This window comes from Acartia tonsa, chromosome 13, assembly GCF_053477335.1.
Source record: "Acartia tonsa isolate MP-2025a chromosome 13, ASM5347733v1, whole genome shotgun sequence".
NCBI classification, from domain to species: domain Eukaryota; kingdom Metazoa; phylum Arthropoda; class Copepoda; order Calanoida; family Acartiidae; genus Acartia; species Acartia tonsa.
The window spans coordinates 1,708,379-1,996,736 of record NC_137272.1 but is presented as its reverse complement, the minus strand read 5'-3'; the positions used below and the strand labels follow the sequence as shown (position 1 = coordinate 1,996,736).

Sequence of the window (288,358 nt, the reverse complement as noted above, 5' to 3'; positions counted from 1 at the left end):
TATCTTTGGTGTTTATGGTCCGTTTTTTTTAATTTTTGTAGTTAAAAATATAAAAATAAAATTTCCCGTTGTTCTGAGCATCCAGTATGTAATTTACTTTGACCGTCAGTCTGTTAGTCATAGTACTTAAATATAAATAAATATTAAGAAATTTAAAACAAATGTTGAAAAGGTTTCGTGATTTTTTCCTAATATACATGCTTTTGTCAACTAATATCTAAATTCTTATTTAATTGTTTATGCTTCGCTACTTATGGATGTTGTCATCCTTGTTTACTTTTTCAAGCCTATATGTTATTAACTAGCGGCTACCCCCCCCCCCTAGAGGCCTCTAGTGGCACTTTAGATGTTTTTGTTTGTTAAAGTCTCTATGTTACCTCTTTATTCTTTAGTCTCCCATAAATTTTAAAAATTTTCGATTTTTTTGTCATTTCTCTTGGGAGGGTGGTTGTACCCTCTCCCAAAATACTTATAAACCTTCCCAGAACCCATAAGAATCTACCATGTTAAGGAGAACCCGATCGGTTCAGCGGTTAGCGAGATCTTTTGGTACAGACACACAGAAAACAAACAGACAAACATCCTGTTACTTTAGTATAAGGTTTACCCAGAGAGAGAGAAGAGACTATTGACTGATTATTACACTAGTTCCCGTCGTTTTAAAATTATGTTTTCTTATTTGTTAGTTTACCAACTTTGGGGACATTAGTGAATTTTAATTGTCTGGTTCATATAGTTGCATGTTCAAATGATTTAACCACTAATTTTAATCTACAGAAGGGATAATTTTGTGATTCATCATTGGGAATTTTCATCAATTTATCGGACATTGCCTTCTCCCTTAAGATCCTTGCTCTTACATCTTTCTTTCATATGTATTTCAGTTGAGTCGATTCCCTTTTTCTAGTAAATCCTTATTATAAAGTAACAGAATGTTTGTCTGTGTGTTTGTATGTTTGTACTGAGGGATCTTGCTAACCGCTGAACTGATCGGGTTCTCCTTAACAGGGTAGCTTCTCATAGGTCCCGGGAAGGTTTTTAACTTTTTTGAGGGAGTGTACCACCACCCTCCCAAGATAAATAAATCAAAATTTTTATTTTAAGTATAGAGACTCCTACGTATCATTGCGAGGTATCGTAGAAACTTGAACGCAACAAAAAACCAAACATTTAAAGTGCCACTAGAGGCTTCTAGGGGCGTAGCCGCTAGTATTTCAATAATTCATTTTGACCATGATTGCTATTTTTTATTAACGTTGTAATTCGTGTCATTCTATCTATTCAAAACATTAATGCAATGGCTTTTATTATATTTTTTTGTTCTATTTTTATCGTAGTTTTTTAAATCTAATTTTTATCTTCAGAAACAATATCAGTATTTATATATAAAAAAAAGTTTTAAAACACTTTACAGTAAAAACTAATTTCTTAAAATTTCTATGGATTTGATCTTACTTTTAATTTCACCTGAAAATATCATTGAATGCCTCCTTTAAATTTTGTAAACTCTAAGCTTTTGTAATTGATTATGTTTGTATTTTTAGTAAAGATTAAAATTCCTTTTATATACATATATATTGAGTTTTTGTGTTTTGATCAATAAAATACTTAATTTGGAAAAGATTTTCTTGGTCTATACATTCTATACGTCAAGTTTAATATGTTGGATTAAACCTATCCAACTTCTAACTTATTAGACGTTAATAATAAGGATGAAAATGTCCATAAGCAGCATAGAAAAACAAGGTCGGATGAACATCTATAAAAGCGAAGATCTAAAATCACAAGGAAGGAAAAACAAACGATAACTCTTGTAGAGTGTAAGAACTTACTAAACAGAACATTAAGTACTAAGACTAAACAAAATCGTTCCTAAAGGGGGAATTCCGTAAAGGTGTGTGTTTTAAGACATTGAAAAAGGAGTAGAACTCTAAAATTTGGCATGGTAGTTGCTATAATGGGGTTTAACGTGGATTTTTTTTTTAAAAACGGCGGCGGAATCACAACTTCTGCCAAAAACTGCAAAAATTTCCGCATTTTCTTTCCAAATTAGACAATTTTGCATCATTTGAGACAAACTTTTTTTGACAGAGTTGGGACATGTTTCTAAAATTTAAATCAAAGAAATCAGAAGTGTCCAGTGCAAATAAAAGGTCAACTATTTTAGAAAATGATAAGTTTGTCCCAAATGATTCAAATCTTGGTAATTTAGCAAGAAAAAGCAAACAAAAATTTTGTAGGGCATACTGTTTTTTTTGGCAGTAGAAAAGGCTTTGCCGCCGTTTCTTCACAGTTTTATATAGTACCATATTAGAGCAACTGTCATAACAAATTTTAGAGTTCTACTCCCATTTTAAAGTCTTAAAACACACACCTTTACGGAATTTCGTGAAAATACAGACTTTTTGGTAAAGATTATAGGGTTGCTACGCTTTTTAACGGTTATAGGAATCATCATGTGAAAGTTTGAAATCAATAGGACAATTCTAACATGTCTAGATAAACAAAGAACAGAGCTAACTGTAATGGACAGGCGGACAAACCCTAATTATAGAAAAGCTTTGCTTATCTAAAATAAATTTTACATAAATTTTTAGCAAATTTTTGTAAATCCTATTACATATAGTAGTCAGGTTTTGTTGTCTATTGCAAGGGATCTCACTAACCACTGAACAGATTTGGTTCTCCTTTACAATTTAGCTTCTCGTAGGTTCTGGGATGGCTTATAGCTTTTGAAGAGGAGTGTACTACCACCCACATAAGATAAATCGCTCCTAGAAAAAATGACAACCAACCAAATATTTTTTTTTTAATTTTCATGAAAATTAGTGAAGGGGGTAGACTAATCCTAACTCTCCTCAAGGGCCCCTAGTTATCTAGGACATTACAGTAAAACACTAGAGAGAAAAAGGATTAAATAACTGTATCTCCCCATCGCAACCGTCTTGTGCAACCTTTCTATTGGGTCATTGAAAATCAACCAATGGTATCACTTATATTACATAGCCAAGTAGAAGAAAATTAATTAGAAGCAGACGAAAGAGGTCTTTGAAAAAGAAGGGAGGTAGTTGTCTGTATATACATTTATACTATAGATCTGTTTCTAGGACAGACAAATTAAATTATAAAGTAGCTTTGCTACTTCTAAAATCGAATACTAATATACCTGACATGTAACGTCAAATGCTTTTAAAGAAGTAAAATTCAATATAACAAGGATGACAACATCTATAAAAGCGAAGCTCTGAAATGTATGGACAAACAAACATTAACACTTGAAGAGTGTCAGAACTGAATAACTGAATATTAATGCATATGTCTATACAAAATTGTAAGTAATTTTGTTGCAAAACTAATTAGATACATGTTGCTGTCTAAGGACATAGTAACGTTTTTAGGACTTGATTATAGAGATGCTTCGCTTATAACCTTGTTGTATTAATTAATTAGGAATCAGTATTCCAAAAGACAGATGAATAGGACAATTTTAACGTTCAAAAAGTTGATGTAAAATAAGTAAAAAAACAGATCGTTTTAAATGGACGTACGGACTTTCTGGTAACGATTATAGAGATGCTGCGCTCTCTAAGTCGTACCTAACTGTTATAGGAACCAGCATGCAAAGTTTGAAATCAATAGGACAATTCTAACCTATTTCAATTCACGAAAAGAGCTAACTGTGACGGACGGACGAACGTATGACCCTACCCTAATTATAGAAAAACTTTGCTTTTAATAAAATGTATATAAAAAGTATATAACCCTGAACTAGATTAATCTTCTTTACTTGAGTTCCAACTAGAGAAAAAGCAAACAACGTAAGGAAAAATTTAGAAATAAGAAAAAGGGATAGTTCCACAAAATTCCTTTTTTAAAATCATTGAACTAATACTTACAAGAGGTAATAATGTTAAGATTTTTGTCTAATCCCTTAAACCAACAATGGACATTTCTAATCATAGAGTAGCTTTGCTTATAAAAAAAATTAAACATCGTAAAAACTAAATATCATAAAAACAAGTCAATATTTTAAGAATTTTTTATATTTTTAATTCAACTACATAAGACATTTACATTCTTATTTTTCAAAATTTGCATAAACAAAATAATAGTTCTTTCTCGCATCGTATTATAAACAGCTTTTCATGCCTTCAGCATCTCAGTGCTAAAAAATTGTTTTAATCTTATAATTGTATATGTTTTTATTCGTAAAAAACTGGATATATAATACGATACTAGACATAATTTTTGGCATGGCTGAGAACCGGTTCTAATCTACCAAATATTAATTGGTTTTGAATGAAAACTAGAATAGTTATTTCTCGCATCGTATTATAAACGGCTTTCCGCGGATATAGAATGTACAATTATGAGATTAAAACTATTTTTTTTAGCCCCGGGGTGCCGAAGGCACAGGCTAAAGAAACTGGTTTTAATCTTATGATTGTACATTTTTATATTCGTAGAAAGCTGGATATAATACGATGCTAGACATAGTTTTTCGTATGGATGAGAACCGGTTTCTATCCACCGGATTGGAATGAATACGAGAAATATCATTAATTTTCATTGATTTAATTTCTTATTTCTCGAGTTCTCAAAGCGCATAAAGTAGGTATGGTAAGCAACTTCTCAACACCTGAAAAAAAATTAATAAAGAACATTTTAAAAGATCTCGCTAACAGATAAAGGATGCCTTTAATTCGAAGCCTATAAAAATTCCGGGAAAGGTTCTTATGTAGTTTGATGAAAAAAACCCGAACAAGACACATATACATCAAACTACTAATCACATATATGCATCCAATAACTGCATAGAATCAATAACTATTTTGGAAGAGGACTTTACCAACTCCCAAGAGAAATTGTGCTAAGAAAACATTGACCAACCCTCTTAATTTCTTATTTACTTATTCTTTTTAAAACTAAAGTATGAATACACCCCCCCCCCCCCTTCTTCAGCTTTAGAATGGGGATCCGCAGGAAATAAGGTATAGCCAACATGCGAAATATATATCGACATATGAAAAAATGACCCTATAATTTTTTTTTATTTTCTTCTTAAATTTAAAATTAAAACTAAAATTTTAAAAAAGGTGGGGGGAAGGTCATCACCCCTTAAAGGTCTCTAGGGGCGTAGCTGCTAGTATATATAAAGTAACAGGATGTCTGAGTGAAAACACTGGACTGACATCGTTTTCTTCTTTTATGTCCAGTAAAAGTTAATATTTATTTTGGGTACCTTTAACCTCCCCAGTGAAATCGCCTTTGACCCCCTCCCCTTTTTAAAAAAATTATTTCTATACTAAAATTTGAAGTGAAAAGTAAACCCTCTTTCCCTCTAAGAGTATAGTTGCTAGTATACAACTATAGTTTTTACCTGTTTTTATAATTTTAGGAAACTAGGTTCTTACTCTCTGTCAGGAGGTAGGGTCAGAAATTTAGGCCATTCAAACTAAAATATAATGATCATTTTAAATGAACATTCTATTGGTGGAATATTTTCATTATCAGATAAAAAAAGACACGATTCTAGGAAGCCAGAAGACTTTTTTTTAATTTCCATTTCCTTTGAGAACAATTTACTTTTTGCAGACAACACACAAGCGATTAAAGGAATGTTTTTTTTGTTTGTCTGTTTTGTTAAACTTCGCCTTTAAGGATTTTGTCATTCTTAGTTTTGCATAAATTACTCAAATTAACTAGCGTTCATACAATTTTTTTATATTAAATTAGGGTCCGTTCGTTCGTTTGTCTGACAAATATCTCTTATAAGGGGGGGGGGGGGAGGGTAATGCAACCATCTTGTAATCAGTGAGCAAATGGCACATAGAATTCGAATTTCCATCTAAAATTTTGCATGAGTAATCCTTGGTAGGTCTATTTTCCCTAAATCGAACAATAAGTTGGAAAAGTAATGGCTAACCGTTGGCGGCTCAGCAGTTTTGCCATTTTTTGGATGTCTATAGTACAAATTATTCACAAAACCTATCTCCACCTTATTCTCGTTGCCACTCCAAAATGCTATCAAACGGTTCTCGACGGTAGCTGTTGGTACTAGAAGTTTCAAAAATGATTATTGCTATTATCTAACATGAATTAAACCAAAAATATGTTTTAAATAGTTGATTCCTACGTAATTGATGATGAATTTACCCTGAAAATAGGCAAAAAAACGGCTGAGCCGCCAGCCGTTACTTTTCCAACTTTTTGTTCAATTTAGGGAAAATAGACCTACCAAGGATTACTCATGCAAAAGTTTAGATCAAAATTCGAATTCTAAGTGCCATTTGCTCACTGATTACAAGATGGTTGCATTAACCCCCCCCCCCCCCCCTTTATTTACAATTTTGTTTTGACTTAATTATATTCTCCTTGTTTGGCTTTAATGTTAGTCTGACCTACAGTTTCAGAGCTTTGCTTTTATGGTTGCTGTCATTAAATTACCTTAAGAAACGATTCAATATTTCTGCAAAACTTTGCAACAAAAGAACACAAACATCAAACAATTCATACCTAAAAAATATACTTAATTAATATTTCACTAAGTAGACATTTCATGTTATCAGTAGAATATAAGGTCTGAAATTTTCTGTAGAAATTATTCTTAAACGAGTGGCATGTGAATCAAGCCATAAGTTAGTATCCCATTCCCTCTACCTTTATGTAAGCGTGCGTATATGCGTAATCATATAAAATAACTCATTATACCAGCTAGGCAGGGAGGGGATATTGGCATGTAAATAAAACTAGTAAAAACTCATAAGAATGCTCTCACTCGTTGGCAGAGAAACTTAAATATGATTTTTATTGGATGGTACAAAAATGCAGTGTCAATACTTTTCCACGAAATTTAGATGTGCATCAGTTCATTGTCCATACTTTGTGTGCATTTATTATATCCTTATAGGTTGGTAAAAATTAAAAGTTTCTACAAAAGGGTAAATTTTATTTAACATAATTGAGATATACATCAAATTAATATCCGGTGACTTATCCCAAGTTATGCAAATGACTAAGACAATGAACAAATGCACCTTTGAAATTATATAAATTATAATATAATTACCTTAAACAAGCTTTTACTACTCTGTGTTCAAAATATTTACGTTTTTTTAATCTACGATATATTAAGTTGAATATAACATTAAATAAAGGATTGTATGTTTTAAGTAGTTAGTATTTAAAATAGTAGTAAGTTTTTTTTGTCTGTAGTGAAGAATCTCGCTAACTGCTGAACTGATATGGTTCCTCTTAGGAGGTTAATTTAAATTAGGAAAATGGCATAAATCCAATCTAAGGCACTTTTAAGGCTTTAATGTATAAAAGCCTTGCTTTTACATAATAATAATAATCACATAACTTACGTTTGAATTATATTGATTGTAAAAAACATAAAATATAAATGCATTATTATAACCAACTAACAACAAGCAGACAGGTTTACAGCTGTAGAGTGTGTTTGTTTTGTATTGTCGCACACTTTAATGCTTTCCTTCTCCCTTTCTCAAGGTGCCGAGATTTCTCATTTTTAAGTTTGCTTTGATAATATTTCAAAATTGCCTATATTTATCTTTTTAGTTATATTACATTGTATCATATATAAACAAAGCAAATGACTGATTTCTAATGATTTTTTACATCATATATCTATAAATATTTGGATATTTAAATTGATTTAAAAATAAACGAAAAATGAAATTTCAGGGTCCATAATCAAAAATGGATTTTTCCATATATGGATATATTTTTGCGATCATCGGGAGAATTTTTAATCACCCCTAGAAAGCTATATACAACCCATTTTGGTTAGTTTAATATGTATGTAACAAAACCTTACATATTTTACTATGCACCCACGAGTAAATTTCAAGAAAAATAAGTGTAATTTGTCAATTTGATAGGTTTTAAGATATGTATAATAAAACACACAAAAAACATAAATGTTTTAATGTGTGAAAATTAATTTTTTTAAAGTTTGATAAATTTTTAAATGTGAAGTATATAAGACTTAATTCTTTTAAAAATACTCTTAAAAAACATTAATCTGTAACATATATCAACTATTTTCCAGCTTCGTGATCACTTTAAGTACCTGTAATATTAAATGTTTTATATTCTAAAAAATATATAAAAAAAAATATTTATGAAAAGTTAATTCTATCAATCTCCAACTTCAGATGAATTTGATTTATCTATAAAACATTCCTTTTTAAACCGCCAGCTTTTTGAATCTTTTAATTCAAGCTTGTTTTCTTTCCATTTTAAATGTTCCTCTATACATAAATCTAGTTTTTCCTTGGGAATATCTTCAATGTCCAACAATGCCTTTATTCTTTTTTCATGCCCATTAAAATCTGCAGTTTGATCTTTTCCTCTGGTGTCTTTTCCCTTCTTAACTAGTTGTTGAATGCAATCTCCAGATTGAAATCCAATCATCACAAAATATTCAGTCTTTGATTTTCTAGCAGCATTTACAATGTGATTATGTAAGAGTTCACCCGCGACCGTGGCTCAACACGTAGCGCATCCGCTCGTCGTCGGGAAGGTGATAGGTTCGAATCTCGGTCCGACACCGCATCATAACTAAAGACGTTAAAAATGGTTCCTACTGCTACTATGTCAGGTGCGCGACAAAAATAGTTAAAGTAGGGGGAATGCCTTGGCCCAAAACAGGCGCAACTCACTACCATGCACAGTTAGGACTTCTCAGACAAAGGTCGTGCAATCAAAGGGTTGGTTGTCTGATGGGCAAATGGACGCTTTACACCGCAATCATAGGGCTTAGGGCTGACAACCCTATCCCATATCCATAAAAACCCACATTGTTACAGAAACACTGACAAATTGTCAGCGGCCTATGCTCCCCCGGTGGAGTGAAAAGGGCTTGTTACTGTTATGTAAGAGTTCTTCACAATGTTTGTCCAAAATTTGATTATCTATATTTTTTCTTCCTTCTTTACCTAACACAGTTGGTTTCTTAGGTGTTACATAATGATTTGGAATAGCTATAACCTTACACTCTGGATCAAAATAATAATCAGCTACTTTCTGTTTTATCTCATCAATCTTTTCTTTAGCTAAGATTCTCTGATTGTTTCCTGCAGGGCCTTGAAAGTTTATACTCATATTGAATAACTCTTCGGCTAAATATTTTGAATCTTGCAATGTTAAAGGGAAAACTCCAAATTGTAGTCCACAAGTACACTAAAATTTAATAGATCATAATATTTTCTTTTAAAAAAAAACTTGAAATAACTATCTTTTTTTCAACTACCTGAATTGTGTAGGTATAATATTTTAAATTCCTACACTCTTTTTTTAATTCCTATTTGTAAAAGTACTCTTAAGAAATTTATGCCAATTTTCAAATATTAGAAAAAAAACACAACTTCTTTGGACAGAATATCCCTTTCAAACTTCAAAAGTACCATTTCAATATATATATGAGATTACTTATATTTCTTAAAGCATACAGCTTCAAAAACAAAAAAAGTTACAGACATTTCAAAATGATTCATTTAGTACAGTGAAAATTTTGAAAGATATCAAATTACGAAGCAAAATTAAAAGCTTATTTTCTTCAGAAACTTATTTTTGATTGCTAAAATCTTCAAATGACATGTTTTATTTGATGTTTTTGACAAAAGCAAAGATCTTTTGTTTACGCAAATTTTATATCCAATATTATTTTACTAACATCTATATGACCCTATAAGGTTAAAAAATTGCAGGTAATAGTATTTTGTTTCCAGGGGCCCTCACCCAAAAGAGTATAAACCTTAAAAGAACCTAATTTAAGAGAAGATAATTTAAAAGGAGAATCAAACCGGTTCAGCAGTTGGCAAGATCCTTGGGTACAAACAGATATACATCCTGCAACTTTTATATAATGATGCTGGGCAAAGATACAGTATTTAAATATTCACATACCTGTCCAGTGTCACTACAAGAATCTACAGAACTTGGTGGTGATTTTTCATCTAAATTCTCCATTTCTTAATCAAAATTTATCAAGATTATGTAAACAATCAAGGATGACAACATCTATAAGTAGCTAAGCACAAAATCTATTATGAAATATACAAAGGGACAATTTGAGTTATAGAGCAGATTAACTGTTACCATAACAAAGAAAAGTACCCTGGTATATTAGAATAGTTATTTATCATATTTTCGTAATATTGTGAATGCTAGAAAGGATATTAAAATTATTTCAACAATTTTGGTCATGTGATCAAAATTTGAATTTTCCTCTACTATTGCCCCCTCTGGGGGCGAAGTAGGTGGAAATTTAAATTTTTGTCACTTGACCTTAATATTGGTGAAATAATTTTGAATGACCTTTCTTGTATAAGCAATATTAATAAAATATGATACTTGGTTTTGTCTCATTCTCTATCTTTTTCTTAAATTCAAAAAAGTCTATCAAAAAATTTACATCATCTAAGGGTGAACAATAAATATCTCTGTCTATTTTTCTCTATATTTCTTCCCCCTCCCCCCTCCCTCACTTTTCTGTCTATTTCCTTCTCTCTCTCCTCCTCTTTTGTACGTTCATTTATACAATAGAGATAACCTAGAGACAGCACAAGGGAATTTTGTTTACATTATGTATCAGCAATAAATTGTTAAATATCTTAGGTTAAAGCTTTCCTTGGGTGAAATATTTGAAGAAAATATTTCTTCCATCATATAATGTGAAGCGTATGACACAACATATAATAAGTTAGTTATAAATAATTTAATTTCTTATAATAAAGTTATCTTTCTAAAAATTATATCATTGCAAAATTTAGTTGCAAATAATGTTGCCTATAGGGCTGTATTTCATATACAACAAAAAGTGAACAAAGGTTTCTTTTTAAGAAAAAAATGGGGTCAGATTGACCATCTATGTCTAATGTTTATACCCACATCAAATATTAAATTATAACAATGTACAGTAGAGTGGATCAATTTTGGACATTGAATTTGTAATCAACATCTACAGTTTAAACGTCATATAAACCTAAATATAAACAATTGATTTTGTCCTTGAGGGGAAATGGGGGGGAAGGTGTTTCCATGCATTAAAAATTTTAGAAGTTTATTCTGGAGGTGCAACTTTTTTTCGTTCAAAGTATTGCTTTATGCATCTTTTTGAATTTGTCTTGTTGATTAATATAAGAATATCAAATTGGTTTTAAAAAATATTCATCCAAGCATGAAAAATCTTAAATTAAATGTAAAATCTCTTGGTTTTTAAAATTATTTATGTATTTTTCTTGCTAGGATCAATAGTTTTAAAAACAGATTTTTTATTCTTATTCTACTCTTCAAGACAAAATTGGGAAGGTGCATAAAGCTATACTTTGAAAGAAAAATAATTGCCCCCTCCCAAAAAAAAAAAAAAAAAAAATTCTCCCCACAAGTGTTTTTCTAAAAGTTTACATGCATCAGCGAGCCTCCCCATTATTCAAAATATTTTCTTTTCATTTTTTGGTCTCTTATATGATGTTCAGACAGAAAGTGTATGTAGCACATTTAAAATCAGAAAATCATTGAAAATCAAGCCACTCTAATGTACAGCATTTATTTCTTGAATTCCACAGTACAAAATTATTCCTGTATTTAAATTTAACATATCATATAGGAAAAAATATTCTTGTATTTAAAATTAAAAATCATGTTGGAATTTTTTTTACAATTTTTAAATTTTTTAATAATGTACAGCAAATTATTTCCTTTTTATCTCATGTTTTGAAATTTATAAGATAGTTAGAATAAATTACAGAAATAATGAAAGATTTAAAGAAGAGAGCGTCAGGGGGGGGGTTGAGGGGGGTTTCCCCCCTCAGGAGAGGGGGGGTTGAGGGGGGTCTCCCCCCTCAGAAAAAGCTTGGGCTTAAATCTTCAACAAATAAAGAAAACAAAATTATTTTAAAAATTTCTTTTTTATGTTAAATATTATTATTTTTGTGACACTAGATTTTGAATGACAAAAAATGTTGAAATAAATATTACCCACTGTATGAAATGTTAAATTAGAAATCAATAATGATGTTGGAAAATTTATTCTCATTTTATACTCTGAAAACAGGAATTGACAAAAAATAATAATTTTTATTCCAAACTTTTAAAACAGCATGCCTATTTCTTATTGGTTGACACTCGAATTAAAATAAAATAATGAATATTATTTCAAGACCAGAAATAAATTTGAAATAAATAATTTTCTTTCCCCTATATTTTTTATTCCAAAATGCCAGGAATTAATTTTGAAATAAAATAATTTTCTTTCCAATATTTTTATTCCTTTTTCTTATTGGACGTCATTTTGTGTCCAATGAGAGACTAGTGTTTAAATATTTTAAAGCTTATTACAGCATTTATTTTGAATATGATAAAATCAACATTCTCACATTAAATGTGATAAAATTAATTCTGAACCTTCTCCGTACTAAAATAAGACATTAGCCATACGAAATCCATATGTACAGATGATTCTATCCTTTGGAAAAGATTCAGAAAATAGGGTAACTGTAAGTCATTTAGTTGTATTAAGAAATAGATTCCCTTTTGGCCAATAATTAGTTAGATTTGTCTAAAATACATTTTAGCAGCATTAATTCCATATGTAGATCAAATTTCAAAAATCTGTAAAAATGATTAATTAACTATATATGTCAGTTTAAGGAGGGAATGTGGGAAAGAGATGGGGTGAGGGAAGGGGCTATGAGAAGTAAGGACACAAATATTTAGGGAGGGGGTGGGGTATTCAGGGAAAGGTAGGAGAGCAATTAGTGTTAGGGTTAGGTGGGGGGATTGTGGGGATGTAAATAGGGATTGATAGAAAGGGGATAGATGAGAGTAGTGAGAGAGTGAAAAAAAGGGGGAGGGGGCATTTTTGGAGGTAAAAGGGTGTGACAAGAAATGGGGTTAAGAAAGGTCAAATTTTAAATAATAATGTAGGGGGATTGAATATTGGGTGGGCTGGATATTCTAAGAATCATAAAAGGGAAAGAAATGGAGTTTTTGAGGAATATAACAGAAGGGAAAATAAATGAAGGGGGAAGGTATAAGGAAGGATTAATGGGGAAGGCAAAATACAATATTTCAGTGCATCGCCCCTAGTTTACACAAATTGCTTAAAACCTTGATATAAATTATTAAAATTCTTTCCACACAAAAACACTATAAATAGAACTTTCTACTTACTGAACAAAAAAAAATTTCTATCTATTAAGAAGAAAAACAAAAAAGACAAAATTTAAGAACTTTATTTGTTATATATAATTGTACGAAGTATATAATTATAATTATCTTATCAAAAAAAGAATGATCATTTATTGTGTCTTTTCACAAGCCTTGAAAAAAATCGTTTCACATTTTTGCAACAGTCTTTTTAGCCTTTAGGGAACCATTTTCACAATTAGGCGACTTGGCTGCATTAAGTTATTACATATGATGGGTTTCACGTATTCTGTAATTCATAAGATAAAGGTGGTCCGGTAACTTCTTTAACTGAAATTGCAGCTTTTTATGATGGCATCTGGTTTTAATGAGCACTCCTACTTTTAGGCCATAAAGCAGACAAACAATCCTGAAAGAGAATATTCTGTTATTTGAAATGATTTTTAAAATCTGACAATATATATTAAAGAACTGTAAAATTAAAATTTAAGAAGTATTAAATATTTATAAATAAGGATGATAACATCCAAAAAGGGTGAAGATCTTAAAGGTAAAAATTAGTAAATGAAACTGGAAGAGATTAGGTGCATACAGACAGACAGATGAACATAGCATATAGTGATGCTTAAAGGTTATGAGGCATAACTAGCTGAAAAAAGCATTCAAAATAGAATGGAAAATATGATTTATAATAGAAAAAACAGACATTTTAAGATATAGAGTAGCATAGCAGCTAATAAAAGTAATATATAAATGATAAACACATAAGAGAAGTTATGTTATTACCTGAAAATATTTGTTCGTTTCTTGAATAAGTTAACAGTACGTCTGACTTGTATGAAATTATGTTACAACTAATGTATAGGTTCTAACCATGGTTACCCAATTTTTCCAATGCTATATCTAATATTATCCTGTAATATAAAGTAGTAGTTTTTTTGTCTGAAGCTATAGATCTCGGAAACGCCTAATTGGTTTACTTTTCAGGAAAGCCTAATACATGTTTGGGGAATGATTTCAGACTATTTTTTTACTGTTCCCGCCTTCCCTAGGAGACTAGGGGTCAGGCAAATAGCAAATCTATATACATATTTTGTTAAGAAGCTATATTTAAATTAAAATTCTATTTATAATTATATATATTTGTTACAAGAATTATTTTTTTTTCGGAGTAGTTGTAAAAAATATGGAAACCATGTTATGTATATGCTGAATTGTTGGTATGTCAATATGATATATATTTTTAGAACATAGGATTAAGGGTTATATGTGTTTGGGGTGGGATGGGGGGGGGGGGGAGGGAGGTTAATATAATTACTGGAAGCATATGTATTTCAATAATAGTTCCTATGATGAAGCAAAGTTAAATTAATTTGAATATGATTAGTTACCCTAATGCTGGAAAGTTCAAGCATATATCTCTTTATTATATTATTTTCCTTTCTACATCTAGAGTACGTCTAATTACAAAAATCTAATAATGATAAAACAAATTTATATTATTATACATTTATCTTGGTATATTTCATTTCATAAATGCTTTAATCAGTCAAACACTTTTTAAAAAATTTACCCTTACTTATTAAAGCCTTGAGATATGTAGATATATTTAAAGTAGAATCAAGAAAAAATATTTTGTTGTTGTTTTGCACAAACAAAGCTTCTCTCTAAAGTTTCACTTTACTCTGTCCCCCTCACATATATCATATATCAAGTTAAACTTCTTTCCACTTGAAGGCTTGGAAATAAAACTTTCCCCAAACAAATTATGAATTTATCTGCATTATCGCCATACCTAAATTTGATGTAATTTTTAATTTGATTATCAGCCAAATAAAATAACCCTGCTAGAAAATTTAAAATCAAACATAAGGATGATAGTTATCCAAACAATGTTACCAAGTATTTTCGCAAAATAACAATATGTAACAAAGAAAATGGCAAAACAATTATTTTAGTTTGTCTAAACTCTGGATAAAAATCCATAGCTTAGCCATACTAATTCAGTATATCCGAAGGTGAACTACCAGGGTAAGATAGATATATATGCAAAAACTTAAAATCACTAAACCTTAAAAAATTTAAGTTTATGTCTAACAGTTTTAAAAAGAAAAACATATAAAAAGCTACCTTAGATTTTTAATACCTATTTGTGGAGCATATAGAAGGAAATATTTGCAAGAAGTTTCAGCCATTTATCATTTGTAGGAGCCGAGAAAATCTGTTGTCAAAGTAAAAGCAGTCTGACTGATAACTGTGTTTTATACTTTATTATGCTTGCTCCCTATTAATGGGAATGTTGATAAGAAGTTTCAGCCTTATATCATTTACAGGAGACAAGAAAATAATTTTTGAAAACTAAAAGCGGCTCTAAAAAGCTGCTTAAAAGCAGTCTGATCGCTATTGGTGTTATATACTTAATTATGCTCCATATTGATGGGAATGTTGACAAGAAGTTTCAGCCTTCTATCTTTTTCAGGAGCCGATAAAATCAGTTTTGAAAAATAAGAGCGGCAGAAAAGCTGCTTAAAAGCAGTCTGACAGCTATTGATGTCTTATACTTAATTATGCTCCATTATGATGGGAATGTTGTAAAGACATTTCAGCCTTCTATCATTTATAGGAGCTGAAAAAATCACGTTTTCCCAAAACATTTCTTACAGACATACGAACAGATGGACGTTTCAAATTATAGAGTAGCTTCGATACTAAAAAATATAAAGTAGCTTCACTAATAAACAAGGATGACAACATCCATAAGTAGCGAAGCACAAAAAATAATGGATGAGAATAGATTTATTGGAGAAAATAAATAAACCACATATTTTGTATAATGATTAAGGTCAAAGAAAATTACATAAAAGATGCTCATAACAATGGGAAAATTAGTTTGATACTGATATCCCCAAAAAGTTTTAAAATTGGACCAAAAACACCAAAGATATGGGGAAAAATGTAAAACATATTAAAATAGCCAAAAACCTGCTAAAAGGCAGTTTGACTGCCATGGTCGTTTTCTCAAAACGACAGGAAATTTGATTTTTATATCCTTGACTTAAAATTTTTGAAAATCGGACTATATACATCAGAGATATGATAAATAAGGAAAAAAATTTAAAATAGCCAAAAAACCTGCAAAAAGGCAGTCGGACCGTCATGGTTGTTTTCTTTATATGCCAGGAAATTTAATTTTGACATCTGTAAATGAAAAAAATTTGGAAATCTGACCATAAACACCAAAGTTATGGAGAAAAATGTGAAAAATACAAAAATAGCCTAAAACCTGCTTAAATGCAGTCTGACCGTCATAGTTGTTTTCTTTAAACGACAGGAAATTTAATTTTGATATATAAAACTAAAAAAATTTTGGAAATCGGACCATAAACACCAAAGATATGGAGAAAAATGTGAAAGATACAAAAATAGCCTAAAACCTGCTAAAAAGCGGTCCAACCGCCATTGATGTTTTATAGTTAATTGTGCTCCTTAATAATGGGAATGTTGTAAAAAAATTTCAGCCTTCTATCTTTTATAGGAGTCCAAACTAAGACAGACGGACAGACGGACATACGGACATTTCAAATTATAGAGTAGCTTCGCTACTTAAAATAGATTCTTTAACACCTATCACAATTATTTCATTAATTAAAGATATGCTATTATTTTTGTAATTTTGGGGGAGAATTTCTCAGCTTTTCTGGAGAAATAACTCACCAACTTTAATTAGTTTTACTTTTTCTGTAAAGGGAAAGCATAGAAAATGAGAATAGAAAATATTAGAGGATCGAGAAAAGAAGGGAGGGGGTAATTCAAATAATTACAGATTAATAAATATATTTTAAATAGAAGTAAAAATATTTTATGGTCAATAATAATTCTAAATATGAATGTCAATAAAAAGCTTTTCTCGTATTCATTCGAATCCGGTGGATAGGAACCGGTTCTCATCCATACGAAAAAACTATGTCTAGCATCGTATTATATCCAGCTTTCTACGAATATAGAAATGTACAATCATAAGATTAAAACTAGTTTTATTAGCCGGTGACTTCGTCACCTCAGGGCTAAAAAAACTAGTTTTAATCTCATAATTGTACATTCTATATCCGCGGCAAGCCGTTTATAATACGATGCGAGAAATAACTATTCTCACCCATAAAAACGTTGTATTGTATGTATTTGATTACAACAACTAATATACTAATTGATTGCAATTGTAGAATTGATAAACATAACACTTCCTATAATGATAGCCTGATATCTAGTTGCCGAATGTGTACGCAGTTTCCTGAGTGTTTCCTCATCCTAGCTCAATATTTACTACTAGCTAAAAAAGCTTCAAACTTCAAAAAAAAAAAAAAAAAATTTAAAAAATTCAAATTTATAATGTATATTGTATAAATCGTTTACACATTCAAATTTTGATTTTTTTAAGGGAAGTTTGAAGATTTGTAGCTAGTAGTAAATATTGAGCGAGGATGAGGAAACACCCAGGAAACTGCGTACACATTCGGCAACTAGATATCAGGCTATCCCTATAATAATGGGTGTGACTAGAGTTTCTAGAAATTTCTACTTGATAATTCTTAACATGAATAATTCTGTGGTATCCGCCTAGGGTAAATGGCAGACACCAGAGTTCGAATAAAGACTACGGCAGTGTGAACAGACGTGGACACCTATACTATAGAGAAGCTACGCTTCTCTAGCAATCACTAAATAATAAACATAGTCTATTCAGTTGTTTCTTTATTGCAGGTCTAAGGATAACTAAAGTTGTACAACATAATATAAATACATATGGATTAGGAATAAAGATAGTTAAAGATAAATCATACAAGTAAAACATAGATAATTGCAATGGTTAGGTAGATGGCTATCCCTGTCTGGGGCAGGCAGGATAGCCCATGGAACAGCACAAGAGGTAGATAAGCATAGAGGGGTTGAGTGGTAGGTCTGGGTACTAAAGAGGGAAGGTTTGATGTGTGGTATTCACCATTCAAGTTTATGCATCTCCATCCCTGTCCACATTCCTATACTTCTCTGGCTGAGTCAGACCTCCACTTGTAACCGCCACTATACTCCATCCTGCTGTGTTGAGGGGCTAGTTGATTTTATGCAGGCCTTGTGAGAACATCTCTCCATCAGCTTGCACTTGGTAGACTGTATACCTATATGCTAGGTTGTCGACAGTCTTAGTCCCATACAGAAAACGAGACGTCCAAGCCTTTAATTGATATCATATTAAATATATCCTATAATAATAATCCCATTAATCTGCCTATTCTAACCAGTTTAATTGCTTAATAAATATTGTATTTTTTAGAAATACCTTTGTTATATTATTGATATTTAATTGTATCGAAGCTACTCTATACTCGTATTCCGGTCTGTCTGTACATCCCCTCATACGTCATTTTGGCGCAGTCTTGTCTACCACTCAATTTTTGAGGGGGGAAGGTATAGATAATTATTAACGTACAGACAAAATTAAACTGTAAAGTAGCTTCGATTGCAAAGTGAAATTAATATTTTCCTGATAACTAAGTTTATTCACGGAAACAGTTTATAGTAACAATTTGTTACAGAATATTTCTAATAATTATTTCGTGGCAAACTGCCAAATAAAGATAAAAAGGAACCCGCCTTTTATTTTCACACTAGTATTTAATTTCACACATTTCCATATTTTCTCCCTAAAACAGGAAGAAAGGGATATTCCCAAGTTCTTAAAAAAGTTCGTGGTAGACAAAGCAGTGTTAACGAACACTACACTCCAGCACCATGACCGATAATGCCAAGAAGGGGGATGATAAAACCAAAACTCCGCCGGCTCCGCCGACTTCGGCTGTCCCTGGTACCTCGCAGCCGCAGTCAGCCCCGCATTCCCCTGAAAAAATCAAAGAACTCATAACGGAAGCGTTAAATGTTAAGTTAAACGAATACTCGTCACATTATAGAGATATAATAAAACAAGAATCCGAGATTATGAAGCTCGAAATAGAAACAAAATGGGCAGGGTTTAAGGACACGGAATCACATCGCAGATTATTAGCCGATACCGACATCTTAGACCTAAAACGTAGAGTATCAAAACTCCCAGCGGACGGAAATCTTGGCCCATTGTTTGCGGAAAAAACGTTAAACGAAAGTCTTAACACGACTCATTTTAACACCATAGGTGATGATTCAATTAATGCCACTTTCTATGACCGGCTATCGGTCCAACAAAGGATAAACGTGACCGAATGGGTCGCCAAGGATAGAATTACAGCCCCAGGTTGTATGGCCTATTCAATTGTAGGCTTTGTAGGTCCGGCGGATAATGACAATTGGATGAATGTAAGAGAAACTTCTCTAACGGAATACGAAAAAACCTTATTAGAAAGGTTTCCCTTTATCCCTGATAGGATTAAGTCGTTAGAGCCCCTCCGTAGACCTACACGGTCTGCACCCAATGTAGCAACAAGACCCTCTACAAGAAACACACCAGGCACAGGCACATCCGCGACGGCGACAACTAGCGCCGCCGACGATGATTTTATTAAAGAATGCTTTATTAAGGGACAAAAGTGGGATTCCGATTTTGCGAGGGATGCCCCTAGGTGGGACGGCAGGGCCGACTTTGATAATTTCTTTTCTAATTTGTGGAGGGTTGCAAAGACATACAGAATCTGTGACCCAATCCTTTTTAAGGATATTTTATACCAGCGAATTTATGACTCTAGAGGGGAACGATTAGGAGACCTAATTACGCCTGAAAGAAATCAGGCCTTATCTGCCTTAAGTTATTACCTGATGATTAGGAGGCTGGTCACTCCTTTCTCGGATCCAGAAGTAGCCTCGCAGTACTTCTACAACCTAAAACAGGAGACTAATCAACCCCTTGACACCTATTTTGAAAACAAACTTAGGGTGTTCAAACTCATGAATCCTGGCCTCATACCTAAAAAGAAGTGGAAAGAATTCTATCTTAACGTTAGCAAAAATCTGCTGTATACCAACCTTGCCATGGACATGGCCAATTACGTTGAGAGTATGCAATTTTTGGACGATTACAACGCTTACTTAAATAAACTTATTAACCTCGGACAAAGATACGTTAATTGGGATGGGTCTGGCCATATTAGCAAGGAAAACCTTTCGGCTTGCTATTCCCAAGCCATGGAAATGTTCCTACCTAAAAATTCTGCGGAAACGAAAAAACAACCCATAATCAGCATTATCGAAGATAATACCCCCACTAACACGGCAGTGTATAAGGAAAACTTAACCGAAGAACCTGACGAGGTTCCCTCTTGGGTAGATCATGAGGATGATCCTATTGCTTGGGATCAAATTGAGGGCGTTATAGGAGCCTTTAATGGGAGGAGTAAAAATATTAAATGCTGGCATTGTAATATCCCTGGCCATGTAGTGCAGAATTGCAACAAAAAAGAAAGCTGGGGAGCCCCCACATCCTGAGTCCCGCTTTGGTAAAACACGGAGTAAATTCACCCCACCTAGAAAAGCTCCAGGTAATAGTAATAAAATACCTGAGCAGTATGCGCGTAAAACTATCAACCAAATGGATCAGGAAGCCTGCGATGAATCTGAAATAGATAAACATGTACAAGCGATTGTTAAAAATCACGTCCATTATATGTAAAAAATAAATGGATATATGCGATATTAATTGTCCCTATCCCAGAAAATAAAAATTTGCTGAATGAATTTCATATTTTGATATGAAAGATAAACAAAATATCCCATGTCAAGCTAAACTTGCAAATTCCTTAATATCAAATATCCCTTGCCAGGCAATGCTTTGGCGCGAAAAAAAAATAAAACAAATTGTTATTATTAAGTATGACTAAGCAACGCAAAATAAACTCCTTTCCCTATCCAAATGTAGCTGATACAGGAAGTTGGGGGGAAATAGGGAGGTAACCTGAGGAGCATTTCACATGCACTTAATATTTCCATTTTTTTAAATTTAATAGTCTTTATAAAGAAGCCAACAAGTGAATACCTATTTTCTATTTAGTAGTATTTATTTTTAATATCGCATGATCTATCTAAAATGTAAATATCGTATATTTTGAGTGTATATATATAAGAATCTAAAACATTCTAGTTCAATTTTTAACCGTTAGGGGACCTTAAGCGAATTATCTGTATATAAACAATGATTTTTGAGCTAAATCCTCAGTATCAATTTTATCTGAAAGTTGCACACTTTTAGCCTCTGATTTTTGTAGCTGAAATACTTCAGCAATTATGTATAATAACGGATTCATATCGGTAAATATTATTGTATTTTGTACAGTGACAATAATAGAACTATATTTAATTTATTATGTATCCGAAAGATGTCGCCTAGAATGCTATCGCGGTCCATATAAGTAAATAATAAGAAGGGGGGGGTCTACTGGAAAATCTGTATAAATACGAGCGAATATCCAAATCTAATTCAGTTGTTCAGGAAGATTTTTAATTATCTTTTCCTCTCTGATTTTTTGAGCTGCAATCAAGCAGCAGTTAAAAATTAAAAACTTAAGTCACTTAAAACGTGATTAATAAAATCTTAAACATTTTGATTGAATTATTTTCCGCTAGGATTACTAGCAGAATAAAATTAACCTAGTTCTATTAGCTTCCGCTAGGATTACCAGCGGAATAAAAGGCCACTATATAAAATTGAATGTATATTATTAATCAAGGCCAGTTACGAACAAAGCAGTTACCACAAACCACTTCTTATTTTTTGAGGCTGACTTCAGCATTAATTATACTTTAGTAAATACATAAACTTGTTCTACCCCATAGGTGGAAAAATTAAGTATAAATACTAACAATATCAGAATAATAAATCAGTCATGGTTGATCCTCTTTATTATATTAGTCATATCTAATATTTTTTGAGCTGTAATTCAGCGCTAACTTCATATTATTTAATATTGTGAATCAAGTACTAACTAGTACAACTATATTTTGTATAAATACAGATAGAAGTCAAAAAATAATTCAGTCTGTTTTTAATGTCTTGTTAGTTACAAGCTGAACACTTATTTTTAAGCTACTTTGTAGCCTTTTAAACTTTCGAAAACTTTTTAGTTCAATTTTACTCCGATAGGTTTTTATCATATATCCGAGTATATAAATAAAGACCCGTATTAAAATTTAGTAGTTTCTTTAGAACTATTAACATTCTTATGCTTATTAAGAAATTTCTAGAGCTAAAAAGCGCTTAATAAAAACTTAATGAAACCCAGAAAGTTATATAAAATTATTTTAACAATTAACCATATTGTTAAAACATTTCATTATTTAAAAAGATTCGACAGACAACTATACCTGGAACACAGGAAATCTCTGTGTGAGGATTACCATCGTCTAACCTCTGGGGTTGGGATCTTGGAAAATATGCATCTTAGGCTTCGACTAAAAATATAATTTATTTTATAATGCCTATCTGTGCAAAATTAAAAGTTCTTAATCCCGTGGGGGGGGAATTCCTGCAACACGCTTTAGTGGATACAGGAAACAACTTTAGGTCCCTTATTTCTAAAGAAATCTTAGATGATAATAAAATCACATTCACCCCTGCCAATCTTAGCGCTCTGTCCGTAGATTTAAAACCAGTAAATATCATAGGACACGTAAACATAAAATTCAGCTTTAATGGATCAGATAAAATATTCGAAGAAACATTTTACATCCCTGAAACGACGTCTAAAATTATAAATCTAGGATATGAATTTCTCAAAGTTAATCGAATTAATTTGTTACTAGATAAGTTTTCATTTGAGCTCCCCACTGGCGAGCAAATTCCAATAGAAAATTCAACAATTAACATAGTTGAAGAGAGTAAAAACATACCCTTAATTCCTACAAACAATGTTCATACGGAACAAAACTCCCTTATCCCAGGAATAAATTGGAGTAACCAGGGGGGGACTGGGACATTAAAACAAAATAAAACATGCGTAAAATTAGCAAAGAAAACAACATTCTTGCCGGGGGGGAATACAACGGTAATAACAATACCTATCCACCAAAAAAATAGGAAGCTGTATATATCCCCAAATAATTCTAAAATGACAAGCCATAACGGTTTGATGCTTATGGAGGGTATTTATAATGTAAATGAAAAGGGAGAATGTTGGGTAAATTTTGTTAATTTAGCAGGAAAAAATATTACCTTGTTGAATAAGAAGTTGGATATTGCTTTGAATTCAAATCGGATCCCCCAAATTCCTGCAATAAAAATATTAATCAAATAAATGAATTGTCAGGAACTACACTTCTTAAAAGAATTAAATTCATTAAAGAAAAATTAAACTTAGAAAATAGCGATCTTATCAAAAATAACCCAGGGATGAAGGAAAAGGTAGTAAAACTATGCCTTGATCATTTCGATATATTTTCGGTTGACGATGCCGATATCGGTAACTGCGATCTCTTACAGTATAAAATAGACTTGATCCCCGGGGCTAAACCTACTAAGGCTAGAAACATTCAATTAAACCCATTGTACGAAGCCAAATTAAAAGAACAAATTGAAAACTGGTTAAGGGGGGGCGTCATTGAGGAGGGCTACAGCGAGTGGTCCTCCCCGATCTTTGCGGTAAAGAAAAAACCAACGGCTGGGGGGGAAGGTAAACTTAGGTTCGTAATCGATTTTCGTGCGCTTAATAGTGTAACACGAAAAATTAACTGGCCCCTTCCCTTGATTTCTAGTAATTTAGAAAAATTAGGCACTGGCAATGTATTTACCACCTTCGACTTGACTAGCGCCTTCCATGCGCTAGCCGTTTCGGAGGAAAGTAAACACTTGACAGCGTTCACAGCCCTTAACCGGCAGTATCTTTTCAAGAAACTGCCGTTCGGACTGTGTAACGCGCCAAGTGTTTTCTGCCATTTGATGGACAGAGTCCTAACCCTTATCCCTGGCTTGTACGAATTTATAATTTCTTACCTTGATGATCTTATTATATTCTCAAAGAATGTTGAGGAACATCTGAAGCATCTCAGAAAACTCTTCGGAGTCCTAAAAATAGCAAAACTTAAGTTAAATCTAGCCAAATGTAAATTTTTCACATCCGAATGTACATATTTAGGTCATATAGTCAGTTCCCAAGGACTTAAAATGAACCCCGCATATTTAGAACAGATTAAAAATTGGAGCAGGCCCAGGACAGGCAAGGAACTCCAGCGTTTCCTGGGCTTCTCCAATTATTATAGGGCCTATTTCCCATCCTATGCAAAAAACTCTTGTACTCTAGATGAACACAGAAACGATAAAGTTATCGAATGGACCGATTCCCTATCAAAAGATTGGGAAAATTTTATAAATATGTTCTCAAATTCTATAAGTAAAGGCTATCCCCAGTGGGATAACCCAAACCCCTTTATAGTAGATGTAGATTTTTCTACAAGTTATTTCGCTGGAATTCTCAGCCAAAAACAGGGGGGGGAAGAAAGAATTATTGGAATATGTTCCAAAAAATGTAACGGGGCAAAGAAAAATTATCCAAGTTATAAAGGCGAATTAGCATGCCTAGTATTTGTTCTTAAAACCTTTCTTCATTATTTAAGATTTAGAAACTTTATTGTACGTACAGATTCGATTTCCTTAGTTCATTACAAAAAATGGCAAAAAGGAACAATAAATGGTGTAACTCTGAGATGGATTTTCTTTATCCAAAGTTTTGAATTTACAGTAATTCATAGGAAGGGTAGGGACCATTGCAATGCCGACAATCTATCTAGAGGGCAATTTTTATGCAAAGAACATAGGGAAACAGATTGTGAAAAATGTACTAGCTCATTTACCTTGGATCCTTATGAACAGGATTGCCCCTACCAAGACCAGATTTTTGAGTTACATGCGGCGTCGGAAGTCGGTGTGCACAATGCCTGGCAATCTGAAACACAAAAAGATCAAGTATTATCTGACATTCGTAGGTGGATATTCGAAAAAAAGAAGTTGTCGAGTTTTGAAAGAGCAGAACTAACCGGCCGGAAAGAGGTCCTTTTTAAACTAATAGAACATTTATACGTTATGGAAGGACTTCTAATATTTAGACAACCTCTTAGCAATGGAACATTCATTGAAAGACCCGTCGTACCCATTGGATTATATAATAAAGTTTTTGAATTAGCACATAATAATATTATAGGTCACAAGGGGGTTAACGAAACAATACGCAAGATAAATGAAAGATTCTTCCTTATAGGAATTAATAAGTTTGTTGAATCACGCATTAAAAATTGTATCACCTGCCTAAGAAAAATAGGACAGGTACCTAAACATAAACAACCCATCACCCATTCAGCCATTAGTCACGAGATTTTTGGCCAGGTATCAGTAGACCTTATCGGTCCTTTAACCCCTTGAACAGGTGGTACCTACCTACGGCTTATTTCGGTCATTGAGGAGTGACAGGGGAACAAATTTTACTGGGGAAGTTTTCAAAAAAGTTATGGATGAATTAGGTATCGAAACTAAACTTATTCCCCCAAGAAACCCTAATAGTAACCCATGTGAAAGGCATAATCAAAGCATTTATGCAGGTCTAAGATCTGATGACCGATTCGAAAGTAAAGACTGGGCAAGAAAATTAGCTTTGACCACTTTTGTAATTAACTCTAGTACGTCTAGAAGAACGGGGTATATGCCATATTACCTTATGTTCGGCAGACAACCAACTCTTAATCTCGATTTCTTTTCTCCAATCCTGCAGAACAGGCAAGACATTGATTGCAGGTCTTACTTAAACTACCTAAAAAATTTGGAAGAAATTATTGCACAGGTTTCCAAAAAATCTAAAATCTATTTAGAGTTTCAAAATAAATCTAGAAAGGCTTCATCTCCCCTTTTCGTTAACGACGTATGCTTTGCTTTTTTTAACCTAGTCAAGATAGGGGTCAGTAAAAAATTGCAATCTTTCTATGGGGGTCCTTTTATTGTAACAAAAAAATTCTCAGAGGCCCTTTTTGAACTCAGTCCCTTTGGATCAAATCCAATAAAAACTAACCAAGTTGTTAGTAGAGATAAAATACGGAAAATAGATTCTAAAGTAGAATTATTGGGGGAAACACTTTCCTTTAACGTCTTTCCAATTGAGGAAATTGTCCCGTCTGAGGAAATAACATTGACCATAGATAATACCGGACAAACCGAAATAAACGATAATAAGGGTATGGAAAACGACGATTTTACCTACCTAGATAACGATAGTGACGATTTTATAGAAGAAAACCCTGAAATTAGTCAGGACTTACCCCAAGGGGAGGTGGATTGTGATGGGGGAGGGGATATAATGGAAAAAAACTCACCATTTGAGCCACAGCCCAAAGACCAAGAACCCCCTGGCGCAGATCGGTCATCCGGTCCTAACATCCACGTCGAAAATAGTTTCTTAGAAGAAACCGTCCCGTCCGAGGCTTCTTTCTTCGCACAACGACCCAAACAATCCAGCCCTGAAAAGGTTATTAATGTTAACAAACAAAGCATAGTACCCAAATATATATTAGAAGAAGAAAGAAAAACTAGGTCACAAGGGGGGGATAACCGCATACATGTCCAAATCGGACTGCATAACCCAATTAAAAGGAAGAAATAAAATGTATATAAAATGTATAATTATATAAAACCAAGGTGGCAAATGTATATAGCTTAATCTACGTATGTATAATAACGAAAATAAACAAAAAATATATATGTTAAAACTAACTAATTAACATATTTCAGAGAAAAACAAGAAGCATAAAAATAAAATGCAGCATCATTTGGCAAAGGCACCAGGAGCTCGAGGTAAATTTATTTTGGGATTCTTGGGGCTTTTTATTATTTTGGCAAAATCAAATGCGTCCGAAATAATACAAATAGATGCGACTCAATGTGTAGCAAACGAAAACCCGCGTTTGAAAATCTCTGAATGCGCTGCGTTTCTTAATATTACCAATATTGAACAAAAACAATTTCACCTACTTCAAAAGGTTGAAAGAAAAATTATACCTGGAATTCGTTGCCACCTCCGAACCAGTACTCACTACTGGTATTGTGGCAGATATAGTCACATCCACCTCGCTGCTCCAGCACTCGTGGAGATACCGAGCCTCGTAACTTATGAAGACTGTTACACCATGTCCAAAACTAAAATATTTAACTTTGAAGGAAAATCAGTCTCAGTGTATGAACACCAGATGTCATACACGCGTTTCCTGGTAAACGGGACGCTTACTTACCCTAACGACCTCCTTAACGGCATCGACCCCGCCTGCGAGGGACACGGCGTAACCATTAACGGCATTTTTATCCCTGGGACATTTGAGGAAAAACAAATAGGGGTCCAGGCTGAGCCTGTTGAATTATTACAAACAAAAGCGGGCTGTTACCTGGGCAGTCACTGGGTGGGAAACAATTGTCTAGATCACAATCTTAGAATAGGCTACGATAGAATTATCTCGGATGATAAATCTGATAACGCACAAAAATTCACTTCTCCTTGGCGAACGGTAGACATCTTTAATATTTCATTGTTTACATTTGAAGGAGAACAGGGTGACCAAAAATATCTAGTGATCGATCCCCAAATTACGCTAGCGTTGGAACTTAAAGATAAAAAACATTTTGAAAATCTAATTCCCGAATTATCTTATTACAAAACTAATATTGATAACTTAATGGTATGGTTCACAAACTCTGTAAAACCATATTTCCCACTTTTAAACGCTAAGGAAAAAGATGACATGTTACCACTAGAGATTTTCTATTCCTACCAACAATATAGTAAATTAATTGTCCCCGAAACTCGCTGTTTACAGAACCACTTTCTGTCTAAAAGTAGTATTCAGACCCATCGTAAAAAACTAGTTAGGGCGCTCGGTGAACTGGATCTGGTAATACAGTGCGATAACCTTAAAATCAATGTTTCTTTGGGAGAAAATTTACCCTGTTTTGTGGATCATTTCTCGGTTTCAATCAATAATAAGACTATGGGGATATCACCATTTTCACGCAGATTGGTTAACACCACCCATTTAACTCCGACTAAATGTTCCGAAAATCCAATTTTCTTACATTTGTACCAAGGAAAATTCCTTGGGAATCAAGGGCAGGGTATGCAAATATTAAATGTAAACCAATATCTTATGGATAAACCGATTAGCCTATTTCTTTATCATTCTTGGCAAAGCCTAGAAAAAACTAATTTCTCAGAAAGTGCCGAGGAATTATACCTCAGCCAACTTGCCGCGGACTCCAATAATTTTGAAGTAAAAATAACCGACTCCTGGTTTATTCAAACGTATCATAAGGTGGTTGATTTTCTATCTAGTACTTGGTATCATATAGTGCTTGTAGTAGCAGCCATCCTTACAGGAATAGGGTCGTTATTATGCGTCGTTTTTATCATCTATATATTAGCCTGCACCAAAATTCACGCGTACAAAGCAGGAGGTACGAGTGAAACACACGAATTACGGGATTTTACAAATAATGGGGAAAACTAATCTCCAAAAAACGGACGACCTGTAAACAGACATATATACCTATAAGATTGTCGTCCCTAAAGGTCGTCTTTGTAAAAATATTTCCTTATTCGGTATAAGGAATTAATGACCCTTAATTTTAAGTTTATTATTTTTATTTTAGGATATCCCAGGCGGAATTTTTCAAGGGGTTTCCACCACTCCCATGGGGCCGGTCACTCTTCATACCGTCGAGGATATGAAGAGGCACCCTTCTACAATGAAGAGGACTATTATTACGATAGCAATCATGGCTATCCCCAGGGCGGCCCTGAGGAAGCCTACTATGAACCTGACGAGAACAGGTATCAGCCTAGAGTAAAACCGCCACGCAACCCTGAAAACCTCAGTGAACTTCAATGTGTCTCAAAATCGATCCACGTCTACCGCACCGCGGGAAAAGATGTTCCAAAGGAACTCCTTGAATTGCAAGAAAAATTGCGGCAGGCTAAAAATTTAGAGGCCAACGAATATCCCGATAAAGCCAGGCCTAGGGCCAGGCCTTTAATGGAACAAAATATGATACCTAGGGGAGGGGAACCGCAAAAACATCGGGTGGAATCGCCACCAAAACGTAGTGCCTCACCTGAACTAGAGGTAGTTGCCGTAAAATCAGCCCCAAAAGTGGTAGAAAAACGTCCGCCAACACCAACAGGCAGCGGCGGCCCAGCAGCCAAGAAGGCTAAGGTGGAAACTCAACCGCCTCCATTACCCCCTAAAAAGAAAGAGACATTAGCAGAAAGCAAAATTGAGCCTAAAGCTTCTTGGGTGACTGCTGAGGAATGGAAAAAAGTCCTATCCTCCACTGTAAAAGAAGCAATGGAGGAAGCTCTTCTCCCCTTCCAGAGAAGCCTGGAATCTAAAATTGCTAGCAATGCTTCATTCGTTGAGAAAGCATATATACAACATGGCAAGCGCCTTATTGAAATTTCCGCAGAATTACTGCGGAACCGCAAAACTTTGCGCGAAAAAATTCGCACTGTCTCTGAGGACTCGACCGTTGAGTTAAAATCACGAATGACCACTGTTATTGAGGCCACTAGTCGATTGTTGGACCAAAACTCTGACAGGGTAATTAAATATATTAATACTCGTTGTAATATTATGAATGTACCTGGGCAGAATGTGGCGACCATAGAGGCATCCCTTCCCGCTGAGGACGTATCCCGGCCAGATGATGATGGAGTTGAGCTGGTTTCCCACTATGGCGGTTCTGAATGCTCTGATGAGTACAGGCCCACCGATAGAGAAGGCAATCCCGAGGTCCTGGATCCTGCAGAGGAAAACAGTGACACAGAGCTCGATGCTCAAATCAGTGAGCTCTTTCCATCTGGAATTGATCTGCCTGTTAATCCGCAGGCTGGCGCTGTCTCTGAAGATCCAGTGGCCACGGCTCCCTGCGAGGGCGTGTTGGCCCTCCAGAATGCTGTTGCTCCAGAGCTTCCAGCAGCTCCAGAAGATCCTACTTCCTCAGAACCCAATCCTGTTGATATCGTAAAGAGGGCTATGGCCGCAATCGAAGAACCTGCGAGTACAACAGCAACCCGCAGAAGCAGGCGTGCAGGTCAACTGTGAGGGAATATTTCATATTCCCTCAGAAGGAGGCGAGTGTGGTATTCACCATTCAAGTTTATGCATCTCCATCCCTGTCCACATTCCTATACTTCTCTGGCTGAGTCAGACCTCCACTTGTAACCGCCACTATACTCCATCCTGCTGTGTTGAGGGGCTAGTTGATTTTATGCAGGCCTTGTGAGAACATCTCTCCATCAGCTTGCACTTGGTAGACTGTATACCTATATGCTAGGTTGTCGACAGTCTTAGTCCCATATCCCTGTGCACGTGGTTTTCTGTCCTCTACAGAAAACGAGACGTCCAAGCCTTTAATTGATATCATATTAAATATATCCTATAATAATAATCCCATTAATCTGCCTATTCTAACCAGTTTAATTGCTTAATAAATATTGTATTTTTTAGAAATACCTTTGTTATATTATTGATATTTAATTGTATCGAAGCTACTCTATACTCGTATTCCGGTCTGTCTGTACATCCCCTCATACGTCAGATGATTACTATGACAACAACAGTCTGTGTGGGGGTGATTCTATCAGGTGAGGGAAGGCTTAGATCCTTTATCCTCAGGGTTGAGGTGGTGCTGATAACTTGGTGGTTGAAGGGGAAGGTTCCGGTGCTTAAGATGGGAGAGGGAGGGGTAACACCCCTCCCTCCATTTGCAGGACAACTGAGAGATGAAATCAATACTGTTATCTGACATATTTTCAGGTGGCTTTACAATTGTAGAATAACAGGATTTAGCTGGGTGCGTAGCATCACTATAATGTCTTGGTTTCTGCATGGTCCAGAGTTGCCGCATACCACAACTCTCCCCTCGGAAGGCTGGGAGGGGTTGTCTGCACCGCCAGACTTCCGACAGTGGTTGCGGCCTTCAGTTTGTTGTCCTTGTGGAATGGGTCCGCCGGGATACCAGCTGCTGAACGGTGGTGGACTCCAGCCCTCCCCAGGTCGAACGGAATCTGCTATATCTGCTGGAGTAGCTGGTCCTGTTGGATGTTCTGGCCGTTGGATGTGTACCTCTGAGGCCACCCTGGCAACCTCCAGGGGTGGCACAGCACATGAGGGGGCTTGGACCAACAGCCGCCTGGTATACACCTCTTCAGGTTTCTCTACTGGGCTGGTGGTCTCCATCGTGTTGGTCACCTTGCTGCTGGCAGGCTGGCTACTGGATGCAGGCGCAGCTTCTTCGCCCTCGGGGCTGGTCAGGTTCATTCGGCTTCCAGGGTCTCTGTCAACGCGGGCAGGTGGTGGTTGCCATACTGTAGGAGCGTTGCCTCCCTCATGCTCATCCTGGACATTGGCAGGGTGGTGCATGGCAGTCAGACCTGCGGGGTAGGGGAAGGTAACAGTCCATCCCTTATGCCGGAGGCTGTCTTGGATCTGCAAGGGTGGCTCCGCTCTAGTTGGCTGGGAGACAGGCCCATCCACGGCCACTGCTGCTGGTGGGCTGGAGGCACAAGGCTCCGGATTTCCTCCCCTAGCCTGAAGGGGTCCAGGCACATCGTCTCCATCTTGGGTAGACATAATTGTTGGGGATCCTCTACTTCTATGGGTAGGCTCGGCACTTGGCGCATCTAGTTGAGTTACTCCCCAGGCAGCGGTCAAAGCTTCTTCAGTTTGGCTGGTAATGGCTGATATCCTGGTTCCTGGGGCAGATGCAGGGGGCGCAGGCAAGTTTGACCCAGCCCAAACTTCCTGGTACACCAGTGCAATACAATTACCCTGGCTTGGTTGACAGGTAGACAGCTGGATGCAGTTGTGGGTGAGGGACAGCTGGACTCTCCCTGCTGGCTGGGGGCTCTGGCTGGCTGGGGGTGACGGGTGTCACCCCTTCCTCTGGGGCTGCGGGCTCATTCCGGGGTCCAGGTATCTCGGTGGCGGCGACGGTTGTCGCCCCAGGCACCAGCGTGGGGGCGCTGGATAGCACCCCCCAGTCTTCACAGGGGTCCAGGTCTCTCGGTGGCGGCGACGGTTGTCACCCCAGGCACCAGCGTGGGGCGCTGGATAGCACCCCCCAGTCTTCACAGGTGGCGGCGACAGTTGTCGCCCCAGACATCAGCTTGGTGTTGCAGGGAAGCACCTCTTGTTCCTTCCAGGTGGCGACGCCGGTTGGCGTCCCATACATCGACTCAGACTCGCTGGCTAGCGCCTCTTGCCTCTCCCACTCGGCGGCCGCCAGGGCCTCCCCGTACACCGTCCCGGTGGCGCTGGGTAGCGCCCCTCGGCTCTTGCTGGGGGTGACAGGGGTTACGGACACTGGTCCCCTGTGGTTGAGGCTGAGGTCCAGGCCAACCCGGTTGGGTTCAGCCGCTCCTCCCAGCACGTTGATCCTGGCCACTATGGTCCCAATCTGAGACACAGACTCCTGGGTAGCCGCGGCCCCAGCGGCGGCAGCTGGTTGGGGTGACGGCTGGGCATCTCCCTCCAGGTGGACCTGGGTGTCAGACTGGTTGCATGCAGGTTGTTGGGCGGCCTGGTGTTTCTTCATTGCCTGGTCCCAACCGGTTCTACACTTGGCGGCTGTGTGGCCGTTGGAGCGGCAGCGCCCCTTCGTCCAGCTGGGTCCCATCAGGCCGGCTTCCCCAGGGTGTATCAACCTGCCAGGTCTCTCCTCCTCCAGTTGGGGCACCAGCTGACAAACAGGGTCTCCCCTACTAGGGGTCAGGCGGTGCTGGGCTGCTTGTGGTGGCTCCTTGGTTACATTCAGCCTCCTCCCCATACACACAGGTCCCTTCCATCCAACAGCGGCTCTCCTCTCCTGGGTGGCGAGGCCAGCCTCGGCCTTAGCTTCTGCAGGTGCTTCTCCACATGAGGGATCCTGCCTCTGGGTACGCCAGGTAGTTGGTAGCAAAGGCCGTTGATGGTGCCAGTTGGAAAGGGGGCTATGATCTCTGGGGGGTACCTGTGGCCAGTGTGTGGACAGGTACCCACAGTTGAACCAGCAAGGCCCAGAAGATGCCATACTGATGGTAGCCTGAACTGTATTCTGGACTGCCAGCAGGCTGTTGGTAGCCACCTGAGTTGGGCCAGAGTTGCCAGCTGGTATTGCGTCCCTGCCAGGCTCCGTCAGCTGCTGGTGGGGAGCCCCTGCGGTGGTTCTGGTTTTGGCAGGGGGTGGCCTTCTTATTGACTTCCCTAGTTGGAGCTCTGCATCCTGGTGGGCCTCCATCTTCAGCAGCATGGGGGGACTTGGCTGGGACATGTGCAGTGGTTCAACAGAGTAGAGGCATCTGGTCTTGGAGTGTGGGGGAACAGCCTCACTGCTGCTGGTCAACCCTGCTCCCTCCGTGCTGGGTAAAGCCTTCCACTGCAGCAGGTCACCAGTCCCCATCCTTAGGCTGGTCCCCAGTCGTTCCATGCCTGGGGGCTCCCAGGGAGGCTTGGGTGGCGGCTCCCCCACCCCCAGGTACGCGTCGGGCATCTGGGTGAAGAGCCTATTCCCCTGGGACAGCTCCCCAACCTCCAGCTTGGTGAGGCCAGCGCCAGGGAGGACCTTTCCACCCCAGAAACAGGTGGTACTGGCCCTAGGGCTGGGCCCCTTTGGAGTCTCAGTTCTGGTGGTCGTGTCCATCTTGGGGCTGGCCACTAAGTCTCTGAAGCTTGTCACCTTCTCATTAGGCTCAGTTGCATCGTTCAACACCCCCAGGAGGACACCTACAGGTTCAGCAATCCCCAGTCCAGTATCGCTATTTCTCGTGCGTTGAGCACCAACTGAGCAGGAGCTGTGCAGCGGACATTCAGTCACCCTTCCAGACAAGGGCATCTCAGGGACCAGGGGTCTGTGACCTGGCATGTGTTTGATGTTCACTGTACTCAACACAGTAGGCCAAAGTAATAACAGAAGCAGTATCTTGTATGAAGAAGCAGAGAGTGGTGGGGTACAGATGTTGGTGGTTCTGGTCCAAATGAAGACTTCTGTCCACCACAGTGCCAGCAGCAGGCCTAGGCACACAGTTAATGCCCAATCAGGAATGTCTTCTATTGCCGCACGTCGGGCTAGGGGCTGACAAGTTCTTATCTTGTAGATATAGGAGCAGAGTAGAGTAGCCGCGCCGCAAGGAGGTTCGAGCCGGCTCACCCCTAGTATAAATACTATAGCTGTGTAATTAGGGTGGTAGTCCACGTAGCCGTAGGCTCGGTCCTCCTGGCTCAAGAGTTTCTGTGGCTGGCGCGTCCCCATGATAAGTAGCAGGGGGTTGGTCTGTTGGTGCCAGCGTCTTGTTTAACTGTTGAGCCTGAGTTGTTCTCCTTTCCAGTATAGCTCTTGATTTCTGTGATAACCAGCGGATCTTAGCTTAAAGATAAAAGGGAATAGGTTAGGTATCCATAGATGTCTCTAGGAGCGTATCCGCTAGTAGATATATGGATAGGTAGGCTATCTACATATATATGGCTACACTCCCATATATATATATACGTGTATAGGAATATCCCCAGAGCTAGCTAGCTTTCCTCCTTGCTCCAAAAAATCACGCTTCCTCTGTATATAGTTCACAACTATGAGGGTCGATGGTCCAGGTACACACCACCACTGCCCAGTGTGGGGCATCAAGTCAGGCTATGTCCACAGGGTGGGCGTACTTTCGTTCAGTTACCATATCAGTTTCCAGTGTTGTATGGTGAGGTTAGTATTCACTTACTTGCACCCATGATACAAAGAAAACAACACTATTTATCACTTGGGTATTTATATATACATATATTTGTTTCACTAACCACTCAGCTTTGAAGTAGGGTTGGCAGGGCTAGGAAGATGTTGAGGGTCTGAGCTGGTCTGAGGAACTGATTTAGTTTTCCTTATCACACTGTAGATAGGGAGGGAGGAGCTTGCAAGTTTTTCTTCTAAAAAAATATCTCTGTTGTATGCTATAGAGTGGCCCCTCTCCTGTGTGTGTGTGTGTGTGTGTGTGTGCGTGAAATCTCCTTTCCTTGCAGCGCGCTTACGCACCGTCAAATCCGCGCACACAGGTAAAACGCGCACTTATCCCTCAACTCGCCCTCTCATTGGTCCGCTTTGTCCGTTGAATTTTTCTGATATGTCCCGCACTCGGTTGCGCGACCCGTAAATGGCGCTCTGTCCTCCCGATCGCTAGCTCCACACCGTGGGCGGACTTAGTCAAGTGTGGGTAGGAGGGGGGAAGCGCGTGAGGGGACGGGGTAAAGCCGTCCGTTCCTCCTGTGGGGAAGGGGGGGAATGCTGTGGGTTTGAGGTAACTGTGTAATGAGGTAATGTTGCCCTCTCTCCTTAATCCTAGGTTTATTGTTATATCACCTTGATTGTATTCTCTTCAATGGAGAGTGGGCCCCTCCCTTTCCTCTGGAATAAAGGGTGTATTTGTTGTGCAGGAGGCTGTGGGTGGTTAGATTGTTTATCAAGGCATTGTCATATTACATCTAGATTCTATTTTTGGCCTTATCACAATACATAACAGATTTGTTTACCAAGCCTGTTCTATTTTTAGTTGTTATCACAATACACAACAAATTCAAGCCTGTTCTATTTTTAGTTTTATCACAATACACAACAGATTGTTTGCCAATCCTTGCTCATAAATCTATTGTTTAACCATCACACTAGGGTGGTAATCCCTACAATGTGATATAATATCTGCTTTTCTAGATGGGTGGCTGCGCTGTAGCCTCTCAGGATACTTGGAGTTGACGTAGTTTTCTCTGCTTTGGTGCACTACACTCGTATGTTGGCTCAAAGCTCGCAGCTATGTGGCGTGTTTCAGCCTATCGGCGGCAGGGAATGTCCCGTCCTGCTAGCGCCGCTTATCCAAATCCGGCTGATGGCGGCAGGGAATGTCCCGTCCTGCTAGCGCCGCTGGTTCGGATCCTGCTATCTCTTGCAGTAAATGTTGGCCTATTTTCAGCCGTTTGCACTTATTTGGCCTGTTTCAGCCAGTCCGCAGGCCTGTTTCAGCCCTTTGAGCGCTCAATTCTCCGTTAGATGTCGGCGCTTCTCGCGGTTCTCCGTCAAGTTTCGCTGTTTCACTTCCACAACTGCCGGATGCAGAGTTAGACCTTGCTATCCAGGGTGGGTAATTCAGGTTGCTTGTGTCAGTTTTGCCAGTTTCGCTTCCACAACTGCCGGGTACAGAGTTAGACCTTGCTACCCAGGGTGGGTAATTCAGGTTGCTTGTGTCAGTTTTGCCAGTTTCACTGCTGGGAGTACCTTAGCCTCAGCTGCGCGTCTGCTCTACACTTGTGGTTCGCCATAATCTCACACAGCTGTCACCAAAAGTTGTGGTATCCGCCTAGGGTAAATGGCAGACACCAGAGTTCGAATAAAGACTACGGCAGTGTGAACAGACGTGGACACCTATACTATAGAGAAGCTACGCTCTAGCAATCACTAAATAATAAACATAGTCTATTCAGTTGTTTCTTTATTGCAGGTCTAAGGATAACTAAAGTTGTACAACATAATATAAATACATATGGATTAGGAATAAAGATAGTTAAAGATAAATCATACAAGTAAAACATAGATAATTGCAATGGTTAGGTAGATGGCTATCCCTGTCTGGGGGCAGGCAGGATAGCCCATGGAACAGCACAATAGGTAGATAAGCATAGAGGGGTTGAGTGGTAGGTCTGGGTACTAAAGAGGGAAGGTTTGATGATTACTATGACAACAACAGTCTGTGTGGGGGTGATTCTATCAGGTGAGGGAAGGCTTAGATCCTTTATCCTCAGGGTTGAGGTGGTGCTGATAACTTGGTGGTTGAAGGGGAAGGTTCCGGTGCTTAAGATGGGAGAGGGAGGGGTAACACCCCTCCCTCCATTTGCAGGACAACTGAGAGATGAAATCAATACCGTTATCTGACATATTTTCAGGTGGCTTTACAATTGTAGAATAACAGGATTTAGCTGGGTGCGTAGCATCACTATAATGTCTTGGTTTCTGCATGGTCCAGAGTTGCCGCATACCACAATTCCCAGGTATAAAGGGATGGCACAATGGGCAATTAATTTAATTTAAGAAAAAGGTTATGAAAACAAAATTTATCGAGAAAATTTGAAGAAAACAATAAAGTGTTAATGTATTTATTTATATCTAATTTAGAAAACTTAAAAATGAGAAAAAGTTCACACCTAGTCCGATACTGAAAACTCATGTATAACATCGCAATAGAGAGAATTTTCCAGGAATGTAAAAAAAATCTTAAAATTGGTCCATTTTTGTTAGCCCTGGTCTGCAGCCCCTTGGGTCAAGAAAACTTGTAAAAGCTTATAAATTTTCATTATAAAATTCGCAGAAAACTGTCTATAGTATGATGTCAAGTTACTAATGTAGATATATTTATTTGTGTCCATGAAGGCAGAGAAGAGGGGACATTGGGAAATTAATTACACTAGTCCCCAAAGTTTTATAATAACGTTTTCTTATTTGTTGATTTAACAACTTTGGGGACTTTAGTAAATTATGATTAGTTGGTTCATAAAGATGAGTGTTCAAACTTTTCAACCACTAATTGTTATCTACAAAATGGGCATTTTTGTCTAAATTCATTGGAGATGTACATCAATTTATTGGCCATTGTCTTATCCCTTTAGGTACCTGCAATGAAAGGGTTTAATACTAGCAAATCTTCTCTATAAATCGAAATGTCCGTCAGTTAGAAACGGGAAAACATAAATTTCATGGCTTCTATTCAAGATAGACGGTTGAATTTATTTGTGAAGATTTCCATAAATATTAATCATCCCCCAGTATATAATTTGCTTGGTCTGTCAGTCTGTCTGTCATAATTTATACTTTAAATACTTTTTATTATTCTAACAACTGAACATCTGCTGTATAACTTCCATTTGTCAATCCATGATTTTGTGCTCAACGCTACCGGGATGTTTTCATCCTTGTTTTTCAAGAGCGTAGCTATCTTACAACTAGCTTCTGACCTTGCGACGGACAGCTCAGATAAGCCTTTAGTTGTGTGTGGGATGATAAATTTTTGATAACATGAACAATTTTGGAACACAGAATTTTTGGTGATTTCACTCAAAGTGCAAGTTTAGCCCCCCCCCCCCTTTAGGTAACATTTTTAATTAATTGAATATATGGGGGGGGGGGGCAGTTCTTTCCTTTACCCTGAGGGGGCTACTAAGTACCCCAAAGAATAACTAGCATTATTTTTTTTCCATCTTTCTAAAATTAGCATTGATATTACATTTGTTTTTGTTTGTCTTTCCTGGTAAGTTTTTGCTTTTATGAATGGCTGCGCTACTTGTATGATTTTATCATTTATCTAAACACAACAGAAAACACTACCAAGGTCAAATAATTCCTAGGAGCAAAGCTTTTCTGCAACTAAAGAAATATGTGTTTGGATCTATGAATTAATATTCTGTACCTAGTTTGGGCAGTTTGTTTATTACACTGGTACCCAAAGTTTTATAATAACATTTTCTTATTCGTTGGCTAAGCAACGTTTAAATTCAATGTTCATCAAATTGAGTGTTCAAACGTTTTAAGCAGTAATTGTAATCAACAGAAGAGGTTATATTGTGCATCATCATTGGGGATTTAAATGAATTTATCAGCCATTGTCTTATCTCTTCAGATCCCTGTTCTGTACCTTACTGAAAATATTGAAAATATTAGTAGCGAAGCTACCCTATAATTCAAAATGTCCAATGTCCGTCCGTCTGTCCGGCCGTATGTTAGAGACAAAGTGGGGAAAACGTGATTTTCTCGGCTCCTACAAAAGATAGAAGGCTACAATTTTTCGTCAACATTCCCATTAACATGGAGCATATTTAAGTATAAAACATCCAAGTCAGTCGGACAGCTTTAAGACAGGTTTTTAGCTATATTTTTGAATGTTTTTGGGGGACGTGATTATCTTGGTTCATATAAAAGATAGTCGGCTGAAACTTTTTGTCAATATTCTCATCAATATGTAGCATGATTAAGAAAAAACATTCAGGGTTGTCAGACTGCTTTTAGGCAGGTTTTTGGCTATTTTTATTTTTTTTCACAAATTTACCCATATCTTGGGTGTTTTTGTTACGATTTTCAAAGTTTTTGTGGATAAAAGTATACAAATTTAATTTCCTGTTGTTCTAAGCATTTAGTATCGATTCAGTATTTACATTGACCATCACTCTATCAGTCATGATTTATGATGTAAACTTAAAAAAATAATAATAATCTTTATTTTATCAAATGCCCTTTAAATCCTTTGTCCGTATTCTTATCCATGATTTTTTATGCTACGTATGGATGTTGTCATCCTTGTTTGCTTATAAATTCCTTTTTAAATTGTATTTGATTGGTACAGGAATCGCCAGACAATCCTTACATGCCTAAATGTACACGTACAGACAGACGCACAGACCCTAATATTAGAAGAATGGATATTAATATTATTGGTAACTTTATAAGAAAAATAATTTTTGTGTGACAATGAAAATTGAGTGGTCTGTCACGTTTGATCTAAAAAACGGCTGTCTAGAGTACTGTTTACCTTTTATCTTGGGCAGACTTTAGGCTATTTGGGTATGTAATACATTTTTTATGTAAAGGTTGCATGAATATTTAAAAAAAATATTAGTTAATTATCGCATTGTATTATAAACAGCTTTCAGCAAATACTAAAATCATTATTTGGTTCTACCAGATTTCTAAACCTTTCAAATCCTATTACTACTGGTATGCTACTAGCCATTTAGTAGATCTCATCAATCTCATAATAACTAAAGATGTTAAAAAATGTTCCAACGGCTGCTATGTCAGGAGTGTGACATATAAGGGAAATACCTTGCATTGAGCTACCAAGAGATATATTTATCCAATTGTTCTTGTGGTATTCACCATCCAAGTTTATGCATCTCCATCCCTGTCCACATTCCTATACTTCTCTGGCTGAGTCAGACCTCCACTTGTAACCGCCACTATACTCCATCCTGCTGTGTTGAGGGGCTAGTTGATTTTATGCAGGCCTTGTGAGAACATCTCTCCCTCAGCTTGCACTTGGTAGACTGTATACCTATATGCTAGGTTGTCGACAGTCTTAGTCCCATATTCCCGTGCACGTGGTTTTCTGTCCTGTACAGAAAACGAGACGTCCAAGCCTTTAATTGATATCATATTAAATATATCCTATAATAATAATCCCATTAATCTGCCTATTCTAACCAGTTTAATTGCTTAATAAATGTTGTATTTTTTAGAAATACCTTTGTTATATTATTGATATTTAATTGTATCGAAGCTACTCTATACTCGTATTCCGGTCTGTCTGTACATCCCCTCATACGTCATTTTGGCGCAGTCTTGTCTACCACTCAATTTTTGAGGGGGGAAGGTATAGATAATTATTAACGTACAGACAATTAAATTGTAAAGTAGCTTCGATTGCAAAGTGAAATTAATATTTTCCTGATAACTAAGTTTATTCACGGAAGCAGTTTATAGTAACAATTTGTTACAGAATATTTCTAATAATTATTTCGTGGCAAACTGCCAAATAAAGATAAAAAGGAACCCGCCTTTTATTTTCACACTAGTATTTAATTTCACACATTTCCATATTTTCTCCCTAAAACAGGAAGAAAGGGATATTTCCAAGTTCTTAAAAAAAGTTCGTGGTAGACAAAGCAGTGTTAACGAACACTACACTCCAGCACCATGACCGATAATGCCAAGAAAGGGGATGATAAAACCAAAAATCCGCCGCCTCCGCCGGCTCCGGCCGTCCCTGGTACCTCGCAGCAGCAGTCAGACCCGCTTTCACCTGAAAAAATCAAAGAACTCATAACGGAAGCGTTAAATGTTAAGTTAAACGAATACTCGTCACATTATAGAGATATAATAAAACAAGAATCCGAGATTATGAAGCTCGAAATAGAAACAAAATGGGCAGGGTTTAAGGACACGGAATCACATCGCAGATTATTAGCCGACACCGACATCTTAGACCTAAAACGTAGAGTATCAAAACTCCCAGCGGACGGAAATCTTGGCCCATTGTTTGCAGAAAAAACGTTAAACGAAAGTCTTAACACGACTCATTTTAACACCATAGGTGATGATTCAATTAATGCCACTTTTTATGACCGACTATCGGTCCAACAAAAGATAAACGTGATCGAATGGGTCGCCAAGGATAGAATTACAGCCCCAGGTTGTATGGCCTATTCAATTGTAGGCTTTGTAGGTCCGGCGGATAATGAGAATTGGATGAATGTAAGAGAAACTTCTCTAATGGAATACGAAAAAACCTTATTAGAAAGGTTTCCCTTTATCCCTGATAGGATTAAGTCGTTAGAGCCCATCCGTAGACCTACACGGTCTGTACCCAATGTAGCAACAAGACCCTCTACAAGAAACACACCAGGCACAGGCACATCCGCGACGGCAACAACTAGCGCCGCCGACGATGATTTTATTAAAGAATGCTTTATTAAGGGACAAAAATGGGATTCCGATTTTGCGAGGGATGCCCCTAGGTGGGACGGCAGGGCCGACTTTGATAATTTCTTTTCTAATTTGTGGAGGGTTGCAAAGACATACAGAATCTGTGACCCAATCCTTTTTAAGGATATTTTATACCAGCGAATTTATGACTCTAGAGGGGAACGATTAGGAGACCTAATTACGCCTGAAAGAAATCAGGCCTTATCTGCCTTAAGTTACTACCTGATGATTAGGAGGCTGGTTACTCCCTTCTCGGATCCAGAAGTAGCCTCGAAGTACTTCTACAACCTAAAACAGGAGACTAATCAACCCCTTGACACCTATTTTGAAAACAAACTTAGGGTGTTCAAACTCATGAATCCTGGCCTCATACCTAAAAAGAAGTGGAAAGAATTCTATCTTAACGTTAGCAAAAATCTGCTGTATACCAACCTTGCCATGGACATGGCCAATTACGTTGAGAGTATGCAATTTTTGGACGATTACAACGCTTACTTAAATAAACTTATTAACCTCGGACAAAGATACGTTAATTGGGATGGGTCTGGCCATATTAGCAAGGAAAACCTTTCGGCTTGCTATTCCCAAGCCATGGAAATGTTCCTACCTAAAAATTCTGCGGAAACGAAAAAACAACCCATAATCAGCATTATCGAAGATAATACCCCCACTAACACGGCAATGTATAAGGAAAACTTAACCGAAGAACCTGACGAGGTTCCCTCTTGGGTAGATCATGAGGATGATCCTATTGCTTGGGATCAAATCGAGGGCGTTATAGGAGCCTTTAATGGGAGGAGTAAAAATATTAAATGCTGGCATTGTAATATCCCTGGCCATGTAGTGCAGAATTGCAACAAAAAGAAAGCTGGGGAGCCCCCACATCCTGAGTCCCGCTTTGGTAAAACACGGAGTAAATTCACACCACCTAGAAAAGCTCCAGGTAATAGTAATAAAATACCTGAACAGTATGCGCGTAAAACTATCAACCAAATGGATCAGGAAGCCAGCGAGGAATCTGAAATAGATAAATATGTACAAGCGATTGTTAAAAATCACGTCCATTAGATGTAGAAAATAAGTGGATATATGCGATATTAATTGTCCCTATCCCAGAAAATAAAAATTTGCTGAATGAATTTCATATTTTGATATGAAAGATAAACAAAATATCCCATGTCAAGCTAAACTTGCAAATTCCTTAATATCAAATATCCCTTGCCAAGCAATGCTTTGGCGCGAAAAAAATAAAACAAATTGTTATTATTAAGTCTGACTAAGCAACACAAAATAAACTCCTTCCCCTCCTTTCCCTATCCAAATGTAGCTGATACAGGAAATTGGGGGAAATAGGGAGGTAACCTGAGGAGCATTTCACATGCACTTAATATTTCCATTTTTAAAAATCTAATAGTCTTTATAAAAAAGCCAACAAGTGAATACCTATTTTCTATTTAGTAGTATTTATTTTTAATATCGCATGATCTATCTAAAATGTAAATATCGTATATTTTGAGTGTATATATATATAAGAATCTAAAACATTCTAGTTCAATTTTTAAACCGCTAGGGGACCTTAAGCGAATTATCTGTATATAAACAATGATTTTTGAGTTAAATCCTCAGTATTAATTTTATCTGAGAGTTGCACACTCTTAGCCTCTGATTTTTGTAGCTGAAATATTTCAGCAATTATGTATAATAATTTATTCATACGGATAAATATTATTGCATTTTGTACAGTGACAATAATAGAACTATATTTAATTTATTATGTATCCGAAAGATGTCGCCTAGAATGCTATCGCGGTCCATATAAGTAAATAATAAGAAGGGGGGGGGTCTACTGGAAAATCTGTATAAATACGAGCGAATTTCCAAATCTAATTCAGTTGTTCAGGAAGATTTTTAATTATCTTTTCCTCTCTGATTTTTTGAGCTGCAATCAAGCAGCAGTTAAAAATTAAAAACTTTAATCACTTAAAACGTGATTAATAAAATCTTAAAACATTTTGATTAAATTATTTTCCGCTAGGATTACTGGCAGAATAAAATAAACTTAGTTCTATTAGCTTCCGCTAGGATTACCAGCGGAATAAAAGGTCACTATATAAAAGTGAATGTATATTATTAATCAAGGCCAGTTACTATCAAAGCAGTTACTACAAACCACTTCTTATTTTTGAAGCTGACTTCAGCATTAATTATACTTTAGTAAATACATAAACTCGTTCTACCCCATAGGTGGAAAAATTAAGTATAAATACTTACAATATCAGAATAATAAATCAGTCATGATTGATCCTCTTTATTATATTAGCCATATCTAATATTTTTTGAGCTGTAATTCAGCGCTAACTTTATATTATTTAATATTGTGAATCAAATACTAACTAGTAAAACTATATTTTGTATAAATACAGATATAAGTCAAAAAATAAGTCAGTCTGTTTTTAATGTCTTGTTAGTTACAAGCTGAACACTTATTTTTAAGCTACTTTGTAGCCTTTCAATCTTTCGAAAACTTTTTAGTTCAATTTTATTCCGATAGGTTTTTATCATATATCCAAGTATATAAATAAGGACCCGTATTAAAGTTTAGTAGTTTCTTTAGAACTATCAACATTCTCATGCTTATTAAGAAATTTCTGGAGCTGAAAAGCGTTTAATAAAAACTTAATGAAACCCAGAAAGTTATATATAATTATTTTAACAATTAACCATATTGTTAAAACATTTCATTATTTAAAAAGATTCGACAGACAACTATACCTGGAACACAGGAAATCTCTGTGTGAGGATTACCATCGTCTAACCGCTGAGGTGGGGATCTTGGAAAATATGCATCTTAGGCTTCGACTAAAAATATAATTTGTTTTATAATGCCTATCTGTGCAAAACTAAAAGTTCTTAATCCCGTGGGGGGGGAATTCCTGCAACACGCTTTAGTGGATACAGGAAACAACTTTAGGTCCCTTATTTCTAAAGAAATCTTAGATGATAATAAAATCACATTCACCCCTGCCAATCTTAGCGCTCTGTCTGTAGATTTAAAACCAGTAAATATCATAGGACACGTAAGTTTAAAATTCAGCTTTGATGGGTCAGATAAAATATTCGAAGAAACGTTTTACATCCCTGAAACGACGTCTAAAATTATAAATCTAGGATATGAATTTCTCAAAGTTAATCGAATTAATTTGTTACTAGATAAGTTTTCATTCGAGCTCCCCACTGGCGAGCAAATCCCAATAGAAAATTCGACAATTAACATAGTTGAAGAAAGTAAAAACATACCCTTGATTCCTACAAATAATGTTCATACGGAACAAAACTCCCTTATCCCAGGAATAAATTGGAGTAACCAGGGGGGGACTGGGACATTAAAACAAAATAAAACATGCGTAAAATTAGCAAAGAAAACAACATTCTTGCCGGGGGGGAATACAACGGTGATAACAATACCTATCCACCAAAAAAATAGGAAGCTGTATATATCCCCAAATAATTCTAAAATGACAAGCCATAACGGCTTGATGCTTATGGAGGGTATTTATAATGTAAATGAGAAGGGAGAATGTTGGGTAAATTTTGTTAATTTAGCAGGAAAAAATATTACCTTATTGAATAACGTTAAAGTTGGATATTGCTTTGAATTTGAATCGGATTCCCCAAATTCCTGCAATGAAAATATTAATCAAATAAATGAATTGTCAGGAACTACACTTCTTAAAAGAATTAAATTCATTAAAGAAAAATTAGACTTAGAAAACAGTGATCTTATCAAAAATAACCCAGGGATGAAGGAAAAGGTAGTAAAATTATGCCTTGATCATTTCGATATATTTTCGGTTGACGATGCCGATATCGGTAACTGCGATCTTTTACAGTATAAAATAGACTTGATCCCCGGGGCTAAACCTATTAAGGCTAGAAACATTCAATTAAACCCATTATACGAAGCCAAATTAAAAGAACAAATTGAAAACTGGCTAAGGGGGGGCGTCATTGAGGAGGGCTACAGCGAGTGGTCCTCCCCAATCTTTGCGGTAAAGAAAAAACCAACGGCTGGGGGGGAAGGCAAACTTAGGTTCGTTATCGATTTTCGTGCGCTTAATAGTGTAACACGAAAAATTAACTGGCCCCTTCCCTTGATTTCTAGTAATTTAGAAAAATTAGGCACTGGCAATGTATTTACCACCCTCGACTTGACTAGCGCCTTCCATGCGCTAGCCATTTCGGAGGAAAGTAAACACTTGACAGCGTTCACAGCCCTTAACAGGCAGTATCTTTTCAAGAAACTGCCGTTCGGACTGTGTAACGCGCCAAGTGTTTTCTGCCATTTGATGGACAGAGTCCTAACCCTTATCCCTGGCTTATACGAATTTATAATTTCTTACCTTGATGATCTTATTATATTCTCAAAGAATGTTGAGGAACATCTGAAGCATCTCAGAAAACTCTTCGGAGTCCTAAAAATAGCAAAACTTAAGTTAAATCTAGCCAAATGTAAATTTTTCACATCCGAATGTACATATTTAGGTCATATAGTCAGTTCCCAAGGACTTAAAATGAACCCCGCATATTTAGAACAAATTAAAAATTGGAGCAGGCCCAGGACAGGCAAGGAACTCCAGCGTTTCCTGGGCTTCTCCAATTATTATAGGGCCTATTTCCCATCCTATGCAAAAAATTCTTGTACCCTAGATGAACACAGAAACGATAAAGTTATCGAATGGACCGATTCCCTATCAAAAGATTGGGAAAATTTCATAAATATGTTCTCAAATTCTATAAGTAAAGGCTATCCCCAGTGGGATAATCCAAACCCCTTTATAGTAGATGTAGATTTTTCTACAAGTTATTTCGCTGGAATTCTCAGCCAAAAACAGGGGGGGGAAGAAAGAATTATTGGAATATGTTCCAAAAAATGTAACGGGGCAGAGAAAAATTATCCAAGTTATAAAGGCGAATTAGCATGTCTAGTATTTGTTCTTAAAACCTTTCTTCATTATTTAAGATTTAGAAACTTTATTGTACGTACAGATTCGATTTCCTTAGTTCATTACAAAAAATGGCAAAAAGGAACAATAAATGGTGTAACTCTGAGATGGATTTTCTTTATCCAAAGTTTTGACTTTACAGTAATTCATAGGAAGGGTAGGGACCATTGCAATGCCGACAATCTATCTAGAGGGCAATTTTTATGCAAAGAACATAAGGAAACCGATTGTGAAAAATGTACTAGCTCATTTACCTTGGATCCTTATGAACAGGATTGCCCCTACCAAGACCAGATTTTTGAGTTACATGCGGCTTCGGAAGTCGGTGTGCACAATGTTTGGCAATCTGAAACACAAAAAGATCAAGTATTATCTGACATTCGTAGGTGGATATTCGAAAAAAAGAAGTTGTCGAGTTTTGAAAGAGCTGAACTAACCGGCCGGAAAGAGGTCCTTTTTAAATTAATAGAACATTTATACGTTATGGAAGGACTTCTAATATTTAGACAACCTCTTAGCAATGGAACATTCATTGAAAGACCCGTCGTACCCATTGGATTATATAATAAAGTTTTTGAATTAGCACATAATAATATTATAGGTCACAAGGGGGTTAACGAAACAATACGCAAGATAAATGAAAGATTCTTCCTTATAGGAATTAATAAGTTTGTTGAATCACGCATCAAAAATTGTATCACCTGCCTAAGAAAAATAGGACAGGTACCTAAACATAAACAACCTATCACCCATTCAGCCATTAGTCACGAGATTTTTGGCCAGGTATCAGTAGACCTTATCGGTCCTTTAACCCCTAACTATTTCCAAGGACAACATGTCCGCTACATATTTATCCTAGTTGACCTATTCTCTAGGTACATAATCGCCCACCCCATCAAGGACGCCACCGTGGAAAGCACGGTGAAGGTTATCCTTGAACAGGTGGTACCCACCTACGGCTTATTTCGGTCATTGAGGAGTGACAGGGGAACAAATTTTACTGGGGAAGTTTTCAAAAAAGTTATGGATGAATTAGGTATCGAAACTAAACTTATTCCCCCAAGAAACCCTAATAGTAACCCATGTGAAAGGCATAATCAAAGCATTTATGCAGGTCTAAGATCTGATGACCGATTCGAAAGTAAAGACTGGGCAAGAAAATTAGCTTTGACCACTTTTGTAATTAACTCTAGTACGTCTAGAAGAACGGGGTATACGCCATATTACCTTATGTTCGGCAGACAACCAACTCTCAATCTCGATTTCTTTTCTCCAATCCTGCAGAAAAGGCAAGACATTGATTGCAGGTCTTACTTAAACTACCTAAAAAATTTGGAAGAAATTATTGCACAGGTTTCCAAAAAATCTAAAATCTATTTAGAGTTTCAAAATAAATCTAGAAAGGCTTCATCTCCCCTTTTCGTTAACGACGTATGCTTTGCTTTTTTTAACCTAGTCAAGATAGGGGTCAGTAAAAAATTGCAATCTTTCTATGGGGGTCCTTTTATTGTAACAAAAAAATTCTCAGAGGCCCTTTTTGAACTCAGTCCCTTTGGATCAAATCCAATAAAAACTAACCAAGTTGTTAGTAGAGATAAAATACGAAAAATAGATTCTAAAGTAGAATTATTTGGGGAAACACTTTCCTTTAACGTCTTTCCAATTGAGGAAATTGTCCCGTCTGAGGAAATAACCTTGACCATAGATAATACCGGACAAACCGAAATAAACGATAATAAAGGTATGGAAAATGACGATTTTACCTACCTAGATAACGATGGTGACGATTTTATAGAAGAAAACCCTGAAACTAGTCAGGACTTACCCCAGGGGGAGGTGGATTGTGATGGGGGAGGGGATATAATGGAAAAAAACTCACCATTTGAGCCACAGCCCAAAGACCAAGAACCCCCTGGCGCAGATCGGTCATCCGGTCCTAACATCCACGTCGAAAATAGTTTCTTGGAAGAAACCGTCCCGTCCGAGGCTTCTTTCTTCGCACAAAGACCCAAACAATCCAGCCCTGAAAAGGTTATTAATGTTAACAAACAAAGCATAGTACCCAAATATATATTAGAAGAAGAAAGAAAAACTAGGTCACAAGGGGGGGATAACCGCATACATGTCCAAATCGGACTGCATAACCCAATTAAAAGGAAGAAATAAAATGTATATAAAATGTATAATCATATAAAACCAAGGTGGCAAATGTATATAGCTTAATCTACGTATGTATAATAACGAAAATAAACAAAAAATATATGTTAAAACTAACTAATTAACATATTTCAGAGAAAAACAAGAAGCATAAAAATAAAATGCAGCATCATTTGGCAAAGGCACCAGGAGCTCGAGGTAAATTTATTTTGGGATTCTTGGGGCTTTTTATTATTTTGGCAAAATCAAATGCGTCCGAAATAATACAAATAGATGCGACTCAATGTGTAGCAAACGAAAATCCTCGTTTGAAAATCTCTGAATGCGCTGCGTTTCTTAATATTACCAATATTGAACGAAAACAATTTCACCTACTTCAAAAGGTTGAAAGAAAAATTATACCTGGAATCCGTTGCCACCTCCGAACCAGTACTCATTACTGGTATTGTGGCAGATATAGCCACATCCACCTCGCTGCTCCAGCACTCGTGGAGATACCGAGCCTCGTAACTTATGAAGACTGTTACACCATGTCCAAAACTAAAATATTTAACTTTGAAGGAAAATCAGTCTCAGTGTATGAACACCAGATGTCATACACGCGTTTCCTGGTAAACGGGACACTTTCTTACCCCAACGACCTCCTTAACGGCATCGACCCCGCCTGCGAGGGAAACGGCGTAACCATTAACGGCATTTTTATCCCTGGGACATTTGAGGAAAAACAAATAGGGGTCCAGGCTGAGCCTGTTGAATTATTACAAACAAAAGCGGGCTGTTACCTGGGCAGTCACTGGGTGGGAAACAATTGTTTAGATCACAATCTTAGAATAGGCTACGATAGAATTATCTCAGATGATAAATCTGATAACGCACAAAAATTCACTTCTCCTTGGCGAACGGTAGACATCTTTAATATTTCATTGTTTACATTTGAAGGAGAACAGGGTGCCCAAAAATATCTAGTGATCGATCCCCAAATTACGCTAGCGTTAGAACTTAAAGATAAAAAACATTTTGAAAATCTAATTCCCGAATTATCTTACTACAAAACTAATATTGATAACTTAATGGTATGGTTCACAAACTCTGTAAAACCATATTTCCCACTTTTAAACGCTAAGGAAAAGGATGACATGTTACCACTAGAGATTTTCTATTCCTACCAACAATATAGTAAATTAATTGTCCCCGAAACTCGCTGTTTACAGAACCATTTTCTGTCTAAAAGTAGTATTCAGACTCATCGTAAAAAACTAGTTAGGGCGCTCGGTGAACTGGATTTGGTAATACAGTGCGATAGTCTTAAAATCAATGTTTCTTTGGGAGAAAATTTACCCTGTTTTGTGGATCATTTCTCGGTTTCAATCAATAATAAGACTATGGGAATATCACCATTTTCACGCAGATTGGTTAACACCACCCATTTAACTCCGACTAAATGTTCCGAAAATCCAATTTTCTTACATTTGTACCAAGGAAAATTCCTTGGGAATCAAGGGCAGGGTATGCAAATATTAAATGTAAACCAATATCTTATGGATAAACCGATTAGCCTATTTCTTTATCATTCTTGGCAAAGCCTAGAAAAAACTAACTTCTCAGAAAGTGCCGAGGAATTATACCTCAGCCAACTTGCCGCAGACTCCAATAATTTTGAAGTAAAAATAACTGACTCCTGGTTTATTCAAACTTATCATAAGGTGGTTGATTTTCTATCTAGTACTTGGTATCATATAGTGCTTGTAGTAGCAGCCATCCTTACAGGAATAGGGTCGTTATTATGCGTCGCTTTTATCATCTATATATTAGCCTGCACCAAAATTCACGCGTACAAAGAAGGAGGTACGAGTGAAACACACGAATTGCGGGATTTTACAAATAATGGGGAAAATTAATCTCCAAAAAAACGGACGACCTGTAAACAGACATATATACCTATAAGATTGTCGTCCCTAAAGGTCGTCTTTGTAAAAATATTTCCTTATTCGGTATAAGGAATTAATGACCCTTAATTTTAAGTTTATTATTTTTATTTTAGGATATCCCAGGCGGAATTTTTCAAGGGGTTTCCACCACTCCCATGGGGCCGGTCACTCTTCATACCGTCGAGAATATGAAGAGGCACCCTTCTACAATGAAGAGGACTATTATTACGACAGCAATCATGGCTATCCCCAGGGCGGCCCTGAGGAAGCCTACTATGAACCTGACGAGAACAGGTATCAGCCGCGAGTAAAACCGCCACGCAACCCTGAAAACCTCAGTGAACTTCAATGCGTCTCAAGATCGATCCACGTCTACCGCACCGCGAGAAAAGATGTTCCAAAGGAACTCCTTGAATTGCAAGAAAAATTGCGGCAGGCTAAAAATTTAGAGGCCAACCAATATCCCGATAAAGCCAGGCCTAGGGCCAGGCCTCTAATGGAACAAAATAGGGGAGGGGAACCGCAAAAAAATCGGGTGGAATCGCCACCAAAACGTAGTGCCTCACCTGAACTGGAGGTAGTCGCCGTAAAATCAGCCCCAAAAGCGGTAGAAAAACGTCCGCCAACACCAACAGGCAGCGGCGGCCCAGCAGCCAAGAAGGCTAAGGTGGAAACTCAACCGCCTCCATTACCCCCTAAAAAGAAAGAGACATTAGCAGAAAGCAAAATTGAGCCTAAGGCTTTTTGGGTGACTGCTGAGGAATGGAAAAAAGTCCTATCCTCCACTGTAAAAGAAGCAATGGAGGAAGCTCTTCTCCCCTTCCAGAGAAGCCTGGAATCTAAAATTGCTAGCAATGCTTCATTCGTTGAGAAAGCATATATACAACATGGCAAGCGCCTTATTGAAATTTCCGCAGAATTACTGCGGAACCGCAAAACTTTGCGCGAAAAAATTCGCACTGTCTCTGAGGACTCGACCGTTGAGTTAAAATCACGAATGACCACGGTTATTGAGGCCACTAGTCGATTGTTGGACCAAAACTCTGACAGGGTAATTAAATATATTAATACTCGTTGTAATAGTATGAATGTACCTGGGCAGAATGTGGCGACCATAGAGGCATCCCTTCCCGCTGAGGACGTATCCCGGCCAGATGATGATGGAGTTGAGCTGGTTTCCCACTATGGCGGTTCTGAGTGCTCTGATGAGTACAGGCCCACCGATAGAGAAGGCAATCCCGAGGTCCTGGATCCTGCAGAGGAAAACAGTGACACAGAGCTCGATGCTCAAATCAGTGAGCTCTTTCCATCTGGAATTGATCTGCCTGTTAATCCGCAGGCTGGCGCTGTCTCTGAAGATCCAGTGGCCACGGCTCCCTGTGAGGGCGTGTTGGCCCTCCAGAATGCTGTTGCTCAAGAGCTTCCAGCAGCTCCAGAAGATCCTACTTCCTCAGAACCCAATCCTGTTGATATCGTAAAGAGGGCTATGGCCGCAATCGAAGAACCTGCGAGTACAACAGCAACCCGCAGAAGCAGGCGTGCAGGTCAACTGTGAGGGAATATTTCATATTCCCTCAGAAGGAGGCGAGTGTGGTATTCACCATCCAAGTTAATGCATCTCCATCCCTGTCCACATTCCTATACTTCTCTGGCTGAGTCAGACCTCCACTTGTAACCGCCACTATACTCCATCCTGCTGTGTTGAGGGGCTAGTTGATTTTATGCAGGCCTTGTGAGAACATCTCTCCCTCAGCTTGCACTTGGTAGACTGTATACCTATATGCTAGGTTGTCGACAGTCTTAGTCCCATATTCCCGTGCACGTGGTTTTCTGTCCTGTACAGAAAACGAGACGTCCAAGCCTTTAATTGATATCATATTAAATATATCCTATAATAATAATCCCATTAATCTGCCTATTCTAACCAGTTTAATTGCTTAATAAATGTTGTATTTTTTAGAAATACCTTTGTTATATTATTGATATTTAATTGTATCGAAGCTACTCTATACTCGTATTCCGGTCTGTCTGTACATCCCCTCATACGTCATTCTTGTGTCTCGCCCTCTCATATAATTTAGTATGGTTTTTATTGTCTCAAGCTTAAAATTTATTTCTATCTTTTATAGGAGCTGAGTAAATCCCATTTCCCCCATAGCGTTACAGACGGACTGAAGGCCAAAGTAAATTATAGAGTAGCTTCGCTACTAATAACATGTTTAATCAAACTGTGTTGATCACTCTATGTTATAATTTAAAGTAGTAAGATTTTTATTGTTTGTAGATTAGAGGACATTTCTAATATGTTACGGAGAAACTTACGTGCAGACGGACCCTAATTATGGAAAAGTTTTGCTTTTAAAAATTCAAAACCATTTGTTTGAGTAAAAATAATTTTATCTTATAATTGTTGAATATACTAGCTGCCTCGCGGCCCATAGCCTATAGTAAAGGGCTTTGGAGGTAAGAATATAGCCTAAATTAACCCAAAGACATTAAATAGGTTCCCTAAAAATGATAACAAATTTGGAACAGCATTTCCAGAGATCTTTAGCTTCAGACAAAAAAGCTTACTACATTAAGTTAAAGGATAAATAATTTTACACTCTTATTCTTAAATCTTACAAGATAAATTATAGAGAAACAATTTATTCGCACAAAAATTTCTTATTATTGTTGATTACAAACAATACTAGCTCCTTTGACCCTAGCCTATAGTAGAGGGCGGGGGAGGTTAGAAAAAAAACCTAAAACAAACCAAAAACTTACATAAAGATTCCCTGAAAAGTATAACAAATTTGGAACAGCATTTCCAGAGATCTTTAGCTTCAGACAATTAAGATTTCTAATTTTCATAAGAGGTCTTGCAGATGCGACTTTAGCATCTAGGGGCTCTTTATTCAACTGGGTAAAAATGGGCTGAAAATAATTTAGTAGTGATTGAAATCTTGAGCTTAAGACAAAAAAAACTTACTACCACTATATTTTAAAAGATATAGAATTTATACCTTTATTCTTAAATCTTAATTGAAAAATAAATTATAGAAAAGAAAAGATGTATTAAAATAAAATAAAAAATATTTATTTTACTAAATTAAGTGTATTTATACTTAATAATTCAAAACAACACAGAATATTATTTTCTTAAAAAAAGAGGAAAATATGAAACATTACACTATGTGCTTGTTATTGATTTGAAAGTTCAGTGCTTGCTTATGAAGATTCTCATCCTCAATTAGGATTAGAGCTCCTGTAGATTTCTGTACATACTGCCTATAATGTATTGTCCATGCATTTTTGTTTTTGAGTTGTCTTTTAGAAACCAAGGTTCTGCAGATGTTACACTTCTTTCTGGCCATTGGTGGCCTTGGACCAGATTGTTGATGGTTCTTTTTTACATGCAGGCAAGCCATGGAAGATTCCAACAACAATTTTACATTTCTCCATGCATTGACAAACTCTTTACAAAATTGTAAATCATCATCCAAAATCTGAGCATATTCCTGTTCCATTTCCTCAATTAGATTTCGTACTTCTGTTGCTGTCACTGCTTCAGCTGTTTCCACTGCTGCTGCTACTGTTTCACTACTGCTGCTACTGTTGTCACTGCTGCCACTGCTACTTGTGTTCTCTTCAGGTATGAATTCATGTAGATTATCGTCCTCTATTAGATTTAGAGCTTGTTTAGGTTCACAGAAATTTTCTAAATTCCCATCATTAACAACTATTGCAAACTTTGCTTGTGATTCCCAAATTATATCTCTGCTACATGCTTCACATTTACTTCTGTCTGTCTTACTCTTATTATCCTTTATACTTGACTCATTATCTGAATGATTTAAAGTAAACTCATTTCCCCAAGCTGCAAATCCATGTTTATGATCAACATTTTCATCAGCAAATACTATAATATTCCTTACTTCATTGAAAATGAATTCAGTAGACCAATTCATATTGATAAAATTAATATGTTTTGGCTTGTTTAATAGATCTATATTTATGAGTTTGTCATAGTAGCTCCAAGATATTTTTCCATATTTTCTAGAAATATTTCTCTTCAACTCTTCATAAAGCTCTTTGTTTTCTAATTCAATTTTTTCATCAACTTGTTTCTTTCTTTCTTCTATAGTTAAACTAAGAAACTCCTTTAAATTTGCATCATTCATAATATTCTTAGAAATTCTTTTGTAAGTGACAATCACAATGCCCTCATCCTTGTCCAATAGTTTGTACTTTTCTAGTATTGCCATAGTAATGGTACTAATATCATGTTTATCTTTGTTGTTATAGTGATGACAATCTATAGCTATTCTTTCTGCATAAACATAATCATGTAAAGTGTCATCTTTAATTACTCCCAATTGGTTTCCTGTAGGGATATTCTTTGTTGCAATAACAATTGCAAATGACATTGCTCTGAGTATCATATTTCTTATGAAGAAGCCACCATTTACTGGATCATCGATTAAGATAATGTTCCGAGCTTGAGCACCCTGAAATTCCCAGAAATTTGTTACTAATATTCCTTCAGGATTGCTCATATATGCTTTGGTGTCTGACACAACTGGTCTAGTTAAGGAAAATTCTTTTTTTAGCATATAAAATATATTATTGTATAGTTTGCTATATATTATAGGTGTTAAAACAACTACACCTTCTTGTGGTTCAAGAGAGAAATATTTTTTGACTGCAGCAATGGCTAACAAACCTGGTGAAATATCATAAATATTATTGTAGTAATAATTATGTCCACCAATGATATTATGGTCAGGAAGTTTAGTACACATTTGTAAATTATAAGCTTCTGAAAACTTATAGATTTGATGAGTGTTTCGCATGTTCTTGGTAAGATTAAAACATAGAACATTGGGATTCTTTTTAATATTTTCTAACCATTCTTTCTTTTCTTTTATGGAGTATTCATCTAGTTTTATTGTCATGGAAATTGTTTTCAAAGAGCCAGGAAATCCAAAACTTCCAATCATCATCTCATCAATGAATAGGTGATCACAAAGAGTGTCTCTAAGGAAATTATTTATTGAATCCATAATTTCTTTGTGCTTTTTAAGTTGTATATTAGTTAAATTAAAATAATTAGATGTATCAATTAGATCTTTAAGTGTAATAACTCTTACATTAGGATAAGCTTTAAACTCCACCTTAGCCATTTCATCCATAAAAGATATTTGGGATGTAATACTGTCTACTTGTTTGGCAATTGTTATTGTTGTTAAATCAATATAAAATATTTGATCTTTGAGATTATCAGAGGCACATTTTTTTACTCTTTCTTTTAAAATGTATGTCTTCCCTGTACCATAGTCACCATCTATGATAAGGAACTTAGCTGTTGAATGTACTGCTTGCAGTTGTTCATTGTTAAGCATGTAAACAGGAATATTACTCTCTGCTAATATTCCATGAGACTGTCCTGTTAAAACCTCCTCAACTTCTTTGCTAATGGTTAATGGATCAGATATCAATTGATTGAATCTACTTGACTCTTTAATAGAAATGTGATATATTAGTTCGGAAACAAGATTTTCATATACTGTCTGATCATAATTAACAGATGGAACAAGATTGTGTTCAAATATCTGCTTCAACCAAGGTGTTACATCATCAACATCTTGTAGAATAAATTGCTGACAGTTAACACAGGGAACTGTGGTTTCTTCATTAATAGTCAAATGTGGAACACATGCAGCCCTGACAAACACCCAATCTTTGGAAAGCACACATCCAAATAATTTCTGCATGAAAGAAAAGTGCTGTTTTGTTTGATCTGAAGCATCTTTAAACTGTTTTTAACCTATTTTTGAATGGGGGGTCAAAAATATACTAGGACACCTATAGAATCAGACTGCAGAGCCAAAATTTGAATTAAGTCCCCAATAAACTTTTTTTGGGGGATTTAAAAATTATTTTTTAGTGTTGCTGTAATCATTTTGATCGAAGCAAAAGCTCTTTTTTACTTCGGGTAATATTGTGGCTTACAGAACATTTTTATATAATTCACTTTATATTGATACAATAAAAAAACATTACTCTGTTCATTGGAAATAATTTTTTTTTCCAAAACAATTAATTTCATTGAAAAATCTAACATTTACAATAAAACAAATAATTCTGAAATCTAACCAATAAGAAGTTTTGTTTTATATAATTCTTTACAATTCAAAAAAAGAGTGTTTTCACAAAGTGACGTATTTCCAATGTAGTTAAATATTTTTTATTTAATTAAAATGAAAAGAATGAAAACCATACACATAAAAGATACACACTTTTTAAAAGTATTTTAAAAGATAAGTTTGAATAATCTTATTTTATAACACATTTTTATATGTGACAAAAATAAATTTGTTGTATTGCATAAACATTTGTTGTCATTTAACCCTTTACAGCCATTTTTTATGTTTTTAAAATAAGTGAGAGAACACAAACATGTTAATGTTAATTCGTTGATATATTATAAAGAATTAACTTTTTAGTGAATTTTTATAGTAAAATCATAAGTCCTAATTTTACTCTATACCAGAATACAATATTTATGAAGCAAAACACTCTAAAAGCTACGAATTTTACCCAAATAAAAAAAGGCCTTTTGCTTCGGTCAAAATGATCACGGCAACAGTAAAAATTAATATTTAAATCCCCCCAAAAAAGTTTATTAGGGACTTAATTCAAATTTAGGCTCTGCAGTCTCATTCTACTGGTGTCATAGTATATTTTTTATATACGTTTTAAAAATAGGTTAAAAACAGTTTAAGTAGTTTGAATTTATCTCCTTGATCTTTAGGTCCTAGTTTTACCTCTATATTGATAATAGCATTATGCTTAGGAATTATCATGATGGTGTCCCATTCAGTCTTTTTTTCTTGCAGGCTAAAATTGTAAAACTGATATTTGTAAAAGTTTCTTAATTTATCATCAGGGATCTTGTATAGGAATGTATTTTCAATAGTATAATGATATTCTTTAGCATTGCCATTTTTCTGTTCAGAGAACTTTTTTCTTTTAGGACCCTGACTAGAAAAACACTGATCTTGGTTTGAGCTGTCAGTGATGATATTTTGGAAATCAGTTTTATTGTTCTCAACAACTATTGCCTGTTTTTTTGATTCACTATTGAAACGTTTTCTGTCTACCTGACTTTTTAACACCTAACATAAATAAAGCTAATATTTTACATGCTTAAAATGTTTATTTATTGAAATAATAACTAATATCATGATTAAATAAAAAAGAACAATGATGGAAAGACAAGAAATTTTTTTTTAGCTAGTTTGACGAAAAGAAGGTTATAGATGTCTCAAGTTAAGATTATTTTATTGATCAAAATAAATGATTAAGTGAATATAAGGTTTAAAGGAAAAATATATAGTTTATCATATGAAATATTAACATTCCTGTTTAAACAACCAGTTGTCTGGACCTTGAAATTCCATTGGATTTTTTCTCCACTTCAAATGTTCCTCAATACAAGATTTTAATTTCTCCTCTTCAACATCTTCAATGTCAAGGATATTCTTCAATTTGTTCTCATACTGATTAAAATCTGCATAATTATCCTTGCCTCTGGTATCTTTCCCTTTTTTGACTAATTGTTGGATACAATCACCTGATTGAAAGCTGTTTATGATGAGAGCTTCCATATTTGATTTTCTTGCTGCATTGACAAGCTCATGATGTAAACATTCTTCAAGATATTTATCCAAAACCTGAGCATCTTGCTTTTCCTTCCCCACTTTTCCTAACACTGTTGGTTTCTTGGGTGTTAAATAATGATTTGGAATAGCTATTAATTTACACTCTGGATCATAATAATAATCAGCAACTTTCTGTTTTATCTCTTCAATCTTTTCTTTGGCTAGAATTCTTTGATATTCTCCTGCAGGGCCTTGAAAGTTTATACTCATATTACTAAGTTCTTTGGGCAAATCTAAAGATTTTGAATCTTGAGATGTTAGAGGGAAAACTCCAAATTGTAGTCCACATGCACTTGTACACATGGAAGGATTTGTAGACCCCTTCTTAACTTCATTCTAAATGTATCATATGTTATGTAACAAATAGCAGCTACGCCCCTAGAGGCCTCTAGTGGCACTTTAAATGTTTTTGTTTGTTAAAGTTTATTTTTTATGTACGATACCACCTTATTTGACGTTGAAGTCTCCCCTAAATTTGAAAAAATTTCGTTTTTTTTGTCATTTCTCTTGGGAGGGTGGTGGTACCCTCCCCCAAAATAGTTATAAACCTTCCCGGGACTTATGAGAAGCTACCCTGTTAAGGAGAACCCGATCGGTTCAGCGGTTAGCGAGATCCTTTGGTACAGACACACAGATACACAAATACACACACAGACATCCTGTTACTTTAGTATAAGGATTTTCAGGCCTTATTTCTTAGTCATAGAATAGGTAATGCATATAGCATCATGGAAATTGTATGAGATTTTCACAAAATTTAAATATGCAGGACACATTTAAGTTTAAAAATTAAAAATTGTGGACAGAAAAGACATACAAAGTTTCCTGTAGACAATATGGAAAAGAGCCTGCCAGATCATACATGGATCTTAAAATTGTATTATGCACTTAATACTTTCAAATATATTTTAATAAGTGTTAGAATTTTTAAAACTTTGAATGTTTATGTAGAGAATTAAAATATTTTTTGTATAGTTTTAAAAACTAATACCAAATTTTAGGCATAAAAAAAATACAGAATACATACCTTTTTAGTATCACTACCAGGACCTGCACAACCTGTGTTAACATCCATTTCAGTTCCACACATTAATTCCTCCTTTTCTAAATAGTAATTCTAAGATTATATGAAGAAAAAATTAATCTTTTACTGTAATTAACACTGTAATCTTCAATAAAGCTATTTTAATTGATTTTATAAATCTTTGATTCCTCTGACAAACAATATTTTTCACAATTCTTTTTAAACTTTTTCTAAATTGACTTACTTTCCCCCATAGAAGATAAAGTTCTATAAGAAACTTTCCTGTTAAAACGAATTAAATTGTAGCTAATAGTGTTGCTGTCAGACATAGATTATTTTTTTGGGATAAATAGTAAGTTGTGATACTATAGAATGACTCACCTTAACCATATATACAGCTATCTCATTGCAAACATGTTAAATTTTGGAAGTATTAGAAGTTGTATTAGCAGCACTCCCAGCTGTTGTTGTGATAGCCAGTGAAGCTGAAGAATCTGTACTTGAAGTTTCTATACTTGTTGCACTGTCACCAGTTTTGTCAAGATAACTGCCTAAAATTGTAGATTTTTAAGAAGAATCCTTGTTGTTTTAAATTAGCAAAATTCATATAATTATTCTACATTTCCTTATGTCTATGAAAAGTATTTTTTGATATAATAATCATGCTTATATCTCACGATAAAGATATAATTAAAAAAATATAAATTATAGAAAGTCAACATTCATAGCAAAGACATATTGCCAAATATTTATTAAGTTGAAGAAATGTAAAATAGACAAAGAAACAAAAAGAGTTGCGTGTTAGAAACAAAATAATAAGTGAAAAATTTACAAGAAGTTACATGAATTCCATACTATTTTGCAGTTTAGTTTTATTTCATAGTTATTTCAACTAAATTTTATAAATTAATCCCTTTTATCAAGGGTCAGCAGAAAAAAACTGCCAACAGAGTAGAAGCCTTTTAAAATCTTATTCTTCACATACGATTTTAAAGACAAAAATCTTGTAATACCCAATTAAATCTAAGTAGAAAGTGAATTTTTGGGAGATATTCATTGGTATGAAAAATCGTCAAAAAATAAAGATATCTAAATCCAAATAAATCATTAGAATCAAAGCAAAGCAATACAAACATCAATAAAAGCAGCAATTTGATTAAAATCATAAATTTTACTTGAGTCTATATTAGACCTTTTTATGAAAATACACTTTTTCGAATTTTAGTCTTGTGCTAACCTAAAAAGTTACTTTAGGAGCCTAGAAATACATGTACAAAATTTCAGCTCTCTATCTCTACTGGTGACCTAGTGCCAGACATGTAAAATATCAACAGATAACGGTAGCACCGCGGTTTTAACAATATCTCAGCAATGTGCAGGTTTTAAGCTCTTCTGCATATTTCAATTTAAACACATAAGAACAAAGGTATATTATCCCAAAAATCTTTTGTCAAAGTCTACTCTACACCTAGCGCCAGTAAGTTTTCTAAAATCATGCAATTTATACCTGTGAAAATAGAAATCGCCAGCGCTAGGTGTAGAGTAGACTTTGACAAAAGATTTTTGGGATATTATATCTTTGGCCTTATGTGTTTAAATTGAAATATGCAGAACACCTAAATTCATCTTCCAAGCCATTCTCTAAGCATTTTAATTTTTTTATGAAATAACGGGATTTCAAAACTGCCCTTTGAAAAGGCCTAAAAAATATCTTTTTTTTGTCATTTTTTCACTGCTTATAGTTACAACTTATTAAGATATTAAGCTCAGTTTAAAAAAATCGGTGCCTTCAGCACCAAAACCGGCAAAAACTGGCAGTTAAACTTCTGTGCCCCTCTTCGGCCAACAGTAGTTATCTCAAGAAGTAAAAGAGATATCACACAGAAAGAAAACTTTTGAAATAAAACTGAACTAAGTAACCATTACAGATTTCATTTTGGGACTTTCCTTCTAGGGGCTTGTGGAGCAGAAGACCCCCCAAACACTAAGAATATGAGTTCTGAGCTTATTTTTAAAGATATCAACCTAATTTTTTTTTGAAAACTTTGTTAACATAATGGAACTCAGTAACATTTACAGATTTCATTTTGGGACTTTCCTTCTAGGGGCTTGTTTGGCAAAAGACCCCTAAAACTAAAAATATGAGTTCTGGACTTATTTTTAAAGATATTAACCTATTTTTTTTTGAGAAAACTTTTTTCACATAACCAAACTCAGCAACCTATACAGATTTCATTTTGGGACTTTCCTTCCAGGTGGTAGTGGAGCAAAGACCCCCCCAAAACACAAAAAATATGAGTTCTGAGCTTATTTTTAAAGATATCAACTTGATTTAAAGAAAACTTTTTAGATAAAACTGAACTCAGTAATGTTTACACATTTAATTTTGGGAGTTTCCTTTGAGGGGCTTGTGGAGCAAAAGACCCCCAAAAACACAAAAAATACGAGTTCTGATTTGATATTTAAAGATATTAACCTGTTTTTTTTTTGAAAACTTTGTTAACATAATGGAACTCAGTAACATTTACAGATTTCATTTTGGGACTTTCTTTCTAGGGGCTTGTTTGGCAAAAGACCCACAAAAAACTAAAAATATGAGTTCTTGACTTATTCTTAAAGATATCAACCTAATTTTTTCTGAGAAAACTTTTTTCACATAACCAAACTCAGCATTCTATACAGATTTCATTTTGGGACTTTCCCCACAGGTGCTAGTGGAGCATAAGACCTCCCAAAACACAAAAAAATATGAGTTCTGAGCTTTTTTTTAAAGATATCAACCTGATTTTTTTAAAGAAAACTTTTTAAATAAAACTGAACTAAGTAACCATTACACATTTCATTTTGGACTTTCCTTAGAGGGGCTTGTGGAGCAAAAGACCCCCCAAGACACAAAAAATATGAGTTCTGAGCTTATATTTAAAAATATCAACCTGATTATTTTAAAGAAAACTTTTTTAAAATAACCTTACTCAGTCATGTTTACAGATTGTTGTGGAGCAAAAGACCCCCCCATATTTTAGTGTTTTGGAGGGTCTTTTGCTCCACAAGCCCCTAGAAGGAAAGTCCCAAAATTGGGTACTTAGTACAGTTATGTTCAAAAAGTTTTCATAAGAAAATCAGTTCAATATCTCCAAAAATAAGCTCAGAACTCATATTTTTATTGTTTTGGGGGTCTTTTGTCCCACCTGCCCCTAGAAGGAATAAAAGTGTTGGGGGGTCTTTTGTTAAAAAGTTTTATTTAAAAAAATCAGGTTGATATCTTTCTATATCAGCTCAGAACTCATATTTTTTGTGTTTTTGGGGGTCTTTTGCTCCACAAGCCCCTCAAAGCAAAGTCCCAAAATTTAGAATTTAGGGTTGAATTTAGAGGAAAGGACAAACATAACATGGTTACTGATGTATAATTTCAAGACTTACCTAAGCACAAAAGATAACACCATGGCCCCAGTTATTCTTTAGGTGCACACTTCTGTATAACTAAAATAACAAAAACATCCATTATTTATTTTGTATGAGCATTGATTTAATGCCTTTCCAATATGATTTGTTGTAAGATTTAGAAATTCAAAGACCAATAAATGTTTTAAAGACATTAAACAGATATTTAAGGGAAAGGACAGACATAACCTGGTTAACGAGTAGCTGCAATACTCATGAAAATGAATAATGTTACTTCACACCTTACAACTATATAAAGATAAGACCAAGAAAAGTTATTACTTGGCAGCAAAGCTTATCTACAACTATATTAATAAACTATTATTTTATATTATATTATAAATATAAAATATATGTGTGTCCCTAACATTAGACCTTTAGGCTCTACTCTTCATAGAAAGTAGCTATTGGTCCTGCTGTGGTTTTAAGCTGTTTTTTTGGAAACTAAGAATCACCCCCCTCCCTCCCCAAAAAAAACCCCCAATTTTGTTTTGTAGGCAATAAATAGTGAAAGATCTACTTGTAGAAGCAGACAGACATAGCCTAGTTATAGAGAAGCTGCACTACTTATGAAAATGAATAATTCTAACACTTACCTAAGCGCTAACGAAATGAGCAAGGCCAATGCAAAGCTTCTCTGTAACTAAAATAAAATACGTAAATTAATAATTCCATAATATATATAATATATGTTTTCTTTATATTAGACCTTTTTTATTTTTAGTAGCGAAGCTTCTTTATAATTCCAAACGTCCGTATGTCTGTCAGTCAGATATGAAGTGGGGGAAACATGATTTCTAGGCTCCTATTCAAGATACATGGCTCAAACTTTTTGGGAACATTCCCATCAATAAGGGGATCAATTAACTAAAAACATCCATGGTAGTCGGACTGCTTTTTAGCAGGTTCTTGGCTATTATTATATTTTCACATTATACTCCTTGTCATTGAGGTTTTATTCCTATTTTAAAATTTTTAATATCAAAATCAAATTTTCCATATCTTTGGTGTTTTTGGTCCAAATTTCATAATTTTTGTGGACAATAGTATCAAAATTAAATTTTTGTCGTGTTGAGCATCCAGTATGTAAATCTTATTTACTGCCTGTATGTCAGTCATTATACAAAATATAATATAAATATAAATATCAAAATCATGAAAATATGTAAGAAAGGTTTCGTGATTTTTTAAAAACAAAACCCATTCTGGATTTCAACAAAATCTACTTGTCCATATCCTATATCCATGTTTTTGTTGTGCTTCGCTTTTTATGGTTATTGTCATCTTTGTTTTACTTTTTATTCATTATTCTTTAAAAATAATATAAGCTTAAAATCAGTTAATTGTCTTGAAATTGAAAGTAGAGCGATATGTGTCTGTCTGAAGCAACCGCTGAACCAATTAGGGTCTACTCTTCAGAGAAAATTGCTATTGGTCTTGCTGTGGTTTTAAGCTATTTTCTAGGGGACTTGGACGACCTAAACCGCTCGAAAAAAGAATCTCAAACAAATTTTTTTTTGTTAGCAAAAAAAGGGCAAAACTATTTCTAGGAAAGGACAGAAATAACATAATTATAGAATAGCTGCGTTACTCATGAAAATGACTAATTTTAAAACTTTGCTAAGTTTGTAAAAAGTAAGCTTTAAAACACTTACCTTCTAACATAGCTTGTCCTTGTCCAAAATGCAACATCCAAGTAGTATCCTATAAAATGTTTAATATTGTAACAAGGATAAAAAAGTTCAAAATCAACAAATTATTTATTCGTTTCTTTTATCACATCTTTAAATTTAAAAACCACAACCATTTCCTTTATAATCAAACTTAAAATATTACAGGCCTTTGGTGGAAGAATGGTTGTCAGAATGAGATTGTTTTAAGCAGTCAATGAACTTGTCACACACCAGGGTTCATAACCCAGTGACTCATACACTTGTTAGACAGAAGGAAAGTGAAAAAAGGGAAAGTTTTACCCTAAAAAGTGACAACCCCAATAAACAGTTATCCACAGATCAAAAACTAGACGTCTAGTATACCAAATTTCACCATGTTAGAAAGTGAAAATATCAGTGATTTAGACGTCTAAAACCAACAACCATAAAAGCTTAGACGTCTGATATGTGACAATCATAGCAACAGATAGCCAAGATGGCCATTAATTATGGTTAAAACCAGACGTCTAGGGGGCGCAACAAGCGTCCCCAAAAGTATAAAAGGAAGGGATTTCTGGAAATTCCTCACTCTTCTCACAACCATCAAACTTAAAGCATCTCACTTGTAGAACATAGTCCATAGAAAATTAATTCCAGATCTATAGAAATCCAGTAAGTTTTACTTCAAAGACTTTGGTTAAATTACCTTAATCATATCCAAAGGTACACCAAACATCAGTTGTTGAATTTGACTACCTGAAATAATTGACATTTGATAACAAGTTTATTAAGCCAAAGGTTTAAGTAATATTAATTAAAGCCTCAGTAATTCCAACACAATTGGTTGATTTTTAATTTTAAAATCCTAAGCTAAAGTTTTAAGTAACACTTATTTAAAGCCTCAGTAAACCTTTAACACCATTGGTTGATTTTAAAATTTAAATCCTAAGCTAAGTCTAAAATAACATTTATTTAAAGCCTCAGTAAACATTTAACACCATTGGTTGATTATTTAATTTTAAATCTTAAACTAAACATTAAGTAAAAGATTTGTTTTAAAGCCTCAGTAAAAGTCCGACGCTATTGATTGATTATCATTTTAAAATAAAGAAATAACTTTGAATAGTAATTAATACTTAAGTAATTAATAATCCATTGAGATAGGTATACCTATCACGTCTGTAATTAAGTATACATTAATTGATAATCCTTTGTGTTAAATAAGTTTTGTGTACAATTTTGTTTGGTTTTATTCTAAACTATTGCAACCATTTTGAATTTAAATTGTTCTGTCTTGTCCTTTAATTCATAAGTATAACTCCACCTTTTATATATCCAATATCATTAAAATCTTGAATTGTTTTGTCTTGTAAATAAATTCATAAGTATTATTCCACCATTTATATAAATCTAATATTATTAAATCTTGAGATCTTGTAATCTAATTAAAATCTAATTAATATCTTGTGATTGTTTTGTGTTTAAATAAGTCTTGTAAAATAAAATTATAAAATAATAAGGAATTAGTTATTAATTGGTAAACTCGTTTGAAAACTACTCTATAATTTACCTAGCTCGAATAAAACACTGTCAAGGGAATTAGTGGCAAGCCGTTAAGAAAGGGAGAACCTTATCGGTTAGAATTGGGTTTCCTTGAGAGTCGGGACTAGGATTAACTACTTACTGAACCAACATTTAAAGGATTGCTTTGCAGGTAGGAAGGCTGATAAGTACGTCTTCTAATTTCAAAGGATAGATAGGTTAAAATCTGCTCTTTTGATAACGCAAGGTATAGAATAGCGGTAAACGCTATCATCACTCCTACAAGTTATTCTTATGAGTAAAGCTGTTCTATAACTAAAATGAAACAAAGATGACAATATCCATAAAAGCAAAGATATGAAACGGTAGGACGAACCAACATTAACACTTGTAGAGTGTCAGAACTGAAATAATCAGAATATAAATGTCGAAAGCATAGACGTCCAAGTGGGGGTGGGGGGTAATGGGGCGATTACCCCCTCCAAACGATTTTGGGGGTAGGCACCCCCAAAATTTTTTTCATTTTACCCCCCCTCCCTCCCCATTTAAAATTTACCCCTACCCTGGGGGGTGCCGTTGGCACCCCCAACCATTTAAGAGGGGGTATTTTGGGGGGGTAAATACCCCCCCAAAAAATTTTACCCCGGGGTTAAATTTTCGAGGGGGGTGGGGGGTAAACTAAATTTACCCCTGCCAATCAAATTTTACCCCCGGGGTAAAAAAAAATTTCGGCATTTTACTCCCCTCCAATTACGAATTACCCCCCCCCCAAAAATTTTTTACCACCCCCCAAAAAAAAGCTTGGACGTCTATGGTCGAAAGTCGAAACAAAATTTTAAGAAAATTTGTTAAATAACTGCGCTAATAAAGGGTTATGTTTAAAGACATACTTACATTTTTAGGACATGATTATAGAGTTGCTTCGCTTAAAACATTGTAGTTTGTTTTCCTAGGAATCAGTATTAGAAAAATCAGATAAATCGAATAATTATATCACATAAAAAATAGCTGTCAAAAAAATTTAAAGGGACGTACGTACATTCTGGTAACGATTATAATGTTGCTATGCTTTCTAAATCGTAAATTAACTACTACAGGGATCACCAATCAATAGGACAATTCTAACATGCCTAAATTAACGAAAAGAGCTAACTGTTTAGGACGGACTGACGGACACACCGAGCCTAATTTTAGAAAAGCCTTGGTTTTAAAAATATATAATTTTGACACTTACCTAACTCCAGAGATAAGACTAAGGCTAAGTTCTGATTAGGAGCAAAGCTTCTCTTTAACTAAATTGATAAATACATCTACAAATAACTAAATAAGTATCTACTAGCATCCTTGTATTAAAAGTTGCTAGGAAAGTAAATTTAGAAGAAAAATAGTTACAAACCTTCCCTGAATGTATAAGAAGCTTCACTAAAAAAGGGAACCATAATAGTTTACTACACACAGACAGGCAGTTGCTATTACTAATTAAAAATCTGCTGGATTAATGTAAAATGTTTAAATATTTGCTTCGCTAATTTTTTAATGTTGTCATTCTTGTTATATTGTTATTCATTATAATGTAAACAATTTAATATTTACCTTTTATGTTTTAAACAAAAAAAAAATATGCTATAGGTTATCACAACAGTAACAAGTAACAACTAAAATATGTATATCCCTTCCTTATCTTTCAGTTTTATTTCTAGCTAATAGGACGTGGCAGTTATACCAGGGATCTAAAGGGATAAGACAATGACTGTTAACTTAATGTGCATCCCCAATGCTGATACACGAAATTAGCCTTTCTGTAGATTACAATTAGTGGTTGAAACGTATAGACACTCAATTCAATAAACCAACTAATCAAAATTAATTAACAGTCTCCAATGAATAAGGAAAAGTTATTTTAAAACTTTGGGGACTTTTAATGAATTAAACAGCCCATTGTCCCCTCTCTCATTGGCAGAGCTTTGTTTTTTTGACAATAAGACAGAGATATAAAACCTGTAGATAAACTATTTTACCCAAAGCTTTATACTCTGTTTTTATAAGGATTACATCAATTTATTTTAAAATAAGGCTAAGCGGTTCTTTGTTCGATAAGGCACATTGAGGGAAACAACCTGTCAAACAAAAAGACTGAATAATTTACAGAGAATAAATTTGAAAAAAATCACAACAAAATAAGCCCTTCATCTAAGAAGATAAAAACACATTTCCAAATAGAAATAATGTTCAGTTCATTGTGCTTTGACATAAGAACGGACAAGAGTAAGTTATAGGGTATATAATTATACACATTTGTTTAAGAAAAATAAGATAAGGTTTGAAAACAATATAAATTTACATAATCTAAATAGATTAAAATTTCTGAAGAACTATCTATGTTCCTTATTCTAAATGAATTCTACAATGACTAACAATTCCATAAATAGCGCAGCATTAAAAATCAACTAAGTTTAGTAATATATATAAAGTGTTATATTATTGGCAATATGAAAGAGAGAGAGAGAGAAAGGGAAAGAGATATGGATTGAAGAAAAGAGAGAGAGAGAGAGAGAGAGAGAGAGAGAGAGAGAGAGAGAGAGAGAGAGAGAGAGAGAGAGAGAGAGAGAGAGAGAGAGAGAGAGAAGGAGGGAGAGAGAGAGAGATCAAACAAGAGAGGGAGATATATAAAGCAAGAAAAACAGAAAACAAGAGAGATAAAAAAACCTACAGAGTAGCTGTGGTATGTAAAAATAACCTTTTTTGCTTAAAAAAAGATAAGACAAAACAGAAATTTGAAAACTTATAAGGACATTTTCCTCCAGATTTGATACATATCTGCTGGATAGAAACAAGTTCTGCACAGCAGCGAACATACAAATATGGTTGTTTAAGATATTGTCCACAGATACGTTGACTAAACAATGGAATTATTTCCTTTTATTATTTCCGCGGCCAACTGACTATTAAACCATATCTAACAGCTTGTGTGAACAATATGTAAATCCCACAAAGTGCCAGTTTAGTACTGATACCCCCCCCCCCCCCCCAGTGGAATTTTTGGCGGTTTTGGGGATTTTTTAACTTTACAAGTCACAAATGCCAACAAAAGCTTATATTAAATGAAAATAAAGTTAAAACCTATCACATACAGTTATTGGCTTGTATAATATAACATATTATGCACATATTGTTGTGATTCTGGATAAGAAAATGTCCCTAGAACTAACCTACTCAGATGGTTAAAAATTCAAAATTTCTAATTTAATTCATTTTGGAAAGAAAAGTTTTTTAGCACTGACTTATACCTCAATTATAACTTATTATAACTTTTAGGTCTTAATAAGGTCTTAATATACATAGTTTTTCAACAATATCATACAGAGCTCGGCAACCGCGCGTCAGCCGTGTCTAAGTCACAAAGAAGGCATCTTAACTATTTTGCTTTTTATTTAAGATAGCTAGCCGGTTCTTTTAGTAAGTAATAGATGTAAAATGGTCCATAGAATTCAAATATGCAATTGTTTTTTTTGTAGACTTCTTATTTTTGAAGTAATTTAAGTTTTTTAAAAAAATAATTAAGTCAGTTTTAAGGTACTAAAACGCAACAAAATAAAAGAAGAAAATTTCCAGTATGAACAAAAATAGTAAGATCTTTAATTTGACACCTTACTTTTAAAATTCTGTTAATTAATTATTGAAAAAATCTATTTTTTTAACCTCGGTTTAATAAAAACTTTAAACCTAAATATTTTCTCAAACAGACATAAAAAATATAGGTTCATATATACCTTTAGAATCAGAAAAATATTACGAATCCATTCTAAGCAAAATTGAAAAAGTTTTATAAAACTATAATAAAAAATATAAGTTTATTTTAAGAATCATAATTTTCGGCTTTAAAGAGTTGACTTGAACAAAACCTGAACAAAACCTGAACAAAACCTAAACAAATGTACATACACTGTAACAGATATTTTTTAAACACAAGAAACAATAATGCATTTTTAACTGCATTGTTTTGAAGTTTATAAACAGACTGAAGCATATTTGTTCATACTTTTTCATTCTTTACATGTTATGTAAGTATCACTATTTTTATTGTAGTATCTATTGTATATATTGTATGAACATTGTCCTTTTTTTTGTCAATTCTATTGGTTAAGTTTTGAGGTGAAGCTTCCTGATTTGTCAATTTTTGAGATTTTTGATTGGCTAGTTTAATAGTTAGAATTAAGTGTTGCCTGTAAAAATATAATATTTTAGGCCATTTTTATTTTTTTAAGTTTTAACTTTTTTTCAATTTTGCTTAGAATGGATTTGTAATATTTTTCTGATTCTAAAGGTATATATGAACCCATATTGTTTTTGTCTGTTTGAGAAAATATTTAGGTTTTTATTAAACCGAGGTTAAAAAAATAGATTTTTTCAATAATTACTCAACAGAATTTTAAAAGTAAGGTGTCAAATTAAAGATCTTACTATTTTTGTTCATACTGGCAATTTTCTTCTTTTATTTTGTTGCGTTTTAGTACTTTAAAACCGACTTCATTTTTTTTTTAAAAACTTAAATTACTTCAAAAATAAGAGGTCTACATAAAAACCGATTGCATATCTAAATTCTATGGACAATTTTACATCTACTACTTACTAAAAGAACCGGCTAGCTATCTTAAATAAAAAGCAAAAAAGTTAAGACGCCTTCTTTAGATCCATTTTGATGTTTTAAAAAGATTTCTTTATAAGAGGCTAATGCCAATTTGGGTCAAGTTTAAACTTTCAGTTGATTTAATTTTTAAAATTGTAAAGGGTTTCCCTGAGGCATACAGGCTGCCGCCGAGCCCTATTATGCCATGAAAATAGGAAAAAATAGGTGATGTTGTTTATGATTTTACTTACGTTCTCAAATCAATAAACTGATTTTAATTCATGGTGTTTATAGTAAGAATATTCTTTTAATCAAATGAATCTACTTTAAATTAAGTGCTAGTGGCTGCGCCCCTGGAGTTAAGGAGCTTTGTATTAAAAGAGACAGAGAAGGGCTAGAAAAATACCCTAAAACCATCCCAAGTCTTAAATCTAAAAATAAAATAGCATAAAACCAACACGGTACTAATTTAGAGAACCTAATTTCAGTATTTATTGAGATCTTAAGCTTCAGACAAAAAAACTTTAGGTTATATTATAGGATATCTAACAGTGTTGTTCTAGATCATTTACTAAGTATATTTGCGATAACTTTTATTTAATGAAATCCTCCAATTTTTAACCTGTACAAAACGGCCTGCTTAATTGCTTCAAGATCCATGTCAGATCTATATAGGAAATAAATGTCTATAAACGAGCTCAAGTTTTCCAAGGACTATTCGTTGAAAACTCATAGTGCTCCAATAATCCATAATAAACTCTCATTGCCCAGAACGATAAGACCCATTATTTTACTTTATTAAAAACAAATTCATTTTTTTCATTTCATGTTGCTATTTACATTATAATGAAGTATTTAATTTCTAATCATAAAAAAGAAAATTCAAATTTATGATATAATAAATTTAAGAAAACTCTGTTTTAAAAGAATTCGATTGTGGCGACACTTTGTGTGTTCAAATATTGAACTAAAATTGTAATCATATAATAAACCCTTTGGTGATGGTAATGTAAAGAAAAAAATATAATTTAAAAGATCTTTTTAAGATCATTTAAATTATTAAATATTTACTTCCGTTTAAATAGTAATGCCGGGTGAGGAAAATAGATTTATTGAGAAATATATATGCATATAGAAAACTAGCCAATAGGGAGATAGTTATATCGAGCCAACTCTAGTATTATCAATAACAAAAAGTATTATAACTTATGTATATTATTATGATTTCTACCTAACGATTTTTTTATACATATATATGAATTTTTAAACATCTTAAAAAATATAACATATTAGTCCGTAACGCCATAGAAGAAATGTGATTTTCACAGCTGTAGTGAAGATTTCTATACATTAGTTTGTCCGTTTATCTGTCGGTCATTCTTCAAAAGACATAAGTCTCATTTTTTAGAGGTTTTGTGATTTTTTTTGAATTTTTCCATAATCTCTCTCTCTCTCTTTTGTTATGACTGACAACTGAACAACTGCTCCACCACCCCATTTTGCCCGTTTGTATATTCCAATTTTTTTGTGCTTCGCTACTTATGGATATTGTCATTCTTGTTATATTGTAAACTTTTAAAATTTTTCAAATCTTTTAAATGTTAAGAGTATTATAAGTTGGACGAACATTGAGGTAATAGAGTAAATGAAAGTAGATTATACGATTAAGTCCATTACATTTAAAGACCAATAGCACTTAGTAGTTGAAAATTTTACATATATATAGTTATACATATAAGAACAGACGGACAAAAAATGTAGAAAAAAGCTAGTTTGTCAGGCTTAGAAACCATGTATACCATAACAATTTCAGATAGGCAGACAGCATGAACTTCATGTATTTAGAAATATTGAGCTTGGCTCCAAAAAGTATCATATAAAAATTATTCTAAACCTAAACTCTTATTAAGACTAGCACGAAATTTTATCTAATTGTCAAGCCATTTTATGAAAGATGGCCGCTAAAGCATTACAGACATACTGACGTACCAATCAAGATATAGATATGAGGAAAATTATTATTATATAAAAATCAGCTGTTTATCTAAAATAACAGCCGAGTAAATGAAATTTTAAAAATACAAATCAATTGTCTGTCAGAGAATTAACAATAGACTGACAGACTAATGTAATTATAAACTGGCTGCTCATTAGTGTAGGGAATATTCACATTCATTTTCAGATGTCTCTTGAATAGCTACTGAGAAATGTTTCCACCAATAACATTTCTTGCGTACAAATGGACAGATTTACAGACATACGGACATTATGATATATAGATTTGTTGTGCTTAAAATAGGTTTATATCTTATTATAAGTTTTTAAGTCTTAAGCTTAAGATTTCAATAACTACCTAACTGATAGAGTTCTTCATTTTAAGAAAGATTTACATAGGTCCTAGGAAGGTTTTAAGGTATTTTTTAAACCTCTTCTCACTCCTTTAATACAGAGCCATTAATTGATAGGGATGCAGCCTTTAGTAAAAAATATATATTATATTAAACTCTTTCAAAAGATGGTATTTTGACTTTATAATAGCACTTGATATATATATAAACTAGCGGCTACGCCCCTAGAAGCCTCTAGGGGCACTGGTAGGAGGGGAAAAGTCGAATTCATCCCATTTTAAATTTGCGTTTAAAAAGAGTTAAAAAATATTTTTTTTTTGGGGGGGGGTAAAGAAACCCTCTCCAAAAATAGTTTAAAACCTTCCCAGGACCTAAAGAAAGCTTCACAGTAAAGGAGAACCATATAGGTTTAGCAGTTAGCGAGATCCTTCAGGACAGACAAAAAACGCTTACTTCTTTATATAATTGGATAAGATTAAGAATTGTCCATTTTTAAAGCTAATTTACCATTTTGTAGCAACGAGGTGCCAAAAGTTATGAACTAATATTGAATTGTGTATACTTGAATTTGATTAGGACCTTAATACTTTTTGGCACCTACTTTCCCCAAATCGAGAAATCATTGAAACGTAAAAAATACATGTTATTTTAACATTATATTTTAAGGGCTTTTGAATTTTAAATTATAGACTTAAGACATCTTTTTAAATTTTTCTTGGCATTTTAAAGTAGAAATATCTATCTATACCAATGAAATATTGTTACAGATCATTTTATCAACTTTTTACAAATTTTTTTCCTAAAAAATTGTAGGAAAATTAATGTACGATGATTTTAATGAAAAAATTAGGTTTTATTTGAATATTTCTTTGACCATGTTCAGCAAAATGGCTGTAGTTTGCTTAATTTTGTAGTATATCAAAAAATCTTTTGTGTGGCAACTTTTGAATGGTAATGCTAGCCTTTGGGATCCCTAACTCCAAATGGAGGAAAAATAAAAAATAATCAAAAATTCCACTGTGCCCCCTCCCAGAGACGTCCAAGGAGGAGGTGTGTTAAGGTAAATTTTTAGTTTAGTTTGTTTTAAAACTAAGTACGGACATTCTGGTAAAGATTATAAAGTTGCCACTTTAACTACTACAGGAATCACCATGCAAAGTTTGAAATCAATGAGACAATTCTAACATGCCTAAGTTAAGTGGAAAAAAACTATCCGGAAGGACGAACGGACCAACACAATTTTTTAGAAAAGTTTCGCTTTTTATATAGACACATCACTCTGAATTTATGATTCAAATATGTATATTAAATATTACAAATATGTCTATAAATATGTTTTACTAGTATTACAAAGACCTGTTGGTTCCTTCATTTGCACTAGATTTACAAGAACAAACAATGTTTCATTTTTCTCTATATCTTGGCAATTCTTGCCTTTTCTTTGACAAGCAACACTAATTATTTTGGAGCTTTTAAATGATCAATTCGAACTGATATCATACTGTTTGTTATTTATGACACAATCACACTAAGAATGAATTTTATTACTAAAAAGCTTCCCGGATTTTTCATTTTTTGAGTTGCAGATTTTTTTTATATTTATTTTTTAGGTTAAAACCATAATTTTACAGCTTTTTTTCAAGAAAAAATATACTCAAGTTCAAATGCAATTTATTCTTTAGGCTATGCGCTTATGATTTAAATAAAGACGTGAGGCTCTTCATATAGGTCTAAATAAATGATATCAGTTCGAATTTCCAGAGTATTCCTCTTTTTGGCTAAAAAACCTACATTTTACTAGTGATAACATTTGTTTATTTGTTGGCTTCAAAACTTTGGGGACTTTGGTGAATTTTGATTGGTTGTTTCATTACGTATAGTGTTTAAATGTCTCAGCCACTAATTTAAATTTACAGAAGGGGTAATTTTGTGTATTATCATTGGGGATTACATTAGTTTGTCGGCCATTGTCTTATCCCTTCAGATCCCTAATTATTTTATAATAATATTCTAATAATAACAAATACGACATTTTCTCAAAAGTCAACATTTTTCTCTTGCTAAATTTCCCCCAGATGTATTTTAAAACGTGTTTATACAAAAATTTTATAACATAATTAATCTAAATTGATTAAGAAAATCAATTTGTTTTAGAATATATTTACTTTAAAATATAATTAAATTCTCAAATGAAAATGGGGAAATAATAAGAAAGAGAAAATGTCCGACTTGTTCGAGTGTACACGATACTGCTCGCCGGAACGCTATAGCAGTTTTTTTGAAATAGACTATCTGGGCCCTCTGAGATCGGTTTTTAATAAATGCCGCGTTTTTTCGACAATTTTTTCGACATTGATTGATTGAACGAAGACGATGGGAGAGTATACAACATAAGAATTTAAAATTTTAAAATTATTTTTTTAGCCATACAACTTAAATCCATTTTCGCTGCATATTTATTAATGCGTCTTTTTAGAGCTGTGTTAGACATTATACAAATGGCTAAAATAAAAAAATTTAAAATTTTGAATTCTCAAGTTGTATACTCTATTAAAATCGTACGGGGCATTGATCTTCAAGATGGAATAAGCTTTTTAGCAGAGTATACAACTTAAGTATTCAAAATTTTAAAATTATTATTTTGGCCATTTGTATAATGTCTATTACAGATCTAAAAAGATGCATTGATAAATATGCAGCGAAAATGGATTTAAGTTGTATGGCTAAAATAATAATTTTAAAATTTTAAATTCTTATGTTGTATACTCTCCCATCGTCTTCGTTCAATCAATCAATGTCTAAAAAATTGTCGAAAAAACGCGGCATTTATTAAAAACCGATCTCTGGGCTTATTTTGTTTCATACTAGGAGGATTCTTATATTAATTGGGTACTGAAAAATGTTAAAAACGGAATCCGAACCGTTCAATCTTGTGGAAAATATAATTCTTACATTTTTTATAGTATATTGTATAAATGATTGCACGTATATCATATTAAACAAATTAGTTAGCTTTTTAAAATTGTCTATAGCAAAGGATCTCGCTCACAGCTGAACCTATATGGTTCTCATCTACAGTGAAACTGCTTATGTGATGGTTTTTAACACCCTTTATATGTAAAAAGAATCATAATCTTAAATATTCCCAGATAGGTTATTTAAAGAAAAACTGGTTTGTCCTCCAGGCGACCAGTGGCTGCACAGCTGATCAGTCTCTCAGACAGACAAGTCGACATGTCTCAGACCGAAGCAAGGACACTTTTGAATTTTATTTTATTGAAATTATTTTTATTTGCTGCTACAATGTCAGGCGTGTTTTTGTGATTAATTCCATATTATAAAGCTTTTTTTATTGCTTTAAAATGAATCAATTTTGTTTAATAAGAAATTTTGTGTTAACTTTATGAAATTGAAGCAAAACCAACGACATTTAGAAAACCATATTTCAAATATGCACTAATAGTTATTTATCGTTTGACAGACAGCTTTCCGCGTATATTGAAATAAAAATTTATAGGGATTTAAACGCGTTTTATTAGGTCAGAGGGGCCGAAGGCCTGGGCTAACAAAATTGGTATTAATTTCATGATTTTATTTAATATTTGTGGAAAATTGTCTTTTATACGATGTTAATACACGATTTTTCAATATAGGTGTATGGCTAAGAACCGGTTCCAATCCAGCGGATATTAATTGGTTTGGAAGCCATAATTGAAAGTACTATTTACTGCAATGTTTTGTACTATATATGAAATTGCATTAGAAATTTATTATAATTGGTTGTCAACCAAAGTATCCTGTTTTAACTAGTTTTATTTTATTTAATATGAGTACTTTGAAACTCCAAATTAAAGTTATATCCCAAAATTTTAAGTAGTAAGCATTTTTGTCAGTAGCTGAAGATCTCGATAATTGTTTGTCTCAATGGGTTGAAAGCTTTATTATTGTATTGGGGTGGTTTTAAGCTATTCTTTCCTTGTAGGTACTTAGGTTTGTTGTTTACCAATGTTTGAGCGAAGATTTTATGTTGAAGGGGCGTCTGTCTGTGTGTCCTTAACTCTAAATGACATTGGTTGTGAATTCTACATATAATGTTTTATAATAAATCTATTTAATGTTCAAATTCTGTAATATATATAACACACTAGAGGCCTCTACCACATTCTATTCCAATCTTTAAAGAAAAAAATTGTTGAAGGGTCATTTTTTACAGACCATACCTTCCCAGGACCTATATGAATCTTTACTGTAAAGGAGAACCATATCGGTTAGCTAGACAAACACAAAGAGATCCTTCTACTTTAATATTATGATTTATAATTTGCTACTTGAAACTACTCTATAATCATCATCAGACTGTATGTTTGTTCATTTTGAATACCTTTTTGTTTAATATCATTCATGATACATTAAAATTTAACATGTTAAAATGATTTTAGTTAGAAAAATCAACATTTGTTAAGTTTGTTGCAGAGAGAGAGGGGACAATAGGCTGTTTATTTATTACACCAGTCTCAAAAGTATTAATTTACAATATTGTTTTCTTAGTCGTTGGCTTAACAACTTTCGGGGACTTTTACTGAATTTTGATTTGTTGGTTTATTGAATCGAGTGTTCAAACGTTTCAATCACTGACTTTTAATCACAGTAGGGGGAATTTTGTTTTTCATCATCAGGGATTTACATATCAATTTAATGGCCATTGTCTTATCCCTTAAGATCCCTGATTTGTTAAGTTTGTTGATATTATTATTTCAGTTGGACGTATAGGTAAAAATGGCCGCAACTATCCGTCTATTCAGCCGCGCAATGGTAAGCGGCAGCCAGTCCGCGGCTGGTGCTGGAGGTGTGAGGACCTGCTACAGTGCCACTAGGCCCAACATGGTGTTAACCAAGGAATTTATCAATGTCGACATATCAGAGAGGGGAGGGGACAATGGGCTGTTTTTATTACATCAGCGTTTTCTTATTCGCGTTGGCATAACATCTTTGGGGAATTTTTTTATCAATTTTGATTGGTTGGTTTATTACCTAAGTTTAATTTTTCAACAGGAGGGGTTATTATGGATGTCATCATTGTGGATGTACATTATTTTATCTGGCATTTTCTTATCCCTTTATATCCCTGCTATAACTTAACGACATTGATATGTTTACTGTATCAGGACACCAAAGTTATTTGCCAGGGTTTCACCGGCAAGCAAGGCACATTCCACTCTAGACAGGCCATTGAGTACGGTACCAACATGGTCGGAGGCGTCAGTCCAGGTAAAATAATATTAAGGTCGGGCCGGATATCCGGCAAATTACCGGATATCCAAATATTGAAATAGGGCACATACATTCCACTCCAGACAGGCCATTGAGTACTGTACCAAAATGGTCGGAGGTGTTAGCCCAGGTAATATTATATTAGGGTACTATCCGGATATCTGGCAAATTACCGGATATCTGGCAAATTACCAGATATCTGGCAAATTACCAGATATCCGTATATTGAAATATATCCATCTAGCGGCATATGATTTTATATTAAGGTAAGATTAGGTTGGAGCTTTCCTCGCCATCTAGTTTATTTTTTGAATACTGCCAAAAAATAGTGAAGTAGGTATGAAAGTTAACAATAGGGAGACAAATCATAAAAATGTCTTATAGTTGAAGAATATCTTAATATCTGTGCTACTAATAAATATTCTGATACTAATAGGATCAAGTAATCTAATTTATGTTAAAACATTCAGATAAAGAGAGAGAGAGAGGGGACAATATGTTGTTTATTACACTTTTCCCAAAGTTTTTTAAAACGTTTTATAATTCGTTGGCCTAACAACTTTGGGGCCTTGGTGAATTTTGATTATTTGGTTCATTAAGCTGAGTGTTTAAACGTTTCAACCACTAATTTTAATCTATAAAAGCGTTAATTTTGTGTGTCATCATTGGGGATGTACAGCACATCAATTTATCGGCCATTGTCTTTTCCCTTTAGATCCCTGTAAAACATTGCAATTATTTAGCGAGATAATTGTCCTTAGATGGCTTCCTTTAGATATTTAATCCTTATTTCAAAGTAACATGATGTCTTGTCTGTGTCTGTCTGTAGCTTAAGATCTCGCCAACATCTTGACTGTTAAGGTTCTCCTTTACAGTTATACTTCTTAAAGACTTAGAAAATCTAGGTTTGTACCCCCTACTTTAACCCGCACAAGAGAAATAGCCTTTTAAAAAACAACCTAAAAATCTAAAATTTAAAATGGAGGCTCGAGGGTTTTGCAATCATTTTATTATTTTAGGGTTTTCTAGGTACCTATAAAAATAGTGCATATATTTCCACAAAAGAAGTAAAATGTATCAGGCGTTTCACTCCAGAGGGAAAGGGGACAATTGGCTGTTTATTACTCTAGTCCCCGAAGTATTATGATAAAGTTTTCTTATTCGTTGGCTTAACAACTTTGGGGGACTTTCGATGGAATTTAATTGGTTGTTTTTATTAAGTTGAGTGTCCAAACGTTTCAACCACAAATTGTACAAATCTACAGAAGGGGTAATTTTTTGGGGATGTTCATCAATTTATCAGCCATTGTCTTATCCCTTTAGATCCCCGCCTTCTACTCGTGTTAGATATCTTGAGGGATAAGACAATGGATGAGGAATTGGTGTAAATCACCAATGATGATTAACAAAATTTACCCCTTCCGAGTTGAATCCAACCTTAAAGTTTTAATAAAAGTACCCAAAGTCTTTATTTTCAGGCAAGGGAGGCAAGGAGCACCTTGGTCTGCCTGTGTTCAACTCTAGTGTTGAGTTCCAAACGTTTCAACCACTCATATTGTTTATTTTCAGGCAAGGGAGGCAAGGAGCACCTTGGTCTGCCTGTGTTCAATTCTGTGGCCGAGGCTAACGCCGCTGTCAAACCTGACGCCACCGTTATCTACGTCCCACCTCCCGGCGCGGCTGCCGCCATTTTTGAGGTAGTTTAAAACATAACAAAACATAGCAGAGCTCAAAAATTTTGGACGGTCATCTGTAAGAAATAAACTTAGTGTAGTGTCCTAAAAATACCTATACATTAAACTTGTTTAAATAAACCCCGAAACCTCAAATCCAAATAAAACTTGTTGGTAGTATGGAGACTGTAAAAATGTTCAACCGCTGAAAGTTTCAGCCGTCTATCTTGAATTGTAGCACCCAAAATAAAATGTCTTCCTATGTCAATAATCAAGTGAATGCTTCTAAAGCTTCGACTCTTTTAAAAAGATATCAGTCATTTTCTTTTCAGTGAGGCTTCGAAACCGATTAATATCAGCTGGTTTTAATCTTTTTTTCATTTTTATATTCAGGGAAAGCTGTCTTGTTATACGATGCAGTGATGAATAAATATTGTTTATTTTAGGCCTTGGAGTCTGAAATCCCTCTGATTGTCTGCATCACTGAAGGAATCCCCCAACAGGACATGGTTAAGGTAGGTTTTCAACAATGCCCCCCCCCCCCCTAGGCATTTCAGTCATTGGGTTTAATTAAACAAGGATGACAACATCCGTAACAGCAAAGCTCAGAAAAGAAAGAAAACAGAGCAGCGGGTTTCGTCGTATTTTCACAGTAGCTTTTGATAGAATGTTATTTTAGGTTAGGTTAGGTAAATGCTAATGATCGCTCCGCAGGGTTAGAGCTCCTCGCAGAGGCTAGAAATAGGAGAAAAGCTACTGTGAAAATACGACGAAACCCGCTACTACGTTTTCTTTTCATGATCCAAAATGTTTTTTAAAATCTACTAAAGTATCTGTGTACTTGGTTTGATTTGTGAATAAAACTTTTATAATCCTTATAATAAAGTAACAGGATGTCTGTCTGGTTGGTTTAAAAAAATATTTCTTATACCTAGAGGTTAGGTGATACATTTGATCGATTTGAAGAAAATAATAAAAAGATATTTACAATTATATCCCAAACAGAGGTGACAATGGGCTGTTTATTACATTAGTGCCCAAAGTGTTCTACTAACGTTTTCTTATTCGTTGGCTTTCCAACTTTTGAATTTTGATTGGTTGGTTTATTAAGCACAGTGGTCAAACGTTTCAACCACTAATTTAAAAAAAACAGAACGGGTAATATCATCATTGGGTAATGGGTATGAACAGTAATTCATCGGCCATTGTCTCATCCCTTTACAATATCCATGTTTTTAGGTGAAGCACGCCTTGGTCCGCCAGAACAAGTCTCGCCTGATCGGCCCCAACTGCCCCGGTATCATCGCCCCCGGCAAGTGCAAGATCGGTATTATGCCCGGCCATATTCATCAGGGATGACCAATGTTTATTTTCACAGTTGTTAAACTTTGCAGTGTTTGGATTCCGTCATCCTTGTTTTGTGAATGGAAGCAAAATTATGCAGGGAGGGAGGGGACACTGGGCTGTTTAATACACTGGTCCCTTAAGTTTAACACTAACGTATTCTTATTCTCAACAACTTTAGGGGCTTTAGTTGAGTTTTCAAACATTTTAACCTCTAATTTTACTAATACTAACTTTACATTGTAGCTTCTTATGTTTCCTGGGAAGGTTTTAACTTTTTCTTGGGAGGTCACCACCATCCTCCTATGAAAATATCGCCGTTAGAAAAAAAAATCGCCCCCCCCCATAAAAAATGAAAAAAATATGGTTTGTCGAATTCAACAACTACCCCCCTCCCTCTCCCATCCCATTTAGTGTCCCTAGAGGCCTCTATCAAATATAAACAATTTTATTCTTGATAAATTTAAAAAACAATGATCATGGAATGTAGGAAGGTGTTATCGGTATTGTCTCCCGTTCTGGTACCCTGACCTACGAGGCTGTACATCAGACCTCCATGGTTGGCCTTGGACAGACTCTCTGTGTTGGTAGGTCCTTTGTGTTATGGACTGGACACCCAGCAGACAACCAACCCTTTACCTTACCTTACCTAGTAAGGGCGGGATTCTCCTTAGATTTTTAAGTGTTAGAGAATCTAGCGCATCATCCGCTTGTAATGGGATGCGTTACTCTAACACCCAAGGATATTAGGTTAAGTGACAGACAACCAACCCTTTTATTACACGATCTTTGTGTGAAAAGCCCTAACTGCCCATACTTCCATTTGCCCCCTCCTTGGGGAAAAAACTAGGGGGTGGTGGAAATAGGGTTGGCAATCCGGAATCCGCCCAATTTTTGGGCCAATTTTGGAATCCGAATCCGGAATCCGTTTTTTATTAGCGGATTCCGGATTCTTAATTGGTATGCTAAAATTAGCGTCTTGAGTTTTTTCTTTTGAAGGCAAAGATTATCATCATTACATATAAAATTTTTCAAAATCTGGTTCGATTATCGGAAGTGAATTATAGAGAACACCAAGAACATTAATTTTTAGGACATATGTAGCACTTAATTTTTTTTAATTCTTTTAAAAAGCCTTTAAAAATACTGCTAGAATCCGGAATCCGTCAAATATAAGAATCCGGAATCCGAATTCGGCCCAAAAATTCGACGGATTGCCATCACTAGGTGGAAATTAAAATATTTTTGAGCCGTTGAAAAAATATCCTGTGCAGAATTTACACCCCTGAATTAATATTTATGCTTTTATTCAATTTTAGGTATTGGTGGTGACCCATTCAACGGTACCGACTTCATCGACTGCCTTGACATCTTTGTGCACGACCCTGCCACCAAGGGCATCATCATGATCGGCGAGATCGGCGGTGAAGCCGAGGAGAAGGCTGCCGAATTCCTGACCCAAACCAACAGTGGCCCCAATGCCAAGCCTGTGGTGTCCTTTATCGCCGGCGTGACCGCTCCCCCCGGCAGGCGTATGGGCCACGCCGGAGCTATTATTAGCGGCGGCAAGGGTACCGCCGGCACCAAAATCGCTGCCCTGGAGGCCGCTGGTGTGCATGTGAGCCCCAGCCCCGCCCAGATGGGCACCATGCTGGTGAAGGCTATGCAGGAGAAGGGACTGGCTTAAATTTGTTTGAAGAAGCCGGTTTTTTTTACCACCCTTCCAACTCTATATACAAGGAACGTTTTATGAAAGTTTTTTTTACTAATATATACATTTTTAACAATTTAATTGAGTTTTCTTTTTTATAGAAGCTTCTTATATGTCCCTGGCTTCTTACCTCTTCGAATGCCCTAAGATGCTAGATGCGCCTTCGATAATATAGGATCATTATGAATATTTAAAACAAAATTGAAGAAAACTTAAATTAACTATTAGAGCTCAGAGAGAGAGGGACAATGGGCTGTTTATTATACAAGTCCCCAAAGTTTTATAATAATGTTTCATATTTGTTGGCTTAACAACTTTAGGAACTTTTATTGAATTAATTTTGATTGGTTGGTTAATTAAGTTGAGTGTCAATACGCTTCAACCACTAATTGTAATCTACAGAACGATTAATTTTGTGTGTTAACATTGGGGAATTGGGATGTACATGAATTAGTCGGCCAATGTCTTAAACCTTTAGATCCCTGATTAGAGCTATCTTTTACGTACAATAGACGTATGGACCATTGGACAGACCCTAATAGGAGAAAAGCTTCACTTAAATAAAGTTTTACAAATAAATATTTTAGGTACACAATATTTTTCATAAAAAGTCATCCTAATAACAGTGGATAACCTACCAACCTACCACCAACGCCAACTCTTTCTACAATGGCTCATCAACAACTCAATCAAGTAAAAAAATCAGCCAAAAAACTCTTCTTTTACCGCCTATTCTATCATTTTAATCCAAAGATGAAAAACTGGTAGAAAAAAAACTCACAGCAAAATTGATCACAAATTAAAAGTACTTTTCTATTGTTATTTCAGGCAATTTTGTGATATTTATTAACAACCAGTGATGGTAAAATTGTCAAGGCATCTAGAAAAATAACTTTTAAGACAATTTTAACATTTTTTATAAAAAGTACTTAGCAATAGCAAAAAAAAACTTCTATTAAGCATTTCCGAACAACTAAAAAACAGCACTCTCGAATTAACAATAGCCATAAAAAGGCCACTTTATGACTATTGTTCGTCCAACTTAAAAAAAGTATTTTTTTCTGTTATTTTATTTTGTTATATGTCTAAATAATATTAAATATATCGTCATTATGTTTTTTTAATAAAATGAATAAATGGATTTACTAAAAAAAACTTAATAGTTGTTGATTTTAAAAGTTATATTTTGCTCTTATTTCAGATGTAAATAAAAAATGTGAAAATATATCAGTTCAAGTAAAGGGACATAATGATTTTTAAAGTTATTTGTTTATGTTTTTAAAAGCGAAGCTTTTCTGTAATTAGGGTCGGTCTGTACGTCCGTCTGTCCGTCCGTCACAAACGGATAGCTTTTTTAGTTAATTTAGGCATGTTAGAATTGTCCTATCGATTTCAAACTTTATTCCTGGGAAAACAAAGTATAATGTTTCAAGCAAAGCAACTCTATAATCAAGTCCTATAAATGTAAGTATGTCCATAAACATTATCCTGTATCAAGCAGTTTTTCAACAAATTTACACTAACAATTTTACTCTTATACATTTATATTCTGATTATTCAGTTCTGACACTATATAAGTGTTAATGTTCGTTTGTCCTACAGTTTCAGTGATTCGCTTTTATGGGCTTTTATGGATGTTGTCATCCTTGTTTTATTTTGGTCTGTCAATAGTCAGGGATCTAAAGGGATAAGATAATAACTGATTAATTGATGTATATCCCCAATGTTGATACTCATTATTCCCTCTTCTACATTTACAATTAGTGGTTGAAACGTTTGAACCCTCAACTTCATGAATCAACCAATCAAAATTCTTTAAAAGTCCCCAAAGTTGTTAAGCCAACGAATAAGAAAATGTTATTATAAAACTTTTGGGACTAGTGTAATAAACAGCCCATTGTCCCCTCTCTCTCTGGTTAATATTAATGTATAAGAAAAGACGAAATTAAACTATAATATTGCATAGGTAGGTAGTTAACATTTCAAATAGAAGAGAGGGGTCCGTTTAATACACTATTCCCCAAAGTTTTATACTCAAGTTTTCTTTATCGTTGACTAAGCAACTTCGGGGACTCTGGTGAATTTTGATTGGTTGATTCATTAAGTTAAACAGTAATTGTAATCTACATAAGGAGTAATTTGGTGTTTAATCATTGGGGATTATATCAATTTATCTGCCATTGTCTTATCCCTTTAGATCCTTGCAAAATTGAACTATTGTCAGATTGTGTAGGTTGGTATTTGATATTTCAAATAAGAGATCATATTAGGAAGGAAGGGTACATTAGACTGGCCCAAAAAAACATGAATTTTTAAATCTTTACCATATCAATTTGCGGATACCTTGAAGGTGTTACCTGCTCAAATGTAGACCTTTTAGTGAAAACTAGACCTCTCTACAATGAGAATTGATCTCGAAATTTCAATCTTAAGCTTTTTATAAAAAACTTCATATTTTTATGAATATAACAAGAAATAATTAAAGAACTGCCAACCTAAAATAATGTAACAAGAGTTCAAATATGAAGCAATTATAAAAAGTAGGCAGAACTGCCATTCCTGCCGAATAATTCCGAAAAACGTCTAAAAACATTGTTTTATTTAAATTGATAATTTGTGTAAGAAATTGAACTAAAACAGTAGCTATTAGTCTTATGAGAAGAGAAATGATAAAAAAAACTCTAAAAAATATACATTTAAAGACATAAAATAGGGAAGAGTGTTTTAAATAAATTTCATGGCTCAACAGACACTGTCGCCAATAAAGAGACAATTTATTTAAATAAAAAATTAAATGAAGGTAAAAAAATATGTAATATACTTATTCTCATATTTAACCTTAAAAAAAGCATACTAATAAAAAAATTAATATTGCAAAAAATAATTTGATTGTTTTTTATTAAACCAGGAATAAAGAGTAAGGCTTATCTTAAATTATTTTTCTTCAATGATTTTGCAGTATGAATTAGCTTTCCCAAATTATTGTAATTGTACATAAATAAATTTTTATACTTTCTTTCTTCATATGTTTATTCCTGGTGATTTTAATATTTTATTTGAATGTTTGTAAACAAACAGACAGAAAATTTTATGTTTTGCTTTATATCTGGTGTAAGGCTATATTAATTGGGGAAGAAAGAATGAAAATAAAAATGCATTTGACGAGATAGCGATAGATTTTTTCTTAAAATCAATTATAGGGCTAAAATCTACAAACAATACATAACCTATTTTTACATTCCGCACATTGAAAAGCGATTTAGACCTTCATTTGGGCCACACTAGGGTACATTGGTCGGTTTATTACTCTAGTTTCCAAAGCTTAAAAATACGGTTTCTTATTCGTTGCCTTAACAACTTCAGGGCTTTTTATCGAATTTTGTTTGCCTGGTTTTTTAAGTAGAGTGTTCAAACTGTGAAGAAACGGCGGCGCAACCGCCGAAAACCGCCGTTTCCCGCCGAAATTTTTTTTGCCTTTTCTCGGCGGTTGCGCCGCCGTTTTTTCACAGTTCCATATTGTACCCCTATAAAGCAACTGCCATGCAAAATGTCAGACCTGTAACTCTTTTTTTAGTTGAGTTCCTTTGACTTTTAGTTTTGGTTTCAAAAAGTGTCACTTTCGCCCCCCCCCCCCCCCCCTTTATCGGCTATTGTCTTATCCCTTTAGATCCCTGATTATTAATACAACGTGCCTGACATAGCAGCAGTATAGTCTTTAGTTACAGTCTGGTTTTAGCCCATTCTTTTTAAACCCTTGGTTAGGTAGCTTTTTGATTATTTATTTATCGCATCGTATTATATACAGCTTTTCGCTGGTATTAAAATGAAAAATTAAAGTTTAAAACTGGTAGGTATTGATGTTATCATTTTTATTTTAAGATTTGTGAAAAATTCTCTGTAATACGATGCTATAGGTATAATACTAATTTTCAGTATGTCTGAGAACCGGTTCTAATCCAGCAGATATCAATCGGTTTTATTGGAAGCCATACTGGAAAATCAGTTTCCGAATATAGAAAATCATTGTGTTTTTGTAACAACAGAAAAAATACACAAAAAAAAGAAGAAAAAATCCGCGAATTACAAAATGGTTCTCAAAGCTCTAGGAAGGGTCTTTAAAAAGATTGTATTTACTGGAACTTTGGTTGGAGGTATATTGCTGTTTTTTTTTAGTTTATTCTTACCAATTCATTTTATATTATATGCCCCTAGAGGCCTCTAGGGGGCACTTGAGGTGATGAGGGATTGAATTCGAACCCAACCCATTTTTTTTTTTTTTTGGGGGGGGGGGGTTGGTACTCTCCCCAAAAATAGCTGTAAACCTTTCTAGGGTCTATGTGAAGCTACACTTTAAAGGAGAACCGTATCGGTTTGAGCGGTCAGTTAAATCCTTCGCTTCAGACAAAAATCACCTTTCTATTTTATATTATGTGATTTCTTATAAACTTTTGGATCAAATGCAGTTCACGGTAAAATGTTCCTGGTAATGATTATCTCCAAAAATCTATGTACTAAGCAGAGAGCGAGAGGGGACAATGGGCTGATTGTTTTTAATGAATTTTAATTGTTTGATTCATTAAGTCAAGTGTCCAAACGTTTTAACCACTAATTGTAATTTACAGAAGGAGTAATATGTGTTTTATCATTAAAGATGTACATTAATTTATCGGTCATTGTCTTATCCCTTTAGATCCCTGCCAGATTATTCATAGGACTTCTTATGCTGCTTAAAACTATGTGCGGGCATGACTTGTACGACCAGCCGTTTGGCAGCTAGCTAGCAGCCATTAAATTTCATAGATTTTTGGAGATAATTGTTAGGTACCAAGAACATTTTACCGTAAATTGCACTAGATTCAAAAATTACGTCAGAAATTATTGGTAATATCCTCTTAGAAATATTTTTTATTTTTTATATATAGAGAGGAGAACGCCAAATTATTTATATTTTTAAATACCTAGGTACCTAATTTTTTTCTGTTAATTAATAATTCTGCAATTCTTTAATGTTTTTATTATTATGAGCAATAAAACATTCAAGTATTTATAATGGTAATTTGCAAATGATTTTAATCTTTTCAGTTCAATATTAATAAAAAAATTTACATAAGAAAGGTAGGGAGAGGGGGGGGGGGTCTACTTAGAAATCAAATTCTTAAGTGTTTAGTTAGTACCTACATTTGAAAATATCCTAGAAAGATAAAAATTCCATAGGTATCTAACTTCATATACCCAAATTATCATGTATGAGGAAGATCATTATAGACATGCAACTCGTAATTTTATTTCTTGAAGTTTTCAACATTTAAACATAGTGTCATTAAACATGTTTTAACCCACTTACCATTGACATAAATTAATCATCAACATTTTATTTTATTCATTTGAATCCCAACACAGTTGCCTCTTAATATGATGTGACTTAAAGGTGGTGTTACAGCTGTTATCATGTACAACGTGAGCCGGTCAAAATGGTCTGACTCCCATACCTGGTCATCTGCCACAAGGAATCATGCTAGCTGTTTTTTTAGTGGTTGAAAAGTTTGAACACTCAACATAATGATCAAAATCCAAAGTTATAATTGTTCTACCTATCGATTTCAAACATTGCATGATGATTCTTATATCAGTTAGGTACGATCTTGAAAGTGTAGCAACTGTATAATCATTACCAGATTGTCCGTACGTCCATTTAAAATGTACAACGTTAGCCGGTCAAAATGGTCAGATTCCACTAAGAATCATGCTAGCTGATCTTTTTTAAGTGGTTAAAAAGTTTGAACACTCAACTTAATTATCCAACCAATCAAAATCCACCAAAGTCTAAGAATTGTACTATCGATTTCAAACTATGCATGATGATTCTGATAACAGTTAGGTATGATTTAGAAAGTGTAGCAACTCTATAATCATTACCAGAATGTCCGTACGTCCTTTTTAAATGTACACAACGGCAACAAGGAATGCTAGCTGGTTGTTTTTTGCCAGGGATTTAAAAGGATAAGACAATGGTCAATAAATTGATGTACATCCCCAATGATGATGCACCCAATTACCCGTTCTGTAGAATACCATTAGTGTTTGAAACGTTTGAAAACTCATCTTAATGATCTAACTAATCAAAATCTTCTAAGATCCCCAAAGTTGTTAAACCAATGAAAAAGAAAACGTTATTATAGGACTTTGGGGACTAGTGTAATGAACAATAAAATAATTGTCCTCTCTCTCGTTTTTGCCCAATTTTTTTTATCCTTTTGCCATTAGGCATATAATTTTTTTTAGAGCAACATAATAAAAAAAATTTAGGATTTCAATAACCAATTTTCAAATTTAGTCCCAAAAGTATTACAATAATGATAGGTCGGTGCATTAAGTTGAGTGTTCAAATTTCAGAAGAGGTAATTTTGTGTATCATCATTGGGGTCGTACATCAATTTATCGGCCATTGTCTTATCTCTTTATTTATATCCACGAAAAGTTATTCATAAAAAATATGAGCTAGCATGGTATTATTCTTTATCAGACACTACCTGACCAACAAGTTTATGTCGGGATTGGGCTACCTGGCCTTCAGAAATCTAGTCAAGCAATCCAGGTATGCAATTTTTTTTTATATCAGCGAAGCATTTCAATGCCTAACAAGGATGACAACATCCATAAAAGCGAAGCACTGAAACGGTGGGACAAACGGACATTAACACTTGTATAGTGTCAGAACTGAATAATCAGAATATAAATGTATAAGAGTTGAAGCAAAATTGTAAGTAAAGGGGGGGGGGGGTTTAATGCAACCATCTCGTAATCAGTGAGCAAATGGCACTTACAATTCGAATTTCGATCTGAACTTTTGCATGAGTAATCCTTGGTAGGTCTATTTTCCCTAAATTGAACAAAAAGTTGGAAAAGTAACGGCTGGTGGCTCAGCCGTTTAGCCGTTTTTTGCCTATTTTCAGGGCAAATCCACCATCAATTACGCAGGAATCAACTTTTTAAAACATATTTTTGGTTTAATTCATGTTAAATGATAGCAATAACCATTTTTAAAACTTCTAGTACCAACAGCTACAGTCTAGAACCGTTTGATAGCGTTTTGGAGTTGAAAATAGTATTATGTGGAGATAGGTTTCGTGACTATTTTGCAATATAGATATCCAAAAAATGGCAAAACCGCTGAGCCGCCAGCTGTTAGCCGTTACTTTTCCAACTTTTTGTTCGATTTAGGGAAAATAGACCTACCAAGGGTTACTCATGCAAAATTTCAGATGGAAATTCGAATTCTTAGTGCCATTTGCTCACTGATTACGAGATGGTTGCATTAAAAACCCCCCCCTTTGTTGAAAAATTGCCTTATACAGGATAATGTTTATGGACATACTTACATATTTAGGACTTGATTATAGAGTTGCTTCGCTTATAACATTATACTTTGTTGTCCCAGGAATCAATATACCGAAAATCCGATCAATCGGATGATTAGATCACATAAAAATTTGTTGTTAAAAAAGTAAAAAAATCAACATGTTTAAAATGGACGTACGGACATTTTGGTAATGATTATAGACTCATATAGAGTTGCTACGCTTTCTAAATCGTACCTAACTACTAAAGGAATCACCATGCAAAATTTGAAATCGTCCGTAACGTTTAGCTCTTTTCGTAAAATAGTGAGATCCTTTGGTACAGACAGACAAACAGACACACATCCTGTTACTTTATTACACGGATTTAAGATTTGTTCTTTTAATTATGACAGAAAACAATGTGATACTTAAAGTTTAAGTTGCCTAGGTATAAAATGTTTTACTAAAACAGTAAAAAAAAACTTTGCAGTGTTTGGATGTCGTCATACTTGTTTTTGTGAATGGAATAAAAAATATTCAGGGAGGGAGGGGACATTGGGCTGTTTATTACACTGTTTATTATAATAACTTTTCTTATTCGTTGGCTTAACAACCTTGGGAACTTTTATTGAATTTTTATAGGTTGGTTCATTTTGTTGAGTGTCCAAACGTTTCAAACACTAATTGTAATCTACAGAAGGTGTAATTTTGTGTATCCTCATTAGGGACGTACATCAATTTATCGGCTATTGTCGTATCCCTTTAGATCCCTGACAACAATGACTCACATTTCAAGTTTTATCGCTGTAGTTTACATTTGATTACGAAACCACATATTCATACGATAAGGCATAAAAAGCACAACAGCAAAATTTAATTAACATTTGATTTATTTTTGGTAATTTTTGATTTTTAAGCTCGTAGGTATTATTTTGAATTTATTAAAATAGTTGCTTCACCCCAAGCCCCTAGGGAAAAATAGCCTAAAACAAGCCCAAGACATTTAAAAAGCTTCCTTTTAAAGCACAACCAATTCGTACCCTTATTTTCAGAGAATATTTTTCAGACAAAAAAACTTTACTCCTGTATATTATAGAATAAGTAGCTGACCTAAGTCACATTCGTCACCTAATTTTTGTCAGATTTATTTTCTCTTGAAGATGGGAACACTTATTTTGATATGATGTACTAATAGTTTTTCTACAACAGTGATAAGAAAAGTAGCTTTAAGCTGTGTGATAGAACCAGTTTTAATCAGTGATTATTCCAATAGAGTTAGGGATTGAATAGGTACCTATAATTTAGCGTTGCGGAGCCGTTTGATTTTGGTGCGGCTCCGGCTCAACCCTAAAATCAAGATACACTCAACATATAATTTTTTGCTAGGTCTATTTTTGACTTTTGAAGGTTTTAAAAGCTAAATTTAGTTACAAAAATCTCTTTTTTTAGCTAACCCGGAGCCGGAGCCGTTTTTGAACGAAAACAACGGCTCCGGCTCCACAACGCTGGTACCTATTATGAAATATGAGATAAAAAAAACAATAAATTATATCAATTTATTTCTGTGCACTACTATCCTGTTTGAGTAAAACTGCCAAACTTGGCAGGAATATAAAGAGATACAATACTGTCGATACATTGATGTGCATCCCCAATGATGATGCACAAAATTTCCCCTCCCGTGGATTGATTAGGTACCAATAATGGTTGAAATGTTTGGACCAACTAATTAAATTTAATGAAAGTCTCCAAAGTTGTTAAGCAAACGAATAAGAAAAACTTTGGGGACTAGTGTATTAAAAAGCCCGATGTCTCCTCCTTCACTGAAAACTAATTTGGTTATTATATACAACTTATATTTATTTTTCAGAGACATTAGAAGCGTCCAAGAAAATTTTCTATTGGCCACAGTTTTAAACAACAAGGATACAGGGAAGATAAACAATTTAAAAAATAGCTGAAAACCTGCTAAAAAGCAGCCCAAACGCCATAGATGTTTTATAGTTAATTATGCTTCATGATGATAGGAATGTCCACAAGAAGTTTTAGCCTTCTATCTCAAATAGCAGATTATAGAGATGCTTCGCCTATGACATTGTACCTTATATCTAAAAATTAGGTAAGTAGGATAATTAATAAAAATCAATGTCAAAAGCAACATGTTTTAAATGTACGTACGGACTTTCTTGTAACAATCATATGGTTGTTACGCTTCCTAAATCGAACCTAACTGTTAAAGGAATCCTCATGCAAAGTTAGAAACTGTTAGTGCAATTATAACATTCCTAAATTGACAAAAATAGCCAAAACGGTGTTTCGTGGCTGACAAAACCGGTTTTAATCATTTTGATATCCGCGGAAAGCTGTCTATAATACGATGCGACAAGTAATTATCCTCAAATAATTTATCTTCTTATTTTACTCAGATTACGGCAGAGACCATGAATTTAGTTTGATTACAAATATTGACGAGTTTAAGGTAGGTACCTATTTAATTTGTAGGTAAGTTTTTTAGGGATGCATATTCTGCACAAGATTAATTTTTTTCCCTCATTCATTCATATTTCATTCATTCCCCCCTCCCAAGTTTTTTCCCAAAGAGGAGGAAAAATGGAAAAATGGTTACAGTACCTACTCTTTATATTATTTTATTTTATTTTACCCCTCCCACATATTGTTTCTCAGAATATACACCCCTGAAGTTTTTACACCCGCGACCGTGACCTAACATGGAGCGCATCTGTTCATTGTCGGGGAGCTAATGGGTTTGAATCTTAGCTCAACAGCGCGTCATAACAAAAGACATTGAAAGTGGTTCCTACGACAACTATGTAACAGATGTAAGACATTAGTAGTTAAAGAATGGCGGAATTTCTTGGCCCCAAAGGGCCAAAACGGTAATATTATGTACAGTTATGACAAATGACAAATGTCGTGAAATCAAATAGCTGGTTGTCTATTTGGGGTTACTTTAACTAATACCCATACATACTTTGGGTACTTTTTAAAATCTTACTTGCCTTAACTTTTTCAACCAATAATTTCAATCTCTGGAGAGGAGTTAATTTTGTTTATTATTAATGGGGAATCTGAATGTGATATACACTTATTTATCGTCCATTGTCTTATCCCCTAAGATTCATAATGTTCATAAGAATCGAAGCTTCTCTATAATTCTAAATGTCCGTCCGTCTGTCCTTCATACACAATGTAAGGGGGAAACTTGATTTTCTCGGCTTCTACTCAAGATACACGGCTGAAACTTTCAGTCAACACTCCCATCAATATTGAGCATAATTAAATATAAAACATCTATGGCGGTCGGACTGCTTTTTAGCAGGTTTTTGGCTATTTATATTTTTCATTTTTTCAGGTTAAACATGAGCTGACCCGCTACCCCCATTATGCTCCGTATGTAGACAGAATAAGAAATGGAGAACTCACAGGAATGAGAATATAAAAAATTAGTGAAAAATATAAAAATAGTAAAAAACCTGCTAAAAGCAGTCTGACCGCCATGGTTGTTTAATAGTTATTTATGCTCTACAAGAAAAGGAAAAAATATAGAAATAGCAAAAAACCTGCCGAAAAGCAGTCTGACCGCATTTGTAAAAGTTAATTCAGAAATAAAAAAAAGAAAAAATCAAAGACTTTAAAAATCTTAAAAGTATTTAAGATATATTAAATGAATATAATAGGCCTAATCTACTTAAATTATCTAACAGATTAACGCCCAAAAATAAAATGCAGATCAGCTTTGCTTTTAGTACCTAACATTTCTAAAGGATAGGTATTTTATTTATTATATCATTTTTCATTTAGTTATGACAAAAGACCCTCCATTACAACTAGCGGTAACTTCTGGTAAGTTCTTTTTATAAATACTTATAAAAAAGTAATAGGATGTCTACCTGTGTGTACCGAAGGATCTCTCTAACCGCTGAACTGATATGGTTCTCATTTTCAATGTATCTTCTCATAGGTCCTTGCAAGGTTTATAGGTATTATAGTACAGGAATGAAATCAGGGACCTAAAGGGATAAAAAAAATGGCTGATAAAGGGATGAGTAGGTTGCGGGTAAAAATCCGTAAAGGTTGTGAGTTTTGGGTTAAAAACAGTAGTAGAACGATAAAAATTTTTTAAAATGTCTAGGTATAGTTCTTTTCAATAAGAAATACACATATTTAGTGAATATTATCGTTCTACAACTATTTTTAAGCCTTAAAACTCACACCTTTACGGATTTTACCCGCAACCTACTCCTCCCTTTATGTATATCCCCAATGATGGTATACAAAATTACCCCGTATTGAATTTGTTGTTGAAACGTTTTGGCACTCAACTTAATAAACCAAACAATCAAAATTCAATAAAGTCCCCAAAGTTGTTAAGCCAACCCTTTTTATAAATAAGTTTGATATTTTTCAGGTACAAGCGGTCAAAGTTCTTTACTTCCAACAACAAACCATATTTTTACAAGATTCTTCCTGTCTGGCATTGCCTTGCTCTTTGAAAGGTAGGCTTATTTCCAGGGAGGGAGGGGACATTGGGCTGTTTATTACACTAGTCCCCAAAGTTTAAATAATGTTTTCTTATGTGTTTTTCCTTTCTGGCATTACCTTGCTGTTTGAAAGGTAGGATTATATCAATCAGAGCTGGATCTTTAAATCATTATAGTGGTGAGCCAGATCGGAGTGAGCCGAATTTCAGCCAATCACAGCGCGGCATTTCACTAAATGCTGTGCTTTCATTGGTGGAAAGTTGGCGCACCCCGATCTGGCTCACCACTAAAATGATTTAAAGATCCAGCTCAGTATTCAGGAATCTTAAGGGATGAGACACAAAGGCTCTATAGCTACTTATAAAAGCGGGAAGTTTGTAAATATTTTACTCAACACACTAAATCGTTACAATTTTCATGAGAAATACGCATTTTATAAGGCATACAAAACGCTCTAATTTTCGTTCTATTTAACGTAATTTTGTAATTTTTTTTGCTGTTTATTTCATTTTACATATACTTTTATCATTTTATCAAATGATTTTATACTTTAAAATGACTGAGCCGCCAGCCGTCACTTTTCCAACTTTTTGTTCCATTTTGGGAAAATAGATGTACCAAGGATTACTCATGCCAAGTTTTGTAACGAAATTCGAATTCTAAGTGCAATTTGTGCATTGATTACGAGATGGTTGCATTAAGCCCCCCCCCCCTCCCCCTTAAACTTAATTCCTTTAATGATCTTGATAGATATATGTTTATAACTTTTAATATATTTTACAATAGTTTTTAAAGTTAATGTTGGGAGGGAGATATATCCCAATCCTCTTTTTATAAAAAAAAATTTTAAAATGTAATAAATTTCTTATGTAAAGTAGTTTTGGTAAAATCTTAATAAAATCGCCCTTGATTTTAGTTAAAGGGGGCTGTTAAAAGTCATAAGTGGGGTGTCAAAAAATTTAGTTGTTAATAAATTAATGGAATATAACCTGATGTTATAAATTTGAAAAATATTTTTGATGTACAAAGAGATTAAAGGAACATGTATTACACTTTTCTTCATAGAAGAAATTGAATTATTTTTATTTGTTTTTTTCAACACAAGGTTATTTGTGTATCTCTTGGTACAAGATACCACCATATTATTATTAGTTAAATCTAATTTTTGATAAATTAAGTGAATAAGTCTGTTAGACCAAGGAGGGTAGAAACTCAGCAGATAGACAGACAGACGGGCAAGAAGAATTATCAAAGTTTTACTAAAATAGACAATTAATTAGATAAAATCCAATAGAGAACCTGTGAATGATCAGACAGACAGAGGGACAGACAGACAGACGGACAGACAGACAGACAGACAGAGGGACAGGTAAATAGTAACAGACAGTCTTTAAGGCATTAACAAATTACAATTAGGCTATGCTAGATGATTCATTGAAATCCAAAAGAGAGGCAGTTAGACAGATAACCAGACAAGTGGTGGGACAGACAGACAAAAGGACAGACAGACAGAGGGACAGACAGACAAATGGGTATTGCCTAAAACGGTTTGGCTGCTATATGAATCATTAAAACCCACCGTAGAAAAGAAATTTACATTAGTTTCTTATTACTATACTCAACGACCCCCCCCCCCTCCCCCACTCAAAGGGGTATATTATTTCTTAAAATCAATAAGTGACTTTTCAGCTTAATAAAATTGAATGTACTTTTTATTTCATCAATTTATCTTAAATAGAACGAAAGTTATAATCATTTTATTGTCTACAAGAAATATGCTTTGAGTAAAAATCAACATAATTGTCAGCAAAAACGTCATATTTATGCATATTTACACAGTAAATAAATTTTAAAATTGTATTTTATTGTAATGAATTACTTAAGGGGGTTGTATGAATTATCAAAAACCTAAAAAAACCTAATTTGGTTAAATTAGTCCAAGTAATGATTGATTTAGTACAGTACGTATGAATAAGTTGTCAATTTCCTATCAGAGTCCTTGTGGAGATAATGGCCGATAAATTGAAATACATCCCCAAGGATTTTTATACACCAGTTCAGTTAAGTTCAGTTCTCTGTAGTCACTTTAATGGAAAGCATAAAATTATTTATTCATTTTCCCTCCCAGTGTGCCATGAATTGCAGGCAAACTTACAGTAATTGAAATATGGAGTAGCTTAGTTCTTCAATTCTTATAATAAAGTAACAGCATGTCTATCTGTCTATATCGAAGGATCTCGCTAATCGCTGAACCGATATGGTTCTCCTTTACAGTGTAGCTTCTCAAAGGCCATAGGAAGATTTACAGCTATTTTGGGGGAGGGAACCACCACCATCTAGTGACAAAAAATTATTTTTTTTATGTGAACAGCTAATCTCAACATAGGTTGAAAAAAATTCTTTACGTGCCCCTAGAGGCCTCTAGGAGCGTAGCCGCGAGTCATATTAGAAAATATAGAATATAGTATTTTTGGACAAATTATCTTTACCATTATCTCTGGTGTAATGCCTACTAGAATGTATCTTATTATCTCCTAATTAATGAAATTACATTAAATACACACAAAAACAATACCTAGCCAAGCTTTCTTATAATAAATTCAATTAGGTAGATAGGTACTTACTTAAGTAATAGAAAATATTATTTGGAAAGGTTTTCGTGATTTAAGTATTTTATGTACTTTAGCAGGGATCTAAAGGGATAAGATAATGGCCGATAAATTGATGTACAACCCATTCCCCCATAATGATACACAAAATTACACCTTCTGTAGATTAAAATCAGGGGTTGAAACGTTTCAACATTCAACTTAATAAACCAACCAATCAAAATTCAGTTAAAGTCTCCAAAGTTGTTAAGCTAATGAATAAGAAAACGTTATTGAAAAATTTTGGGGACTAGTGTAATACAGTATACGTTACGAAAAATGACCGGTTTTTAAAATGGTCTGCCCCCCCCCCCCCTGTAATGAAGTTGTAACCGTGTTTTTTTTGTGTGCGCTCTTTATAATATGTATGATGGTGTTTGTATCAGTCAATTAGATCAAAGAACATTTTCCGATATTCAGCAGGCTATGAAAGAAAATATTCAAAATGAAAAAAATTAGACCCTTATGTATTTTAAGTGAATTTTGGTTAAGCCGAAAAATCATAGATTTTGAGGCCTTGATACATACCTTTTGGGCTCAAATGACTTGTATGAGAGCTAGGAAGGAATTCGGGTAAGGTGTCTATGGAAGCAGAATTTTATGCTTAAGATAAAACTCAACACTTATGCTTATGCTTAATTCAATTTTACTATGTGATTTTTCAGCTTAAGTAAAGTTTACTTTAAAAAATTAAGGGTCTGAATTTTTTTATTTTGAATTTCTTCTTTTATAGCCTCCTGAATATCGGAAAATGTTCTTTGATCTAATTAATCGCAACAATCACCATTATACATATATATAAAGATCAGACATACAAAAAATAAGGTTACAACTTCATTACAGGGAGGACTAGACCATTTTAAAGACCGGTCATTTTTCGTAACGTATACTATAATCTGTATTAAATTTCAGGTTAAATTCTACGCATCCCGAATGGACGACGCTCCAAAGATCCATGAAGCTGTACTACACCCCAAGATGGAGATATACAGACTCAGGATTAAGGGATATATCACGTGATTATGATAGGTAGATAGATAGATAGATAGATCCATGAAGCTGTACTACACCCCAAGATGGAGATATACAGACTCAGGACTAAGGGATATATCACGTGATTATTATGATAGATAGATAGATGGATAGATGGATAGATGGATAGATGGATAGATGGATAGATGGATAGATGGATAGATGGATAGATGGATAGATGGATAGATGGATAGATGGATAGATGGATAGATGGATAGATGGATAGATGGATAGATGGATAGATGGATAGATGGATAGATGGATAGATGGATAGATGGATAGATAGATAGATAGATAGATAGATAGATAGATAGATAGATAGATAGATAGATAGATAGATAGATAGATAGATAGATAGATAGATAGATAGATAGATAGATAGATAGATAGATAGATAGATAGATAGATAGATAGATAGATAGATAGATAGATAGATAGATAGATAGATAGATAGATAGATAGATAGATAGATAGATAGATAGATAGATAGATAGATAGATAGATAGATAGATAGATAGATAGATAGATAGATAGATAGATAGATAGATAGATAGATAGATAGATAGATAGATAGATAGATAGATAGATAGATAGATAGATAGATAGATAGATAGATAGATAGATAGATAGATAGATAGATAGATAGATAGATAGATAGATAGATAGATAGATAGATAGATAGATAGATAGATAGATAGATAGATAGATAGATAGATAGATAGATAGATAGATAGATAGATAGATAGATAGATAGATAGATAGATAGATAGATAGATAGATAGATAGATAGATAGATAGATAGATAGATAGATAGATAGATAGATAGATAGATAGATAGATAGATAGATAGATAGATAGATAGATAGATAGAATCGTTCTATTAGAATCATTAGGGTTAGATAGATATCCAAAATATTCTGACTTTAACGAATCTTGTATACCTTCTTGAATATGAAAGTATTGTGTTGATCTAAATGACATAATATTCAATAGATCATGATAAAATAATAGGGATCTAAAGGGATAAGACAATGGCTGCTAATACACATATTTCCTTCTGTAGATTACAATTAGTGGTTCAAACGTATAGACAATCAATTTAATAGACCAACCAATCAAAATTCATTAAAAGTCCTCTTCTGTAAATTATTATTATTTGTCGAAAAGTTAGAACACTGCTTGCTTGTTTCAACCAACTATAGTTTAAAAGACAATAAGTTAGAGAACGTTTTTATATAACTAAAGGTATCAGTTTAGTATGTAATCCTGTATTCCCCTAAATCCCCAGTATATTCTAGACATTCAGGTTGATAGAGTACTGTTTACCTAAAATTCTATCAATTAACGCTGTTCTTATAATAAGATTTAATTGCAGATTTAAATTTTTGAAGATTTATGTGTAAAATTAATTTTTCTTTAGAGAAGTGAAATTTCATAATTCTTTCTTCTTTTATCAAATAAATTATTCATAACAAACTTTAGAAAGCTTAATTCTTAAAACTTATACCTTAAAAACTAGGTATCTAAAGGTATAAGACATTGGCCGATAAGTAGATGTACATCCACAATAATTATACACAAAATTACTCATTCTATAGATTAAAACTAGTGGTTGAAACGTTTGAACACTCAACTTGATGAACCAACCAATTAAAATTCAGTACATGTCCCAAAAGTTGTTAGGACAACGAATAAGAAAACGTTTTTAAGAAACACTGTTCACTAGTATAATAAACAGCCCAATGTCCCCTCTCTCTTTCTCTCTGATCTGTAAGTCCTGTTAATTTTTAAGGATTAGGCTGAACAAAGAAAAAGTTTACCCAGAGATAAATTCTTTATAAAAAAAAGTTTAGCCACAGAGATTTTGTTATGTAATAACAACAAAACTTTGGCTAAGGCGAGCCAGTGCAGAATTTAATTCTTGAGCCAGAGAGGGAGGGGACAATGGAGTGGACTATTTATTGCACTAGTCCCAAAAGATTTCTAACAACCTTTTCTCCTTTGATGACTTAACAATATTGGCGACTTTTACAGAATTTTGATTGGTGGGTTAATTATGTTGAGTGTCCAAACGTTCCAACCACTTATTTTAATCTACAGAAGGTGTAATTTTGTGTATCAACATTGGGGATGTGTACAAATCGGCCATTGTCTTATCCCTTCAGATCACTGCCAAAAGCTCTATTGGATTTATTCACCTAGAAGTATTTTACAAAACTAATTTGAAATGCAGAGATCTAAAGTGATAAGACAGTTACTAGTAAATTGATGTACATTCCCAATGATGATACACAAAATTACCTCTTATGTAGATTAAAGTTAATGGTTGTAACGTTTGTACACTCAACTTAACAAACCAACCACCAATCAAAATCCATTAAAAGTCCCCAAACATTGTTAATCTATCGGAACTTATTTTAAAACTTTGGGGACTAGTATAATTAACAGCTCAATGTTCCCTTTCCTCCCGGGTTACTTAGCATGCAAAGCAAACAAGGACAAGCGATATAAATTATGGGCAGCTACATTGGCTACACACATACATACAGCTACATACATGGGGCGTGTGAACAAAATAGAAATCAACTTGTTGTATATTTGACAATTTACTGCTAGGTCCCATGCAAGGATATGGGGATATGTAATATGAAAAAATAAATAAATGTTAGATGGTTGGTTGGCCTGATATTTTATTGGTTCATTATTCAGGGATCTAAAGGGATAAGGCAATGACTGATAAATTATTGTTCATCTCCAATACAAAATTAACCTTTCTGTAGATTACACTAAGTTGTTGAAACGTTAGGACACTCAACTTGATGAACCAACCAATCAAATTCAATAATAGTTCCCAAATTTTTTTATCCAACGAATCAGATTTGGGGACTAGTGCAATAAACAGCCCATTGTACCCTTCCTCCACGACTTGTAGTACATATTCTTTTTGCTGCTTTCCGTCAAAGACCTATTAAGCACACACATCCTTCCTCTCTCAATTCTTTAAAATAAAACTAGTGGCTTTGCCCAAAGAGGTTTTTAAAAAAATTATGTACGTGCCTAAAAAAATGATGCGAGTATGGGAATCATTACATCTTCTATTACCTACCCAGCTGAAAAAATTGCGAATGAGTCGCCAATTTTCGCGAATAAATGGTGAATTCTCCAAACATATGCGAAAAAAAAATTGGGGAGGGGGATTTTTAGTTTTTGGGGATAATAGCCTAAAACCACCACAGGACCAGTAGGTATATTCACTGTAGAGTAGAATCCAATCGGTTCAGTGGTTACCGAGATCTTAAGGGACAGACAGACATCATTCTACTTTGTATTATAGATAAATTGCAGTTATTTGGTTTAAATAACTATTCCCTTATTTCAATTACATACAAACTCGCACGCCTAAATGTTATTAGTTATGTGCAAGAATTGGAAAAATATTCTGATAAAAAGACGTGCACAGGAATTTGTTAGAGGGTGCAAAGGTGCAAAGATTTCAATTTTAAAGGGGCTTTTTAGTGGTAGGTTTTTGTAAGATTTGTGTTTTTCTCATTACACCAAGTAGGGAGTGGACATTGGACTGTAAATTATAACATGTTCTCTCTTTCGTTGGTTTAAAAAGTTTGCGGGTATTTTGATTTATGATTGGAATGATAAAGAACGTAGCAAAAGGTTAAAATTTATCGAACTTTTTAGTTTTGAAAATAAATCCCTCTCTTTTGTGTGTGTGTGTATATGATATAGAATAGTATTGTTTTTAGAATACTGATTCTTATTATGCAGAGAGGAATGGAGGGGACATTGGACTGTTTATTACACTAGTCCCCAAAGTGGTGGAGTCTAAAAGGGTCCTGAATGTCCTGCTTGTACTGTCAGATATCTTGAATTTTTACGTGTTCCTTTTTTGACGACTTTTTATACAGTTTTGTACTATGAGAGGTGTACTTGGAATTTATAGTTGGGTGGAGAACACGAATATAATAGTGTGTTAACACTTTATGGACGAAATGGGCAAACTTTCTATTAAAAAGTTATGGGCTATTTTTTTAAAGAAAATTTAATAATAATGGGAATAAGATATTTAAGAATATCGCATTAATATTGAAAGAGGACAATGAATAGAAAAATTAATATCATTATGAATCTTTTGAAGCGAAACTTTTCTAAAATTATGGTTACTTTGTCCGCCCTAAGCCCGCAGCGCTCGGCTCCCTAGTCTGCCTAGCCGCAGCGCTCGGCCCTCTTGCCTGCCTAGCCGCAGCACTCTGCCCCCTTGCCTGCCTAGCCGCAGCGCTCGGCCCCCTTGCCTGCCTAGCTAGAAAAAAACGCCGATAATTAATTTAGGCATGCTAGAATTACCCTATGAATTTCAAAATTTGTATTATCATTCTTAATCTTAATGCATTATTTATAGGTCGTAGCAACTCTAAAAAACTCAATATAATCTTTAACAAATGTCTGTATGTCACTTTCAAACATGATTTTTAAAACGTTGATTTTTAGGACGTTTAGGAACAATGTAATAATTAATGCAAATTGATAATCAAGTATAAAAATGTTGAAAAAAAGTTTCAGCCTTTTATATTTTATAGGAGCCGAGAAAATCACGTTTTCCTTAAACTAATACATACAGACAGACGGACATTTTAAATTATAGAGTAGCTTCGCTACTTATAATCAAGTATAAGAATGTTGACAAGAAGTTTCAGCCTTTTATCTTTTATAGGAGCCGAGAAAATCATATTTCCCCCAAACTAAGACATACGGACAGATGGACAGACGGACATTTCAAATTATAGAGTAGCTTCGCTACTAAAAATGTTAATTCACAATTAACAAAGATGACAACATCCGTTATGAGCGAAGCACAGATGTATCCTATTGTATAAAGTAGTAAGCTTTTTTGTCTGTAGCTTCTTATTAGTCCAGGGAAGGTTTTAACTATTTTAACTATTTAAAACAATAACTCTTATAGAGTTTCAGAAGCAGAACATTAATTTTTAAGTCTAAACAAAATTATACATATATGTGTTGCAAAATTGCACATATATAGAATCAAATAATAGGGCATACTTTCATTTTTAGGATTTTATTGTAGAGTTGCCTTGCTTATAATACTTAAGCATATTATACAACAACATGTTGTCAAAATGCTAAGCTTTATAAATTGTACCTAACTGTCATGGGAATCATCATGCAAAGTTTGATATCGATGGGACAATTCTAACAGGCCGAAATTAACGAAAAAAACTAACCATTAAGGATGGACCGACCCTAATTTTACAAAACTCTCTCTTATTTGACAAAAAGGCGGGGTAGTTTATTGTTTGTTTTTAAAAGCGAAGCTTTTCTATAATTAAAGCCAGTCTGTCCGTCAGTCCGTCCGTAACGGTTAGCTCTTTTTGTTAATTTAGACATGTTAGAATTGTCCTGGCGATTTCAAACTTTGCATGATAATTCCTATAACAGTTAAGTAAAGATTTATGAAGCGTAGCAACTCTATAATCCTTACTAGAAAGTCCCCACGTCCAACCTTTTTAATGTTTTTTTATATCTTATAATCAATCTTTATATCTGATTTTTAAAAGCGAAGCTTTTCTATAATTAGGGTCAGTCTGTCCGTAAGTCCGTCCATAACGGATAGCTTTTTTCGTTAATTTAGGCAAGTTAGAATTGTCCTATTGATTTCAAATTTTGCATGGTGATTCCTTTAGTAGTTAGGTACGATTTAGAAAGCGTAGTAACTCTATAATCATTACCAAAATTTCCGTACGTCCATTTTAAACATAATGATTTTTCTACTTTTTTAACAACAAATTTTACTTTTTAAAAGCGAAGCTTTTCTATAATTAGGGTCGGTCCGTTCGTCCGTAACAGATGGTTTTTTTTCGTTAATTTAGGCATGTTAGAATTGACCTATCGATTTTAAATTTTGCATGGTGATTCCTTTAATAGTTAGGTACGATTTAGAAAGCGTAGCAACTCTATTATTATCACAAAAATGTCCGTACGTCCATTTTAAACATAAAGATTTTTTTACTTTTTTAACAACTAATTTTATGTGATCTAATCATCCGATTGATCTGATTTTTGGTATATTGATTCCTGGGACAACAAAGAGTAATGTAATAAGCGAAGCAACTCTATAATCAAGTCCTAAAAATGTATGTATGTCCTGACATTATCCTGAATCAAGCAGTTTTTCAACAAATTTACTTACAATTTTGCTTTGACTCTTATACATTTATATTATGATTATTCAGTTCTGACACTATACAAGTGTTAATGTCCGTTTGTCCTACCGTTTCAGTGCTTCGCTTTTATGTATGTTGTCATCCTTGTTTAACAACAAATGTTTATGTGATCTAATCATACGATTGATCTAATTTTTGGTATATTGATTCCTAGGACAACAAAGTATAATATTATAAGCAAAGCAACTCTATAATCAAGTTCTAAATATGTAAATATGTCCATAAACATTATCTTGTATAAAGCAGTTTTTCAACAAATTTACTTACAATTTTGCTCCGACTCTTATACATTTATAATCTAATTATTCAGGTCTGACACTATATAAGTGTTCACGTCCGTTTGTCCTACCGTTTCAGTGCTTCACTTTTATGGATGTTGTCATCCTTGTTTCAATACCGTTTCCTATTACATCTAGGTATAATGTTATAAGCGAAGCATCTCCAAAATCAAGTCCTAAAAATGTAAGTATGTCCTTAAACAGTGTCTGTATTTTAGCAGTTTTGCCTACAATTTTGTTGACAAATATACATTTATATTCTTCTGCTTATTTAGTTCTGACACTCAAGGATTTATATTCGTTTGTCCTACTGTTATGGAGCTTCTCTTTTATGGATGTTGTCATAATTGTTTTACTGTAGGTCAGGCATTATGTTATAATACAAAGAATTTCTGTTATCAAGCTTTATAATATAAGATAAAATCCTAAAACCTAATTGGACAACAATTAATTTAGGTTAGGTTAGATTTAGTCATATTAGAATAGGTATTTTAAAGAGGTACTAGCTAGGAGCATGGACTTAAGTCAAAATATATCTATTTTTCTTAACAATATTCCTATTTTTAAAGAGTATCAGGCAGTCTAATTTAATAAGCTTCACATGTTTAAATATGAAATCCTTGTTATAATCGAAGCTTTTCTACAATTAAGATTGCTCCGTCTGTCCATTATTGTTCTATCTATTTCAAACTATGCATGTAGAACAGTGGGAAAAGGAGAAAAGGTGTTTTAATTGAAATGAAAAAATCAATCAAAACATTTTTAATTATTAATTTATTACCTATTCTTTTTCAATTAAACTGTAGGTAATTTTGATGAAATAAAATCTTAATTTAGAAAAGCTTAAATTAAAACAATTTTTTTTATAATTTTCCCAACAAGAAATAACGTAATTTTTTCATAAATAAAGAGATGAAAAAAGGAAGTATATGATAAAAAAACATTATAAGTGACAAAATTTTTTGTTTATTATGATACTGAATTTCGGTTAACTATTATTATGCAATAACATTTTTTATTAAAAATATTAATATGTACTTTATTACCTTTTCATGGAAACAAATACAAGACTGGGGTCAAACAAAAAGGGGGAAATGAACCCACCATCTAATTTGTTATTTAATAGATACATTACTTACAATTTTATGATAAGAAAAGGTAAAATAGATAATTTTGAAAGCGAAGCCATTCTATAATTGGGATCAGTCCCTCCTTACGTCTGTATGTCAGTTTGTACGTTTGTACATTTGTACGTTACAAGCAGCTCTTATTGTTAATCTAGACATGTTAAAATTTCCTATTAATTTTATTTTTTCAATATCTAAGCGATTTTAGTATTTTTAGATTAAATCTTTAATAGGTTTTTTTTTGGCTATTTTTATATTTTTCACATTTCCCGATTGTATCTTTTGTGGTCTGATTGTAAATAAGGGTATTAAAATTGAATTTTCCATCATTGTAAGGTGCAACGCCCCCCCCCCCCTCTTATTATCTCAGCTCCTATTAGAGCTAGAAAGCTAAGAAAATTTGTGCATGTTCCCTGTTTAATAATAAATTTCCAACTAAAAGTGAGTCAAAGTCAATTTCAGCTTCCTTCACCCTTTAATTTAACAATTTTTGTTTTTAGGTCCTTTTTTATTAAACAATTTTAAAAGGCTGCCATTTTCTAAATTTTGAAGCTAGAAAACTATTTTTTTTCAGAAAATGTTATCTTTATGTAAATTTAGTATTACAAATCTCAAAACATAAATTTTGGCGGGCACAGCTGTACTTGGCAGCTGCCAGCTGCCGCAGTCATCAGGTAAACTACGGCAGATCATAATAAAATCTTATTATTTTATTAAATGCCCCCCCCCCCCCTTCAGTTTTTCATGTATAAAAGATTGAAAACCATAAATAAGTGACTTATTACATATGGATATAACATATACCAGAGACTTAAACAAAGAATTTACCTTACAAAGATACTAAATATCCTCTTTTAGTAAATCCCTATATGAATTATAAGTATAATTAAGAGAAACATTTTCTTAAATATTTGCTTTTCTACCTTAAAAATAAAAATAATACTTTGACTGACTTATAGTCTAAATTCATTATTAAACAGTGGCCTTGCATAATTCTTTTTAGGACTTTAGCTCTGAAAAGAGCTGAAATAAAAGCAAGGGTGTTCAATGTTCATGCCACCCCCCCTCCCTTCCTACAGATTAGGGTCTGAAAAGGGGCCCGACTGTTAACCCTTAACTTATGTAAAGTATGACTTTTATAAGTATGGGTATTAGGGTTGGGCCGGATATCCGGTGTGGCCGGATATCCGGCCGGATATCCGGCCATTTTCAATATCCGGCCGGATACCGGATATTGAAACTATCCGGCCGGATATCCGGTTCTATAATTTTTTATACTTTACACCAAAAATCTCTGCTTTTTAAAATTTTAAATGGCTATAATTTTCTTATTATTGAAGCTAGAAGAACATTTTTTCTGAACAAGTTTAACTTTATGTAAATTTATATAAGATTTCTGAAAAAAAAATTTTTGCTACCTTAGTATCTGGTAATTTGGCCGGTTATCCGGCCGGATATCCGGTAATTTGGCCGGATAACCGGATATTTGCCGGATATCCGGCCAGTTACCGGATATCCGGCGTTTGAAATCAGCCGGATATCCGGTATCCGGCCAAAAAAGTATCCGGCCCAACCCTAATGGGTATGACACATAACTGAGAGTTAAAACTTTTTGAATATCTCCATCCTGGCGGGAACAGGATGCCAGCAAACCTGGAAATTTCATCCAGGTAAAAAGCAAATATATTTTTGTGACTTAAACAAAGCATTTTATCTTACCATAATACTGAAATATCCTCTAGTGATACATCCTCAGATGAAATACAGGTGTTCAAATCAATTTCAGGTTCCAGGTATGATCCTTCAGGTCCTGATCCTCCAGGTCTCCAGAAATCTTTAAAAGATTCCTGTGACCGCAATTTTTGACTTAGAGACTTCAAATTGCTTTTCTTACATGTCTACATAATGTATTAAAATTTCATAAAGATCCGCCAACATTTTCCGCCAACTGCGGCGGCTTGCAGCTACCAAGTACAGCTGCGGCCGCTAGAATTTATGTTTTGATATTTCTAATATAAAATTTACTTAAAGATAAACATTTTCTGCCAAAAAATTGTTCTTCTTGCTACAAAAATAAAAAAATTACAGCTGTTTGAAATTTTTAAGTAGAAAAGGACTTAAAAACAAAGGTTGGTTTATAAAAGTGTGAAGGAAGCGAAAATTGACTTTGATTCACTTGAGGTCAGAAATTCATTATCAAACAGGGGACCTGCAGAATTTTTTTTAGCCCTCTAGCTCTAATAGGAAATGAGATAATAGAGGGTAGCGTTGAACGCAACCCCACCCCCACCCCAACCCCAATCATAAAATCATAAAAAATGTTGTCAAAAAGAAAAAATTTGCATTTTATAATGAACGTCTGGAATTTCTGGTTGACTTTTTATATCGTACAGGCACCCTACTACTACGTTTGAAATCAATAAGACAACTCTAAAATTCCTAATGACAATAAAAGTTATCCGTTATGAACAGATCAACCAACGGACCATTTATAAGCTTTTTTTATTTACACAAGTATCATAAAAAATGTTATTAAAAAGTGTACATGGACGCAAGGATTTTTTATTAACAATAAGCGATAATTGTTACCAACAGAAAGGCGGACCAACCTCAACTATACAAAAGCTAAACTTTTAGTGATCATAGAAAAGCTTTCTTTAAAAAAAAGTTGATTAATTTAATTCATTAAAAATGTCGCACATTACTGAGTTTGCGTTTTTTGAGATAGAACAAATTACATTCAGGACCCTTTTAGACTCCACCCCCAAAGTCTTATAACGTTTTCTTATTTGTTGGCTTAACAACCTTGGGGACTTTAGTAAATTTTGATTGATATGTTTATTATGCTGAGTGTAATCTACAGAAGGGGTAATTTTAGGTATCATTATTGGGGATGTACATCAATTTATCGGCCATTGTTTTATCCCTTCATTATGGCACTCTGTACAATTTACAACATTGCATACTACAATAGAAAGCGTTGATTTTATTTATTTGATAAATGCAATGAACTTAGAATTAATTTGTTGAAAAATTCCTTAACAGTATAATGTTGAGGACATACTTACAAGTTTAGGACTTATAGAGATGCCTCGCTTATAACATTGTACTTTGTTTTCCTAGGAATCAGTATTCTAAAAATTAAGGTCAATTGGTCAATTTTTTTTAATAAAAAGGTTCAAAATAAACATGTTTTAAATGGACGTACGGACATTTTGGTAACGATTATAGAGTTGCTACACTTTCTAAATCGTACCTAACTGTTAAATGAATCATCAAGTAAAGTTTGAAATCAATAGGACAATTCTAACATGTCTCTAACAAGAAAAAAAGCTATCCTTTCCGGACGAACGAACCGACCCTAATTATAGAAAAGCTTCGCTTTTTAAAAACCAACAGGCCCAAAAAAGAAATGAGAAGGAAAAAAGAAAAACACTATTAATTTCCGTTACCTGGGAAATTGTCAATTCCAGTGCAGGGATAAAAAGGAAAATGGAGGGGTAGAGTTTTCTTAACAAAATCATTTTAGTTTTTACATAATTTTACGAAACTTTCTTTAAAGATGTTCTCTGAACTGATGAGGTTTATTCCTTATTGGGGAATCTTGAAGTTGTTTTTATTTTCTTCATAAAAAATATAATTTTTCTCCTATTTTTTAAAAACCGATTGATATCTGGTGGATTAGAACCGGTTCTCATCCATACGAAAAAAAATATTTCTAGCGTCGTATTATATCCAGTTTTCTAAGAATATAAAAATATACAATCATTAGATTAAAACCAGTTTTCTTAGTCCGTGCCTTCGGCATCTCGGTTTTAATCTTATAATTGTACATTTAAATCCGCGGAAAGCTGTTTATAATACAATGCGAGAAATAACTCTTCTACTTTTCAAAGCTTCTTTACAATCATTGAGGTAATGCTTCCACTACCAACAGAAAAACATAGAAAATGTTAAACCCAAGAGTAAAAAAAGAGAGGGGTAGGTTACTGGTAGAATCCGTAAAGGTGTGTGTTTTAAGGCTTAAAATTAGTAGTAGAACGATAATATTCACTAAATATGTGTATTTCTTATTGAAAAGAACTATAGACCAAAAAAAAATTTAAAAAGTTAACATAAATTTTTATCGTTCTACTACTGTTTTTTTTTACTTATAACACATAAACTTTACGGAATTTACCAGAAACCTACCCCTCTCTTAGCCACATGATAATTCCCAAATTGTTCAATATTCTTTCTTATTGGTTAGGTACCTATCTCTTTTGTCCATGGCTAAACTAGGAAATAAGAAAAACTACAATTTTCAGTTTTTAACCAGGGCTCAATATTACAATGTAGTGTATTTAATTAGGTATAACCTGCAGAGAGAGAGGGGATAATGGGCTGTTGCTATTGCACTAGTTCCCAAAGTTTTATAATAAAATTTAGGGGACTTTAACTGAATTTCGATGGGTTGGATTATTGAGTTAAGTGTTCAAATATGTCAACCACTAATAGTCATCTACAGAAGGGGTAATTTTGTGTGTCATTATTGGGGATGTACATCAATTTATCGGCCATTGTCTTATCCCTTTAGATGATATCGCTGGTATATAACTATAACATATTACATTTTTGTTTCGAATCTCAGTCTTAAATATTTCATCCTAAATACGTTAATATAAGTTACTTAAATTGTTACATTTTACTATTCTTTTTTTTAAAGCGAAGCTTTTTTATAATTAGGGTCGGTCCGTCCGTACGTCCCTCCGTAACGGATAGCTTTTTTCGTTAATTTAGACATGTTAGAATTGTCCTATCGATTTCAAATTTTGCATGGTGATTCCTTTGGTAGTTAGGTACGATTTAGAAAGCGTAGCAACTTTATAATTATTACCAAAATGTCCGTACGTCCATTTTAAACATGTTGATTTTTCACTTTTAAATAGCTTTTTTCGTTAATTTAGGCATGTTAGAATAATCCTATCGATTTCAAATTTTGCATGGTGATTCCTGTAATAGTTAGGTATGAGTTAAAAAGCGTAGCAACTCTATAATCATTACCAGAATGTCCGTACGTCCATTTTAAACATGTTGATTTTTATTACATTTTTAACAACAAATTTGTATGTGACCTAATTATCCGATTGGTCTGATTTTTGGTATATAAATGTCCATAATCATTATCCTGTATCAAGCAGTTTTTCAACAAATTTACTTAAATTTTGCTTTGACTCTTATACATTAGCATTCTGATTATTCAGTTCTGACATTATACAAGTGTTAATGTCCGTTTTCCTACCGTTTCAGAGCTTCGCTTTTATGGATGTTGTCATCCTTGTTCTCAATATATCTTCATAATTTGGAAAAAAAATTCTATTTCATAGTTGAGAAAGATACAGCCCTGAATTTATATCATTTACTGTTTGCAACTTTTTAATGGAATTCATATGTACCTTCCTGGCTATAAACACTCGTGTACAACAAGGATGACAACATCCATAAAAGCGAAGCTCTAAAACTGTATGACAAACGGACATTAACACTTGTATAGTGTCAGAACTGAAAAATCATAATATTAATGTATAAGAGCCGAAGCAAAATTGTAAGTAAATTTGTTGAAAAACTGCTTGATACAGGATAATGTTTAGGATCAGTATTATTTGACATAATATCATTTCACATAAATTCATTTCACATAAAACACTTGACATAAAATCACTTCACATAAAGGTACATTTGACATAAAGGTACACTTCACATAAAAACGTTTCACATAAAGGTACATTTGACATAAAGGTACATTTCACATAAAGGTACATTTCACATAAAGGTACATTTCACATAAAGGTACATTTCACATAAAGGTACATTTTACATAAAGGTACATTTCACATAAAAACGTTTCACATAAAAATACATTTAACATAAAAAATTTTCTCATTAAAGAATTTTTATTTTTCACATAAAAACGTTTCATATAAAGATACATTTCACATAAATTTGTAATAGATTATATTTGTCATGGGTACCAGTAAAAAACTTTGGGTACCAGTATAAAACTTTAGGTACCAGTATAAAACTTTGGGTACCAGTATAAAACTTTGGGTACCAGAATAAAATTTAAAAAAACATGATTTTATGCGAAGTGTAGTTTTATATGAAATGTACCTTTATGTCAAGTTTACTTTTATTTGAAGAGTACCTTTATGTTAAATGAGTTATTTAAGCAAACAAAATTTAGCATAAATGGATATTTAAATCCCAAGGTATTAAATGATCGAGCGTTTTTTTCAAATTCTTGTTTATGAAGGTATATCTTAAATACAGTATGCTACTCTCTTAGTTTTAAAGCAACCCTGCGGGGGGACTTTGTCATTTTTTTTCAAATTCTCGTTTATGAAGGTATATCTTAAATACAGTCCCACTCATAAATTCTCGTTTATGATTGTGTCACTAATTACCCCAAGTTTTGGTATCTTTAAAAAAAAACGGCGGCGGGACCGCCGCTCCCGCCGTCCGCCGCCGTTTTCCGCCGCCACCAAAAAAGAAATTTTTTATTGCATTTCTCGCCGAATTAGGCAATTTGGAATCATTTGAGACCATGTTATTTTTTCAAAAATTTTTCGCCTTACAAGCAACCTTGCGGGGGGACTTGGTCATTTTTTTTCAAATTCTTGTTTATGAAGGTATATCTTAAATACAGTATGCTACTCTCTTAGTTTTATAGATAATTGGATGAAATCTTTTTGATTGTGTCACTAATTACCCCAAGTTTTGGTATCTTTAAAAAAAAAACGGCGGCGGGACCGCCGCTCCCGCCGTCCGCCACCAAAAAATTCTTTTTTATTGCATTTCTTGCCGAATTGGGCAATTTGGAATCATTTGAGACCATGTTATTTTTTTCAAAACGGAAAACGGCGGCGGACGGCGGGAGCGGCGGTCCCGCCGCCGTTTTTTTTTAAAGATACCAAAACTTGGGGTAATAAGTGACACAATCAAAAAGATTTCATCCAATTATCTCTAAAACTAAGGGAGTAGCATACTGTATTTAAGATATACCTTTATAAACGAGAATTTGAAAAAAATAACCAAGTCCCCCCGCAGGGTTGGTTGTAAGGGGAAAAATTTTTGAAAAAAATAACATGAACTCAAATGATTCCAAATTGCCTAATTCGGCGAGAAATATAATGAAAAAATTTTTTTGGTGGCGGCGGAAAAGGCGGCGGGACCGGCGGTCCCGCCGCCGTTTTTTTTAAAGATACCAATAGTTGGGGTAATTAGTGACCCAGCCCAAAAGATTTCATCCAATTATCTCTAAAACTAAGAGAGTAGCATACTGTATTTAAGATATACCTTCATAAACGAGAATTTGAAAAAAATGATTAAGTCCCCCCCGCAGGGTTGCTTGTTAGGGGAAAATTTTTTGAAAAAATAACATGGTCTCAAATGATTCCAAATTGCCTAATTCGGCGAGAAATGCAATAAAAAATTTCTTTTTTGGTGGCGGCGGAAAACGGCGGCGGACGGCGGGAGCGGCGGTCCCGCCGCCGTTTTTTTTTAAAGATACCAAAACGAGAATTTGAAAAAAATGATTAAGTCCCCCCGCAGGGTTGCTTGTAAGGCGAAAATTTTTTGAAAAAAATAACATGGTCTCAAATGATTCCAAATTGCCTAATTCGGCGAGAAATGCAATAAAAAAAATTTTTACCCCCCCCCCAAAAAAAATTTTTGGGGGGGGGGTGGGGGGTCGACGATAATTTTAAAAGTAACTTTGGCCCCATAGAAGCTTAAATCCAAAATTAGCTCCCTCTAGCTCTAAGGGTTCTCGAGTAAACCCCCCCCCCCCCCTGCCCAAATGGTCCTTAAGCACATCCTCCTTTGTTGTTAAAAAAGTAAAAAAATCAATTTGTTTAAAATGGACGCACGGACATTATGTTAGTGATTATAGAGTTGCTTCGCTTTTAAAATCGTATCTAGCTACTACAGCAATCACCATGCAAAGTTTGAAATCGATAGGACAATTCTAACATGCCTAAATTAATGAAAAATGCTATCCGTTCTGGACGGATGGACCGATCCTAATTATAAAAAAGCTTCGCTTTTAAAAATTTAAAGAACAGATATATCATATGTTGGGTAAGATAGGTAACACGGATTTATAGTTGCCTAGGCCTCTAGAGAGGGGCTTGAATTCGATAACCCAATTTTTATCCTAGATTCAAAAAGAAAGAGTAAAACATTTTTTACATAATATGTCTAATATTCCTTAAAAAATAAATAGAATTGGGCCAAACAGTTCAAACCCCGACAGTGCGAAGCGTATCTACCATCTATATTCTACTCCACCACCTGCCTACAGGTATAGTTGCATTTTCATGGTTTTAAATGGGTAATACAATTACTGATAAATTGATGTACTTTACCAATGATGACACACAAACCTACCCCTTATGTAGAATAAAATCACTGCACATAGGGGCAACAAGGGGCAACAATTCACCACCCCCGAATCAAGTTTTAAACATTCTATGAGTATTATCACACCCAATGTACATCAGATTTTAAAGGAATCATAAAAATACGCTTTTTAAGTAAGCATTCTAATGCATGGAAGTCAAGAAATGCAAAAATTTTCTTACAGAAAAAGGCATACTTTTTGTGTTTCACCAACAATTTTAAAAGTATTATAAAATCTCTTAGAATTAACGTAATTAGACAAAATAACTTCTGATGAGTCATGCATTACATATATTTTGACAGTATAAAAGAAAAAAACACAAATTGAAGAAATTAGTCCTAAATAATTATAGTTGAAGTCAAGATTTTAGTTTATTTTTGTTTGTTTTTTAATCAACATTTAAGTAGACAGTAAGAGAAAACATGTTTTCGCCGGGTGTCGCCGGCTAAAAAAACGATATTTGATTACCCAAAGACATATTTTAATCGCCAGTACTGGTTTCATTTACCCCCTCGCGCCCCCGTAGGGGTTTTTAGCGCGTTTTCTGAGGCTGGGTGCACGAAAACTTTGTTAGGAAAATCTTTTAAATGCGCTTTTAAAGTCAAAATGAAAGATGTAATACATATAGATAAAAGACGCAAAAACATAGTTATAAGAAATATTTATTTGATTAGACTTTGAATTAAAGTTGATAATGAATATTTTCAAGTTCTATTGCACTAAATGATGGAGACGGGAGGAAGGGGGAGGGAGCTAAACCTAAATCTAAACCTTTTTATGTTTGATGTTTTAATGTAACTGAATAATCGTTTCTATAGATTATTACAAATATCAGGGATCTAAAGGGATAAGACAAAGGTCAATAAATTGTTGTACATCCCCAATGATAATACACAAAATTACCCCTTGTGTAGATTAAAGTTAGTAGTTAAAACGTTTGAACACACAACTGTAAAACTTTGGGGACTAGTGTTATAAACAGCCCAATGTCCCCTACCTCACTGCGGAAAGGTAGTTAATATGCAAATAACGTGAGGTTCTTATAATCATTCTAAATTGGAATTAGCTAGTAGTCTATCTGTCTGTATATTGGTAATGCTTTGATTTTAAATTATGTAGTTACATGGTATTCATGTTTAGGTAGTTTTATTTAGAAAGGAAGGGGACTGTTAATTACACTAGTCCCCAAACTTCAAAGTTTTATAATAACGTTTTTATATTCGTTAGCATAAGAACTTCAGGAAATTTAATTGATTTTTTATTGGTTGGTTCATTAAGATGAGTGTCAAAACTTTTCAACCACTAATTGTCATCTACAGACAAATAATTTTGTAATATAATTAATTAAATATGTATCAATATTGGGGATGTACATGTTAATCGGTTATTGTTTTGTTCCTTAGATCCCTAGGTGTTAATCTATAATACAAAGTAGAATGATGTCTGTCCGTCTGTCTGTCTGTCTGTCCGTCTGTCTGGCCGTCTGAAGCTTAAGATCTCAGTAACCACTGAACCGATTGGGCTCTACTCTTCAGTGATTATACCTACTGGTCCTGTGGTGGTTTTAAGCTATTTTCTTGGGGGGTGGGACACCCCCAACCCCCCCCAAAAATTATTTTTTTTAAAAACTAAAATTAAAATAGTGGGGTCAACTACCCCCCCCTAAAAAAAATCCCCCCCCCCAAAAAAAAAAAAAAATTGTTTTTTTTTAATTTTTCTTTTAAATCTAAAATACGAAAAATTGGTTTGATCAAACCTCTTGGGGCAAAGCCCCTAGAGGCTAGGGGCGAAGCCGCTAGTATATAATACAAAGTAGCTTGATTTCTGTTTGTCTGTCCGCCCATCCCTTAAGATCTCGCTAACCACTAAATTGATTGAATTCTACTCTTCAGGGAATATATCTACTGGTCCTGTGGTTGTTTAAAGCTCTTTTTCAAAAATAAAAACCCCCAAATTTTTTTTCATATTTCTATAATTAGGGTCGGTCCGTCCGTACGTCTGGTACAGTTAGCTCTTTTACTTAACTTAAACAGGCTAGAATTGTCCTATCGATCTCAAACTTTTCATGCTGATTTCTACAACAGTTAGGTACAACTTAGAAAGCACAGCAACTCTATAATCGTTACCAGAAAGTCCGTACATCCATTTATAACAAGCTGATTTTTACTTTTTTGACAACAAATAATTGTTTTGAATGTTAAAAATATCCTATTCATCTGATTTTTTGAATACTGATTCTTATTTCAATAAGGTGTAATGTTATAAGCGAAGCATCTCTATAATCAAGTCCTAAAAACGTCAGTATGTCCTCAAACAGTAACATTTTGTATAGACATGCATTAATATTCAGTTCTGACACTTCACAAGTGTTAATGTTCGTTTGTCCTTCCATTTCAGAGCTTTGCTTCTTTCATTGATGTTGTGATCCTTGTTTAATTACCTCTTGGGGCAAATCCCCTAGAGGCTAGGGGCGAAGCCGCTAGTATACATATAAACAGTAAACAAGAATCATAATATCATTATAAATATAGATATTAGTTAATAAAAATTTATGTTAATCATGCCCACATTTATAATGGATTTATTAAACATAAAAATAAAGTGAAACTTGTAGCTTGCTAAAATAAGGATCCCCATCCACCCCCATTTACACCATACTCTCCCCTCCTACTGAAATGAATTCCATGACCCCAAATTTGACACTTTGAACACTAAAATCGGACTACAATTGACATAGTTATACTTTAAAGGGCCCAAAAAGCTAGTGATAGGGTAGCTGCGCTACTAAAAAATTCTCATATTGCTCTGATAACCAAAACCTCTAATTAGACATTTTAAACACGAAATTCAAGATAGTTGATGGATAGATAGATGGATAGATAGATGAATAGATAGATGAATAGATATATGGATAGAAAGATGGATAAGTAAATGGATAATCAGATGGATAGATGGATAGATAGATAGAGGGATAGATTGATGGATGGATAAATTGATAGTTAATGAATAAAGAGATGAATAGCTGATGGATAGATAGATGGATCGATATATAGATGGATAGACAGATGTATAGATAGATGGATAGATAGATGGATAGATAGATGGATAGATAGATGGATAGATAGATGGATAGATAGATGGATAGATAGATGGATAGATAGATGGATAGATAGATGGATAGATAGATGGATAGATAGATGGATAGATAGATGGATAGATAGATGGATAGATAGATGGATAGATAGATGGATAGATAGATGGATAGATAGATGGATAGATAGATTGATAGATAGATGGATAGATAGATGGATAGATAGATGGATAGATAGATGGATAGATAGATGGATAGATAGATGGATAGATAGATGGATAGATAGTTGGATAGATAGATGGATTGATAGATGGATAGATAGATGGATAGATATATGGATAGATAGATGTATAGATTGATGGATAGATAGATAGGGTAAGGGGGGGCTATTTTCGGGAGGGGTTAATCTGGTAATTTTCTATCTACCTTCATAAAATGACCTTTATCTCCATGTTCCCTTCAAATGACAGAAAAAAACATAAAAGCAAATTTGTTTGTTGTTAAATTACCTACAAAAAAGTATAAAATGAAATTTTTGTGAGATGAACTTTAAGGGTACTAAATAATTAAATCCCCTTTTTGGTTGATTTGCCCCAATGTGCACTGGTTAAAACTTCATTAAAGCCCCCAAAGTTGTTAAGCTAACAAATAAGAAAACGTTATTATAAAACTTTGGGGACCAGTGTAATAAGCAGACCAACAGCCTAATGTCCCCTACTGTATGATCTAGTTAGAAAATCATGTCAGATATTTGCAGAAAGGGAGGGGTTATTTGACTGTAAGTTACACTGGTACCCAAACTTTTTTTAACAAAGACGTGTTATTATTCGTTTTTGATTGGTTGTTTCCAAACTGGAAGTGTCTAAACTTTTCAACAAATAAGTTTTATTTAAGTTTATCATATTAGGGACCTGTTTACCAATTTAATTTAATACCAATACAATTTTGCTTATCCCTAAATAACTGAAAAAAGTAATAGAGGGGAAATTAGTTTTATCTGCAGTTGACCTTTACCTTCTAGTTTATATTGAACTACTACTTAAATGTCCTTTCAAATAATTCAAACGTTTCCACCAGAATTTTAATCGATTTTGTGAATCATTATTGGGGATGTACATCTAGGTGTCGGCCATTTCCTTATCCCTTTATTTCCCTGCTATGCATCAGAATAATAGGAGGGAGATTAGTTTTATCTCCCATTGACCTTTACCTGTATTATTTCTAGTGTATATTGAACCACTACTTGACTGTCTTTTCCAATTATTCAAACATTACAACCACAAATTTTAATCTACAGGTGGGGTGATTTTGTGTTTCATTATTGGGAATGTATATCTATTTATTGGCTATTGCCTTATCCCTTTATTTCCCTGCCTTGCATCAGAATAATATGTGGGAGATTAGTTTTATCTGCAGTTGACCTTTACCTGTATTATTTCAAGTGTATATTGAACCACTGCACTACTTGACAGTCCTTTTCAATTATTCAAACATTACAACCACAAATTTTAATCTGCAGGTGGGGTGATTTTGTGTTTCATTATTGAGAATGTACATCTATTTATCGGCCATTTCCTTATCACTTTAAATGAATAATAGGAGGGAGATTAGTTTTATCTGCAGTTGACCTTTACCTGTATTTCTAGTGTATATTGAACCACTACTTGACTGTCCTTTCCAATTATTTAAACGTTACAACCACAATTTTAACATGGTGTGATTTTGTATATCATTATTGGGGATGTACATCTATTTATCGGCCATTGACTTATCCCTTTATTTCCCTGCTATGCATCAGAATAATATGAGGGAGAATAGTTTTTTATGCAGTTGACCTTTACCTGTATTTCTTCTAGTGTATATTGAACCACTGCACTACTTGACAGTCCTTTCCAATTATTCAAACATTACAACCACAAATTTTAATCTGCAAGTGGGGTAATTTTGTATATCATTATTGGGAATGTACATCTATTTATCGGCCATTGCCTTATCCCTTTATTTCCCTGCCTTGCATGAGAATAATATGTGGGAGATTAGTTTTATCTGCAGTTGACCTTTACCTGTATTATTTCTAGTGTATTTGTATTATTACAACCACAAATTTTAATCTGCAGGTGGGGTGATTTTGTGTTTCATTATTGGGGATGTACATTGTACATCTATTATCGGCTATTTTCTTATCCCTTTATTTCCCTGCTGTTCATCAGAATAATATGAGAAGATTAGTTTTATCTGCAGTTGACCTTTACCTGTATTATTTATAGTGTATTTGTATTATTACAACCACAAATTTTAATCTACAGATGGGGTGATTTTGTGTTTCATTATTGGGAATGTGTATCTATTGATCGGCCATTGCTTTATCCATTTATTTCCCTGCCTTGCATCAGAATAATATGAGGGAGAATAGTTTTATCTGCAGTTGACCTTTACCTGTATTATTTATAGTTTATATTGAACCACTACTTGAATGTCCTTTTCAATTATTCCAACGGTACAACCACAATTTTAATCTACAGGTGGGGTGATTTTGTGTTTCATTATTGGGGATGTACACATCTATTTAACGGCCATTGCCTTATCCCTTTATATCCCTGCTATGCATCAGAATAATATGAGGGAGATTAGTTTTATCTGCAGTTGATCTTTACCTGTATTTTTTCTAGTGTATATTGAACCACTACTTGACTGTCCTTTTCAATTATTCAAAACAAGTGTGGTTTAAACATAACAATCCTTAAAATAAAGCAAAAGGATATCTGTCTGTCTTTGTGGGTTTGTCTGTACCGAAGGATCTCGCTAACCGCTGAACCGATATGGTTCTCCTTTACAGGGTAGCTTCTCATAGGCCCTGGGAAGGTTTATAACTATTTATAAGAGTATATATTAAAATGAGTTTCATTCTAAAGATCATTTAAAAAAATATGGCTTCGAAACCGATTAATATCTGCTGGATCAAAACCGGTTCTCAGCCGTACTGAAAAATCATATATTAGGACTGTATTACAAACAATTTTCTACGAATATTAAAATGAAAATTACAACATTTTTATCATATTTCTAGTTTCATTGAATGGAATCTTAGCTCTTGAATTCTTGGTGTTTATAATTGGCCAAATAACCAGGGATCTAAAGGGATAAGACAATGGCCTATAAATTGATGTACATCCCCATTGATAATACACAAAATTACCCATTTTGTAGATTACAATTAGTGGTTGAAACGTTTGAACACTCAACTTAATAAACCAACCAATCACCAAAGTTGTTAAGCCAACGAATAAGAAAGTTTTATTATAAAACTTTGTGGACTGGTGTAATAAACAGACCAATGTCCCCTCCCTCCCTGGCAAATGGAAAGGAATATTGAGTTGACGGTTAATATTATTCTGCTTATTCAATCTTCAATTTAGACCAGGGACAAAAGAATAGGTAGGTATTTGATTAAGAATTCAAAGTTTTCTCAAATTATGCCTTTTATGAATGTATTACATTTTAATAAGAATACTTAGATTTCGGGCATTCTTAAAATGCCATTCCTTTCTATTATTAGGGTTCAGTCGTATATACATCCTTATCGTTAATTTAGACGTGTTAAAGTTGTCCTATTAATTTTAAACTTGCCATGTTGATTCCTGTAACAATTAGGCCTGATTTAGAAATCGTAGCAAATCTATACTAACTACCAAAAAGTCCGTATGTCCATTAAAATTAAGTTGATTTTTAAAAACTTTGGCAACAAGTTTTTATACCTATCAGATTATTATTCTATTCACCTGAATAGTGATTCCTAGAACAACAATGTACAATGTCATATAAGTAAAACTTATTAATTGTTGACACTGTACAGTTACACGTGTTAATGTTCGTTTGTCCTACAATCTGATTTTAGAGCAGTGTTTCGGAGCCGGGAGCCGTGGAGCCGCCATATTTTGCTGGAGTCGTAATTTTCGTTAAAAAACGACTCCAGCTCCGGACTAGATAAATAAAGAGATTTTATTGTATTTAATGAGATAATGTTGCTATTATCATATTCAAAATAAATACAACAATAACCTTTAAAATATTTAAACACTAGTCTCTTATTGGACATAAAATGACATCCAATAAGAAAAAGGAATAAAAATATGGGAAAGAAAATTATTTTTTTTCAAAATTAATTCTAGGCATATTGGAATAAACAGACAAAAAACATTAATACTTTATGTAATAGTTCAAGACACTAATAAAGCTTCCCTGAAAAGTACAATTTAATCGAACAAGCATTTTTTAAAGATAATTAGCTTCAGGCAAAAAATGTACTTTATATAATAAAATAACACTGAACAAAATACCTACGTTTTATCTCACATAACCTCCGCCTAAACCAATGTTCAAATGATTACTAAGTGTTTAAAAACATTGTCGTACATTCATTGTGACCACTATGTACGTTATGTTCAATATGTTCATATTGAACACCATTTTTAGGTTTTTTGGTACGTTTTTGTTCGTTATTGATTTTTGTGTACAATATGAACATTTCAGCATACGTTATTGTACGTTTTCCTGTAATGTATGATTAGTTTTAGTAATCATTAATTACATTTGTATTTCATAAAAATTTGTATTTCATAAAAACTACAAAAAAATTCTCCACGATTCGCGCGCCATTTTACTAATTTATCCTGGGATTTATGACGTCATAGTGAAGCTGCCATAAAATAAAAAAAATCAATCATTTCAGTAAATATAAAAAAATTCCTCTAAACCAATTACAAACACTATCAGGACATATGCAAAGTTAAACTTTAAAAGAGTATGATATTTGTTCATCAGTTAGCAAGATAATTTTTAGTTGATATTTATGTTTTCTTGTACATATAGGAATGAGATACAACTTTCTATAATGCAAAGTAGAACGATGTCTATCTATCTATTCGTCTTTCTTAAGCTTAAGATCTCGGTAACCGCTGAACCAATTGGGTTCTACTCTTCAGGTGATATACCTACTGGTCCTGTTTTAGGCAAAGAATCCGCCCCTCCAAAAAAAATTCTTTTTCTTTTTGTAAAATATATCAAGTAGGTGAGGTGGGGAAACTCCCTTTAAAAAAAAATATACAATACCTCTTTTGGCGATGCCCCTAGAGGCTAGGGGCGAAGATGTAGGAATTTTTTTAGGGGGATATTTTTCATTTTTTTGGGGGGGTGTCCCACCCCCCAAGAAAATAGGTTAAAACCATCCCAGGACCAGTAGGTAGATTCCCTGAAGAGTAGAGCCCAATCGGTTCAGTGGTTACTGAGATCTTAAGCTTCTGACTGACAGACAGACAGACATCGTACAAATTTGTATTACAGATGTATATGTGTTTTATGGTACGTTATTGTACGTTATTTTTTCAAAAAATGTACGTTATTGTGTTCATTGTAATTTTTTTGTAGTACGTTATTTTCAATATTAATATCAAAAAGGCGGTGGTCGCCCTGTACATTAAATTAAAGAACTTTATAGGTCAGCTGAATCTTAGTTTCCGATTTTGTATGTGTCACCGTCATCCTATCTAAATATTTACTACTAGTTTAAAAAGCTTCAAACTTCTAAAAAAAATCAAAATTTAGTTTTCACAACTTAAGCTATTTTTAAGTTTTATTAAATGGAGTTCCAATTACAAAAAAGGGAGGACTTATACTATGGGTGGGGGGGGGGGGGGCGTTGGTGATTAATAGAAGAACTATTATACCCCCCCCCCCTTTCCTTTCAGCTTTTCCCTTTGACCGGATTGGCTGATATTAGCTTTTACAATAGTTAGGTTATCTGTCGTACAACTTTGGAAATCAGGGAACAAACGGGTAATCAATTTTTAGTTGATCATTTTATTTGCAGAAAAAGGGGTAAATATAAAGATTTCAAATAATTAGCTAAAATGAAAAATTAAGTTATTTTTATAAAACAGAAAAATTTCATTGTTACAAATAGGACGGTATAAAAAATATATTTTTGAAGAAAATATTTATCTTTTGAAGAGAGTGAGGGGAAGAGATAGAAATAGCATGTGAGAGAGAAAAAAAGAATTAGATGAAGTGGGGGGGGGGGGGTAAATATATAAGTGAAAGAGAGAATGAGACGGTGTATGGGGAGGGAGGGGAAAAGGAAACAGACAGAAAGAGAGAGAGGAGAGGGAAAGAAAGGCACAGAGAACCAATAAACGTACAGTATAATTAACCCTTGTTAGTAGCGAAGCTACTCTATAATTCGAAATGTCCGTCCGTCCGTCCGTCCGTCTGTCCGTCCGTCTGTCCGTCCGTCCGTCTGTCCGTGTAAGACAGAATAGGGGAAACGTGATTTTCTCAGCTCCTATTAAAGATAGACAGCTGAAAGTTTTTGACAATATTCCCATTATTAAGGAGGACAATTAACTATAAAACATCAAGGGCGGTCAGACCCCTTTTTAGCAGGTTTTAGGCTATTTTTGTATGTTTCACATTTTCTCCATATCTTCAGTGTTTATGGTCCGATTTTCAAAATTTTTTCAGTTATAGATATGAGAATTAAATTTCCCGTCGTTTAAAGAAAACATCCATGACGGCCAGACTGCCTTTTTGCAGGTTTTAGGCTATTTTTGTATTTTTCACATTTCCACCATATCTTCAGTGTTTATGGTCAAATTTTCAAAATTTTTTTAGTTATAGATATGAGAATTAAATTTCCTGTCGTTTAAAGAAAACATCCATGACGGCCAGACTGCCTTTTTGCAGGTTTTAGGCTATTTTTGTATTTATCACATTATTCTCCATATCTTCAGTGTTTATGGTCCGATTTTCAAAATTTTTTCAGTTATAGATATCAAAATTAAATTTCCCGTCATTTAAAAAAAACAACCATGGCGGACAGACTGCCTTTTATCAGGTTTTTGGCTATTTTTATATGTTTTAAATATTTCCCCATATATTTGGTGTTTTTGGTCCAATTTTCAAACTTTTTGGGGATAAATACACTTTAAATCTACTTTTACGTATTTCCATCCACGATTTTTTGTGCTTTGCTACTTATGGATGTTGTCATCCTTGTGATATGTATTATTTCAGTTTTGAGTTTTTAAGACAGGGTTTAAATCCAACAAACCCAAGTATCATAATTTTAATAATATTTTTAATACAAGAAAGGTCATTTAAAATCATTTCATCAATATTAAGGTCAAGTGACAAAAATTTTAATTTCCACCTACTTCGCCCCCACAGGGGGGCAAAAGTAGACGGACAATTCAAATTTTGATCACATGACCAAATTTGTTGAAATAATTTTAAAATCCTTTCTCGCATTCACAATATTACGAAAATATGATAAATAACTATTTTTTTATAAATTATAATTTGGTAACTCTGTTTTGTTATGTGCAAATGCCCTTTTTAAGTATTTCAAGTCCATTTTTATCAAAAATTGAACTTTTAAAACCTTCAAAAGTCAAAAATAAAAATTTTTTTTTTTTATCGGGAAAAAATATATGTCAAGTTTTTCTTGATTTTAGGTTGGAGCCGGAGCCGTATTTCCAGATACGGCTCCACGGAGCCGGAGCCGCACCAAAATCAAACGGCTCCAAAACACTGTTTTAGAGCTTCACTTTTATGGATGTTGTTATTCATGTTTTACTTGATTTATTTTCTCTTTTTTCCCTGTGTTTGTTTGACACTTTAATTAACTTGTTTTGTTTCACAGGAAATAGATAATTTACTTCACATCAGGGATCTAAAGGGATAAGATAATGGCCGATAAATTGATGCACGACATCGTCAATGATGATACACAAAATTAACCCTTCTGTAGATCACAACTTAATAAACAAACAAATCAAAATTCAATAAAAGTCTTCAAAGCTGATAAGCCAACGAATAAGAAAAATGTTATTTTAAAACTTTGGGGACTAGTGTACTAAACAGCTTATTGTCCCCTTTCTCCATAATTTACTTCACATGTTGTTCTTATTCATTAAAATAAAAATATTTCACCTAATATAAAAGATAGGTATAAAAGGGTATTTTTCGCGTATTTTCTGTAAAGTTGTGTTAGCATTTTAGTCAAATGCGCTTATTAAGTCAAACTGTTCCTAATTTTGACCAACAGTTTGACTTAATAAGCGCATTTGACTAAACGCTAACATACAACTCAATGTCTATCTATCTATTAAGGATATTAACAGAACCTGAGGCCCTATATATCCATCTGTTATTCGCTTTAATGGACACAAATATCAATATATCTATCTACCTCTATGTCTATCTATCTATTTATTAAGGATATTATCAGAACCTGAGGCACTATATATCCATAGGTTATTCGCTCTGATGGACACAAATATTAATATATCTAACTAACTCTAATGTCCATCTATCTATCTAACTCAATGTCTATCTATCTATCTATTAAAGATATTATCAGAATCTGACGTATATATCCATCTGTTATTCGCTCTGATGGATACAATTAATTTATCTATCTAACTCAATGTCTATCTATCTATCTATTAAGGATATTATCAGAACCTGAGGCACTATACATCCATCTGTTATTCGCGCTAATGGATACAAATATTGGAATCATAGAATCCAATTTTGCTGCTACAGTCTATACAGGTACATAGTTTTCAGGTATCTAAAGGGATAAGACAATGGCCGATAAATTTATAAATATGATGAACCACAAAAGACTAATTCTGTATATTACAATTAATGGTTAAAACATTTGAACACTCAACTTCAGTTGAAGTCTCCAATGTTGTTAAACCAACGAATAAGAAAACGTTATTATATGACTTCAAGGACTAGTATACTAAACAGCATTGTCCCCTCTCTATCTCTGGCGTTTAAGCCTTTTTAAAAACATTTGTTAATTAGATTACATAAGATTTCTAAAGTTATGCTGTAACTGTAATTACAACAGAATATTAGGCTGTAAAGTTACTGTGATACTAGGTAATTGATAGATGTAAGAAACATCTTACTTTTACTTATTTTTAAATGTATATGTATTACAGGGAGGGAGGGGACATTGTACTGTTTATTAAACTAGTCCCCAAAGTTTTAAAATAACGTTTTTTTTCGTTGGCTTAACAAAGTTTGGGGACTTTTATTGAATTTTAATTGGTTGGTTGATTAAGTTGAGTATCCAAACATTTTAACCACTAATTATAAACTAAAGAAAGAGTAATTTGTACATTTTCAATTTATCAGCCATTGTCTTATCCCTTGAGATTCCTGATACTATTAACATCTGTAATAGTAATTTAAGTCATATCTATATAGTAATTTAGTTAGAATTGCTTGTCTACCAAAAGTTAAAATGTAAGGTAGAATTTATTTTATTTTGTTCAAGCAGCTTAAAGTGCCTAATAAAAAGTGATGTCATACAATACAAATGACCAATGATAGGCAAGTATACATTTTACTATTGGTCAATTACAATGTATACTGGCCTATCATTTGTCATTTTTTATTAGGCACTATAAGCTGCTTCATATTTGACTGATTTAAAGTTTGAAAAACCATTGGTCAATTACAATGTATACTGGCCTATCATTGGTCATTTAAATTGTATGACGTCATATTTAAGGGTTGAAAAGCTTAGAGAAATCATGGAAAGATTTAGTACAGGTGAAATATATTTAATTGCGAATGTTAGAATTGTCCTAACGGTTTCATACTTTGCTTGAAGATTCCTATAACAGTTGGATAAGAATTAGGAAGCGTAGTGATGCTAAAATCGTTATTAGAATGTAATTAAGTCCATTTAAAACATGTTGATTTCTAATTTTTTGAGAAAGATTTTAATGGGATATACAATTCACCCGATTATTGGAATACCGATTCATATTACTACAAGGCACAATGTAATACGCAAAGTATTTCTAAAATCAAGTCCTACAAAAGTAAGTATGTCCTTAAACAGTTTTCTGTATTTAAGCAATTTACATTTATATTCTGCTTTTTTAGTTCTGATAATCTACAAGTGTTAATGTTCGTTTGTCATACCTTTTTAGAGCTGCCCTTTTATGAATGTCTTAATGAGCACTTTTGCTGCAAAATCATCAGTTTTTCTCTAATCTCCAAACCGATTAATATTAGATTTTATCAATTTTGTTAACCTTTGCCCTCTGTTCCTCGAGTCTAACAAAACTATAATCTAAGAATATTATATTTTTATATCCGCAAAAAAACTGCCTATAATACGATCGGATAAAAATAACTATTTTAGGATATAGAAAGAGGAGAAATCAACCAAAGTGTAAACATTCCAAATGACGTCAGAGAGGAGCTTCATAAAGGTAAAAAGCGTATTTCCAGTATGGCTTCGAAACCGATTAATATCCGCTGGATTAAAAAATCATGTATTGCATCGTACAGGCAAATTCCAATAAATATTAAGATAAAAAACAAAAAATAAATACTTGTTTTGTTAGCCCCGGCCATCGGCCTCTCATAAGGGGTCTAACAAAACTGGTTTTAATATTATAATTTTTCACTCTAATATTCGCAGAAGCTGTCTATAATACGATGCGATAAATCAGACATCTTAAAAAAAAGGTCGGTTGCAGAGTCCTGAAAAAAAGCTTCGTCCTGTTTGTATTTAATCCAGGGATCTAAAGGGATAAGACAATGGCTGATTATTATTAATTGATGTACATACCGAATAGTGATACACATAATCACCCATTCTGTAGCTTACAATGCGGTTGAAACGTTTGGACATTTGTGTACACTTGATTCAATTAATTAACCAATTAAATTTCAATTAAAGTCAGCAAATAAGAAAACGTTATTATAAAACTTTGGGGACTTGTCAAATGTTTCTGTTTTTATTTCAGTGCTTCAACCCAACCCTGAAAGAGCCGCTGATCTGAGAAAAGAGTTTGAGGCAGGTTTTGATGGAATCGTCCGCCGAGTTTGGCCCAATATTAATCTTGTTCTATGCACAACCACAGGTCAGACAGGGATATAAAGGGATAAGACAATGGCCGATAAATTGATGTACATCCCCTGTGATGATATACAAAATTACCTCCTCTGTGTTGAAACGTTTGAACACTCAACTTAATAAATCAACCCATTTAAATTCACTAAAGTTTGAGGCAGAGTTTGATTGAATCGTCCGACGAGGTTGGCCCAATATTAATCATTTTTTTTGTGCACAACGACAGGTTAAAACATTATTTGTTTGCTCCACCGCTAGCCTTCAAGGGCATATCTATAGGTGTAATAGAAGGTAGTATCACCCTTTTCTATGGCTATTTCTGTAAATTTTAAACTGCGACCTTGGTTCAATCACGAAGCGCACCTGCTCATCGTTGGGCCGGGAGGTGATAGGTTCGAATCTTGGTTTAAAAACACGTCAAAATTAAAGACGTTAAAAATGGTAGTTAGAATAGGTGGAGAGGCCAAAACAGACACACAACTCATTACCATGCACAGTAGAGACTTCTCTCAGACAAAGTGTTGGTTGTATTTTGGATGTTACTTAATCCAATACCCCAGGTGTTTGGACAGAAAAGGAGAGATTTAGCTCCCCTTCGTTATCCTGGGTTGTTGGACCTAAGGTTAGAGTGTCATGGACTGCAATTTCGCTTTGATGAATGTTGTCATCCTTGTTTTGTTTTAGGTTCAATGGAGATGTACCATGAAGCATTGAAGTCCAAATATTTAAAAGATGTTCCCACCTACTCCCCAATATATGGAGCTTCTGAAGTTAGTAAAATTTTTAATTTGTATCCTGACCAATTCCATTCCAACCAGAATCTCTATATTGCCTCATATCATGCAGAAAGCCAGTAGACATCCTGTTACTTTATTATAAGTACTAGCGGCTTCGCCCCCTAGAAGCCTCTAGGGGCACTTAGAGTAGGAGGAGGAAATGTCGACCTCATCCCATTTCAAATTTGAGTTTCAAAAGATTTTTTAAAAATATTTTTTGGGGAGGAGGGAGGTGAAGACACCCTCCCCAAAAATGATTTAAAACCTTCCCAGGACCTAAAAGAAGCTTCGCTGTAAAGGAGAACAATATCGGTTCAGCGGTTAGCGAGATCCTTCGGGACAGACAAAAAACGCTTACTACTTTATATAATAGGATATCTTTATGTAGGGTCATCTGGGAGTAAATGTGTATCCTGACCAAACAGAATCTCTGTACTGTCTTATTCCAGACAGAGAGACAGACAGACAGATATCCTATTTCTTTATTATAAGGATATCTTTATTTAGGGTCTTCTGGGTGTGAATTTGTATCCTAACCGAACAGAATCTCTGTACTGTCTTATTCCAGACAGACAGACAGATATACAAACAGACAGATATCCTATTACTTTATTATAAGGATATCTTTATTTAGGGTCTTCTGGGTGTGAATTTGTATCCTAACCGAACAGAATCTCTGTACTGCCTCATTCCAGACAGACAGACAGACAGACAGACAGATAGACAGACTGACAGAGATCCTGTTACTTTATTATAAAGGGTATCTTAATTTAGGGTCTCTTAGGAGTAAATTTGTATCCTGACCGAACAGAATCTCTGTACTGCCTCATTCCAGACGCACAATTCTTTGAGTTCATCCCCCAGGTAATGTTTTCTATTGGTTGGTTGTCTGTTGGATGTTACTTAACCTAAATCCTTGGGTGTTAGAGTATTGCATCCCCTTTCAAGCGGATGATGCTCTTGATTCTCTAGATGATCACTTAAAAATCAAGTTAAGGCACAATGTATTCTATTGTATGTATTCGAGAAATGTAAAAGTAAATTTGTTGGCTTTGGCGAAAATGGCGGCGAACGGCGGCAGCGGCGGTCACCGATATTCTTAAAAGTAACTTTTGTCCTACAGAAGCTTAAATCTAAAATTAGCTCACTCTCGAGTAAAATAGGGACAATTCTAACATGACAAAATTTAATTAATGAAAACAACAACATTTTTTTAATGGACGTACAGACTTTTTGGTAACCAATATAGAGTTGCTACTCTTCCTAAATCGTAACTAAACGTTATATGAATCATCATGCAAAGCTTAAAATCGATAGCACAATTGTAACATATTTTAATGTTAATGAGCTAACCGTTACGGACCTACCCTGATTATAGAATAGGTTAGCTTTAAAAAGGAAATGAAATACTATGACAAAAAAAACTTATTTTTTAGGCAGAAATAGAAAAAGAATAATTAGTTTTAAAATACCGTTTTCTTATTTGTTGGCTTAACAACTTTGGGGGCTTCAGTGAATTATTATTGGTTAGTCATTAAGTTTAGTTTTCAAACGTTTCAACTACTAATTTTAATCTACAGACGGGATAATTTTGTGTATCATCATTAAGGATGTACATTGTACATCAATTTATCGGCCAATGGCTTATCCCTTTAGATCCCTGCAATGAAACACTATAACAACTAAAACCTTATTATATTTTAGGCAGAAATAGAAAAAGAATCTCCACAAACTCTACTTTTACATCAACTTAAAAAGGTAATCAAAAAAATCATTCATTTCTATTTCCATGTTAGTAGGTATTTTTAATCGTTTTTTAATCCGTCCGTTATTTACTTTTCTGTTAACTAGCGGCTATGCCTCTAGAGGCATGTAAAATGTGTTTTTTTTGTTGCAATCTATGTTAAGATCAGCTGTTTATAAAAAATATTATTTGCCGATAAATTTTGTTGCGATTTTTGACGGGGGGTTGCTGTCAATAGCCATAAACCTTCCGCGCTCTTTACGTTGATGATTGATATTCCTGTTTTTTTTTTACAAGGATGAGGTTTATGAAATAGTTGTGACCAATGGAAGTGGTCTCTATAGATATAGGATGGGAGATATTGTAAAGGTAAGTGATTTTCTCAGCTCCCATTCAAGATAGACAGCTGAAATTTGCAGGGATTTAATAAGTTCATATTCTACACATTTCTACCAAGTTTCGTCAAGATTTGTTCTTTATAAGGGGGTGCTAGATCGATTCTTTGTTTTTCAAGTTTTTATATTCCGTATACATACCAAATATAGTGAACTGTATAGATACAGGATGGGAGATATCATAAAGGTATTTTTGTTTCACAATTTTTATTAGCAGCAAAGCTACTCTGTTATTCACTTTGTCCGTCCGTCAGTCAGTCCGTAGCGCTATGAAGGAAACGTGTTTTTCTCGGCTCATTCATGATTGAAAGCTGATTTTTGGATTCCGAATACCTTAAAGCATGAATTTGCATATTTATCAACGAACGTCATTATAATTAATTTTGTCTGATTGCCCTTTCATGAATTTTAGTGCTTCGCTACTTGTTGTCATCCTTGTTATTTTTGTATTGTTCATTAAAATAGTTGTGAAATTTTTCATATCAATTGCGCTTTTTAAGTCAAATTGATGAAAACTATATTAAAATATGTATTCACATATTTATACAGACAGACAGACATTCTGTTACTTTATTATAAAGATACCCACACTAAATTACCATCCCCAAGCATTTTATTAAAAAATGTTTAAAATTGCATAAAATTGAAAGCTATAAAGAAAAATAATGAATAGGTAGAAATTTAATAAAATTAGTGGGGGGAAAGAAAAGGAGCCAATGACAATAGACCATCAATATGTAATAGACCAATCATAAAGAAAATTAGTCGGGGGAAAAGAAAAGGAGCCAATGACAATAGACCATCAATAAGAATTAGACCAATCATAAATAAAATTAGTCGAGGAAAAGAAAAGGAGCCAATGACAATAGACCATCAATATGAAATAGACCAATCATAAATAAAATTAGTCAGGGGAAAAGAAAAGGAGCTAATGACAATAGAGCAATATGAAATAGACCAATCATAAATAAAATTAGTCAGGGGAAAGAAAAGGAGCCAATGACAATAGACCATCAATATGAAATAGACCAATCATAAATAAAATTAGTAAGGGGAAAGAAAAGCAGCCATAGACAATAGACCATCAATATGAAATTGAACAATCATAAATAAAATTAGTCAGGGGAAAAGAAAAGGAGCCAATGACAATAGACCATCAATATGAAATAGACCAATCATAAATAAAATTAGTAAGGGGAAAGAAAAGCAGCCAATGACAATAGACCATCAATATGTAAAAGACCAATAATAATTAAAATTAGTGGGGGAAAAGAAAAGTAGCCATTGACAATAGACCATCAATATGAAATAGACCAATCATAAATCCTGGGAAGGTTTTTAACTATTTGGGTGAGGGTACCACCATCCTCCCAGGGGAAATTGCACAACCCCCTTATGATGGTCAAAAATATTTTCGTAAACAGCTGAGCTCAACATAAATTAAAAACATAAAAAAAACATTTTACGTGCCCTTATATATGGTGTATTTGTCCTCTATTAGATTGGTCTATACAAATAAACGTTTAACTATGCAAGGTTATCATACTTAAATGTTTCTTACTAGATAGGTATATTTATTATAAATAATGCCAAAATTTATATTATTTAAAATTAAGACTTCATGGTTTATTCATTCCCAATTACCAGTTGGATGAAAATTCTTATGAATTTGGAATAATCTTATTAAGAGGGGCTCTTAATAAGAGGCGATACCTTGTTTCTTCATGGGGCGATAGGGTATGGTTTCACCAACCTGTTCATAGCCAAATTTGTAAATAAATACAAGGCTGTTAGTGTGCGAACCTTGTGGTGAACCCACAGCATCTCAGTTGGTAGAGAATCCAGATGAATTTAGATAAATCTGTTTAAGAGGGGCTTTGACATTGCCTCTTATGATAAGTGGTGATAACATTATTTCAACTCAAAGACGACATTATTCTTTCCATAATTGTATGTGGCAATCACACACCCGTATCACGTTTTGCAATCAGCTGATCTATGTTTACATATTTGTATTGTCATTAGTCAATAGTCATCTTTTAGTGGAGGAACCTTGTGGTGAACCCACAGCAACGCAGTTGGTAGAAAATCCAGATGAATTTAGAATAATCTGTTTAAGCTTTCTCCGGCATTCTGACTAATCCCACCTATGTTCTCTACAAACAACTAAATGAGAATGACGTTTAGAATACAAATTTAAATTTTGTAGTAGTTAGGGGTTCTTTTTCATGTCTGCGTGTTCTTTTAAATCTCTAGAACCCATTTTGGGTAATTCTTAAAATACTATTAAATTTTTTTAAAGTTTTGTGAGGAAGGTTAATTTTTCTAAGATTATTTTTCATGGAAGGGTGCTGGTACACTCACCCGAAATAGTTATAAACCTTCCCAGGACCTATGAAAAGCTACCTTGTAAAGGAGAACCATGTCAGTTAGTAGTTAGCGAGATCCTTCGGTACAAACAGACATACATAAATCCTGTTACTATACTTTTAGGCTGTTGCATTCTTTGTATGGCTCTAATGACGTCAAATATTATAACTGAGAATTTTTTTAGTATTGGAAAAACATCTTATGCTCAAACACACACAAACACTCACACAATATAGAAATACAATCACTGCAAAAAAATACTGCACAAAAAATACAGTAATTTGACTAAACTCACAAGTAAAACAATTTAAATAGCTGTAAACTTCAAAATAATAAGTAAAGATAAACAGCGTGTAATGAAATGTTCAAAAGACATAGATTGTTTGCTAGGTATTCGTAATTGCAAATCTGACTTAACATCTTCAGAAAATAATTCAACTTATTCTTAATGTTTTAAAACTACTAGCGACTGAGCCCTTGGCTTCTAGGGGCAATGTATTTTGAGGTTAGGGAAGCACAGAAAAATAACATAAGATCATATGAAAATTAATACTGTAGGTAAATAAAAAAGCATAAAACCACCCCTGGACATATGTCATGCTTACCTAAAATGAAGATTCCAATTGGCTAACAAGTTATCAAAATCTTAAACTACAAACAAACAAACCTTACTACTTTATATAATAGACTAGCGGCTTCGCCCCTAGCCTCTAGGGGCTTTGCCTCAAGAGGTTTGATCAAACCAATTTTTTGTGTTTTAGATTTAAAAGAAAAATTTTAAAAAATAAATTTTCTTTGGGGGGGGGGGGGGGAGTCGACCCAACTATTTTAATTTTAGTTTTAAAAAGAAAAAAAAAATTTATTAGGGGGGGTATTTTTCATTTTTTGGGGGATTGGGTAGCTATAAACCTTCTCAGGACCTATGAGAAGCTACCCTGTAAAGGAGAACCCGATCGGTTCAGCGGTTAGCGAGATCCTTTGCTACAAACAAACAGACAGACATCGTTCTACTTTGTTTTATAGATAAGGTAGATTTTTTGTTTTTCTTGAAAAGAATAACAGTAACTTACAGTACAGTGTACTAAACGGCCACAAAAACACTGTGTATAAAATATAGGGTTGAACCGGATATCTAGCAATCCTTATACTAAAGTAACAGGATGTCTGTGTGTTTGTGTGTCTGTACCGAAGGATCTCGCTAACCGCTGAACTGATCGGGTTCTCCTTAACAGGGTAGATTCTCATAGGTCCCGGGAAGGTTTATAACTATTTTGGGGAGGGTACCACCACCCTCCCAAGAGAAATCACAATAAATCGAATTTTTTTCTTCTCGAATAGAGACTCCTACGTAACATTGCAAAGTATCGTAATAATTTGATAGAGACTCCTTTGCAACACTGCAAGGTATCATATTATTTTTTTAAAACACCAAACATTTAAAGTGCCACTAGAGGCCCCTAGGGGCGTAGCCGCCAGTATATTATACAATAAAAATCCCTTAAACAGTCACAAGCCTTATATTGTAACTTCTTGGTACTGTACAGCAATTAGCAAGTAGGTAACACTTTATTAATATTACAAATTGACGGATTTTTTGAACGTATAGGTAGACCTAATACGGATGTACAGATGGACTTAATAAAACACTAATTCATAAAGAATTTTTTTTTGCTGATATCAGTGTGAGAAATCAGCTGGATATCCGGTATCTGGCCAAATATATATCCGGCAAAACCCTAAAAAATATAGACATACGATCAATTGCAAGACAACATATCCAGAAAGGGGGGGGGGGGACATTTGGCTGTCTATTACATGAGTCCCCAAAGTTTTATAATTAAGTTTTCTTTTTGGTTGGCCTAACGACTTTGGGGACTTGGAATCTTTATTGGTTCATTAAGTTGAGTGTTCAAACATTTCAACAGCATATTTTTATCTATGGAATGGGTAATTTTGTGTATTATCATTGGGATGTACATCAAATTATCGGCCATTGTCTTATCCCTTTTAATCCCTGAAGACAACATATCAGACATGTATTATGTACTATTGACAAAAACATAAGAAAAATCTGCAATAAACAATTTTATTGGATTGAAGACATTCTTATTTTATGATAATATTATTTACTTAAACTTTTAAAGAAAAGAATATCATAATTAAACATTTCAAAATTAAAATAATTATCTAATTGAATTATTAGGTACTAGCGGCTACGCCCCTAGAGGCCTCTAGGGACACGTAAAATTGTTTTTGTCAATCTATGTTAAAATCAGCTATTTACCAAAAATATTTTTTTCTCCGCTAGGACCAAAAATCTCCGCAGGGCGGCGTTTTTAATTTTTTTTTTGCGATTTCTCTTGGTAGGGTGGTGGTACCCTCCCCCTAAATAGCTATAAACCTTCCCAGGACCTATGAGAAGCTACTCTGTAAAGGAAAACCATATCGGTTCAGCGGTTAGCGAGATCCTTCGGTACAAACAGACACACAGACAATCAAACAAACAAACATCCTGTTACTTTATTATAAGGATAAATCTTAATATGCGTTTGTATCATTTCAGAGTTTCGCTCTTATGTATGTTCTCATCCTTTTTTTCCTAAGAATTACTGAGCTTTGCTTTAATGTATGTTTTCGTCCTAGTTGTGTATTTCCTTTTCAAGCATCATTACTTTCCATCCACACTGATTTGTGCAGGGATTTAAAGGGATAAGACAATAGCCGATAAATTGATGTACATCACCAATGATGATAACACAAAAATATCCCTTCTGTATATTTCAATTCATGGGCCAAACGTTTAGACACTAAACTTTGTGAACCAACAAAAAGTTGTATACGAATAAAAAACGTGATAATAAAACTTTGGGGACTAGTGAAATAAACAGCCCAATGTCCTCTCCCTCCCTGGATTGATGTGTAATTGTGTCTTATTATGCAGGGAGGGAGGAGACAATGTAAATTACATATGTATCTGGAGTTTTATGAATACGTTGTGTACTTATTAAATAATTTACATTTGTAATAGATGTTTTAAAAGTAAAAAAATAGTGTCGGTCCGTTCGGAACTATTAGCTCTTGTCATTGATTCAGACATGTTAAAATTGAGGTATCGATTTCAAACTTTGCATGATGATTCTTATAACACTTAGGTAGAAGACCTAAAGATGTTGTCATTAATTTAACTGTGGTATGCGGCAGCTCTGGACCATGCAGAAACCAAGACATTATAGTGATGCTACGCACCTAGTTAAATCCTGTTATTCTACAATTATGAAGCCACCTGAAAAGATGTCAGATAACGGTACTGATTTTATCTCTCAGTTGTCCTGCAAATGGAGGGAGGGGTGTTACCCCTCCCTCTCCCATCTTAAGCACCGGAACCTTCCCCTTCAACCACCAAGTTATCAGCACCACCTCAACCCTGAGGATAAAGGATCTAAACCTGCCCCCACACAGACTGTTGTTGTCACAAGTAATCATCAAACCTTCCCTCTTTAGTACCCAGACCTACCACTCAACCCCTCTATGCTTATCTACCTATTGTGCTGCTCCATGGGCTATCCTGCCTGCCCCAGACAGGGATAGCCATCTACCTAACCATTGCAATTATCTATGTTTTACTGTATGATTTATCTTTAACCATCTTTATTCCTAATCCATATGTATTTATATTATGGTTAACTGTATTCTTAATCCCCCCCACCCTTTCCAGGGATGGGGAATCATGATTGCCCAAACTGACTATTGTATATGTATTATAATGCTTTTATGTTATGATCATTTATTCCTATCCATGTAGTTATTGTTTGTTGTATATAGCTTTAGTATCCTTTACACCTTCAATAAAGTGACAACTGAAATGGATGTTGATTCTTGTCTAGTGAATGCTAGAGAAGCGTAGCTTCTCTATAGTAAGGTGTCCACGTCTGTTCACACTGCCGTAGTCTTTATTCGAACTCTGGTGTCTGCCATTTACCCTAGGCAGATACCACAACTTTGGTGTCAGCTGTGAGATTACGGCGAACCACAAGTGTAGAGCAGACGCGCATCTGAGGCTAAGGTACTCCCAGCAGTGAATCTGGCAAAACTGACGCAAGCAACCTGAATTACCCACCCTGGACAGCAAAGTTTAACTCTGCATCCGGCAGTTGTGGAAGCGAGACAGCGAAATTTGATGAATAACCGCGAGCAGCGCTGATATCTAACGGAGAATTGAGCGCCAAAAGGGCTGAAACAGGCCTGCGGACCGGCTGAAACAAGCCAAATAAGTGTAAACGGCTGAAAATAGGCCAATTTTACTGCAAGAGATAGCAGGATCCGAACCAGTGGCGCTAGCAGGACGGGACATTCCCTGCCGCCATCAGCTGGATTGGGATAAGCGGCGCTAGCAGGACGGGACATTCCCTGCCGCCGATAGGCTGAAACACGCCACATAGCTGCAAGCGGCGCTAGCAGGACGGGACATTCCCTGCCGCCGATAGGCTGAAACATGCCACATAGCTGCAAGCTGCGAGCTAACATACGAGTGTAGTGCACCAGAACAGAGAAAAACTACGTCAACCCCGAGTATCCTGAGAGGCTACAACGCAGCCACCCATCTAGAAAACAGATATTATATCACATTTTCAGGGATTACCACCCTAGTGTGATGGCCAAACAATAGATTTATGAGCAAAGCTTGGCAAACAAATTGTTGTGTTGTGATAAATCTAAGAATAGAACAGGCTTGGATTATTGTGTATTGTGATAACAGATAAAAATAGAACAGAGTTGGTAAACAAATCTGTTATGCAATTGTGATAAGGACAGAAATAGAAGCTAGATGTAACATAATAAAGACCCTGATATACAATCAAAACAATCTCAAGCCCACAGCACAACAACAACAATACACCCCTTATTCCAAGGGAAGGGGAGGGGCCCCTCTCCATTGAAGGCAAATACAATCAGGGTGATATAATAGATAAACCTAGGATTAAGAAGAAAAGGCCCTATTACACCAGCACACAGTTACCCCCCTCCCTCACAGGGGGAACGGACGGAGTTACCCCCGTCCCCTCACGCGCTTCCCCCTTCCTACCCACACTAGACTAAGTCCGTCTGTAGTGTGGGGCTAGCGATCGGACACACAGAGCGCCATTCACGGATAGCGCAACAGAGTGCGGAAAATATCATAAATCCAACGGACGAAGCGGACCAATGAGAGAGCGAGTTGAGGGGTGAGAGCGCGTTTTCCCCGTGTGCGCGGATTTGACGGCGCGGACGCGCGTTACAAGGACAGGAGATTCCACGCACACACACACACACACACACACACACACAGGAGAGGGGCCATTCTATAGCATACATCAGAGATATTTTTTTAGGAGAAAAACTTGCAAGCTCCTCCCTCCCTGTCTACAGTGTGATAAGGAAAACTAAACCAGTTCCTTAAACCCGCTCAGACCCTCAACATCTTCCTAGCCTGCCAACCCTACTTCAAAGCTGAATGGTTAGTGAAACAAATATATGTATATATAAATACCCAAGTGATAAATAAGGTTGTTTTTGTATCATGGGTACAAGTAAGTGAATACTAACCTCACCAAACAACACTGGAAACTGATATGATAACTGAACGAAAGTACGCCCACCCTGTGGACATAGCCTGACTTGCTGCCCCACACTGGGCAGTGGTGGTGTGTACCTGGACCATCGACCTTCATAGTTGTGAACTATATACAGAGGAAGCGTGATTTTTTTGAAGCAAGGAGGAAAAGCTATCTAGCTCTGGGGATATTCCTATACACGTATATATATATATATGGGCTTGTAGCCATGTATATATATAGATAACCTACCTATCCATATATCCACTAGCGGATACGCTCCTAGAGACATCTGTGATACCTAACATATTCCCTGTTACCTTTAAGCTAAGATCCGCTGGTTGCCACAGAAATCAAGAGCTATACTGGAAAGGAGAACAACTCAGGCTCAACAGTTAAACAAGACGCTGGCACCAACAGACCAACCCCCTACTACTTATCATGGGGGCGCGCCAGCCACAGAAACTCTTGAGCCAGGAGGACCGAGCCTACGGCTACGTGGACTACCACCCTAATTACACAGCTATAGTATTTATACTAGGGGTGAGCCGGCTCGAACCTCCTTGCGGTGCGGCTACTCTACTCTGCTCCTATATCTACAAGATACTGCTTCTGTTATTACTTTGGCCTACTGTGTCGAGTACAGTGAACATCAAACACATGCCAGGTCACAGACCCCTGGTCCCTGAGATGCCCTTGTCTGGAAGGGTGACTGAATGTCCGCTGCACAGCTCCTGTTCAGTTGGTGCTCAACGTACGAGAAATAGCAATACTGGACTGGGGGTTGCTGAACCTGTAGGTGTCCTCCTGGGGGTGTTGAACGATGCAACTGAGCCTAATGAGAAGGTGACAAGCTTCAGAGACTTAGTGGCCAGCCCCAAGATGGACACTACTACCAGAACTGAGATTTCAAAGGGGCCCAGCCCTAGGGCCAGTACCACCTGTTTCTGGGGTGGAAAGGTCCTCCCTGGCACTGGCCTCACCAATCTGGAGGATGGGGAGCTGTCCCAGGGGAATAGGCTCTTCACCCAGATGCCCGACGCGTACCTGGGGGTGGGGGAGCCGCCACCCAAGCCTCCCTGGGAGCCCCCAGGCATGGAACGACTGGGGACCGGCCTAAGGATGGGGACTGGTGACCTGCTGCAGTGGAAGACTTTACCCAGCACGGAGAGAGCAGGGTTGACCAGCAGCAGTGAGGCTGTTCCCCCACATTCCAAGACCAGATGCCGCTACTCTGTTGAACCACTGCACATGTCCCAGCCAAGTTCCCCCATGCTGCTGAAGATGGAGGCCCACCAGGATGCAGAGCTCCAACTAGGAAAGTCAATAAGAAGGCCACCCCTTGCCAAAACCAGAACCACCGCAGGGGCTCCCCACCAGCCGCTGACGGAGCCTGGCAGGGACGCAATACTAGCTGGCAACTCTGGCCCAACTCAGGTGGCTACCAACAGTCTGCTGACAGTCCGGAATACAGTTCAGGCTACCATCAGTATGGCATCTTCTGGGCCTTGCAGGTCCACCTGTGGGTACCTGTCCACACACTGGCCACAGGTACCCCCCAGAGATCATAGCCCCCTTTCCGACTGGCACCATCAACAGCCTTTGCTACCAACCACCTGGCATACCCAGAGGCAGGATCCCTCATGTGGAGAAGCACCTGCAGAAGCTAAGGCCGAGGCTGGCCTCGCCACCCAGGGGAGGAGAGCCGCTGTTGGATGGAAGGAACCTGTGTGTATGGGGAGGAGGCTGAATGTAACCAAGGAGCCGCCACAAGCAGCCCAGCACCGCCTGACCCCTAGTAGGGGAGACCCTGTTTGTCAGCTGGTGCCCCAACTGGAGGAGGAGAGACCCGGCAGGTTGATACACCCTGGGGAAGCCGGCCTGATGGGACCCAGCTGGACGAAGGGGCGCTGCCGCTTCAACGGCCACACAGCCGCCAAGTGTAGAACCGGTTGGGACCGGGCAACGAAGAAACACCAGGCCGCCCAACAACCTGCATGCAACCAGTCTGCCACCCAGGTCCACCTGGAGGGAGATGCCCAGCCGTCACCCCAACTAGCTGCCGCCGCTGGGGCCGCGGCTACCCAGGAGTCTGTGTCTCAGATTGGGACCATGGTGGCCAGGATCAACGTGCTGGGAGGAGCGGCTGAACCCAACCGGGTTGGCCTGGACCTCAGCCGCAACCACAGGGGACCGGTGTCCGTAACCCCTGTCATCCCCAGCAAGAGCCGAGGGGCGCTACCCAGCGCCACCGGGACGGTGTACGGGGAGGCCCTGGCGGCCGCCGAGTGGGAGAGGCAAGAGGCGCTAGCCAGCGAGTCTGAGTCGATGTATGGGACGCCAACCGGCGTCGCCACCTGGAAGGAACGAGAGGTGCTTCCCTGCACCACCAAGCTGATGTTTGGGGTGACAACCGTCGCCGCCACCGGTGAAGACTGGGGGGTGCTATCCAGCGCCCCACGCTGGTGCCTGGGGCGACAACCGTCGCCGCCACCGAGAGACCTGGACCCCTGTGAAGACTGGGGGGTGCTATCCAGCGCCCCCACACTGGTGCCTGGGGCGACAACCGTCGCCGCCACCGAGATACCTGGACCCCGGAATGAGCCCGCAGCCCCAGAGGAAGGGGTGACACCCGTCACCCCCAGCCAGCCAGAGCCCCCAGCCAGCAGGGAGAGTCCAGCTGTCCCTCACCTTCAACTGCATCCAGCTGTCTACCTCCCTCAACCAAGCCAGGGTAATTGTATTGCACTGGTGTACCAGGAAGTTTGGGCTGGGCCAAACTTGCCTGCGCCCCCTGCATCACCCCCAGGAGCCAGGGTATCAGCCATTACCAGCCAAACTGAAGAAGCTTTGACCGCTGCCTGGGGAGTAACACAACTAGATGCGCCAAGTGCCGAGCCTAACCATAGAAGTAGGGGATCCCCAACAATTATGTCTACCCAAGATGGAGACAATGTGCCTGGACCCCTTCAGGCTAGGGGAGGAAATCCGGAGCCTTGTGCCTCCAGTCCACTAGCAGCAGTGTCCGTGGATGGGCCTGTCTCCCAGCCAACTAGAGCGGAGCCACCCTTGCAGATCCAAGACAGCCTCCGGCATAAAGGGTGGACTGTTACCTTTCCCTACCCCGCAGGTCGGATTGCCATGCACCACCCTGCCAATGTCCAGAATGAGCCTGAAGGAGGCAACGCTCCTACAGTATGCCAACCACCACCTGCCCGCGTTGACAGAGACCCTGGAAGCCGAATGAACCTGACCAGCCCCGAGGGCGAAGAAACTGCGCCTGCATCCAGTAGCCAGCCTGCCAGTAGCAAGGTGACCAACACGATGGAGACCACCAGCCCAGGGGAGAAACCTGCAGAGGTGTACACCAGGCGGCTGTTGGTCCAAGCCCCCTCATGTGCTGTGCCACCCCTGGAGGTTGCCAGGGTGGCCTCAGAGGTACACATCCAACGGCCAGAAGATCCAACAGGACCAGCTACTCCAGCAGATATAGCCGATTCCGTTAGACCTGGGGAGGGCTGGAGTCCACCACCGTCCAGCAACTGGTATCCTGGCGGACCCATTCCACAAGGACAACCAACTGAAGGCCGCAACCACTGTCGGAAGTCTGGCGGTGCAGACAACCCCTCCAGCCTTCCGAGGGGAGAGTTGTGGTATGCGGCAGCTCTGGACCATGCAGAAACCAAGACATTATAGTGATGCTACGCACCTAGTTAAATCCTGTTATTCTACAATTATGAAGCCACCTGAAAAGATGTCAGATAACGGTACTGATTTTATCTCTCAGTTGTCCTGCAAATGGAGGGAGGGGTGTTACCCCTCCCTCTCCCATCTTAAGCACCGGAACCTTCCCCTTCAACCACCAAGTTATCAGCACCACCTCAACCCTGAGGATAAAGGATCTAAACCTGCCCCCACACAGACTGTTGTTGTCACAAGTAATCATCAAACCTTCCCTCTTTAGTACCCAGACCTACCTCTCAACCCCTCTATGCTTATCTACCTATTGTGCTGCTCCATGGGCTATCCTGCCTGCCCCAGACAGGGATAGCCATCTACCTAACCATTGCAATTATCTATGTTTTACTGTATGATTTATCTTTAACCATCTTTATTCCTAATCCATATGTATTTATATTATGGTTAACTGTATTCTTAATCCCCCCCACCCTTTCCAGGGATGGGGAATCATGATTGCCCAAACTGACTATTGTATATGTATTATAATGCTTTTATGTTATGATCATTTATTCCTATCCATGTAGTTATTGTTTGTTGTATATAGCTTTAGTATCCTTTACACCTTCAATAAAGTGACAACTGAAATGGATGTTGATTCTTGTCTAGTGAATGCTAGAGAAGCGTAGCTTCTCTATAGTAAGGTGTCCACGTCTGTTCACACTGCCGTAGTCTTTATTCGAACTCTGGTGTCTGCCATTTACCCTAGGCAGATACCACATAACAATATTAAGTAAAATACATTAAAAGAATCTCCTTCTAATCTATCTATCTAAAACAAAAAAATGCTATATACATAATTGTATTTCAGTTAATCCCCTATTACTGATATATTTGTAGTAATATGTTGTTTGTATGTGTGTCTGTCTGTCGTTGTGAATGTAAATATGTTTGTATTTAAAATTAAGAAGCAATGTCGCAGAAATTGACGTTTTTGCAAAACCAATGTAATAGTAACTCTATAAGCGTCACCTGAAAGTCCGTACGTCCGTTAAGTTTTAGCCTTTTTAACAACAATTTTCTATGTATTTTAATTATCCTATTCATCTAACTTTTGGAATAATGATTCATATTACATCAAGGTTTAATATTATAAGCGAAGCATCTGTATAAACAATTATTCTGCTTTTTCAGTTAATATTCGCTTGTCCTATCATTCCAGAGCTTCGCTTTTATGGATGTTGTCATCCTTGTTTTTGTTGCTATTTTCACAAATCCGTTACAATCAATGAACATTTGAACATGAAACTAATGACATTACTTATGTCATTATCGAACCCCAAACTTTGGACGATTTTCATAGACATTTGATACATTACTTTTACAGTAGATTTGTGGCCTTAACATGCCCATACCTTGTGCTGTGATAGTATTGGCATTAAAGACTTTAGGCAGATGTTAAATGCTTGTTTAATCTGAGTCTGTCAAAAGTTCTTTTTCTTCTGAAACTTAATCTCGTTTGATCTGGTAATTTGGGAAAAGTTATCAAGGAGGGAGTAGACTTTGTGCTGTTTATTACACTAGTCCCCAAAGTCCTAAAATAACGTTTTCTTATTCCTCGGCTGAACAACTTTTGGGACTTTTATTTGACTTTGTTTTTTTAGTTCCTTTGGTTAACCTTTCAACAACTAATTGTAATCTACAGAAGGGTTAATTTTGTGTATCATTATTGGGGATTTGCATAAATGTGTCGGCCATTGTCTTATCCCTTTAGATCCATGTAATTTATAAAAAGTTATAGTTTTCACCAGTTTAAATTTTGAATAACATTTGATATATTTTATTGATGTAATCATTAATGCTTTAAGTATGAAAGAATCGTATGATAATAATAAAATTCCTTTATATTATTTTATTGTTGAATATAAGTTTAAAACATTTATGCAGGATAAGTAGTACAAATTAATCTATTTTAGGTGAAGGAGTTTTTCAACGAGCTACCAGTCATCCAGTTCCAATACAGACAGGCATTGCAACCAAAGATATTTTTAAAAGCAAAGCTCTTCTATGATTAGGGTCGGTCTGTCCGTCCGTCTGTATGTTCCTCAGAGACAATTAGCTCTTAATTTAAAAAGTTACCAGTCATCCAATTCCAATACAGACAGGCAGGAGGGCAATCAAAGAGATTTTAATCTACAGAAGGGGTAATTTTGTGTATTATCATTTATCATTGGTGGTGTACATGAATCGATTTGTCGGCCATCGTCTTATCCCTTTAGATCCCTGCATTTTATTAAAGAAATTTTTTTCTGTTTTTTAGAAAAGCAACTTTATACCTAGGGTGTGCGTGTGTGTTGCCAAATTGAAAATTGGTTCATTTATATTTTGAGTAGTTTTTAATTTGATTTTGTATTATTCTTTACTCGTATTATATGGTTTTGTTTAAAATGAAAGGAATGGTTTTATCTATCAATCTTTAAAAAGGTGTATACTAAATATTAGCGGTTTCCTTCCATATTGTTTCTTTTTTGGCTGCTAATATTTGGTGTTATTCGAATTATTGTATGAGGTTTGTTTGTCTTTTCACGAAGGAGCAATTGACTTTTATTTAATATTTGAAAGTGTAACACTTATCTTGCCCAGTTTCTTCCTTTAAAAACTAGCGGCCATTTGAGATGGAGGAGTAGAATTCTATGTAACTATTAGTGATGGGAATCCGGATCCGGAATCCGAATCCGGAATCCGCCCAATTTTCGGCCTATTTTGGAATCCGAATCCGGATCCGGAATCCGTTTTTTATAGCGGATTCCGGATTCTAAATTGGTAGGCTAAAATTACCGTCTTGAGTTTTTTCTGACAACTCCCTCTTAAATTTTTTTGTACATAACAAATTTTAATAATTACTAATGTGATGTAAATGTTTAACACTTTAACACTTTAAACAAATCAAGGCTTCAACCAAGTAACATAGTGTTAAATTAATGAAAAAAGCTATCCCTCTGTGACGGACGGCCTTTTAAAATACTGCTAGAATCCGGAATCCGAATCCGGAATCCGCCAAAAATAAGAATCCGGAATCCACAAGAATCCGTCACTTTTTTTGACGGATTCCTTCAGAATCCGGAATCCGAATCCGGCCCAAAAATTCGACGGATTCCCATCCCTAGTAACTATAACCCATTTTTATTTTAGATTTATAAAGTAAAACATAATTTCTACCTTGTAAAGGAGAACCATATCGGTTCAGCAGTTCAGCGAGATCCTGTTACTTTATAATAAGGATCTCGCTCCTTTTATGATATTACTAAATATATGTTTAAATTATAACCTAGATAACAAAGATATGACAATGTGTAATATTTGAAATATGTAAGTGTACATAATATCAGAGATCTAAAGGGATAAGATAATGGCCGATAAATTGTTAATTTGTCTTTCAACTACCTACTACCTAGGTTTTTATGAATTTTTATTTTTAAACTCATACTTTTCAATCCGTGTAATAAAATAACAGGATCCTTGTCTGTCTGTCTGTTTGTACCGAAGGATACCGCTAACTGCTGAACCAATACGGTTTTTCTTTACAACGAAGCTTCTCATAGGTCCTGTGAAGGTTTTTGACTATTTTGAGGGAGAATACCTCCACCCTCCCAAGAGAGTGTATAAAATAGTGGGGAAAGGGCGACATTTTTTTCCCCCAGTCTCAAAAGTCAATGTACTCTATCCTTTATTCCGGATAGATTTGACATATTTAGCCTTGATATTCAGAATTTATAGATGCTTGTTATCTTATGTAATACTCAGATAGAGAGAGGGGAGGGGGGACATTGTGCTGTTTATTATACTAGTCCTCAAAGTTTTATAATAGCGTTTTCTTATTTGTTGGGTTAACAACTCTGGGGACTTTTGATTGGTTGATCATTAAGTTGAGTATTCAAACGTTTAGACGACTAATTTAAATCTATAGAAGGGGTAATTTCCAGTATCATCATTGGGGATGTCCAAATATATCGGCCTTTGTCTTATCCCTTTAGATCCTAGTGTAATACTAGTAGTTTCTCCCCTAGCATTTAGTGGCTCTATGTATTCAAAGGGGGAAGAAGTATCAAAAAAAGCCTAAAACCATCCTAGAACCAATGTAAAGCTACTTCAAAAATGAAAACTAATTGAAACTAAGCTTCAGACATTAAAAACATTTTAAAAACAGACATTTTAATAAGAGTATAAGCAGTTACCCACTTTGTTGCTTATTAGTCATGTATTGTATAGGCAGGTTTAAGTCTATTTTTCATTCTATGCATCTATGCCATAAGACCAAAATGGCTTAACTAGGAAAACTTAAATGTTTTTTTTCTGATATAACTTTTTTTTTGCCTTAAAATGGCAAAATATTTTTTCCCTTCTTTCCAAGATACAACTAACTAACTAACTAATCGATTCCAGCAACAATACTGTGAAATGCACCACATTCAAAATTTGCTTGTATTTGTCGAAATCTTCCTTGTAAGGAAGATTTTGTTTAAATAAGTAGTTAGAATTTGCAGGGATCTAAAGGGATAAGACGATGGCCGATAAATTTTTATACACCCCCAATAGGACACTCAACCTAAATCTAAATCAACCAATTAATCAAAATTCAATAAAAGTCCTCAAACGGTTAAGAAAACGTTACTAAAGTCTAAACACTTTTGGGACTTGTGTAATAAACAGCCCAATGTCCCCTCCCTCCCCGCATTAGTTTAAATAGTAAGAATTTGTATTTTTGTTCCGCAGACAGGAAGCTGTTCTTTTTACAGATCCGGCAAACAATATAGTGTCCAATCTTTTCCACCAATTGTCTTATTAGTCAAGTGTTTTATAGAAGGGGGAAGGGGACATTGGGCTGTATATTACTCTAGTCCCCAAAGTCTAATTGTAATGTTTTCTTATTCGTTGGATTAACATCTTTGGGGACTTCTATTGAATTTTGATTGGTTGATTCAATTAATTGAGTGTCCAAAATTTTCAATCACTAGTTAAAATTTACAAAATAACTTATGTTTTGATTCATTTTTTGGTGAAAGTGATTAAACACCACAAACAATGAAATCTCTACTAGTGTTTCTACAAAATAGATATATAATAAAAACAATGCTAAATATGCTTATTGGAGGCAGTTATTGCCAAGAAATCACTACTATTTTGTCGGTAGAATTAGTGTGTAAATGTATTACATAAATATTACTGATATTTTTCTGCATGTATCCTTCAAGAAATTCTTACGAAAGGATTATTATTCTTCATTGTCCAATCTTTGATTTTTATTTTATACTGATCTGGATCTTTAAATCGTTTAGTGGTGCGCTGAATTGGGGCGATCCAGTTCGGCGCACCTAGATATTATTAGATTTCAATCTTTAAATCAAAATGGAATGGGCGAACCAGCGCGCCCAGTGGCGCGGTACTGACGCGGCAATGGCACTCAACGAGTGACATTGCCGCGCCAAACAGGGGTGAACTGGATCGCCCCGATTCAGCGCACCACTAAACGATTTAAAGATCCAGCTCTGGTTTAAACCAGGGATCTATAGACACTAGCCAAAAAATTAATGTACATCCTTAATGATGACTCAAAATTACCACTTCTGTGGTTTAAAGGTTTGATAAACTAACCATCAAAATTCAATCCAAGTTCCCAAAAATGTTTGAGAAAACGTTATTAGATAACTTTGGGGACGAGTATTAAACAGTACTTTGTCCCCTCTCTCTATGGCTAATTTTAGATACAGTTATATTTGTAGTATTGTAAGAAAAACCATGAAATAGTAGTATTCCTTGTGGAATAGAGATATATTTTTATTTTTCTCTTCCGAGTGTTATTACAAAACAACTTGTAAATTTATGTAATTAAATGATTTGGTTAATATTCAGGGGCCATTGAACTGTAATTTACACTGGTACCCAAAGTTTATTCATTAATTCAAAAACTTGGGTACTTTTATTGAATTTTGATTGGTTAGTATTCACATATTTCAACCAATAATTTATATCTACATAAGGGGTATTTTGTTTATCACCATTGGGAATGTATATTAATTTATCATCCATTCCCTGGTAGCCTGGGCCCTCTTGAGGCTAACAAAACTTGATTTTATTTTTAATATCTGCGTAAAACTTTCTAATATGATGCGATGAATAACTGTTCTATCAATTCAATAAATATAATTATTATTGGTTGATTTGTATGAACTTATTTCCCTTCCCTAATCTTTCTATATCTTTTCTACTCATGTTAAATCAATGTACAAACAATACATTTTTATTAAATAAGAATATAAATATTTGATTTTTAAAGTTAAAATATAAGTGGAGGAGAGTGGTTGAAAAGTTTCGACACTATTGGTTTGGTATCAGCCAATAAAAATTTAAAAAGTACCCAAATTTTTAAGCCAACAGATAAGAAAACATGGTTACAAAACTTTGGGTACCAGTGTAATTTACAGCGCCAATTATATACATAACTGTACTTTTTTCAAACTCTTGATAAAAATAAAATCCTTTGGTTGCTAGGGTCAAGTTTTGAATCTTCATGGAGAAAAAATGTCTGAGCAGATAATGTGGAAATGTATTAAGGTGAGTTTTTAAAAAAGTTTTATTGTCTAATCCTACACTAGCGCCTAAGCCCCTAGAGGCCTCTAGCGGAACGTAAAAAAATGTTTTATTTAAACTTACGTTAAGATCATGTATACTTTGTATAGCATCATATTACAGACAATTTTCCACAAATATTAAAATAATAATCATAAAACAATTTCTGGGGCTAACAAAACTGGTTCTAATCTATGATTTTTTATTTTAATATCCCCTGAAAGGTGTCTACAATACGATGTGATAAATAACTAATATGCTCTTGTTATAATATGCTATGTTAAAGGGGGGGGGGGGGCGAAAGTGACACTTTTTGAAACCAAAACTAAAAGTCAAAGGAACTCAACTAAAAAAAGAGTTACAGGTCTGACATTTTGCATGGCAGTTGCTTTATAGGGGTACAATATGGAACTGTGAAAAAACGGCGTCGCAACCGCCGAAAACCGCCGAGAAAAGGCAAAAAAAATTTCGGCGGGAAACGGCGGTTTTCGGCGGTTGCGCTGCCGTTTCTTCACAGTTCCATATTTTACCCCTATAAAGCAACTGCCATGCAAAATCTCAGACCTGTAACTCTTATTTTAGTTGAGTTCCTTTGTTAAATTTTAGTTTTGGTTTCAAAAAGTGTCACTTTCGCCCCCCCCCCCTTTTAAAGTTTTAAATATATTTAGGATTTAGAAAATTCGTGGGCTTCTGAAAACGCCAAAGAAACTGTATCTCAAATAAGAGATTATACTGTAGCTGAAAGTGTTCTTATAGATTCAGGTTAGTGTAGCTTTCATTTTCCAGTATGGTTTCGAAACCGATTAGTATCCACTGGATTAGAACCAGTCCTGAGCCATATTTCATTATAATATCCGCGGAAAGTTGTCTATGATACGAATCAGTACCCCAAATAAGAGATTATACTGTGGCTGAAAGGTTAGCGAGGCATTAATTTTATTATAGCTTAGTTTCACCGATTTTATTGGAGATTTTTAATAGAGAAGAAAAGCTACAAGGTTCAGATCACTGTCTTAAAATACAAAAAACACACTTTGATTTCGGTCCTTTTTACGACTTAAATCCTAACTATATTGTAAAACGTTGTTCTATATTAGTAATTTTTTAAAAATTAAGTAATTTTTTGCCCTAGACCACATCTAACCGCCTAATAAATTAAAAGGATTCCAGTCTGTTTGTGTGTCTGTCTATCTATTGTCTGTGTGTACAGAAGGATCTCGCCAACCACTGAATTGATATAGTTCTCCTTTACAGGGTAGCTTCTCATGAAAGGGAAGGTTTATAGCTATTTGGGGGAGGATACCACCACCTTACATAAATAAAATGCAAAAAATAAAAATAATAGAAAACGCCAGCTTAGCAAATATTTTTGGTAAACACCTGATCTTAACATAGGTTAAAAGGAATACATTTTAAGTTCCCCTAGAGGCCTCTAGGGGCTTATCCGCTAGTATATACATATATTCATGGCTATCTTAAAATAATTACACATATTTTTAGAAACAGCTATCCCTCATTATGTAATCTTCATTGAATTGGAAAATGGAATTATACCAAATAACAGTTCAGGTAAGGATAAACATGTCCAGTATGGCTTTTAAACTGATTAATATCCGCTGTATTAGAACCGGTCCTCAGCCATATGGGAAAATAGTGTATAGCATCGTATTACAGATAATTTTCCACGGATATTAAGATAAAATCATATTAAACAAAACTGGTTTTAATCTTATTATTTTTCATTTAAATATCCGCGGAAAGCTGTCTAAAATACGATGCGATAAATAACTATTAAATATCTTTGCTCAACGTCAACTTTTCAAATTATGGCAATAACATCTTAACCAGTGCACGGGTGGACCCTCAGATGTAAAAACTTTATTTTAGTGTTTGGACAAAATGACTTAGCAATTGTATCTGTAACTACGTCTAATAACACCCTTTGCTATTTTTAAAATCCTAGAAAATTTTTTTTGCATGAAAATTGCATAAATTCGCAACCTTTTTTAGCACCACTACTTAACTCGAGTTTTAAAACTTTTTATATAAAATCCTTTTTACAAAAAATATCAATAATTACTTAAAATTAAACCTGAAAGAAAAAAAATCTCATTACACGTGTTAATTTTCATGTTTTACGTCTTTTTTTGAGGAAAGTATAACTTCCACATTTTTGACAATAATATATTTTTTTAACATTTCAAAGTAAAATATAATAAAACTTAAACGATTTTTCTTGAATTATCAGTTGAAAATTTCATCAAACATGCAATTTAAGTGATGAAAATTTAATAAAATCATTTTTTGAATGTTTAGAATTACCAATTTTCTACATTTAAAACAAAATGTTAACAAAATTTAAAAACATTCTAATATATAACTTTAAAAATCAATAACATTGTATAAAATGATGTTTTAAAAAATAAATCATTAAAAGGTATTAAAATGCATTTTAAGTTGCTTAAAATTAAAACGAGAATATCTTTTTACACTTTATTCTTTGTAATAGAGATTAATCGTCATTTGCTGAAAATGAAACATTTAATAAACTAATTGAATCTTTTTGTGACCATATTTAAAAATTTTTATTTTTACACTAAGGTGTTTTTTAATAAAAATCTTTGTTAATTTCTGTTTTACGACAAAAAAAAGAAAGGGACTTTTTTACTATTTCTAGGTTATCTTATGCAATTTAAACTATAAAATATGAAATAAATTTTAATTGTCTTTCTTTTGAGCCACAAAACACTGTAAAATGTAACATATATGCAAAAATAACAATTTTTTTAATGAATATTATAATATCCTTATATGACATTGCATCAGAGCTTATTCTTTAGATCATATGTTCATGAAAAGTAGCCATAACTTGGAGGGTTGCGCTATTTATTAGAATATTAAATAAACTTGAATGGTAAAAATATTAGCATAACCTTTGTCAATTCAAATGCTTTAGGTATATGATTCGGAAAGTTAGTTAAAAAATAGAGAATTTGCTGTGTATACTGTTGAAAGACTTTCAAAAATGTGAATTACAAAGCAATCCTAAAAGATCAGGTCGTAGGCGAGTCTTAGTCGGGGGTTTTCTGATAGCAAATATTGCGTTATTGGTATACAATGTAAAAAAAAACATTTTAAAGAAATTCTTTAAATAAAACCCAACGTGTATTGACAGTACAAACATCTTAATGCTAGCAGACATATGTTTATCAACATTTGCCGAAAACTATTTCCACAAGAAAAATTATTCAGGTTTCTACTTTATAATTTTAAATATTTTTTTCTGATAAAATGTTTGACATATATCGTATAATCATTTACCAAAAGAAATATTTTGATAATTTAGATTTCAGAGAAGATGAATCCCTTCAAAAAACTAAGACGACATTTTGCATCTTCTGCTATGACATTTAAAAAAAAATATAAAAAAAAAAAATTTAGTATGAAAACTATTTTTATCGATTTTTCTGAAGGTATTATTGTATTCTGTTGGTTTGTTATTACCATTTACTTATATCGAAAGTGCCAAACATTGTGCCCTAACTTATTCATTTAATAAAAAACTAACCGTGAGTGGCGTGCACAGGATTTTAAAGGGATCTAAAGTGATAAGACAATTACCGATAAATTGATGTACATCCCTAATGATGATACTTATGCAATTTCCCCTTCTGTAGATTACAATTAAGGGTTGAAACGTTTGGACACTCAACATAATGTTCCAACCAATAAAAATTCACTGAAATTCCCCAACAAATAAGAAAACGCTATATTGTAAAATTTTGGTGATTAGTGTAATACACAATTCTTTGTCTATCAGTCCTAACTGCCTAACGTTTTTTTGCTAATGACCCAATTGTTATTATAAAGCTACCAATATCAATTTGTCTAGAAACTTTATTTTATCTGTTTAAAGTTCACATTTTTTTCTTTTTTCGAATACAACAGACTTAGACAAAAGCATTTGCTATGTGGTGATTAAATAAAGAAAAGAATCGGGGTATAGAAAGTTCATGGATAAATAGATAGATAGATATACCGAGTAAAAATATATTTACAGGGTGATTAAATCGAAACTCTTTGTCTTTCCAGCTAAGAAAATCCAGAGAGAGAGAGAGAGAGAGAGAGATAGTACAATGGGCTGTTTATTACACTAGTCCACAAAGTTTTATAATAACGTTTTCTTTGTTGGCTTAACAACCTTATGAACATTAATTGAATTTTGATTATGGGGGGGGGGGGAAGTTTTGACACATTTGCGTAAACCTGGCACCTAGGCTTTATCTTTGGACTGAGAGGATAGTTTATTAGTGATAAAATCATTCTTATATGATGAATTTCACGAAGTTTTAAGATTTTTTGGATAGTCCTCCAGGTTCCGGAGCTCCAGGCCTCCAGGTGGTCTATGTACAGGTAAAAATCCAAAATCCAAAAAATCTTAAAACTTCGTGAAATTCATCATATTAGAATGATTTTATCACTAATAACCTATCCTCTCAGTCCAAAGATAAAGCCTAGGTGCCAGGTTTACGCAAATGTGTCAAAACTTCCCCCCCCCCCCCTTGGTTTATTGTTTAATTGTTTAATCGTTTCAACCACTAATTTGTTTATTATCATTGGGAATATACATTAATTTATTGGCCATTGTCTAATCTACTTAGACCACTGATGAAAAGCACATCAACATAGAAATGCCGCGAAATATTTTTCTCCTAATATCCACCATTGGGCCTCTGAGTATTACATTCCATTAAAAGCGATTGGTGCCCTTGGGTTCTCTAGATGAATACTTGAAATCGAAGGAGAACACCGCCCCAATTATGTGATAGATAATAAATTAAAACTTTATTTACTAATCTTTTTCTCCGGGAGTAAATTACTAAAAGTTTTGTAATTGCACGGTGCTTATCTGGCAATTAGCAAAGTGATAATATGGTGGGCATACAATCCCGCATATTTATCAAATCAGCATATTATAGCAACATAAAAAAACTACCTTGAGCATTGATCACCTTACTTAATCTTCTTGCAAATATGAAAATATAAACAACCGCCATGGAATTTAATTTTGATATTCTTAACTACAAAAGTTTTGAAAATAAAACCATAAACCAATGATATCATTATGGGTATAATAAGAAAAATATAAAAATAGCCAAAAACCTGCAAAACGGCAGTCCGACTGCTGTTTTCTTAAAACGACGAGAAATTTAATTTTGATCTCCTTAACTACAAAGGTTTTAAAATCGGATCTTAAACATCAAAGATATGGGGAAAAATATAAAAATAGCTAAAAACATGCTAAAAAGCTGTTCGACTGCCATGGATTATTTTTAGTTGATGGAATGTTCTCAAAAATAGACATATAGATAGATACAGATATAGAAAAGAAAAAACTCCTATAATGAGATAGCATTAATATTTAACACTGGTATTAGTAAGTTATATAGATAGACAGATAGATCGTGAATAGATAGATAGATACAGATATAGAAAAGAAAAAACTCCTATAATGAGATACCATTAATATTTAACACTAGGATCAGAGAAACAAAGATTTAACAGGCAGATAAGGTATTCGGTATCAAATAAAAAAAGTTTTTAAAATTATATATAAGTAGAAGATTTATTGCTGAAGGCTCTTTTTCTGCTCGTTTTGGTTTCGTGTTTAAGCCCAAACAGTAACAGGATGTCTATCTGTCTCTGTGTACCGATGTGGTTCGCTTTTACTATGTAGATTCTCAGAGGACCAGGAAAGATTTATACTTTTTTTGATGAGGTTGTCACAACCCTCCCAAAAAACAAATCACCCCCCCCCCCCAAAAAAAAAAAAAATGTCCCTAAAATATCTTTCTTTCTTTTTTTTTAAAAAAGTTCAATTGAAAAAGGGTGGGACCCATCTCAAGTGCCCCTACACTATGTGCCCAGAATTCCAAAATAAAACAAAAACTCATAGTTCTGTTAATTTTGCTTCTAATTGGGTAAAATCTTTTGGGTTGGGTCACTAATTACCCCAAGTTTTGGTATCTTTAAAAAAACGGCGGCGGGATCGCCGCTTCCGCCGTTAACCGCCATTTTCCGCCGCAAAAAAAAACAATATTATCTCAAATGATTCCAAATTGCCTAATTCGGCGAGAAATGCAAAAAAATTTTTTGGCGGCGGCGGCTGAAAACGGCGGGAGCGGCGGGCCCGCCGCCGTTTTTATTTTAAAGGTACCAAAAATTGGGATGATTAGTGACACCCTAAAACGATTTGGGTCCAATATCTTAAAAGCACAAGAGAAGCACTGAATTTAAGATATACCTTGATAAATGAGAATTTGAAAATGAAGTCCCCCCATGATTCCAAATTGCCTAATTCAGCGAGAAATACAATAAAAAAAATTTTGGTGGTGGCGGAAAACGGCCGTGAACGGCGGTTCCGCCGCAGTTTTTTTTAAAGATACCAAAACTTGGGGTGATTAGTGACACAACCCAAAAGATTTTACCCAATTATTTCTAAAACTAAGGGAGTAGCACCCAAAATAAAATTGCTGGTATGTCGTGTTTCAAGTCACCACATTTACCCCCCCCCCCCCCCTTAAATAAATTATCAATGGAATACTTATATATCAATTGATTTGTTTCAGGGAGGGAGGGGACAATGGGCTGTTTATTACACTAGTCCCCAAAGCTTTATAATAACGTTTTATTATCCATTGGTTTAGCAACTTTAGGGGCTTTTACTGAATTTTAATTGTTTTTTTTCAAATGTTGAGTGTCCAAACGTTTAAACCACTAATTGTAATCTACAGAAGGGGTAATTTTGTGTATCATCGTTGGGTAAGTTCATCAATTTATTGGCCATTAACTTATCCCTTTAGATCCCTGGATTTGTTGACATTAATAACTATAAACAAGGAAACATGTTAATAACATTTTGTAAAATAATTTTCTATTTTTCTATAACCCATTTTACTGTACTTTTTCATTAAAAAATTGACCTATTATTGCTGCGCTACTTAGAGACAAAACAATCCTTGTTTTAAAAAATAAAAGCAAATATATCACAAATCCCCCCAAAAGCACTGAAAACTTTAATCTAAAGGCCTTGCAATCAAAGTATTGATTGTCTGCAATAGGGCCTTTATCAGGAAGGAGGAGGACATTGGGCTGTTTATCACTCTAGTCCCCAAAGTTTTATAATAACATTTTCTTGTTTGTTTATTAAGTTGAGTGTCATAACTTTTCAACCAATAATTGTAATCTATAGAAGGGTAAGTTTGTGTATCATTATTGGTAATCATCAATTTATCTGCCATTCATTTATCCCAAGGCCTTCATACATTTATTAACAAATTTGCTTAAATCTTTTAGTTTCTTTACAGGTTTGCTTATCTCTTTTAATTCTTTAGGGCGTGCATAAGGGGTGGAATAGGTTTTAGTTTTATCAAATTGAAACATTTAGAATATTTTTCATTTAATTTAAAAAGAATGGTAATTGATTAGAAGCAACAGTTTTGATTACATAGCTTAAATGAATATTCCTAGGCGTGTGCATGGGGGGCCTCCCCCACACTCCGGGGGTGGGGGGGGGGGAGGATATCCTTTAAAGACTTTAAACAATAAGAATAAGGCATTGTATCAAAAAATTGCATCAAGAACTATAACTATCACGATGAAATAATTTGTAAAAAAAGTTAATTTAATTTGTCTTTTTTTGTGTAAAAATTGTTATAAAATGGGTGCGACCGCTCCTACAAAAATGCGGGAAAAAAATTTCAGCTAACGATGCCGCCATTGAAACCAACGGGATTCATTCACTGAGCGCCTTGATTAAACATGTGTAAAGGTCTGATATGCGGCATCGTTAGCTGAAAAAAGATCAAACTATTTAAAGTTGAGAGTATCATTACAAAATAGTATAATTCCTGATTCTTTAAGGGGGAATGCTTTGACATCAATTTTTTCATAAGTTTTATAAGTAAACGTATAAAAACTAATTTTAAATCGAATAGTATATTCAATAAGCTTTCAAAAAAGGTATAACATATTACTGTAGCTCAATTTTTGGTAGATTGACAATAATTTAAAGTTTGCATATAAAATGTAATTTCAATAGTCAGGCTTTTATTACAAAATCCTAAATATCTAGGTAGGCTACTTCTCGAAGCTGTAAAATGATAAGTAATTGATATTTTCAACTCTAGCTTTGGGAATCCTTCTCAAATATGACAAAGATTAACCTAAAACTTTAAAATTGGTCAATATTCAAAAATGCATTTTTTGGAATCTTGGAGTTTTTGCATTGGCTGGGCACATAGTGCCCTAGAGGCCTCTAGGGATGTAGCTGTTAGTGTCTAGATTACTTACCTAGACTATATTTCATCAAACGTTTTATGAAGTCATAATAACAAAAAAAATAAAAAAAATTAAGAAAGATTTTTTTCGCTTATTGGCTTATATTTTTGGTAGGGCCCCTAGCATCTTGGATCTCTATAGTAAAAGCCTAAGACTAATGTGAAGTTTCTATTAAATGGAGAACTCAATCGGTTCAGTAGTTATCAAAATCTTAAGCTACAGACAAAAAAACCTTTTATATACCTAATAGGATTACTAATACTTATGCCTGTCAAAGATTACTAAATCAATTCTTTAGGTATCCTTTAATTTATAGAGATTAGATAAGAAAATACTTTTCTAAATGATTGGAAAGAAGTAATTTAGTAGATTGATGTTCTTCTAATTGATGTTTTGTTATGGGGGATTTCTTAAACTAATAGTTGAACATTATACAAAGAAAAACAATTAAAGCTATGATAATAATCGAATGTTTAATTAATAAAAATACAATAAATAAAAACAAGAAAAAATGCAGCATTTGAAAGGTCAAGGCTAAAAATTTTATATTCTATCTAATTGAGCTTGAGACTTTTTTTCAGATTTTAAATTTTTGTTGCTTGCAACATTCATTTTATTTTTTTGCTCTATGACTATTTTTTTATTTAGAGAAATTGGATCGCATAATTGAAGAAAACCACCCTGTTTATACCAGCTTCAGAGTGAAGGGCAGTATAGAAAAACCAAAAATAATCCAGGTAAAGAAACATTTAATTTAGGCCATTATATACACGGTATTAATGCTTTAGTATTCCAAAAAGAAATTAAATTAAGGGGGTGAGTTTCTAACATAAGCAATTATTAAGGTAAGAATTATTGAGTATGCAAAAAGAAAATTTTTTTATTTCAAATAGAATTTTAAATCTTATTTTTAATGTATTTGATAGAGCATTTTGTTGCCCGTGTTTGAATGGATTCATTATTACTTGGATCTTACACCAGATTTTCATGTAGAATAAAGTAAAGTAAACTCTCTAGCGGGCTAAAATAACTATCTCCGCCCTCCCCCCCCTTTACCCCATCCCATCCCCTCCTAATGGATAAACGGCACTACCAATTAAAACGAGAGGATATTGTAATCTAAATTGACGAAAACTTTTCTCCTGTCATATTATCTATGTATATTCTACATCCATTAAGGGGCAAAATGTTGATATTTATCTTACAGAGGAAATAAATGTATCCTAATGACCCAAAAAATGGTTTGAATAGGAAAAACGTTGAACCTAAATGTTTTCACGAAATAATAATTTCTTTCATCATATCTTTTTAATTCTCGCATCAACACTTTAATCATTTGTACACCATTAACTTTGAATACAAAATTAACGTAACTTAGGTAGGTAATAAAGTTATCTCTTAAAATAAATTTGATTTTAGAAATGTTTTTTTTTTAAATGCTTCCAACCTAATTTTAATGCCATTTTAACAATCCATTATGAATGTTTTACATGGATAAGACAACTCCATCATAATTTTAAAAATTTAGAAGTTGACATAAACTGAAGTTGGATTTAAATAAACAATAAATTGTACCTAATTGTTATATGAATCATCATGCAAAGTTTGAAATCGATAAAAAAATTCTAACCTGTCTAAATTAATGAAAAGACCTAACCGTTATGGATGGACAGACCGAACATAATTATCGAAAAGCTTTGCTTTTAAAACATATGATAAACAACACTAAGAAGTAACTTTGCTCCTTAAGTTGTTTAAGTTTTAAGATTGGAATGTTTTGCCTTAAAAAGACAACTCTATCATAAATAAAAGGGTAGGTATGGAAGTTGACATAAACTAAAGTAAATGGATTAAACCATCACATTATCTTTTAAGTTAAAATGAAATTGATTTACTTTTATTAAAAAAAATACACAAAAATCAATTTGACTAACGTCCAGTAAATTAAATAAAAAAAAGTTCTAAAAAATAAAAAAAAACATAAAAAGAATTGTAGTTTTAAAATAAATAAAAAAAAACCAAGTATTAGTATATTTTGAGTTTCCCACAGAAAGTGCAGTTTTTGCTACAATTTTACAAGAGCAAAAACTAGGATTGCACAACAATTCAAAGTTATATAATTGTGTTTTATATCTAGAATATTCTAGACTTTTTGTAGGAAACAAGAGTATAGTTATTTACTGTGATTCAATAATTTCATCATTATTTTGTATTATGTAATTGTATATAGATACTAGAATGTTCTTAGAAACACTTTAATTATACAAGCAAAAACCAATGAATAAGTTTTTGTCATACATAAAAAGCTAATATTGCATCATGTGTAAGTTTCCAGAATCTTCTTTATTATATGACAAAAACTGATGTAGAAGTTTTTATTATGCTTTTTAATACATAAACAGCTAATATTGCATCATGTGTAAGTTTCCAGAATCTTCTTTATTATATGACAAAAACTGATGTAGAAGTTTTTGTTATACTTTTTATTGCACAAAAAAGCTAGGATTGCATCAGATTATGCCATTAACTAAATTCTAGAACATTCTAAGATCTCAGTATAAATAGAGCAGCAGAGTATCTGGTTTTTAATGAGCCTTGCACACTCATTCACTCGTAATCTTTTATTTAACCTCTGTATCTCTTAATGTTTAACCTATCTAATGTGTTTATCTGTATACTATCTCTTTTCTTAACCATTCTGTTAGTTTTGATTAGAATGGTGTTTATTTTTATGTGTATCAATTTTTCATTTATCTTAATTTCTGTTTTACTCTTATTGAGATTTATAGAAATTTTACAAGTTCCCTGTTGGGACTTGTAAAAATCAAATGAAGCTCAAAACTAGAGAAATAGTCTAAGTTCTGAAAAATCATATACTTATGCTGCTTAAAAAAACTATCTTTAGCAAATTTATCTAAGTTTAACTATTATATCTTTGGACTTGTAAATTTACAAAACATAATGAAGTTTGATGATTATTTTTCAAAGTATTTGGATAACAAACAATTACATGTCAAGTGTAAAGAAAATCTTAAAGAATCAAATATTATAAGTTTAAAGTTTACTTTCTTATTAAGAACTTATGGTTTACACTTTGCAAATCCAAAGATATGTTTTAACTGTCATAAAACATATTTAACCTTATATAAAATAATTGAAAGTAACTTAAAAAACATTATTATACTTATGTTAGAATACAATACTAAACTATGATACTCACATTTAATCAACAATAAAGTATAAACAATAAACACTTAGTACATTTTTCACTTTGGTATATATTGAATAATTTGAACTTGAAGTTGTGAGACAACAGTTCTTTATTGCACAAAAGTTAATAAATAATAGGAGATCTTCGCGTGGAAGTGTTTACAACACTTAGGTCTTTGTATTAATTTTGCCATTACTTAAGCAGTTTAAGAGTAAAAGTAAAACTAATTTAAAAACTTAACTTATAAGCATATCATAACTTACTAAAGGACCTTTGCCTCTATATTATCTTGGTGAATGTTTATTATTTAAATATTCTTTATCTAATAGACTTTTTCTTAGAAAGCAAAATAATTACTAATTTAAAGCTTGTTAGAAAGTCCTAGTACCTTTGGAAGCGATTAGTAAAGAGCGGAGTTATTCCTGCGGAGGGAATAGCGTGATTAGTGATTATGTATATAGTTGATATTCATTAGGTTATGATAGTCTACATGTACAACTTATTAAAGGACCTTTGCTACTATATTGTCTAAGTATAAAGTAACTTCAAAAAATACTTTGATGATTCCTTTTATTTAGAAATTCAAAGTAGTTGCTAATATCAAAGCTTGTTAGAAAGCCCTAGTACCTTTGGAAAACGTTAGTAAAGAGTGGAGTTCTTTCCTCCAACTTGATTAGGAATTATTCAAGTGCAAAAATAGAATCATTCTTAGTTGAGGGTTAGGAATCAACGTGGTTAGCAATTACATATATAGTAGATACAAATATTTTAAGTTTTGCTAAATTACTAGAGATTAAAGGACAGCTATCTGTAGGCGTTTGGAGCTTTAGGGACTGAAACGCACGACACAAATGCAATTGAGAACCTTGTGTACAAGCAATTGCAACTAGATGACACTCTAGAGGCCCTAGAGAATGCTAGTATATTTGTGGCCATTGGTCGCGGCCCTAGGGGGACACTCGCACCGGTTGACACTCCAGAGGCCCTGGAGCATACCGGAACATGGGAACCTCTATAGTTGTACCTCTCTTTAAGGATGCTTGATAAGAAATATTAAGTTGTATAATACATGCTGAATTAGATTTTGGGACACTGATTAGTACAGCTCTGTAGCTTAATAGCTTGGATTCTAGGAGTAAGGGTACGGTAGCGCATCAAGTTGTACTTGTATAAGCCGGCTATGCAGTTTACTCTGAGTTTCTATTGTTATAAGAAAAGCAAAATACATCTGGTAGCTTGCTAGAGTTTAATTAAGCATTGGATAAATCTTTATTTATTTATTCTTGGAAAATCTAGCTTTATTTAATATTCTCACAAATTATAGCTTATAAGTACTTCATAACATAATTTTAATCTAAGTTTAAAGTATTGAATTGAACTGCTTTTCTTTGGCAAAGTTGAATTGTTTATCACATCTATCACTTGAATCAATTTAGTCTAACCAGCTAAATGTTGTAAACTTTGACAATATTGCGTTTAACTTATTCGGTTTGGTAGCTAAGTTTATGCTTTGTCATATGAGTTGGAGATTGGCTTCAACTTGGTTGGTAATTTCTTCTTGATCTGAAACTTGGCACGTTTTATTAGAATTGGGAGAAAACATATCATTTGGTGCAACATCGGGTTGTTCAATATTTTTTTTTGGTGTAGAAGGGGGTGCATATTAGTTTGTTTTTTACATCAAAAAAAAAACTAAAGCTGAACAGGTTTTACATTATACAGAGATTCAGAAGGTTATTAGTGCAAGTGCAAAGTAATATAACTAAAAAGTGAAGTGAAAATTTTTACATATATAATTTTTTCAATAGTGATTAAGTTAATTTGTTAGAACATACAAATTAAATTAGAGTGTAGTCTCTGCAATAACTTTTATTTTTTTAGAAATTGGTAAGAATATATCTGAAAAATTATTGCTTGATTCACTTCTACAAGAGATATATTCTTTGCTTCATCATAAGTACCAGACAGGTGGTAAGATAAATAAAAAGGAGTGTAGATAGATTCTTTTTGCATTACTGTACCAAAAGAAATTTTTGGGAAGAATCTTCTAATAAGTTTTATATCAATTATAAAAATTTTATATATTTCCATTTTTAAGTCCGCAAGTTTAGAGATAGATTCTTTTTGCATTATTGTACCAAAAAAATTTTGGGAGGAATCTTAAAATAAGTTCTGATATCAGTTAGAGTAATTTTACATTTGTATAATAAGTCTGCAGCAAGTTTTGAGTAAAGGTTTCTTTTTGCATTATTGTACCAAAGAAAAATTGGGAGGAATCCTTTAAGAAGTTTTATATCAACTAGACTAGCTTCTTTAATAAGCTTTAATAAGAAGTTTTATATCAGTTAGACTAACTTCTATAATTGTATCTCAAATTTTAAAATCTCAAGTTTAAAATTTAGTATCTCAAGTTTAATTAAAAAGAAATTTTAGCCAGCAAAATTAATTTTTATATTTGTATCTCAAGTTTAATAATTTCATTAACATCTATATTTTTTATTACTTTATTAATTTTTGACCCTACAATTTTTAAACCAATAGTGGTTTTAGTCAGTCATATCTTAACATCTATTAAGGATCTTTTTATACTTATTCAAAATGAAATCACTAAGAAAACGTAGTAAAAGTAGGGAAAAAGATATTGACTATTTGAGAAATATGTCAAGTCTTATTAAGTCCGATGGACAAGGGGACTTAGAAAGTTTACCAATCTCTTCTCAGGATTTAGTAGAAGATGAAACTAGCCCTGAGTTTAATATTACTGAAAGAGTTATGTCTAGAAATGCAGAAGACATAGACTTAGTCAATGATATGAATGATACTGTTGAGATACTAAAGCAAGATATTAAGTTTAATAATACTATTGATAATAACTTAGGCCGTATATTGCTTGAATTAACTGCTCAAATAAATGATTTGAATAAGAAAACAAATCTACCTAAAGGTAAATCAGTAGATGAAACTGTTAATGATTTTAATGAACATTTAAAGGACTTAGAAACTAGTATTAATGATAATGTTAGTAGGAGAGTGGGTAAGATTGAAGACCTAGTAGAACAACGTGTTAATGAGGCCTTACAGAAACATGTTAGAGAAAAAACTTTTAGTAACTATATCAATCATGCTGAAACAATTTTCCCCCCAAGTTTTGATTGCAATTCTATTTCAGTTATTTCTGATGAAAAGATAGGTCTAATCAATCACACTTTTCCTACTAGACATAAATTTAGCGGTTTTGGCACTCCTTCCGTTGTAGAATTTTTAAGAAATATGAATGCGGCACAAGCTCAATGTAAATTATCTGAGCATACATTTAAAGAAACACTCCTAAGATGCACAACAGGAGAAGTATATGATAGCGTAGCTACAATGGTAGATGGAAATATATCTCTTTCTGAAATTTATAACGCGTTATTAACTAAATATGATACAAGATTGAGGCCTGAGCATGCCCAATTAGAACTTGAGAATTTTGTTTTGCCTAAGGATCCTACATTTAATAAAGTTGTTAGTAAAATTATGGCTCTATGTCAAAGAGCTTGTTTGGAACATGGAGAGCCTGCTAGGACTCAAATTTATAATTTAACTGCTATTGGATATTTATTAAAAAATTTACCTTATGGATCAATCAATGATGGGTTAAAGATTAGAGCAGATTTAATTACAGAGTTAGGTAGATTCCCAACTTTTGCTGAAGTAGTGCAAGCACTTAGAAAGTATGTAGGTGCTATTGATTTAAATTATAGAAGGGATGATAATAGGAAAAGATATAGTAGGAGTGAGAATTTAAAAACAAGTGATATCCCTGTTCCTAAATTTTCTGTAAGAAATAATATGCGCGCAAAAATATCAGAGATCAATCATAAGCAGAATTTTTTAGGGAGAAGAAATGATCATAATTTTAAATCTCAGTCTTATAACAATACAAACCCTACAAGTAATAGGTATAATGGCAATCAGCAAAAGTATAATAATAATAACAATAGTAACTATAGAGACCACAGAAAACAAAATCCCAATTTCATTCCCTTAAAAGATAACTCTAAAATAAACAATAGCAGAAATAATGATAATAATACTAACCGCAAAGATTATGGAATTCATACTGAAGTAAATGGTAGATTAAGATGTAATTTTTGTGGTAAAAACACTCATGCTGGCAGCAAACTTTGTTATGAAATGAGAAATGATGAAGGAATTATAAAATTTACAATTCCCACTTCCGAACCTTGTCTTGTTTGTAAAAAAGAGATTGGTAAAACTTTATATCATCCATCTTACAGGTGTTTTAATAGGCCAGTTGCAAAGCAACTTAAAATGCAAGGTAAATGGAGATATCCTAGTGCTGAAGAGAGAAGGCATCTCGATAAGCAATTGAGTGGTAACTTAGCCTAAAATAAAAATGTCTAAATTTAAAAATCAACCTTTTCAAAACCCTCCCTCTGGGGAATTGAAAAGTGTTGATATTTCTGTAAATATTGGACGAAAAATATATATACCATGTAAATTATCATTTAAAGATTCAATATTTAAACAAGCATCAGGCATGTATGATACAGGAGCTGATACCTGTATTATGAGATTTTCATATTTTTCTAGACTTTTTTCTGAACATAATAAACAGGATCTATTGTCATTAATAAAAGAAAGTAATTATGAAGTATCTGGTATAACAAATAGAAAGATTGATGTTATTGGCTCAGTTTATATGTCCATGTTTTTACAAGGGGGGCCAGTGCTTAGTATAGAATTTTTGATAGTTGATCAATTTGATCAATTTCCATCTGAATCACCTTTTATTATTGCTTCAAGAATGCAAACATTATTTGGTCTTATACTAATGCCTAGTAGTCTTGAAAATACTATTAAAGTAATTCAACGTAATAAATATGGGAATAGAGTAATAACTAGTTCTTATGCTACAGAGCTAGAGCTCAACACAGCCTATGGGGTAGTTGAAAAGATTTCAAGTATGCAAACAGTAAAAGTTGATTTTGTCATTTCAAAAGCATCTAAATATTTAGTCGAAGATAAAGTAATAGTTTCTCAAGATAAAGTTCCATATGATGAAATGGATGGGTTAAGAATAATTACAACTGTAACAAAAATACACTATAAAGAGTACCAGTATGTAGTAAATGCTCTAGTTGAAAATTTAAGTAATAAAACTTTTTCTGGGGTAATTAAAGCAACAATTGATTTATTTGATAAACAATATAGGTTGTATCCCATTAAAGATAATTCTAAACATATTAAGCGATCTATGAGAAGGCTTAAAACAGATAAAGTATCTATTATGTCTGAATGTAGATTACCAGATGATAAAGAGGTCTCAATTAAAAACATTGTCATAAAAAAGCCACTAATTTTTAATGATTCTAAAATAAAGTCAAAATGTTATAAAGTAGATATTAGTTTCCCAAATCATTCACCAGATTTATCTGATTATACAGCAGTAAACAATAATGTAAATGATCCTAATGTTAGTTTAACAGATGAGCGCTATCCTATTAAGGAAAAAGTAATACCAAATTATGATCTTAAAAACTATTATGATTCTGAACAGTCAGTACAAATGGGATTCCAACCAAACTGGAATGATATTAAAGAAAAAGATCTTCAGCCAGAAGGTATTGGAATTCCAATTTCTATTTTAGACACTCCTAAAGATATCATTAAAGAAAGTAATTATGATCCTAAAATTTGGCCTTATGTTAAAAATATATTTATAGATAAATATCCACAAATAGTTTCACGTCATTCTTTAGATAGGGGACATTTATCCAAAACTATAGGTTATTTTAATTTAAGGTTAAAAGAAAATATTGTACTTCCTAAAAACAAAAAGATAATATATGAATCCTCTGCAGACGCTAGTATGCTGAGGGATGTCTTAGATTATTTATGTAAATTAAAAGTAATATCGAAAGCAAGTCTTACTGGGGATGATATACCAAATTTTAGTTCACCATGTTTTTTAGTAAAAAGGTCTTCAAAGGATTCAGCTGCAAGATTAGTAGTATCATATAAGCTTTTAAATGAATGTATAAGTCAAGATCCAATAACAATCTCAAATTTTGACATGATATTAAATAGATTACACTCAGCACATTGTTATAGTTCAATAGACTTGAAGTCAGCTTTTCAAAGCATAGAGCTGACTCCAGAATCCAAAAAATTAACCCTATTTAGTTGTATGTGGGGGAGTTACATTTTCAATACTTTAGCTACAGGAATGTCTGTATCTCCAAATGCTCTCGCTAGATTTTGCGATGTAATGATACATCATATCCCAAGTAGAGATAAAAATGGTAAAATACAATTAAATGAAAAAGGACTACCAATAATGATTAATGATAGGATACCTAATGTAGAAATTTTCTATGATGATATAATTATTTTTTCGAAAGCTGGGCGTACTTATGAGGAAACAATTAAAATACACTTTGATTTAGTAGAAAAGGTTGTTTCTAGATTAGCATTTCATAGAGCTAAACTAGAGGTAGCTAAGAGTCAACTTTGTAAGTTTAAAATATCCTTTTTAGGCTGGCTTATAAGTAATAACTATTTAATGGTCGATCCAAGAAGGGTCGAAAAACTAAACGAGAAAACTTTTCCTTCTAGTGCCAAAGGCATGAAATCATTCTTGGGTGAAGTAAATTGGTTAAGAAATACTTTAAATTTTCAAGTTTTAAGAAACATTCATTATCTAACACCTCTTACTAGTACTAAATTGGGAAAATATAATCCAAATAATATACATCGAGAAAAATTTGAGGAACTTAAGAAACAGCTAACTCAAAATTGTTTATTCTCAAAAATATGTTTACCAGGTGTACCTAAAATACTTTTTACTGATGCTGCAAGTGAAAGGTATAGTCAATACTCTTGCGTTTTAGCACAAATAGTACCAGCAAAATTTTCAAAAAACTTTGTTCCATCTTACATATATTTAGACGATCCTACCCATAGAATTATTTTTGATTTAAAATTACCAGTGAAACCAGTTCCTCTTAAAAAAGATAACCAAACAATCAAGGATTATTTAATAAATCTTGAGAGTAATTATCCACCTGAGTATGAATATTTGGATGATGATACCTTAGGGTATCAAGAACACTTTAAGATCTCTTTATCCGTATGTTTAAAACTTATGTTGGAACTTCAAAATTGTGTAACAAAATTTGAGAGTATTTGTTTTGACCTACAAAAACATATTAGAGAACATATTATGTATAACCATATTCTGGATACTGAACATAAAGGTAATAAGCTAAGTATGAAATTATATTTAGAGGACATTAAAAAAGGTGTACTTAAAATAGATACGGGATTACACATTTTTAGCGCACTTTCAAATGTACTACATAGGCCTGTAACTCTTATTAATGCAACAAATAAATTCAATGGTAAAAAACTTATAAGATTTAATAATGATAAAAACAAACCTCCTTTTTTCTTTTTATTGTATGAGAAAAATTCGAATCTTATTGTTAGGCCTACAATTTTAAATAAGCACTCAGAATATAATATAGGTAAACATAAGGGTTCTTTTGAAATAATCTTATATCACTCAAAAGTAATTCCTGAAGAAATGAGAAAAACTAATATTATGCAACTAGAATTGTATGCAATTTTAGGTTCATTACAAGCAACTAGAAAAATGGTTAATTCTGATGAATTATTATTAGCTTGTGATAATAAATGTCTTTATTATCTGTATAATCAAGATGTTAAAGACAGCCATACTAAAATTAATAATTGGGGAGTTAAAATAGAACATGATTATCCAAATTTAGGTTTAGTTTTTATAAAATCTGAAAATAATCCAGCGGATTTTTTGAGTCGCGTTTTTCAAGTTAGTAAGCCTGAAATTGCTCACATTAAATTACCATATATTGTAAAGGATTCTTTAAATGATTACATGCCTAATCAAACAACAATGACTGTAAAAGATTGGCGTGTATGGGTTGAAAATAACCCACAGTTTATTGAAGTTGACAAAACAAGATTGACAGAAAGACAGTTAGAAAGTATTAACAAAAGAGATAAAAATATTGCAAAAGGAAAGGAAAAGGGGAAAGAAATAAAATCTAACAGTTTTCAAGTCACTTGGAAAATAAATAATTCAAAAGTTATAGAAGACATAATAATAAATGAACTAGATCCCAAAGTTTTTGGATCAGCATTGTCTAACAATCTAGCCGAGCGTAATACTAGGGCAGTATTTAATCCCATAAGAGTTTTAGAAGATATATTAACAACTGATAAAATAATAGAAGAGCAGCAAAAACAATATACACAAATATATACCAATTGTGTAACCAGTAAAGATAAAACTTATAAAGATAAGAACACATTTTATTTTTTACAGTTAGGAATTTTATATATTAAATTTATTAATAAAATCCCTAGAATTTATGTACCAGATAGTTTATTGGATAAATATATAGCTATGGTGCATACCATTGTAAACCATGGTGGTCCTAAGAAAATGATTAGCAATTTGATTAATTACTATAATCCAAATTGACAAAAATTATGTTACAAATATGCAAGTATATGTGTAGCATGTATGTTAACAAATCATCCTAATAGATCAAATAAATTAGGAGTTTTTCCTCTTACAGCTGGAGTTTTAGAATGCATACATATGGATTTAATTGAAGGTTTACCAACAGCAAGTGGATTTAATCACATATTAATGGCAAGATGTGTAATATCTGGTTATATGATTCTACTTCCTGTTGTTACAAAAACAGCAAATGAGTTTTTATATCTCTTTGTTAACCATATATGGGTTCACTTCCACCCAAAAGCTGTTTTTAGCGACAATGCCGGTTTATTTAGTTCTAATAAAACAATACGAATTTTAGCTCTTTTAGGGTGTCAGTTTATTTATTCATCAAGCTTTTCTGGAATGTCACATGGAGCAGCGGAAAGTTATGTGGGTTTAGTTAAAAGAATAATGAAAAAAGTATTATCTAATCAACCTAATTTTAATTGGACATTTTTACCATCTATAATAGCTCAATTGCATAATTCCAGTCGTATAACAAAAACCGGTTTTACACCTAATCAATTAGTATTTGGCACAGAGTCTCATTTAAGTAAATGTTTCCTAGATAATCCTTTAGTGCCAAAATTTCACCCTATAATTTCTCGTAGTGTAAAAACATTTGAAGCACAACAATTAAGTTTAACAAAAAATCTAGATTCCGTGAGACATTTCATAACAAAGGAAAGAGATAATAGACTTGACAAAGCCAATAGAAATAAGGTTACTAGATCATTCCAAGTAGGAGATGTAATTTTTGTAAAGGATATGAGTAAAATATTGGGTACTACACAACCTCTTAAAACATATTATCATCCTCAACCTTTTGTTATTGTAAAAGTAAATCCAGTTTCAGCCTGGATATCTAGAATTGTTGATGAATTGACCATAATTAGGCCATTTAATCATTTCAAAAAGTATATACCTTTTTCTGATGAATTTAAGGATTTACCTAAAGAAATAAAAGAAATTGCTCAACAGCAACCTATAAATCTAACCACTGAAGAAATTAAGAAATTAATTTCATCAGCACCTTTAAATTTTGAATTATTCAAAAATGATGAAAAATTGGATAAATTGACCATTGATTCAATAAATGAGTTTGACAAACCTAAACCTGAAAATTTAATTTCAGATAGTGAAATAAAGGACCAAATTTTAAATGATGATATTGATGAGACTTCAATGCCTATAACAAGAAGTAAATTACAAGGAATAATAAAACAAAAGCAAAAAGATCATGAAAAGTCTGGAGAAACACCAAAACAAATAACGTTTGACTTACACACAGACGAACAAAAAGTATAGAGTAGGTTCATTACTTTTAAGTCTAATTTAATTAAATTTCTGTCCAAAATTTTAGTTTTATAATTTTAAGTAATAATAAAGGTTTTAATTTATGTAGTAAGAAAATAAAATACATTGTATGATATTTAAGATATTTAGTTCTATTAAAGTAAAATAAAATTTAAAATTTTTGTTGATCACTCTATTTGTGGTATATCTATTAAACACAAACCAGAGATGAACAATGACAAGTGTCAATTTCTTATTTTAAACTTCCTTTAGATTACTTCATGCTTTAAATATAATTATTTTTACTATACGAGCAACAATATAACAGCAAACAACATTTTTGGCTTTTAAAAAAAATTCTTTTTCATCATGAAGAACATCATATTTTTGGCTATTTTCATAACATTTTCATGTTCAGAAGATGTGATAGATTTTTTCTATCATGAAAAAATAAACCGAGATAAATACCTAGACTCGACTAAATCGGTGGTAAAGATTATTTTTGACTACAACCAAAATATGAAGGATGTAAACACACTCTTCCGAACATCTTTTAATGATTTAAAAACTGAACTAAATACTAATAATGCTGAAATTGAAGCAAAAGGTTCAAATATAGCTATTAGTCTGAATAAATTTCTTGTACTTACAAATAGATATGACCAATTATCAAAAGAAATTGATATAATAATTTCCCATATGACAGCTCTAGATCAACAAATTAACTCAGATTTCGAAGTAAATTATATAATAGATGAAAATAAACAATCTTTTCATTTGGATAATTTTAAAATGCATCAAAAATATTTAAAGGAAGCTTTTCAACCTATACCTTCCATAACTGAAGCAATGAGAAAAGATAATACTTTTATTAGAGGGGTAGATCTTACATTTAATAATCTCTATATTCCTGCAAGAATTTTAATAAGTTTTCTGGAAAATTGGATTGTAACTTTCAAATATTGTTTCCAAGGGGTTGTAACAAATGATCTTAGAAGAAAATTGACTCCTGAAAATAAACACTCTGACTTAGTAAATATCAATTTTATAGGATCAGGTCTGGTTGATAGTAAACCAACATTCTATTTAGAATTAAATATTTTATCAAACAAAATTAAATATAATTCTTTGATTGCAATACCATACTCGGGAATTTCTTTGGATGCTTATTATTACTACAATACAGAAAACCAAAAGATTGCTAAATTTATCACTGAAGATGAAAAACAATTAGGACTAAATGAAGCTATAACTTTTTGTTTGAAACATATAAATGATAAGAAATTTGACCTTATTATTCAATATTGTCCGTTTATTAGCAACACAAAATTATTTCAAATAACAAACGAGGGAATTTTGCTTTTTAAACATGATGATAAAATAGGTAAAGCATTTGTGTTAGGGCTTCAAAAGGATTTAAATAGTTCAAATTACCCGGTACATATTATGTTTAATGGGAAATTGGAATTTAATCTACCTCACAAAGGAGATGTGGTAATAGAAAGACAATCTAATTTTAAAGTAATTTCTTCCTCGTTAACATCTGATCAAAGACATCTATTGGAATTAAAAGTTAATAATACCAGAAGTAATCTGGAACAAGCTACAATTATTAAACATATAAGTAACTACTTCAAAAATTCATATTATCAGATATTCATTAATATTTTTGTGTTTACCTCAATAGCGTTTTTGGGAGTTGGATCCAAGGAATTATATGAAAAAATTAAAGCACATTACAAGCCTCGAAATAGTTCTAAAAAACTTATAATAAACAGATTGGAAACAATACCTTTAAGATCTAGAAGTAGACGTTAAAATTTAAGCAATGTTATAGTTGAACAGTGGTTCTAAGTATCAGTTTTAAAAGTAAATTTTACAATATTTTTTTGGGGGGGGTTGACAACTTTTAGTTAAAACAATGTTTTAACCATTTGTTATTCTCCTTCCAGTAGAATTCTTCTTCCAGTCGATAACCTAAAAAGCAAATTATCTATTCGGAAATATAAAATATAATTAAAAAAAAAACCAGTTGAATCAAAATAGGTAATCTAACAAGGTGAAAATATCTCATCCTTATGTATTTAAAATATCCAAAGTAAAGTGTATCTCATTCCAATGCATTTAAAATGTTCAAAGTAAAGTGTATCTCATCCCTATACATGGAAACAACTGTTATTATTAACTAGTTTTAAGTGTTTTCGGACTTTCGATTAAAAGTTTTCTTTCAGAAAATATTGAGTAACTTTAAAACTAATATCATATGTGTTTTCAACATTGTAATAGAATTTTAAAGACCGAGCTCGATTAAAGAGAGACTACAAATAAAAACTTTTCTTTGTTTCAATCATATTTTGGTTTTAATATATAAGGCGGAAAAATTATTTAAGCAGTTATGTCTACAACAAACTTTTGTCGGTGAAACATAAAACTTTAAGTGATTAAAGAATGAAGAGATTTTCTGGTAGGCTTTATTTTATAATATCATTTAAATTTTCAATAAATTTTATAAGATAGAGTATATAGCTTACATTAGATAGGATCTTATGTTTTAGGAAGGAGTCTAGAACTAGATATATGTAATACAAAATTGTAGAACTATTGCCTTGAGTTTTATAATAATTTTTGCATAGTGAAATTTTTTGAAAAATTATTAAAATTCCTTTAATTTTTTCTCCTAATTAAAAGATTTTAGATTTACGTTTGAAATTGTAGATTCCTAAGTAAAATTAGAAAAATATTTTAATGTAATATTCCCTATGATCTTAAGCAAATTAAAGAGCAATATAGGAAAGTTTATTTCATTTAAATTTAACAAAGCCAGTTTTTCTTTCCAAATATAATAACTGTTGAGTTTCAGTTGAAAACATAAAAAGAATTTTTTCTAAGTAATTATTAAAGTAAAATTTAAACTTTAAATAAATAGATATATATAGAGGACCTTTAAGCATCTTAATTAAACTCTTATATGTTGAGGCAATGAAAGTATAAATTCTGGTGTTTCTTTAAGCAGTACAATTTTGGAACCCAAGTATATTCCCTCTAAAAATGGCAAAAAGAATACCTAACCAAAAGAATGACATTTATCTATAGGTTAAATACACCAGGATGTAAAGACCTTTAGTTAAATAAAATTGTTCACATATCTCGAAAATGAAAATCAACTATATAATAATCATTAAATTGATTAGCTGTAGTAGAATATCTACACCTACTTAAGATTGAATACACCTAGGTTGTAAAGATCTTAACAAATGCTACAAGAAAGAGAGAGGACAATACTTTAAAAACTAAATTCTAGTGTAAGAGAAATATTAGTTTGAACTTAAATGCCTCCCCAAAAGAAAGTTTAATTAAGTTTATTGGAATAAGACTTTATATATTGAGTTTGTTAGATTAAGATTAGGTTAAGATATATTAGGATATAAAAAGGTAATTAAAATAGAATTGAAGTACAGAAAAAAGATCTTGAATAATTATAGCGGGAAAATTTTATCAAGAAGCAAGATTTTATAAACATATTTATCCAATTAGCAGGTTTAACTTAATTCTTTAATTATCTAGACTAAGACTTTTCCTATAAACAAGATGTATATTAAAAGATTATTACATAATTAACATTTTTTGTATGATTGGAATTTTAAATTTAAAAGGAACTTAAAATTTATATCGAAAGCTTGAACTGAAACATTTAGTTATAAGTTTTGCGTTAATTTAAAAAAAGATAATAAGTTTTTACCACTGAGGAGGTCAAATATTTGTTAAGAAGAATCACGTTTTTAAAAAAAAACAACACTGTACTTAAATTAAGTTTGAATATTATTTACAATTTTTGAAGGATTTAGTTTAAGTTTAAAACAAAAGGTTATTTACAATTTTTAAAGTATAAATTTGAGTAAAAAATATATATAAGGTAGCTTATCAAAATTGAATTTTCTGAGGTAGTTAATAAAAAAATATAGTTATTATTTAGGCCAAAAACTTTAAAACAAAACATTATTCATAAATTACATAGTTTATAATTTTATCACTGTTTTTTTTTGTAAGAATTTGATGGAGGAATTTTGAAATTTTGAAATCTTTATTATACATGCCAAATTATATAAGAAAATAGAATAATAAGTATTTAAACTTTGAGATCTTAGTTTACTTAATATCACGAAAAGACACGAGGTAGTTTATTATGTTTGAATTATTGAGGTAGTTAAAAAAAATAATATTTATCACTTAAGCCAGAAACTTTAAACCGAAATGTTTAGTTATAATTTATGAAGAATTTCTTTTGATTTAAAAAACTTTTTTTTTCACTAATTTTATGAGATTTTTGGTAGTGAAATTTAGAGAATTTTGAATGTTACAATTTATGAAGAATTTCTTTTGATTAAAAAAAAAACTTTTTTTCACTAATTTTATGAGATTTTTGGTGGTGAAATTTAGAGAATTTTGAATTTGTATATTTTTATCACAATTTTTATCACAGATTAAGTCCAAAAGTTGAAAGTCCGAAGAAAAAAAGGTCCGAAAGCAGAGTTTTTTTTTACCAGTTATGTATATTGAAATTTAAAGAATTTTGAATTTGTATATCACAATTTTTATCACAGATTGAGTCCAAAAGTTGAAAGTCCGAAAAGGTGGGTCCAAAAGCAGTTTTTACCAGTTATGTATGTTGGGGTTTGGAACCATCTGAAACAAAATTAAAATTGATTAGCATTCATTTATTGTAATAAGGAAATAATTTTTAGTAAAAAAAAACTTTAAGATGTGCAAACTAAAGAACTATAAACTTATAGTTAGAAATAACTCCTCTAATTTAAGGGGCAGGGATGAAATTATAGTTAGAGCTTCCAATATAGATTTACGACTCATGGAAGAAATTTTATTATGGCTTATTCAACAAACCCGATTAAGATTAATGCAGAAAATTAGTAACTTAAAGAATAAGGAAAAAAGTAAACATTGCATTAGAAAGAATAAGCAAACTGATGATTTAAATAAGTCATCAACATTTTTTGAATACATTGAAGTTAATATGCGTTTAGCTAAGCAAGTACAGAGGGGAATGCTTCTTAACGTAGTTAAAACTTTAATGAAAAACTTTAAAAACTTAAAAACAATACTAGCTTTACCAAATAATTTGTTAGAAAATAATAGGTGAAAAGTTTAATTTTAAAATACTGTAAAACTTTTATAAAATTTGTAATTACACATATAGTAAGCTAGGTACTGTAGTTAAGATTTGTTTTATAAGGAAAACTTTTCTTACTCTATTCACGGGCAGCAAGAAAGGGTTTCTTGACTGTTCCAGTTCAGCCGCTAGACGAGTCTATAAATAAAATTTTTATTAGGTAGGAATTTATGTTTTTAATATCTGAAAGTATACATGATCAGAAAAAAAAGTCAGTATATATTATAGAAAGGGTATTTAAGATTTGATGAGTTTAAAGTGAATTAGAAGGAAGTAAATTAAATCAGTTGAATTAAGGAAATTTAATTATCAAAAACCTAGTATAAAATTTTAGTATATTAAAGTTACAGAAGCGAAGTAAAACTTAATGAATTAGGTAGCTAATAATTAGTTTAATACACCTATAAATAATTAGCAGGGATTCTATGCAATCAAATAAAAATAGCCTACTGTCTATCAAAGTTTATTTAAGTTTAGAATGACTTTTATAAAAGTAAAAATAAAAATTTCTTTCAGAAGATATAAAAGCTTTATTTGATATACCTCTAGATTTATCTCAGGGGTTGGGGCAGCATTTCTATCGCCTGATTTGTCCGAGGGGGTTGTTGGTGATGGTGACGCAACTCTAGTTCTTGGCTCTCATCTCGTTCGGGATCTAAAATATAAAAAGACTTTTAACTAAATTATATTAAATGATTATTAAAGAATATTTACATCCCTGTAACATCACTTATAGCGAATATTGGGTTTTAAACAGCTGTCAATACCATAAACTAAATAAAAATCTAATTATAATCTATACTACTATACTCATATTTTTTATAATTGTCATTAACATATTAGAAAGGAGATAAAAAAAACTTTACCTGGTTGGGAAGTATTTTGCCTTCTCTTCTTAAAACATAGTCTCAATACCGCCGCCGTTCTAAAAAAAATGACAGCTGTAATTACTTCGGATGCTAGTATCAAAAAGCCTACCCGGGCTACAAAGCTATCTGTAGGTCTGGACTTTTATAGTCCTGGATTAATAAAGATTTTACCAAGAAATTGCGTCAAAATAGATTTGCGTTTCCAAATTAAAGCACCCGAAAGTCATTTTACTATGCTTAGGGAGCGATCAAGTTTAAGTTTAAAAAATATAATATGCACTGGTGGGATCATAGATCCTGATTATTTGGGTAATGTTTATTTCATACTTCATAACTTATCAGGGAAAACATATGTCATCCAAAAGGGTGAAAAAATAGGTCAAATGATATTTCTAAAAAGCTGTTATCCAAAAATATTAACCATACGCAGTTTTGGGGCAGAGAATGCAAATAAGCAAATGTCAGAATTAAAATATTTAAGAGAGGAAAGGGGAGCAAGGGGATTTGGTTCTAGTAATGAAATAGAGGGGGAGAATAAAATAATAAACTTACCCGAGAGCCAAAAGTCCAAGGGCAACAGCAGCAAGGAATAACTTATCGGTCGTAGCCTCATTGCGTTCTTCTTGCAGAAGGGAATTGAGAATTGTTTTAATCTTATTTAAAATTATCTGGGAACTTCCATCCGGAATACTCATTGTTGTAAAAAAAATCTGAAATCATAAATTTTTACAGTAATAGGTAAGTAAATCTAAACTCAATAATTATAGGTATTAATTTATCTATTGACATTATTAGTAAAGATATATAGGTAAGCATAATACATACTGATGTTTGTGTTTATTAGTTTAAGCATTGATAATATTAGTAGAGAGATAATAGTGTTTAAAGAACATTTTTTTTGGGATAATATACAACTGTATAATAGGGGGATTCGCCTTGTTAAAACATAGGTTGGCAATTTTTTATAGTTCTTACAGGGCTTAATTGTTTTGTTGACACTACTGTAAAAAAAAACTTATTAGCAGTTGGTACTTTTCAGTTACACAAGAGATGAAAATTCTAAACTGTAATAGAAAGTATGAATTTAGTTTATCTCAAGAACAATAGGAAACACTAAGTAAACTTTAGATTGAAAAAGATTTTTGCAGATTATTCACAACAGAGTCAGGAGGGATAGTAGACAAATTGGGGCCAAAATTAGTAGTATTAAAATATTTGGTAGGATCAAGGTTTTTCTGGGTAGCACGATGAACTCTTGAGCTAGCCGTTTGACTCTGCTGGGAACGCCGTTTAATCTTTTTAGTACACTTTTGACCTACGAATAAAAAATCAATTAACAACAAAAATAATAAGTTTTCTTTTAAATTTAACCGTTCTAGTAAATACGCAATAGAAATTAAGAATGCCGCTGATAATTATGAAGTTTGAAAAATGAAAATCGCGAAACCTATACACGAAGACGACATTATGAATAAGGAAATTTAATTAAAGTAAAAGAAAATATAACAAAAGCAAAATAAACCAAATTAAAGTCTAAAAATAATATCTATTGGTTTAATTTTATTTTTTCCATCTTATTCTTACAATTTTTTGGACACACGCGATCAATATTGGCCATTTTAAAAATTGAAATTTGATCTTTTTGATAATAGTATCATAAATATATATAATCTATATAGACTAACAGACTATAAAATCGTTCGCACCCAATAAAAAAGTCTGCAAATTAATTTCATAAAATAGCATAAAATAAAATCTTACCCAATGCAAGCAAAGCAAGTAATATTAGGATAAGAAATAGGGCCACTAGAATTGTACCACCAATAACCAAAATGGAGAAATAACCTGGGCTATAAAAAAAAATACATTTTATTAAAAATGATAGGTAAAACAATTTTTTTTCTTTTAAAATTTACCTGCTGATTATTTCATAAATTGACTGATAGGAATTCTTGGCAGCCAAACCATAATCACGGTGGATAGATTTGTTATAGGCAGGACTCGGTTTTGGGGTAAAACTGGGAATATTTGGTAAACTATAAGTTTTTGTAGAAAAGTTTCCAACCTGGGTTTGAGGACCAGATTTAAGTTTTCGCTTATTTGTAACTTTACCACTGAGTTTAGGAAAAGGTATTTTAGTGGTAGGAACTTTTGGTAGATAAGTGGTTAGAGGATCCAATTTCACTTCTTTAAAAGGAGTTGAAACCATTTCTTGGGTCCTAAAATCTTTTCGAATTTCAGGCTCAGAAAGTTCCTCAGAATCTGCCTCCAAGACCCGGAGAGAGGAGGAGGTGGAGGTAGACATAGAGATAATTGAGAGACCGGAACCTGAAGTTATCATCGTGGTGGACGGAGATGAGACCATTCTTGATGATGGAGGCGAAGTTGTGGGCGTTGGCAACGGAGAAGACAGCGTTGCTACATCAGATTCTAAAGTGGTTGCTGAGGATAAGGGTGACCCTACTGAAAGCAAAGAAGCTGATGAGGTTGGTGAGAATACAGAGGATGGAGCAGTTGTTGAAGCCTCAGATGTGACCGAAGACATGGAGGTCTGTACACCTGCAACAACAAACGGTCATCATGTTGTCAACAAGGAGAATGGTCAGGGAGAGTCAGAGAACAAGGAGGTTAGTGAAAATTCGTATGAGGTAGCTGAAGATTTCGACGACTTCGAAATTTTAGAGGAGTTTGATAGTCCAAGATTGATTAGAAAAACCTTCCCTGTCCTCATCAGCGATAGCTGTAATACGTCTTTTTCCACCCCAGCTGAGAAAAATCTTCTTGAAAGAAAGATTCAGAATAGGCGGGCTCTTTACTCACCTTTTTACTTCTCACTTCCCTTTTCTGAGAAATCAACACTGTCAGAAATCACAAACACGTCATTGATTTTTAAAGCAAGTTATGCTCTATCACCCTATTTAGCTTGTACACAAAAATTTAATTATAAGTTGACAGACATAGATAGTGAAACATTGTTCAAACACAATCTCTACTACGATAAAATTGCTGTACTCACAGGGGCAGTTGAAAAAAGAGCAGCTATACTTCCTTGCATGCTCAGAATTGATGAGAATAATGTTGAACTCAATCTTCTCAGTAGGTTTAGGGAAACTTGGGGAATCCATAGAGTTCAACAGGCAAGTATAAGTAGCGGGGGGTTTAGGCCAGCATTACAAAGCATGACTAAGAAGTATATCCATCTCTTTGCTCAACCACCTCCACCCCATTATTGTTTCTTTAATGCTAATGCTAAAGATAGTGAAAGTAATCAATTAATAATTAGACAGCACTATAGAAGCAGTTATTACCAGAAGTTGTATGAGACTAAGACAAACCTGATCCAAGTGTATGGTTGTCCTACAACAATACCCAGCTCCCAATATATTTGCCTTGGAGCACAGGATCAGGAAATTCTTGACTCATGTACCTTCGTGGATAAGGTCTATGGGATTGTACCAGTGGACAATCCTAGAGACTTGAATGTGCTTCTTAGTCAAGGGGAAGAGCTATATCTCGTGGACTCTGGGTACATGAGTGCCCAGTGTCTCAAATTGTATGGGTATTTCCCTGAGGACATTTTTTGGATGCCCCATACAAGGGACGAGATTCGCTCAAAGATTAGAGCTAAATTCTCAGGGGAGGGAAAAATGAACGTTGATAGGTTTCTGGATTTATCTCTGGTCAATATCAGAAATTTGTTCAGTGACTCAGGATTCAACTTACTTTTTGTCTCTCTTCCAAGTGGAAGTATCCTGAGACTGACTCCTGCTCTAATTTTTACCCTTGTTTTGAAACATAGACAAAATGATTTCACCCTCGTCAATTGAAAATTTTTTTTGTTTTTTATGCAGAGAGGGAAGGATGATTTACTTTTATTAAAAAAAATACACAAAAATCAATTTGACTAACGTCCAGTAAATTAAATAAAAAAAAGTTCTAAAAAATAAAAAAAAACATAAAAAGAATTGTAGTTTTAAAATAAATAAAAAAAAACCAAGTATTAGTATATTTTGAGTTTCCCACAGAAAGTGCAGTTTTTGCTACAATTTTACAAGAGCAAAAACTAGGATTGCACAACAATTCAAAGTTATATAATTGTGTTTTATATCTAGAATATTCTAGACTTTTTGTAGGAAACAAGAGTATAGTTATTTACTGTGATTCAATAATTTCATCATTATTTTGTATTATGTAATTGTATATAGATACTAGAATGTTCTTAGAAACACTTTAATTATACAAGCAAAAACCAATGAATAAGTTTTTGTCATACATAAAAAGCTAATATTGCATCATGTGTAAGTTTCCAGAATCTTCTTTATTATATGACAAAAACTGATGTAGAAGTTTTTATTATGCTTTTTAATACATAAACAGCTAATATTGCATCATGTGTAAGTTTCCAGAATCTTCTTTATTATATGACAAAAACTGATGTAGAAGTTTTTGTTATACTTTTTATTGCACAAAAAAGCTAGGATTGCATCAGATTATGCCATTAACTAAATTCTAGAACATTCTAAGATCTCAGTATAAATAGAGCAGCAGAGTATCTGGTTTTTAATGAGCCTTGCACACTCATTCACTCGTAATCTTTTATTTAACCTCTGTATCTCTTAATGTTTAACCTATCTAATGTGTTTATCTGTATACTATCTCTTTTCTTAACCATTCTGTTAGTTTTGATTAGAATGGTGTTTATTTTTATGTGTATCAATTTTTCATTTATCTTAATTTCTGTTTTACTCTTATTGAGATTTATAGAAATTTTACAAGTTCCCTGTTGGGACTTGTAAAAATCAAATGAAGCTCAAAACTAGAGAAATAGTCTAAGTTCTGAAAAATCATATACTTATGCTGCTTAAAAAAACTATCTTTAGCAAATTTATCTAAGTTTAACTATTATATCTTTGGACTTGTAAATTTACAAAACATAATGAAGTTTGATGATTATTTTTCAAAGTATTTGGATAACAAACAATTACATGTCAAGTGTAAAGAAAATCTTAAAGAATCAAATATTATAAGTTTAAAGTTTACTTTCTTATTAAGAACTTATGGTTTACACTTTGCAAATCCAAAGATATGTTTTAACTGTCATAAAACATATTTAACCTTATATAAAATAATTGAAAGTAACTTAAAAAACATTATTATACTTATGTTAGAATACAATACTAAACTATGATACTCACATTTAATCAACAATAAAGTATAAACAATAAACACTTAGTACATTTTTCACTTTGGTATATATTGAATAATTTGAACTTGAAGTTGTGAGACAACAGTTCTTTATTGCACAAAAGTTAATAAATAATAGGAGATCTTCGCGTGGAAGTGTTTACAACACTTAGGTCTTTGTATTAATTTTGCCATTACTTAAGCAGTTTAAGAGTAAAAGTAAAACTAATTTAAAAACTTAACTTATAAGCATATCATAACTTACTAAAGGACCTTTGCCTCTATATTATCTTGGTGAATGTTTATTATTTAAATATTCTTTATCTAATAGACTTTTTCTTAGAAAGCAAAATAATTACTAATTTAAAGCTTGTTAGAAAGTCCTAGTACCTTTGGAAGCGATTAGTAAAGAGCGGAGTTATTCCTGCGGAGGGAATAGCGTGATTAGTGATTATGTATATAGTTGATATTCATTAGGTTATGATAGTCTACATGTACAACTTATTAAAGGACCTTTGCTACTATATTGTCTAAGTATAAAGTAACTTCAAAAAATACTTTGATGATTCCTTTTATTTAGAAATTCAAAGTAGTTGCTAATATCAAAGCTTGTTAGAAAGCCCTAGTACCTTTGGAAAACGTTAGTAAAGAGTGGAGTTCTTTCCTCCAACTTGATTAGGAATTATTCAAGTGCAAAAATAGAATCATTCTTAGTTGAGGGTTAGGAATCAACGTGGTTAGCAATTACATATATAGTAGATACAAATATTTTAAGTTTTGCTAAATTACTAGAGATTAAAGGACAGCTATCTGTAGGCGTTTGGAGCTTTAGGGACTGAAACGCACGACACAAATGCAATTGAGAACCTTGTGTACAAGCAATTGCAACTAGATGACACTCTAGAGGCCCTAGAGAATGCTAGTATATTTGTGGCCATTGGTCGCGGCCCTAGGGGGACACTCGCACCGGTTGACACTCCAGAGGCCCTGGAGCATACCGGAACATGGGAACCTCTATAGTTGTACCTCTCTTTAAGGATGCTTGATAAGAAATATTAAGTTGTATAATACATGCTGAATTAGATTTTGGGACACTGATTAGTACAGCTCTGTAGCTTAATAGCTTGGATTCTAGGAGTAAGGGTACGGTAGCGCATCAAGTTGTACTTGTATAAGCCGGCTATGCAGTTTACTCTGAGTTTCTATTGTTATAAGAAAAGCAAAATACATCTGGTAGCTTGCTAGAGTTTAATTAAGCATTGGATAAATCTTTATTTATTTATTCTTGGAAAATCTAGCTTTATTTAATATTCTCACAAATTATAGCTTATAAGTACTTCATAACATAATTTTAATCTAAGTTTAAAGTATTGAATTGAACTGCTTTTCTTTGGCAAAGTTGAATTGTTTATCACATCTATCACTTGAATCAATTTAGTCTAACCAGCTAAATGTTGTAAACTTTGACAATATTGCGTTTAACTTATTCGGTTTGGTAGCTAAGTTTATGCTTTGTCATATGAGTTGGAGATTGGCTTCAACTTGGTTGGTAATTTCTTCTTGATCTGAAACTTGGCACGTTTTATTAGAATTGGGAGAAAACATATCAAAATCTAATTCATAACTGTAATTATTTATAGGTAATGAAAGAAATAGAAATTTATTCCCTCCCCAAAAAATCTGAAATTTTGCATGAGTAATCCTTGGTAGGTCTATTTTCCCTAAATCGAACAAAAAGTTGGAAAAGTAACGGCTAACGGTTCAGCTGTTTAGCTGTTTTTTTTTGTTGCTATTTTAAGGGCAAATCTGTCATAAGTTACGTAGAAATCAACTTTTTCAAACATATTTTTGCTTTAAATCATATGAAATGATACAAAAAAAACATTTTTTAAAATTTCTAGTAACAGCAACTACCAGCTAGAATCGTTTTAAAACGTTGTTGAGCAGCAAAGAGTATCATGTGGAGATAGGTTTCGTGATGGATTTGCATTGAGAATACCAAAAAAATGGCTAAATGGCTGAGCCGCCAGCTATTAGCCATTACTTTTCGAACTTTTTGTTCGATATAGGGAAAATAGACCAACCAAGGATTACTCATTCAAAATTTCAGATCGAAATTCGATTTCTAAGTGCCATTTATACATTGATTACAAGATGGTTGCATAAACCCCCCCCCCCCCCCCCACCCCCTAGTAAATTTGACATCGTGTCCAACTATTTCTCTACCAAAACAGTACACATTAATAATAATGACATTTTGGCCATCTATTTCTGTTAAATAGTACACATTTGTAGTATTGTCATTGTGTCCACCTATTTTTGTACCTAAACAGTACACATTAGTAGCATTAACATAGCGTTCACCTATTTTTGTACCTAAATAGTACATATTAGTAATCTGACATTGTGTCTACCTATTTCTGACGTTTAATTAAAGTAGATGAAAGCTGAGACTGACAAGAAAGGTGTTCCTGCAATCACGCGGTTGTAGCCATGACAGCAGATTATTTCACACGCAAGTTTTTAGTTAATAATCCGTCACTTAATGAATAAATGTATAGTGTAGATGTATAACCTGACAACTACCTGAATCACACTGTTAGGGAATTTTTGTCTGCTAGCAAATTGCTGTCTGCCCGTTTGTAGCGACTACTAATATTCCCAACGCTTGTGGTTGATTTTCAAAGACCCAATTGAAAGTCGGCGCAGGGTCTTCGGTAAGGGGATATACAGTTAATTAACCCCTTCACCTTCTATTGTTTTACTCTAATCACTTAACAATTGATCTGCTTATTTGCAATTATGAATATCAGCAAATTGGTGGAACACCCTAGAAAAGTTATATTTTGTGGGATATGCTAGTGTTAACTTAAAACCACTATAAATCTTCATGAGATTTATATTGTAAATGAAATACAAGTTAGTAGACACGCCAACTCAATGTTGAAATGAAAACTCGATATTTTCTTTGGATAAAAAGACAGAAAGATAGAAAATCAGAGAGAGGGGGGGGGGGGGGCGGACAACGGGCTGTTTATTACACTAGTCCCCAAAGTTTTATAAATTTCTTTTAGTGAATTTTGATTTGTTGATTCATTAAGTTGATAGTTCAAATGTTTCAACCACTAATTTACAGATGGGGTAATTTTTGTGTTTCATCATTTGGGATGTACATCAATTTATCGGCTATTGTCTTATCCCTTTAGATCTCTAGATTAAAAGACTGCAGGACAGAAAACATTTTATGGGGAAGGGTGAACAATTTCCTAGAATGTATGAACACCACGGTATTTCCCCTCATTTCTTAATTTGTATGAGCTTTTAGTAAGAAATTCAATTATCATATTACATCTTGATGAGATATGATGGGATAAATCGTAGCTTATTTATCAATTGTTATATTAGTTTAGTGGTCGTTTGTGTCTGTACTCTTAAATTTGCTCTTACATATACCATTTTGGTTATGAAATTGCTGCTAATCGCCGATATGTGGCCAAATGTAAATATAAAGCTTTTTTGACAGTAGCCAAGGATCAGCTGATAACGTTCTCTTTTTCCGTGAAGCTTCTTATAGGTCCTATGATGGTTTTAGGAAATTCTATTATTATAAATAAATAAGTCTTTGCATGTTTTTTTTTTATGTTCCTTAAAATATAGAACTCCTAGATACAAGGGGCGCAGCCATTATTGTACTATACATTAAAGCCACAATAACAAAGGTTGTAACCCCACCTCCATAGGGAATTACCCCGAAGAAACTTAAACTTAAAATTAAGGTTGTCATGTATCCGCCCCCCCCTTCCAATTTCGCAAGATGTATTTGCACTGCACCCCCCCTCCTGCACGCCCCCAGCTAAAGTTGGTAAAGTGAAAAGAAATTAAGATGATGGCTAAACATAAATCAACACATCACACAAAACATTAAATAGTGGGAAGAAGGATTTCTTTTCACGTCTTGGCTCTAATTCATTTTGTGATTATTAATCCTTTTTTTTGAGGTTTTGTACATCCCCAATGATGATGCACAATGTTATTTCTTCTGTAGATTAGAATTTGTGGTTAAAATGTTTGTACACTCAACTTAATAAACCAACCAATCAAAGTTTAATAAAAGTCCCCTAAGTTGTTAAGCCATTGGAAAAGAAAACCTTATCCTAAAACTTTGGGGACTAGTGTAATAAACAGCCCAATGTCCCCTTCCACCCTGAATTCATTTTGTGATTATGAATCCTATTGTTTGAGATTATGTGATGGTCAGAAATTAATCTTATTAAAGGCAAAAATTGGATTAAGATTTAATGATTTTCACAAAAAGCATACACAGAGGAAGGGGACATTGTGCTGTTTATTACTCTAGTCCTTAAATTTTTCAATATAATTTTCTTATTTGTTGGCTAAAAAACTTTGGGGACTTTTAGTGAATTTTGTTTGGTTGGTTTATTAAGTTGAGTATCCAAACATTTTGTGTATCATCATTGGGAATGTACATAAATTTATCACCCACTGTCTAATCCCATTAGATCCCTTCAAAACATATCAATTAACATACATTATATTGAAGAAACAATTATCAAAAGTTTCAAATTGACAGCACAATTCATTCATACCCTAATTCCAATAATAATACCTTGATTATGCAAATGCGAGAAGAACTGTGTTTCATTGTGAAATTGAGAGAGAATAGAGGAAGAGGAGAGATGAATATGAGAATCCTAAAACAATCAGGCATGTAGGGAAAGCTAAAGGACACCATGTGCATATAAACAATAAATGCCGCAGTTTATTTTCTCCTAAAGAAAAAAATGTCGTCTTTCATAGTTCACATTAGGATTTAATAGATGAGGAGTTTTTGGTAGGAAGGACAAAAAGAAAGACAGAAAAACCTGTAATTACAGCGAGATAATAGAGAAATGAGATAAATATGGGAATTTTAAGTTAAAAGACGTCATGCACATTAGGTCCAATTTTGTCAAACTTCCCAAGGTTAATGCCCTCTTAGGACCTGGTAGACTTTTCCAAAAGCTTTCTAATGGTTTGGTTTCATTTATAAACAATAATTTTTTACCCCCTTTTTTACAAAAAAAAACTTAAAAGTATTGGCTTCATTCCACCTTACTCAATTATGTCTACCAAAGATAAAGTTCCTTGCCTGCTGTGACCATACCATTTAATTCTACCTTTGCTTCACTGTGCATTGTAACAAGATCTAAAATCATACACTTATTATTTTATACCTAAGCTTTTTTTCATACCCCTATTTTCCTGTAATAATATAATAGCAGAATGGGAGAATGGGAGAGTGGTGGAATTGAAATAGAATAAAATAAATCCCCAGGAAAAACATGGATCTGGCCTTTAAAACAACAGATCTAAGGCTGTGAAGCTACTCTTGTAACATAATATATAATATATTTATTCCTAATTTAAAGGGTGATGAAATATTATAGACTGCTGTGCTGAAATTATGTTTGATAATATTTCTCGCTCCATATTTAGTTTGGTCCGTTATTAGCATTTGTATTGTCAGAACTGTAAATTCCAAACAAAATTGTAAGTAATTTTGTTTAAAACTTTTATCAAAACAGGTTAAAAATCGACATGTTTCAATTGAACGTATAGACATTCTGGTAACGAATATAAGTAATCTTTTCTAACTCATACTCAACTTTTCTAGGAATCATCATACAAAGTTTAAAATCGATAGGTCAATTCTAACATGTCTAAATGAAGGAAAAGAGCTAACCGTTAATGTAAATTAAAATATCAGCAGATTTTAATACCTAAAAAAAATTATCTGCTGTATTATTTGAGAACTGCGAAAAACATGTAAATTTCCCTTTCCCTACCCAATAGATTTGAATTGCAATAAAATTCTACTAAATTCTGATTCTACGAGTGGGAGGGTTTTCAGGGGTAAGGGAAGATGTAATCTAGGTTTTTAGTAAAAGCTTTTGTATTATTAGGTTTGGTACGTCCGTCCGAAACGGTTAGCTCTTTTCGTTGATTTAGATATGTTAGAATTGTCCTATCAATTTCAAACTTTATGTCAATTTAATTAATGTTCTTTGTTTACCTTTTTGATAACAATGTTTTGTGTGATATATTTATCCTATTTATCTGATTTTTGGAACATTGATTCCTCTTACAACAAGGTATAATTTTATAAGCGAAGCTTCTTCATAATCAAGTCCTAAAATCTGTGTCCTTAAACAGTATCCTGTATTTAATCAGTTTTGCAACAAATTCACTTAAATTTCGTTATTCAGTTCTGACAATCTACAAGTGTTAATGTTCGTTTGTCATACCATTTCAGAGCTTCGCTACTTGTCATCCTTGTTTATTACTAAATATAATCAAATAATATAATTTTAATATAAATTCTCCGATTCCTGAGCTCAGTTTTCAGGGCTATAAAATAAAATATTTGGCGCCTCCCCATGGCCACTTCAGAGATCTAAAGGGATAAGATAATGGCCGATATATTGAGGTACATCCCCTATGAAGATACTTAAAGTTACCCCTTTTGTAGATTACAAAGTGTTGAGGCGTTTAAACACTCAACTGAATGAACAAACTAATCAAAATTAAGTAAAAGTCTCCAAAGTTGTTAAGCCAGCGAATAAGAAAACGTTATTATAAAACTTTGGGGACAAGTGTAATAAACAGCCCAATGTCCTCTCCCTCCCTGGCCCACTTCTCTAGTTTCTAGCTGTTCATTAAAACGTACAATGGGTCAGATAGCTAATTTTGCTAGAGAGAGCAATGTGCAGTATATTACACTAGTACCCAAAGTTTTAAAATTTCGTTTTCTTATTTGTTGGCTTAACAATTTTGGGGACTTTTACTGAATTTTTATTGGTTGGTATATTAAGTTAAGTGTTTCAACCACTAATTTTAATCTACAGAAGGGGTAATTGAAGGAGTGATTTTGTGTATCATCATAAAAGATATACATCGATTTATCGGCCATTGTCTTATCCCTTTAGATCTCTGCTTAATAAATGTTTTATTTTCAGGTTTCCTCTGGAACGTTTGGTAGGCTAAAGAAGCATATTCTTGAAACTTCTATGGCGTCCACTAATCAGTTTAAGGTAAATACAACGATTCATTCAAAGATTTTGACTAGTGTTAGGAGGGAGGGGACATCTTACACTAGTACCCAAAGTTTTATAGCTACGTATCAAAACTATGGGTACTTTTCTTGAACTTTGATTGGTTGATTCCAACTTGTAGTGTCCGGACATTTCAACCATTAATTGTAATCTACAGAAAGGGTAATTTTGTGTATCATCATTGGGGATGTACATTTATTTATCGTCCATTGTCTTATTATTACTAGTTAGACATAATTGTCAGGGATCTAAAGGGATAAGACAGAGGCTGATTAATTGATATACATTAGGGTGGGTCGATTTTGGAATTTCACATTAGTAGACATTGGCAAGGGTTACTGGGCCAATATAAAACCCTGTAAAACTTGAAAGAGGTTTTTTAATTCAAAAACAACGGGCGCGCGGGGGGTATAAAATGTGCCCGCCCCCTTATAAAACCAAAAATTGAAATTCCTTCAAACACAGGCATGTTACATATCAAAATGACCGCATTAAAATGCTGATTACAGATCTAAAAATCGTTTTGAAAAATATTGATTCAGACTGAAATGATTTTCAAATAACCTACTAAAATGAACAATTTTGACTAAATCAGCTGTTTTTAGGTACTTAATGAGATCTTATTCGAACTAGGAGCAATATTTTTCAAAACGGTTTTCAGATTCGTAATCAGCATTTCAATGCGGTCATTTTGATATGCAACATGCCTGTGTTTGAGGGAATTTAAATTTTTGGTTTTATAAGGGGGTGGGTACTATTTCTACCCCCCGCGCGCCGGCAGCCATAAGAGCCAAGTCACTTTTGAAACTTGAATGGGGCTTATCATACATATATATGACTTCCACAACTTATGATAACAGTAAAATCTAAAAAAAGGGTGAAATGGGCCCACCCTAATATACATCCCCTATGATGTTACACAAAATTACCCCTTTTGTAGATTAAAATTAGTAGTTGAAACGTTTGAACACTCAACTTAAATAACTTAAGTCCCCAAAGTTGTTAGACCAACGAACAAGAAAACATTATTATAAAACTTTGGGGACGTATAATTTATTGATAGAGTAGCTGCACTAATATTATTAAACCTTAATTTTTTGGATTATATGTTAAGGTTGCAAGAGTTACAAACAGCTTTCCGCGGATAAAAAATGTATAATTATAAGATTAAAACCAGTTTTGTTAGCCGAAGACACGGGGTAACAAAACTGGTTTAATATCATGATTGTACATTTTTATATCCGTAGAAAACTGGATTTAATACGATACATGATTTTTCATTATCGCTTAGACCTGGTTCTAATCCAGCGGATATTAATCGGTTTCTATGCAATACTGGAATATATTTTTAGGTTGCACGAGTTATTAAGAAGAAGGAACTGGTGGATTTTTTGCTTTCAAACAAAGTCTAATATAAATTATACTAAAATAATAGGAGTAAATCAGTTGTCATAAGTTATCATAAAATATTTAAGTTAGTTAACAAATTGCTTAACCAAAATATAGACGTTGCTACAAAAGACCTAAACCTAAAAAGGTCTTATGTTTTAAAATATCTAACCCTACATCCTAAAAAAAGTCTAAAAAGATCTAATTTACAAAATATCTAATCCTAAAAAAGGTCTAAAACTAATATTCTGCTTATTCTACAGTATCCCTTAATTAATCTTAAAAAATGGAAAAAAAATCTTCCAAAATTTAAGGAAAAATCTACTAACAGTAAAACAATGTATAAAATTAAATCCAATATGGCGATAAAACACAGGGGCGAATTTCAAGACCTTTAGCACATTAGATCTTATGTAATTAGATTTTTTGTAGCAATGCCATAATATAGTGTAAGCCCATGAAGTAAGCAAAATTCCAATTGATATATTTTTTTTATCAAGTTATATTGATATTGACAATGTGATCATTGAAAAAAAATTGTTATTGTTATTTATATAAAATATTAGGTATTTATTTATTTTAATATTTATCATTTAAAATATTTAAAATAAAATATTATTTCAGATTAAAGTTAAATATTGTGAAAATGGCAACTTACGGATCTGGTTATGAGGTAAGATTCAAATTTTTAAATGCATTTCTATAATTTGGGGTAGGTACGAACGACCAAAACGGATAGCTTTTTACGCCAATTTAGGCAAGTTTTGAATTTCCTATCAATTTCAAACTTTGCATTGTAATTCCTGTAGTAGTTAAGTACGATTATTAATATTTATATCCTCTGTTTTTTGAAATTCTGTCTTTGGCAAAATATTTTTGAAAAAGTTGGTTCGTTGAGTTTGGCGTTTAAGGAAAGCTTCTTGGTAGGATAGTTTGGACCATTTTCATGCCCTTTTGCCAACTCATATAGACTAGCCTTAGTTTTTTTTATTAATGTTCAGACAACTTCGATAAGGAGACGTGGTACTCAAAATTTACCAAAATACTTCTTAAACATAGAGTAGCTTTGCTATGTAATTTAAAATTTATAAACATGAAGGCTAATTGAATTAGCAGTTAAATATATCCCATTACTTTGATGCGGTAAGACTCAATTAACACCATATAGTCATACAGGGAGGAAGGGGACAACGGGCTGTTTATTACACTAGTTCCTAAAGTTTTATATTAACATTTTCTTATTAGTTGGCTTTACAAGTTTGAGGACTTTTGACTGAATTTTGAATGGTTGATTTATTAAGTTGAGCCTCCAAACGTTTTAACCTCGAATTGTAATCTACAGAAGGGGTAATTTGTGCATCATCATTTGGTATGGACATCAATTTTTTGACCAATGTCTTATCCCTTTAGACCCCTAATCTTCATAAGTCAAGGATAGGTCACTGGAAGAGGAATTAATAAGGAAGCTTCACTGATAATGGTTTGTACGGAGGGATCTAAAGGAATAAGACTATGGCCGGTAAATTGATGTTCAACCCCAATGATTAAACACAAAATTACCCTATCTGTATATTCTAATTATTGGTTGAATTTAAACTCAACACTTAACGTAATGAACAAACCAATCAAAATTCATTTAAAGTCCACAAAGTTGTAAAGCCAAGGAATAAGTTTACGTTATTATAAAGTTTTGGAAACTAGTGTAATGTAAATCCCATTATCCCCTCTCTCTGTATAAGTAACTATTGAGTTGCTATAGAGTATCCGCGCTACTGAAACAAGCTAATGTATTTTAAATTTTCTTTTAGTGAAGAATTAGTAGTAGGGGGGTTTATTCACTGTCTCATATTTTTTTTGATAGAGTTGGGGACATTTTTTTTTATATTACCTAAAATTCAAGTGCCCGGAGCAAATGAAAGGTCTATTTTTCTACAAAATACCTACTTAGGTAATAAGTTTATCTGAAATGATTCAAATTTGTGTAGGCAATTTCATGAGTAAAATTTAAAAAAAATGGCAGGTTATTCCGGTTTTCAGCGGCTGCGGCCGTTTTGCCGCCGTTTATTCACAGTTCTATATTGTACCATATTAGAGCAAACTGCCATGTCATTTTAGAGTTTTTTTTACTCCTGTCTAAGGATTTAAAACACCCACATTTGCTTTTGTAATAACATGCGCCTTTAATATTTTGATAATGTGATTCATGTGTGGAATTGTAGGCACTTCCAGTGATTGAAGTCAGGAAGGAAGGGGACCATGGGCTGTTTATTTATTATTACACTAGTCCCCAAAGTTTTATTTATTCGTTTGCTTAACATCTTTGGGGATTAACTAATTTTAATCTTCGGACAGGGTTAATTTTGTGTATCATCATTGGGGATTTATTGGTCATTGTCTTAACCCTTTAGATACCTGAATACTAATTTAAACGCTTCTGATATTTTGATATCCTGGTATTACACTAGTCCCCATAGTATATAATAACGTTTTTTATTCGTTGTCTTAACAACCTAGGGGACGTTCATTTAATTTTTATTTTCATACGTTTCAACCAATAATTTTTATCCACAGAAAGGGTTAATTTTGTGTAGCATCATTGGGGATGTACATCAATTTATCGGCCATTGTCTTATCCCTTTAGATCCCTGTGAGTTATTGAAGTCCATAATTCTTTTATAATGGGCCCCATGTCAATTACCAGATAAGGTTAATGGTGGGTGGAAGTGAAAAAATACATAAATTGATTAAAACTTTCAAGATATTAAAAGGGCTTAATTTATTACATACTAGCGGCCATGCCCCCTAGAGGCCTCTAGGGGCACTTGAAGATGGGGTAGTTGAATCGCAAAACCCATTTTTTGAAATTTAAATTTTTTTTTGGGGGGGGGGGAATTTTTTTCTAAAGGCGATTTCTCTTGGGAGGATGGTGGTACCCTTCCTAAAATAGTTATAAACCTTCCCGGGACCTGGAGGACAGGATCATTTAGCGAGATCCTTCGGTACAGACAAACAAACAGACATCCTGTTACTTTATTATAAGGATCAGGACTGAATTTATTTTAATTAAAAAAGCGAAATATTGGGTGGGAACTCTGCAGCGTCGATCAATAGCCGTAGGTTGCTATGATCAACCATGACAGAAAAACTTAGTATTTAACTTATCGGCAGATTTAAAAATATACGTAACTTGATGGTAATCTTATGAGCACCGGAAGAGCAATGATTAGTTAACAATAAAGTCGCAATTAAATAGAATTAATCATGTCACGTGACATGTCCCGGCAAGCCTTTACAAATAATTTACCCCTATTTTTCATATTAAATAATAATAAACAAAGACAAAAACCGGCCGGGTCAAAGATCAAAATTGCGCAAAGGCAGCTTCCTCCCCCAATGTCAGTCTTTTTTCTCCACCCCCTTTTATTACCACCCGGGTCAACCATTTTTCAAGACGACACTTTCGGCTTCTTTGACCTCACTGACACCTCTAATGAATCCTTAGTATTGCTGTCAAAGGGAATAAAGGGGAAGGGATGCTAGGGACGGATTTCCCGGGAACCTAGCAACAACAACAACGCACGCCTATAACATATGGGTCGTGTGTTCGTTAAATACATTGCTGTATGAAAAATGAATGCGTGTGTTTATGTTTATGTGTATGTTTCTGTGTTTGTGTGTAGGCAATAGCCTCACTGGCCACCCAAAGCTCCTTAGCCTCCCCAAATTTACACGTTTCCTGCCCTACCCCAATATTAATAATAATATCATCATACTACTCAAAAATATTCTAAATTCCTGGAAATGTTAAAGGTTAAATCGAAATTCAGCGAATTTTTCTATACATATTTTTCAAATTTTTAAATATCTTATACAAAAATCTAGCCCAAGGTCACTTTTTTCTTTACTCTTTGCTTCAGTCTCCAAAAATTTCAATAAATTTCAATATTTTAACAATTTTGAAAATGTCTTAACGATGCCTTGTATTAAGAGATCGAATCACTACTACACAATTTACAACTTAATTTAATTTAATTTAATTTTAGTCGACACTGTGGGTCATGACTCGGTCATTTCTACATGACCGAGCCAAATCTAACCAACGATTTCACCTAGGAACCCCACCTCCAAACCCCCCCCCCCCCCCCCCGTCAACCCAACAATGGGAAACCAACGGTCATATGGTCACACCGTGTTCTTTGACGCTTGGATCTGGTGCACGTCGCCTTTTTCAGGATAAGGACAGCACGGTGTGTGGACTAACCAAATGGCATGTCGGTCCTATGGACCATAATCACAACAGTGATTGGTGTGATATTTTTATTATCACAACCACGACATCCCCTATAGGCAACCAGTAGATACATGATATATGGATGCAATTATACTTTAAATAAAACTTATAAATTTTACTGTAAATTGTAATAGTATTTTTTGTAAACGGATAGACTAACAATACGCACAGTGTTTTTACTCTATCCGTATAGCCACATGGCTATTTTCCACTGTAATCATTGTATTCTTCTGTTTTTCCGAAATAAATTATTATTATAACTTAATGTGAAATTTTCAAACAATATGATCTAATTCAAATAATTGCTTAAATGTTTTCCTGAAACACACATAGCAATCTGGAAAAATGACTAATACCATAAGGATAAAAGCCACAGAGATTAACTTCCAATATGATGTATATCCCTTTTTATCACAAACAATCTTCCTACCATAGAAAAGTTAACTTAGAATACAAACACAAGCAAAACTTTTCCTCTATTCCAGCTTATACCAACAACGATATTTATTCTAGGGTTGGCAATCCGAATCCAGAATCCACCCAATTTTTGGCCAATTTTGGAATCCAGTATCCAAATCCGGAATCTGTTTTTTAATAGCGGATTCGGATCCTTAATTGTTAGGCTAAAATTAGCGTTTTGAGTTTTTTCTTTTAATTTATTTTTTAAAAATCCTTTTAAAATATTGCTAGAATCCAGAATCTGTCAAAAAAAATAAGAATCCGGAATCCGCGGAAAATCCATTTTATTTTTGGACGGATTCTTGTAAGAATTAGAATCCGGTCCAAAAATTGGACTGATTGCCAACCCTAATTTATTCGGAAAAAAATCACGAAACCTATACATTATTTTTAAGCTGTCCTTGGGGGGCAACACTTAGAATTTATGACCTTTTTATCTGTCCCCCAAATATTATTTTAGATTTATTTCGCTTGTTGGATCAACCTTATACCTGCCTCTTTTCTAAAATTAATAGATCATCATATTTGGAGTGTTTTAGTAATCTTTGTCTGCAAGTCCTAATTGTGCATGGTAATAAGTTAAGCCTGTTTTTATGTAAATTCGTTCTCACTAGTCTCACTATTAGTTTTACGAGCTTGACATAACCTCATTTGATCGATTTTTAATGTCTCTAGTACTAATGTAGCCCAGAAACAGGCCCAAAAATATCCTTATAAGTCTCTCAATCCTTATAATAAAGTAACAGGATGTGTGTTTGTGTTTCTGTTTGTTTGTGCTGTAGGATCTCGCTAACAGCTTAACCTATCAGGTTCTCATTTATAGGGTAGCTTATCATAGGTCCCGGGAAGGTGTATAACTATTTTGGGAGAGGGTACCACCACCCTCCAAAGAGAAATCACAAAAAGTAGACTTGAACGCAACATAGATATGTTATGTATTATTTTTTTTAAAAATCTAAAGTGCCACTAGAGGCCTCTAGGGGCGTAGCAGCTAGTAGTTAAATACACTACTTGACTTTTTGTACTTTTTATAAGGTTTAAGCAACATTTTGTAAACAGCGACAAATATTCTGAAGTTTAAGAGGAGTAAGACAATGGCAGATAAATTAATGTAAATACCCAATGATGATAAACAAAACTACTCCTTTTGTACATTTTAATTAGTGTTTGAACATGTTTGGAAACTCAACTTAATGAATTAATCAATCGAATCCCTAAAGTTCTTTAGCCAGCTAATAAGAAAACGTTATTATAAAACTTTGGGGACTAGTGTAATAAACATCATATTGTCTCCTCTCTCTCTCTCTCTCTCTCTCTCTCTCTCTCTCTCTCTCTCTCTCTCCCTCTCTCTCTCTCTCTCTCTCTCTCTCTCTCTCTCTCTCTCTCTCTCTCTCTCTCTCTCTCTCTCTCTCTCTCTCTCTCTCTCTCTCTCTCTCTCTCTCTCTCTCTCTCTCTCTCTCTCTCTCTCTCTCTCTCTCTTTCTCTCTCTCTCTGGGATATATGTCTCTATCCTTATTGTAAATACATTGCATTTTTCCTTACAGCCAACTTTTTAGCAACGAAGCTACCTTATAATTCTTAGTAAACTGCTTCTAGAGGAGTGACAAACGTCGGAGTGGACAAACGCAGGAGTGTCTAAAAAATAAAGTTAATTTAGTATTTCAGTTTAGATTAGGTTAAAATATGAATTCATAATAAATATTAAGCCTCCTGTAGGGTTCAGGCATTTTAGAAAAAAAAGATTGTTTTAAATAGGGTAATTGCCCGCTCCGACGTTTGTCACTACTGCGTTTGTCCTAGAACCAGTAAAATAAGTGTTCATATCCTTATTATGTCGATTCTTTGTATTTTCAAATTAGCTTTTCTCAATTTCTAACCCCTGTAGGGGGCTCTAATCCTGCGGGGCCAATTGCCTAACCATGCGGGGCAATCACCTAACCTAATATAGCCTAACCTAAATAACCTATTAAAAGTCATTTTAAAAAGGAACTATACCAAATATTTTGAGTGCTGTTACTATGTGCGATTTTGTTTAGCTTCCCTTGTCATGGATGTTATTATCCTTGTTAGAAAAACTTTTTACACAATATAAAATTAGGAAAAGTTAACATTCTAAGATAAAATAGTTAATGCTATAACAAGCATTTACTGGCGGAGTTTTTTCTTTAAGAAAAAAAGTATATTATAAAATAATTGCCAGCTATTTACAACAAAAATTAAAAAAATATCATATCTTAAATTTAATTCCCTCTTGACATAATATTTGGACATCAAATGACTTACATCTATTGAATATACATACCTAATCTTATTATTTTGAAAATATTGATCATGGAAAGAAAATGAAGTAGCGGGTTTTGTCGTATTTTCACATTAGCTTTTAATAGGTTATTTTAGGTTAGGTTAGGTAAATGTTAATGATTGCCCCGCAGTGTTAGGAAATAGGCCCCTTAGGGTTAGAGTTTAGAGAGCAAAATATAGAAGAAAACCCACTACTGTTTTCTTTCTATGATCCCATTTATTTTTTTAGGGCCAGGAGGGTAGCTACGACTATGGAGGAATGGGCGACACCTTCTCGGACAAGAGCATCCGCTTGGGGTTCATCAGGAAGGTGTACTCCATTCTTTGCGCACAGGTATTATTGGTTGATAAGTTTAAACATCTTATCAGACAAGAGCATCCGCCTGGGGTACATCAGGAAGGTGTACTCCATTCTTTGCTCACAGGTATTATTGGTTGATAAGTTAGAACAACTTCTCAGACAAGAGCATCCGCCTGGGGTTCATCAGGTTCATTCTTTACTGAGAGGTATTATTGGTTGATAGGTTAGAATACCTTTTCTCTGACAAGAGCATTCGCCTGGGGTTCTTTAGGAATGTGTACTCCTTCTTTGCTCACAGGTATTATTGGTTGATACGTTTGAACACCTTCTCAGACAAGAGCATCCGTCTGGGGTTCATCAGGAAGGTGTAATCCATTCTTTGCTCACTGGTATTATTGGTTGATAAGTTAGAACATCTTCTCAGACAAGAGCATTCGCTTTCTCAGCAGGAAGGGATGCTTCATTCTTTGCTCACAGGTATTATTGGTTGATAAGTTTGAACACCTTCTCTGACAAAAGCATTTGCTTTCTCAGCAGGAAGGGGTGCTTCATTCTTTGCTCACAGGTATTATTAGTTGATAAGTTAGAACACCTTCTCAGACAAGAGCATCCGCCTGGGGTACATCAGGAAGGTGTACTCCATTCTTTGCTCACAGGTATTATTGGTTGATAAGTTTAGACACCTTCTCCGACAAAAGCATCCGCTTTCTCATCAGGAAGGTGTACTCCATTCTTTGCTCACAGGTATTATTGGTTGATAAGTTTAGACACCTTCTCCGACAAGAGCATTCAGATTAGGGTTCATCAGACAGGTGTATTCCATTCTTTGCACACAGGTATTATTGGTTAATACGTTTGAACACCTTCTCAGACAAGAGCACCCGCCTTGGGTTTATCAGGAAGGTGTACTCCATTCTTTGCTCACAGGTATGCTGGATATGTATGTTAGGGTTTTTTCCCCAGACTTTTTTTAAAATACAGGAAGTGCAGTTACATTTTAATACCTACCTTTTGGTAAAAAAACACTTGTGTAAAAATTTGAACAATTTTGCCGTTTGGACAAGTATTATGCCCAGTAATTTCACTTTCAAATTTTAGGCCCCCCTTATTCATTTCGTAAAAAAAAATTGTTGCATCAGAACTATGGCTTCCAGAAAAGGCCTTGAGGAGTAGAATCAGGAACTTTTGTCTGTTTTAAAATATCTTGCTCCTAGCCTTAGAAATGTCTAATAACTACCATTATTAGGTTTTTTTGAGAATTGGCCATTTTCTATAGATTTTCTCAGGCTAGAAATGAGATATATTGAATCGGAAAAAGATCATAATATTTTTTTTTAGTTGATTGTAACCATGATAATTGTTGGTGTCTTCACTCTTCAAGAAGTTAAGCTGTATGCTAGAGATCATATGGTAAGAATTTTAATTTAAACTAATTTTAATTCAATTGTCCTTTTCCTCAGAGAGAGAGTGGGGACAATGGGCTGTTTATTACACAAGTCCACTTATTCGTTGCCTTAACAACTTTGGGGACTTATAGTGGATTTTGATTGGTTGGTTTATTAAATTGAATGTTCAAACGTTTAAACCACCAATTTTAATTGACAGAAGGGGTAATTTTGTGTATTATCATTGGGGATAGTAACAATGATCATTGTTGATATCTTCACTCTACAAGATTTCAAGGAGTATGTTAAAGATCATATGGTAAGAATTCATTTAAACTAATTTTAATTCAATTGCCCTTTTCCTCAGAGAGAGAGAGGGGACAATGGGCTGTTTATTACATAAGTCCACAAAGTCCTATAATAACGTTTTCTTATTCGTTGGCGTAATAACTTTGGGGACTTTTAATGAATTTTGAAAGGTTGGTTTATTAATTGGAGTGGCCAAACGTTTTAACCACTAATTTGTAATCTACAGAAGGGGTAATTTTGTGTATTATCATTGGGGATAGTAACAATGATCATTGTTGATATCTTCACTCTACAAGATTTCAAGGAGTATGTTAAAGATCATATGGTAAGAATTCATTTAAACTAATTTTAATTCAATTGTCCTTTTCCTCAGAGAGAGAGAGGGGGCTGTTTATTACACTAGTCCCCCAAAAAAGTTTTATAATAACGTTTTCTTATTTATTGGCTTAACAACTTTGGGGACTTCTAATTGATTTTGTTTGGTTGGTTTATTAAGTTAAGTGTGTAAATATTTCAACCACTTATTTAAATGTACAGAAGGGGTTATTTTGTGTATTAACATTGGGGATTGTAACCATGATAATTGTTGGTGTCTTCACACTACAAGAAGTTAAGATGTATGCTAAAGATCATATGGTAAGAATTTTAATTTAAAATTTTTTAAATTCAATTGTCCTTTCCCTCATCCCAGAGAGATAGGGGACAATTGGCTGTTTATAACACAAGTCCACAAAGTCCTATAATAACGTTTTCTTATTCGTTGCCTTAACAACTTTGGGGACTTTTAATGAATTTTGAAAGGTTGGTTTATTAATTGGAGTCACCAAACGTTTTAACCACTAATTGTAATGTACAGAAGGGTTAATTTTGTACATTATCATTGGGGATTGTAACCATGATAGTTAATGGTGTCTTTACTCTGCAAGATGTCAAGGAGTATGCTAAAGATCATATGGTAAGAATTTTAATTTTAAATTATTTAAATTCCATTGTCCTTTCCCTCAGAGAGGTAGAGGGGGCTGTTTATTACACTAGTCCACAAAGTCCTATAATAACGTTTTCTTATTCGTTGGCTTAACAACTTCGGGGACTTTTAATGAATTTTGAAAGGTTGTTTTATTAAATTGAGTGTGTAAATATTTCAACCACTTATTTAAATGTACAGAAGGGGTTATTTTGTGTATTAACATTGGGGACTGTAACAATGCTAATTGTTGGTGTCTTCACACTCCAAGATGTCAAGTAGTATGCTAAAGATCATATGGTGAGAATTTTGATTTAAAATTATTTAAATTCAATTGTCCTTTCCCTCAGAGAGAGAGTGGGGACAATGAGCTTTTTAATACACTAGTCTTCATAAAAGTTTTATAACAACGTTTTCTTATTCGTTGCATTAACAACTTTGGGGACTTATAGTGGATTTTGATTGGTTGGTTTATTAAATTGAATGTTCAAACATTTAAACCACTAATTTTAATTGACAGAAGGGGTAATTTTATGTATTAACATTGGGGATAAACATCAATTTATCAGCAAAATCATAATGAATATCAAAGAATTTGAAATCTTTAAAGTATATCCACATATCCTTAGTTATATAAAAGTAACATGATATCTGTCTGTTTGTACCGAAGGACCTCTGTAACCACTGAACCGATATGGTTCTCCTTTAAAATGTAGCTTCTCATAAGTCTAGTGAAGGTTTACAATTATTTTGGGCTAACACCCTCCCTAGATAAATTGGCCCAAGAAAAAAAAGACACCCTACCCCCCAAATTATTTTCTTTTTAGACAAAATTTTAAAATAGGCACTGGCAGGGGTCAACATCCCAAAAGTGCCCCTAGAGTGCTCTAGCTTTATGAGGTTATAAAACTGAATTTAAATCAAAACAAAATAAAATAAAATGATAATTATAAAAGTATTGGCAGCACATGTTAACCATGATAATCAGATGGGTTGTTGTTAGACCTTGAATTTGTTCAGTATTGAATTACCATATTGGTATATTATACATATTATCAACCAGGGATTAAAGGTATAGGTAATGGAATTCCACTTGCAAACAATAAAATGAAGCTTCTTATACTTCATTAGTTTGCTTTGATTTAATGTTATTACATAAAAAAGCCAATAAACACAAATTTCAATTTTTGTAAAACTTATTAAAATAGGTAGGTATAAGTTTAATTTCAATTTACGTTAATTTTTATATTGAAATATTAGATTTTTTTAACCCTAAATATTTAAATTTCTTCAAAGATGGTCTTTTTTCACGTATTTTCTGTAAAGATGTGTGTTAGTCAAATGCGCTTGTTATATCAAACTGTTCTTAATTATGAACATTTCATATATATACATTAGGTCAAAATTTACAGTTTGACTTAATAAGAGCATTTGACAAAACACTAACACACAACTTGATGGAAAATATGCGCTAAAAATGACCCTCTTTTAATATGTTAAATGGGTAAAAAAGCAATAAAAATACAGTCTGAATTTTGGTGTTCTTCTTTACTCCTGAAATTTCCATATTGATGCAAACTCTGTGTGAAATTCTATTTTCTCTTTCTCACACAATGGGATAAAAAAAGACAGAGAATGGGGACACTAGTCCCCAAAGTTTTATAAAAAAAAACATTTTCTTAGCTTAACAACTTTGGGGACTTTTAATGAATTTTGATTGGTTGGTTTATTAAGTTGAGTGTTCAAACGTTTTAATTGCAATCTACAGAAGAGGTAATTTTGTGTATTTGGGAATGTACATCTATTCATCCATCATTTTCTTATCCCTTTAGTTTCCTGGACTAAAAAAGATCATTAAAAAAGAAATATAACATTCTCGTAACCCATTTTTAAGGGTTTAAACTAGGTATGGGAATCCGTCGAATTTTTGGGCCGGATTCGAATTCCGGATTCTGAAGGAATCCGTCAAAAAAAGTGACGGATTCTTGCGGATTCCGGATTCTTATTTTTGGCGGATTCCGGATTCGGATTCCGGATTCTAGCAGTATTTTAAAAGGCCGTCCGTCACAGAGGGATAGCTTTTTTCGTTAATTTATCACTATGTTACTTGGTTGAAGCCTTGATTTGTTTAAATGGTTGACTTCCAGCATAACTAAAACATTTACATCACATTAGTAATTATTAAAATTTGTTATGTAGAAAAAAATTTAAGAGGGAGTTGTAAGAAAAAACTCAAGACGGTAATTTTAGCCTACCAATTTGGAATCCGGAATCCGCTATAAAAAACGGATTCCGGATCCGGATTCGGATTCCAAAATTGGCCGAAAATTGGGCGGATTCCGGATTCCCGACCCGGATTCCCATCACTAGTTTAAACAAAAAGTATCTGTTGTCTTTTAAACAAAATTAAGTGAAGAAAAATCATTATACATTATAAACTTGATGAGGCTTATTAGACATGAGCATTGGTAATAGATTTTTTGACTAACAAAACATACTTAGGTAGAAGGTTTTTAAAGCGACATTTTATAATTTAGAATTACAAGATTAGATGCCTAACTTTTAATGAAATAAAGGTACCTGGGCAGAAAAATGCACAAAATAAAAAAAATATCTTTGGTTTTGATTATATTCAGATAAATGATTACATCCAGAGATCTAAAGGAGTAAGACAATGGTTGATAAATTGATTTACATCCTCAAAGATAATAAACAAAACTACCTATCCTTTTTGTAGTTTGAAATAAGTGGTTGAAACGTTTGAACTCTCAACTTAATTAACTAACCAATTAAAATTAACTTCAGTCCTCATAGTTTTTAAGCCATAATAAAACTTTGGGGACTAGTGTAATAAACAGCCAAGTGGTTATTATTATGGGTTACATCCATGTGACACTGTGGTTATCTCTTTTCTCTCCCACCCCACCCCCATAATTCCCACAGTGTTAAATTATGCATAATAAGTTGGGACATCACCTGGGGGGGGCTGATGAATTAGAGATACCAATCAAACCAACAAATAAAATCCCTAAGGAACCAGAGAGAGAGGGGACTATGGACTGTTTATTACAATAGTATAATACCCAAAGTTTTATAATAATGTTTTCTTATTTGTTAACTTGACAACTTTGGGAACTTTAGTTGGTTGGTGCATTAAGTTAAGTGTTCAGATGTTTCAACCACTAACTTTAATCTACAGAAGGAGTAATTTTGTGTATAATTATTGTGGAATGAATGAACAATGTAGATCAATAAACGGCCATTGTCTTAAATTATCCCTATAGATTCCTGCAAAAGAACTGCATAACTGAATATTTAAATACAAAAAAAGACTGTTGCACTTAGTGAATAATCTTTTGAAAGCAGGGTTGATTTTGGTAGACATTTCAAGTTTAGACTCCCTTAAAAAAATGTGTGGATTGTATGGACTCCTAGCCTGATGAATTATATTCCATAATTACTGTATAATCAAATCAGCTCCCAACACCATCCCAAAAATTATAAACTTTAGCATTTTATCTTTTTCATCAATAGTAGTTTATGATTTTTTAAAACTGAATGATAATATATTTTTCATATATTAATTTATTATCTTGTATCTTAAGGTATTTGATTCGCCCTTGGCATGTAGGGACTCTGTATTCAAAGAAATATGGAGAAAGGATAAGAAAATAGCCTTAAACTACCCTTTTAATTAGGATGAAATTGCCTATAGCAATACCTGGGGCTATATGAAGCTTCCATAAAATAAAGATATCAATATTGGACAAACAATTAATGTGAACTAAATATTTGATAAAAGTATCCATGATTATTTTTAATTTTAAAAAAATTATATTTAAAATATAAAAAAAGATAATATATCTAATCTATGAGTTGGTATAATAAATCTTTAAAAATACTTAAAATATTTAAAGATATTACCCAAATCCTGTTTAACTTTTACAATTGATCCAACTGTAGTGGTTCAATGGTTTTAAAATTCATTGAAAATTGCTAACATGATAAATATTACCCTTGTGCAAATACTTCTCTGGCAATGTCCCTTTATTTAGTATTTGAAGCTTTAACTTTACTGCCTGCTTTTTTTGCACTTAATTTAGAAAATCTGGACATGTGAGAATTGTCCTATTGAATTTAAACTGTGTCTGGCTGTTTATAAAATTATGCACAGTAAGAATGATAAAATAATCTATAAATTGTAATCCCCTTAATTGAAAGCATTTTATCCTAAGGTAGTTTAGGATACTTTGTCATGATATTAAAGAGGGTCTTTTTTCCCTAAAGCTGTGTTAGCATTTAGTCAAATGCGCTTTTTTAAGTCCAACTGTTCTTAATTATGAACATTTCATATATACATATGGTCAAAATAATTGACTTAATAAGTACATTTGAATGAACGATAACACACAACTTTATGGAAAATAAGCGAGGGTGAGGGGGTGAGACACTGATGCTCCACTTAATTTAGCCAGGATAATCTGTGCAAACTTGAGCTGGAGAGATTGATGGCTAAGATATTGACCACTGCCAAAACTCAGTGCAACTTTCTCTACATTCCTCAGCTCTGCCACTTCACATTTTATCATTCTATCATCACAACTCCTAACAATAAATGCATAAATAAAGATGTATAACCCAGACAACTACCTGGGTCCAGTGTTTGGGACCTTTTTCATCTGCTAGAAAATTTCTTTCTGATCTTTTGTGGCAACTTGGCTTTGTTAATAATCCTGGCACTATTGGCTGATATTCAAAGACACAATTGAAAGTCGGCACAGTGTCCACATGTTAAGGACAAACAGTAATTTAACCCCTTTCCCCTCTATTGTTTTACTCTAACTACTTTCTAAGCTTTTTTCTTCTCTCTCTTAACTTTCTCAATATTTAGATTTAAAATGTTTATATATTTTGTTTATTAAATTAGCACTTGATAAAGCAATACTTAGGTATTTCTATTCAGGACTAAATCAAGCTTCCATGAAAAACCAATTCTCTAATCCGAACCTTCTAAATCATATATACAAAATCCCTTGCATAGTTTTCATGATTTAAAAATGATATTAAATATTAAATTTATTTTTATTTTTCTAAGTTTATTGCTTACCACATCTAAAAATGTTTGATTTTAATTATAAAATAAAATTCAGACTTGAACTGGTAACTGAAATTTAAATGAATGTGTCCTTTTAATTTTTAAAGATTCAAGGCCCCAAACCAAGCAAAGCAGAACACATTTGGTGCTATATATCTTGTTCATGTCATATATCTTCCTAATTTGAAATTAATTGGAATTTTATGGTTGGGCTGAAATAATTAAGCCAGGAGTTTTGCCAAATGGTGTTTCTTCATTTGTGTGCAAACACAAAGTTATGTAATTTTAACACAACACACAGAGTGGAGCACAGACAGGATTAGTGAGAGAGGGAACAATGGGCTGTTTATTACACTAGTCCCCAAAGTCTTATAATAACATTTTCTTATTTGTTGGCTTAACAACTTTGGGGACTTGTGATAGTGAGTTTTAAAACGTTTCAACCAATAATATTAATATACAAAAGCGGTAATTTAGTGTATAATAATTGTTAGTGTACATTATTTTATCAGTCATTGTCTTATCCTTTTAGAAGATCCCTGGACAGGATTACAGTCTTGAAATATTGTTATCACAGATACTCTTAGCCCGAATATGCTGAAAATGCCCATTCTAAATGCTAACTTTTGAAGTTTACAACAAAAATAATATTAGAAAGATATTGAAAGTTAGACTAAGTTCAAAATAGATATGAATGTAGATAATTACCCTTGCTATAGATTTTCAGTGTAAATTCATTGGGTAAAAAGGAATTACCTTACAACCCTCCATACTTACAGTACATAATATCCCATTCATTATCACTGGATGGTTGCTTTGATTTCTGGCAGTTTTGGTTACATGTATAGAAAGACTTTGCCAAAAGTGTTATGCTGCAAAGCTAGCAACCCTCCCTCAACACCACACATTTTTCCCTCCCTTTGTGCAATGGAGTTTGGTTAGAGTTATCATCAAGAATTAGATTATATCATAAAATTCCTTGTTTAATTACATATGAAGCCTTACTGCTTAATGTCATGAAAATAAGCTTTGCATGGAGTAGTTTTCTTCAACATTGATACTTATACTTTTTCAGATAGTATTATCAAAGATTAGACATCTCAACAACAACAAAAAACAGTGAATGTGATGATTTTCTTAATTGTCAAAGCATTTTATTTTCTTTAGAATCAGTTTTCTAAGTTAACTTTTATATGGAGGTTTGTCTTTCTAGATATTTAGGTCTATTATAAAATCTTCCTTTCTGTTGGCCTTCTCAAATCCTATTTATACAATATACATAAATTTGTTTGTTCAACAAATTAGTAGATACCTTTAGTTTTTCTTTTAAATATTGTTAATGATTAAATGATACATACTTATAAGGAAATATTCATAAAGGAGAAAAGACAATCACTTAATTCTAAAAAAAACTAAATTCAGACAGAGTGAGGGGACAATGGGCTGTTTATTACACTAGTCCCCAAAGTTTTATAATAATGTTTTCTTATTCATTGCCTCAGCAACTTTGGGGACTAAAGTAAATTTTGATTTGTTGATATATTATGATGGGTGTCCAAATGTTTCAACCACTAATTTTAATCTACAGAAGGAGTAATTTTTTGTATTATTATTGAGGATATACATCAATTTATTGGCCATTGTCTTATCCCTTTAGAAACCTGAACTTCATAAAAGCTATGTTATAAAACTGTGTGGTACATCTTTCAAAAGTTAAAACTCACTTTTCTCTTCTGTTGTTGAATTTAAGTTAACAACTTTATAATCCTTTCACATAACAAACTAATGTGGTAGCTTTAGTGTTTAAACAGGTGCATACAACTTCATTTTAGAACTTTCAAGTTTTACTTTCTACATAATAATCAAAACAGTTTCAGATATTAAGATAATATAATTCTGCATTATTGAACTATATCACAATTAAATGTCTAAGACATTTGAAAGTTTATCAAAAGAACAGTAAAAGCATAATTTTTTTGCGCATTTCCAAAAAGTTTGATGTTGGTTGTAGTCAAATGCTCTTATTAAGTCAAACTGTTCTTAATTATGGACCTTTTGGTTAGAATTAAAAACAATTAGACTTAAAATGAGCATTTGACAACAACCTAACACCCAACTTTAAAGAATTACACAAAAAAATTATGCTCTTTATTCTATTGAATACATGATATTCTAAAAGAAGGAAATCTTAAAATTAATATCACCTCAAAACTTTGAATCAATATGTTTATGGGTTACAATTACTCTATAACATAACAGATAAAGGCCAAATAAAGTCTCTTTAAAGTAAGATATTAAAGTACCAATACAATAGTGGATTTATTTTTATTTGGATTGTACACTAGATTTTTATGTTCTATAATAAAGTGAACTCTCTAGCAGGCTAAAATCTCCCATATACCCCTGCTTTACCCCATCCCCTTCCCTCCTACTGGATAAATGACCTGACCAATTTAATCACGAGGATATTGCAACCTAAATTGCTTTTTCATAATAACCTCGTATTTTCTACATCCATTATTATATTGCAAAATCTAACCCCATCAAGTTAACTAATTCAACTGTCAAATGACAACTGGTCAAATAGTGACCAACTTGTACCAATGTACATACCAAGTTTGAACAGACTGTCAGTGAAAGTAATTAAAATCTGTACATTCAATATCTTGCATCATTGACCTTCTGGCAATCATAGAGTAAATCAGATGTGTAGACAGGTATCTTATTCTAGAATTTTCGCTTCATAACTGATAACTATACTGTGGTTCTCAGCCATACTGAAAAATTATGTATAGCATAGTATTACAGACAATTTTCTATGAATATAAAAATGTACAATCATAAGATTAAAACCAGTTTTTTATGACATGCCCTTGGCATCTCAGGGTTAACAGTCTGGTTTTAATCTTATAATTGTACTTTTTTTTATAACTGTGGAAAGCTGTTTATAAAACAATGCAATAGATAATAATTCTTATTTTCTTAATTTTTCATTTTGTTGCAAAAGTGTTCTATATTCTCCTTTCCTCTGTTTTCACAGGCTGATCTTCTTGATTAACTTTGAGCAAACTGTCCTTTCCAGTGTTTTTTTCTTATTTTCAAACAAGTCAAGGGACTCTTAACAGCGAAAATTTCCAGAGAAAAGGCGAAAATGGGCTGTCTATTACACTAGTCCCCAAAGTTTTATAATACCGTTTTCTTATTTGTTGGCTCAACAACTTTGGAGACTTTAGACAATTTTGATTGATTGGTTTATTAAGTTGATTTTTCAAATGGTTCAACCACTAATTTTAATTTATAGAAGGGGTAATTTGTATAGCATCTTTGAGGATGTACATCAATTTATAGTCCATTGTCTTATCCCTTTAGATCCCTGGAAATTTCATTAATTAGGAAATTTTTGGGTTCACTGAGATGAATGTGTGTCTACTTAATCTTAATCTTAAATCATTGATACTTCAAAATAGTTGGTTATTAGATACTATTTAACAGCAGGGTCTTGTAGTTTTGTGAGAACAATGTTCTTCTGGCTCTCTAGGGTGATTCATAACTTTACACAGATTGAAAAGGCCATCATAAGAGATTTTTCTATAAGACACAGTCTGCATATTTGAGAATACCTATATTGAATCAAAAGTGTGATTATAAACAACTTTAATAATTATGAAAATAATTTTTAACTTCCCCTTTGACAGCACAAGTATTATCAATCTTTCTTTCAATATAATCAGGAATTTTAAGGGGTGCAAAATGAATTGATTAACACCTCCAAATTACGATGAGCAAAATAATCACAATTGCAAAATAAAATGTTTTAAAAATGCTGGTTTTACATCTCAATTAGGTAAAAAGTTTAACCAACTTAAAATTTTTATTTGAGGCAAATAAAATATGATCACCCTAGACTTCCCCCCCACCCCTAACCCCATGTTATGCGTTGGGAAGAACTGCATCCAGCAATTAATTAAAGCTGATGGCTTACACAGTGAGACCCCAATCTCTTCTCTCTAAAGTTAACACCACAAAAGGTCAATTTTGCAGGGATCTAAAGGGATAAGACAAATGTTGATAAATTGATTTACATCCTCAGTAATGATAAACAAAATTACCCCTTCTGTAGATGAGAATTATGGGTTGAAACGTTTGAACAATGAACTAAATTAACCATCCAATTATAATTCACTGAATTAACATCCCAAAGTCCTGAAGTCCAAAAAGTTATTAAACCAACAAATAAGAAAACATTATTATAAAACATTGGGGACTAGTGTAATAAACAGCCCATTGCACCCTCTCTCTCTCTCTCTCTCTCTCTGACAATTCTGCCAATATTTACATAATACTTCTAGAAAGAGTTCTGGAAATGTAAATGAATTTTGTCTCTTAGAATTGAAATCATTAGGTATGATGGCATTGATGCGCTAGTACCCAAAGTCAGTCAGAACCTGCTGAATTCGTGGACATTCCCTTTAAGCCAGTACCCAAAGTCTGAGACAATAATATGAATATTCGATCCATTGTCCCCTCCCTTACACCCTGCAACAATTACCTACCAAAATTTCACGCATAATTTTTCCCTTTTTTGAGGACACACAATCCAAGACACAGATAGAGTCTACACTCAAGAAGATTAATTTTACATACGTTGAGCAAAATGTGACCACACCCCTCAGAGTGTGTTTGGGGTGCAAATTTGTGTGCAGAAGAGGAAATTGATATGAGATAATTCACAGGATTTCTCACTTTCTTTTTCACATCAAATCTTCTTCACTTTTGCTTTCATAGCCATCACCCAAGGGCATGTTCTTAGTAGATACTTTGGTGGAAAAGAAATATTCTTTTTTAGTAGCGAAGCTATTCTATAATTTGAAATGTCCATCTGTCCGTAAGTCTGCATGTCCATATGTCTTGTTTTGGGGGAAACATGATTTTCTCGGCTCCTGTAAAAGATAGAAGTCTGAAACTAATTAACTATTATGCATCCATTGCGGTTGGATCTAATTTTAGCAGGTTTTTGGCTATTTTCATACTTTTCACATTTCCCCCCTTATCTTTGGATTTCTCACTTTCTTTTTCCCATCAAATCTTCTTCACTTTTGCTTTCATAGCCATTACCCAAGAGCATGTTCTTATTAGATGCCATATGGTGGAAAAGAAATATTACTATTTTATTTTAGTGTTCTTCTTCAAATTTTTCATTTACAGAAAGTTTCCATAGTTCAATCAATTAAAAAACAACAACAAAAAAGACATTTTTTAGTTTGACCAAATAAGTGCTTTGACTGGAAGATTGTACCCAACTTTACAAAAAATACGCAAAAAATTGTACCTTTCATTATATAAAACACTCTTAAAAATAGCATAGAACATGACAACTTTTGGGACTTCAGTGAATTTGGATTGGTTAGTTCATTTAGTTGAGTTTTTAAAAGTTTCAACCACTAATTGGAATCAACAGAAGCTGGAAAATGTTGTATCGTCATTGGGGATGTACATCAATTTATCTGCCATTGTCTTATCCCTATAGATCCCAGAACTACACCCTTGTGTGTACGCCATTGCAATATCATTTCTACATGAACATGAAGACACCAAGGATTTTAAGTGATAAGACAATGACCGATAAACTGATGTACATCCCCAATGATGATACACAAAATTAACCCTTCTGTAGATTACAATAAGTGGTGAACACGTTTTGACACCCACCAAAATAATCAACCAATTAAAATTCATTTAAAGTCTCCAAAGTTCTTAAGCCAACGAATAAGAAACCCTGTTTTTTGCCAACCCTAATTGGTGATATACAATAATTTATCGGCCATCTTATCCCTTTAGATCCCTGCAATAACACCCCCTGTGTACGCCATTGCATTAAGATTCTTACATGAACATTGAAGACACACACACAGATCAAAAAATTTAGTTTTTTTCCATATTGAACCAGTTAAAACCAGAATTTTCAATTGTCCGCGGACTTTTCTAGAAAAACCCTGTTTTTTGCCAACCCTAATTGGTGATGTACAACAATTTATTGGCCGTCTTATCCCTTAAGATCCCAGAACTACACCCCCTGTGTACGCGATTGCATTAAGATTCTTACATGAACATTGAAGACACACACACAGATCAAAAACTTGAAAATATTTTGTGAACCTGTCACAGTGCACAAAATTTTGACAAATATTTGACATAATATTTAGCTTTTTCTAGCACACAAACTTTCAACTTTTCAAGTACACATTTTTGTGCTGATTTGTTTCAGGGATCTAAAGGGATAAGACAATGGCCAATACATTGATGTAAATCCTCAATGATGTTACACAACATTATCTCTTCTGTAGATTAAAATGATAAACCAACCAATAAAAATTCAATAAAAATCCCCAAAGTTGTTAGGTCAAAGAATAAGAGAACACTTTGGGGACCAGTGTAATAAACATTGCTATGTCCCCTCCCTCCCTGCATTTATGTGCTAATTTGTTTGGTGTTTTAATGTACATATATCAGAAATATTTTTCAATTTGATTTTTCAAACATTAGGTACAAATCACACAATATTTAATATTAGTGAACAAAAAGTATTTAAATAAAAGCCATTTAAAAATATAAATATAAAATCCTTATAATAAAGTAACAGGATGTCTACTGTCTGTCTGTGCCTAACCACTGAACCGATATGGTTCTCCTTTGCAGGTTAGCTTCTCACAGGTCCTGGAAAGGTTGTTTGGTGAGGTTAACACCTTCCTCCCATATTAATTCGCAATAAAAGAGTTCCGCTAGACGCCTCTAGGGGCGTAGCCGCTGGTGTTTATGAAAGTTTCTTACATATTGATTTAATATTTATTTAGGAAATGTTTTGGATTGCCTTGGTTATCTCTCTGGTTGCTCTTATCAGCCTGGCTTGTTGTCCGGATGTCAGGTATACATTAGCTATCTTTCTATCTATCTATCTAATTATTCTTGGTTATCTCTCTGGTTGCTCTTATCAGCCTGGCTTGTTGTCCGGATGTTAGGTATACATTAGCTATCTTTTTATCTATCTTACTATCTATCTATCTTTGTATATATCTCTCTGGTTGCTCTTATCAGCCTGGCCTGTTGTCCGGATGTCAGGTATACATTAGCTATCTTTCTATCTATCTTTCTACTTATCTATCTTTGTATACATCTATCTGGTTGCTCTAATCAGCCTGGCCTGTTGTCCAGATGTCAGGTATGCATTAGCTATCTTTCTATCTATCTATCTATCTATCTATCTATCTATCTATCTATCTATCTATCTATCTATCTATCTATCTATCTATCTATCTGTCTATCTATCTATCTATCTATCTATCTATCTATCTATCTATCTATCTATCTATCTATCTATCTATCTAACCATCTATCTAACCATCTATCTATCTATCTATCTATCTATCTATCTATCTATCTATCTATCTATCCATCTATCTTTGTATACATCTATCTGGTTGCTCTAATCAGCCTGGCCTGTTGTCCAGATGTCAGGTATGCATTAGCTATCTTTCTATCTATCTATCTATCTATCTATCTATCTATCTATCTATCTATCTATCTATCTATCTATCTATCTATCTGTCTATCTATCTATCTATCTATCTATCTATCTATCTATCTATCTATCTATCTATCTATCTATCTATCTATCTATCTATCTATCTATCTATCTATCTATCTATCTATCTATCTATCTATCTATCTATCTATCTATCCATCTATCTTTGTATATATCTCTCTGGTTGCTCTTATCAGCCTGGCATGTTGTCCTGATGTTAGGTATACATTAGCTATCTTTCTATCTATCTTTCTATATATCTCTCTGGTTGCCCTTATCAGCCTGGCTTGTTGTCCGGATGTCAGGTATACATTAGCTATCTATCTATCTATCTATCTTTCTATGTATCTTAACATTATATATCTATGTATCTTTGTATATTTCTCCTAGTTGTATGGTCAGTTGCTATTTTAGGTATACATTAGTTTTCTTTCTATCCAACCTGAAATGTATTTCTATCTGTGTTTCTTAACATTATCTAAGTATCTAACCTTGTTTTATATATGTCTTGATATTATAAGCAAAGCATCACTATAATCAAGCTCCAACAGTGTAAGTATGTCCTTAAATAGTTGTCATCCTTGATTATATAAAAATCTAAATGAAAACACATATCCCTAGGCATGTAAATAGTATTTATGCAAAGTAGATATTGTAGTTTCTTCTGATGGAAAACTATTTATTTTGATGGCTAACTCTTAAAGGTTGAGTGATTCTCATAGATAAAAGGGGCTAGGGAGCCAGATAGATAGACAGTAATTGTAAGATAATATAAGCTGTAGATATCCTATTATATGAATTAGTAAGGATTTTTTTGTCCGTTGTTTAAGATTTCAATAACTACTGAACCGATTAGGTTCTCCAGTTTAGGGAAGCTTAAAATAGGTCCTGGCATTGTTTTATTCGTGGTAAAATTGTTTGTAATACAATGCTATACATAATTTTTATGTATGGCTGAGAACGGACTCTAATCCAGTGGATATTAATCGGTTTCAAAGCCATGCCAGAGACATAAACCTTGATCCTAATATCTGGAATCCTGCAACTAGCAGAGAGTAGAAAGTGCTATGTAGCAGGTTTAACATTATTTACCATTTCAAATTCATACTCAGCCATTTTTATAAATGGATTGCACACAAGTTCAGATAAATACAATCATTCTTAATAAAATATGAGGTATGGTCCTGTTCGTGACAACGCCTCTTAAGGGGCGTTTCGTTGTATTTTCACAGTAGTTTTTCTCCTAATTCTAGCCCTTGTTGGTGGCGGGACAATTTAACTTAGCCTATTAAAAGCTACTGTGACAATACGACGAAACGCCCCTCAAGAGGCGTTGTCACAAAAGGGATTATACCCAAAATCTGTAGTAAAGAGAGAAAAAAGGGATTCATTTTAGCGCGTATCTTCCGTAAATTTTATGACTTTATATAGGAGTAGAACTCTATAATTTGGTATTTTGTGGGGTGTATAGCAAACAAAAATCTTTAATTGATAGTGGGTTGGATACTCCATCCCAATTATCACTGAAAAGCCCCAAAATAAACCATTTTGCTCAATCTATTATTTTTTTGTTGTACTTTTAAAATCGTATTTATCTGCAATATCTTTTACATGTTTATCCATCTACATATCTACAATTCTATATATCCACTTTCTAGTTATCATCCATCTATCTATTCATCTATTTTTCAGACGCAAGACCCCTCATAACTTCATCTTCCTTGGTATGTTCACTCTAGCTGAAGGTGAGAATTCATTTTGTCTTGCATCTGAAGCGCAGCTTCTTTATAACCAGCGGCCATGGCCCTAAGAGGCCTCTAGGGGCACTTGAGGTGGTTGGGGGTCTAATTTCCCCACCAACCCCACCCCCCGTTTTATTAGTTTAAAAAAAAATATTTGTGGGGTGATTGTTATTGGGAGGGTGGTGGTACCCTCACCCTAAATAGTCATAAACCTGCCTAGGACCTGTGGCAAGCTACCCTTTAAAGGAGAACCATATTGGTTCAGAGGTTAGCGAGATCCTATGGAATAAACAGGTTGACATTCTGTTAATTTATTATAAGTGTTGCGTCACGGATTAACGAGAGATCTTGGTTTCGTGTTAATACGCGACAGGCAATCGACCCAATACTCGCCGTCCGATGAGGGAAGAAATCAGAACGTTTTAGGAAGGTTTCCTTCTGATACAATAAGGATTATTATATGCCCGTCTGTCCTCGAAAGGCAGTTAATAAAGTGTAAACGCTCAATTAACATTAAAAAATGTCAACATTCCATTTAACTATCCCTATAAAGTTATAATTAACAAACATACTTACTAGCCCAATTTAAAAAGCTGTGCTTTCATTATACAATGAATGTATAATATAATGTTTGTTTTTCTAAACAAAACATTGGGTAATTTCCCTTTGACTGTTAGTAGACCACTTGCATTAAATTTGTATATTCAATGATTATTAAGTTAGGTTTTGTTTAAAAAGAGAAAATATAGCTCTATACGGCTCCTAATAAATGGCGCTTTCACCTAAACATATTTCTTTAACACCAAAACCACCTCCTTATTTTTTGGGGGAAAAAAATTTTGTTTTTCCCATGGAGGGGCTTTTAATCTACGGGGCCCTATCTCCTTTAGGGTTCTAATCCTTAGGAGCCTATAAAACATTTTTTATTAAATTTAACCTAGTCTAAAATAAGCATCAAAAATACATATTTTTCTCAAAAAAAATGGTAGTATTTGGCGACATGGGGTAATTTTTTCGCATATTTTCTGTTAAGTTATGTGTAACTATATAGTTATATGTTCTTATTAAGTTAAATTGTTCTTAATTATGACCATTTAATATACATTAAATCATAATTAGTTAACATAATAGGAGCATTTGACTAAATAGTTACATTTAATTACATTTACATTTAACTACCTAAATAGTTACATTTAATTTTAGGGATAATATGCAAAAAAAACTGACTCCTTTTCAAAGGTGGATTTTGGGGAGAGGGGGGGGGTTATTAATGTATAAGAGATATTGAACCTAACATTTACATAAAAGAAAAATAAGAAATGTATTTTCTTAAAAACTTTTTCATTTACATCCTTAAAGCACTATAAAAAAATTAGATGTTAACAGTACAAATTGCGTTTTTATCAAGGATATTCTAAAGAGATAAGGCAATAAATTGATTTACATTTCCAATGACAATACACAAAATTACCCCTTTTGTTGATTAAAATTAGTGGTTGAAATTTGAGACATTCAAAAAGCAACATGTTTCAAATGAACGTAACAATTATAGTACCTAATCATCTAGAAATCATCGCCATCAAGCTTGAAATCGCTAAGAAAATTCCAACATGTCTAAATTAACAAAAATAGCTAACCGTTCGTGACGGACGTACGTATGGACAGACATACACTAGTTATAGAAAAGCTTCACTTTTAAAAATTAACAAAAAAAATACTTCTTTTTTACAGTACTAGGCCAAAAAATTAATTATTCATAAATAAAAGAATAAGAATACAAGAAACAAAGCTAGACACATATTTTTTATTTATATCATTTTATTTATATATTAGCGGCTGAGCCCCGAGCACTTAACTTGTGGCTCGATATTGGAAAAAATATAGGACAGAAAAATAGCCTAAATCCATACCCAGACTTATTTAAAAATAAAATAGCCTAAAACCATCTCAGGACCTATAAGAACTTCATTGTAAATGAGAACCATAACGGTTCAGCGGTTAGTGAGATCCTTTTTTACAGACAATAAAAGCTTACTACTTAAAGAATAAAAGTAACAAAGCTAGACATGTATTTTTACTTATCATTCTTTTTATATTAAGATATTTTTTTCTTAAAACAAGTTAAACAGTTATAGAGTTATAACATTTATTTTAAGAGTTAACCTTTTAAATACCCTCAAGTCCTAATGAAAGTGACAAGGGAATTGATAGGAATACCTAAGACGTTAAATATGGTACCTTCTTACTTTTTTCGGCACAGATCATCAAAAAGTTTGAGTAGAGGGGAATGCCTTGGCCTCAAACAGGCGCAACTCATTACCATGCATAGTGAGGATCAAATGGTTAGTTTTCTGTTGGATTTTACTTAACCTAATATCCTCGGGTGCTATCGCATTCCATTACAAGCGGATGATGCTTTGGTTTCTCTGGGTGATCTAATATATATGTAACATGGACATATCCATATAAAATGAATATTTTTTCAGGTTTTCTGCTTGGTTGTGTCACAGCTACCTATAATGCTAACGAGGTAAAGTTTAGTTTTAAAAAAAGAATATAATGATCACTACTGAACCGATTAATCTCTTCAGTTCTTGGAATCTTCACATTGATCCTGGGTTGGCTATTTCACTTTTGAATTTAGGTCTTTGGATTGTTTTAGGCTATATTTCTGCCATTGTCTTACCACTTCCAATATAAAGCCCATAGATAATAGTGAAACAACCTTTAGTATAAGCTTTCTCTCTTTATTATAACTTCTACAACTAGATATATCTCCTAGCCATTTAATCATCTTCGAACTAAAACACTTTTCATCCAGTTTCCACTTTCTACCTATGTAGCTTCATATCTGTCTGCTAGGTACCTATCTATCTCCTAGCTATCTTTCCATCTCCTAGCTATCTTTCTATCTCCTAGCTATCTTTCTATCCAGGTACTGATGGCTGTAGGAGTGACAGCTGCTGTGGTTTTCTATCTATCTATCTCCTAGCTATCTATCTTTCTATCTATCTTCTAGCTATCTTTCTATCTATCTATCTTCTATCTATGCGGTGATGAGAGTTCGAGTTCTAGTCCCCATGTGGCAACTCGAATTTCTCAGTTAAATACATTCACGCAACTTCCCCTGGTTGTGTAAGAAGGGGATAATTGAGTAAGTTTGGATACTCAATAGTCACGTACATAATATCAGTACTACCCTTATCCCAAGCTCCTCTGCGGAGAGCGTCATTCATTACGGTGACTTAATTTGGGACACCTGCCATACTCGGCGAGGGTGAGGTAATAATGAGTAGCTCTCACGAGATAGCGGGTCAAGTCATAATGTGCTTGAACGTGGAGCTTGATAGCCCTAGTGGCTATACAAAAGTGTCTCAGCCTACTCCATGACTACTTAGGTCCAAACCCTAAGAGACTATGGCTAATCAATCAATCAAAATCTTCTATCTATCTTTCTTTCTCTCCTAGCTATCTTTCTATCTAGGTATTAATGGCTGTGGGAGTGACAGCCGCCGTGGTTTTCGCCCTCACCATCTTCGCCTTCCAAACCAAGATTGATTTCACAGGAACATAAATTTCTTAAAAATGTACTAGCGGGTACGACTCGAGAGGCCTCTAGGGGCACATGAGGAATGGGGAGTTAAATTCTAATAACTATTTTAGATTTAAAAAGAAAAAGTAAAAACAAATTTAGGGGGGGGGGCAATTTCTCTTGAGAGGGTGGTGTTACCGTGTTACCCTCCCTCAAAATAGTTATATACCTTCCCAGGACCTATGAGAAGCTACCCTGTAAAGGAGAACCATATCGGTTCAGCGGTTAGCGAGATCCTTTGGTACAAACAGACTGACAGATAAACAGACAGACAGACTTACAAACAGACGGACATCTCGTTACTTTATTAAAAGAAATGTATGTTTTTGAACAGCTATGGGCGGAGCACTGATGGCTGTTCTGGTGGTGTTTATCCTTTTTGGTCTCATTGCTGCTTTCTTTCCTCAGGAATATACAATATTTTCATCAAGCAACCTTTGTCTTTATGTCTCATTACGCACAGATTAGTCATAAATCATCAAAAGAGGGAAGGGGTGGGGGGAAAATACGACACTTTTTGTAATAAATGTATTAAGTACTAGCAAATTGCTTTTTTGTAGCAACTTTGCTGTTTTAATATTCCCGACGCTATTGACTGATATTGAAAGACCCTCTGAGTGGGGGCATACATTAATTTAACCTCTTCCCCCTTTTTTTGTAACCAGTCTTAACGCGCAGAGATGAGGCATAACCAGGTAGGAAGGGGACAATGGGCTTTTTTTTACACTGGTCCTCAAAGTTTTTATACAAAGTTTTCTTATTCGTTAGCTTATAAATTTTTGGGAATTTTGATTGGTTGGTTCATTTAGTTCAGTGTCTAAACGTTTTAACCACTAATTGTAATCTACAAAAGGGATAATTTTGAGTTTCAACATGGGAGATGTACGTCAATTTATCGACCATTGTCTTATCCCTTTAGATCCATGATTGAATATTGTCAATTTTTTGATGTACAGAGTCGAACCTTGAACCTTGTGTATGCCGCTATTGGAGCTGTCATCTTTTCCCTCTACATCGTTTATGATACTCAGATTATGGTTGGTGGAAAACACAAGGTGAGTCAATGATTACTAGCAGATACGGCATAAAAAAGGTATAGATATGGCACCTACAGAAAAATAGCCTAAAACCATAGCCGCTATTGAAGTTGTCATCTTTTCCCTCTACATCGTTTATGATACTCAAATCATGGTTGGAGGAAAACACAAGGTCAGTCAAAGATTACTAGCAGATACGGCATAAAAAAAGGTACAGATAGGGTACTAATAAATAGCCTAAAACCATAGCTAGTTATTGGAGCTGTCATCTTTTCCCTCTACATCGTTTATGATACTCAAATTATGGTTGGTGGAAAACACAAGGTGAGTTAATGATTACTAGCGGATACGGTATAAATAGGGTACAGATATAGGGTACTGAAAAATAGCCTAAAACCATAGCTAGCTATTGGAGTTGTCATATTTTCCCTGAACATCGTTTATGATACATAGGTGAGTTATACTTATAATAAAGTAACATGATGTCTGTCTGTCTGCCTGTACCGAAGGATCTCGCTGTTCACTGAACCGATATGGTTCTCGTTTAACAAGGTGAGTCAAGGAATACTAGCAGCTACGCCCCTAGTGGCCTCTAGTGGCACATAAAAGGTTTTTTTCAATCTTATTTACGATCAGCTGTTTATTAATAAACTTACCTATCTTGTTTTATTATTTTAGTATTCTCTCTCCCCCTAAGAATATATGTATGTGTTTTTTGGGAAATGTGATTTTCTCAACTGCTATATTAGATAGACAGCTGCAATTTTTAGTCAAGATTCTTGATATTTATACGGATCTGCTCTATACATTTTTATCCATCTGTCTGACGGTCATGCTTATAAAGACAAAAGCCTTATTATTTCAGTTCAAAAAGTCCTCAGTTTTCAAGAAAATTAATCCTATTTTATTTTAGTATTATCTCTCTTTCTAATAACGAATTTGTGTTTATTAGGGAAATGTGATTTTCTCAACTGCTATTTTAGATAGACAGTTGTATTTTTTAGTCAAGATTCCTAATATTTATACGGATCTGCTCTATACATTTTTGTCTGTCTGTCTGACACGGTCATGCTTAAAAAGACAAAACCTTATTATTTCAGTTCAAAAGTCCTCAGTTTTAAAGAAAATTAATCCTTTTTTATTATAGTATTCTCTCTCTTTCCCATTAAGAATATCTGTTTGTTTGGGAAATGTGATTTTCTCAACTGCTATATTAGATAGACAGCTGCAAGTTTTTGTCAAGATTGATATTATTTTTGTGCATCTGCTTTATACATTTTTGTCCGTCTGTCTGACGGCCATGCTTAAAAAGACAAAAACCTTATTATTTCAGTTTAAAAAGTCCTCAGTTTTCAAGAAAATTAATCCAGTTTTATTTTAGTATTCTCTCTCTTTCCCATTAAGAATATCTGTTTGTTGGGGAAATGTGATTTTCTCAACTGCTATATTTGATAGACAGCTGCAAGTTTTTGTCAAGATTGATATTATTTTTGAGCATCTGCTTTATACATTTTTTTCCGTCTGTCTTACGGTCATGCTTAAAAAGACAAAACCTTATTATTTAAGTTCAAAAAGTCCTCAGTTTTCATGAAAATTAATCCTATTTTATTTTAGTATTATCTCTCTTTCCCATAACGAATTTGTGTTTATTAGGGAAATGTGATTTTCTCAACTGCTATATTAGATAGACAGCTGCAATTTTTAGTCAAGATTCTTAATATTTATACGGATCTGCTCTATACATTTTTATCCATCTGTCTGACACGATCATGCTTAAAAAGACTAAACCTTATTATTTCAGTTCAAAAAGTCTTCAGTTTTCAAGAAAATTAATCCTATTTTGTTTTAGTATTCTCTCTCTTTCCCATTAAGAATATCTGTTTGTTTGGGAAATGTGATTTTCTCAACTTCTATATTAGATAGACAGTTGCAAGTTTTTGTCAAGATTGATATTATTTTTGTGCATCTCCTCTATACATTTTTATCCATCTGTCTGACACGGTCATGCTTAAAAAGGCAAAAACCTTATTATTTCAGTTCAAAAAGGCATCAGTTTTCATGAAAATTAATCCTTTTTTTATAGTATTCTCTCTCTTTCCAATAAGGAATTTGTGTTTATAAGGGAATTGTGATTTTCTCAACTGCTATATTAGATAGACAGCTGCAATTTTTAGTCAAGATTCTTAATATTTATACGGATCTGCTCTATACATTTTTGTCTGTCTGTCTGACACGGCCATGCTTAAAAAGACAAAAACCTTATTATTTCAGTTCAAAAAGTCATCAGTATAAAGAAAACTAATCTTATTTTATTAATATAGTATTCTCTCACTCCCGAAGAATAACTGTTTGTTGGGGAAATGTGATTTTCTCAACTGCCATTTTATATAGACAGCTGCATTTTTTTTCAAGATTCATATCATTTATACGGATTTGCTCTCTGCATTTTTATTCGTCTGTCTGACACGGCCATGCTTTAAAAAGTTCAAAAGTCCTCAGTTTTTATGAAAATTAATCCTTTTTTGTTTTAGTATTCTCTCTCTCCAGAAGAATATGTGTTTGGAGCTCTCAATCTTTACCTAGGAAATTATAGTTTAAATATTTATTTATAGTCCCCAGAATTTTATAATAACGTTTCTTGTTCGTTGCTTTAAAAACTTTGGGGACTTTTAATTTATTTTCAAGTGTTAATTATAGAAGGATTAATTTTGTTAATCTTTAATGGGGATGTACATCAATTTATCGGCCATTGTCTTATCCATTTAGATCCCTGTAGAGCATCCGCAACGTCGTCAAGGTTCGAATCTCGTCCTGACACAGCGTCATAACTAAAGACGTTAAAAATGGTTCCCACTGATGCTATGTCATATTAGTTAGTGTGAGTAATTTTGTTTATTTTATTTATAAAACAATCAATTTTTGATGGCATCAGAAAATATTTAAACTAAAAATAATGTGCAGACATCATCAATCTGTTCATGTATATTCTATCCATCATTGGAAATTCAAGAAACTAAGAAAATAAAGAAGAGAAATGAAGAAAAATTATTGTTTTATAGACAGCTTTACGCGGATGTTAAATTAAAAAGTCATTAGATTAAAATCAGAGCTGGATCTTTAAATCATTTTAATGGTGAGCCAGATCGGGGTGCGCTGAATTTCAGACAATGAGAGCACAGCATTTTTTAAAATGCCGTGCTGTGATTGGCTGTAATTCGTCGCACCCCGATCTGGCTCACCACTAAAATGATTTAAAGATCCAGCTCAATTTTTTAGCCCCCCCGAGGAGCCGTTGGCCCGAGTTAAAAAAAACTGGTATAAGTCTTATGATTTTATTTTAATATTTGTGGAAAATTGTCTGTAATGCGATGTTGTATATGCTTTTTCTTGTATATCTAAAAACCGGTTCTTATTCAGCGAATTTTAATCGGTTTCGAAGCCATACTGGAAATTTAGATTTTGAAAATTGTGTAAAAATTATATTTTTGTGTATTTTTAGCTTCATTCCAAAAAAATTTAGAATGTCAAATTTAGCACTAAAGTTGTATAATTCTTATTTATATTTGTTGCTAATAGTTAATTTAAATTCAAAAGCATTTGATGTCAGGAAGGTTTTTGTGTATAGTCCCTTTCGTGAAATCGCATCTTAAGGGGCGTTCCGTAGTATTTTCATATTTTCCTCCTATTTTTGGTCCCAGCAGCCAATTGTCTAACCCTGTGGGGCAATCACCCAACCTAAAATAACCTTCTGTGAAAATACGACATAACGCCCCTTAAGAGGCGATGCCACGAAAGGGACTAAACCCAGATATTTTCAAATAAATTTTAGTGATTTTTATGTATTAATATCTGCTGTTGAAATAGTGGTTTTAATTATACCCTTTTCCAGCTTAATTAAGAGGGTTATTATTTTTTGCATATTTTCTATAAAGTTATTGTGTTAGCGTGTAGTCAAATGCGCTTGTTAAGTCAAATTGTTCTTAATTATTGTCCATTGCATGTAAATACATCTGGTCAAAATTAAGAACAGTTTGACTTAATAAGCGCATTTGAAAAAACGGTACAACATAACTTTACGGAAAATAAACGAATAAAATGACCCTCTTTAATAAATAATAGTGATTTTTTTTAAAAATATTTATTTAACCACGTATTTATATAACAAAATAACTAAAATATATCTAAATGTATTTTCCAACCTATATTTACTCAAAACATATTGTACTACAAAGCCAATTTAAAAAAAAAAATTGTCAAAAGCAACTTGAAGCCAAATTTTGAAAAATACGTTTTGATATAGGATTAGGTAGTTGTAATCGATTTGAATCATATGATATTTAAGTCAGGGAGAGAGGAGACAGTGGGCTTTTTATTACACTATATATAGTCCTCAGAGTTTTATTATAACGTTATCATCTCGTTTAATAACAACTTTGGGAACTTTAATGAATCCTGGTCAATTTCTCAGCCATTGTCTTATCCCTTTAGATCACTTGAGAAAATGGGTGAAATAAAATAGACAAACTTGCATCAAACTTGCATAAATATTACATGATTTGGGTTGATTTAAATTGCCTAAATCTTAAAATTTCAACAACATCAACAAAACGGGCCATTTTTTCGTGTATTTTCCTATAGTTGTGTGTGTTATATGAAATGGTCGAAATTAAGAACAGTTTGACTTAATAAGCGACTTTTGACTAGGGTTGGGCCGGATCCTTTTTTGGTCGGATACTGGATATCCGGCTGATTTCTAAACCCGGATATCCGGTTCCGGCCGGATATCTGGCCAACGTTCAAAATCCGGCAAATTACCGGATATCCGACAAATTACCGGATATCCTGCCTGATAACCGGTTATCCGGCAAGTTACCGGATATCCGACCGGATAACCGGTGTCAAAATCAGCCGGATATAATATTTTTAATATCTGGTATCCGGCCGGATATTGAAAATGATCGGCCAGACCGGATATCCGGCCTAACCCTACTTTTGACTAAACTACAACACACAACTATACGAAAACTATGACAAAAAATGACTCTTTTTATCATTATGACTGACGGACAAACAGAGTTATTGAATTGTAACTGGAATTTTGGCTTTCTAGAGTATTTATTATATAGATTTATATATCTACTTTTCGATAAAAAAATATTTCAAATAGCTTTTTATTTAACATATTATAAATATAAAAATGTATCAATACTAAAACCATTACTATAGGTGTTAAAAATCTATTTATATTTTGTAATTAATGATGGGTTTATTTATTGGTGAAGGTGTAAAAAGTTATAGGGTAATTTTAAAAAAAAATTTGTTAGAGAAAATTAAATTAATAACAGTTATTTATCCCATCGTATTATAAACAGCTTTCCGCTGATGTAAAAATGTAAAATTATTAGATTAAAACAATTGTTTTATCCCCAAGATGCCGAAGGCACGGGCTAACAAAACTGGTTTTAATATTATGATTATGCCTTTTTTATTCGTAGAGAACTGGATATAATACAATTCGATACATAATTTTTCAGTATGGCTGAGAACCGGTTTAAATCCACCGGATATTAATCGGTTTCTAAGCCATATATGGAAATATTATCATACATGTAAAAATTCTCGTGAATGTATATAATTATATTTTTTTGTGATTTTGTAGGTATTAAAATTGTGTATTATGCTTAATTAAAACTTGAATTTGACTTTTTTTTAAAAATCCTTTATTCCCTTTCAATATTTTATATTATTTAATATATCAATGTTGTAAAAATGCTAAAGGCGCGTGTTTTTAGTAGCGAAGCTACTCTATAATTTAAAATATCAGTCTGTCTGTTGGAATATTGGTATGACGGAAACGTTGATGTCCCGGCTGCTATTTAAGTTAGATTGCTGAAATTTATGAATTTTCTATATTAATGAACATCCAGAATATAATTTTCTAGGTCCGTCTGTTTGTCGGCCGTGCTTATTTTTGATTTGATTTTATGATATATCTATGAGCGAAAGTGTAGGTATCTAAAGGGATAAGACAATGACCGATAAAATGATGTACATCCTCTATGATTATACACAAAATTACCTCTTCTGAAAATTAGTGGCTTAAACGAACACCGAACTTAACGCACCAGCCAATCAAATCCAATAAAATTCGCCTAAGTTGTTAAGCCAACGAATAAGAAAACGTAATTATAAAACTTTGGGGAATAGTGTAATAAACAGCCCATTGTCCCCTCTCTCTCTCTGTGAACAACCCACCTCTTTCCTCTGAGATTGATGTAGCTATCACCTGAAACTATTCCACACTAGTGGTAAAATCCTTTTAATCTGTTTGTGAACTAAACAAACCCCCCACTCTTTAAACTTTAAGAGATATAGGATAAGTGCTAGACATTAGTTTTTTTATTACACTAGTCTCCAAAGTTTTATAATAATGTTTCTTATACGTTGGCCCAACAACCTTGGGGACTTATTGAATTACGATTGTTGTATGTCCAAATGTTTTAACCACCACTATTACTGAACTGTTATCTACATATAACGGATAAATTTGTGAATCATCATTGGGATGTACATCAATTTATCGGCCACCCTTTAGATCCCTGAAAATTAACCCTTGCAATGTAATTTAGAAAACATTGGTTAATAAAGACCCATTAGGCTTTTTCGTTGGCTTAAAAACTTTGGGGGCTTTTATTGAATTTTGATTGGTTGGCCCATTAGGTTAAGTGTCCATAAGTTCCAACCACTAATTGTAAACAACAAAAGTGTTAATTTTGTGTTTCATCTTGGGATATGTACGTCAATTTATCGCAAAATGGTGGGGGGGTTAACTCACCATCCATAAAAAGGTTTATATTTCAAAAGATTTACACAAATGGGCGACAATTTATCTTACGAGAAATAACTTGGAAGTTTTCTCTGAAAACTGCAACCTAAATTGACGACAAATTTTTCCCTACCAATTTATTCATGTATATTATTTATCCATTAGGATATATAAATTGGAAGGGATTTTAATGTTAGGGGGAGATTTGAAATCTGCATCAAATTTTAAGGATTTTTTTTTATAAAATTCGTTTTTTGTATAATTCTTTATCTAAAAGCGGAAATACAATTTAAGTTAATTAATTTTGACCAATAGGATAGGTGGATTAGAAACTACCTGCGCTTTAATTGGGTGAATGATTTACGACACTTAGCTTCTCCAATCAGAGCGCAGATAGTTTTCAATCCCCCAATCACAGATGTCAAGATTAATTAACTTAAATTGTATTTCCGCTTTTAGATAAAGAATTATTCAAAAAACGAATTTTATAAAAAAAAATCCTTAAAATTTGATGCAGTTTTAAAATCTCCCCCTAACATTAAAATCCCTTCCAATTTATATATCCTAATGGATAAATAATATACATGAATAACTTATATATCCTAATATCCATTCTTAAGATTTTTGTGTAATTTATTAACTATTCTAACTACAACAGACTAACAATCCTTTCATTCCATTATCTTTGCCTTAAAGTCCTGAGTTATAATAATTAGCGCCTCTTTTGGGCAATGACATTCCCCTATATCTCACAAGGTATTAATGTTGAACATCTAACATTGCACCCATGGATTTAAAGGGATAAGACAATGGCCGAAAAAAGGGATGTTCATCCTCAATTAGGATACACAAAATTACCCTAACTTAAAGAACAAACCAATCAAAACACAATAAAAAAGTTGTTAAGCTAACTAATAAGAAAACGTTATTATAAAACTTTGGGGACTAGTGTAATAAACAACCCATTGTACCCTCTCTCTCTCTGGGTTTTGCAATGACATATTATTGACTTAATTGTGAAAACATGGTATTTAGTAAAATGGCTGAAAACTATTTTAAACTTGCACACACATAACCCACAGGGGTAGGTATCTAAAGGGATTAGACAATGGCCGATAAATTGATGTACATACTAAATGATGATATACAAAATTACCACTTACTATTAGTTGTTAAAACGTATGAACACCTAACTTAATGGACCAACCAATCAAAGTTGTTAAGCCAACAAATAAGAAAACGTTATTATAAAACGTTGGGGACTAGTGTAATAAACAGCCCAAGGTCCCCATCCTACCTGGTTGAATTTGCTGTTCCCAATAAAGTGTCAGGTCTAACAGCCATGGATAACTAAAGGAAGCAGTATCTCTTTTCCTTTATGGCTACTTTGTCCAAGGCTACTTTGTCCAAGATCCCTTTGAAACCAATTAAAATCCGCTGGATTAGAACCGTTTCTAAGCCAAACTAAAAATTATTTAGCATCGTATTAAAGACAATTTTCCACGAACATTGAAATAAAAAGCATAAATTTGATGTCAGATATGTTTTCTGTGAAATAAATCAATCTTTTAACCCAGAGAGAGAGAGGAAACAACCAGGTAGTAGGTATAACCAACAAGCAAAATAAATCTAAAATAACATTTTGAAGTAGATGAAAAGATCGTCAATTTTACTATGTGTTGCATCCCAACGACAGCTGAAAATCACATATAGGTTTCGTGATTTTTCCCGATATAATTTGTTGTTGGTATTGGCTTGTACAAATGAGGTTCTTAAATTAATCTGCACCCCATTCTCTTACATATATTTAGATACTTGAAGAATATAACCCGAAAAATGCTGATAATGTTTTCAAGGCTTAGCTACATTTTGTGTAATAAAACTGGCTTTAATATATATATATAAAATGTTTGTAAGGTATTTATTACCTACTTAATATACTTTATACAGTCTATCTAATAGATTTTTAAAAACTAGATAACTTTTTAGAGAATTTTTTAGACAGGGGCAGCTGCAAGTTATTGAAATATTAGCATCAAAGATTGCTATTTTTTTGTGATGTCATTCCCGTAAGGATTAGGTATAATGCTATAAGCGAACAACCTTTATGCTCGTTAGTGTTCGTCGTATGTATGATTTGATGAACTTTGTTTTTTTGGATATTGTCATCCTTGTTCTTAGAAAGTTAAACCTTGGAGATGCGATCCTCAATTTTCAAATTCTTTGAACGTACATATGAGACTTTTACAGAAATGCTTCGCATCCACAACTATCTATCTATGCTTGATATAAAGTCAACACTTTATAGATCATATTATGAACCTTTGATTGACACGTGCCCTGCAATTAACTAGTAGCACTCAGGGGCAAGACACAATTACTTTAGCTAGGCCCAAGGCATTATTTGTATCAATTTATGCATTCATAGGCCTATCTTTACCTATATGACACCATATATGGGTAACGCTAGCCTATTCATGGTAATCTGTATGTGATTTGCTAATAGTATATGTTTATTAAAGATATTATGTTTATAGTTAATGTAATCATATAAACAACCAGTTCAAATATGTATGCCTACAACCATGCCTGATTTACGTCACATATTAACACACAGATATTTAATTGCACAGACAAACACTAAAATCCTGGTCCAGAGCTAATGTTATAGCATGTACCTCTTGAATTTATTCAGTTATTTATTAACTCTCCTACCATCAACTTCTCTTTCTGGCTTTAAAAGGTAATGACTTAGTTGTTTGGCATGCATTGTAGTTTAAATTTAGGCCCCTTAGTACTTAGCATGAATTGAGCTCAGGCCTTATGTTAGAACTCTAACACTTAGCACAATTCACTGCTTGGGACTTAGGGCACATTTCTGTCCTACTCTACTTATAATTTTAACACTTATCCTGTAAATATTTTCATACTTAACTTATGCACTTGTAATAAAAATACACTTTATAAAAACATTTTCCTTCCTTAATACTTAATATACTTATATAATTCTGATCGAATATCAAAACCAACCATTTATTCTTAGGTTAAAGCAACATAATACTTCGCGTGGGTCTTTTGTTGAGCTTCCACCAGCTCAACCAAATTCGTATTATACTTGTGGGAATAGAGGGTTAAGCATTCTAAACAAACGAACCGACGATGAGAATGTCTATGTGTATTGCATTAAAATTAGGATTTAGTAGTACTCATAGAAGAGCGGTCTCCATACCTAACTATGGACAAACGCCCCATACGCACACACAATGGTGCAACTTACCGGTTGTATCTTGGAAAAATTTTACCTCATAAATTTTTTTTTCTTTTTTTTCCTTACCGTACCCGAACCGCCTAAGGCAGGTATTTTTACCAAAATCGAATAATTGTAGTTATGGCAAAATCGGATTTACCAAAACCTGTGATACTATTTGAGAGCAAGGTTAGGACTATGAGGCGTTTGAAGAGATAGGGACTGAAAGGCACGACACAAATGCAATTGAGAGCCTCGTGTACGAGCAGTTGCACTAGCTGACACTCTAGAGGCCCTAGAGAATGCTAGCATATTTGTGGCCATTGGTCGCCGCCCTATAAGGACACTTGCACTGGTTGACACTCTAGAGGCCCTAGAGAATACCAGCACACCGGCACCTCCATGTCCGCCTCTCTTTAGCAAAACACTTGGGTTGGAACAATCTATGATTGAGCTATGTGCAAAATTTTGATTTTTGGACTTAGTCAGAATTTTGAAATTTAGGAGTTGTGCTAGGTGGCGGAGTATATATATAAATCTTCGGACTTAGTATGATTTTTACTTATTCGGAAATTCTCTAAGTGTTGAAATACTTGAATCTTTGATACTTAAACCAGAACTTATTAAGAATCAAGCATGGAGTAACTTTTCATTTATAAGCTATCAAAATACTATTTGTAAAGGACCATTTTGAACTGTCTTATTAAATGAAAACTTAGGAGCAAATCCTATAGAACACGGGAAACGCTGTTAGTTGGGATACATATTGTCTTTGGAGCCATGTTTCTGAAACAATATGCCGAAAGCAGTTAGTACTCTTGAGTCGTAGTAAAGGGCCAAAAGATTATTACAAACTTGTAGCATTTATACTCAAGTTAAACTGTACTAATACTTTGGTGCCGTTAGAACCGATTTTCTGAGATTTGCACTTACTTATACATGCCCAGGACTTATATTCTTAATGCAATTCTGATTTATATGCGGATGTATCAAAATAACTATTGCCTCTAAAAATTTTGAGTTAAACAAAATATTTCAAAGTCTCAAAGATATTCTCAACATCGATCGGTTGGAATGATATAAGTGTAGACAAATTGTTGTATGCAATCAGAAATAATTCCAGAGACTTCCTGAGACTCTGAGCAAAATATTCCACTTTTGGACTTAGCACCGTTTCTATTTCTTTTGTTACAGAGAGAATCTCGAATTTCTGGACTTATAGTAATTTTATGAAATTGTGGACTTGGTTGGAAATTTACCAAAATTCGGACTTGTAATAATTGCAATTTTTCCAACTAGATTAACAAAATTCATTTTCCACACTTAAAAGAAAAATTTTGTTTTAGGGTACTTCTGTCTTAGCCAAAATATTCCAATCATGGACTTAGAGAGATTCTATTTCTTTTGGTGAAGGATAATTCTAACACTCTAATACTTTACAATTTTAAAATCCTTAACTTAGCGAGATTTGCATTTAGTCAAAATACTCCAACATTGGACTTAGAGTGATTCTATTTCTTTTGACTTATAGGCAATCTCTAAAGTAGCTTTGTGAATGAACTGTTAGGAAATCTCATCTCGGACAAAATATTCCATGTCTGGACTTAGAGTAATTCTATTTCTTTTGTCTCAAGATAAATTCACTATTTTTATACTTAGCATAATTTCATTGAAAAGTTTTGAACTTAGTCAAAATTCACTAATTTTGTACTTAGTATAATTTCATTGAAAAGAAATTTTTTTTGGACTCAGTCAAAATTCACTAACTTTGTACTTAGGATAATTTCAATAAAAATTTTTTTTGACTTAGTCAAAATTTATTAATTTTGCACTTAAGATATTTTCAGAATTTTTTTTCCTAAGCCGAAATTTATTGATTTTGTACTTAGAATAATTTCATTAGAAACTTTTTGGACTTAGTCAAAATTTTCCAACCTTGGACTTAGAGTGATTCTATTTTATTTTGACTTAGAAAGTTTTAATTCAATCTTAACTTAGAAAACTTTTGTTTGTATGCTCCTTACAAATACATACATAAATACAATAAACAGTTCACTCAACAATAAGTAGGACATGAAAACTAAATTTTTACTTACTTTGTTAATGCTAACATTTCTATTTCATGTACCACCAGGATTCAGCAGTGAAAGTGAAGACAAGTTAATTACTAGTGATAGTGACCATTAGTGATATAAAAGTATAGTCAACAATATAGGCCCTATATGTACTGAATAGCACACTTTAAGAGACAAAGTTCTATAAACCAAACGCAGCAGGAGGTTGCAGCAGCCTACCTTGGGAGAGTAGGACGTCTCTAAAAGAAGTAGCAGAAGTACTACGGAAAAGTACCCTACTGTCTTTAAATATCTGGAATCATAAATTTTTTTTACATATCGAGAAACGTATGTTTACTTAGGCTTACTAGCACATAGACTATAACCAAGTAACATAAATGTGTGTCTACATATAGCCCAGAGTTTTTATAACCTAACAGATTACTTTTAGATAAGTTAGAAAAAAAAGTGCACTAAAATCAGTTAGATTAGTTTTCAAAAAAGTATAAGTATTGTTTAATTCAAAGTTGATAGGCTCCTCTGAAGTTTGATTGACAACCTCCACATTATAGGTTGGCCACCTAGTGTAGGATCTCACACTTCCTCAGAGTAAACTTGCACTTGAATACTGTATTACTACTAATTATAATTAGATTACATCCGGTCAGATAATTTTGAAAACAATCTTTACATATATAAATATAGGTATATCTAAATTGTATATCTTACTACAGTTATAAGAATTGAAGTCATAAGTGAAGCCCCAATTTTGCGCAAATTACGTTATAGGATTGGAAGGAAACCCCTAATACAACTATAAGTAAGAGGTGGCGAGATCTTTGACATTCAGGCAAAATTGTTGCAATATTATTAGAATATAGACGATCCTTTGGGAGTGAACCTTAGTAAGTTATATTCATAATAGCCTTACAGGAATAAGTAGATCGTAGGCTATAAACACATATCCTTAGAGTGAAGTAAGAGTTCAACAAGGATTATAAATTGCTGATTTCTTTTCTCGACAACCATAATTTGCTAGGAAAGTCGACTCCTGAGCAAACTAAAAGTTAATTTGCGATAGTATATAAGCATACCCAAATTAACTCCGCTGCAAACATTACTTAACTTAATAACCAATTTGGATAGCTAACTAGCTCAAATTGACTCCATAAATAAAACTATATAAAAGTTAAGTAGGAGTGTTTCTACAGTTGAGCTTAATTAAGGATAAGGGTGCATTAGCGCACATTTTTAGAATATCAATCAAAAGCTCACACGCACGTATATACGACGTAGAAACAACTATAAGTGAAGCATATATCACACCCATCTATAGCTAAACACAATTTAAAGCAAAGAATTGTTAACTTAAACAGATTCTTGATTGTTTTAAACTATACCCATTATTTGTACTCCTCTCGAACTTCCGCTATTTTTATCATAAAAATAGTACAACATTCCACTGGCATCTAAAAGAACTTACAATTAGTTCTAAGACTTTACAACTATTATCATGTCATCTGCCCGCAAGCAAGGCCAGCAGGATGATGAAGCTGGTAAGGAAACCACTCCTTGTCGGGGACGCTCGACAACACCTGGTATAAACACCCCTTCAGCTAATACAGACATTAGAGACTCCGATGCTTATGAGGAAATACAAATATCCAATCTAGAAGAATCAGAACAAATTGGCAAGAGGAATATGAGCCCTGAATTGAATGCGATATCTCTGGCCTCACTATCAACTCAAGCTAACTTATCAGACTCGTGGAAAACTGTTTCCCGCAGGCGGACAAAAGTAGCAGAACCAGCAGAAGAACTTCTACTCTCACAGAAACTGAACACAATACAACTTGGTAGACCTAACACGAGTGGCTCACTTGAAGTTGGAAGGAATCTCTGCACAAACTGTACAACGAGTGTAGAACACAAGAGAATCCACACCACCAACACTTCGAAATCTAAAGAGAGAAGAGCTAACTACAGAGACAGACAAATTGCCAAAATAGAGGCCATCTCAAATTATCATAGAAGAAAATCCACCGTTAAAGAAATGGCTACAAAATCACCCAATCCCAAACCTTATCACAGGGATAACAGGGACAGGCATTTTCAAAGGAATACCAAGCGGGATTATCAGGCTTCTTATAGGCTATCACCTGGACGCTACTGTGTAGCATGTGGACAATATTCTCACAACATATCTGATGGATGTAGATTATTATGTGATGATACAGGGCGGTTATACCCAACTGTACTGACATCAGCTTTCTGTACAAACTGTTATAAGACATATGGTAAAGAGTTATACCATTCTCGACACTTATGTCCTGGAAGACCAGCCATGATGGAATTATACCATAGTGGTAAGGTGAAACCTAGTGGTGTCTTCAGGCAAACATATGAAGACTGGGCTAAAGCCAATGCTGAGGAATCATCTAGAGATTGTAACCTCAGTGGAATCAAAGCTGCCACAGCGAAAATAATTCCCAATGAGCCTAAAGATCAAGTAAGAGATAACATTACACCAGCAAAGGAGGAAGAAAGAAAATTGTACCTTCATTGCTCTGGTTGTATGCCAGAAGAAATAGATTGTAAATATGACTATGATGTACGCATGACAGCTTTACTTGACTCAGCAACAGATAAAAACATCATATCAGCCAGGTACTATAGCAAGTTGTTTGGCATAGTAATAAACGATGATAAAAATCAGCTGGAAGAAAGTCATGATCTACCAGTTACATGTGCAGATCACAAGATCCCCGAACCCAGAGAAGTAACTCTCATGATTCGCCCCACATCATTTTCAAGCCGTCATTACCCAATTCTCTTTTCAATTGTAGCTGAAGACCATGAGGATGTCGCACCTATGATAATTGGACTGAATGGTATTAGAAGCCTACAGCTAACATGGACGCCTGTCACAGACAAATACCGGAATTAAGATCTTACCTGGACAAACACAACTCATTATCAATGATGATGGACAACTCAGTGGCAGAGCTTTAATAATCAACAACTCCAATCACACTATCACCAACACAGTTATCACTGGTTACATAGAGTCCAGCGACCAATCTATTGTCAGAGAGGTAGTCGTTGATTTTGACTTCTCAGGATCGTTCATATATGGACTACCTATGCTACCAGAAGTAGACGAATCTGATGACGAATTGGATCAACTTGCCATAGCACGAAACACGCCAGCAATTAATTAGATCACTCTAATTACTAGTAACCAACCCAATAATACTCTTATACCAATCTGAAACACAAAATCAATAATTACATTGATTAACTTATTAAGCTGATAGATACACTTTAATTCATACAGCTATCGAACAGGGCACTCACATATCATGAGTGATCTTAATCTGATTATCATCTTAATGCTAAATAAAAATTCCAGTCTCATCTACTCCTGAATACAGTAAATTCATTGAACACATAGATGATGTTGTAGAAATTAGGTTAAGGTGTATGGTCAAGATTGAAAATTTCACACACTACTATTTCAAAAAAAAAAAAAAAGAGAAACTTGAATAGTAATATAGCTAATGTTTTATGGCATAATTCTAAAATCTTCATACATTCACAGGTAGACAGAAAAGTCCTGAACAATCAACAGTGCCAAAATACCACTGGGACTTTGCCTAAAGACTATCATTACTTGTGAAGCAAATCTTACACTAAAACTCAACCTAAGACAGACAAGACAAAATTGTATAAAACAAAAATATATATATTAGGACATGACCTAGATAGTACACTCCACCCCAGGAGCCCAGTATACTCAGGGAGTATCATTAAATTGATTGAACTATCTAAAACCGAAGTCAGAATTATTGAGCATACATTTTGAATATTCTGAAGAAAGTTGTGGAGAATACGCACATAAAAGATAGAAAATTTAGTTTGAGAAAATTTCACTTACCTTGAAAAGTTGTAACTTTTCCTTGGTTCTAGGTTTACATGCCTATCGCAGTATAAATTGAAAACAAGCATAGCAGTTTTCAAAAGATATATGGACTTACAGATTTTACTGAAAGAAGACTTTTTATGCGCATATTCACAACAATAGGCATAAATGAACCAATAGCACATTCAATCTCACTTATACTTTCGGGTTGGATGAGCTTTTGTCTCAATCCTAGCACAACGGTGAAACTTAGAGGACACTAAGAAAGTTTGGCAATTGGACCAATTTTGGTAGAATTAACTAGCACATTGACATGTAAAATAACCCTGTCAAATAAAGCTAGTACCACCTCTAGCTTTTATGTAATAGTCTTATTATAAACTGCATTATCAGAACTCACAGACCACTTTTATCACCTGATCTAATCTTTATATGAGCATACAATACTATATCACTCCTGGTGATAAGATACCAAGCTTATCGTTGCATTTGCAAGCTAGGGAAAACAGTATTGAATCGCTTGAATTTAATTTTTGATTATCTCGAAAACCCTATGAATTATAATTCTTAAGTAACCTTGCAGTTAACATTAAGTCTAAGAAACACATCTCGGATACTTAACCCATCAGCCTTTAATAATGCCTGAAACATGTACCCAAAACCATGCTGCGGCAAAAAGTGCATCTAATTTGTATATAATCGTGATAAAGACAAAAACTATCGATTAGGATCTGTACGAACAAAACTATATCTTTAATGCTCTTATTATAAGAACACAGCAACAGTATACATTGTGATATGCCACAATTTCACCCATCAATGATTTTATTTAAAGATCTAGTAATTAAGCAAAAACCATTGCCTACCCTCAAGAAAATTTCAGTCAAAACAAGATTAAGTTTTTCTTTCTCGCATATTGTACTCAGACTTCTTTAGAACTTTAAACTTTCAAGCGAACTATAATATAACCCAAATACCAATGCATTCTGTCAACAAATGATTAACACGTATATTACAGTTCTAACCAAATTAGATTTGAACTGCTATAACAACAACACAACTAATAATAATGCCATAAAATATTTAAGTTATAAAACATATGAACTAATTATAGCTCATACTATAAGACGGGAACACTTTTGCTCTTTTTTTCCTTACGCGATATTATATGCTGTACGCAATTTTTGATAAAACAGGGATATCTAAAAGTTTAAATAATAAAACTCCCCTATATCTATTTTAAAAGATGCCAAAACCTGCTTTAATTGCTAATTAAAGATAAGATTACAACTAAAAAACACATAAAAATAAAAGGTAAACTTACAGAAAATTCATGGAATTAATTAAATACTTTCCACGTAAGACCAATCCTAACATAACACATATCCTCTCACAATATTAATAAATTGCAAGTTTTCAAAATAAACATGGTTGAAAGGAGATCTGATATAAATACAGACAAGTTAAATACCCTTTCAAAATCAAAGAGTTTCAAACCAATTGGCTAATATTTTGACACTTTCATAGAGAATACAAAAGAGTAATTATAAAGTCTTACAATAAAGTCATGGACTAAAGATAATTAACTAAACGAGACGTTTCCGCTTATAATTTTGGCCAAAGCAAAATCTGCGACCAGAAATATGTGCACAGTCATCTCTTTATGCACAAATAAGCAGCAGAATGACTACCATTATAACAAAATGCAAATTTAATTAATACAAAACCTATAATTCTGCACACGTACAGAATTCATATCTATAAAACATTAAACATAAATTATAATATCAGATTTCGAGAGATATAAATCAAGTCCAATAACAATCACTTGCATTTCCGTTTACCCTGTAAACTCGGGAACAATATAATAGTATGTTATTCTAATCTGATAACAGAGATATCATAATTTATGTAGAATTTTCCCACTCAAGGTTATATATCCAGTGGTAAAATTTACGTCTTCTCTCTTGACAGGGGGAGACCAACCATATACAATACACGTCGACTAAATAAGTCGATCCCTTCAAAAATATTTATACACAAAAATATATAAAAGGAAAATTGTATATGTATAAGTTTTGAATCTGTATAATCTAAACAGAGTCAAACGTGTAATACAAACTGTACAAATATACGCATGTCACTGCGTAACCCAATATATACAAAATTGAGTTAAAAGTTAAAATATCTAATACAAACTATGTAAATCACACAAGCATAAAAATATTATTAGACAACCTATATATATATGCCTTGAATTGAGATGAACTTGATTAGTTATTAAGCTTATAACCAATCTACATACAAAAAAAATATGTCAAAAACTTTAATTATAGTTAGAAACCGGAAACGCCCACTCAGGATCTAGCAGTAGCGAAAGTGGGATAATAAATAGATTTTGGAAAAATAAGTTAGTTTATCATAGAACTCCAAGCAGTGAAGACCTTATCTATTAGTGTAAGTGTATCAGTCAGAAAAGTAACTTTTGATTGTGGATATAAGCATCTATTAAATAAACTTAACTGTTTAACAATGTATTCTAAGATAATATTAATAATACTAAGTACGTACTACTATAGTACAACAGCAGACACAATGACAGACTTGATACCCACTCACTATCAAAGTGGAGAATATATAGGCTACACGGCTGTAGCAATTCAATCCATTCAAGTTGATATATCTGTAGGCAATACAGCGCCTGAAATAGCAATCTATGATGGCCTGAAGACTCAATTAGACATTAGCTACGATGGACGCACATTCACTTCAGCACAAACCAAACTTATAGGCAAGTTATATACCAAGAAGATTAAGGACTTGCTTATTGAAGTAATAAAACTTATCCGCAAAATCAAGGAAGCTATTGAAACAGTAACTCCTTTAATAAGTTCTAACCGCATTGAAGTGACTAATAACGTAAATAAACTTTCTTATAAGCTAGATCATGATAAGTTTGATTTTACACAGTTATTGCTTGCGGAGATAGTACCACAAATTGTAAGTGGTATAACTCTTCATGCCAAAGCAGCTAACTTTGTGCAAACAGCAGAATACTCTTATGTTGATAGCTTGAGCAACTTAGCCATCACGAACTTAGAAGAGCTTAAAGCAGACTTAAACTTCAGACTTACTCTAATTCAAGATCTTGCAAAGACAGACATCACAGACTCTATTAAAACTTTTGTAAGGCAAGAGCTTAACTTGGACTATACTCATAATCTTGGATTGGAAGTCCAAAGTCGTTTAAGTGGTGGTACAACATCATTCACCACTATCCTATCCATGGAATTAAGTTCTGAGCCAATAAAAATCTACAGATACGCACCGATTCCTTTTGATGAATGCTATATCGATTCCATTTATTACTTGGATAAAACCAAAAGAGTATACAGACAATCTTACTATAACGCTTATCTACCGGTTGAAGCTGACCAGTGCCTTAAGGGACTACTTAGCGTTAATGAAACATTGATAACCAAGCACTGCCCTTTGGCGAAACAAACGTATCCCTACGCTTATGTACAAGATGGAATTGTCTTTACTAGCTTGAGTGAGAATACTAATCGCAGTCTAGAGAATGCATCAATAACTATTACATCCACTCCTTTTATTATAACAGGAGGATCATATAATCTCACATTGGGAGATACGATCACACAATTCGCATTAGGCTATGACCGACAGACCACGGCACAAACTTTACCATTTGCGTCAGAATCACTGTGCCCACCTAAACCTAAAGAACCATTGACCATTAGAACTATCTTCGCTCATATAGAAGAAATAGCTATATACGTATCGATAACAATTATCATGGTCATAATATTAGACAGGATCACTACATTCCTAGTCAGACTCTTGAAAAGAATATTAAGAGTATTTCAGAGGAGTTTGCGTATACGCGGTAGAACGCTTATCCCTCAACGACCAGATGCACATCATCATAACCTAACGGTAATCTACGGCAGGAGAGGTCACCCCGCCGCAACTACCGCTAGTTATCGACCTAGAAACTCAAACAGAATAGTTAGATAAATATACAAGTTAACATGATTCCTATGACTTAACTTCTAATGCATCCAGATGGAAAGACTTACGGACATTCCCAATGATATAAAAGACTTTGCCAAACGGAAAATATAATACTCTCGTAGTTACCTATACAATATTGTACTTATATTCTTGTACGTTCTTATAAAAATCTCCACGTTATTATTATATGAGTTATCTAAAAGGGTAATGATAGAAACGGTAAGAAAATAAACCACATATATAGTAACTATGATACCAAAAGAACATAGTAGGTAATGTTATTACTCATTTAATTGTTATAAAATAAGCGAACTTTAAAACTAGGCTAAACGCTTCATAAAGGTAACAATTTAATTTAATTATTATCACTACTAACGTGACAAACGAACAAGTAACGCTTATAGAGTAGCTATGTAAATAGAATTTTACACAACATATATTAAACCAGTAATTAACAAGTGTATATGTAACTTAAAATCTCTATATTTATTTTAACAAAAGTAGATAATCTTTAGAAAAAGGTATAAAATTTTGACAAATATTTCTCTTTGGTGAAAATTATAAAGTTAAGACAATTTCGAAAACAGAATATAAACTTTCATTTAACAAAATCTTTGGAAAACAAAATTGTGATAATAAGAAAGATTTCTGACAAGTTTTAACAAATTTAGTTAATATATTTCTTTTTTTTGACTTAAGCTGTATACTGGCACATAAGAAAAAAACTCCGAGATCATTAAAAACAATTGAGCAATAAATGCAAAAACTTATATATATATATAGGCACACAGCCTATCAACGACTCTACTTGAATCAGGAAAATTCTATTTGGTGGAAATAAAAATTTAGATTTAACTTTAATGACAGGCCTAAGAAAATTTTACCCCGAAACTTAAGTTTTACGGCTATTGTAGTAAGAATTAAAGGGATGTAAAGTTCTATAGTTTTGAAGAGGAATGATATATGCTCTAAACCTTAATAAGTTAAACAATTTTTCCTTAATGAAATTACCCGATCAATGATACTACTTTAATTGCTCAAATATTAAAATTTACAAACAGTCTTTACATATCTCTCTTACAAGTACTTGAATAAGCATATTTAAATAGCTTTGTCTAACGTCAGTCCTTCAGTCTACTTAGATATTGGCTACAAAAAAAAATATATGCTATTTACAGGTCCTCTATATATATCACAGCACAATTAAAATTCACGATTAATGCACAGGGATGGATATAAATGAAAGATCAGAGAAAAGGTACTGAGGCGCAAGTTCGATTAAATATCTATATACATAACCCTTAAAAGCTAACAAGAATGAATAAATTGTGATATAAGGCTGAAAATTAAAATTGTTAATATAATATTGAGAAAAGAAATTTAGTTCAACTATGATGAAAGTAATTGAGATTACACGAAGTTTTAAATTAGGGGAAAAGAAAATACAACCTTATACCATTATCTCCTTACATACTAAGTTCCTTACAAGCTAACATGTAATTATATAACAAAATAACAATGGTGTAAATTATTTGGTCTTGTACAGTATGAAAGTCATAACGTCTAATATTTTACTAAATAGTAATCACTATTTTGACTAGTTACATAGATTAAGAATTTTTTCACACGTGTCTGAGCAGTCTTTGTCTAATAAAAATTACAATGTCTATGACCAAGCTAACATTCACCACTTCAACGCGTACGCTTAGGGCCGGCAGAACCCCGTCGCCGAGGGACACCTTCAGCATCGGACTCCTCCCTGCTGTTATCCGACGAACGCGCAACTGAAGTCAGGCTAGCCGTCTCTGAGGCAGTCTCTGGTGGAAGAGATGGGGTGGGAGTCTCGACTGTAAGACACAGCCGCTCTAAACCTCCAACAATTCTCTCCGGCAATGGGAACCGAATCTCACTACCCATAGAACCGAACTGGCTGGATGGTATATCGATCTCGAACACGTTCACCAGAGGAAGTGTATTTTCCGCTTCCTAAAATAGGGAAGTAAATATTAGTTAAAACAGAAAATCTTAACAAATAATCAGGGAGAAATATAATAATGCTTACCCATATAGATAATCGAGCAGCCCTGATACTTTTAGAACATTTTTATTAACTCCGCCAAAGTCATAATGCTAACCATTGGAAAGGGAATAGCACCATGGTTAAAATAACTTATTGTATATACGCATAGCTAAAGTCACCAAATTCTTTACCTCAAGTCACGTAGTTTTGGCGACTAATAATATTAAACGAATGTAGCAAACTTACCGCTGAAAGGTCCGCTGCAGATGGGGAATCAATGCGACTAAGGCATAGAGATGAACTGTAGCTGGATCCTTCTGCAGACCCTCCAGTACTGGGCGGGCTAAACCTTAGCATGTTTGTATAGTGTTCCTCCAGATTGATTGAGTTGGTCGCCTAAAATATAATAGATCTTATTAGTTTAATCGCAACGCCAACAAAGAATCTAGGAAAATCAGGAAATGAGAATGCCTAAAATCCTGTAAAGCTATATGATTAGGTAGCAATTCAACCCACTTTATACCAGAATTAAAATCTTAGATCGGTTCAAAAATGCTTATGCAACCATACATTTTAAGATTAATATTCTACCAATAAAAGAATTTCAGTTGCAAATACCTCTAGATACGTGTACAAATGTACGGCCTCTTTCTGAAAATTAATAGAAAACTAAAGCATGGATACTTACATGTAGACGCTCTGTTTGATCAAAGATCAACGGACGGAAGCCAGGACTTCCCGACGAGGTGTCCAATCCCGCAGGCACATTACTTCCAGTAACTCGATCCTCAGTGGCAGACAGACGGTGTACGGCAAACAGCCCAACTCTGGATCTCACTTCGGCTGGAGTCGATGGACTAGCAGAGGGAGCCTAAAACAAAAAGAAAACATTAAAGTCTTGATCTAACATTTAAACCCCCAATGAGAAACGTGCGGCACGAGCAAACTCTTAACCTTCCCAGAGGGAAATAATATTAGGTTGCTAATTAAGATTTTAGTAAATGTTAACTGGTATCTCAATTTAATTGCGGTAACCGAGCGGATTTCTCTGGCGACATAAAACGACGATAAACGGTGAGCGATATATATGGAAGAGCCGAAAGTCAACGTTGAGGAAGTGAGAATAGGACAGAACAACCCTGCAACAACATGATGCTTTATTAGACAAAACGGGTGGCTAGAAAAAAAAAAATTTATACAAAACAGAAAAGAAATATACAACAGAAGAAAACTCACCTGTGTATCTGACAGAATATCATCCATCACAGAGGACGCGGCTTCATACATGGTGTCCGACGGCTCCACAGTTGGCGACATAACCCCAGATCTAGTCCTGTTGGTCCTGTTACCGCAGTGAAGAAGCTCAATGGTCCTGACGCCTATGTTTCGGAGGCGCGTACATACATCTCTTATCCAGCGAGCCAGCGACCTGTCTGAGGTGTTGTCTAATCTTGTTAGAGTCTCAAGCCCTACAGCACCGAAGAAGACCACTATGAGAGCACATGAAAACAAGCCTAAACCCAACAACATGTTAATTAAGCCATCCATGTTGAATGTGTCCAGACTCGTCTTCTGGTCTCTCCTCGACTCGGCAGACCCAGAATCACCTCCGGCAACATCGTCACCAATGTCACCGCAGGAGTTCTGCATCACCGAATTGAGGAGAGACCAGATGATTTGTATCGTTCTACTAAGCATCAGTGAGAGATGCTCGTTGCCAAACATCTCCCCTTGATCCCTTTCGGACTCTACAGAATCAAAAGTACTTGTACTCCCATAGTCATCGACATCAGCAAGGCTTGGCATCCCAGACTGGTCGCTGTACACTGAACTCGAGTCGTCTAAGGAGTTTTCAAGAAACGAGGAATTGGCAAGAGTGGCCGCAGCCGCTCTCATTGATTCCTCGAATCTTTCCTTAATATTCTGATGCGCGTCCAGGCTGTCAGGTATATACATTATGAGCGGATGTAAATTTAAAATAGAGGACTAGTGATTCTGAAAGGCAATATAGTAAAGTTAATTTTATGAAAAAGACTGTACACACGAATATTTTTTTTTGTGTATTCTAAGCAACTATGGTTGAGCCTCCTAACCATTAAAACTTTGATTTATCATCTAAAAGTAAAATTCTTTAAATTAAAGAATATGTAAGTAATCTTACATGATTCAACGCTTAAAAATAGCTATCGTTAAGCTATTCAAACATCAAAACTTTGTTTTATTAGATTCAATTAAGTTAAAGAATATGTAATTAATTTTACATGATTCAACGCTTAAAAATAGCTATCGCTGAGCTATCAAAAACATATTCATTATGATGTATCAAACAATTAAAAACTTATGTACTAGCTAAATCTGAATATTTTCAATGACGTTTTAAAGGCACTTTCGATAAAGCTAGCTAAATATAATTTTTGTAAGCGACCATTTTAAAATAAATATGGTTGAGTTACTCGTAACGTAAATAACCTATCAATTAGCGTCATTATAATTGAATTAAGTAAAAAGAAAATCTTATTTTAAAACCTATAGTAAAACTGTCCTAGAAGATTTGAATCAGGACTCAATAAATTTTGATTATAAAAAGGGGATGCTGTAATCAAAAGTTAAAACGAATAGAATGATGGAACATATCTGTGTCAATATAAGTTTTGTTTACGATGAACGAATTTAACTTTTGCAGACGGAAAACGTAAACAAAACAAGGTACGTCAATTTACCTGATGACTCAGATATGTCCTATCAAAACTACAAATATTATATAAAACAAAATTGTCATACATTGAAGATATACCCATATTGCTTCTAACCCACTTTCGATCAAAAATACAGTGATAAAGGCCTTATCGACGAAGAAAATAAGATTCTCGAGTCTTAAATAGAGGCTAACGAATGCAATAATGGGCATATCAACAATCTATAACATAAAAAAAAACATTCATATAAAACAAACGGGTTACTATATTTTATCACTTTTATATAAATTCTCTTAGAATTTAGCGGTAAAATTAAACACTCGAACGCAAGCTCCGCTCGCAAAGACAATTATTGATAAAATGAGCATAATTACTGGGCCGCCAGCTTTTTATAACCTCGCTCAAATCCAACCCCTATCACTTTTGACCGCCCAAACATAAACAAAGGGTTGACAACTTATTGTTACGTAAAATTTAATTACGGACGTCGAACGATATATTTTGTAGATATTAAGTCTAAAAGGTACACTTGACAGCGACGTAATGTAAGATATTAGTCTTTAAAATGATTAAAATTTATTCATGTTAAAAATAACATATATACAGCTAATGCCAACAATGGTATAAACCATATGTACATATACAAAATATACAAACAAGGGTTACCAACTATTGTTAGTAAAATCTTATATTTTTACATACATACGAGTAATGTAACCAAAGAAATTAATACGATATGTAAATACTAATTGTACTTATACATTTTTATATAAAATATTGTTTAAATTCAGGAAACAGTTATATTTAACAGAAATAGAGATAACTAACCAATCCATTATAGGTCTATCTGTAACGAAAAGAATTTCTAGAATATCCCAGGGATAAAAGGATTAATAAAAGATTATTAAAACTTCTTTTGTTTAGATTACCATAGCCAGGATACCCCAAGGAACCGGTTGGAGCACGCGCACTAACTCTTTTTAGGATCTACCATGGACCAGCCTGGAGATAACCTAGATGATCATGGAGTATTGGAGCCCTACCACCACCCTACCTTGGACGGATTGCGGTTGTGTTCCTGTCAACACCTTGACACTATAGACGAGAACAACAACATTATCACCACACCAGAGTACGATGGATTCTCAGAGAACCTGTCCATCACCATCAGGAACTTCTTGTTAAATACAGCCCTGAATACCACAGAAGATAGTAGAGTGGAGACCGATAGTGACATTAGCTCCGGCAGCACACTATCCCTCTCTACAAATGACCTCAACCAACTCTACTATGACCTGGAAAATCACTCAATCACCTTGGACGAGAATGGAAACGAGGTAGCACAAGTGGACGCCCTTGGCTACATATCTACCTCACCCCCAACCTCAACCTACACTTCGAACGAGAGCACTTCACCACCTAGTTCATCATCAGAAGAAGCTGAACTATCCAGAACAACCAACGCAAAAACATTTATTGATGTGACAATGTTAGATAAAACTAAACCCCTCAAGAAAAGAATGTATTCTATTTGGGAGGTTTATCATCTTGTATACCCAGCTATGAAAATACGCAAAGCATACTTTCTTAATGGAAAGCGTATTTAACTTAGCTTGGAATACATTTATAGTTTATTATATATGCCTATATACTGGGACTACTAAACTTTTTCTTTTTCTCTTTTTTCTTTTTTAACAACTTACCCCCATTGGAGATGCGATCCTCAATTTTCAAATTCTTTGAACGTACATATGAGACTTTTACAGAAATGCTTCGCATCCACAACTATCTATCTATGCTTGATATAAAGTCAACACTTTATAGATCATATTATGAACCTTTGATTGACACGTGCCCTGCAATTAACTAGTAGCACTCAGGGGCAAGACACAATTACTTTAGCTAGGCCCAAGGCATTATTTGTATCAATTTATGCATTCATAGGCCTATCTTTACCTATATGACACCATATATGGGTAACGCTAGCCTATTCATGGTAATCTGTATGTGATTTGCTAATAGTATATGTTTATTAAAGATATTATGTTTATAGTTAATGTAATCATATAAACAACCAGTTCAAATATGTATGCCTACAACCATGCCTGATTTACGTCACATATTAACACACAGATATTTAATTGCACAGACAAACACTAAAATCCTGGTCCAGAGCTAATGTTATAGCATGTACCTCTTGAATTTATTCAGTTATTTATTAACTCTCCTACCATCAACTTCTCTTTCTGGCTTTAAAAGGTAATGACTTAGTTGTTTGGCATGCATTGTAGTTTAAATTTAGGCCCCTTAGTACTTAGCATGAATTGAGCTCAGGCCTTATGTTAGAACTCTAACACTTAGCACAATTCACTGCTTGGGACTTAGGGCACATTTCTGTCCTACTCTACTTATAATTTTAACACTTATCCTGTAAATATTTTCATACTTAACTTATGCACTTGTAATAAAAATACACTTTATAAAAACATTTTCCTTCCTTAATACTTAATATACTTATATAATTCTGATCGAATATCAAAACCAACCATTTATTCTTAGGTTAAAGCAACATAATACTTCGCGTGGGTCTTTTGTTGAGCTTCCACCAGCTCAACCAAATTCGTATTATACTTGTGGGAATAGAGGGTTAAGCATTCTAAACAAACGAACCGACGATGAGAATGTCTATGTGTATTGCATTAAAATTAGGATTTAGTAGTACTCATAGAAGAGCGGTCTCCATACCTAACTATGGACAAACGCCCCATACGCACACACAACCTAACTCTATTTTGCTTTTTAAATACATCGCAGACTTTAAATTGGTATTCCACACAATAAATTTGGATCTTATAGCTAAATATTCTAAATACAAAAGCGGCTACGCCCCCGCCCATAGAGGCCTCTAATCGCGCTAATGGAAAGAAAAGGATAGGTACCCTTCCCCAAAATAATTTTAAACCTTTACTGGACAAATAAGAAGCTTCACTGCAATATAGAACCATATCGATCCAGCGGTTTGCAAGTTCTTAAGTTAGAGACATGCTGTTTCTTATAAAACACTTAAATTGTACATATTTTTATCAACTCAAATTTAACAAAGCATTTGATAGCAATATTAAAACTAGGGCACTTAATAGTTAAATAGGAAAGTTGAATTCACTACCCCAACTTTATTTTAGAATTCAACTTAGAAAAAAAAATCTCTTGGTACCCTCCCCCAAAATAGTGATAAACCTTCACTAGACAAATACGAAGTTTTTTCACTGTAGAAGAAAAACATATCGGTAAAGCGGATAGGAAGATCTTAAGCTAGGGACATCTATTACTTTCATATAGGTCTACTTAAATTGTGCATATTTTGATTACCTCGAATTTAACAAAGCATATGATAGAATATTTTTAAAATTATCAAAGATGTGTATAGACTATTTACTTGATGAATTATTTAAACCCCCGACACCCCACCCCCGCATTTTGAAATAATTAAGAAAATAAACTCTCTTTGCAGGGGTTTAGCATAGAAAACAGCCCCCTCTCATTTTAAATGTGTATTAAAAATGTGGGTTTCTATTTTCGTTAGGTTCTCTCAGGGGAACTCCCATCAATATTTATATTTTTAAATAATTATTATTCTGTATAAATTTGAAGCCCTTGCATGCTTAGGGCGCCGCCACACTTTTCAAAATATCAATAATGAAATTGATCAACACAAGTTTGGGAAAGATAAAAAGTTTAAAAAGAAATTAGCAGGATGAGTAATTGAGTGTAGGGAGAGATTATACTGGATTATTTTATATCATAAAATCATTAGTTATTTTCTTGCAATTCTAACATAGACTAAATATTGTTACTTAGATTTATAATTTAGTGATTTTAACTCATCAAAACATTTTAGTATATATATATTATATATACATACATGGCTTTCAGAATGCTTTTTTAGCATGGTATTGGCTATTTTTATATTTTTCACCTTTTTCCAAAAATCTCCTTGTCCGTATTCTTACCAAATTTTTTTGGTGCTCCGCTACCTATGGATGTTGTAATCCTTGTTTATTTCTTTCACTATAGCTCTTTTTTTTGCCCTTATATTTTGCTTATAATTTCAGCCATTAACAGCTATTATTATTAATTAATGCAATAAAGCAAGCCCTTTTGCAAATGTTAAAATTGTAAGTTTCCGTGTAATAAAAGTTGTTGCAAATATAGGTATTAAATAATTTCATTGAAATAAAAATATTCATGATACAAAAGTTTTTCTATGTAAGGTTGCTGTAATAAATTGGTTGTATTATGGCAGGTCTCTAAACACCCTTTGGTTGGAAAACACAAGCTCAACTATAGATGTTTATTTCCTACATAGATCTGACATGGATCTTGATGCAATAAAGTAAGCCCTTTTGCAAATCTTAGTCAAAGTTGTCGCAAATATAGGTATTAAATAATTCCAAATTATTAATATATCCATGACTCAATATTTTGTCTGTGCATGGTTGCTGTAAAAAATTGGTTGCATTATGACAGGTCTCTAAACATTCTATGTTTGGAAAACTCGAGCTCAATCATAGACGTTTATTTCTTATATAGATCTGACATGGATCTGGATGCAATACAGTACACATTTTTGCAAATGTTAGTTAAAGTTGTCGCAAATATAGGTATTAAATAATTCCATACAAATTGACATATCTATGACACATTAGTTTGTATGTGTAAGGTTGCTGTATTAAATTGGTTGGAAATCTTGAGCCTAACTATAGACGTTTATTTCCTATATAGATCTGACATGAAACTTCATTCAATGAAGCAAGCCGTTTTACAAATGTTAGTAAAAGTTAATATAGGTATTAAATAATTCCATACAAATTTATCATATCGATGATACAATAGTTTGTATATGTAAAGTTGCTGTAATAAATTGGTTGCATTTTGACAAACTCTAAACAACCTTTGGTTGGAAAACACAAGCTCAACCATAGACGTTTATTTCCTATATAGATCTGTCATGAATATTGATGCAATGCAGATTTCCCTTTCAAAAATGTTAAATTTCTAAGTTTCTGTGTAATAAAAGTTGTCGATAAAATGGGTATTAAATAATTCAATATTAATTTAAACATCCATGACACAATAGTTTGTCTGTGTAAGGTTGCTGTAATAAATTGGTTGCATTATGACAGGTCTCTAAACATCTAATGTTTGGAAAACTCGAGCTCAATCATAGACGTTTATTTCTTATATAGATCTGACATGGATCTGGATGCAATGCAGTACACGTTTTTGCAAATGTTAGTTAAAGTTGTCGCAAATATTGGTATTAAATAATTCCATACAAATTAACAAATCCATGGCACAATAGTTTGTCTGTGGTTAGGTTGCTGTAATAAATTGGTTGCACTATGACAGGTCTCTATTCAAGAGGTTTATGAATGATTGTAAAAAGTCCTGGTACACTTTTTATCCTCTACTTAAATCTTCCCTACAAAATGAAGCAATATTGGGTATAAATATTTTGGTTTGTTGGATAAATATTATAGGGATGATAAATAGATTAACAATATAATGTGATTTAATCTTTACCTTACATAAGGGGGGGGGGGCGTAATGACAACTAAACTTAAACAGTGAGTGAGCAAAATGGTCAAAATATTGAGCTAGATTCTTTAAACTTGGTACATAAGCCTAGTCCAATAGGTACTACATTTTAATGAAAAGAAAGTCCAATTTTTTTTTTTTTTTTTATATTAGGTTAGGTAAGAAAACCCTACGGAAATGGAATTTTAAGGCCTTTTTTTGGTCTATTTTGGACTATTTTAATGTAGAAATTTACTTTTTTTGTTTTTTCTTAAGTTTTCCTTCAATTTAAAACTTTATTTTTATTTGTCCTTTTATAATTTCCACCTAAATATAAAAATTGTTTCTCTTCTGTTTAAATCAAATATAAATAGTTTTATTTTAAAGATGTTTGTTGATTGTTATGACCTTACTAGATCTTTAAATAAGCAACTCAAATTCAACTAAAACACAAAATCTTCATGTTTTTATGTCAGCTCCCTTTCTCTTCTAAAAATACACTTTACATTAATTTCCATTTGCATAGATTTAGATAGGAAGAGTAGTATTTAAAGTATTCTACAACTATACACATCCCCCACTTTAAAAATGAAACATTGTTTAAAGAATCAATGATTTCTAGGCATAAGCTGAATTCCCAAAATTGTTTTCAAATATCTGTATTTTTTTTTGATAATCAGGTTTATGTTAGTTTCTTAATCTACCTTATATAATAACTAGCGGCTTCGCCCCTAGCCTCTAGGGGCTTTGCCCCAAGAGGCGATCAAAAAAAGAAAGAAAAAAAAAAAAAAAAAAAAAGAAAAAAAAAAAAAAAAAAAAAAGAAGAAAAAAAAAAAATTGGGGGGGGATTTTTTCATTTTTTGGGGGGTTTGGGGGTGTCCCACCCCCCAAGAAAATAGCTTAAAACCACCACAGGACCAATAGGTATATACCCTGAAGAGTAGAATCCAATCGGTTCAGTGGTTACCGAGATCTTAAGCTTCAGACGGACGGACGGACGGACGGACAGACGGACGGACGGACGGACGGACAGACATCAAGCTACTTTGTATTATAGATATTTAGACCTCTTCCTGCAAAAAGTGTCCAGTGGAGCACTGAACCCCAATTTATTGGGGGGAGGGGGAGGGGTGCGGGTGTGCGTTTTTTAGTTTATTACTTTAAGTTAGTTTACATTTGGCACCGGGTAACATTTAGAGTTAGGGCAACGCCGTATAGGCTTACAGTGCTTTCATTCTCTTTCTTTTCTTTATTCAGCCCTCTCCCTATTTTCATATCTCCTTTACACAGTGGTCCTCAAGGCAAAAGAAGTTTGACAAAACCTACCATAAAAACGGACTACATGGCCATCAAATATACACAGTTGGTGGCCAGGAACTGATTTTCTTAAAATCATAGCTGTTCCTTCTTGGGGTTTATTCCATTTTAAAGTTAACAGACCAAATTTCCTAAAAAATCAAGGTTGTTTGTCACGATTTTGTTGCTTTTATTTCAAACCCTTATAACTTTGACTGTATGAAAGACTCATGAAAGCTAAACCTATCATTGGAAAGCCTATTGAATGACAATTTCAGACATAGCTTTAGATTTTTTGTAGCTTTCTTACTTTTTGCTCTACAAGGAAAATTGTAACCAAAGGGAGAAAAATTATTGGTAAATCTATTCTCAGAAAGGCTTTCACTAGGGTATTTTGATGTAAATTTTTCAGGATTTTTCTTATGTTCAGTGATTCTTTTGATGACAAATGCAAAAAATACACTTTCATAAATCTAATTTGGTATATTTGCATTTTTTCTACCTTGTGCCAAAATTTTTTTATAAAAATTATAAGTTGGTGTATTTTTTTTGACCAAAATTGTACATAAATTTCAGGAATAAATATTAAGAACCATCAATTGCTACATTTTACATGTGTAGTTTTAAATTACCTATATCTATGGCTGTGTAGGAGCCTCAAAAATGCTAAACCTACCATTGTAAAGCTTGTTGAACACTCTATCCAGATAAAGCAACGACTTAAAAAAAAAATTTACCAAAAAGGCGTGCACAGGATTTATGTTAGGTGTAATAAATTTCACCAAAAATGTTTTCTTTCCTACAAAATTTGGAGTAGAAGGGAGGTTACAAAGCAGTAATAGTTACCATATGTTCTGTTTCAACACCAATCTATGGAGGGGGTGTGCCCCCCCCCCAAAAAAAATGGTGCAGGGCTTAGGTGCCCCCCCCCCCTAAAAAGGGAGGGGGTAACATTTTGATAGTTGAAAATTATGCAAAATTTAAAAATTTAAAAAAATATTTTATTTTCAAAACTCAACAAAATATATTTCACCCCCCCCCCTTTACATCCTTAGACATCTCTGGGAATTTTTTTTGTCTTTTTTACCTCTTCCCCTTCTGAATTCTGGTAACTTCCCCCAGTTCAGGGGGTTTGGTTGGGGCTAACAATCCTTCCATAGATTCCCGCAGACCAGCAAAAATTTGCACCTGGAATGTTTGGACAATGTTTCAGTCAGGCCAGACAGAAAACATTTGCCGAGAAATGCTTAAAGCCAGGGTTGATATCCTGGCTATCACCGAATCTAGGTGGACAAATAATGGAGAGTTTAAACAGCATTCTGGCTTGAAAATACTTTACTCAGGCCATATGAATGAGAATCTAGGACATAAGCAAGGAGTGGCTCTTATGCTGACCAAGCAAGCAGAGCAGGCCATGATCAGTTGGCAACCCCATGGTCCAAGAATCATGGAGGCTTACTTCAAATCCTCAGATATAAACATCAATCTGAGAATTATAGTAGCATATGCTCTTACAGAACAAGCAGATACAGAGGTCAAAAACGAATTTTATGACCAGCTTGACTCTGTATTTAAGAATGGTCATAAAGAAAAGAACCTGACCATGCTCCTAGGAGAATTCAATGCTCAAGAGGGGAATAATAATGAGAATTTAGAAGAAGTCATGGGCAAGTATGGCCTAGGCTTAAGTAATGGTAAGGAAAATGACAATGGTGATAGACTTGTAAGTTTTTGTACTGAAAACAAACTTGTCATTGGTGGAACTATCTTTAAACACAAGAAGATTCATACTGCCACCTGGAGATCACCAGATCAAAGAACCTTTAAACAGATAGACCACATCTGTATATCTAGGCGTTTTAAAGGTTCTCTCCTTGATGTCAGGGTTGAAAGAGGACCATTCAGACCATTATCTTCTATCTTCTAAAGTTCGGCTTAGATTTAAAAAGCAGGACTCAAAGCCTAATTCCAGGAAGAAATATAATTTAACAACCCTTCAAAACTCTGAAAAGCTACAAGAGTTTAAGCTCACTGTAAAGAACAGACTTGAGTTGTTGACTCTTCAAGAGGAAGATGGAGTTTAAGATATTTGGCAAGGTATCAAAAAAGTTTATAATGATACTAGCCAAGAAAAAATAGGTTTCAAAAAGGCTAACCAAAAGCCGTGGATCACTCAAAGATCCATTGATCTCATGGATCAAAGAAGAGAGGTAAGACATAAGACACTTTCTAGAAACTCTCCAGAAGATAAAGACCTGTACAATAGGATCAGCAGGGAAATCCAAAAAAGTGTCAGAATTGACAAAAAAGAACACTTTGAAAACCTTGCCTTGCAAGCAGAAAATGCTGCATATCGAAATAGAATGAAAGATGTCTATAAGATAACTAAGAGCATTGCAGGTAAAGTACACAAATCAGGATCACACATCAGGGACAAGGATGGTTCACTCCTTAAAACCGATGAAGATATTCCAAATAGATGGGCAGAGCACTTCACTGATCTGCTAAATCTTCCAGTTCCAGAGGAAGAAACTGAGATTCCACCCTCAGATGCACTTGATATTGACAATATAACAAGGCCGCTGGACCTGATAACATACCAGCTGAGGTCATAAAAGCAGACCTAGATACATCAGCTGAGGCATTACTACCTTTGATCACAAAGATATGGAATGATGAATTATGCCCAGAGGACTGGAAGAATGGACATATCTCATTACTAGCCAAAAAAGGACACTTGACCCAATGTGGAAACTACAGAGGGATAATACTTATTTCATTCTTCATAATAGAATAAAGAAAAAGGTTAATGAAAAGTTAAGACCTAATCAGGCTGGGTTTAGACTAAATCATTCCAATATTGATCAGAACCTCTCTAAGAATCATCATAGAGCAATCCAAGGAATGGAACTATGAGCTCTTTGTAAACTTCATTGACTACAAAAAAGCATTTGATTCTTTAGACAGAAAATCTGCCGACACTATGGCATTCCAGAAAAGATAATCAATATCATTAAAGCTATCTTTCATAAAGGAGGTGGAAAAGTATTGTATAAAGGTAAACTATCAACCTTTTTTGAGATTGTAACAGGTGTCAGACAAGGATGCCTTCATTCTCCCTTCCTTTTCCTCCTTTCCATTGACTGGATCATGAAGAACTGTGAAAGTAATGATGGCATTCGCTGGGAGCTATCTGGCAATCCCAAATATTTGGGGGATCTGGACTTTGCTGATGATATTGCTTTGTTAACAAGCAATAGAAGTCAAATGCAAAGAAGGACTAACATGATAGCTGAAACTTCCAAGAAAATTGGACTAGTAATTAATGTTCCTAAAACCAAAATACTCGAATTAAATGAAAATTCCCAAGAACCAATTACTATTGGAGACCAAATTCTTGAGGATGTAGATTGTTTTGAGTATCTTGGAAGTAAAATAGATGAAGCTGGAGGCACTTTAACAGATGTTAAAGCTAGAATTAACAAATCTAGGACAGCCTTTGCCAGCCTGAACAAAATTTGGAATTCCAACAACATCTCCATAAAGACCAAGTTAAGATGTTCTCTCTGTTTTGCTGTATGGGGCTAAATCTTGGTTCCTAAACACAGCAGTGGTCTCCAAGCTACAGACATATGTCAATAAATGTCTCAGGAGAATCCACAAGATCTTTTGGCCAAATAAGATCACAAATGCTGAGCTTCTAGAGCGCAGTGACATGTCAGACATTAAACTGACAATAAAACAGAGGAAATGGTGATGGTTGGGGCACACTCTAAGGGAAGGGCAAGATGATATAACCAGGCCTTGACTTGGAACCCCCACATAGGAAAGAGGAAACCAGGTAGACCCAAAACAACCTGGAGGAGGGAACACTTAAAGGGAGTGTAAAGGTAAAATTTTCTCATCTTATTATCAAATCTTAACATTTTTTAAGCACCTTTCAATAAACTGATCAAATAAAAACGTCCTATTAACAAAAATATCAAGGATTTAAGCCTCAATTTTTTTGTATTTTGGGAGGGAAAACTGTAAAAACAGGGAAAATCTGAACGTTTTTCTTTATTAAAATGTCTTCCTTTCTCTGTACCTTAGAAAAATTGTCAGAAAAAGCCGTTTTTTAAGCAAAAAAAAAGCACGTTTTGCTCTATCTGTGAGATATTATAAATGAGATAATGTTAAGATTTGATATTAAGATGAGAAAAATTTACGTTTACAGTCCCTTTAAGTGAACTGAAAGATTAAAAAATTCCATGTTTCAGCATTGTCTCATAACGTGCCCAAACAAAGGAAGATTGGAGAACCATTGTACATGGCCTACGTTCTGCCGAGAACTAAAAGGCAATGATGATGACTCTTCATGCACTTTTTACCCCCCCCCCCCCTCTCCCCCAACTGTGAATTATTCCCCATAGATATGGGGTAGGGGAGGGGGGCCAGGGTGGGGGTTTGTTATATCTTGTTGAGTTTTTTCAACTATCAAAATGTTACCCCCCTCCCTTTTTAGGGGGGGGCACCTAAGCCCTGCACCATTTTTTTTTGGGGGGGGGGCACACCCCCTCCATAGATTGGTGTTGAAACAGAACATATGGTAACTATTACTGCTTTGTAACCTCCCTTCTACTCCAAATTTTGTAGGAAAGAAAACATTTTTGGTGAAATTTATTACACCTAACATAAATCCTGTGCACGCCTTTTTGGTAAATTTTTTTTTTAAGTCGTTGCTTTATCTGGATAGAGTGTTCAACAAGCTTTACAATGGTAGGTTTAGCATTTTTGAGGCTCCTACACAGCCATAGATATAGGTAATTTAAAACTACACATGTAAAATGTAGCAATTGATGGTTCTTAATATTTATTCCTGAAATTTATGTACAATTTTGGTCAATAAAAAATACACCAACTTATAATTTTTATAAAAAAATTTTGGCACAAGGTAGAAAAAATGCAAATATACCAAATTAAATTTATGAAAGTGTATTTTTTGCATTTGTCATCAAAAGAATCACTGAACATAAGAAAAATCCTGAAAAATTTACATCAAAATACCCTAGTGAAAGCCTTTCTGAGAATAGATTTACCAATAATTTTTCTCCCTTTGGTTACAATTTTCCTTGTAGAGCAAAAAGTAAGAAAGCTACAAAAAATCTAAAGCTATGTCTGAAATTGTCATTCAATAGGCTTTCAAATGATAGGTTTAGCTTTCATGAGTCTTTCATACAGCCAAAGTTATAAGGGTTTGAAACCAAAGCAACAAAATCGTGACAAACAACCTTGATTTTTTAGAGAATTTGGTCTGTTAACTTTAAAATGGAATAAACCCCAAGAAGGAACAGCTATGATTTTAAGAAAATCAGTTCCTGGCCACCCAATGTGTATATTTGATGGCCATATAGTCCGTTTTTATGGTAGGTTTTGTCAAACTTCTTTTGCCTTGAGGACCACTGTGTTTATACTGAATTACATATTCTTTTATTCAATTTTACTTTAACACTTTGGTCAAATTCATCCTTGTTTACATTTTTTTACTCTTGCTATGCACTTTAATTCATTAGCTCTGATGTGGAATAAAACATTTTAATGAGAGTAGCTTTCAAGGATTAATATTCAGGTCTGAGAATTAGAGAACTATTAGAAAGAGAGAGAGAGAGAGAGGGGACAATGGGCTGTTTCCCAAAGTTTTATAATAACATTTCTTAATCGTTGGATTAACAACTTTGGGGACTTTGAATTTTGATTGGCTGGTTCATTAAGTTGAGTGTTCAAAAGTTTCAACCACTAATTTTAATCTACAGAAGGGGTAATTTTGTTTATCATCATTGAGGATGTACATCAATTTATCGGCCATTGTCTTATCCCTTTAGATCCCTGGGTATATTGTGCAAAACAAAATAGATAGCTCTAAGCATTTTAAAAGATTCCAATGATGATAAGATATTATTTAGGAAACAAAAAGTTCAGGCCGGATAAAAAAGATTTACACAAAAACGACCATGTAAAAATATTATAAACTTATCTAATTTCAGTATAATATTTAAAAGTTTTATGCCTCTAGAGGCCTCTAACGCACCCTTGGGGGTTGGGAGGAAGTCGATTCATCTTAAGTTTTAGTTTAACAAAATTTGGGGAATGTCAAATTTTTGGAAGTTTTTGGTACCCTCCTCCGAAATAGTTAAAAACCTTCTCTGGACATATGAGGAGCTACATTGTAAAGGAGAACAATATCAATTCTGCGGTTGGCGAGATCTTTCATTCCAGTCATACAGACAGACATCCTGTTACTTTATAATATGGATTATCAACCCCAACAAATAAGATTGCATATTTCTGTTATTACTGCGGGCAGAGGTGACCTAGTATCATATTTGCAACATTGTAAAAGAGAACCATATCGGCTCCTTATTTGCTTAGATCCTTCTACATACAGACAGACATACATACTTCTATATATGGATATCAACCCCAACAAAAATTATTGCATATTTCTGGTATAGCAAGATCCTTTAGTACAGACACAGACAGACATACAGACAAACAGCCTGTTACTTTGTTATATGGATTATAAACCTCAACAAATAATATTGCATATTTCTGTTATAACTGCAGGCTGAGGTGACCTAGTATGATATTTGCAACATTGTAAAGGAGAACCATTTCGGCTCCTTGGTTGGCGAGATCCTTCATTATAGACAGACATACATCCCTCTATATATGTGGATATCAACCCCAACAAATAATATTGCATATTTCTGGTATAACTGCGGGCAGAGGTGACCTAGTATCATATTTGCAAAAACGTGCTTCCTCCAAAATTACAGGAAAAAATTCTGTTTTCATATTAAAGTATAAATTTATTTAAAAACTGATAATGACTATGTAGTATAAGATTTGGATGAAACACGAAAGGAGTTCCATCCAGGGATCTAAAGAAATAAAACAATGGACAATAAATTGTTGTACTTCCCAATGATGATAACCAAAGTTACCTCTTCTTTAGATTAAAATTAATCTCTGAAAAGTTTTGACACTACTAATTTGTAACCAACCAAGTCTATAAAATTGTGAGATTTTGATTGGTTGTTTACAACACACATTGTTCAAAATTTTAAAGTACGTACAGAAGGGATAATTTTGTCTATCATCATTAGCGGTCGTATCAATTTATCGTCCATTGTTTCATCCTTTAAGATCTCTGACAAATTCATTTAAAAAGAATTCTATGTTTTTTTAACTATTTTTTTTCTGAATGCACACGGACACATACACCCACACACACACACACACACACACACACCCACACACACACGGACACACACTTACACATACATGGACACACATACGAACACACACACAGACACACTTAAATCATAGTTTAATCTCAACTAATTTTAAAATATCATAATTACATATGGATAGATAGGTAGATAGATGTAATTGCTTACAGTTGAACAGTTATTTCTCGCATCGTATTATAAACAGCTTTCCGCGGATTTAAAGTGTAAAATCTATAATACAAAGTATAACGATGTCTGTCGCTAACCGCTGAACCGATCGGATTCTTCTTTACAGGGTAGCTTCTCATAGGCCCGGAAAGATTTATAGCTATTTTGGGGGAGGGTACCACTACCCTCCCAAGAGAAATCGCCCCTAGAAAAAAATTACATTAGAGTGTTGATTAAATATTAGCTACTGAAAAAAATGAGAAATGTTAAAGTAGGGATAAGACAATGGCCGATAAATTGATGTACATTTTCAATGATGATACACAATATTACACCTTATATAAATTAAAATTAGTGTTTGAAACGTTTAAACACTCAACTTATACAAAAAACAGAATTTTTAAAACAACGAATAAGAAAATATTATTATAAAACTTTGGGGACTAGTGTAATAAACAGCCCATGTCCCCTTCGTTCCAGATTTTAAACGGACAAAATGTTGAGTAGATGCGCTATACTACTGATAAAACTGAGAAATGTAAAAGTAGGTTATATTTGAAAATTCCGAGTTTTATATGATTTGGTTTTGCCCAGGGAGGGAGGGGACAGTTAAGTATAAAAGTTATTTATTGCATCGTATTATTTGCAGCTTTCCGCGGATATTGAAATGAAAAATTAAGTATTGATGTGAAGTACTTGGATCCAGTGTTGGGGACCTCTTTTTGTCTATTAATTACTTGCAAATTGCTTTCTGCTCTTTTGTAACGACTTGGCTGTGTTGATATTTCCGACGCTATAAGACCCGAGTGAAAGTCGGCACAGGGTCCGCGGGGTGGGGACATACAGCTATTTTAGTATTTACCCCCTTTCCCCTCTATTGTTTAATACTTTAATGATTCAGGAAGGGAGCGGACAATAGGCTGTTTATTACACAAGTTCCCAAAGTTTTATAATTAAGCTTTCTTATTCGTTGGCTTAAAAACTTTGGGGACTTTAGTGAATTTTGATTGGTTGGTTTATTAATTTGAGTGTTTAAACGTTTCAACCACTATTTTTTATTTAAAGATGGTGTAATTTTGTGTGTCATCATTGGGAATATACATTAATTTATCGTCCATTGTCCTATCAATACACCCCTGGGTTTTAGTCTGATTGAAACAAAATTAGATTTATTATAAATATACATATATGCAGATAAAATCAGGGATAAGACAATGGCCGATAAATTGATGTACATCCCCAATATTAATACACAAAATTACTTCTTGCGTAGATAACAATAAGTGGTTGAATGTTTGAACATTCAACTTTATAAACCAACCAATCAAAATTTATTGAAAGTCCCCAAAGTTGTTAAGTCAACGAATAGAAAATTTCATTATAAAACTCTGGGGACTAGTTTAATAAACAGCCCATTGTCCTCTTAAATAATTTATAACTAAAATTACACGCTAAAAAGTATTTTTCTACGTTTACGCGCGATTCATGTGTCTCACAATACCGACCTGATATAAAAATTTTATGCTAAAATTTTATTATTATGTTTTGTTTATTTTATGTAAATATAGTTTTCTTTAATGTATATATAAAATTTTCAAAAGTATGAATAAATTCATGCTCTAAGAAAAGAGAAAGATTTTTTAAAAAGAGAAGCTTTTCTATAATTAGAGTCTGTCCGTACGTCCGTCCGAGACGGATAGCTTTTTTCGTTAATTTAGGCATGTTAGAATTGTCATATCCATTTCAAACTTTGCATGATGATTCCTGAAGTAGTAGGGTACGATTTTGAAAGCGAAGCAACTCTATAATCATTATTAGAATGTCCGTATGTCCATTTAAACATGTTGATTTTTCTACTTTTTTAAAAGCGAAGCTTTTCTATAATTGGGGTCGGTCCGTCCGTCCGTCCGTCCGTAACGGATAGCTTTTTTCGTTAATTTAGACATGTTAGAATTGTCCTATCGATTTCAAATTTTGCATGGTGATTCCTTTAGTAGTTAGGTACGATTTAGAAAGCGTAGCAACTCTATAATCATTACCAAAATGTCCGTACGTCCATTTAAACATGTTGATTTTTTTACTTTTTTAAATAGCTTTTTTCGTTAATTTAGGCATGTTAGAATTGTCCTATCGATTTAAAATTTTGCATGGTGATTCCTGTAATAGTTAGGTACGATTTAGAAAGCGTAGCAACTCTATAATCATTACCAAAATGTCCGTACGTCCATTTTAAACATGTTGATTTTTATACTTTTTTAAATAGCTTTTTTCGTTAATTTAGGCATGTTAGAATTGTCCTATCGATTTCAAATTTTGCATGGTGATTTCAGTAATAGTTAGGTACGAGTTAGAAAGCGTAGCAACTCTATAATCATTACCAGAATGTCCGTACGTCCATTTTAAACATGTTGATTTTTTTTACATTTTTAACAACAAATTTGTATTTGACCTAACTATCCGATTGGTCTGATTTTTGGTATACTGATTTCTAGGACAACAAAGTACAATATTATAAGCGAAGCAACTCTATAATCAAGTCCTAAAAATGTAAGTATGTCCATAATCATTATCCTGTATCAAGCAGTTTTTCAACAAATTTACTTACAATTTTGCTTTGACTCTTATACATTCGCATTCTGATTATTTAGTTCTGACATTATACAAGTGTTAATGTCCGTTTGTCCTTCCATTTCAGAGCTTCGCTTTTATGGATGTTGTCATCCTTGTTAACAACAACTTTTATGTGATCTAATTTCAACAAATTTACTTACAGTTTTGCTTTGACTCTTAAACATTTATATTCTGATTATTCAGTTCTGACACTATACAAGTGTTAATGTCCGTTTGTCCTACCGTTTCAGTGCTTCGCTTCTATAGATGTTGTCATCCTTGTTTAATAATAAGTTCGAATAATTTTGGCCCTCCTGTATTTTAGCATTTTGTCAAATGCGCTTATTGAGTCAAACTGTTCCTAATTTTGACCAAATATTTAATAAAAACAAGGATGACAATATCCATAAAAGCGAAGCACTGAAACGGTAGGACAAACGGACATGAACACTTATATAGTGTCAGAACTGAATAATCAGAATATAAATGTATAAGAGTTAAAGCAAAATTGTAAGAAAATTTGTTGAAAAATTGCTTTATACAGGATAATGTTTATGGACATACTTACATATTTAGGACTTGATTATAGAGTTGCTTCGCTTATAACATTATAATTTGTTGTCCCAGGAATCAATATACCAAAAATCAGATCAATCGGATGATTAGATCACATAAAAATTTGTTGTTAAAATAGTAAAAAAATCAACATGTTTAAAATGGACGTACGGACATTTTGGTAATGATTATAGAGTTGCTACGCTTTCTAAATCGTACCTAACTACTAAAGGAATCACCAGGCAAAATTTGAAATCGATAGGACAATTCTAACATGCCTAAATTAACGAAAAAAGCTATCCGTTACGGACGGACGGACGTACGGACGGACCGACCCTAATTATAGAAAAGCTTCGCTTTTAATAAAGAAAGTTTGACTTAATAAGCGTATTTGACTAAACACTAACACACAACTTAATACCCTCTTTTTCCATTTTTAAATAGATTGATAAAACTAAGGGAAAATTTTTGGTAGATTTTGTCAATAAATCATTTCATATGATATGCATAAACCGATTGAAATTTGTCGGATTAGAACCAGTTCTTAGCCATACTGAAAAATCATATTACAGACAATTTTCCACTAATATGAAAATAAAAATTATAAAATTGATACCAATTAGCTCAAGCCTTCGTCCTCTCGAGGCTAACAAAAATGATTTTAATCTTATATTTTTTTCATTTTAATATCCGCGGAAAGCTGTTTGTAATACAATGCGAGAAATAACTATTATTTTAACTGTAAAAAATATATACTAAGTTAAAAACCTACACACAGCTTTAACTTTACTTTTGTCGTCAGTTTTCTGTCATTTAAACTAAACTTACTCATACCATTCAAATATCTAAATTTTTGTGTGTAAACAGAAAAAAATCAGAAAAGAAAATTCTTTTATTTCCTTAAAATTCATTGTTGATATTAGAAACTAGAGTTGGCTCGATATAACTATCTCCCTATTGGCTAGTTTTCTATATGCATATCTATTTCTCAATAAATCTATTTTCCTCACCCGGCATTACTATTTAAACGGAAGTAAATATTTAATAATTTAAATGATCTTAAAAAGATCTTTTAAATTATATTTTTTTCTTTACATTACCATCACCAAAGGGTTTATTATATGATTACAATTTTAGTTCAATATTTGAACACACAAAGTGTCGCCACAATCGAATTCTTTTAAAACAGAGTTTTCTTAAATTTATTACATCATAAATTTAAATTTTCTTTTTTATGATTAGAAATTAAATACTTCATTATAATGTAAATAGCAACATGAAATAAAAAAAATGAATTTGTTTTTAATGAAGTAAAATAATGGGTCTTATCGTTCTGGGCAATGAGAGTTTATTATGGATTATTGGAGCACTATGAGTTTTCAACGAATAGTCCTTGGAAAACTTGAGCTCGTTTATAGACATTTATTTCCTATATAGATCTGACATGGATCTTGAAGCAATTAAGCAGGCCGTTTTGTACAGGTTAAAAATTGGAAGATTTCATTAAATAAAAGTTATCGCAAATATACTTAGTAAAAGATATCTTCTGCAATAAGCCCATATGTGTTCAAGTATCTCTTTGAGTAGGCACATCCACCCCAGTGTGTGTGTGTCTGTGTGTGTGTATGTGTGTGTGAGTGTGGGTGTGAGTGTGTGTGTGCTCCAGGTTGTCACATCAAATATTTGAAATGTGTGAAATTGAATATTTTGCCGACTGTCAAGTGTTACAGGACTCTACACAAATTTGTCACCAACTTTTGGTGGGTTGGGTCATTTTTCAAGTATTTAAATCAGAGGCGTGCGGAATAGGGGTGTAACTCGTGACTGCCGTATCATGAAGCGCATATGCTGGTTATCTTGGAGGTGAAATGTTCAAATCTCGGCTTAACACTAAAGATGTTAAAAAACTTGTTACCATTCACAGTTAGAATTTCTAGATCAAAGGTTGTGCAACCTGTGGATGTTACTTAATCTAATATCCTTGTTTGATAGAGTACTGCAACCCCATTCTCTATATCATTGCTTAAAAATCCAAGAAGAAGCACAACCTTAAGACGTAAAAGTATTAGGGCAATCTAAGGAAGGTGAATACACCTCTCTACAAACTCATTGACAATGGCATATATCCACAAAAAACAGCAAGGGGGGTTTTCAAGGTATCAAATTCACATCCTCTTATACTGCAGGGGGTGTGAAAAAATTTTGAATGCCAGAATTTTGGTTACCCCTGTCAAAACCCTGTGCATGCCACTAATTTTGAATAAGATCTTAGCTATGAAAATGAATTATTTACAACCACAAAATATAACATCCAAAAGTATTAAATGTTGGAGCAATAGCTCATCATTCAAAAAAAAAAGTTGGAACCTAATCTATGTATGTAGATTCTCCCTGATGATCGAAAATTAATATTCCATATAGAGATGTGTTAAAGGGGATGTAATTGGGTGTATCCACCCTCTAAGAAAAAATAAGAGGGGATACACCGCCTCTACACCTACCCTGACTAAGGGTCTATGCCCCCTAAGACAGTCAAGGTGAAGGGTGGGGAGAAATTAAAAGTCACAACCCTGGCCCTTGAAATTAAGATTGAAAAATTGTACATTTGAAGCAATTAAGTTTTCTTTTCTTGTGATTTTTACCTTTCTTTCATATTTTCTCATACCTGCTAATCAAAAATAAAGGGAGGAGTAGGTTGCACTAAAAATCTGTAAAAGTTGTGAGTTTTAAGTTAAAAACAGTAGAAGAACGATAAAAATTTAAGTTAACTTAAATTTTTTTTCTATAGTTGTTTACAATAAGAAATACACATATTTAGTGAATATTACCATTCTATTACTATTCTAAAGCCTTAAAACCCCCACCTTTACAGATTTTTAGCGCAACCTACTCCTCCCTTATTTATTTTCTCAAGCCCACCAAGCATCATGTGACAGTTTTCATACTTCCACATTGAAAATTCAAGGCATTAGCTTCTCTTGGACAAAATGGAATAAACTTGATTTTGTATTTGCATATATTTACATCCCGTGTCTAGCTACTAGAATTTACAGGGAAGGGAAAAGAGAATAAACCATTTCTTCCTCCACAATATCACCTAAAAAGTACGGAAGTATTACAAAAATTACAAAATGTATAAATTATAGGAAAAATTATTTTTTCACTAAACTATTTAGCCATGGTAATTCAATCAGGGATCTAAAGGCATAAGACAATGGTCGTTAAATTAATGTACATCCCTAACTTAATGGTCCAACCAATGAAAAGTCCAAAAAAGTTGTTAAGCCAACAAATAAGAAAGCATTATCATAAAACGTTGGGGACTAGTATAATAAACTCCCCTTTGTCCCCTTCCTTCCTGTAATTCAATACAAAGTTAAATATAAATATGAATAAATTTTGCAGGAGGTTAACACTATTTCTACATTTTAAAAAAAGTTTTTCATTCATCTTTTTTTATTTTAAAAATGTTTAATGCAGCTACTTTTTATTATTACCAAGTTTTAAAGTTTTTTTTATTATATATAATAATTTTAAGCTTTTTTTGTTTACAATAAATTCCTTATGGGTCACACCCAGTTTCCCAATTCCATTTGATTGGGTGCCCTCCAAGTGCCTTACGAGCACTGAAACATCTCCCCCTAATGATTGAGAAAAAAAATAAAAATAAGTGGAGGGGACTTTTTTTTACAATATGACTAACCGATGCGGGGGTTCCTAACCTTGTGGTGGCTCCCCTGAACCCAATACAACCTAACCTAACATAATTTAAGGTAACAAATAACACCTGAAAAAAATACCCTTCCACCTTAGTACCAAAAGTTCTATAATAACGTTTTCTTATTCGTTGGCTTAATAATTTTGATTGGTTGGTTCATTACGTTAAGGTCCAATCGTTTCAACCACAAAATGTAATTTGGGTGATTTAGTGTGTAATTATTGGGAATGTACATCGGGCATTGTCTTATCCCTTTAGATCCCTGCTGTGAACGCGCCTGTTATAGAGAATATGTTTATTATTATGTGCATATTTTTTTCTGTTATTTGTTAGTGCCAAATTTGTGTCAAATAAATTTGATACAATATTTTAATAATATAAGTCAAAACCTTTTTGTTGAGGCCTAAAAAGGCAAATTTAGAATAACTATTGCCTTATCCAAAAGCATAAGATGGGGGCTTAATTATAAAGTGGGTCCCTTTTAAATTCTAGTAAACAATGTTTAATAGAACTATCGAACGGATAAAATATACATAATATATGTATATAGCCTAAATGCTGGATTTTAATCCATTTATCTTTAAAAGTTGCTGAGTCAATATCCTTCCCCTTATTTCCTAACAAACTGAAGGACGGATTAAATAATTTATTTAATGGTGCAATATATTTACTACTAGCGGATACCCCCTTAGATACCTCTAGTGGCACTTTAAATGTTTGGTATTTTTTAAAAATAATACGATACATATCTATGTTGCGTTCAAGTCTCTATATTGTGTCTCTTTGTAAAAAAAATTCTAATTTTTGTTTTTCTTGGGAGAGTGGTGGTACCCTCCCCCAAAATATTTATAAACCTCCTGGTCTATGAGAAGCTACCCTGTTAAGGAGAACCTGATCGGTTCGGTGGTTAGCGAGATTCTTCGGTACACACAGACAAACAGACATCCTGTTACTTTAGTATAAGGATTATGAAAATGTTTTACTTCCAGAGTATTTTTTGTCTATTCCTTGACCCCATAAAGAAAACCTATGAAACTTTGCTAAACATAGAAAATACTTTTAAATGGGCCTACAGCGGATTACAGTTAGTACATGGACCTACAGGGCAAGCAAAAAAATTTCACTTAAATTTTTAAACAAAAAAAAAACATAAGAACAAATTAAAATTGGTGTTTTATCCCAAAATACCAATCATACACTACAACTAATCAAAATTCATAAAGTACTTTAAGTTGTTGAGAAAATAAGATAATGTTGGCATTAAACTTTGGGTACCAGTGTTATTTACCGTCCAATGTCCCCTCCCACCCTAATTTTTTTAGATAAAGCTCCAAATGTTTTTGGTGGATTTTATTTCAACGTCCTGTATTATATATATTATACTCTGAGAGAGTGGGGTAGTGCTAAACTCTATGTGTTGAACAATTTTAAGCTTAATTCATGAGTTTATAAAACTTGAGTAACGACCGCCATTAAACTTTTCATGCCACATTTTGGGGATCAGGCTTTAAATGGAAAATGTGACTTTTTAAAAACAATTATTTGCTAATATATATTCCAGTATGGATTCGAAACCGATTAATTATCCGCCGGATTAGAACTGGTTCTCAGCCACACTGAAAAATAATGTATACCATCCTGTTACAGACAATTTTCCACAAACATTGAAATAAAAATCAATAAATGGATACCAGTTTTTTTTAGACAGTGCCTTCGGCCACCTTAGGCGAATAAAACTGGTTTTGGTTTCGTTATTTTTTAAACAAAAAGCAGTTTTAAAAAAGCTTTAAATGTTAAAAAATCATTTAAAAACTGATTATTAGTATCTATGTAGTATAAGATTTTGATGAAACACGAAAGGAGTGCTATACAGGATTCTAAAGGGAAAAGACAATGGCCGATAAATTAATGTACACTCCCAATGATGATACACAAAATTACCCATCGTGCAGAATAAACTAATGGTTGAAACGTTTGAGCACTCAACTTCACAAAAGTCCCCATAGTTGTTATGCCAACGTATAAGAAAACGTTATTAAAAAACTTTGGGGACTAGTGTAATAAACAGCCAATTGTCCCCTCTCTATCTGAGATATCCACTATGCACGTGTTTTTGACATTATCAAAAAGACACAATAGCAATGAAAACGGTCATAGATACTTAGCTTTATATAAATAATAAATCTAAAATAATATTTGTTGTCAATCTTAGTAAGTGCTGCCCTCACACGACAGCTGAAAATCATGTTTAGGTTTAGTGATTTTTTTTCGAATTAATTTCGTTGTTGGTAAAGCTGAGGAAATCTATTTAAAACAAAAAAAAAATTTGAAAAAAAATTAAATGTGTGTTTTAAAAAGATCTACACTACTATACTCTTATAGGTTATACTATATATGACTAGCGACTACGCCCCCTAGAAGCCTCTAGGGGCACTTAAGGTTGGAGGGGGGAAAGTCGACCTCATCCCATTTTAAATTTAAGTTACAAAAGAGTAAAAAAAAATTGGGGGAGGAAGGTGAAGATACCCTCCCCAAAAATAGTTTAAAACCTTCCCAGGACCTATAAGAAGCTTCACTGTAAAGGAGAACAATATCGGTTCAGCGGTTAGCGAGATCCTTCGGGACAGACAAAAAACGCATACTACTTTATATAATAGGATAGCTTTTATACTCTAATAGCCTTATACTACTTTTCTGTTCGAAGGAGGGAGGGAAAGAGACAGTCAGTCAGTGACAGAAAAGGATATTTATAGAGATGCTACACATTTATTATGAAAATATTTGTAAAATCTTGTATTAAAGCTTTGCTTCAAACAGTTTAAATTTCTTGGATTCTTTAAAGTACACGATAATTTGATTTTCATTGTTTTACAAGTTCAAATGTATGACAAATTCTTTTAGCAAATACAATTTTTTTGCAAAGAACAAGAATGAATTTTTGCAAGGGTTACGAAAAAGGGAGAAAAATTTTACAAATATGAAACAAAAATATTTCCATTTCGCTCTGAAACTGATTAAAATCTACTAGAACCGGTTCTCAGACCAACTGAAAAAACATGTATAGCATCGTTTTACAGACTAGGTATTTTCTACGAATATCAAAACAAAAATTATATGATTGTACACTTTTATATTCGTAGAAAACTGGATATAATACGATGCTAGACAAAAATTTTCAGTATGGCTGAGAACCGGTTGCAATCAATAGGATATCAATCGGTTTCTAAGCCATACTGGAAAATATTTTACTGCATAGATAGATAGATATACATTTTACAGATAGATTCATTGATTGTCCTTGATTGAAACGATTTGTCCCCCATTTCTTTCTAACAAGTGCCCAATCATGTAACTACCAAAATATAGTCCAAGAAAAAAATTTGGTCCAATCTTGCTTACGATCAATTTCCTATGTTAATTTATAAATACAAAAGATGTTAATAGGCGGACATTCTTTTTCAGGGCCCGGCTTTTTAGAAGCAAAACTTTTCTATAATTAGGGTTAGTCCGTTTGGCGGGAACGGATAGCTTTTTAGGTAATTTAGGCATGTTAAAATTAAACTTAGTTATTTCTGTAGCAGTTGTGTATAATTTAGAAACTAGCAACACTATAATCGTTACTGTATGTAATTTTTAACTTTTTAACAACAAAATTTTATGTGATATAATCATACTATAGATCTGATTTTTGGAATACTGATTCCTAGGTTAACAAAGTATAATGTTATTATAACCGAATCCAAAAAATGTAAGTATGTCCTTTAACACTATCCTGTATAAAAGCAGTTTCATAACAAATTTTCATAATATTTTGTTTTAACTTATACATTTATATTCTGATGTTCTACAAATTTTAATGTTTATTTGTCCTACTGTTTCAGAGATTCACGTTTATAGATAGTACAAATGAACATAATTCTTGTTGTAATTACTTTTGCCCTACGACAAAGGTTGCCTTTAAAAAAAGAATGAAAAGAAACCTTTTGGCATTGTTTGGTCAGTTTTTTCTCTAGTTGCTGCAACCTTAGCAAGGCTCTATAGTTAATAAGTAATAGGTGTGCCTGAAAAATATACTAAAATTACTCCTAGGTTGAAATTAAAAACTATTGTAGCTGAAACCAAACATTAACTATTAATTGTCTATCTAAAATCTCTTTTCTTCATTTATTAATCCAAAAAGTCAAAGCACAAAATTTTTCTATCAATTTTCATATTAAATATTTTATCTACTTTTGATAGTTTACCATAAAATATAAATCATATTATAAATACATAAATATTTTATATATAGATATTTCTTGAATTAAATATTAATATGAGAAGCTACAGATATTTTATCTGCAACAGCATAAGATTGTAGGGAGGGAGGGGATATTTGGCTGTTTATTACACTAGTCCCCAAAGTCTTAAAACAACATTTTCTTATTCATTGGCTTAACAATCTTGGGGACTTTAGTAAAATTTAATTGGTTTGTTCTTTTAGTTGTATTTCCAAATGTTTCAACTTCTAATTGTAATCTACAAAAGGGATAATTTTGTAAATCATCATTAGGGATGTAAATATATTTATTGGCCATTGTCTTATACCTCTAGATTCCTGAACAGCATAAGATTGATAGATACAACAGATATATATAGAGAAAAAGGAAAGGAAATGCGTAAAAAAATTTATTAGAGAGAAAATAATAATTTTGAAAAAAGATAATAATATCAAAGTTCGAAACTGAGTAATATCCAGTGGATTGAAACTGTAGTAAATTCCATACTGATTATTGGTAATAATATCATTTGTCTGTAATTGAGGTGTAAAAGATAATAAATAAGATATAAGTGATGTACATGTTATCAACCTCAATTTTTCCCCTATCATAAAATCCACTTATTTTCTATATTCATTAAGGGAACTGCAACTTCACCTCAGTTATTAAACCTTTATTTAATGGTACTACATCAGGTGCTTGACATTAATAGTTGCTAAATAGGATGCTCGTTAAGACTTTTTGATAAAAGTACACAGTGGGATCCAGTGGGACATCCAAAAAATTAAAATTGACTTTTATCTATCCTAGGAATTAATAATGGCTGTAAGTAGACAGCTAGAAAAGAAATTTTTAAAAAATATTCATTTTTGGCGGATTTATGCCATTTTTAAAAAAGGTAGTGAAAAATTTCTTTTCAGTTTTGATGATTTTCCAGATTTTTTACACAATTTTTTCAAAGCAACAAAAAATACATTTATGTTCATCTTATGAAAATAATTTTTGATTGAGGTACTTTTCAGATACCTGTACCAATGTCTAATTAAAGAAAAATTTTAAAAAAATATTTTTTTGGTGGTGTAAATTGACATTTTGTGAGAAAATTTCACCAAAAATATTAAGATTTTTAACCCCAAAAAATCAGTTTTCTCCATTTTACCCAAAAACGGCCAGGATGCCCCGGGTTTTGCAATAATAATATTAATATGTATTGTGTTTAAAACAGTTTTCATAACCTGGGGCCTCCCGGCCGTTTTTGAGTAATTGAGCATTTTACATTGCATGGTTTGAACAATTTCGTTCTTGTTAATTTGAAATTTTCCCTCGTTAGAGGGGGAAGGAGTCATTTTAGAGCCCAAAGTCATCTCTGCAATGTTTTTTAACTTTTTGAGGCAGAACTTTCTTTACTTATGCATTATTTGCCTCCGGCCAACCGTTTCGCCGTTATTTGCCGCCGTAGGTGTGATTTTTAACGATTTTTGCCGTTCTCGCGGTTTTAATGGACATTTAAGGGAACAAGGAGTCCTTAAAAAAAGATGACTTCAAAATACTTTTATTTTAGCAATTCAATTTGCTAAATTTCATGTGTTCTGAAAAAAATTGTATTTCTAACTGGTTTTGGTTCAGCAGAAATTCAAATTCGGGGATTAATTATAATATTGCAAAAACATTATATACAGGGTGCGCCACATAAAACCGGACTTTTTTTTAACGGTCATAGCGTCAAAACTACTTGACCAATCGTGACGTTTGACCCCACTATAAAAAGCTTAGGTAATGACCTTTTAGCACAAAAAAATCTTTGGATGAAGATGGGCTCGTACTCCGAGCTGGCCGCGCTTATGTTAAACAAGGCAGATTTGAAATGCGCTGGTGATATAATCTGGATTCTTGACTAGGGCCCACTAAATCGGACCTCAGCCCATCCGTAGATGAGGTATAGTTATGCAACTTGCTGGGGATGCTGTTAGATACGTAAGTAAGACACTAGAAAAGACTAGAGCTCTCTATCTAAAATGGCTTGGCTGTAGTACTCCGGCAAAGTGAAACGTGGCAGATTTAGAAATGTCAAAAACGTCAAAAATCGTGTAAAATCGTGAAAATTTCTCGGTTCTCGACGTTAAAGACCTATATGGAACTCATTTTAGACTATGGATTGTGCTGACAACCCTAGCTGAATCTTCATGCCATTTCCAAAAAGGTATAGAACGTTGTTCTAGCTAAACTGTGGTCCAACTAAAGGCCTCCGTGTCAAAGGGTAGCTTGAAAGTTGGGTAAATTTGGATCCTGCGGTTACTCACAATCCGAAGGAAATGCGGCCTCCCAGCAGCCCGATATTAATTCAATGGACTTTTGGGCCTGGAGCTACTTTGAAGCATGCACCAATAGACGTGCTCATACCACAAAGAACTCCCTCATTGCCACTATCAAGGAGAACTTCGCCAGCTTGGACAGGTACATTTTGACCTGGGACTGCCGGCGGTTGAGGAGGCATGTAGAGGCGGTGATTGATGCTGGCGGCGATTTTATTCAATAATCTTATAGTCATATACCTAGTTTGCTTCCCAGTTTTTAAAATTTCATAAAATCTTTAAAATTGACGATTTTATGTTAGTTTGTTTACAATTTAGAAAAAGTCCGGTTTTATGTGGCGCACCCTGTATGTGTCTGAGAGAGAGAGAGAAATATACGTTTGAGAGAGAATATAATATAAGCAATTATGTTTATATTCTTATACAAACTTTAAATGAAGATAGCTAGACTTAGAATAAAGGTATTAACACAAAATCAAAAGTGTTTTGAAAATTATGTTATTGTTGTTTATATCTGTAAAAAAAACCATTAGAAAACATGCCTTATTAGTGTCCTATTTTACTTATACTGGACCTACCTAAAAATGCCGGGACTTGAACTGGGTGCACCTGACGCTATATTCATGTTCACAAACATTGTTTGCATTGAAGAAATATTTACATAGATGTTTATTTTGTTAAAATATTCCTATCCTAACTAAAGTTATGAAGGTTTATAGATTTTTTAAAAATAGGGTAGCTTCGCTTCTCCAAAACCGCCAGACGTACTTACCAAATGCACATTAGAAGTTAACAGGAGCAAAATTTATGTTATTTTTGAGTTAAAGCAAAAGAAATTACATCATTTCGTCAAATACAAGCTTTTTTATTGATGTTTACTTTTGTCTACCCTTAATGTCCCGTTTTTTGGCAAAAGATCCCACTGTGAAGTATTAGAATTAAGTGGTTCATATCTGTAGGACATTTGTCTACATAATTTCAACTGTCTTATCCCTTTAGATCCCTGGGACACATCTTTGATTGAGAATGACGAACAAATTGTTCAGCTGATCGATTGAGAGTCGAGTAAATACGTGATTGGACTTTAGACATGACACATAATTTTCTAGAGATTTTACTCACATTTTTTAGAACATGAATATTTTTTGTGTATATTATATTTTTTTAACTCTGTCTTCCCAATGAAACATTTTTCGTTGGTATACCAGGGATCTCAAAGGATAAGACAATAGCCAATAAATTGTTCTACATCTCCATTGACTATAAACAAAATTACCCCTTCTGTAATCAAAATTTACCAATGTCCCCAAAGTTGTTAAGCTAATGAATAAGAAAACGTTATTATAAAACTTTGGGAACTTTTACTCTTATTTTTTACAACCTGAATATTTTCTTATTTTTTTTTGTGAGTATTCCCTGTATCTTAAATTGTCTACAATAAATGGCAAGTAATTAAGGGGTTTTCAGAGACGATTTGATATTAAATGACTTCTAGGCTGTAACTCATTTCATAAGGCAATCTTGTAAAAAAATGGCTTTATTTTCATGGAGAAATTTTCATAAATTTGGCTGCAGTAATTAAAATTTCTTTAAATATTGTGATGAGAATTTATAATTTTTTACCTTGTGATAAGTAATTTTTCTATAGAATACTTTACTTTTCAGTAAAGATTTGACAATATCTTGGAGTTATTTTCTTGACATAATTTGGTGAAGCAACTTTATGAAATAGAAGAATTTAAAGGAAGTGGCTGGGAAAAAATTTTCACTAAAAATATAAGTTTTTCAGAATCTTGGCTAAATACAGAATAATTGATCATTTGGGATATTTTGGCCAAAAGTTTTCAAATATACCCCTTTTTTATAGGCACTAGAAAGAGATACTTAAATAGAATGAATCTACCTAATTCCAAACTTACAATAACCTATTAAAGAAAAGAAGTGCTTCCCTAAAGTTATAACACGCTAAATCAGCATGAAAAGTATGTTGGTAGGGGTGTTAATAAAAAAAACATAATTCTCAAATAAATAAAAAAATACTTTTTTCATATTAGCAATTTTTATTTAACTACTAAAATTATCAAGCGACTAAGATAATTAAAAATCTGATTAATTTCTAATCAAATAAAAATAAATACTATGTAACAAAGAGTTTAAAAACTACTTTATGATTGACACATAACAAAATCTTTATTTGATAAAACCTTTGAACGCTTTTTTGAGGATGGTCAGTCTCAATTGGTGCACATCCAATACCAATGATATTTTATAATAGCCACGGACTGAAAAATACATTATATATATTTCAATTAAATGAAATGATTGACAAATCAATTGTGCAACTTGAAAAGACATGTAATTTTAAATTACATTTAGCATTTAAAGTTCTCATTTACATGTAGCTTCTCTCATTTTATGGGAAGGTTTATATCTATTTTAGGAGAAGCTACCACCACCCTTCTAGGAGAAATTGCATCTAAAAAAAGGTACTACCTTAAAACTTTTTTACTTTTAATTTTTAAAGCTAAAATTAAAAACAGGCGACTCCTCAAACGCCCTTTAATAATAGTTTATGTCTGAAAGAACTAAAGAATAATAACTTAAAATGTCACACAAAGAATACAAGCACATGAATCTACCAGGGACATTTGGCTGTTTATTACACTTGTCCCCAGAGTTTTTTTAAGTTTTAGGTGGCTTAACAACTTTTACTAAATTTTGATTGGTTGGTTTATTAAGTTGAGTGTTCAAACGATTACACCATTAATTTTAATTTACAGAAGGAGTACTGTGTGTCATTATTAGGAATTTATTGGCCATTGTCTTATCCCTATAGATTCCGGATTTTTAGCTATCCTACAATACTATTTGTTTTGTATGTTGACCTATCTGGATTAGATCTTCAAGTTAAAGAATAGTTTTCCCCAGGGAGGGAGGGAGGGGAAATTGGGCTGTTTATTACACTAGTCTCCGAAGTTTTATAATAACGTTTTCTTTTTTGTTGACCTAAAATTTTGGGGTTTTTATTAAATTTTTATTGGTTTGTGCATCAAGTTGAGTGTCCAAACATTTTAACCACTAATTGTAATCTACAGAAGGATTAATTTTGTGCATCAGCATTGTCGATTTACATTAATTTATTGGCCATTGTCTTATCCCTTTAGATTCCTGATATTTTTCTCACGCTAAGTTTTACTAAACTAACACATAAATGGCAGATTCTTTAGTCATTCAAAATTTAGAGAAATTCCAGGGAGGTAAGAGTTATAGGGCTGAGTTTAAACTGGTACCCAAAGTTTTATAAACAAATTATCTCATTAATTGATTTCAAAACATTTTATTAAATCTTGATTGGTACACACTAGCAGTGTTAAAAATTTAAAGTAAGCATGTTCTTAAACAGAATCCAGTATTTTAGTAGTTTTGCAACAAATATACGTAAGATTTAGTTTAAACCTATTTATTTATGTTCTAATTATTCCGTTCTGATACTCTACAAGTGTTAATATGTATTTGTGCCTCCTTTTCAGAGATTCGCATTTATTGATGTTGTCATCCTTGTTTTTTTCTTTACAAGACTAAAAAACTAAGCCACTAAAGTTTGATGAAGGTTCGCCACAAGACTACCTGTTGACGACATTTTTCGTCTGCTAGCTAATTGGTTTATGATCTTTTGTAGTGATTTGGCTTTGTTAATAATATGACACTATTAGTTGATTTTCAAAGAACCAATCAAAATCGGCATAGGGTCTTCGGGATGGGGACACACAGCTATTTAACCCCTTCTTCCTCTATTGATTTACTCTTTACAAGACTAAAAAACTAAGCCGCTAAAGTTTGATGAAGGGTAGCCACAAAACCCAGACTATTACAAACTTAAACATAGTAAAACATTACAAAAATAAACCTTCAACATAAATAAATAAAACTTAGTTAAATACTTTCTACATGGTCTTAACAACCATTTTCTTTATGTACTTTTAATCAGGGATCTAAAGGGATAAGACAATGATGTTAAATTGATGTACATCTCCAATGATAATACACAAAAATACCCGAATTAGTGGTTAAAACACGTTCGAACACTCAACTTAATGAAGCAACCAATAGTTACCGAGATTTTAAGCTTCGGAGAGCCGGACAGACATCAAGCTACTTTGTATTACAGATTATTATTTCATTGGTAAATCGGCATGTTAGGTCCAATTTGCAAATTTTTGTGTACAATTTGTGCCTTTTAAACTTCAGCCAAAACGGCTGATCAAATTTAACAATTTTAACTTTCTCTCTAATCACTACTGTTGCAAACAACCCAGGTACTTTTGAAATTAAGTTATATCCCCAATAATGATGAACAGAATTAAACCCGGGTATAGTCCCTTTCGTGGCAACGCACCTTAAGGGGCGATTCTTTGTATTTTTCACGGTAACTTTTCTCCTATTTCTTGCCACTGCATTTTAAAAATACGACGCATCGCCCTTTAAGGGGCGTTGCGACGAAAAGGACTATACTCAAATTTTGTTGACAATTAGTGTCTTTTTAACAATAGCAAAACAGTTGATCTTTTAATAGATTTTAACTTCCTTTGCAATAAAACAAATGGTATTGCAAACAACCCAGGGACTTTTGAAATTGAGGTATATCCCCAATGATGATAAAAAAAATTAAACCCTTCTCTAGATCAAATTATCGGTTGAAATAGTTTAAACCAACCAATCAAGGTCTAATAAAAATAACAAAAAATTTAACCTAATTTTTAATTTCATAAGACATGTCCTAGAATCGAACCTATCATCTTTTCGACATCATATGCATTGCCACTAAATTAACAAGGATGACAACATCCATAAAGGCGAAGCACTGAAACGTTAGGACAAACGGACATTAACACTTGTATAGTATCAGCACTGAATAATCAGAATATAAATGTATAAGAGTCAAAGCAAAATTGTAAGTAAATTTGTTGAAAAACTGCTTTACATAGAATAATGTTTATGGACATACTTACATTTTTATTACTTTATTATATAGTTGCTTTACTTATGATATTGAACTTTGTTGTTCCAGGAATCAGAATACCAAAAATCAGATCAATCGGATAATTAGAGACCGACCCTAATTATAGAAAAGCTTCGCTTTTAAAATATTGGAAACTAGCATCAATACGAATTTTGAATTGCAGATCAGGGAACTAAAGGGATAAAACAATGACCGATAAATTGATGGACATTCCCTATGATGATACACAAAAAACCCCTTCTGTAGATTTAAATTAGTGGTTGAAATGTTTGAACACTCATAAACTAACTAAAAATTATCCAAAGTTGTTAAGCTAACAAACAAGAAAACGTTATTTTAAAACTTTGGAGACTAGTGTAATATACAGCTCATTGTTCCCTCTCTTTCTGCATACACCCAGAACCAAAATACAAATATCTAAAAAGAATGGGTTTATTTACACTTTCAATCTATCCTTTACTTACAGGAATAATGAGATTACAAGATTACAAGTTTTTCAATAGTCTGTTTATAAATGTAAGAAAAACAAGCGGCTATTCCCATAGAGGCCTCTAGGGGCACTTGAGAAGAGAAGAGTTGAATTCGGTTGAAATCTAGGGGCACTTGAGGAGAGAGGGTGATTTTTTTTTTCAGGGGGTGGAATTTTTTTCTAGGGGCGATTTTTCTTGGGAGGCTGTTGGTACTTTCCCCCAAAATAGTTATAAACCTTCCCAGAATTGATAAGAAGCTACCCTGTAAAGGAGAACCATATCAGTTCAACGGTCAGTGAGATCCTTTGGTACCAACAGACAGCATTAAGTATTTAAGGATAAGGATTATAAAGTAACAGGTTTTGAACTTTACCATCAATACTTTACTTTTTAATCATTGCCAGAAAGTCCGTACGTCCATTTAAAACATATTGATTTAGATTATTTTTAAACTTTTTTTTATGTGATAAAATTAATAATTATCCTATCCTGCTGATTTTTTGGTGTACTGATTTCTAGGACAAAAAAAGTACACTGTTACAAAATTGTAAGTTTGTCCTTAAACAGTATTTAATCAATTCTTATGTTTAGACTTATTAAATAATATTCTGCTTATAAAATTCTGACACTCTACAAGTTTTTATGTCCGTTTGTCATACCGTCTAATTTAAAATTTTTTACTTGACTAAGAATAACTATATTCCTGATAATCTTCTATACTAATCCTATTAACCTCAGGACTTAATAAGTAAAGAAAATATTTACTTACAGTTAACTAAAAAAAGGTTACTTTCCCCTTAGTAGGCTTTTACTTTTTAAAAGATATCAGCTTTTCTATAATTAGAGTCGGTCCGTCCGTTCTTAACGGATAGCTCTTTTCGTTAATTTATATATGTAAACTTTTTCTTTCGATTTTAAACTTTGCATGATGATTTCTGTAAAAATAAGGTACAAATTTGAAAGTGTAGCAACTCTGTAATTGTTACCAGAAAGTTCGTACTGATATTTAATTTACTTCTTTGGCAAAATTTAGTTTTGCTATTATTATTCTGTTATTCAGTTCTGACACTCTACAAGTGTTGATATTCGTTTCAGAGCTTCGCTTTTATGGATGTTGTAATACTTATTTTTAGAGCAGTAAAACTACTTTAATTATTATTCTCATTTTCTTTATTTAATTGTTTTTATAGTATAATATAGGCCCCTGCAAATCACTGATATTAGAAGGATAGAATTGTTCTATTGACTTCAAACTTGACACGATAATTGTTTGATTTTATGTGCACATGTGCAAAAATCTTAAAATTTTTTTTGGTAAAAAAAGACAGATTTTTCCTTGTACTGTAATATTCTTAAATATGTATTAAATATTACCTCTTGCATTTGCAAACCTCTAGGGCAAAATACAGTGTGTTTTTTTTTATGAGCTTTTTTTTGAAAGCAATTTTACCCCACTTATAGTTATCAGAATTTAATGATTAATGGCTTATTTTCTTCGTTTTTTAAGGGAAATTATGAAACAACAAAAAAAATTACAGTTTTTGTTGAAAAAGTACAGTAAAGTTGAAAATTAAAAACTTAGGTGTCAACATCTAAAAATGGTTTTAGCGCATTTTTCTTATGCTCAAATAATCAACCTTTTGCAAGAATGGCTGCTAAACACTTCAAAGTTGAGATATAGAGCTAAAAATGTATACAGATACTATTAGGGACATGTACTAGAACATATCAAAGTTTGAAGGTCATATCTCAACCAGGGAGGGAGTACTGGCCCCCCAAAGTCGACTACAGAAAATCCATTTTTTTAAGAAAAATGCGCTAAAACCATTTTTATATGTTGACACCTAAGTTTTTAATTTTCAACTTTACTGTACTTTTTCAACAAAAACTGTAATTTTATTTGTTGTTTCATAATTTCCCTTAAAAAACGAAGAAAATAAGCCATTAATCATTAAATTCTGATAACTATAAGTGGGGTAAAATTGCTTTTAAAAAAGTTCTCATAAAAAAACACACTGTATATGTATAAGCCACTAAAAGTTAAATCTAAAAAAAATAAGTCAGGTGATATTTTAAATTTTCGTTGTTTGATGTGATTCCTGTAGTTGTTAGGTACACTTTAGAAAGCGTTGCAACTCGTTACCATAATGTCCGTACGTCCAATTAAAACATGTTGATTTTTAATCTTTTAGACAACAATATTTTATATGATTATCCTATTCATCTGAATTTAGGAATACTGATTCCTATTACAACAAGGCATAATGTTAAAAGCAAAGCATCTATATAATTAAGTCCTAAAAATGTAAGTATGTCCTTAAACATTATCGTGTATTATGTTTAGACTTATGCATTTATATTTTGCTAAATTAGATCTAACACTCTACAAGTTTTGATGTTCATTTGTCCTACCGTTTCAGAGCTTCACTTTTATAGTCATCCTCCTTAAAAATAAAATGTGTAATCGCCAAGACCTGTCAAATATAACCGTAGTCAGAAAACATATTTTTTTGCTTTTAATATTGAAGAAGCAAAAATCTACCCAAAAGGAGAGGATGCACTGAGGAACAAAATTAAAATGAATTACCACAGGTAGAAGAAAGTAAAGAAAAATTGTAAAATAAGGAGGCCTTTAGTTCACCAATATGCATATACAATTTCTAGGAAATATCCCTACAGGTAGAGTTGGAATACTCAAAACTAACCCCCTGGCAAAATATTTTAACATTAGGACAGAGAGAGAGGGGACAATGGGCTGTTTATTACACTAGTCCCAAAGTTTTAAAAAAGCGTTTTCTTATTCATTAGCTTAACAACTTTGGGAACTTTAGTGACTTTTGATTGGTTGATTTGATAAGTTGAGTGTTCAAACGTTTCGACCACTAATTTTAATCTAAAGAAGGGGTAATTGTATGTATTATCATTGGGTATGTACATCAATTTATCGGTCATTGTCTTATCCCTTTAGATCCCTGACATTAGGGTGTGTAAGGGGGGGGGGGAGATATAGTTGTCATAGCTCTATTACCAACCAATAAACTGAAAAGCATAGGTTAGGTAAAGTTGGGTAAAGGACAGTTTCACAGAATATAAGCTTCCTTGATTTTATACTAGGTGCAATTTCGCTTAGGAAGGTGTTGGTACTCTCCCCAAAAATAGTTATAAATCTTACCAGAACCTATGAGATGCTACATTGAAAAGTAGAACCATATCGGTTCAGCAATTAGTATGATCTTTCAGTACAGACATTCTGTTACTTTTATATAAGGATTTTGTCGATGATTGGGGGGTGATTGTTTTGCCTTAAACTCTCCCCTTCTGGAAAAAAATCCAAAGGGGGAGGGGTTTTGTGGTCCAGTACTGCTTAGAAGGATCCTCCAAATTTTCTCAATAAATGCATTTGCATACATAGGCCCAGTTATAGTAAATACATTGGCCCACACAATTTTTACAAACTTAAACACACAATGGTACATAAATGGTAATTTTTTAGTAAATAAGATTGCACTGAATTTTACAAACTTAAACACACAATGGTCCATACATGTTCATTTTTTAAAATTGCAGTTTGAAACATATAATCTTTTATTTGTATAGAAATTAAGAAATTTTTACAAACTTACACACATTGTTTCATACATGTTCATTTTCTAAAAAAATAGTAGATGTTGCTTCTAGTATCTTTAATACAAAGTGGAACGATGTCTCTCTCTCCATCTATCCATCTGTCTAAAGCTTAAGATCTTGGTAACCGCTGAACCAATTAGGTTCTACTATGCCAAGTTATGTAAATACATTGGCCCATGCAATTTTTACAAACTTAAACACAAAATGGTCCATACATGTGCATTTAAAAAAATAGTATATTATGGTTCTTAAATATTCTTTGGTATTAAACTTAATCACCCACAGATCTTTCTATACAAACTTTGACAAATATTTCATTAAATATATCAAAAAACCTACAAGAATAAAATTGCTGCTAACATTTAGCATTAAAAAAGATAATATTATAGCTCATAAAAAATCAAAACACATAGTTGTCTTGTTATAAACACAAAATAACTAAATTTTATTTTAACTCTGGTCTGAGTAATGATAAAATTTTTAAAATCAATTTCCAGGGTATTTAATCATTTTAGATATTTACATTTTAATCATTTATGTTGGAGCCTTGGTAATTCAGGTACAGAGCCTAAATTTACCCAAGTTTCTATCCCTCTAGCTCTAATAAGTGCAGAGAAAATTAGAAAAGCGATCTTCTACCCTAACACTCTCCAAAACTTATTAAGACTGAAAAGAGCCTAGACAGTTAAGGTTAATCCAAAACAAGAATCAAAACTCCCCTTACAGATTAATCAATTTATGATCTGTGTTTATGAATTTTCAAGAAATGCATGATGGTTAATCAGCAGTACAAAATATATTACCTTGTATCTTATATTGCTTAAATCTACAGTATTTGTAGATTTTAAATACTGTTATGGGCTATTGCAGAAATCAATTTTGAAAATTTTATTCAACAGAATGGAAAGAAAAGCTTGGTGTATATTTAAATATTTCTTTTGTATAGATGTTTAATGTTCCGCCTAATATAAATGTAACATGTTTATGCTAAATTCTAACATATTATTTATCTTTCAAATTGTGAATTTATTCAAATTTTTTATTTATCATAATATTTAGATAAACATTAAAACATAAAAATCATTTTTAAAAGATCTTATGTTTCTATTTTATGTTCTTTAGAGATATTAAAGCTAGATTTATGTCAAAATAAAGTATTCATAACAATATTTAAAATGCTTAACTCTTAACAGAGGGGGGGGGGGGGAGTGCGGGAATGGGTGTTGTGTTTAATGCCTTCAGTTAGTGTGCTATAACCAACTGACTTTTTGAATCTGGTGATTATACATAACATAATCAATCAAAATCTAAATAAGCATAAAAGCTCAACAAATCTATCAATCTGACATTTAAAATAACCATGGTAATGAATTAAATAATTGATGGCCCGAATTGCTAAACAATTTGGGTAAGAAAGTAAAATATTTGTCTATATAATTACAGTTTACAAAAAAACAAACATTTTTAATACTTCTAAAATCAATGACATCTTTATGGGTAAAGATGGTAAAGAGGTGTTTAACACCCCCACCCCTATTCAAATACCTGGGCACCTCAAAAGATTTAGGATAAAATTTAATATTTGATTTAACTACCCTATTTAAATTTTAAATCTAACTAAACATTTTCCCTCTTCCATACACCATCAAAAGTTTTAAGGGTGCCATAAGATTTTGTTTTGTTTTTGTCCATTCCAATCAGTTTTTAGATCATAGTACATTCCATGGATACCTTGTTGTGTGTGTGTGTGTTTGTGCGTGTGTGTGTGTGTGTGTGTGCGAGTGCAGTGTATTGCAATTCTTTATGTAAATTCCTGGGGGAAGCTAAGTTGGTATTTATTGGCGTGTGTGTGTGTGTATGAGTGTGTGTGTGAGTGTGTATTGGTCTGTACATGTTTGTGTGTGTGTGTGTGTGTATTTATCTGTACATGTTTGTGTGTGTGTATTTGTACTTAATGTTTGTTTAATATATAAAATTGGCCTTAATATTGAGGCATTTTTGTTGCAAGTTTACCTGCTTGTTTGCACAGGTAGGGAGGGGGGGGGGGGGACATTGGGCTGTTTATTTACACTAGTCCCCAAAGTCTTATAATAACGTTTTCTTATTCGTTGGCTTTGGGGACATTGGTGACTTTTATTAAATTTTGATTGGTTGGTTCACTAAGTTGAGTATTTCAATGTTTTAACCACTAGTTGTAATCTTCAGAAGCGGTAATTTTGTGTAACATCATTTGGAATGTACACCATTTTATTGACAATTGGCTTATCCTTTTAGATCCATGTCTTGTTTGTATTTGTATTTAGAATCCTAAATTTAGGGATATGGCAGACATTATCTAATTTTGATTGGGATGTTGGATTGTCTTTTGTATTTTTTCTGCATGTACAAAAGTATCCAAGAACATGATGATCAGAAAAACTAAATAAACTAGGAATATGGAAAAGAGTTCTAAATTGTTTCTTTTGAGAATATGACAGTTTTAAGAAGAAAGTCATGCTGATATATCATTAAAATTATGGGGTATAGTCCCTTTCGTGGCAACGCCCCTTAAGGGACGTTTCTTCTTATTTTCACAGTAGCTTTTCTTCTATTTCTAGTCCCTGCCGGGCCAATCACCTAACCCAATATAACATAAAATAACCTATCAAAAGCCATTTTGAAAATACGACTAATCGTCCCTTTAGGGGCGTTGCCACGAAAGGGACTATACCCAAATTCTGGATATATAAACAAGGGAAATGTTGCCGGCAATTTAGCTTGCTATTTTGCATTCATTTATTGGTCACTTTGTTCATCCAGTAGGATGGGGCAAAGGGGCTGTATGTAGGGTATCATTATTTTAGTCAGCTCCGAGCATCACTTTATCTGAGTACATGAAAAACTAGTGCAACATCCAAGTAATACTATATCCTTTTAAAAAGGTAGTTTAACTGACATTTACGTCGATATGCATTTTTTTGTTTGTAAAAATTCCAAGAAATATTTTTGGAGATCTTTTGACAAAGGAAAAATATAATTGGTCTAGTTTAGCGGCAAAATGTTAATTCAGATATTCATAAAAAAAGTAAGGGCTGTTATTTTTGTACAACCCAAATAATGATGCACAAAATTATCCCTTCTGTCCATAACAATTAGTGCTTGAAACGTTTGGACACTCAACTTAGTAAACCACAAACCAATCAAAATTCAATTAAATTCCTGAAAGTTGAGGAGCCAACGAATGTTAAAACATCATTATGTAACTTTGGCAACTTGTTTAATAAACAGCCCAATTTCCTCTTTTTATGTTCCCTGGCCTTTTGAGAAAATTATCTTCTTTAATTCAGAATTTAAATTTTTTTTGTTCATCTTTTCATCTGATTTTTGGAATGCTGATTAGTATTTCAAGTTTGTCCTGTATTTATGAAGTTTTCAACAAAAAGTTACTTAAAATTTTATTTAGACTTATGCATTAATATTCTGCTTATTCAGTTCTGACACTACAAGTGTTCATGTTCCTTGGTCCTACCGTTTCAGGGTTTTCCTTTTATGGATGTTGTCATCCTTGCTTGTTGATAAAAGTATTCCTTAATTAAGTATAAAGATGTGCAACTAAAAAAACTATTGAATAAGAAAAGGATTATGGGGGAAAGGATCAGGGATAAAGGAATAGTCAATCATACTCAAGTAGCAGAAAGTTTGTGTATATTCCCAGAGAGAGATGGGACAATGGGCTGTTTATTACACTAGTCCCCATAGTTTTATGATAACATTTTCTTATTTGTTGGCTTAACAACTTTGGGGACTTTAGTAAATTTTGCTTGGTTGAATTTTAAAGTTGAGTGTTTAAGCGTTTCATCCACTAATTTTAATCTATAGAAGGGTTATAGAAGGAATTGTGTATCATGATTGGGGAACAATTTATTGGTCATTGTCTGATTTCTTTAGATCCATGGTATATTCCAATAGAAACCTGTTTATTTTAAAACAAGGACAGATTTATTTAAAGGGCATTGTTAAAATCAAGAATCATAAAACCTTTCTCACATTTTAATATTTTCTAATGTTTTGTAGAATGAAAGACTAAAGAACAATATGTCTGTAATATGATGCTATATATTTTTCAGTATAGCCAAGAACCGGTTCTAATCCAATGGATATTAATCAGTTTCGAAGCCATAATATAATATGTATTAAATATATCCCAATCCCTATACCTGATATTTGCAATATTGCATAGTGACTAAAGAAATAAAAAAGTGCTGGAAAGTGTCATATGTGATGTCATAAAAATACGTCTATTACCCTTCTCTTTTTTAGAGGTTTCCTTCCCTACTTCTTCTCTCATCCCTAGATGTATTTCTATGACGTCACACATGACACTTTCCAGCACTTCAAAATAAAAATACCTATAATATCTTTCTCTATATCCCTGCTAGTTACAGGATTGCATAGTGACTAAAGAAAGATTATCTTACAATCTGAATCATACTATGGTTTGTTTCAAAGCTTGAAATGGCAATTGGTTGCCTTCATAGATCATTTATAGAATGTTGGTTACCTGATCCGTATGTCACAGGTTCAATGCTCTCCGAAAGAGGTGGTGTTTTTGTAGTTGTTAAAGATTGGGAGTTACTGTGTAGTAACAGTTGTCACAAATATAGGTATTAAAAATTAGAATTGCTAGGCTGGAATATGTATTAACTATTTCTTTATCTCTAAAGAAAGATTATTTTACAATCTGAATCATACTATGGTTTGTTTCAAAGCTTGAAATGGCAATTGGTTACCATCATAGCTCATTTATAGAATGTTGGTTATCTGATCCGTATGTAGCAGGTTCAATGCTCTCCGAAAGGGGTGGAGTTTTTGTAGCTGTTAAAGATTGAGAATTTTTATGTAGTAACAGTTGTCGCAAATATACGTATTAAAAATTAGAAATGCTGGGCTGGAATATGTATTAACTATCTCTATATCCCTGCTGGTTGCAGGATTGCATAGTGACTAAAGAAAGATGTCAATCTTACCAAACTTTTTTGGAAAAAAGTTCAGATAAAACAACAGATATTTAGATATACCTAATAAACATAAGATAACCAGAGAGGGAGGTGACACTGGACTGTTCATTGCACAAGTCCCCAAAGTTCTACAATAACATTTTCTTATCATTGGCTCAAAAACTTTGGAGACATTTACTAAATTTTGATTGGTTGGTTTATTAAGTTGAGTGTTTAAACGTTTCAACCCCAGATTTTAATCAACAGTAGGAGTACTTTGTCTCATCATTTTGGATGTACATCAATGTATTGGCCATTGTCTTATCCCTTAAGATCACTGATATATAGCTGTTAGCCCCTCCATTTTTTTTATTGGTTAATCTGTATGGTCACTAAACTTTATTTCCCTCACTTTCTTTAAGAAGAATAAAAGCAGTTAGGAAATATTTTTGCAATTTTAATAGAATTATCCTTTAAGGATAAAGCATTTTTCTTTTCAGCTTAAAATCTCATTAATTTTCATTGGATATAAACCGGTTCTACAACAAGAAGTCGGAGATAGAGGGGACAATTGATGTTTATTACACATGTCCCCGAAGTCCTATAATAATCTTATTCGTTGGCTTCACAAATTTGGGGACTTTAGTGAATTCTGATCTGTTGGTTCATTAATTTGAGTGCTCAAACGTTTCACACACTAATTTTAATTTATAGAATAGGTAATTATGTGTATCATCACTGGGGATAAGTATACATCAATTTAGCGGTCATTGTCTTTTCCTTATAGGCCTTGTGGAGCACAGAAACCCCCACTTCTATTTTGACAGTTTGTTTTTTTATTAGTGGTTATATTTTACTGTGTCCGTTAGCAAGGATCTAAAGAGATAAGATAATGGCCGATAAATTAATGAATATCTCTAATGATAACACACAAAATTACTCTGTAGATTAAAATTAGTGGTTTAAACGTTTGAACACACAACTTAATAAACCAACCAATCAGAAAAAGTAGCCATAGTTGTTAAGCCAACTTATAAGAAAACGTTATAAAAACACTTTGAGGACTAGTGTAATAAACAGCCCATTGTCCACTCTCTCTCTCTCTCTCTGGTCCACTAAGCATAAAGCATTTTTAAAATTTGTTCATAGAAACGTGAGGATAAATCATCTCTATAAAGTATAATCCCTTTTTTTGTAGATCCTGACAATGTAGTAATATAAAAGGGGAAATGCCTTAGCCCATACATAGGCGTTGTGCACATTTACATAATAGTTGTAATATATCCATTTATAAATCCAATGTCTAAATGCAAAAGAAAGTTACTCAACAATATGAACAATAGATCACAATTTATCTATCTATTCTATCTATCTATCTATCTATCTATCTATCTATCTATCTATCTATCTATCTATCTATCTATCTATCTATCTATCTATCTATCTATCTATCTATCTATCTATCTATCTATCTATCTATCTATCTATCTATCTATCTATCTATCTATCTATCTATCTATCTATCTATCTAT

The 288,358-nt window shown here is 33.5% G+C and overlaps 5 protein-coding genes and 2 long non-coding RNA genes across 11 annotated transcripts; 4 read left to right on the top strand and 3 right to left on the bottom strand.

Annotated features, from left to right (window-relative positions):
* Window positions 1-4,025: 4,025 nt before the first annotated feature.
* LOC145303686 (uncharacterized) lies at window positions 4,026-7,662 on the bottom strand. Its single transcript, XR_013873784.1, has 4 exons — window positions 7,070-7,662; window positions 6,448-6,516; window positions 5,381-5,455; window positions 4,026-4,639 (listed from the first exon to the last, which is right to left on the bottom strand). It is a non-coding gene; the product is annotated as an uncharacterized LOC145303686 (long non-coding RNA).
* A 5,584-nt stretch (window positions 7,663-13,246) lies between these two features.
* On the bottom strand, window positions 13,247-14,094 carry LOC145303925 (uncharacterized). The gene is made up of 2 exons (XR_013873867.1): window positions 13,963-14,094; window positions 13,247-13,585 (listed from the first exon to the last, which is right to left on the bottom strand). It is a non-coding gene; the product is annotated as an uncharacterized LOC145303925 (long non-coding RNA).
* A 28,580-nt stretch (window positions 14,095-42,674) lies between these two features.
* Window positions 42,675-49,301, bottom strand: LOC145304382 (uncharacterized). Its single transcript, XM_080146258.1, has 7 exons — window positions 49,267-49,301; window positions 47,935-48,016; window positions 46,962-47,053; window positions 46,105-46,176; window positions 45,324-45,383; window positions 44,477-44,563; window positions 42,675-42,722 (listed from the first exon to the last, which is right to left on the bottom strand). Exons 1-5 carry the CDS (start codon window positions 49,299-49,301, stop codon window positions 45,338-45,340), a joined length of 327 nt encoding a protein of 108 aa, XP_080002384.1. The 3' UTR covers window positions 42,675-42,722; window positions 44,477-44,563; window positions 45,324-45,337.
* Window positions 49,302-77,864: 28,563 nt separating this feature from the next.
* LOC145303784 (succinate--CoA ligase [ADP/GDP-forming] subunit alpha, mitochondrial-like) lies at window positions 77,865-84,336 on the top strand. The gene is made up of 7 exons (XM_080145396.1): window positions 77,865-78,033; window positions 78,303-78,403; window positions 79,976-80,103; window positions 80,526-80,594; window positions 81,319-81,433; window positions 81,915-82,010; window positions 82,743-84,336. Exons 1-7 carry the CDS (start codon window positions 77,912-77,914, stop codon window positions 83,108-83,110), a joined length of 999 nt encoding a protein of 332 aa, XP_080001522.1. The 5' UTR covers window positions 77,865-77,911; the 3' UTR covers window positions 83,111-84,336.
* Window positions 84,306-191,731, top strand: LOC145303783 (GH3 domain-containing protein-like). 2 transcript variants are annotated; one of them, XM_080145395.1, is made up of 26 exons: window positions 84,306-84,370; window positions 87,178-87,285; window positions 88,563-88,641; window positions 89,658-89,729; window positions 92,345-92,406; window positions 92,901-92,953; window positions 93,848-93,920; window positions 94,297-94,338; window positions 94,904-94,991; window positions 98,537-98,629; window positions 114,576-114,653; window positions 126,350-126,453; window positions 127,430-127,470; window positions 128,072-128,141; window positions 128,682-128,798; window positions 129,473-129,558; window positions 130,339-130,428; window positions 131,269-131,322; window positions 131,606-131,677; window positions 145,319-145,369; window positions 149,892-149,954; window positions 150,638-150,731; window positions 151,470-151,538; window positions 158,958-159,046; window positions 189,628-189,702; window positions 191,076-191,731. In XM_080145395.1, exons 2-26 carry the CDS (start codon window positions 87,222-87,224, stop codon window positions 191,133-191,135), a joined length of 1,839 nt encoding a protein of 612 aa, XP_080001521.1. In that variant the 5' UTR covers window positions 84,306-84,370; window positions 87,178-87,221; the 3' UTR covers window positions 191,136-191,731. The 2 variants fall into 2 exon arrangements, with proteins under 2 accessions (XP_080001521.1, XP_080001520.1); XM_080145394.1 differs by having other exon boundaries at window positions 84,334-84,376.
* LOC145304335 (uncharacterized) lies at window positions 163,038-181,254 on the top strand. The gene is made up of 3 exons (XM_080146203.1): window positions 163,038-163,041; window positions 163,402-163,488; window positions 179,669-181,254. The coding sequence occupies exons 1-3, from the start codon at window positions 163,038-163,040 to the stop codon at window positions 181,252-181,254; spliced, it is 1,677 nt and encodes a 558-aa protein (XP_080002329.1).
* Window positions 163,432-224,292, top strand: LOC145303785 (protein lifeguard 1-like). Of its 4 annotated transcripts, XR_013873815.1 has the most exons (13): window positions 163,432-163,456; window positions 191,739-191,785; window positions 198,393-198,497; window positions 199,803-199,874; window positions 213,069-213,139; window positions 215,489-215,541; window positions 218,025-218,068; window positions 219,023-219,104; window positions 219,465-219,538; window positions 220,087-220,185; window positions 222,699-222,750; window positions 223,129-223,255; window positions 223,444-224,292. XR_013873815.1 is itself a non-coding variant. In XM_080145397.1 (12 exons), the coding sequence occupies exons 2-12, from the start codon at window positions 191,759-191,761 to the stop codon at window positions 223,182-223,184; spliced, it is 735 nt and encodes a 244-aa protein (XP_080001523.1). In that variant the 5' UTR covers window positions 163,432-163,456; window positions 191,739-191,758; the 3' UTR covers window positions 223,185-223,318. The 4 variants fall into 4 exon arrangements, 2 of the variants coding, with proteins under 2 accessions (XP_080001523.1, XP_080001524.1); XM_080145397.1 differs by lacking the exon at window positions 223,444-224,292 and having other exon boundaries at window positions 223,129-223,318; XM_080145398.1 differs by lacking the exons at window positions 222,699-222,750; window positions 223,129-223,255; window positions 223,444-224,292 and adding an exon at window positions 220,846-220,876.
* The last annotated feature ends 64,066 nt before the right edge of the window (window positions 224,293-288,358 follow it).

Coding starts and splice junctions, on each gene's coding strand:
- LOC145304382 (XM_080146258.1), bottom strand. CDS start 49,301: ATGAGTACTGGTTCGGAGGTGGCAACGGATTCCAG. Junction 48,017..49,266: donor GAGGTGGCAACGGATTCCAG/GTATAATTTTTC, acceptor AGTTTAAGTAAG/ACCTGCAATCAATGTCTTGC. Junction 45,384..46,104: donor AATATAATAAGATCATCAAG/GTAAGAAATTAT, acceptor TTTTCATTGCAG/GAATTTGGGGAATCCGATTC.
- LOC145303784 (XM_080145396.1), top strand. CDS start 77,912: ATGGCCGCAACTATCCGTCTATTCAGCCGCGCAATGGTAAGCGGCAGC. Junction 80,104..80,525: donor CGGCTGCCGCCATTTTTGAG/GTAGTTTAAAAC, acceptor TGTTTATTTTAG/GCCTTGGAGTCTGAAATCCC. Junction 81,434..81,914: donor GCCCGGCCATATTCATCAGG/GATGACCAATGT, acceptor ATGGAATGTAGG/AAGGTGTTATCGGTATTGTC.
- LOC145303783 (XM_080145395.1), top strand. CDS start 87,222: ATGGTTCTCAAAGCTCTAGGAAGGGTCTTTAAAAAGATTGTATTTACT. Junction 94,339..94,903: donor ACAACTAGCGGTAACTTCTG/GTAAGTTCTTTT, acceptor GATATTTTTCAG/GTACAAGCGGTCAAAGTTCT. Junction 114,654..126,349: donor ACTCCACCACCTGCCTACAG/GTATAGTTGCAT, acceptor CTATCTATTAAG/GATATTATCAGAACCTGAGG.
- LOC145304335 (XM_080146203.1), top strand. Junction 163,489..179,668: donor TCATCATAAGTACCAGACAG/GTGGTAAGATAA, acceptor TTCGAATTTCAG/GCTCAGAAAGTTCCTCAGAA.
- LOC145303785 (XM_080145397.1), top strand. CDS start 191,759: ATGGCAACTTACGGATCTGGTTATGAG. Junction 198,498..199,802: donor ACTCCATTCTTTGCGCACAG/GTATTATTGGTT, acceptor ATTTTTTTTTAG/TTGATTGTAACCATGATAAT. Junction 222,751..223,128: donor AGCTCTCAATCTTTACCTAG/GAAATTATAGTT, acceptor AATAATGTGCAG/ACATCATCAATCTGTTCATG.